Genomic DNA, 268,260 nt, shown 5'->3' on the forward strand with positions numbered 1-268,260 from the left:
AAGCCGGCTGCTTTCAGTGCTGTGAGCAGCAGCTCACCGAGCCGCCAAGATTGCAGCTAATGAAAGAGAAGATATGCAGGAGATGGGACTCAAACCTTCCGACTGCTGAATATTCTTTTTGACGTGAAAGTATGTTTAGAAAAAAGAATAATAGCTGGTGAAATGAAACACCACTGTGGCTCTCACCAAATCAAAGAATTGCTTTAAAATGAAATGTTCTCTTTTGTATCGCGTTTATCTCCTGCTGTCAACGTGAAATAAAGAGAGTGTCACCTTTGTGATTTGGATATTTGGAGATATGTCGATGCATCTTGTCAATTTAGTTATTCACATTAGCCACGCTCATCAGATATATATTGGCATTTCTTGCGTGTGACAGCGCTTCAGTACAGGTTAATTATGGCTTTGGTCGATGCAAGTTTATTCATTTACGAGATAACATCTTTTTGTATTGTGAAGACAAGGTGGCCCAGTACTGCTTCAAAAAGAAACTGGTGTTCATTAATTTCCGTGAATTTATGGATTCCTTCCGATTAGTCGCGGTGCATTCGTCAAAATGGGGAAAGGATTAGTGGTTTTCTTCAAATGAATGCGTTCCATGATACGCACAGCCGCCTGGCGCGCTGTGAGACAAAAAGTCCCGGGTCATCTCCTGGAAGTGTCTTTGAGGAGCATGAAGTTGAAAGTTCTCTTCAAGCAGCTGACAACATTTGCAAGACAGGAAGTCCAGTCATCTCCACCGTGGGGATTATGCAAACGGCAATTATTGCATGCGTGCTTCCTTGAGTGAGTGCACCTCCGTGTCTGTCCACGGCTAATCTCTCATCCGGCTGTGGCAAACAAACCGCATGCTATTTTGTTTTGGCTGCATGCTCGAGGCCCGTTCGTGGTTGTGTTGATTCACACACTTTCCCACCTTTCACGGCCTATTTTATAGACGGCCCATGACTCCTCGCTCCATAGTCTTGATCGCCCCCCTCGAGACACAGTGGGGAGGTACAAAGGTTGCTCACTTTATTGTTTTAGACGTTGTGTTTGGCTAACAGAACTGCCAGAACACCTTGGTGAGTACTGCCCAGCTAGTCGCGGACCGCTCGGTGGCTTTCATTTTTGTTTCCCCATCCCACGACATCGAGCCGATCGCCTGCACACAATGCAACTGTTTTTGGAATTTGAACAGTGTTTTTTTTCTACGTCATTATATATACTCATTCTAGTTGTACATTCTTACGTGTGTCTGTGTGTGTGTGTGTGTGTGTGTGTGTGTGTGTGTGTGTGTGTGTGTGTGTGTGTGTGTGTGTGTGTGTGTTTCCAACATGTATGACACAACCAGTGCTAGGCCACTGTGTGGTGTCGTGACCCTAAACGTGCTCCCCGGATGCCTTTTGAGCGCCTCTATAAAGCCGATAATGATGTATCCAGACATTTTGCTGAGTTCACTATGTTTATTGTTGTTTATTGTTTTCATAATGCATGTGGACCAAGTTGCATAACTTTTAAGTGGCAGATTGTTTAATTTAATTCTCCGAATCTGTCTCTTACTTCTGCACATCTAATCTCTCTCTCTCCCCCCCCCCCCCCCCCCTTATCTCGGTGCGCATCGTCAGCAGCAGTTTGAAGTCCAATCTGACAGCCGCTGCCTTTGCCCGGTCCTTCCCCCCCCCCCCCCACCGCCCCACGCCTGGTTCCCTCTCCGGTGGTCATCCCGGGTCGTTTCAGAGGTACAGTCCCGGATCAGTGGGCTCAACGCGGGTAATTATTGATCGCACTTTCTTTTTTGGGGGGTGGATAGGATGGGCGGTTGTGATTTCTTTTGGGGGGGGGGGGCTTGACCTCGATTGCCGCTCAGGATGTGAGAGTCCATAGGCTGCTGTGCTTTCTCAAAACGTGGTCTTACACCTTTTTTTTCGCTCTCTCTCTCTCTCTCTGTCTCGCTCTCTCTCTCTCTCTCTCTCTCTCTCTCTCTCTGTCTCTCCCCCCCCCCCCTCTCTCTGTGTCTCTCTCTCTCTTCGCAGTTCGGTCGGGACCGTGGGAGCGCGTCCGATCGCGGTCTTCAACTTGGGGCGAAGAAAGACGGGAAACTCCTCGGGATTCTCCGTACACCGAGCTCTGGTCCGCATCTTCTGGTGAGCACACTTTGGCACAACATTGTTGCTTGATTTATTATTGTTTTGTTTATTCATGTATTTATGCATTTATCATTTCATTCCGACAACAACAAAAAAACATGATGAAAGTGCTCAATCGGTTTGCTCTCGGTGATGGATTTTTTTTAACGAGCATATTGTAAATGATCCGGGGTTTCGCTTTATTTCAGTCTTTATTTAGATTTTTGTAAATTATCCCAGTAAAACACGTGAAGTGAGAGCCCTCGTGAAATTGTTTGCTCGCGCCACGAGCTGCAAAAAGAAAGGAAAAAGAAGAAGAAGAAGAAGAAGAAGAAGAAGAAGAAGAAGAAGACCGTGCGTGCTCCGCTCGTCTCCTTTCAAACGTTTTTTTTTTCCCCCATGGCGGAGAAGTTCGCTCGCTTATTATGCACGGGAATTAAACGTTGGCCATTTGTGACAATTGCCAGTCAGTATTCCTTTCACGGAGGCTGAAGGAATACGAAGGGGGGGGGGGGGGGGAGTGTGAAGGAAGAAACATTTTAAGGGATCCCTCAGGGAAGCGCTGCTTCCCATCTTTTACGAGAGGGTTTTTATTACTCTTTTTTTATTTCCCCACAATGATGCCATTGTGTGATATTGTTCTAAAGCCTCTACTTGATATGCTATTAGGATGTATCATCAGTGCCATCACTCTCCATCACATCGATGGTGACATCCTCCAGTGCTGCTGGCAGAAATCTATGGGGCCATTTGCTGCTTTTTTTTATTGTCCTGTTTATCAATTAGGCTTGTCTATAATGGAGATATCACACTTCCTCCAACATAAAACATTACTCTCCCACACACCATCCGCTAGCATCTCACCTCCCACATAGCCACACTTGCTGTCCGCGGCCGATTATCTGGTTATGTGCCACCATTTGCACTAATAGAGAGGCCTCCACTTAATGTAACGACAGCTCAATTCGTCAGCCCCGTGCCCGGCAGAGGGGGTCGCTGAAAGGCTCACGAGCGGGTGTCATCGAGGGCAGACTGAGAAGCCGCCAAGACGCCATGGACATGACAAAGTGCCCGGGAGAGGAGCGCCCGAGTAGTTTGCTGATGTGTTTTTATTGTCCGCGTGCTGTGTAGGGGCCCATCATTGTGAGGCATGTGCCACGGAAATGTGTGTGTGTGTCCTGGTCTGTGTATGTGTGACATCTCTGCTCAGTCATGTGTGTGCAAGGAAAGTTTTAAGTGAGCAAAAAGAAAAGAGGGACACGGGAGGGAGGAAGAGAGATTATGCTAACTCAAGGTATTGGAGGAAGAGGAACACCGATGCAAGCAGTTTTTCTTTTAGCTTATATATTTATATATTTGGCTGTAAGGGCCCTTTGCTGATACACAGCGGGTTCTTCTGGCTTTGACATGCTTGTCGGCAAAGCACGAGATTCATTTGAAAGAAGGCCACTGCTTATTTTAGCTAAACTACTGCGACTGCGAGGCAAACAAGGGGAAGTTAGGAGGATTGACCCAAACTGGACCGCCGACTTAAACGCTAACGAGGGCGGCTTATAACTCAGGTAATACGAGGGGATATTTGCATGGCCAGCAGTTTACGGGGTCCGCCGTACTGCACCCCGTGCCGGGGGCCTCAAATGCGATGGGGTGAGAAGAACGCAGGAGGACATTATGCGCTTACCGGTGGGCTGAGATGTGGATACGATATGATACTAGTCAGAGTTTATCTTGTGTTTCAGGCTACATTTAAGGTAAAACAATTGTAACACATCAAAGGAAATGTATTTAATTCAGCGAGCGCCCCATGTCCCCTCCCCCCTTCCCCTCCACACCGATTTTTCAGCTAATTGTAGACTTGGCCAGGCAATCACGCAATGAACCAATCGTTTATCCTCGCCCGACCCCATCGTTTTTTTTTTATTCAATCTTATTATCGAGTGACAATCAGAGGAGGTATTTCCAGCCGATGTGCATGAATATGGTGTCGCTGATGGCAGTCAAGATGATGGTGATGATAATGTTGCTCTGGCTCTTCATCGGGCTGCTCTTTTACAGTTCGGCTGCCTCTGAGGTGACGTAGTGCGTAGAGCTAAAAAAGGTGGAAGGTGGGGCAGACACCTTATTTTGCCTTACTTTGGTTACATAACTTAATTACTCAACTAATGTCACAAACTTACTTAATTGAACCCAAATCCGGATATTTTCCAAAACCCAACCAAGTGATTTTGTTTCCTAAGCAGGTTCTGCCCAGCAGCGACTTGGACAGACGCACTTATCCCTCGTGTTGCTGGACATTCGTAGAGACAAAGTCATGACCAAGACCAGAGTGTATCAAAGACAAGACCCAGACTTTGAGAGGTTAAGACTGAGTCAAGAGCAAGGCACAGCGAGACCGAGTCAAGAACGAGACCAGGGTGTATTGAAACCGAGACAGGACCAACACGTTGAGGGTAGTGCCCAAGTCAAGACCGAGGCAGGGCGAGACAGAGTCAAGACTAAAACTATGAGGGCTTGAGACCGAGTCGAGACCAAGACCAGAGTGAAGCGAAAACGAGACAAGACCAAGACTATGAGGGGTTAAGACCGAGTCAGGGCGAGACAGAGTCTAGACGAAGACCAGACCAGTGCGAGAACCTCACTGTCCGACACGATTACGATTGAATGTGGAACATGTAAACCAGAGGACCTCCTCGAATTGATCTGAAAGATCTACATTCCCATAAAAACAAACTGGCAGAAAACAAATGAGGATTCTTCTTTATTCACCTCTTTATTGACATCAAACATATACAGTATATCTGTATGTGTGTGTGTGTGTGTGTGTGTGTGTGTGTGTGTGTAGGTGTGTGTGTGTGTGTGTGTGTGTGTGTGTGTGTGTGTGTGTGTGTGTATGCATCTACTATGAGAAACATTCACAATGTTAACAAATAATAAGGCAAAAATCCAGAGTCCCCTTTTGACAGAGACCAAGTCGAATAAATATGTAGTCCATTACGAGATGAGGCCGAGACCTTCACGGAAATGGTCTTCTCGAGACAAGTCTCGAGTGCATTGGCAAAATGTGGGCAGCCAGATGCATTACGTCACGGTGGGAACGGTGGCACGGCGCTGCAGTCTGGAGCGGGGCGCTCCATCCGACACCAGAATAGGATCAAGAGGACTTGATTTCCCAGAATGCTCCTCACTCTTTAAGAGCTGCATGACTTCTATTGGAGAAGAGGCAAGCACGGAGCTTAGGGTGGGGAGGGTATGGAGGGGAGGGGGCTCTCTCAAGAAGCAGACAAAGTGGAGCGTGTTCCGAGAGAGAGAGAGAGAGAGAGAGAATGGATCCGCTTGTATCTGGTGTTGCTGTTGAGATGGCGGGCTGGCAGCATCATCGCAGCTTTAAGAACATGACAGTCGGTGCAAAATGATAGCGGCATTCAAATCCAATCCCGATCTCTCCTCGTGACAGATTGTGTGTGTGTGTGTGTGTTTGTTTTTCTTTAATTTCTTGTCGATATTTTTTCTTTTGTTTCTTGCTCCCTGAGATTAAACACACAGTAAATCACACTTAACAGCTGTACTTGACGCATTCTTATCTTTTGACAAGGGCCATGACGAAAGAAGCGTCCTCAAAAGTATCCCCCCCCCCCAAAAAAAGTGCGTCGCAATGCAAGCCTCTGGTTGCAGTCGCCCACACTCTCAGGTGAAACCTTACCGTGTGTCACGGAATCTGAGCACACACACACACACACACACACACACACACACATACAGTTTTAGGCAGGGACTGCCCTGGTGTTGTGGCGCCAAACCAAAGATATGCCGAACACATGTGATAACGAGGTTGAAGTTAGTTAGGATTCTTAGCAGCGCCTCAACCTCCTAACACCCCTCTCTAAATCTGATTCATCCCAAAAATTTGATGTTTTTCCAAGAGAGGGAGATGAAAACATTATCACTCTCCCTTTTCCCTTTTTCTCTCACTCCCTTCTTTCCTTGCCAAATACAGTTGAGCTCCCCACCACCGACACAAACACACACACACACACACACACACACACACACACACCCTTTCTATTACTCTCACACACTATCTGTTTCACACCCTGCTTCCTCTCTCCCAGTTCTCTCACATCTCTCTCTTCTCTCCTCCCCTGGCACCTCGATGTGTTTCTCTTTAATTGAGATGCATTTCAATGTGGTGCAAATTAGCTTTTCTTCAGCTCCAGTCTAAACTTGCAACCTGTGCGCGTGCAAGTATATATGTTTGTGTGTGCGTATGTGTCTGTGTGTGCGAACGTTTAATCTATACATATGTGTGTGTGCACATGTGAAAATAATTCCCACAGTCGACCGTGAAGGCGCTACCTTCCTGCTTCGGTTTCTCCAACGCATCTTCTGGCGCCTCCTTCACCCTCCCACAAAGACGTACACTTTTAGAACAGCTTTAATAACATTTGCTGGTTTGTTGGACTCCTTTTAGTTTCTGTCTCTTGGCTCCCCCCCCCCACCCCCTGCCCCTTCTTCGGATTTGCATTCAGTTTCAAGTTTCAAGTTTCAAGTTTTTATTGTCACATCCCCTTTTATACAAGTATAATCGGTTCGTGAAATTCTTATGTGCAAAACACCCGACAGCAGTAGCAGACTAAAAAAAGAATAAGAATGAGAATAAACTATACAATATCCACACACAAAAAAGAAGAAAGTATTAACAATATATATATAAAACAGTGTAATAGAATATACATCATGACAATATATATATATAAAACAATGTAATAAAATATACACTTTTTTGAGACTATATATATATATATATGTATATACATACAATATATATATACAATATATATATATATAAACAATGTAATAAAATATACACCATGGCCATAGATATTCAGATAAGTGCCTCTGAGAGATGACAGTGCATGGCAGCTCATTAGGGAGCGGGCCGGGAATCAGGAGGGTCAGGGTTTTTTTCTTCTTTGAGAGAGAGACTTGTTTCAGTTATGCAATGCTTGTCCTCCCCAGCTGATCCGCTGCTGTTGGTGTTTTGCTTAAGGGGAAACAGGCTGGCTGCTGATGTTCTGTATTCTGTACACTGGGAAGGAGGGCACAGTGTAATGGAGGGGGCTAAAGTATTACAAATAGAGTTTGTATTAGTCACAAGCAACGCATTGGCAAATAAAGGGGTTGGAGTGAGTTTCCTCCTCTTTTGAGAAACTCGAAAAGGATTTAAAAGTTTGATTTCGAGGTTTCCAGCATTTCTGCTATGTGACCACAGTTTAGGATTTCTGACCGTTCTCTAATCTTTGCTCGTTCATGCCTCCGCGCTGGCGAAAGGCCGGGGCCGAATGCATTGAGGTTTCGGGGGTTTCACCGTCTGGTGCATTCTTGCGAAAGAGAACTCATCAGCCTCTTGGGGTCAAAGGTCACCGTGACCCCACATCCGTCCCATTCAACGTGATATCTCAGGAACGCCTCGGGTGAGCTTCTTCGAAGTTGGCGGAACTCTTCACCTTCACTCAAGGTTGGACTGGTTTGAATCTGGTGGTCGGGGATCAACGTTTTCTGGCCATCGCTCAAGAATTCATCGGCTAATTAAGTCAATTTCTCACAAACGTCTAATTGGGTAAAATGATGAAGCGTTGACATTTTGGATGTGAACTGCAGCGTGACAGTCGTACAACCGCGGTAGCTCGAGGAGGTAATTCTAGTTGAATAGCGACTGGATTGATTGAACTCAGAAAAACAATCTATGGTGATTTTTCTGCCGGTGCGTGGCTGCAAGGAGACGTAGCTTCATGCCAAAGAGTCGGGAAACTGCGGAATTAGAGGGATCGGCGTGCAAGTTTGAAAACTTGAAATAATCTCACCCACAGGCTGATCGTGGAATATGCCTACTACCAACTATTCATACACTCTGTCATATTCATTGATTGTGTTGTTACTGTGTATTCAATTGTGTATAATGATTCCTTCTGTACACATTACATCTATTGCACCTGTCCATCCTGGAGAGGGATCCTCCTCTGTTCTCTCCTGAAGGTTTCTTCCTTTTTTTCCCCTGTGAAGGGTTGTTTGGGAGTTTTTCCTGATCCGATGTGAGGTTTTGGGACAGAGATGTCTATATGTACAGATTGTAAAGCACTCTGAGACAAATTTGTGAAAATGGGCTATACAAATAAACTGAATTGAATTGAATTGAATTGATACCGCCAGCTTCGATCCCGAAGACACAAAGATCTGAGTATCTAGAAGCAGGTCTTTGCCGGGTGGTCCCTGGTGGTCTCGCGTGCGTGCGGCGCAAGACAGCAAGAGGACTCGTTAGAGAGAGTGATGCTGACAGTGGGGTGACCTTGGGGCTCCCAGTCTTCTTCCTGTCGATGAAGGGGATGACTTAGTGCCTCCCTCTCCGCCCATGATGGCTCATTTATTATCATTAGGCACACAGTCAAAACGACAGCGCTCGGGCCCCCTTCGAAAGAACAGAGCGCTTCGCCTTCGAATGAGAGTGAGAGACGGCGGCGGAGAAAGGAGACGTCTTACATCTCTTGCGATAGAAGCTGCAAGTTTGTCACAGGTGCGCAGGCCGGTCCCGAATGCGCGTTCCTCCGTATTGCGCCGCGCCGTAAGCGATGGCTTTCGTGCCACAGCCCTAACCTTACGCCACCTCAGCCAGCCAGCGAGCAGCGGCAGTGGTATATGGGGGCATCGAGGCCGCCTCCGTGCTGTCGTTTCTCAGCGTGATGGATGGAGACATCTGCGGGGCCAGTCAATACCCAATCTGAGCCCCACTGTCCTGATTTAAGATACAGCATCACCCAGGTGACACCCTCGGAGAGCACGCCACTTTAATCACTCCGAGCGTCAACCCTCGGCGCTGCCAAGATTGCTGTGTACGTGTGTGTGTGTGTGTGTGTAGGCGGTGCGGTGTGCACGTGTGTGTGTTTGTGTGTGTGTGTTTGTATTAGTATCTCACTCAGTCAAGCACTGCTGTAATCACACAGCAATCGGCAAGTGCCGACGCTTCTGACAGAGTTAACCTTTCTTAAAATTTATTTAAAGGGAGTATCATAAATAACGGTTACGCGGAGGAGGGGGGCACGGGGTTTGCTCGACGTGTAGCTTGAGCAGGAACATAAAACATACGTGAAGAGTTATGTAACGGGGGGCCGGAGCCTTGTGTAAACTCAAAGAGTTCTCATTTTTATATGTTTGAAATTGCTTGGACAAATGGAGGAAATGTCATTTACGCCGTAAAAAAAAAGAAGAAAAAGGATGGAGGATGGAAGCGAGGGAAAACAAATGTTCCTGAACATTAACCGGTTACCTAAACGAACCAATAAAAATGTGACTCTTTTATTGGACATGGCTGCATAAATATAAGATTCTGGCCTCCTTCAATGTGTACAGTCTCACCCGCTGTCTCAGATTACGGAGTGCGTCATGCGGGGCGAGAACGTCGTGGTAATCAAAGGAAGCGAGATTGTGTTTGTGTGAGCGAGCGGCCGGACATCGCTACTTTATCGCAGAGTAATTTGTTTGCGCCGGTTCAAATTGTTCAAATTGCACCTTCGACACGCCATCATTCACGCACACGCACGCGACGCATACTTCCTCGTGCCCGCCGCACACACTTGCCTTCCTCTTTGGCGGTTGATCTAATTCATGAGGTGCCATTAATTTGGCCTAAACGCTCGTTGCGAGGCCTGCCTCCTCTCTCATCCCTCCGTCCCCGCATCCCCTCCCTCTCATCCTCCCTCTCATCAGTCACTCGGCAGAGTAAATCAGAGGGGTGGTATTGCACAGCAGGCAATACGTAGACCGGACACCTTGACTAATATACCGCTGTCCTTCTCCCTCCCTCGCTCTCTCCCTGTCTATCTAAGTCTCTCCCTCTTTCGCCCGTCTGGCTAAATCAAATTTGGCTCCTCTCTCCTTTCCTCTCAACCGTTCCTCTTTTAGTTTTGCCCCCCCCCCCCCCCCCCCCCACACACACACACAAACACATCGTCACCATCCGCACTTCCTTCTCTTCTCCTGCGCCTTCTCTCTCTCTCCATTCTTCTGCCCCCACCCCCATCCCACTGTCTCCACACTTCTGTCTTTTGCCTCTCTTCCTCTAGTCTCCTTCATCACTTTTTTACCTTGCCTTTTTTCCTCCTCGCCTCCTCCCCCGTTCTTCTGTTCTCGTGTTAGGTGTAAATTTAGAACAGAAAGCATGAGGGGATGTTGTGTGTGTGTGTGTGTGTGTGTGTGTGTGTTTGTGCGTGCATGTGTGCACGTGAGAAAAAGAGAAACTACATGAAAGCTTCTCAGTCCCCATACAACGCTCAGATGGGGCTGATTAAAAACCTAAAGCCTTGGTTTTCATACACTTTTAGGATTCACATAGAATCAGAGACACACATACCAAACCCCCCCCCCCCCCCCCCCCCCCCAATAGCTCATTATTATCTTCCTCTTGTTTCTCTCTTTGGCTCCCTACTTCTGTTGTTCTCTCTTTTTTTTTTTCCTCTCGCTTTGTGTCTGGAAAGGTGATAGGCTCTTTTTATAGCACCATCTTGACATGTCATTGCAAGGTAAACACAGGTGTTTGATGTGTCTCAGCCATTCCAGTCAGCCAGCATGCACACCGGCGAGTTGGCAAACTCCGGTTCTGAAAAGGGAAGTCAATGCTGAAGTGTCTTTGACCTGCATCAGGGGGCGACTTCAGGAAAAGAAGTCTGACTGTTAAGAAGTCAATGAGAAATTGTCACTTGATACCTCAGTAAACAATGGCATCGGATATAGACTGTGTATAACAAGTGGTTTGTGGACCGCTGTTTTGATGCCTTGAGCGTGAACATCTTGGCTTTCTGCAACCTGTTACCGGATTCGGAATGCATTTGTGGTCTATTTAACTCTAAATGGACATCAACTAGAGATTGAGACCATAAACTCATGTTTCAAATGTTTATTAAGGAAATAAATCAAGACAGAAGTAGAGTCATAGACTTCTATACAATGCTCACCCTGCAATGTCAAAATGTAAGCTGCGGAAAAAGAACGTATTCTTCCCGACGTACATTGGAAGCGAACAGAAAAGAGTGTCACACACCCGAGACTCCCTCATCGCTGTTCGCCAGTGTTCTCCACACACACACACACACACACACACATACATACACACACATGCATGCTTCGGAGTACCGCTGCAGCGCACTGCCCAGCTCACCTATACATCACTGTCCATCTCTCCACCTCTTGCCTCTTGTCTCTCACTGTTTCTCCTCCATCCGTCAGCCCTCTCTAACTCGCTGTGCGTTTCATGTCTATTTGTGTCTTTCTCTGTTCCCTTCTTATTCCTCATCTTTCATGGGGTCGCTCTCTCGTGCAAACCCACCTACTCCCCCCCCCCCCCCCCTCTCTCCTCCCTCTTTCCCAACCTCTCTCGGACCCTTCTCTTCTCTCCTCTTTCAATTCCCATACCACAAAGGGCTTAGCTTCGTCTCAATAAATGTAACAACATCTAGCCTCCTGTTCTCAGCCATGCCCCCCCCCCCCCTCTCCGCTCTCTCTCTGTCACTTCTCTCTCCCTCGTCGAGCTTCCTACCAGTGCACACTTCCAGTCACAAGATAAAGCAACATGCTCCCTCTGCCTCGTCCCTCTGCGTATGATGTAAACCCACCGGGGTCATCATTAGGCACCTTGAAACAATGCCTCATTCTTTATAAAGATCAGTGTCACTTTTGAGCAAAGCATTGGCTTGATTAGAATAGAATAGGTGTTTAATGGTGATACAGACTTCAACAGGAAGCATTAAAGCCGATATTCAGTTTTGACCAAACCAAAAACATTATTTCTGGAGTTTTTTTATTTAAAAAAAATACAGGAGGAAATCCTTGTTATAGATACTACAAAAGTAGTAATTAGAATCCAGACAATCCGTCAGAACCGAGAATATTCCAGCTCTGGAATATTCTTCATGGCATTTGAATACAGCGCAGTTTAGCGTGACGACGGTAAGTCTGAGAATCCAGTTTTCATTCTTTCCTCAACTAGAATGACTCTTGGATTCTTAACAGTGAATGCTGCGCCGAATAAAGCTGAATGCTTAGCGTCTAACCTTGAGACGGTGTTACAGGGTGCCTCACGCTGCTGCACAGATTGTGATATAATAAACCAACGTTAACCGCAATCCAAAGATCCTTCGGAATTTGACTGTGAATGAAAATTGGCCCAGAGAGTCATTCTGAATAGATGAACTGCTGTGTAATTAAACCGTAGAATACAATAGTCTAGGTTATTTTCAATTGAAATGAAGAAAAGTGGAACAATTCACTGAAATGAACCCGCTGCGGTTTTCTCACCATTATCTTTGAGGAAATCCATTTCTGAATCTTCCGGTTCCAAATTCTCTTATGAGATTTTTTTTATTTGTTTGCTTATGAAACGGTATATAACAGCTTGTTGATCAATTGAGGAAAAAATTGGCAGATTAATTGAAAGTTAATGTGTTTGTTTGTAAAAAACAATGGTAAAAAAACACAACATGAAATGCATTCAGAAAACCTTGTAATGAAATGTGTTTTTGCATACCTGCCAACGTTCATATTAATATAGTAAGGAAGCGTTCAACGTAGGCATCACAAATTTACTAATGTATGGATTTACACACGTGTAGAGCACATCCTTTATTTTCACAACTCAACCCGACGGGTGGGGGGTTGCGACACTTTCTACTTAAATAATAATCCAATCCGATGACGGGGCCCGTGAAACTCACAAATCAACCAAGGAATTGGTTGCATTTCCCGGTGTGAATCCATTATGTGGCTGCATCCCTGTGAGATCTCTGGGACGCGGGCCAAGTGTCTCCGGCGGAGCATCTCCATTCGCTACGTGTCTGTTCAGTCAGCCGCGCGGAAGACGGATAGAACCACCGGTCGACTCGCCCCTCCAGTCGCACCAATGTAATCAGACCTCAGCGGCCATAAACCAACCGGGCTATGGGCGCTCTGCACACACACACACACACACACACACACTCCTCTGCTGTATATATAGTGTCACAGAGTGGTGGTCCTCTAAGAGTTGCTGAGGAAGAGATGGATTAATTGGGCGGGGGGGGGGGGGGCAACATGATCTTCATCATGTTGCTCATCCCGCCACCATAATGTGTGTGTACGTACAACCGGAACGCCGTCTACTATTTGAATTATGGGAAAGCTTGCGTCTTTACCTCCCCCCTTCCCTCACCGTCTCTCCACGTCCATCACTCTTTCGGCACCTCCATCAGTGTCTGTTTTCCCCCCTCGCCAACGTCACCGCGTCTCCAGCCATTTCCTGTCCGATTGTCTCTTCACTATCTTGTACCTTTTTTTCCCCCCCTCAACATACTGGCACTCCTTTTCTTTTTTCTCTTTCTCTCTCTCTTTCTCTCTCTCTATATGCCTCTCTCTCTCTCTTTCTCTCTCTGCCTCTCTCTATCTCCCTCCCTCTCCCTCTGTCTCACCAGCTTTGCGGCGTGAACGTTGGTAGATGACTTGTGCTTTAGGAGATTTACTGCTGGATCCTGCCTCTGTCAGGTGTCGAAAGAGACGAAAAGGGAAGCGATGGAAGGTGCAAGGGGGGGAGAGAGAGAGGGAGAGGCAGATGGAAGATGGAAGCAGTACGCGGCGGGGAGCTGATGGAGGGAGGGAAGGAAATGGAAGCGAAGGACAAGGGTAAAGAAAAGGGGTGAGAACGAGATTGCACGGTGGGGGTGGTGGTGGGGGGTAGAATGAGCCAGAGGAGAAGAAAAACAGGCAGTGAGTGGAAAATGGAAAGAGAGGCTCCACTGTGTTTTAAAAATAAAAAAACACTCTCTGGATGTAGTTTGGTAGTATTGCTCCGCGCTGTGATTTTACCGAGGCTCCTCACTCTCTTCTGATAGCTCTCTTTTATTTATTTTTTCCTCCCGTTTTTTCACACCAAGACACAAACACGCTCACAAACTCGCTCGGTGCTGGACCCAAACAAACTACCGCGTGCTGTCAGCTCCGGGTGAAACCGGCGTTCACGCTGACTAGAAACCAATTTTGCTGATTTGGCACCGCCGCTGTAAACCGGCACTCTCGGCGATGAATGCGCCGCGGGCTTTTGGGGCGAAGGTTTATTGGGGTTGCAGCCGAAGGTTCACCGGGAACGCGTTTAACCCACTTAAAGACCGTGTCCACTCTTTAATGGCTCCCGAGAGTAAACAAACGCACCGGGCTGATCGCCGTGGCGGCTAAACACAGAGACACAGACTGAACCAAGGAAAATTAATTCGTTCCAGAAACACAACATGCCCACAACATATGGAATCCATAACATATGAATATCCTGTCTGGTCATTTGATCATTCAGAGAAACGTAACGCCATCCGGATTTCCCGTGCAGAGTTAAAAATCTGCACCGGCTGTGTTATCAAGAAATTGCTCATAAAGTGCCTCTGCTCCACATCCTGTTCGGCCAAAAATAGCCCTGCATCAAAACAACACAAGGGGGGGCTGCGCACACGGTGTGGACGGCGCAGCCACAGGTACTGGTCAGAGGATGAAACCAGGAAGTCTTATCGGGGTGAGCAGGGTCGTCCTCCAATCAGAGGACCGGCGGTTCGATCCCCGGCTCCGCTAGCCCATGTCGATGTGCCCTTGGGCAAGACACTTAACCCATACATTGCTCCCGTAGCTGTGGCTACTGTGTGCGAATGTTAGTTAGAATCCTGATGGGCAGGTGGAACCCGAGCTCCACCCATCAGCGTATGAATGGGTGAATGGTGTCATGCCGTATTAAAGCGCTTTGAGTGGTCGGAAGACGAGAAAAGTGCTGAACAGGTCCAGGTCCATTTTCCATTATCACGTGGGGCTCCTCGAGAGGACGGATTTTACAACTCTGCGAGGTTCTCGTGTCAGCAGAAACGTGCTCCTCCGTCTCCGATGCTTGTGAGGTCAACAGAAGGGTTAGCACATTGCTACGTAGCACAGGACTCACGCGCAGCCGAACGGGGCGCTTCGACCACGGCACCCGATCAGCAACCTGCAGGAAACACACAGACGACTTCTACTGCTGTGATTTTGGTGTTGAACTGCGTCCGCTTGATCGCACCGGGATGAAAGGGTCGTCGGGCGAATGGCGCTCTGTGAGCGGTGGTCAGGTTCACACCATGTTAGTCTGTCAGCGACGGCGATGCCGGCAGCGGTGTCGGCACAATTTGGACACCTCGTATCATAAAAACACCTCGTATAATAAAAACACCTCGTATCATAAAAACACCTTGTATCATAAAAACATGGCCCGTCTTCAGAACGCTGCTGCTTATGTTGAACACTGTTTTACGAGAGCACGTAGGAGAATTGTAGTTCTTTTTTATTTATTCTTTTAAAAGGAAAATAATTCTGCTTCCAGTCCGTTTAAAGGTAACTTCCACAGTTTTTGGTTGCAGTTTAAATTATCTCAGTTGATTCATATTTAATCTCTAAACTATCATTGTTTTCCTTGCGGTTCAAATACATAAGTCTCACAGTATTTAGTTTGGGGGTTTCAATTCAATACCTGCAACGGCTCAATACCTGCATGGCTGGACCAAATGTTTGCATTAAAATACCAAGTATTTAATGCAATAATGGTGCTGAATTTAAATGGCCTACCTCCATTTGCAACTATTGAATGTGTATTTGAGTCTTGACATCTGACCCATATAACCTAATCGTTTTCATTGCATTTCATTGTACTGCGATAATACAAAAAATACATTATTGAACTCTTTGTTTGTTCTGCCGAGGACCGCCCAACACACGGAACAAACGCCCTCAATCTCACCTTCGCACATGCACGCAGCGACGTTCAGCGCCAAGACATGTCAAACGTGTGAGCATGCATGAATGACTGCATTACGAGGAGAAGGAAAATAAACAGAAAACCAAAGATATGATCAGAGTAAAAGAAAGAGAGAGAGAGAGCAGAAAAAGGGAGATGGTTTGAGGCACCCATCTGCTAGAGAAATAAGAGGAGAGACGGGCTAAGGGAGACGGACAGAGTTGTCCAGAGAGTGACGGGGGTTTGGGAACATTGGACAAACTGCAAACAGCATGTGGATGTACAGACATGGCTGTGAGACGGACAAGTAAAAAAGAAAAGAAAAGAAAGGATGGTGGGAAGGAGGGAAGGGGGGGTACAGAGATAAACGGAGAGGAAACGGAGACACAGGAAGAGGGGAGTGAGAGACTGCCAGCCTGAGAGAGCGAGTGCAGTCCTGTGAGGGAGAGTGTGTGGGTGAGTGTGAGAGTGGTGCTAGCGGACTCGTCTGTCAATCACAGATCTCTGATTGACACCTCGGGGTCCAGCATTCCTCTCTTAGCCCAATGGCTCTTCCTGTCAGGATGTGTGTGTGTGTGTGTGTGTGTGAACATTGCCATCTATGGCACATAGAGCTGGAAACACACGCACGGACACACACACACACAAAGACACCCCAACACACACACACACATGCCCTTATATGACATAAGTGCGGTGTCTCTTTTATGTGTGACACACACATGCAGAAGGGGTTTAGCAGAGGTGAGGTCCCCTGCAGAGTCCACTCATGCTGACTGGACCTTAACCTTTGACAAATGACCTTTTAACCTTTTACACTGTCAGCAATGCCATCTTATTTCACTGAACCTCTCACAGTGTGTGAGAGGTTCACTCACTCACTCCCACTTCAGGCCGAAACACTGTATATTTATATATGTGTGTGTGTGTTTGTGTCTAAAAAATTGCAGTATTAATATAGCACTGTTAAAAATGCACTTATTTTCATATTTATGTTATACAATTTTCAATATCTCCAGTTAATATTCTATAAAGCACGACGGTGTGCAAGGGGATTTGTAGTTAATACAATTCTGAGCAAAAAAGTTGTATATCCTTTGAAATTGAAGTGGTAAATGTATGATAACAAACTTGCATCCCTCACTTAGCATGGTTGGATAAACCTCACCGCCACCTCGGCGGGGACCACCCAACCAAACTCTAACAAAGGGCGAGGAGGTGAGTCGGGCCATGGTGACGACGCAGAGCAGACAGCTAGCAGCTAGCGACCTGGAACTACAACCACCTGTCACTCAAAGTGGCCACGCCCTCAAATATGTTGGACTTGAAACCATGATATCATCTAAAAACGTGTCTTTTCAAAAATAATAATTCACCCTCTGTACGGTGGTCATCGAGGTGGACGTTAGCTGGAGAGACCAGTAAATATATATTTTTTCTGCTGTAAAACTGGACATTTTAACATTGAGTTCTGCGGGTCTTGACTCCCTTTAGAAGTTAACCTCAGGTGGTCATGTGAGGAACTGCAGCTTTTGAAACTATTTCTCAGCAATCAGGCTGCTGCTTTTTTTTATACATTTAACATTTTAAATTATTCTCATAAATTCTGCACTTAAATCTCAGAGGATTTCGATTTTAATCAGCGACATTCTGTGTTATCTTCCTCCTCTGGCTCCTTGTTTTATTATAATGTTTTAAGCTACAAGGGCCCTAATACGCTGTCGTAATAATAACACCACATGCAGCGCAAGAGCATACACGCACGAAACTAGATAACGGCTGGATTTGATCCTATAATTGCTGCATATTTTTTAATATCATTCTGTGTCCTTGCAGATATACTCTAGGGAACATATGTTTTTTTATATTATTTTTTTATTTTTTTGTATGTCTTTCATACAGTGTGAAAGTCAAGTGAAAATCTTCTTTTAAGCATGCATATAATTAACATCTATCGAAAGACATGATCAAACCAAAGGGCAAAGTGGTGCATATTTAACGAGAGATGGAATATTTGCATAAACTTCTTGAAAAAAAGTAAAATAAACACCATCATTTATATTCATGATTTTTAAATTTTTTTAATGTTCATGTTTAATTTAAATGTGAATAAGTGCTGATTCTTCCCAAACCTGATCTTGGATCAACATTGACCTTCCCAAAATTGTCCATGCTGCTATTGAGAGTTTTGAAATGACGAATATATATATATATATATATGTATATAGCAAAACATTTTTCTCATTAGTGCAGCTTCACACCTGCATTGGCAGGAAAGCGAGGACTGAAGGAGATGTGGTCTGTTCTCGCATTACATGTTGATTCTGTGTAGCTTTTATGTCTTGTTTTAAAATATCACGCTAATGAGAGGAAGTGTCCATCTGGCGGGCTTCGTGTGTGTGTGTGTGTGTGTGTGTGTGTGTGCTTGCAGTAGGGGATTTGTGACTAATGGGGTCATTATTGATGCTGAGTCAGGATTGTCGCTGATTGCAATGGTTGGATACACAACGAGTGTGCACATTTCCACACACACACCTCACACGTGCACACATACACACTCTCTCTTTCTTTCCCTCTCACACGTGCACACACAGATTTTCATTTATTTCAGGATCTCATAGGTGCACTTATGCACATAAACCTCCCAGAATAACTAATAAACTTACTCACCCAGATATCCCCCTCTCAAGCTCTATAGACCTCCTTTGCTTTTGCCCACACACACACAACACACACGTTCTCACATTCACACACACACACACACAAACACACACAAAGACACACACACACACACCATAAGCTCTATATCACCAGACAGGTGCCAGGTGTTGTGCTCAGAAACCAGCCACTTCCTTCTTTTTGACAGCGATACAAACAATACACACCGGTACATACAGTACATTGATCAGGTGTTGTTATGACAACCGAAAGGGATGACTAAATGGGATTTCAGTCTGAATTTAAAGAGAAATCATATCAATCTTACCTGTAAATATCATCTGGAATGCCCCCCCCCCCCCCCCCCCGCTTTACCAGACAGGTATGGTCTAACATCGGATATGATATACGCTATCAGTTACATCATGGGAGATGTAGGATTCAGTGTTCTTATGCCTCAGGCATTATGTTTTGGGGTGTTCTATCCGTACTGTACCTTTCTTACGGGCGATATTCCAGGAACATCTCGAGGGAAATCCTCTGAATTTGGCCCGATTGTCCACCTGGACTCGAGGATGACCTGATTCGATGTTGGTCGTTAAAGTTTAGAATCCCTGTTACCAGACGGCCGTCTCATTCTTGTGAACGCGGTATCTCAGGAATGCTTTCAGGGACATTCTTGACTCGTGTTTTAAGCCCTAGACCCCCTTTTTTTTTGTTTTGGGCCACAACAATTTGATGTCTCCAGGAATGGCAATGCATTGATTAATTTCTGAACAAATATTGCCATGACATGTTGGCCAGACATTCAGGTTCCCCAAAGGGAGAATCCTTCTAACTTTGCTGATTATCTGTTCCCCGGCCATAATTTTCAGAAAGTTTTCCGTTATACAGCAAATTGTTTCAACATCTAAAAGGTGTCCACTACTTTTGTGTATCTGTGTAACAGTTTTGTTTACCATGAGCATTACAGCCTCATAGAGCTCAGGCAGCATTAGAGCCAATGGGGGAATGACCTTACACATCGATTCTTTCTGATTGCCAGCACTGCCTCTTGTTGCAAAAATAAGTCAGGCTCTAAATGACCTACTCACTTGATTAATTCCCTCAGTAAACATTGTAAACATGAGTACATGGTCTCAATCTATAGTTTTAAGTCTTCTTCAACACAGCATAATGTTCATTTTAATAAATGATGGTCCATAACAAGTATGCTTCAGGCGGGATTATTGTGATTGACAGGTTGCTGTCGCCTTCCGAACAGTATACCTTCACGTATATCTTCATGTCAATAGACCATAAAACAGGGTATACTTTGTCCGGTCTGGGAGTTCTCCGTGTTTTTGACCTCTTTGTCTTAGAATTTCAGTCACCTAAAAAATTTCTTTGATTGTACTTGGCTCCACCCTCTTTTGTAACTTTTAATACAAAAAACAAGATGGTGATGGCCAAAATTATGAATTTGGTGGACATCACTGTGATATATATTTTGTTGTATACCTATGTAACTATTAATTTGGACAACAGAATTGTCTAAAACAATAACGCGGTATTTTCATTTCCCAATGTAGCTTTAAAAAAAAAAAATGGAACCGTTGCCAACCTTTCCCCCCAAGGTCGGCTCTCACCTTGTCGAAAACCAAGGGTTGGGCACGGTTCAAGTGATTTGCTGGTGATCACAGGCCCACACAGACAGGGGGACGCGGCGCTTTGAACACAGACTAAATGTCAGCATCGCCCCTGCCTCGCTATCATGAATAAACCAGCATTCGCATCAACATCGCTCCCAACAATTAACGGCACAATTGCTGCCGCCTTTGCACACACGCGCGGTTGCGTCTGATGTGTGTGTGGTTGTGTGGGTGTGGGGCGGGGCCTCATTAAGTCCGGTTACCCTCTCCAGAGTATCACAAACAGACATCATCTTGATCTCCGAGCTGATGATTATATCCATTCTTGGTTCAATAAGTCGTTAGCGTTACTGACACATGGAATAATGATCAGGATCAGAGCAGTCTAATCCTGCGTTCACACCAAAAGCGTTGCAAATTTTGTTGCGCGAGTAGATCTCATGCAAAGTCAATGCACAGACGTGAATGGTTGCAAATGACGCACACTTTTGACAGGCAATTTTGAATGACGCGAATAGAGCGAAGCAAAAAATGAGCCAACCAATCAGCGTTGAGATGCTCCGCCCGTCATCACTGACGTCGTGCCGTTGGTGAATCAAACTGGCTGCTGCCGCTCTTCATGGAGCTGGAAGCGGCAGTCATTCAGACGGAGTCGGTGAAACTCACCGAGCTGTGTGAGCCTAAGGGTGATGTTATGAACCCAGACACGATGTCGTTAGATGTTCCGATGTTTGTGGGAGGTCCACAAAAAGTATCAAGCAGAAATAGTGGTTAGTTCTTCCATGGTCGATGAAGGAAATGATAACTGTTTCCACAGAGTAAAGCCACAGAGATAAGCCACGCCCCCTCTAAGACACAAATGACACCCCTTTTGGTGTGAACGCAGCATCAGACAGTTTTATTATTATAATATGTTTGGTTACGGCGGTGGTTACAATATGCCTTTTTATTTATTCAGCTGCGTTCCACCTTTCTGTGTTTCCGGTTGTTTCCGGGCGTGACACTCTTCAGCAAAATTCTTCCTAATAACAATTTAGGAGTGTAGCCTCAAGTAATAATCCAACTGTGAGAGGAATGTCACACAGTGTGTGTGTGTGTGCGTGTGTTTCCAGCTCTATGTGCCATAGATGGCAATGTTCATTGTTCCCTGAAAGCAACTACTTTCTAAATCAGGTCTTTTATGAAGTTCTGTTGCTCTGGGCAGACCATTAACATTTCATGCCACCCTGGCTCACTTTCTTCCCAGCTTCTGTGGACATTAAGAAGAAGTTCCCTCTTTGAATGATCCCCGCTGCAGTTTGTAAGAAGCCCACCACAGTGGTTGTTTATTTACTTCTGAGGTGTAAAAAGTTGCCAAACAGATGTTGACCGTGACCTCAACCTTTTGCACACAAATTCTGGTTTGAATATCCATTTGGACAAAGTTATTTTCATAGTGCCCGTGGATGAACAGATTTTTTATTTTTTTATTTAGAAGCAGGGGTGGGGGGGGGAATCTTCTCACAAGTTTCATCACTTCGCCCAACTTAATAGTCTCTATCTCTCGCCGCGTCTCTTGACGCTCGCTGCTCTCGCTTGTCAGTCCTGAGGCGCGGCTCGCCTTAAGTATCGGGGATTCGGCGCATAAGCTCGCCTCGTTATCCCCCGTTTGCGTCCACGCCCCCCTCCCCAAAACCCTCTCTTCCGTGGCGTATGAGCGCGCTGGCCAACTGTGAGAGTGTGAGTGAGTGATGGGAGAGCATAAGCCCCCCTCTCATGCGCTCCGTTTGAAATAAAGCGACAGATAATCGCAGGGCTCTGGCGAAGCGAGCTCATCTGAGCGCCAATCGATACGGGTGCCATAGCTTCAAAGCAACCCTTCAAAGAGGGGAGAAATAGCCATATGCTCTACGTGCTCCACGTGTGTGTGCGCATGTGTGTGTGTGTGTGTGTGCATGTGTGAGATAGAGGGAGGGTGAGAAATGTGTGCACAGAGAGAGAGATTGGGAGTGAGAAAACAAAAGCAGGGGAGGGAGAGAGTCTCTGTGCAGATGAGAACAATTTTCATTTGCGAACGTTATCATATCAGAGTTTGACACGCGATGCAACGTAGCTGTTTAAATTGGACAAAATCGTTGTTTTCGTTAGCCGGTGATCTCCTGATATTACGGCTCTGTCATCTTTTATTCAGCGAACCAGCAGCAGCTGTGGCCTTTGTTAAGAAAATAGGGCTGGAAGGAGACGCACATGTACGCACGCACACGCACACACACACACACACACACACACACACACACACATACACGTCTAATGCACTTACACTGAAACAGAGCGAAAGAGAGAGAGAGAGTGTGTGTGTGTGTGTGTGTGTATGTGTGTGTGAGAGAGAATAGACTCTACAGTGTACCGAGAGACAGAAGCGCGAGGACTGTATTGCGAATGACGGAGTGAGAAAAGAGAGAAGGAGGTGTGCCGAAGACGTGTTTGTATGTGAGACTAAGGGAGGGGGAGGGGGGAGAGAGAGAGAAACCCCCCCACCTCTGAACAAAAAAGCATGCTGTGTTTAGCGATGCCATCGCACCTTCTTCCAGAGTGAAAATGAGAATGTATTTTTGACTCGTCAGTGTAAAAAAAATTTAAAAAAAAATTGTCTGGAAGTTTGCGTGCAGGCCCTCAGAGGGCGAGCGAATATGCACCTCTGCGTTGCAACATTTCTGAGAGAGTGCGTGCGGTCGTGTGTGTGTCGCCATGTTTAATTATCAGAGAGGAGCAGGTGTAAAGCAGTAATTAATGACACAACTGACTGATTTCAAATTATGTCCACACTGGCGGAACAAGCTAGTTGTACATTATTGTGTCTGTGTGGGTGTGTGGATGTGTGTGTGTGTGTGTGTGTGCACGCGCGTGTGTGTTACATGCTTTACTTGCAAAACAGCAGAGATGGCGAGCCGAGTAAAGTGGACACAATCATCACACGTGTTGCCGTTCGACCACTCAAACACTCATTTAGTTTGCAAATGGTCTCATTACTAATGAATCACAAGCTGCTTTAGCGCAGGCTGAGCACACAGTAATGGCTTGGCCGTCCACCAGAACACACACACAGACTCACACACACACACACACACACACACACACACTCACACACACTGACAGAGATTGAGAGTGAGTGTCGAAAAGCCCCAATTACCTTCACATCCAATGTAAGAGAACAAGCTAGAGAGCTAATTACAAGTCCCACACGTGAAGACACACACACACACACAGGCAAATGATTTGTCAGCAGTAACGGCGTTCCTCTTGTTTTCGCCCGTGATTGTCAGCGTTGACAACGATCCTCGTTTCGGGAAATATGGCCGTGCCACCGTGCTATTACCATAAGTCACGATTGCCACCGTGCGATCGTGATTGAATCATCAATAAGGTAGCTGTAATTGAGTAAATCCAGGGGCGGGGATGAGGTCAAATGATCTCAGACGCCTACCCAAAGCACTGTGTTGTCATTCAGCAATTGAAATAAATATGTTTTATTCATTTATCATGCGAGTCCTATCAATCTTTTCCTTTTTTTTCTGCTTATTTTTTGTTTGTGGTGGTTTGCCAAGACATAAATACCGCAGATTCTCTCTCATCTGGTGAGCGAGTGCGATGGCAGGGATTGGACGGAGTAATTGGACCTCATGAATATGTCAACTGCCTGTTTCGTTCTCTCTCCATTAAACACAACTGGATTAGATTTACTGTGCTGCTTACACGAACAACTTAAAGACTCCATCAGTAGGCTACTTTCCATAGCACACACACACAGACACACACACACTCACACACAGACACACACACACAGACAGACACACAGATTGGCTTAGCTCAGTAGATCAATGGCCTCTTGGTCAATGTCTCCTTCGGGAGGGTAATCTATCTGCTCCTCACTAATGAAACACTCTGATCGCTGTGTCTGTGTGTGTGTGTGTGTGTGTGTGTGTGTGTGTGTGTGTGTATGTGTGTGTGGGGGGGGTTTAAATATCTTTGTGCATTCATGGGTGTCAGATTGCGTCTGGAGCGTATAGATATGGTGTCATATTCTTTGTTCTTAAGTTTAATTAGAGACTTCAGGTCCCATTAAGCAACACATGTTACACATAATATATAACTGTGTTTCAAATGTGTCATTATGATACTTTCATTGTACAATATCCCAATACTAATAAAGTAACATATTCACCTTGTATTCAAATACTCTCTCAAGACTACAAGGGAAAAAAATATTTAAAGAATGGGAGTTGGTGGTGACACAGATGTGTAAGTGTGTCTGATTTGGTTGTCACTTTCTAAAAAACATTTTCAACACTTTTTTATTTCAACACAATCATTTCTGTCAGCCACCTTTTTTTCTCTCTGAATAGTTTTACAAAAGTATCTTTGCTCTTCAGAACAAATTGTCTTTGACGGGTGACAAAAGTCGCTGCTTTATCCCTTTGGTGTCAAAAGATGTTTTGTTAAAAGAGCTGTATTCCACATTCAGAGCATTCATTCAATTATCTGAGCAGAGAATGAAGTCGCTCTCCCTCCGTGGGACTTCAAATCCGAGCTTATTCTTGCTTTGTTGACATGTCTGGGCCAGCGTGTGTTGTAGCGTAGCATGTGTTAGCCCGCCGCACCGGTTAGCTAATGGCCGCCGCTCTGCACTGCTCGCCTACGGCGGTTACAGCTAATAACGGCATCCGACCGACGGCGACATCAGTCAGATGCTAAGACTACAAACTACAGCAAATATGCTAATAGCACCGTTAGCCTGGAGCTAACGACACTTACGTTTGTATAGATCCGTTCGATGTGGGACGACCTTATGACCCAAACAGCTGTTTGTTATCTACTCGTCGGACACGCAGAAAGTATTTCTGAAGTTTGACCTAGAATTATTTTGGCAGTTTTTAGCCGGGTTAAACAAGCTCGATGGATCAGGATTTGTGTTATGAGGGCTTCCCACCCCCCCCTAAGCAACTTGGCGGTTAAAGAGTGGGCTGACCACAAATGCCCCAAGGCCCCTGGGACTTAAAGCATGAAATAATCATCAGGGGCCCCCGGGCCCTGCAGCTCTTACAATGTGAGGCACCTTGGTACGTGTGAGCTGAACACGAAGCCCCCTGGCTCCCTTGGTACAGACATTGAGGGGAACACCTGGTCCCCTTGGTACAGCGAGAGCCTTCCGGTGCTGGACAACCGAGCCGCGCTACAGTCAATGGGACGTGATACAATCTTCACCCACAAGTCAGGTCATCCTGCGGACCAGGACAGTTGGAAAAGGCGCCATATTCCAGTTTGGAGTCATTAATGACATTTATTTTTACATTCTCTCCCTGACTGCCAACATTACTGTGACACACATTCCTGTAGGTACATGTTGCACAACATCAGGAGAACACGTCCTCTTCTTACACAGAAGGCGGCACAGGTTCTGGTCCAGGCTCTGGTCGTTTCATGCCTAGACTTCTGTAACTCGATCCTGGCAGGTCTACCTGCTAAGGCCATTCGACCTCTGCAGCTCATCCAGAATGCAGCAGCTTGACTGGTTTTCAGCCTAAATTCACCCACACTACTCCGGTGGCTGCCTGCATTCGCTTCAAAATATTGGTTCTTGCGTAACGTGCTGCGAGCGGTTCGGGCCCCGTCTACATCCGGGATATGCTCAAGCCTTACATCCCAGCCCGTTCACTCCGCTTGGCAACAGCAAATCGACTTGTGACTCCGTCACTTCGAGCTAATCACTCGATAGAATCCAGACTGTTTGCTGTCCTGGCTTCTCATTGGTGGAATGAGCTCCCCACTGACATTAGGACATCAGAAAGTCTCTCCATCATCCGCCGGAAAATAAAAACACATCTTTTCTGTATATACTTTAAATAAAAACAGATTAGCACTTCACTTGATTGTCACTTACTTATGCTACTTTTGTAGTTTGGCTTTCTTGAAGAAATGTTACTTTTGTTTGTTCACATAGTTGAATGCACTTATTGTAAGTCTCTTTGGATAAAAACGTCAGCTAAATGAAATGTAATCTAATGTAATTTTTGTTTCATTTGAAATTTTAGCCTCCAATGACAATGAAAACAAGATGACGGACATGAGATGATTATTGTGGCCGCATCTCGTTTCACAATGAAGCTCTTGTTTTTGTTTCGTTATGAATCCAGCGCACTCGTGTCCTTCAGGGCAGTGCGTTCTCGCCCCGCCCCAGTGTTTGCCATAAAATACATTTGTCACAATTTCTTAATGAATTGGAAAAATTCTCAACGTTTGGGGCACTTGCGGTCTGACTGGGGGAATTCAGCGCGTCTCTCTCTCCGGTAACAAGCAGGCATCGATACCCGATGCTGTAACTAAGTGACGCCCTGACTGTGGAGGTAATGTGGCCACTGAAGGTTGACAATTCACATTATTCTTTTAAACATTAGAAGATGCCAGCCTGCTAATTGACGCTTGTGTTGAAAGCAAACATTCATCTCTTTGCTCATTGGGGCTCCTTCACTTCAAGAGTCACGTGGTCAAAATGTTGAAGGACCGATGTCTTTCTATCTGACCAAAGCCTGAACCACTGTTTACACTCCAAACAGATGGATTTGCACATAACGAACAATAGTTTGATTAAAAGAATAAATATTTATAGAAGTGTTTATAAGAATAATCATGTATAGAAATGTTTATTCTTTTAATCAAACTAGTGTCTCATTTGTTTCATTTAAGATAAAGGGATCCGTTCCAGTTACATTATTTGTACTAGAGCACATTATTGTTTATAAGAGCATGACCGCCCTCGGACCCTCCACCCACTGCAGCTTCCTGTGGGAAGCACTGCTCACGCTCACTCTCACGGGCAAGTTCAGCTCAGCCAGGGCCACAATGACGGGAAGAGAGAGTGAACATTCTGTTTCAAGGTCAAGACTGTCCGCCATGTTTCCAAAATCATTGTGTGACTGTGTAAGACACTCAGTGTTGCGCTCTGTTGTTCACACGATGAGTGGCAGAGGTGGCCTGTGTATGTGTGTGTGTGTCGGTGTGCGTGCGTGTGTGTGAGTGTGTGAATGAAACAAGAGAGTTCAAACGCCTAGCTCTTTTTCACAACTGCACGCAGCTGGCCATTCACAGCATGAAGTGGTTGTGAATGTCAGATTTTGAAAGTGACTGTAATAGTTGGATGCCTGTTCGGACACCAAAAATATGTGTGTGTGTGTGTATTTGACCGGTCGATGAGCACTTCTGACGAGTACTGGCAGCTTAAAGGTGTTTGCGTCGTCTATTTCCAAGGCCACAATGTCCAATGTGTGGCAGCCAGGGGGGGCGTAGCAGCGTGAAGTACAGTGGGCCATCGGTTGGCAAAGGAAGACAAGCATCCAACAACCCGGTCTCCGTCTCCCAACTTCCTGCACCGCTCTACTGGGGTCTGACAAAGTCTCGAGCTGCAGAAAGCAAGGAGGAGACGAGTAAACATTGGACATGTTCCAGAGATTCAGCAAATCCACAAGGGGGCTATTTCTGGAGGGTTCTTTCTTCTTCTTTTTTCTTCCTTCTTCTTTGTCTGTTTATTTAAACTCTGCAAGTTTTCTCATAAACAGCCCCCCTTCAAAAGCAGATTCAAGAACAGCCTTTTTTAGGATTTGTTTTTAAGCCGTCAAATGGTATTCAGTGCAGCAGAAACCGCTTCACTTTGCTTCCTTGTCAAGATCTAGTCCACATCCCCAGTGAACGCTATCGGAACCCACCTGCGCTGGACATGAAACATTAACATACAGAATAAAAGGCACCGTGTTGCATTTAGTGAGGCCTGTTTGCAAGAATGGAATATAGCATCATTAAGTATGTTTTCTATACACCTCAAATTGTTTTTGTCCTCTCCACCGTAGCCCAGAGAGGACGAACCAATCGCTGGCTCTAGATGGGGATGTTTTTTTAGCCTCTAAAAATGATCTTGCATACTGGTTTTTATTTTGTGATGATATTTTCATTTTATTTTATGACTCTAAAACCAAGCTTATGTCGTTTGCATGCGTTGCGCAAAAGTGCATGTTGCTTGTGCTAGCACTGTAACGTAAAGGTAGATAAGAGGTAACCCTGAAGAGATTCAGTGGGCTTACAGGCTTGTTTCCTGCTTGTGAAATCCACATCTTGTTCTACCTCACACATTTTCCTGCGAAGTGTAATGGTAATCTAATTTCAATCTTCTTCTTTTTTCTCCCTCTCTCTTTTTTATCCCACCCCCGCCCCCTTTTTCTTTACCCTCTTTCTCTTTGCAGTTTGACGTGTTGAAGTGCTTCTTAAGGTAAGAGAGAGAGTCTCATACTCATCTTGTCTTTTCCCTCTCTCTTGTACTTTTCCTCCTCTGATTTTCAAGCCCATTAAACGCAGCACGCCATCAACACTTGATGTGCGTCACGAAACAATCTGCGTCCTCAAAAAAAGAAGAAGAGTTGGCTCAGGACCCCGCTCGCTGGAACACAATAACACTGTGTTAAGATAACAAAGAGACACTCGGGAAACACTCCTACTGCGCTCCCCTTGGTGGAGCCGTGGTCAGAATCGCACACAGCGAAAAATCAGCAGCCACTAGGACACTTTGTTGGAATTATACAGCACGCGTGAACAGATTTACATCTCTTACGGCCATTCGTTATTAAATGGCCTTCAATCTGCGTAGTAATTCTGTACATAATATACAGTAAATCCTCCTCTACGCTTTCTTGCAACTGAATCCGCCTGTCACAAGCTGTTAGTCATAACCGAGTCTGCAAAGGAAAAGAAAAAAGAAATAAACCTGGCCTTATAGTTTTTTAAAAGGCAAGGCCAGTGTTATTGTTTATTTGTGGATTACAGGTTTCAGCCTTAGTATATCTCAAACTTATTACTTTCAGACTTGCGGCGCTGCGTAATACTATCAGCAGACTCGCAATATTTCCAAGAAGAAAATAAAACATGTTATGGGCGTACAACCGGGTCTGACCTTGTGGTTTGGGCATACAGGATGTGTGTGTGTGTGTGTGTGTGTGTGTGTGCGCATGTGTGGGTTTGTGTGTGAATGGTGAAGAAACCATTCATAACTCCCTCTAATGTGTGTGATATTATTTAGTTTACAAAATGGAAATAGAAATGAAAATATTGTCATTTAACAGTTTGCAAAATAGTTTTTATTTTTAACCATGAAGAAATAAAGTTACAAATTTCCAAAAAAAATTTTTATTTCAACGTATGATACATGGAGCCACTAAAGGGACGAATATAGTATAAGGCATTTAAAAATAAATGTTTTCTTTTCACCTGCAAACAAATGTTAATATTAATTTATGATTCGTTACGGTCGGATGGCTGAGTTTATTTGTCTGTTATGAAATGTCTTTCATGCTGTTAGCTTGAAAAATAATCTTTAAAGAGTTAACAAAAAAAGTTATGTTTGGTACATAGGGGAAAAGAAACTTTTCAATGGTTCAACCAGACTGACAATTCAAAGGGCAAAAAGAGACAAAGATCTTTGGATCAACAGTTATAGAATATAAGAAATCCTCAGCCACGGGGAAAAGAAAAGAGTGCAGATTCAAATATATCCAATGTCAAGTATTTCATATTAACGTAACAAAGCTGGAATGTTATTAGGGTGTGTTGCTTAAGCACAGTTATTCTTAAAACTTAGAAACACATTAGAAATGAAGGTTAGTGTGTGGTTTGTTCTATCGGAGACCTCTTCAATCGAACCACAGTGGACTGCTTCAAAAAGACAAACTGCTTCACAAAATATGGAGAGCACAAAAGCCTTTTTTATTTTTTATTTGATTTACATGAAAAGTACAACACTTTATAATTCTTTATCCATTTAACTTAAACTGACAATAGTTTTTACATGAGAGTTGTCTGAGTCTAAGTCGTTGATGTGTCTGATTTGGCTGCTTCCCCGGACTAAGTGGGCGTAAACATATTGTGCTTGATTGACATTTCCCCTCACACTAGTTGCAGCTACAAGGACTGGGCAATTTATGCATTTATTATTCTTTTTGGCACATGTGGTGTAATGACCTCACAATGTGCCCAGGCAAGAAGCCCAGGCAAGAAGCCTGAAGCCGATGCGGAAGTGTCCTAAAAACTAGTGATCAGCAGGGGGCGACTCCTACGGTTGCTAAAAGATGTCAGATTGTATAGAAGTCTAAGAGAAAATTACTCTTCTTCTCTCTGGATTTATTCCATCAGTAAACATTGTAAACATGAGTTTATGGTCTCAATCTCTAGTTTTAAGTCTCCTTCAATACAACATGATTTTCATTTCGCAATTTATGATCCATTTCATCCAGAATAACGGAAAACACCTCACTTAAAAGGCAGGGTTCAGTGTTTCCTCTACCATTAGGCCCGCCCGCCTGAAATGAAATACCCCCCCGCCCCCCTGTAATGTTCTGTATAGAGCCAGATAACAACAGAAGTCATTTAAGGTTCTCGTTCCGAAAGAACAGGTCTTTGTTCTTTTATTAAACTAAATGGCCGAGATTCTTGCCGACTGGCCAGGTGTCTCGGTGAGTTTGGCGTTCCTGCTGTTGCCCTTCAAAATAAAAGCTCAACATTGAGCATTATTGAGAGTGGCCGTATCAAGCCTGCAACATCGTTTTAAAAAAAGGTGTAGTGGAAAGCTCATTGCAGCATTTAATAATAATAAAACGTGATGACTCACACATATCTGCACTCGTGTTGTTTTGCAAAGGTTGCACAATGTTGTTTTGAAAAGATATGAAATGTAAAACTCAGTAAAAAACTCTTTATTGCCAAATATTTGAACTTGTTTTGTTTAGTTTTTCACAGGTTGCACTTTATTGTAATTATCTTGAAAAGGTATTCAGTGTAAAACAGGTTAATTGCAGCCACAATAAGCTCAATGTTGCAAAGATAGAACTGTATCTGTATTCTAATAAAGTGATTGAAAACTTGTATTAGTTTTTTGTCTGATGGAGCAATCTGGTTTAATTGAAAGTGACAGCTATATATTTATAACATTATAAGTAGCCAACTAGCTAATCTTTGGGCTGCACCTATTTTGACGAGCTCAATAAGCTTCTTTTCTACATGTTTACCACATTTTTTGTTTTGCGTTATGTGATCGCTATATTGACTATGAATTAGATTGTACTTACATAAAATGAGTTTATGAATTCTTATACTGCATTTAATTGTCGAGCGTCTTTAAATATTAACTTTGGTTTGTTGCCCTCCCCATAAACTGTAAACCTAGGGGAAACACTGGGGTTGTTAATCTACGACAGAAAAAAGTTACATCCTGATAGCAATCGAGGAATCAAATGCGGTGGCAAAAAAGAGCATGTGGTATCTGGCTGTCACAGGACAGTAATAAGCCCGTCCAATCATTTCATTCATCCCAAAAGTAACAATGAGTGACGTGACAAACTGTCAGTGTTGCCGACTCGGCAGCTTTTTTGTCAGATTTAGCGACTTTTGGTGCTATTGCTGTGAGCGTCTTTCATTGGAAATCAGTTGGCAACACTCGGCCACATTTTCCAGTTGAACAATTGTAAAAAAGTAGCGTACTTTTGCTAGTTTGTCAAGATTGCCGACCTTAGCTCCTGAGCTGTATGGATCACATTTAGACATTTCTGACTTTGGTGACTCCAGTAACCAAAGCCACTAAGAACAAACCACACAAATGAACCACGAGGACGTCATCCTTCTTCTACCAGAAGAATTTGAAAGAAGCTATAATCACATTAAACCCCACAAATATTTACAATAACTAAAATACAATTGGCCAACAATTTAGAGAAAAAACAGACCCTTTTTTTATTTACCATGCATTTTAATATGAAATGCTGTCACATGGCATCATTATTGATAAAACGATGTGATACTGTAACGAAACATAAAAAGCCCCACAATCTTAGCAACAAGGTTTTTGCCAAACACGTGACATGTTGGTGTGCCCCTTAATGTTTGTTTGCTCTGGTGCCTCGGGTTGTGCGTCAGATATCTGGGTGACTGTGTGTGTGTGTGTGTGTGTGTGTGTGTGTGTGTGTGTGTGTGAGAGGGTATGCGTCTTAGTCTGTGTCTCCCTCCTTGTGTGTTCCCGGTTCCTAGTGTTTTGAGAGGGCTCTGTTGGGACAGAATCTATGTCGAGCCTCATTAGTGGCTAAGGTTTGGCTAGCCCGCTGCTACTGGAGACTCACTTGGGTTGTGTGGGGAGGGGGGGGGCACATAATCATATCTTACTCTCTACTGTTGGCCCACATTGGCGCTTGGGGTTTTGGGGGCTAGGTTTTTTTTTCTTTTTTCTGTGCATGGGTATCTTTGTGTTACTGTACAGTCACGAGGTGCTCGTTGTCCAACCCGGGCACCAACCAAACAGATACAGATATTTGTATTATTTATAGCAGTGGGTCGGGGCCCACAGGAGGGTTGCGGACACATTTTTTTTTGGGTCACCATATAAATTCCATAGTCTTTTATTTAACATTTATATCTGCAGTACACCATCAAGCCACACGAGGGAGCCTGAATGTCCGTATTGTTTCCTTCTTATAACAAACATTCTACTATGAAATGCTAGCTTACATTTAATTTTATTTATTTATTTTCTGATGAGAGGAAATGAACCAGAGCCTGTTACAGATCGGGTTTGTAATCTTGAGAAACTAGTGGGGGAATGCTAGATTTTAATCTAACCCAAAAAAACCTGCCCAGTTTTGCCAACTATTCTTTTCTTTTTTCCAATGAAAGTAGCTGCAGGGTTATTGAGTGAGAACGTCTCCAAGTCTCCAAGTCACTGCCAGCCGGTCCCTTTAGCTCTTCTGAAGCCACAAATGACCACAATGAACGCTAACTACTCACAGCGGTAAGCTAGCAGGAAGGTGGACAGGCCCGTCCAATCATTTCATCCCAGCCTAATGAAGTGATTGGATATTGTTTATTACATCCCTGAAACAGTCGCACATACTGAACTTTGATGAATTGATTAGAATGTCAACAAGAATAGCAAGAAATGCCTTTAACTCCGCTGAAATATATATATATATTGTTTATCTGACGAGACAAAACTTATAGAATGAAATTACTTTTTTATATAATTTAGTTGGTCTAATTTATAAAGTATGTATATTTTATTTATGAACACATGTATAAAAAAGTTTATTAAGTATATCAGAGGTTTTTCTGATTTAAGATAATACAAAGATGATGTGGAAAGATTTTGAATTTAACCGCCGTTCCATGAAAACCTGTTCAAGATAAATCAACACAGTATACGAAGGCCCACCTTGACCAATATGTACATGGCTGGCTAGATACGAAGATAAATATAGAAATAAATATATCTATGTGGAATAAAGATAAATATAGAAGCCGTCTAGCGCACAGTGTCGCTGTATTTCTACAATTTAAGTTGTGTAATGTGTTGTGCTCGTGATGCAAGTCGTTTAAAAGGCTTCGCTTTAATGGCTTTTGCTCAGCGTGAGAAAGGTTAATTATCACATCCTGTACAGACAGGCAGGACACCTCCTCCTGTCAAGCACACACACGCAGACACACACGCAGACCATCAAACTGTATGTGTGTGTGTGTATCTGTCATATGAAGATGTAATCCAGCATCACTCAACTGAGGCCTTCAATTATTTAATTTTTTCCTTTACTCACTTTTTTCTGCCTCTCATCTCGACCTCCTCCTCCTCCTCCCCGTATTCGCGATACAACGGGAATCACAGCTGCCAGAAACATTCATTCATAAAGTCGTTCATCAGGAAGGAAAACAGATCACATTTCTCCGCTTTGTTACAATGTGTGAATTGGGAAGGTCCAACTGAGAAAAATGGGGGGGGGAGGAGGAGGAGGGGGGGGGTCCAGGAGTGGACAGAGGTGTTCAGTGGGTGTGAAGTGAGTGAACCGTGGCAAAATGATTGCTGTTGTATTTTGGAAGACGGCAAAGAAATAGTTTTGAGTGCAAATAAAACAAGAAAAAAAAACTCAAAAGGACCTGTGGAGAAGTCGTGGGTTTTCTTTTCTTCTAAAAATGAACAACTCCACTTCACATCGCAAACCCTATTTTTTACAATAAATCCACACTCTTTCATGTCATGCACTCTTCTTATCTCTCTCCTCAAACACTCCTGCTCCTCTTCAGAAGTGTCCCCCCCCCCCTCTTATCCTCCTGTGTTTTTGCGCCCATCCACCTCTCCATCCTCATTTCATTGCCAATCTAGACAGCTCCCCAAAAGCAGGTGCTGAGGCGAGGGAGAGGCAGGGGGAAGGTGTGTGTGTGTGTGTGTGTGTGTGTGTGTGTGTGTGTGTGTGTGTGTGTCGGGGGGGGGGGTGAGAAGGAGGGAGGAAAGGAGCCAAAGGGATAAGGAGGACCGAGCGAGAACAGAGAGAGATTAATAGCTCAAGCAGAGAGGCATATGATGAAAGTTTAGAAGAGTACGTATGGAGAGGAAAGGAAATTAAATGAAAGAAGAGAGGAGAGGAGAGGGATGAGGTCAGGTTGAGGTAGAATTGGAGCAGAGAGGAAGGAGAGAGAGAGAGAGGGTAAGGAGTCAATCTGAGTAAATCAGGTAGGCGCCATGCAGAGCGGAGCGGTACGGAAGAGGCTATTTTCATGCAGGGTGGAAATCAGGTGCTCGAGGTGGGGAGATAAGGAAGAGGCCAAGAGAAGAGGAAGGGGGGGAGTGTGGAGCAAAGGAAGTAAATAGAAAAGAAGTGTTGAGGGAAGGAGGGCAAGTAAAGAGGCTGGGGGGAGGAGATGGATGGATGGATGGATGGATGGAGGGAGCATGTGTAGGGGAGAGGACAGGAACAGTGTTGTTGTGCTTTTATGGGAGGACACCGACTGCAGGGAAGTGAGGTGGGTAATAAGGCCATAGCTCATTCCTGTGGAGCAGCCTCTATCCTATTAGTGACTACCTCTCACTGGATGACTTATGTGCACCTCGTTTTTCACCAGCAGCATGACGACGCATGCTCGGGACGAAACAAACACACACACGCACGCACACACAAACCTACACACACAATTGCACGTGCACACACACACCTACACTCACACACACACATGCCCTCACACACGCATTCATACAGCCGCAGGAGCGATGACAGGATAAATCTGCTTCTGCTTCCTGATGTGAAGAGAAAATGGCGTCGATGCAGAATAACCAACCGCGTACACACAAAGTGTCCGATTGTTGACGGTCGGCGTACATTATGAGACGCTGATGTTACTCATGAGTCAACTGCTAACGTCGTTAGACCATATTTTTTCATTGTTCAGGCCAGTCAAAGGTGTCTCGAAAGAAGCTGATTGTGGGATTAGTTCTATTTCCTCCACTCGGCTCTCAACATGCCATTGAAAATCATCTCACGTGATGCCAATCAAATATGGGTATTCAGATTGTTATCGAGTGAGATAAACACACATGCGTGGCAGAGAGCGGAAGAGAGACCCAACGGTCGGAGGAAACGGGAGTCAAAAAAGTTATTTCACATGGCGTTCTCCAGAAAGAGAAAAGACAGGTAGACTAGAGCCTTTAACCAAGAAGGGACTCTTATCGGTTCAGTGAGACACATTGGGTTTGAACTGCCCGTTGGAAGCATCGGGCAGTACAACCCAATGTGTCTCATGTGTTCAGAGACCGTAGCGGTTATTAGAGAGGCGATGTGAAGCGCCACTACGACACAAAGCACACATCTTTTGCGCAAACTTACCCACTCACATCCAAAATGAAGCCCTAAAAAAATTAAGCTAAGAGCCCAATATGATTAGAATCCTAACACTGCCCAACAATGAAGTTAACGGAGAGGAGAATATAGATGAATTCAGTGGCTTTCATTAAGTCGCTCGACCATTTGCCGTGTTCACGCAATAAGCGTCGAGATGCTCCGCGAGGGGCGGGGCTTATCTCTGTGTCTCGTCTCCGTAAAGACCGTTATCATTTCCTTCATCCACCACGGAATAACTAACCACTAGTTCTGCTTTATACTTATTGTGGACATGCCACACACTAACGCCCTCTTGTTTGGGTTCATGACATCACCCGTATGCTCACACAGCTCGGTCACTTTCACCGATGAAGTTACTATTACGTCTGAAAGACTTCCGCTTCCAGCGCTCCGAAAGCAGAACATCTCAACACGGGTTATTGTGTTCATAACATTATTGTTATAACACATTGCGTCACCCCAAACGCCCCAAACGTGCCGCCCGGAAAAATATCGCATCTATCGCAGCCACAAGAAATCGCATCGCTTTTGGTGTGAATGCACCTTAACTGGTAACTAATTTCCCTTTCAGACATGCAATTCAGTGAGAATTAGCAATCATATTGAAGATATTTCAGGGACATTGGCACCGATCTTACGCTGCGTATACTTACATCCCCGCTTTACCCGTCTTCTTCTTCTGTTGATTTATATGGATGGTTGGCATCCATAAATGTTGCATCACCACCATCTGCTGGACTGTCCCTTGCCCCATCTCTTTCGGCTTTGCCGTGGCTTGCGTGAAACATTGACTGGATATTAAAAGGGGAAGTAGTCGTTATGTCACCTATTGGCTTGTGGACCACACTTTTATAGCCTGAAGTTTGGCGTTTTGTCCATCGCCATCTTGTTTTTTTCCATCCAGTGAACCTACATTACCATATTTACTGTGGAGGAGTGGCAATTATACCCTAAATGGAACCATAAGTTACTAATTGAATATCAAGTTGTATTGAAGAAGACTTAAAACTAGAGATTGAGACCATAAACTCATGTTTACAATGTTTACTGAGGGAATACATCAAGAGAGAAGTAGAGTCCTTTTCTCATAGACTTCTATACAATCTGACATATTTTAGCAACCAAAGGAGTCGCCCCCTGCTGGTCAGTAGTGTTTAAGAAAATTCCGCATTGGCAGAACTGGAGGTTCTTGCCTGGGCACATTGTAAGGTCATTACACTACATGTGCCAAAAAGAATAATAAATGTGGAACTTGCCCAGTCAGTGTGACTGCAAAGAATGTAACAGAGTGTGAGGGGAAATGTCAAACAAGCACAATATGTTTACGCCCACTTAGTCCGAGGAAGCAGCCAAATCAGACACATCAACGACTTAGACTCAGACAACTCTCAGATAAAACTATTGGCAGTTAAATAAGTTAAATGGATAGAGAAATATAAAGGTTTATACTTTTTATGTTAATCTAATGTTAAAATTTAATATCTCCATATTTTGGGAAGCAGTTTGTCTTTGGTTCCTCTGCAGTCTATCGTGGTTAGATTGAAGAGGTATCCAAGAGAAAAAACATTTTGTTGTCGTTTTCTCATAGACAAGCATTTAATGGAGTTATTGTTCCAACCAAAGGAGTCGCCCCTTGATGGCCATTGGAGAGGAAGCAGGTTTAAGGCACTTCCACATTGCCTTTACTTTTCAGAACCGGCTGTATTGCATGTGGCCTAGAGTAAAAGAGGCTTACTTAGAAAACAAGCATTTGAACCAGCTACCATGATTTCATGTACAGTCTTTGCTCACTCCAAGATCAGATTGATGTTCAGAAGCACATCTGGAAAGACTCCAAGCGTGGAAACTGATCATCATCTTTTCAGCTAACAACCTTGTACAATTACAGTGGGTGTCTGGGTGCTGTATAATAAGTCGCTCCAGGGAATATTGTAATAATGCAAGATACTTAACAAAACCCCCTTGCTATATTAATGAGTTTGCGATTTTGGCAAGGCTCCACACTTTTAAGTTATAAACCCTCACACACCCTTTTTTTCTTTCTCTCATGCGGTGCCATTCAATTTAGTTTAGTTTATACAGCCCAATATCACAAATTATTTGTGATATTTTGAATATATCTCAGAGGGCTTTACAATCTGTACAAATCCCTGTCCCAGGACCTCACATCGGATCAGGAAAAAATAGAAAAAACACTTTTACGCGGAAAAAGGGAAGAAATCTCCAGGAGAGCATAAGAGGTGGATCCCTCTCCAGGATGGACAGAAGCAAGAGATGTCATGTGTACAGAATGAACAGCGTTACAGAGTTACAACACATTCTATGAATATGACAGAATATATGAATAGTTCGTAGTCGGCATGAACCATAATCCAGACCTCCACAATCCATGAAACAGAAGGAGGTGGAATTGAATCTGCACAATTAAATCTGAAAACATCCAAAAAGAAATGGTGAAAATAACATATACTAATTGTCCTAAAGTTTCACAGAAAAGCCACCAGAAAATCATATTAGTCAAAAACTCAAGAAAGGATAACATTTTAAAAAAAAGACCTAACTATCTTGATTCCGCACACGTAAATAGACACACACACATACACAAACACACACACACACACAGTTAAAACATCTTTTCAATACCATTGTGTCCTTTAAAGTGAAAGTTCATCCGTGTTATTGGAATTTACCATCTCCGTGGTGACATTTACTTCCGAGAAAGAAGGCTGACCCCCGTCAGACTCCTCAACCGCTGGATTCCAAGATAACCCAAGGACTAATGGTTCGGAGAAAGGGGAAATATAAGAATGTATTCCAATCATTTTTGCCATTTTAATTACATTCATGAATATTGGTTCCTTGTGAATCATTTGGGGCAGCTGTATGTATCAGCGAGAGAGGGAAAAGAGAAAATGGGTCACATTGGGAGAGGGACTGAGAGCGCTTCATTACGAAGCCGGTTGCAGTCGTTCTGTGGCCTCTCTAATTCTGCTCCGGCATTCCCTTCCTGCGCGTGCGAGAATTCCAATATCAGCCGAACATTCGCGACCTAGTCAAAAGCAAGAAATAAGCAGGTGTCAGGTCACGGCGGTTCCACGCCCCGCCACCCCCGTGACAGTCGGCCGCCCTTCCTCCATCTATTTCGCCTAAATTAACGACCCGTCTCGCTCGCCCCCGAGAGAAATGTGACAGGTGTTTCTTAGGTGAGAAATAGCTGCACGCCTTGTCTTTACCGGTGAAATAAGTAAGACAATTCGATGTGCGAGGGTTATTAGGTGTACTGTGTAATTTTGCCTTTCAAAGGCTGGAACAGGGCAAAGCTTTTGCCAGTTCCTCCACTTTATAAGCTCAACTCTTCCTCCTTATATAATGTGCTGTTTCTCATTTGCGATAATTTTATAATTCTCCCGCCCTCGCCCACCCTGCATGATGCCCATTAATTTTTTCTTGCTCCCCCTCTATGTGTTGGAGACACTTTCTTTCACTTCTGTCGAAGGTTGGGAAAAGATGACCAGGACGGCAAAGTAAAATTCTAAACAAAGTGGATTTAATTAAGTGTGGTAGAACAAAAGTCTCAAAGACACAAAACATTTAACGTGCAGCACGGGCCTGGATGAAGTCAGCTCAAAGCATCGTTCGATAACAGACTGCCGTTCTCCAGGAGAACATGGCTCTTTATATCTTTAAGAGCAGCGTGATTAGATAATATAGATGGAGACGTCACTCGGTTTAATCTGTGTCCGTCTCATCGTTGGAGCTCAGGGTGGTCCCACCCTCTGGGCTCACGACAGCAGCACTGGTTGGTTAAAACAGATGGAGGTGTTCCTGGTTTAGACTTTGAACACCTTCTGATGGAGCTCAGGGTGGTCCCACCCTCTTGGCTCACGATCTTCTCGTCATCATCATAATCAGTGTGTGTGTGTGTGTTGTTCTCCATCTAAAGCAGGAGCTGTGCAGTTTCTTTAATATAATAGAAACTAAAAGGCATTGAAACTATCTGTTGCTTTCATAAACAAATTCTTTGACGGTGACAGGTACGGCTCTTATTTAAATCTCAATTCTACGAATGAGCAGTCAGGGTGAGGTCAGAGCCAAGGGTTGCATAGAGTTCCTGATTATCTTCCCTGTGTGGATGTGTCATCTTCTGGCCGAGGTCCAGAAGTGTTTGTACCTACAGTATCTGTGCTTCTTATCCAGCAGTGACAGTATGTTCCAAAACATGTGGGTGAGCATGAGTATGAGCTGTTCTCTCTGGTCAGAGCCCTAATGTCATAGAAGGACACACAGTTTGGTGCTTCGGGGCCTTAATGCAAAGCGAGGGACATGGGGGACTATGTATGCATTTTATATTCTTAACACTTCTTTTATCCTCTCAGTCATTCGTTCTCTCGGCCCCCCGAAGCACAACACCGTCTAATACAGTATATCTTTAAAAGTAGGACAGCGCTGAGTAATTTCTTGCATCTTCCAAATGATAATTTAGGATTGTCACAGTATCTCCATGACCCCCACCCTATCGCTCGCCACCCACCACCTCCACCCCAGCACACGGTGGCATCTGCTGCTCAAAGAAAGCAGTCATTGAGATTTTCTCGCCATTGTGGTGTTAAATGGAAATCGCAAAAATATATGATTATTTCACAAAGACGTGGCACCGCTTCACAGCAGGGTTGCTTGTGCCCTTTATGTAAGCCGCATGTATTAAATTGCCATGACATGGAATTTACCGTGTTGTAGATTGCTGCAGCTTTTCCTCCTTCCAGTAAGCGTGAAGACAATAGCTTCCTTAAATTTAAACCCTTTTTTCTCTATGCTGTTCTGGCGTAATTTTTAAGTTGCTTGGACTCTGGAGAGGCAAAACGGACCGGATCATTAGATCGGATCAGTCGTTAATATGATTGTGCCGAAAGGTCTTGAAACTTCTGGAGCATTACTCCAATTTTACACATGAAAGTCAGTTTCTCTTATTTGTTTTACCTGGATCCTATTTTCATATATTTTTGTGTCGAAGCGATTAAAAGAACAACAATCTTTGAAATTGGTCCGGTATTGAACGAGAACGCTACAGCAACACAGCTGCTCATGTTGTTATTCTGAATTTGAAAAAAACAATCCTACAGGGAAAAGAAATGCCACTTGATCCCGTCTGTTTATGTAATTGTGTTCAACCAAGTCTCGCTCCGAGAAGTCTTGTTCTGAAAAATTGCGTTGCATCTTTATCTTCGGAATCGGCTAAATATTCAGCCACGACAGAATCTCTTAGATAAGTAGCCTTAACCCTTGTGTTGCCTTAGGGTCATTTTGACCCCGAATCAATATTACACCCTCCCCCCGCCTATGGGTCATTTTGACCCAATTCAATGTTTCACCCTCCTGTTACCTTTATATTTACTAACATATTTTACCCTTTGGGTTCAATTTGACGCCAGCAATTAAAACCTCCAGAACATTATTAGAATTAATATTGTTTTCCAAGTTTAAGTGTGAGGCACTTTATGTTTGTTTGTTGACTACCGAAAGAACACCGACATTAAACATTGAATGGGGTCAAATTAATCCTAAAGCGGGGGGAGGGTGTAATATTGATTCGGGTCAAAATGACCCTAAGGCAACACAAGGGTTCAATTCAATTCAGTTTATTTGTATAGCCCAATTTCACAAATTACAAATTTGTCTCGGAGTGCTTTACAATCTGTACACACAGACATCCCTGCCCCAAAACCTCACATCGGACCAGGAAAAACTCCCAAATAACCCTTCAGGGGGAAAAAAAGGGAAGAAACCTGGAGGAGAGCAACAGAGGAGGATCCCTCTCCTAGGATGGACAGATGCAATAGATGTAATGTGTACAGAAGGACAGATTTAGAGTTAAAATACATTCAATGAATATGACAGAGTGTATGAATAGTTCATAGTAGGCATATTCCACGATGGAGACCTCCACGATCCATCAGGCAGATGGCGGTGGGGAGGAGGAGTGGCGGAGTCTCAACAGGACAGTGGCGTAGTCATGAGCAGGAATTCCACGACCCAGACGATCCATCAGGCAGATAGGATCTATGCCGTCTCATAGGGTCCGATGACCCCATGAGACGTAAAGTCAAAAGGACTTCGGGAGAAAGCAGAGTTAGTAACGTGTGATTGAGAGATGAAAATTCATCCTTAAGGAGAGAAAAAGAGGAGATAGGTACTCAGTGCATCCTAAAACGTCCCCGGCAGCTATAAGCCTATAGCAGCATATCAAGGGGCTGGACCAGGGCAAACCTGATTCAGCCCTAACTATAAGCTCTGTCAAGAGGAAGGTCTTAAGTCTACTCTTAAACGAGGTGACTGTGTCTGCCTCCCGGACTGAAATTGGAAGCTGGTTCCATAAAAGAGGAGCTTGATAACTAAAGGCTCTGGCTCCCATTCTACTTTTAAGACTCTAGGAACTACAAGTAGTCCCGCATTTAGTGAGCGTAGCTCTCTAGTGGGGCAATATGGTACGACAAGCTCCTTAAGATATGATGGAGCATCACCAATCAAGGCTTTGTAGGTTAAGAGAAGAATTTTAAAAGTGATTCTTGATTTTACTGGGAGCCAGTGCAGAGCAGCTAGTGCAGGAGTGATGTGATCTCTTTTCTTAGTTTTAGTGAGAACACGAGCTGCAGCATTCTGGATCAACTGGAGGGACCTAAGAGATTTATTAGAGCAGCCTGATAATAAGGAGTTGCAGTAATCCAGTCTCGAAGTAACGAACGCGTGAACCAAAAATCAGGCACAAGATGTGCCTGATTTTTGAAATATTACGTAGATGAAAGAATGCAGTCCTTGAGATTTGCTTTACGTGGGAGTTAAAGGACAAGTCCCGATCAAAGATAACGCCAAGATTCTTTACAGTGGTGTTGGATGCCAGGGCAATGCCGTCTACAGAATCCACATCACCAGATAATTGATTTCTGAGGTGCTCAGGGCCGATTAAAATTACTTCGGTTTTGTCTGAGTTTAACATCAAGAAGTTGCAGGTCATCCATGTTTTTATGTCTTTAAGACATGCTTGAATTTTACAGAGTTGGTTGCTCTCCTCTGGTTTTATCGATAAATATAGTTGAGTGTCATCTGCATAACAATGAAAGTTTATGGAGTGTTTCCTGATAATATTGCCCAAAGGAAGCATGTATAAGGTAAATAAAATTGGTCCAAGCACAGAACCTTGTGGAACTCCGTGATTAACGTTGGTGGTTATCGGCGTCATCGTTTACAAATACAAACTGAGATCGATCTGATAAATAGGATTTAAACCAAATTAGTGCCGTGCCTGAAATGCCAATCGACTGCTCCAGTCTCTGTAACAGGATGTCATGGTCAATGGTGTCGAATGCAGCACTAAGGTCTAACAAGACCAGGACAGAGAGGAGTCCTTTATCTGCTGCCATTAAGAGGTCATTTGTAATTTTCACCAGTGCCGTCTCGGTGCTGTGGTGTTTTCTAAATCCTGATTGAAATTTCTCAAATAAACTATTATGATGTAGAAAGTCGCACAACTGATTTGCGACCACTTTCTCAAGGATCTTGGAGAGGAAGGGAGGTTAGAGATCGGTCTGTAGTTAGCCAATACCTCTGGATCCAGAGTGGGCTTCTTCAGGAGAGGTTTAATAACAGCCACCTTGAAGGAGTGTGGTACGTGGCCTGTTAGCAGAGACACATTGATAATATCTAATAGAGCCGCCAATTAAAGGCAAAACGTCTTTAAGCAGCCTCGTCGGGATGGGGTCCAAGAGACAGGGAGACGTGTTCGAAGTAGAAACCGTTGAAAATAATTGGTCACGGTTGATAGGAGAAAATCCTCAAATATACACCAGGGCATACAGCGGTTTCCAAGGCCATTCCACTTGAGGACAGATTGGCACTGGTTATGGGCAAGAGATTATTAATCTTGTCCCTAATAGTTAAAATCTTTTCATTAAAGAAGTTCATAAAGTCATTACCACTAAGGTTTATAGGAATGCTCGGCTCCACAGAGCTGTGACTCTCTGTCAGCCTGGCTACAGTGCTGAAGAGAAACCTGGGGTTGTTTTTATTTTTCTATTATTGATGAGTAATAGGCTGCTCTGGCATTACGGAGGGCCTTCTTATATGTTTTAAGACTATCTCGCCAAACTAAGCGGGATTCTTGAGATTAGTTGAACGCCATATGCGTTCAAGCTTCGTGACGTTGCTTCAGTTTGCGGGTCTGAGGGTTATACCAGGAGCAAACCTCCTCTTCCTCACTGTCTTCTTCTTCAGAGGGGCTATCGAGTCCAGTGTCATTCTCAGAGAGCCTATGGCACTGTCAACAAGATGATCAATCTGGGACGGACTAAAGTTAGACCAGGAGTCCTCTGTTATATTGAGGCGTGGTATCGAATCAAATACAGAAGGAATCGCTTCTTTAAATTTAGCTACAGCACTATCAGTTAGACATCTAGTGTAGAAACTTTTGACTAACGGAGTACACTCCGGTAGTATAAATTCAAAAGTTATGAGGTTGTGGTCTGACAGAAGAGGATTCTGTGGGAAGACGTTCAAATGCTCAATGTCAACGCCATAAGTAAGAACAAGATCAAGCGTGTGGCCAAAGCTGTGAGTGGGTTTCTGTACTCTCTGACAGAAGCCAATCGAGTCCAACAAGGAGATGAATGCAGCACTAAGGCAATCATTATCAACATCCACATGGATATTAAAATCTCCAACAATAATAACTTTATCGGTTTTAAGAACCAAACTTGATATAAATTCTGAGAATTCAGATATAAACTCTGAATATGGACCTGGTGGCCGGTACAGAATCACAAATCGAATTGGCTGTAGTGTTTTCCAGGTTGGATGTGAAAGACTAAGAACAAGGCTTTCAAATGAGGTGTAGTGTAATTTTGGTTGAGGATTAATTAATAGGCTCGATTCAACATATTTTACCCTTTGGGTTCAATTTGACGCCAGCAATTAAAACCTCCAGAACATTATTAGAATTAATATTGTTTTCCAAGTTTAAGTGTGAGGCACTTTATGTTTGTTTGTTGACTACCAAAAGAACACCGACATTAAACATTGAATGGGGTCAAATTAATCCTAAAGCGGGGGGAGGGTGTAATATTGATTCGGGTCAAAATGACCCTAAGGCAACACAAGGGTTCAATTCAATTCAGTTTAGATAAGTAGCCTTAACCCTTGTGTTGCCTTAGGGTCATTTTGACCCCGAATCAATATTACACCCTCCCCCCGCCTATGGGTCATTTTGACCCAATTCAATGTTTCACCCTCCTGTTACCTTTATATTTACTAACATATTTTACCCTTTGGGTTCAATTTGACGCCAGCAATTAAAACCTCCAGAACATTATTAGAATTAATATTGTTTTCCAAGTTTAAGTGTGAGGCACTTTATGTTTGTTTGTTGACTACCGAAAGAACACCGACATTAAACATTGAATGGGGTCAAATTAATCCTAAGGCGGGGGGAGGGTGTAATATTGATTCGGGTCAAAATGACCCTAAGGCAACACAAGGGTTAAGGGTTATAAAAGAATGTTGAGCAAGGATCCTATTTGTATATTCCATTATCCATACCAGTTAATCCTCACTAGGGTCACAGGGTGCTGGAGCTGATCCCAGCTGACATTGGGCGAAGGCAGGGTTCACCCTGGACAGGTCGCCAGTCCATCCAGGGCACATATAGAGACATACAACCATTCACACTCACATTCACACCTATGGGCAATTTAGAGATCAATTAACCTGACAGCATGTCTTTGGACTGTGGGAGGAAGCTGGAGAACCCGGAGGGAACCCACGCTGCCACGGGGAGAACATGCAAACTCCACACAGAAGGACCGCCCCGACTGGGAATTGAACCCACGGCCCTCTTGCTGTGAGGCGACAGTGCTAGCCACTACACCACCATGCAGCCCTGCCCTCCCTATTTGTATATGTTTTTGTATTAATGAGGACAACAATGTGTTGGTAGTAATGCGTATTTTATACCTTTTTTGCATTGAATCCCTGGAAGGTTTGCTGAAATTGATTGGATGGCCCCACCAAAAAAAAATCAACCATCCGCCACTGCCCAGAGGGCTTTTTACAAAAAAAAGTGCTTCTAGTGCACCTAGGTGCTCACGTAGACGGTGTTCCGAAACACGGGCGCCGAAATGAAGAAGCAAGAGGTTCCGCGATGCAGACGAGCTGCGGGGTCTGGGCGTTAGACGCAACTACACGGAAAGAACACAAAGTTACCCTTTGTGTGCCAGCTAACATGAAACATGGTTGCGTAATGTCTTCTGTCGGGGTCGAAACTTCCTGAGAAAATAACCCAACTGAAGTCAATTGGGGGACGAAGTGTTTAAGTTTTGACAACCGGCTGCCAAAAAAATGTGCATATTTCACTGAGTTATTGGAAGCTTGACCCAAAGCAGGGGGCTAAAAGTCAAAAGTCTGTTGAGCTGCTGCTGGGAACAAGTCAAAGGTGGTTTGTTTTTTGTTGGGATAGGACAGCGACAGTAAAGTTGCTTTTTGAAACCACAGCAATCAGCAGGACGATTAAAATGCTCCACGTAGCTGGGGAAACGACGGTTTGGTGATAATTCTCTGTGGGTTTGTTACTTCAAGCTGCGCCTTGAGCACTTAACACTAAATTATACTTTCTATTTAAAAATCTGTCTTGTGAAATATACTCTATATCATTGAATTCTTATTTTAAAAGCCTTATGTTCTCACAGGGTATTGTCCTCACTTACCGTACCCCTAGATTTGACCTAAAAATCAACATGAAGTCCTGGATTTGTTTCTAATACTGAAGATTTCCCTTTTTCTCGTCCCGATGAACCGTCTTCTCAAGAAACTAGAGGGCTATGATTTAATGTTTGATTGTTTAAGTCAGGACGTGAATGCACACAGGAGCATAATCTGACTGGGCTCTGACTAACTTTTCTTCTCCGACACGAGTGGTAAACAAGTTGTGAGTCGTTTGCGTTAAAACGGCATCACGCGGATCGAAAGGGGTCGCAGCGGCCGACTCGACCTGCGGTAACCTCCTCGGCATCCCGGGGGCGAACTTTTCATCAGCGGTGCTCGAAACATGTTTACAAAGTTTGATTTTGAAATGTATTTTTCTCTTGAAAATAAATCCGGCTCCATCTTGAAACACCTCCCCCTCCCTCCCTCCCACCGCTGTCTTTAAAGAGACACGGCTCAGCTCGAAGAGGATTTTGTCTGGAGAAAAAGTGTGTATCGGTAATCATTTCAGTGTTATGCGACCCCAGACTTAAAGTAGGGCTGAAAGTGAAAGAGAAGGCCGTCTGATGCCCACCCTGCTGCCCTGCTTACCCACTTCGCCTTGATGTTAAGTTCCAGCTCACAGAAACCTAAGACGAGTGTTTCTCGTATGCTGAGTGAAGCCCAACCCAAAGTGGGCCGAGGTCCACCGAGCTGCCCCGGTTGGGGTTAGACATCAAAAAATAAATTATCTGGGCCATTGGCGCGGCAGATCGGCGCAGAAAATAGTCTCGGCTCACCAAGTGAAAAGGGTAAGTGGAAGCACTTTAGTGACCTAAATAATGCGGCCCCTTCTCTCCCCCCTGCATCCTTCCCCACAACCACCACCACCATTGTCCAGCCGGAGCAGCCGCAGTCGAATCCCCCTCAAAATCACGACCGACATGTCGACTTGTTTCGCTGAACAGCAATGAAAAGGATTCAAAGGCCTTCTGAAGGACTCCCTGGAGGGGGATTCTCGCAGAGATGCAAAGCAACTAAAAACGCTGCAACTAAAAACACCACGGGGGCCACTTTTAGCTCACCGAAGTCGGGGGAAGACTAACAGTAATGGTGGGTCTGCAAAACAACAGGATGGACATAACGTTTCTGCCTGCGCCCACCCAACGTGGGCTCTCTCTCTCTCTCTCTCTCTCTCGAAATGATCTAGTTTCCAAACTCTCTGCCGAGTGCTGCCGAGGCTTTTGAATTACTCGTGCTGGGCCAGCGCAGGTGGAGCACATTCTCACTAACAAGGTGGTTTCCATCCAGGGAGCATTGAAAAAAACACCAGGAAAACAAACATAATGGAGAGGGAAAACCTGTGCGGGCCCGGAATAGAGGGTAACTGATGCTTGATAAACCCCCACCGGCCCCCACCCAGCTGATTTCACCAGCCGTTGTCAGATCGTTAAAGAGGAAACATGGTGCGAGAGGAGAGGAACGCGGGGCAGGGGGAAGGAAGGAGTGTGTGTCATCGACTGCAAATAAAGTGTGAACCAGTTTTCACATGTGGCGCATACATTTGACACACACACACACACACGTGCAAGTCTGGGCAGCGCGCTCACACATCTTTTGCCTTAAATCACAGACCCTTTTATTCTCATAATGTTACGTGGGATGATGTCAGACGTGAGTTTCACCGCGACCCCGGGGTAAAAAAGAAAAAAAACCTGCAGGAGTAACAGTAATGACATATGTCCTAGTTTTATTCTCTCCACTGGTAATTAAGCCCACACATACTCACACTCACACATCATCTTTACATCATCAAGATCTTGCAGTTAATGTATTCTGCCGTCATCATCATGTCTCTGCGCTCCTTATTCCAGTTAAGTCGGTCAGCAGCACAAACGCGCAGAAATGGTGTAACAGCACCGGCTAGTGGTAACTCTACGTCACGACGCCGAGCTCCACAATCACTGCTGTGATCTCTAGTCCTGGTATTTATTTCTATTTTGCTGTAAATTGTCATGGCTGTGAAGTGTGTCGCTGTATCACAGGGGTTCTCTATTTGGGGCAGGGGATGCGGGTTCATCCTCTTAAGTTTTACTCTGATTAAGCATCAAGCATAAAGCTTTCTGAACTCTTGATGCCATTGGAACTATTTCATATTCTCAAACTTTTCAACTGGAACATTTCAGACTGGTTTTAATGGGAATAAATGGAAACATTTCCAAAAACAAAAACAAACATTAAATGTAATTACATGTTAATACCAGAACCCAACTCAACATAATTTCTAGTCTACTTTTCACGTGACTGAAATTAAAACTTAAAAACCTTTCAGAAAGTGAATAATCAAGGCTGACATTGTCCTAATGAATCCAGATCTTTAGACTTATTTAGCTTTAAACTTGTCTTTCAGTGAGTGCTGCAACAAAATAATAATAAATGTTTCGCTGTGTGTCAGTCATTTTCTTGATGCAGACTAATATAATTGTGTTAATACCTCAAAGGATACCTATCTGTACTTTTCAATAATACAGCACCATTTTAAGTATATATTTTTAGTTTTAGTTTTTATTTTGAAATGTTGACACAAAATGCAGTGAGCAGGAATTAATAAATATTTCAGCAAAAAAATGAAATGTAAAAAAGCAAAAGAAGATATAAATCATAATAATAATAATAACTTTATTTATATAGCACCTTTTCAAAACAGAAGTGCTCTACAGAGAATCAAGGCAAAACAATGGGAATGGTAGAATACAAATACAGAATATAGAACAACAGAGAAATTAAATTAGGTGAACCAAAGAACTGCATAAAATGACAACATCACTTAAAAGCAGTTCTATTAAAAAAATGGGTTTTAAGATGTGATTTAAAAGAAATCACTGATTATATAACTATATAAATAATAAGATATAATTAATATCAACAATGTCACCCAATGTCGAGACATAATAATATTTTATAATTGAGCAAATTATTTCACTCCCTATTTGAGTGAGCGGTAGACAAATGAAAACACGTTGGATATCAACACACTTGCTGCTGCAGAGGGTTCAGGGCCTCGAAGTTCAATGGAGGACGGATTTCCTAAAAAAACAAACAGTAAAGAGAAGTGAAGTGACTTCTGTTGAGCCAGAATATTAGCAGGAATACTCCTCTCGACAAGGTTTGGGTGTGTGCGTGTGTGTGTGCGTGTGCGTGTGTGTGTGTTTGTGTGTGTGTGCGTACTTAAAGCCCGCAGTCAGTTGAGCTGCTGTCCGTTTGACTCGACGTGCCTTTTAGGAACAATTACTGCGCACACAACGATGCAAACATGTGGATCTGAGTAGTGGAAACCCATAGTTTAGTTTGAAGAGCGTACCGAGTTCTGAAAGGCCACGGCTCCGTTCCTGATCCCTTCTCCTCCCTTCCTCTTCTCCTTCCCTCCTTCTCCTCTGCAGGAGAATTCTGGAGAGATTTCTTGCTCTTTCATTCCTCAAGGATGAGGCGGCAAAGCGGCCCCGCGTCCTGAAACAGGTAAGAGCTGAAGGTCACGATGACCTTCAAACACAAAAAACTGAACAAAAACCACACATGCGCACGCGTGCACTTTGCTCCTCACTCGCTGTCTAATGCGGATTTATGTTAGCTCTGGGGCCAGATCGGTGCATGATTTATTTACACACACACAGAAAGAAAGAAAGAACAAGAGAGAGAGAGAGAGAAGGGGGGGTTGGATCTTGCTTCTGAAAAAAAGAGAGCGAGAGGAGCATCCTGAGGGACAGACGGAGCGAGTGAAGACGCTGTCGACAGGATAAAAGTTTAACCAAACATCACCCCCGCCTACCCCCCCCCCCCCCATCACCCCCATCCCCCTCCACAAGAGCAGCTTGCCTCCGCCACTGTGGACGGACCTGGAGGAGAAGACATGCACAGAGACAGGCGGGCAGACAGGACAAGACAGAGTGGCGATTCCCCCAGCTGTTTTTTATTTTCTTTAATGCAGCCTCTGATACATTATTGAACACGCGGCTCTCCAACGCATCGCTGAACTTTCCTCTCATGTTAGCTCGCATGGCGTCACCAGTCTAAATATAAATCATCCGCTCAGCCCTCTTCGTTTTCGCTAAAAGATGCAGTGGCTTATGCAGGGGCTTGCACGTAGGCTGTGTGTGTGTGTGTGTGTGTGTTTGCGTGTGCGTGCGTGTTGCTCCATGTGGCACTTTTCCTTTTCTGAGGACGGCTGTCGAGTTTGTCTGTGACTCATGTTGGCTTACAGAGGCCTCTGCAAAAAACAACTTCAAAAAGTGTTGCTTCTTGTGCAGCCATAACTTTATTTGCGCATTACCGACCGCAACACTTCCCCCTATGTGTCCGCCCACATACACACACACACACACACAGAAACACACACTCACACTCACACACACACTTTCGTTCCCCCTCCAGCCCCGCTTTAAAAAGTTGTGATTCGGATGTTCTGAAGTCACTGTCCTGAGACTGCGTGCCCGTGGAGTACCCGGTCTGGCCCACAGGTGGCGGCAGAGCAACATACCCAGAAGGCATGTTTCTGTGGCAGCCTTGATTTACCTTTTTTATTTTTTCATCAGTCACATCTCTGTGCAGGCCTCCTTTCATCCATCTCTCTGTCTCATCCAAGACGGGCCGTCTTTTCCCCGGGCCAAGAAAAACAGTGGAGGATTTAAAAAAAAAAAAATCAATATGGTTTATTTCTGTTCATGGTTCAAGAGTGCAGATGGATCCAAACTCAAATGAAAAATCTTGTCTTGTCCTCTTTCAGCTCCCGCCTTTTTTTCTTCTTTTTTTTACTTCCTGTTCCATGATGAACCATGAGCAAAGGTAAGACATGTTTTCTCTGACCTTGTGTGTGTGTGTGTGTGTGTGTGTGTGTGTGTTTCAAGATTCAAGATTCAAGATTCAAGATGTTTTATTTGTCACATACACACACAGGGTGTGCAGTGAAATGAAAGTGGCAATGCTCAGCAGGAATGTGCAAGGGCAACAAGTACACACTATTTACAAATAAAAAACAACACAATATTTACAGTAAGTGTGTGTGTGTGTGTGTGTGTGTGTGTGTGTGTGTGTGTGTGTGTGTGTGTGTGTGTGTGTGTGTGTGTGTGACAGATGTAGTAACTAACACAATTACCCCTCCGGCTGCCAGTAGCGACCCATATGTGGTTGCCATAGTGACCGTGGGTTGTGTGTCGGGTAGGCCGGAGTGGACGATGAGGGTGACGAGGACGAGGGGGCGGAATGGGAAATGAAGTGCCTGGTTGCCTGCGGTCTGCGGCCTGTGGCCTGTGCTTTGTGCGTGGGCTCGTGTGTTTCCACAGAGAGCGCAGCATCGAAGAGACTCGTCTGCGTCATTTGGGGAATTTGATCATACCAAAACTCAAACACAGTCAATCACCAAACGAAATGCCGTTTGTGTCACTGTCTTAAAGTTAACACAAGTGTTGTTAAAAATTGTTTCATTTGAGTTGTTATTGGCATATCCCTGAACTTTTGTCTTATTGGTTGTGTTTGTGTCCGGCGGCAACCTCTGGGTCTGAAAAGTGTAGCCAATGTGGAATTGCCTTAGAAAATGACCCCCTCTTGATTTATTCTCTCAGTAAACATGAGTTTATGGTCTCAATCTCTAGTTTCAAGTCTTCTTCTATACAGCATGATGTTCATTGAGTAAGTTATGGTCCATTTAGAGTCAAACAGACCATAAAACAGGGCTTACTGTGATTGACAGGTCATCCTTGTTTCCTTCCTTCTTACAGCTTTAACCCTTTCACAGCGTGTTATCACTTCACATAAAATGGTCTTATTCGGTATTCAGTTGTACTTAGCCCCCCCCCCTCCTCCTCTCTCCCTCTCTCTCTCTCACTACTGGTTGCAAAAAAGTGCGGCCTCAGAATGGGCAGGCCATACTTCTGTGATATATTTTCTGTCTTTCCTGAGAATTCAACAGAAGAAGAAAATAACGAGCAGAAGAATCAAATAAAGAATGCACATGTTAAATGTTAATGCGTGTAGGAGAAAACCAGGAGACGGGATTATTAAATAAATATGTCACAGGGTGTATTACATTTTTAATATTTTAATCACTGTGGTGAAAAACATCCCGTCAGAATTCTGAATGACATGATGTGGACTGGGTGAGGAGGGAGGGGGGAGGGGGGGTTGATGGGCCCACCTTAAGTGAACCAATTTCAGTTTACGTAACCATTTAAAGCAAACCCTGCAGGCTCTGCTGCCAGCACACAGAACCATCCTCCTGTATGCCCCCTCCCCACCCCCAGTGTGCCGCATGCTGTGTATAATAGCCATGGTGTGCGCGGTATATTGTGCCGCACCACACAGGGCTCTCTTCACACAGGGATTACACCTAGATGATTCTTCAAAAGCGAATTGAGTCCCGGGCCGCCGAGTATTAATCCAGCGCCTGTGGAAGCGGACCCCAGTGCTGTGGAGCCGGGGCCAAATATGGAGGAGAACAGAGATGTGCCAGATTAGTTTCAGACCCGGGTAAGAGGGCTGAGCTCGGAGCCACCCGGCAGAGCGTCTATTGACAGCTCCTCCCAAAATCTCCCAACTTTCCCCCTCTTCTTTCCTTTGTAGCATCTCTCTCTCTCTCTCTCTTTCTGTGTGTGTGTGAGGTGATGGCAAGTCATCGAGAGAAAACGTGAGTTTCTTATCGCTTCATTAGCCCGTGGACGTCTGGGTCGTCCGTGGCCTTGTTCCCCCGCCGTCTCAGATGCTGTAATCACCCTCGCGTGAGTCACGTCTGATAATTAGGACTGTGAGAGGAGGACCCAGAGTATGCTTGCGCGCACGTGCACACTCTTTTGCGCTCAAACCCGTTTGACGCGCATACATCCACACACATACACATAAGTCATTAGCGGGGAGCTTAACATGAGGTGCAGTGCTCATGGGATTATCATTGCTGAGGGTCCCACTCATCAACCTCCTCCTCCTCTCTCTATTCATCTTTGAACACCATTCTTAAACACTTAGGAGAAACCTTTCTGCACCATCTTTTTTTCCTTTCTGTCGTTCTTTCTATTTTATGTGTCGGTTGCTCCATTAGCGCGTTAGAACAGACTCGATGGGGCGTGGCGTGGCGACGGGAGGGGGTTCAAGCCAGGTGACTGTGTAATTGCGATGTCCCACGGTCTGTCTACTGCCTGCTTTCCAGTAAAGGCATACAAGATGCCCCCAAAAATGTACTTTAAAAAGTTGGCTCTGTGCTAGCGGTTCCCAACCTAGTGACCCCCGAAAATGAGGGAAGATTTTCCATGTGCCAGATTTTTATTACAAATGTCATCCAGTTATGTTGCCAATCCACAAGACTTTGAAAAAGTCCAAAAGAATTAACCCAATTTTGTGTAGCAGAAATGTTTTTTTTGTTTTTGGTCTGCTTCCCTATTCTTCCACTTATTCATCTCGCGACCTCTTGTGTTTTACACACGGCCCCTTAAAGGGTCCCAAGCTCCATGTTGGGAACCCTAGCCCTGTGTAAAGAAAAACAGCCCAATAAAAAACAATAACGAGAACAGAGTTCTGCGATCGTGCGAACATTTTTGACAATTGATATAGACCAGATATATTTAGGTATCATGGGATATGCACACATGTTTAATGGACATTTTAGCCTGTTAATTCTAGACATAGAGCCAGGTAGCCATCATTAAAGGGACAGTTCATCCCCAAATAATAAGAACACAATTCCCTTTTCTCCTTAGTGCTTCTTTTCAATCTAGACTGTTGCTGTGGTGTTTTTACAAGTGTATTTTATAGGCGGACAACGGGACGGCCGATATCTCCAAAACTAGGCAGCTCCCATCAGATCAAGCTTGATGGATAGGTGGACAAATATGTATTTTTGATTTTGGTGTGAATATTCCCTTTAACATGCAAACCACGCTCCATTGTAATAAGGATGTGACAAAAAGGGAAGCGAAATTAAGGGATCTTTGATTTGCTTTTATCCTTTTCGTTGCACTAACACAATCGCCTCTCTCCACTTCAACCACTCTGCCCTCCCTCCTGTCACTGCTGCACCCATTTCATCAACTCATTTAAATGTAATACTGCACATAACCATTCAATTTTCGCTGTGTTTATTCTGTCGACTAAAACGATAATGGAGATATTCACAGCGGAGTGCCGAGTGATTCTGTCCGGGCCATCGTGTTGAGTGGTTCGCCGGAGAGAAGTGGATGACTAGAGGGCTATCTATGGTATTAGTGCAGAAGGCGTGGAAAAGAGAGGCTCTCTGAAAACCAAACGCTTAAATATCATGCCTTACAGACATGAAGAGGAAACTCACACAAACACACACACACACACACACAGGTTGTGGATTAGGATGGGGATTATGGAAGCATAGCTGTAAAACAGGCAGAGACAGATCAGTGTTATACTTCATAAACACACACACACGCTGGATGTGTACAGCAAGATGGATTTATTCTGAGGTAGATGGTATGAGAACTGAGGTTCATGAGTCATACTTTGAGCACCATTCGAGCTTTAAGAAGACAACCCAATAGCGCAGCATTTAAGCTTCAGCAATCAATTATTGAACTGGAATGGTTGCAACTGAAAGCTCCCAGGATTTACATTTCTGGATCAGACATTTGTTTTCCTTCTGTTTAACTTTCATGAATATACATTTTCTACCAAATGACCCACAGAGAGAACTGCCATAAGGTGTACAATTGTGAGCGTGACATTTTATTTGCTGTATATCCACACTTAAAATATACCATAGTTTACAAAAAACATAACTGTGACATTTTGCCAAACAAATAGATCTCAAAATCTTCACCTCCAAAACACAGGTGATGTAGAATAACAAAATGCCATAAGCAGGTTTTAAGTAGGAAGCCATGTGAGTTTACTATCTCCTTCTGTCAAGGACACACCAATATCAATAGAAATAGTCTGCATATTCCAATTCTGCAACATAAACAGTTATTAGACTCAAGTGTCTACAGCCACGTGAGCAGCTCTGCTAGACGCAGCAGTGCTTTGAGATCAATGCTAACGTCTGCCTGCTAACACGGCCTCAATGACGACGCTAACTGTCGCCTTACTGCTGATATGTTGTGCAGGTGTAATGTTTACCATCTTAGCTTAGTGTGTTAGCATGCTAATTAGCTAATTATCAAGGAACACATAAAGTACAGCTGAGCTAGTTTTGGAAGTATGAGTCGCAGCCTGTGTGGACAAAGTGTTTGGCCTTTTGCCGAAAGAGGTCAAAAGTGGGTGGAGCTAAAAACAGCCAAACACTGAATAAGACAAGAAACAGAAACAACAAAAGCTAAAATAATTTCAATACAGATAAGAGAGATTATATCACAGTAAGAAACAAAACAAAAACATATATAACTAAGATCACATGCTATTGTGGTCTATTTTACTCTCAAACTTTCTCCAAACGTCTCCTCATGCTCCGCTGCCACAAGGACAGATACAGGAGAACATTCCTGCCGGCGGCTATGAGGCTCTACAACAGATCACCTCTTGCCAGATCATAGTGCAATAACTACAATAATAACTTCATATCCACACTATGTTGATCTGCACTTCACACATTTCATTTATTTACACTACACACATACACACACTTTGCATTTTGCACACTGTCTATATTTAATATTTTTATATTTAATTTAATTTGTCATTAGTATTGTGTATTGTGTATGCATATATGTTATATATATACATATATATTTTATTTTATATTTTACTTTGTATACTTCTATATCTTTCATCCCTGTTTTCTGCATTTGACCCATCCTTAGTTATGAAGGAGCAGTGGGGGTTCAGTGTCTTGCTCAAGGACACTTCGACATGCAACTGTGGGGAGAGCGGGGATCGAACCTGGTACCTTGTGGTTTGCGAGAGGACCACTCTCCCCTACAGCCGGCTCTATTGCATTGTCTTTATTTTTCAGAATTAGGAGATTCCGCCTGGTATTTAGTCATAAACCTATTAACTGGATAAAGTAAAATGATGAATTGAAGATGCAACAAGAGGAATACTCGGGTTTTCCAAATCCATTTTTAGAGTTGTTGAGAGATTTCACTCAAACGCACCGACATGAAAAGTGACAGGATCAGACAGCTGGATTCATCCTCTGGGGACCACGCTTGTCCACACAAAAGTTCAAATAGATGTTGACTTAATCTCAATAACAAATTTCAGTCTGAATGAACACTGATGTGACGATAGACTGACATTGCAGTCCCGAGAGCCGCGGAGCGAGCATTGGCCGAACCACAGGTCCACAGCATCAAGAACATCATCACCAAAATACGGCAAAGGTTACAGCGACAGCTGTGCCTCGCATTTCTGCAGATCACACCCTAACAGCTCGAAAGTCAGTTAATGCACTGTAGGTTTTTAACTGAACAAGGAATAATCATTTTAAATATTTCAAAGCTACTTGTCAGTCTCGTGTCTCGCATACTCTGGAAAATCGGCAGTAACTGTGAACACTTTTCATTGAGTCTGTTTCCTTTAGTAGTTTAATTGAAATCTGTTCACGAGGAGGTCCGCGGGTTATCCCTAGTAGCCGTGACAACGTTTCCACACAAAAATCCATCACTTTTGAATTTCCCAAATGTAATTTCCGAATTCTTTGAGCGTCATGCACAAAATCCTCCCTTTGTCTGCATTGTATCATGGTGGCTACAGAAAACTCAGAGATAGATTATTAAAAACCTGGATAAATCATCAGTGATCCTTTTGACACCAAAGCTGTGCAATTACGCTGCACAAAAAGAAACGCTTTAAGCGGACCATAAAAGTATGATCGTACCCTTGACATGCCAAGTTGATCAAGTGTGCCGTTTAGAGTTTACAGGGATGTGAAAAGCAGCTCTAGTGAGATGCAATGCCAGTGCATGTGAATGTAAAGAGGCGAAGGCTGTGATCTCCTCACACACATCGTTGGAACAGCCAACTGGCAGAGTGCAGTGTGGAGCCATAAAAACATATTTGACTTCACGTTTTAGGGTTATGGTTCGACAGGAATCCATCTTGTGTAAATATGACATCGGGGATGTCATATGAAATCAGATGAAATCATGCTGGTTTCCCAGAAGCTCCTCCAGCTCAGAATCCAGTGGGCTTCCAAGCAATTCTGAGGCCCAGGCTGAGCCTGCTTGAGGGGAAGGAGGCCTGGGAGAACCAGGACCGAGCGGGGGCAGACTATCGGACACCGCTTCACTAAAATCAGATGTTTTGTTCACAGGGATCACCAAAATCAACCAAAAAGTTTCTCCTAGTAACTTTAAGAAAATCATCTGGGCCTCGTGCTTCTGCAGATCACATCCTAACCGCCAGAATGTCAGTTAATAATAACTCATGACTTCCTTACATGATTGCGACCTTAATGGAGCAAATTACACACTGGATTCGAATAAGCAAACACTCTGCAGATGGAATAAAGAGCTTCTTACCAAGCTGATTGCTTTCATTTCACATACAAAAGCAACCATTCCAACAAAAGAAGAGCCTTCAACCAGTTGTCTACACAGCGCTGACTGCCGTTTAGAAATGTGCAGGCCGGAAAATCGCAGTGACGATACCCACTTTCCAAACTGTGCTGGGCGAAAACCAAATAGATCTGTAGCTTTGACTGAAATATAGTTAAACACCCACCACTAATTGTCATAGGACCTTTCTGCCATCACCGTGGTCAGATTAGCACACCATAACGGCTGGAGAGCGTTTCTAACGAACCGTAACCCCCCCGCAATCTGTGGCCCGTCCACGTCTCGGCCACCGGACCGCCTGTCATCAGCACACAGCTCACTGGAGGTCTGCGGGCCCCATCATCGCTACATCTATCAAATACAATCAATCACTTTCACTTTGCTTCATTTTAAATTCACTCTGCATATTTATTTATTTATTTTTTGCCCCGGCCTCCTCAAAAAGCTCTGACCGTTCTCCTCCTCTTCCTCCTTCTCTACACTTCTCCTCTTTTCTTTTCAGCATGCTGAAATATATCACCAGCAATTTGCCAATCTCTCCCACTATGACACACACACACACACACACAGACACACACACGAGCGGAGGCATCCAGACCGCCAGAGCTGCTGTGGAGTATAATGACAGATAATTGGTTATTGCGGGTTTCGCCCTTCGGCAGCAGGAACCAATCACAGTGACAGCCACTTCTCTGTGACCCGTGTGTGTATCTGCGTCTGTGTGCTTGTGTGTGTTTGCGTGTGCGAGCACGAGTATCTGAATGTGTGTGACAAGCAGATTGTGTTTCATCATGTCGTCTGCCCTTTTTGTGTGTGTGTGTGTGTGTGCGTGTGTATCGCTCCGCATGTAGAGAGGGAATTGCAAGTCGCGCGTGGAGAATGTAACTGACAGCTCTCTTTGTAGTGATATCCCTGTCATTGTTGCAATCTATGTAAACATAAATAATCTACTGCACCGCGTGCATCTGTGCATGTTTGAGTGTGTGTGTGGGCAAGTAGAATATGAATATCCAACATTTTGACTGAATCCTTATGTCTCTACACACACACAGGCTGACCTTACCGCTGCACACAAGAAGAGCCTCAAGTCAGGTCTCCTTGTTTCCACAAATGACCACTCAGAGCTCCTGGGTCTCCGGCTCCACAGCCCTGACACGATGCTGCTCTCCACTAATGTGAGAGCTGCTGAGCTTGCCGTTCGTCACTCATTTCAACGGAGTCAGCAGCTCCCCCCCCCCCCCCCCCCGCCCGCCGTCCCACTCCCTCCAGGTTAATGGTCTGTCCGCTTGCCATTTGTGCGGAACCTGTTGACTCCCGGCTGCTGCTCGCTTCTTTAACATTCTTTTTCTTTTCTTTTGGAAAGAAATTATAATGCGTTCTTTCACGGTTGGATGAATTGTAGCTGCGTCAGCAACAGCCTTTTCTTCTTCAAATAACAGCCTCTCTCTCTCTCTTTCTCCCTTTCTCCCCCCCCCTATCTCTCTCTCTGTCTCTCTATCTCTCTCTCTGCCTTTCAATTCCTCTCCTTTTATCATCCACTCATTTATCCCTTACCGTGCGCGGTCTTTGTCTTTCTCCGCCGCTTCCTCTTCGCTCACTGTTCTTTTTTCTTCCTTTCTCGGCCTCCTTGTTTTCACCGAGTCTCATTTTCGCTCTTTCAATAGTGCTCATCCAACCCCGAGCCTGCGGAACAAATGAGATCCTGTGTGTGTGTGTGTGTGTGTGTGTGTGTGTGTGTGCGCGCAACTGAGACTCTGTCAATATGATCTTGCTGATAAGCGCCACCATATATTAAAAAAGAAAAGAAAGAAAAAGAACTGAGCACGTGTGGAGGAGGAGGAGTCGTGCCCTTCATCACACCAGCTCAATATTCCCAAATGCAATTTCCCTGGATGTGAAAAGAGCCGGCTGGCTGTTCATCGCTCTCCATAGTCCCCTCTGTGTTCAATGGAATCTTTTTCTCATGTTCTTTATCATTTTTCCCCCTCCTGTCACTCCCTTTATTGTGCGACACACACACACACACACACTCTGTGTGTGCCGCACAGCGGACCTGTCTCCAGTGCATGATTAAAGTGCATATCGCAGCACGGGTGTTTCTTTGTAATGCTGCTTATCATTCGGCGCCGACATCCCCCCGGCTGAACTCATCAGTATTGTGATGGTGAAAAATCAATTCGAGCAATCTTTTTTTTTTTTATATACAGTTATATGTATAGATAAAAACACATTTTTACACCGTATTGATTGAAAAATAAATAATATGAACGGCTCTAAAGAGCTCCACAATTACTTGTATTTCGTACCTAGGCTAAGCCAGAGGAGGAATCGCTGTTGTCAGGGCCAGATCACCATGAGTCAGACCAGACTCAATCACTGCCTTTTGACACCCTGAATGCAGAAGGAATCAGACGGTGAGGCGTGCAGCGGATCTGGGCTTGGAAAAATTATGAAAAAAGGCTCCGTGTTTATCCTCGTGTAATCCAGATGTTTGACTCCAGAGATGGCTCTCGTATTAGAATAATAAACCCAACCGGCAGCCTCTTTCCTACTGCTCGTGCTCTTCTCGTTAGCCGCGTTGGTGTCTCCGTAATTGCCGTAATTGTCCAGCTGCGTAGGAGAAGCAGGCGCCCTCTCTTAACACCGGCCTTAAGCCACACGGAGGATTTGCAGCCCGCCGCCAAGCGCTCGCATGTCCGGCGCAGCAAGCAAATGACTGGAGAAGCCAAGTCGCTGCCTAAAGGGAAGGAGAGGGATAATGATGTGGTGAGAGTGTGTGTGTGTGTGTGTCTGTGTGTGTCTGTCTGTATGTATCTGTATGTGTGCAGAAAAAAGCACTGTTTTCCACATCCACTAAGAGAAAAGAATGTATGTCTGTGTATATCAAAATGCCATCAATCTTGGAAGCTGGAGGAGTGTTTTTCTGTGTACTATGTAGTGTAGCGTAGTGTATGTGTGAGGGGTGGGGTCAAGCATCAGTGGGAAGGGTGGTTCAAGTGTAAGCACGGTGTCATTAATCATGAAGCATCAATGATTAAGGTGTGTGTGTGTGTGTGTGTGTGTGTGTGTGTGTGTGTGTGTGTGTGTGCGTGGGCAGGAGGCACTGTGACTCTGTATGGTGCTGAGATTAGAGGCAATTATTGAAATGTCATGGCCTTAATGGGCCGCCGCTCGGCATCCACTCTCATAAGTCATGAACTGAACTTTCAATATTTGGAGTCATGTAAATTGTTCCGTCTATGGAATGCCACAACACACAGTCATCGTGTTTTCCCAAAGTTCCCATCTTGAAGTATTCATTTTACTTTCATAGACATTAAGAAAAAAAATGTTGGTTTGGATTTTGCATTTCTTTCTTCAAAAAAGGCTTAAAACGATACATCAATTATAAAAATGGTTGCCGATCAATTTGCTGCGTCGCGTCGAATCACGTTTCCACGGTTATACATCTTGCAGGCTGTAAAGGAAAGGAAAAAAAAGAAAGAAAGAACTTTCCTAAGGGATTACAGCATGAGCCGGCTCCTCAGAGAGACCGCTGTCAACGTTCGACCTCAAGTATGTTACATGAACCGCCGTCGCATGACGCATGTTGTTTTGTTGCGGCCAATTCTTTTGTGTCCCCCTGTAAACCCGAACCGTCACTGACGCACGGCCGTCCCTCTACGAACGCTCTTGTTTCAGCTCGCGCTCGTTAGCCGAGTTCTTGAGCGCTGTTCTTTTTCATTTTATTTTTGGTGTTATCCGTATGTTAAAACGACAATGGGAAAAAACTAAACAAATGAGTTCCGTTCCAGAGAGGCGAAAGAAGAGAGTGGTTGTGATGCTTGAATACTACTTAAGTCAAGTATTGCTCTCAAATAAAAGACTTGGACACTTTAAATGAGATTTGCTCTATCGGAGATGCTCTCTTCTCATTCATGAAGTCTTTTTCATGGGAAACAGCATATCATTAGCAATCATTCTGCACTGATTGGCAGTGTACTGTGATTAGGTTGAAATAAAGTCAGTTTTATTCATTTCTGTCTTAACTCATGGCAGATATATTTGGCTTGTCAAACAGTTGTTATTATTGGCCAATGAAATGCGACAAAAATTCCGAAGATTCCGAAGATCCAGGGGCTTTTATTGTGAAAGGTGCTGGTCCTCACTGGCTTCGTCAAGGTTAAAAGACACTATGAAAATATTACGCCCGGGTTTCAGAATTCGGAGGCGGGGCCACGATCAGCTGCTCAGTGGTGCGTGAAGCAGAAAGCTGGTTGATAAAGATATATAGATATAACTAAAGGCGCAACTCACCTGTTCTGCACAACAGGATTAGTCCACGTCTTTGGGAAAGCAAAACAAAAAATCAACATTATTTTATTTTCTTTGCCGCCGTATAATATTCACGTTCCGCACAAAAGTACTTGCGTCAAAAACAAAAGTATTGAGGCGATGGCTGCTTTTCATTTATATAATAGTGGAGCGTTGAGCTCGCCCTCCTAAATGGAATGGAGCCACCATTACTGTAATTGGATGTACTTGTGTTTGTTTTCCTGATTAGTGGAAGGAAAAATGTCTGCATCGGGGGACGTCCCCTGTCATTTGGATGGCGGTCCGTCTGAGGCTTACAGTACATACAATTAATCCAGAGTGTCCCATCGGTGCAATGTTCCAGACAAGGTTTTTGCCTGTTCGGCACAAGCTCATTGTAGGGAATGTCCAAATATCCCTCCGGTGCCGTCGTCAGGACAAAGTCGCAGGTCGTCTGGCCTCTAATCACTTTTTTTAATGAACATTAAAATGAGGAAACTGCTCCTGTGGGAGCATCTTTGAGTATCTCTCCTTGCGGCAACCCAGGCAAGATCTTCTGAACTCCAAAATCACTCAACGGTGAGGAGACGATGTTGCCCGATAAATTGGATATTGGTTAAAAAAAACAAAGAGCATTCAAAACCTACATATTGCTCCTGGTTTTTTTTGTGATCAAATCTTTTATTGGTTTTGGATATATGCACATGCAAAGGAAAATATGTACACATTGTACGTACACAATGGTACTCAGACAAAAACATAAAAATAACAAGTTAAAAAAAGAAGAAGAAAAAAAGATTTTTTTAAAAATAATAATAAATAAATAAAAATGAAAATATATATAAACACTGGTATACATGCAAAAATCTGCATACATATTGACATATATATGCACATACGTGCATACTCTAGTACATACACACATGCATACATAATGTAAATGTACCCCTCTCCCACTGTTGGCGACACCCACCCCCCTAATACATCTCCAGCTATTATAAAAGCGAATGTATTATATTATGTTACAATTATATTACAATTATATATATTGTTGAATGTTGCTTAAAGCCGTGGACCAGGATAAAATGGTTCTTTCTTTAGCACCATGAATTATGGCTATTGATAGTTCAATATTCACTATATCAAGGTAGCTAGCTCACCTCTGGGGTTTCGTAAGAGTGTGCGGTGGACTCCATCGCATTGCTAGCATTTTTTTTTGCAGCTATCAGGCCGGTTAATAAGGTGCGTCTTTGTGCTTGTGATAAATCCAGTGTGGAGAAATCATTTAGAAGCAGCACAGCAGGAGCACATGGAATTACATAATCCAGGATATTTGTCAAAATGAGAGAAACCATTTTCCAAAACAGGGTTACTTCTTTACACAGCCAAAACATGTGCATGAAAGAGCCCACATGTCCTCCTGTACAAAGGGTACATATTGGTGATGGGACTATTTTCATTAAGAAACTTTTCCTAGGTGTATAATAGGTTCAATGTAAAAAGTTTCGGTGAATCTGTTGATGGTTGGGGTTTTTAGAAGTCTCAGTTATTCCTTTCCAAATATAATCCCAGTCCAGTGGGGTGTTCTCTGTCATGTGTTCAAGGTCTTTGGCCCAAACCTGTTCAATAGGAAGAGGTTTGTAAGATGATACACAGAAAAATGAGTATAGTTTGGATACTAATCCCCTAGTTTGGCCTATTGAGTTCATTATAGAATGCAGGTGATGGTACCCCATATGCTGCTCTTAGTTGTCAGTAAAGGTAAAAGGATGAGCCAGGTATGTCATAGGTAGTACGTATATCATCAAAAGCCCTCAAACCATTCTCATTAAAAATATCTGCTAGTTTGTGTATCTTTCTGCTCGCCCATGTTGATGAAGAGAATGGGACCCCACTAGTCAGTAATAAACAGTTATTACAAATTGGAGGTTCGAGGTGCCATTTAAGATTTGTTTTGGTCTCTTTTTCCGCCATACTGTTAATAGTGCGAAAGATATAATTGGGCCAAGTGAGAGTTTCATTTGTTTTGGCGGCATATTAGAATAAACAAAGTCGTAACCTATGTGGTGAGGCAAGATTTTCCTCAATTGGTTTCCAAGAGACCGATGCCTCTAGTTTCAACCAAATTGAGATTGGTCTCAAAACAAAAGACCAAAAATAATATTTAAAGTTCGGTACTGAGAGGCCACCTTTATTTGTATGCCTTTGGAGTGTGGACATCTTAACACGCGGCTGTTTTCCTCCCCATATGAATTTGGAGATTAAGGAGTGAAGCTTATTCCAGTAATTAGGTGGTGGAGATAAGGGTAACATAGATGCAAAAAAATTAACTCTAGGTAATATATCCATCTTCACAATTGAAATCCGAGTTTGTCGCGATTTTGAACTCTGAGTCCATCTGTTAAGGTCCAATTCAATACATTTATAAATGTCCATGTAATTTTTGCTCCTGGTTGATATGTGAGCAGGACTATTTTTCTATGCAAAGCATGTTCTCTAAATGTGCCAAATTTCATTAAGCCGACATACTCACAGCAAAGAGGAGCCGGTTTGGGTCCTGGTGCAGGCTTGGAGCGCACGGTGTGTACGTCTTGTTTAGGCTGGTGAGGGAAGGAGTTCATGCATGACGTACAAAAAAAATTCAACAGCAACATGGAAAACTGATAAATGAGTAGGTTGACAGCGCAGCGCCAGAATGCCTGCATGGGTGTGTGTGTATGTGTGTGTGTGTATGTGTGTGTGTGTGTGTGTGTGGACAGCCAGGCGTTTTCACATCCAGGGAGCACCGATGCATAGGCAGGCACTGAATATTGAACCCATACATCCATACGCATCTGTCAGTGGGTACGTTCAATATTTTTTCGCAGTTTTTATCACTGTGTGTGTGTGTGTGTGTGTGTGTGTGCAAGGTGATACTGTGTCATGAGGCCCATCAAATACAGCCCCAAGATTCTATTTTAGCCAGTGAAGTTAACTCGATAAGCAAATCCCTTATCTCTTACGTGCTGACTCATTATCTTTTTGGTATCTGTTTGTGTACACGTGGGCAAGAACACATATGTCTCCGGTGTGTGTGTGTGTGTGTGTGTGTGTGTGTGTGTGTGTGTGTGTGTGTGTGTGTGTGTGTGTGTGTGTGTGTGTGTGTGTGTGTGAGGCTTGCATCTGTGCGTCTGAGGTTGTATTTTTTCTTGGATCCACTGAGCTGAGGAGTTTCTCATTTACATTGGGCTGATGGGAAATCTGCTACACCACTTGATTGTGTTTGGTGTTCTGGGTGAGCACACCCAGATAAGTGTGTGTGTGTGTGTGTGCGTGGTGCGAGACTGTGTACATTATATTGTTAAAGCTTGTGCTCTCCCCCTTTTGCTGACTTCCTGTCTTCTTTGTCAGCGCGCAGACGGTCCTGAGACTCTTAAAAGTTGTTTTTCTTTCCTTCCACGCCACATTCATCACATCAGCAGCAGCTCGGTGACATAACGCTGTCCTTGCACCTCACGTGCCATCACGCACAACTTAATTTAACGAGTAGTCATTTGGTAAAACGTTAACTTTATCGGAAAGTTTTTTCACACTTTTCTCAAAACAAATCAAATTAAGAAAATAAATAAAGAGAGAACCGTAGAACCACAGTGAGGTTTTGCGGGCACAAACCGGCTTCACAGAGAGATGAATCACTCTCATGCTTCCAGTATGCAGTTTTCATCACACAGCTTCAGCTGCAGCTGACGAGAGGAACGTTCGGAATCAAACCGCCTCAAAGTTCTCACCTCTGTCCTGCAAAAAAATAATATTAGTCAAACGCGGCTTTTTCCCTCTTTTCTTTTTGCTACTGATTACAATTTGGAGATTGTTGGCCTCGATGACGCCAATGTCCAGGGCCAATACCTGAGTTAATTAGAGAGCCGCCGCCCACTGGAAATACCGGATGACCTGGGCCTGTGATCAACCCATTTCCTAATCTCCAAAACCAAACACCCCCGTTCCCCCCAAAAGGTCTGTTTAAAAATAAATCCAAAAAATATTTACTTCGATTTTAGTAATTTTAACAAAATTACTATTTTAGGTGATTTGTAAAAAGAAGATTAATTTAAATTATTCATAGAATATTATTTAAACAAAACTTTCTTTTTGTTTCTTTTATTTTGTCGATTTTCTAAAATACATATATACTATATATATATATATATATATATATACACTACCGTTCAAAAGTTTGGGATCACCCAGACAATTTCGTGTTTTCCATGAAAACTCACACTTTTATTTATCAAATGAGTTGCAAAATGTATAGAAAATATAGTCAAGACATTGACAAGGTTAGAAATAATGATTTGTATTTGAAGTATTAATTTTTTTCTTCAAACTTTGCTTTCTTCGAAGAATGCTCCTTTTGCAGCAATTACAGCATTGCAGACCTTTGGCATTCTAACTGTTAATTTGTTGAGGTAATCTGTTGAAATTTCACCCCACGCTTCCTGAAGCACCTGCCACAAGTTAGATTGGCTTGATGGGCACTTCTTGCGGACCATACGGTCAAGCTGCTCCCACAACAGCTCAATGGGGTTGAGATCTGGTGACTGTGCTGGCCACTCCATTACAGACAGCATACCAGCTGCCTGCTTCTTCCCTAAATAGTTCTTGCACAATGTGGAGGTGTGCTTTGGGTCATTGTCCTGTTGGAGGAGGAAATTGGCTCCAATCAAGCACTTCCCACAGGGTATGGCATGGCGTTTCAAAATGGAGTGATAGCCTTCCTTATTTAAAATCCCTTTTACCTGGTACAAATCTCCCACTTTACCAGCACCAAAGCAGCCCCAGACCATCACATTACCTCCACCATGCTTGACAGATGGTGTCAGGCACTCTTCCAGCATCTTTTCACCTGTTCTGCGTCTCACAAATGTTCTTCTGTGTGATCCAAACACCTCAAACTTGGATTCATCTGTCCATAACACCTTTTTCCAATCTTCCTCTGTCCAATGCCTGTGTTCTTTTGCCCATACCAATCTTTTCTTTTTATTGGCCAGTCTCAGATATGGCTTTTTCTTTGCCACTCTGCCTAGAAGGCCAGCATCCCGGAGTCGCCTCTTCACTGTCGACGTTGACACTGGCGTTTTGCTGTTACCATTTAAAGAAGCTGCCAGTTGAGGACCTGTGAGGCGTCTATTTCTCAAACTAGAGACTCTAATGTACTTGTCTTCTTGCTGAGTTGTGCACCGGGGCCTCCCACTTCTCTTTCTGCTCTGGTTAGAGCCCGTTTGTGCTGTTCTCTGAAGGGAGTAGTACACACCGCTGTAGGAAATTTTCAGTTTCTTTGTCATTTCTCGCATGGAATAGCCTTCATTTCTAAGAACAAGAATAGACTGGCGAATTTCACATGAAAGTTCTTTTTTTCTGGCCATTTTGAGAGTCTTATCGAACCCACAAATGTGATGCTCCAGATAATCAACTAGCTCAAAGGAAGGCCAGTTTTATAGCTTCTCTCATCAGCAAAACAGATCCCAAACTTTTGAACGGTAGTGTATATATATATATGTGTGTGTGTGTGTATATATATATATTTTACTTTTCTTTGCAATTAGAACCTGTGACCTCTTGCAGAGGACATGTTAATTTGCATGTACTTTCGAGGGCAATGCTTGCTCTTGGTCAAATTGCTTTGAAAATATATAAATATAGACAACACAAAATACATTGGTGTAGTTAAATCGTTCATGTTGAGCTTTTAAAGTCTATTTCAATTCATTTATATGTGCATTTTTAAACCAAGCTTTGCATTTCAGTGGAGGACATGTATTGTCCCTTATCTCAAGAATCAGTGATATATATATATATATATAGACGAAAATAACATGCTTTAAAATTGACATCCCATTCCTCATCAATCCATCCGCATCGTCCACACCGGGAACATGTCATCTTTTTACCGGGCGAGGGAGTGATGCCAGAACAAAAAACCAAACGCACTACATTGTGCAACCCACAACGTCGCAAGGATTATTACGCGTGGCGTCTGCGTTTTTAGATTTGCCCCAACTTCACTTCAGCAAACCGCGCGCTGGGGGGGGGGGGTTACCGAGTCGTTGAGCCTCCTCGCGGTGTGGGGAATTATTAGAGAGAGAGAGAGAGAGAGAGAGTGTGTGTGTGTCGCACGGCGCTGGATTATCTGGGCAGAGCGGCTGCAGCCTCGGTGGATGTAACTCGGGCGGACGACGGACGGAGAGCTCGATTCTATTCAGACTGCGAGTTTGGTTTTTGCCATTTTTTGGTATTGTGCCTCCGGACGAACGGACGAACGGGATGCTGGGTATGGTGAGCTCGCTCTCTCGTTGTTGGGCTTTTGGGTTGTTGTGGGTTTTTTTCTCTCTTTCGTGCACTGAGAAACTTATCATGAATACGCAGAAGCGCCGATGCGCATCTGCACTTATCCCTTCGTGTGTGCTTGTGTGTGTGTGTGTGTGTGTGTGTGTGTGTGCACACGGCTTATCTTCCCTCCCCAGCACGAACAGTTGTTTTATGGGTGTTTCAGGTGGTCACCAGCCAATATCGCACCCAGATGTGTTTTTCCGTCTCATTCAGGACTTGTGAGCGCGGGCGCGGCAGTCGGTAGTGAGTTCACATCGATCCGGTGCATTCAGCCCCAAACCCATGCTGCTTGTTATGATGTCTTGTACACGGGGGCGCTGGGCGCCTTCCAAACGCGGAGCCCTTATTTCCTGTGGTGTCACGCTGATGACCATAAGCGGGTGTACAATAAATACGCGCTGGTTCTGGTCATCCGGTCCTCCTGCTGAGCTGGGCGGCTTGAAAATGAGGCTCTCCCCCCCCCTCTCTCTCTTAATGCTGATGAGAGATTAAGGAGGCTGTAAACCGCTTGGTTTTGTACCCCCCCCCCCCCCCCTTCAGTTCATACTGAGAGGTATTTTGTCACCACTGCCACGCTTCCGAACGCTTGGTGCTCATGAGGTGAAGATGGGATTCCGTTAGCGGCTGTCAGTCGGTTCAACCTGCTTTTTGTACCCAGTGAGAATTTATGCAAATCTGCGTGAACATTTTAGACTCCAATAGGCCCACACTGGATTATGGAGGTGGATTTTAACTCTACCAGCCTGCACCCAATCCAGTTGGACACACTGAGACATGTCATCGAGAATAAAACACATCTCTGATTGATTTTCTTGAACCCCCCCCAGATTAATCCGGTTTCACCTGCCAGACTTGAGGATCGGACACAGGTTGCAACATATTTTTTCTTTGTTAATCTCGGTTCGATGACCGTAAAATGTCCTGTGTGCGTGCGTGTGTGGGTGTGCTGTGGGCTTGTGTGTTTGACAGTAGTCAGCAGTCTTGCTCAAACACCATCTATGGCAGCATTACAGACCTCATTGGCTTACAAATCAATCATGCTAGTACTTTTACAGCAATTATGGTGTGTGTGTGTGTGTGTATATATACATAATTACATACATATATGAGAAAGTGAGTGGTATTTTCATGTGTTTGCCTCATGTTCCCTATAGTTTATGGCTACAGCTTTAAGTGCCTTAAAAGTGTTTGGAGCCGCTCGTCATTCTTCTTCGAGCGGCGGCTACTTTGTCACCAAATAGTTAATCCGCATTGGCGTAAGGTTTATCAAATAATTTTTTTTAAAGCCAGACAAATGACATCAGTTGTTTGACCGATAAATCGACCCGACGACGGACGTGCATACGCCACCTTTTTGTTGTCGCCTAGGCTCTGTACGCACAGCCACGTTTGGTGAAAACATGTGTGCATCCGATGAACTCCTGATTAGAAGAGACAGTATATTGCTGTTAAAAAGCCCAGATTTAAGATTACATGTTCTATGTATATTTTTCAAACATGTGGGTTCTGGGGAACAGGCCGATTAACCGTCTCATAATGATCTCGCATAACCCAAATGTGTGATGATGATGATTAATCAATTCTTCAGCTGCTCTCCACTCATGTTGTCCAGGCACTTCGGGCGAGTGGGCCGTGACCAGTAACAGCCCACTGCTCTCAGGTCAGAGGCTCCTTGTCACATGCCAGTCAGTGGATGAACAAGTGCTTTTCCCCCCGACTGATCTTCCACTGTATCAATGTGCAGTGTGTGTTGGTGTGTGTGTGTGTGTGTGGGTAGGTGGTGTGTGTGCGCACGTGAGTACATGTGTCCCACTGCAGCTGTTCTTCCTCTCGGAGAGATTAGGTTTCACAAGATGTGATGGATGTCGGGTGTCTGCAGAGCCAGCTGTGTGTGTGTGTGTGTGTGTGTATGTGTTTTTGCACATGTCCAGCTGCGTATACGTCGCGAATGTCCACATCGCTGTTCCGAGGGGCTCGGGGTTAGGAGAGGGGATATTGATGTTTTTTAGTTCGTATTTATAGAGAGTGCGCCTACTGGTTCCCACGCAAGATAAGAGAAGGGAAAGACAGGGGGGGGGGGGGGGGTAATGTCTTCTTCTTCTTCTTTTTCTTCTTCTTCCTCTTCTTCCTCTTCTTCCTCTTCTTCCTTTCTATTCACTGCCACCACTGCAAGGCTGCTTCACACAAAGACTCAAACTGGTTTTCATCCAGGCTATTCTCTTTGAGAGGTCGGCCTCGCGGTGGGAGGCGTGAGTGGGGTGAGCCGTGCTGTGATCCGATGTGTTTTGCGAAAAGGGGGGGTGGGCTGATTTTACCGGGCTCGTCACGCAATCGCACACCCACATACAGCCTGTGAATAAGTAATTAATGGCAAAAAACAAAAGAAAAAAGAGTCCTCACCTGTGGAGAGGAGCATATGGCGGGGTATTAAAAATTTAACTTAAGACTCCCCTCACTTCGTCTGTTCTCTACTCGCCCTCCCCGCTTGTCTCCCGTCGCTCCCTTTTATCTCTCGTCTTCCTGTTTTGCTCTGTCGTTCTTTCTCTCAGCGCAAAAGTGCTTCGTCGTGTCGTTTTCTTTTTTCCTCATCCAGAGTTCTTCTTTTGTTAATCTAAAGGGTTGCAGTGAGTGTGTGTTATGGTTCTTTTCAGAGATGATATGAGGTTTGTGTGTAATGACGAACAGACATAAATGGAGGACACTATGAGAGTGAGACATACATAGAAATAAAGAGTGTGTGGTTGAATCCCTTCAAGGCCCCCAGCCCCATGTTCCAATCGGAGGGGGGACACTCCGAAGGAGCCGGTCACATTTTCCAACCACGCTTACACAAACTCCGCTGACACACACTTACACACACACTTACACACACATCCGAGGCCGAACGTCTTCAGCCCTACGCCGTCAAAAGCTGAAGGTTTTCTCTCCTTCCCCCTCCCTCCACCCTCCTCCTCTTCCCACTCGCTTCCCTCGTTGCACTTAACGTCCTCATCTTCCCTTCGCTTGTCCTCCTCCTTCAATTAATGTCTCCTCCTTTTCTCTCTCCCCGTCTCCTGCATCTTGCATCTCTCTCCCGGCACGCATGATGTTTTGACATCGCAAAAATGTATATTATTATTACAAAATAAATAACAACGGAGCCAGACCACAAAGCCTTATTTATGTTGTCCCTACTCAAACAGCTTTGTCTCCTGCTCTCTCTTGCTCTCCTTCTACATGTCTCTAGCCGCCCCCCCACCCCTTCCCACTAGCACACAGTTTAATCTGCAGGTGTGGGTGTGTGTGTGTGAGGGGGGGGGGGGGGGGGCTTAGTGGCAGGACTTCAAAATCATTTCATTCTCTCTGCCAGAGGATTTGCTGCAATTTGCAGCCGTCCTGCCGTGGCCCTCTCCGTCCTCCATCCTCCATCCTCTCCATCTTCTACGGCTGTTTCTTTGTTTGATAATTTATTCATTTGAATCTCCTTTTAAGTTTTTTGCTCCATGCTCTCTCTCTCTCTCTCTCCCTCTCTCATATCTGTGTGACACGTGTTTGCATTATGTCCTATTATCCACTCCTTTGGTCACTGTCACTGTGAAACCGCTGTCGCTGTGTTTTGCTTTTCATCCCACAGATCTATACAGAAAGACCTCTCAGACCGCGTTTGCTCCTATTCTTTATTATTTTGATGCAACAGAATATGTAAATTCATCGACTGAACTGTCATCCACTGTCATTTTTCTTTTTCTTTTTTTCTTCTTTTGCTCTTTGAAATATCTGTGGCGCGAAGCGGTCACTGCTGTGGTATCTTCCCAGAGATTACATGTCACTCATACATCACAGGCAGCTGTTGGCTTTCCTCTCAAGGGGAGAGACGCCGTATTTTACAGCTTGTAATCCTAAAATAAATTGTTGTCTTCATGTAAGTAATCAACTGGGGAAATGAGTTCGACTATTTACCCGGTTCACCTGTCGTGGTATATATCTTTTTATGATACATATCTTTAAAGGCACTTCAGTAGCACTTACAAACATCTATATTCTAAATGTTTTTACAGTTCAGATATCATTCATAACCTAATTTATACAACATTGTATTCCTAAAAACATAGCGAAAGTGTATCCTCTATGACTGATTTATAGAGTGATACAAAGAGACATCTAATATTCCCCCTGTGAAAACCTTTGACTCTAATATGCCAACAAACTGAAACAAACATTATGAGCCGAGCTTCATCCGACATTGACATTTCTTTCTCTAAATACATGCACACCATCACATATTTGTTATAATAAGGCCTTATTTGCTTATTGAAACAAGCATTTTCATCAAACCCGCTATACAAAAAATGTCTTAATGGGAGTAAGTATCACGGTGATGTCTTTTAGTGCAACCTCTGACCCTATTCACCGCGGGGCGTCTGTTTGAAGAACTTTCGATGCTCATGTATCGCGACATGTTTCCCCACCTCCAGGTATCCATTAATACAGTACGAGTCGCTATTGTGTGTTTTATCAATCAGCGCCGGAGGAGCAACGCAGGCATTTAGACGAGCGTTTCACCGATTAACCGTCCAGGCTGAAAGCGAGGGGTTTTACAGTCCGCTGTGTCTTTGCTCCGCGTCCTCCGTGGGAGTCTTTCCCGCCTCCTTGGCCCACGCCTCAAAACCTCTCCAGACTCTAAACCTCATGCGCTCATTAATTAGTCGATCTCCGATCCCAATGTTTTTCCGCCGCCTGTCCGGGATTAGCCCTCCCCACTGTTTGCCCGTAGATTTGTAATTAATGACTTTTGATTGTCTGCTCTGCTTGTTCTTGCCAATGGAAATCGGGATAAGGCTGCTGAGCCCAGCTTTCTCTTTCGTCCCTTCATTCATCCTTCATCCCGCTTGTTATTTGTTTCCCCCTGTCCCTTCTCCCTGGGGGGGGGGGGTGCTGAGAGTCCAAACCTAAATCCCATTTGTTGTTGTGCTGTTCAGGAATCGTGTTCTGCCTTCCCATTTCCCTCAGACTCTCTAAGGCACCTGGGATTAAATGACGCGTGTGCGTGTGCGTGTGTGTGTGTGTATGTGGCGTTTTTATTAACACCCTTTACTATTAGTCTTGATTGCGCGAGGGCTTTCTGTGTGTAATGATCACGGCAAAGACTGACCTCCGATAGGGTTTAAAGGTTTACGGTGTGTGTGCGACCGTCCTTGTACACACGCAAGTGCACATGGACGTGTGTGTGTGTGTGTGCATGCGTGTGCACAAGGATGAATAATCTCTTCACAAGCCCCAAAACATTTGAAATGACTAGACAGGCTCTGTCCTCAGAAGGCAGTCGGGCCATCGGGCTGAAGGCCTGACCTTAAACGCCCCGCTGGGAATCAGTGGGTTTCATTCATCTGGCCATGAGGATGTAGTACGACAGGAAATAGTCCTAAAACCTGTGAATGATGAAATAATAGGTTTGCACTTTGGTTCCCTTCACGCAAAAGCATTACATTTTGCCTGTCTTTGTTAACACATCCTTAAAGTGACAGCTCAACTCAAAATTACATAATTCTTCCTCTTACCTGTCTTGCTATTGATCAATCCAGAGTTGACATGTTTTGGAAATATCTGCAGTCGTGATGTCTTCTCTTCAGAATCAGAATCAGAATCAGAATCAGAAACAGTTTTATTGCCAGGAATGTTTACACAAACGAGGAATTTTTTTTGGTGGAAGGTGCAACATTTGGACATGACAAACAAACAATCAACACGACAGAAAGACAACAAGTAATGTGAAAGTGTTTGGGTGTGTGCTTCAAGTGGTGTGTTTTAGTTAAAAGTGTATGTTACGCGTGGCGTGTGTTTAAGTTAAAGTGCATGCAAATAAAGTGGCATGTGTGTGGAGGAGGCCTCAAGTTAAAGTGCATGTTAAAGTGACATGTGTGGAGGAGGGAAGAAGAAGGAGGAGGGAGGAGGACTGGGAGGAAGAGGGAGGAGGAGGAAGAGGAAGGAGCGGGAAGAAGGAGGAGAGAGGAAGGTGGAAGAAGAGGTGGTAGTCCTGGGGTGACAGTCAGTCAGTCCGGGTTCCATTGATGAGCCCGACTGCCGACGGAAAAACTTTGGTGTGGCGGGTGGTCTTTGTCATGATAGACGCAGCCTCCTCCCGAGGAGGGACTCGAACAGGAGTGTCCAGGGTGGGAGGGTCAGCGACAATCTTTCTGGCCCGCTTCAGTGACCTGGAAGTGAACAGGACCTGGAGGAAGGCAGATTGCAGCCGATAACCCTCTCGGCCGGCGGATGATGCTCTGCAGCCTGCACTTGTCTTTGGCTGTGGCTGCAGGGTGCCAGACGGTGATGGAGGAGCAGATGATGGACTCAACGATGGCCGTGTAGAATTGTACCATCATCTTCCCTGGCAGGTTGAATTTCCTCAGCTGCCTCAGGAAGAACATCCTCTGCTGGGCCTTCTTGGTGATGGAGCCGATGTTCAGCTCCCACTTGAGGTCCTGGGTGATGATGGAGCCCAGGAAGCGGACGGACTCCACAGCGTCGACGGGGGAGTCACACAGGATGAGAGGGGCGGGTGGGGCTGCATTCCTCCTGAAATCCACAACCATCTCCACTGTCTTTAGAGCGTTGAGCTCCAGGTTGTTCTGGCTGCACCAGGTCACCAGGTGGTCAGTCTCCCACCTGTAGGCGGTCTCGTCCCCACCAGAGATGAGCCCAATGAGGGTGGTGTCATCCGCGAACTTTAGGAGCTTGACGGACTGGTGAGCTGTTGGTGTACAGGGAGAACAACAGAGGGGAAAGAACACAGCCTTGGGGGGAACCTGTGCTGGTGGTCCGGGAGCCTGAGACGTGTTTCCCCAGCCTCACGTGCTGCTTCCTGTCGGTCAGGAAGTCTGTGATCCACCTGCAGGTGGAGTCGGGCACGTGCAGCTGGGAGAGCTTGTCCTGCAGCAGGGACGGGATGATTGTATTGAAAGCAGAGCTGAAGTCCACAAACAGGATCCTGGCGTAGGTTCCTGGGGAGTCCAGATGCTGGAGGATGTAGTGAAGGGCCATGTTGACTGTGTCGTCTGCAGACCTGTTGGCTCTGTAGGCGAACTGCAGGGGTCCAGGAGTGGGTCGGTGATGGTCTTGAGGTGTGACAGGACCAAGCGTTCAAGGACTTCATGACCACAGAGGTCAGGCGACGGGCCTGTAGTCATTGAGTCCTGTGATCTTGGGTTTTTGGGGACGGGATGATGGTGGAGGCCTTGAAGCAGGCTGGAACGTGGCATGTCTCCAGGGAGGTGTTGAAGATGTCGGTGGACACCGGAGACAGCTGGTCAGCACAGTGCTTCAGGGTGGAGGGGGAGACGGAGTCCGGGCCCGCTGCTTTGCGGGGGTTCTGCTTTTTGAACAGCCTGTTGACGTCTCTCTCCAGGATGACGAGGGTCGTCGCTGAGTTGATGGAGGGTGCTCCAGAGGTGTGAGCCCCTGATGGGCTGGGGGAGGGTGGGCTGAGGGTCTGTGGCTTGTTGATGGGGCTGTGGGGGATTGTCTCAGGACTGCTCCATTGTCTTTCAAAGCGGCAGTAGAACTCATTGAGCTCGTCTGCCAGAAGCACATTGTTCATGGAGTTCAGTATGATGGGACGATAGAGTCCCTCCTCCTTCCTGTGTTACCACAATGGGATGTTATATTGGAAAAACCGTGACTCTTTTATTGCTGCAAAATGATCTTTTTCACCGGTGTATCTGGGGTGCATCTTATATTTATTTTAGCACAACAAACATACTATTCCTGGTTGTCTTAAGGTTGAAGCTCTTATTTTGAAGAGTCTAAACCCAGAAACTTTAACTTCTGGGTTTAGACTCTTCAAAATAAGAGCTTCAACAGGGAAACAGCCACGATCTCTCAAGAGAAACTTACCTCTCTCATAATTAAAACATCTCATTCATACAATCAAACATCCCATAATTATGATAATAATGAGACGTCATACAATCAACATTACAGTTACAAATATAATACAGTGACCATACTTTTCTATGCTTTTATAATACATTCTTCAGAATATTCCTCATAATATCCCTTATGTAGATTATCTTTCTACATGAATTAATGAATAAGACTTCCTTGTTTACATCTGCAAGTGTACATAAAATCCACTACAACCTAACACACTCATTAATGGCGCAATTCAAAAGGCCATCCAAACAATTATTAATCTCTCGCTGACGTACATACTCTTTCCCCGAAAATAAGTCCCATGGTTCTCCACAGGAAGTGGGCGGTACTTTGCCCTCACTACTTGGCACTAGGCTTCTTTCAACCATCCAGAGTGTGTGTGTGTGTGTGTGTGTGTGTGTGTGTGTGTGTGTGTGTGTGTGTGTGTGTGTGTGTGTGTGTGTGTGTGTGTGTGTGTGTGTGTGTGTGTGTGTGTGTGTGTGTGTGTGTGTGTGTGTGTGTGTGTGTGTGTGTGTGAAGTGCACGTACGTGTTATTGCTGCTCAACACAGAGCAGGTCTGCCTAAGTTTTAGTTTTATGAAGACGTCCAGTCGATAACCCTAGCCGTCTCTGTCTGGGAGGGGGGGAACACTAACATCTTAAGGCGTGGCAGTGCATCAGATGCAAACATACCAACACACAGTCGTTGCAGAATCCCGCCGCGCCCCATCCCTCACCTTGGAGACGCGTGACCACGAAATCATTTCCCTTTCCCTCTAATGCATCCCAAAAAACCCTTACTCTGCAATCTCCCCCTACCCCCCCGACTACTCCATTCCTGCACGGCCTTTAGACACAGGAAGTGCCTTAGCGGGTCTCTCAATGTTGCAATATTAAATTAGACGCGCCATTTAATACATCCCGCTGGTGTAGAGATTGGCATCGTTTTCCACCGTGCATCCTCTGAGCCAAAGCTGAGAGGCACCTAACCAACTCCCCCCTGCCCCCCGCCGCCACCCCTCGCCCCCAGCGCCTTTCATAAGAAGCTTCTGTAATAGGTTTATTGAAAATAACAAGGTTGTCTTCTCAGGTTACGGGCGGGACTCGGCTGCTGTCTCGGTTCGAACGTCGATAACCCGTGGAGTATTTCTTTTTCAATGGAGCCCGCTCTTTTTTTCTTTCTGCATGAGGCTGTACAGCTCAATGCCTGTTCTGCTCTTCTGAGTCTTCCTTGTGATTCACTTCTGCGAATCACAAACCCATTCCACCGAAGAAGAGAAGCGAGATAGCGACTGCCAGGATTTAAAAGAAAAATAATAGTACGGAGTTGACGCTCCGGCTCTTTTTGCAGCTCGTATTAACTCCCCCCCCCCCACCCCCCGAAACGCTGAACGTTTTAATTCATGTGCCGTCTCGCTTTTTATGTGAGACATTTTAGGAGACACGGAGAGAGCTCATTAAGCAGCTTCTGGTCATCAAATAAGTTAATCATAGACATTTAATTGGCCCTCAGTTGTTCTCGCAATGATTTTTTATTTGTTATTTTATGAGCAACACATTAATACTTCAGACTTCCCTCCACACAGAAAAAGGCCGTCATAATAGGCCAATGTCGACACCGTAACGCACACGGGTGTGCCGAGTTCAAGGCACTAAAACCTGGGATTATAAGTAACGTAATCTGACTTTTCTTGGCTGATATGCTGATTCACCGATTAGAAACCAGTCCGCCATGCCAGCAGCGTTTGTGTGTTTGTGTGTGTTTGTGTGAGAAAGAGACATAATGACAGATAAAGTGTAGGTGTGTTTGTGGGGTGGGGGCGGGGGGGATTTATTTGCAGGCGACCTTAACGTATGCCGCCCGCATGAAAGGGAACAATCATCGGTATGAAAATTGCAAAGCTACAACGCTCTGATTGGAATTCAACAAACCTCACTGTTGGCATCGGCTCACAAAAGGCAACGCACACTCTCTCACACACACACACACTCACACACACATACACACTCTCACACACACACAGTCACAAGCAAGGCAGTTTATGTTAAGCTTGCTTACCCCAAATGGACTGCCCAACTCATGCGCGCACACAACCACACGAGCAGCATACATTAAACCTGCTTTACAAATTGGCCGCCGAGCGGACACACAAACACACTCACACACACAAAGCGGCCTATGCTCTCCTTACAGACTACTTAGCTGCTCTCCCTGCTGCGCTGGGCGGCCGCCAGTGAAAAGAATAAAAAATGGTGGCGCTCATTGTGGAAGGCTGCTGGCTGCCATTGATTTGGCCCAGCAGGTCTGAGGATGCTCACTGTTGCCCCGCCAGCTAGGCCCAGGGAAGGGTGACCGTGTGTGTGTGTGTGTGTGCGTGTGTGTGTGTGTGTGTGTGTGTGTGTGTGTGTGTGTGTGTGTGTGTGTGTGTGTACAACAGATATATAGAGACTGTAAAGTGTATTTTCCGGCGTGTACAGCGGTGGAGAGTCTGAGAACAGCTCTTTAGTAAATATACATTCCGAAACGGTTTAAAAGCTCTTTTGGGGAAACTACAGCGAGGTCCGGAGCTATCAATTAGCCGTAATGCTGTTGGATGTGATTTGTTGTGCATACCCAGAGAGAGTGAGAGAGAGAGAGAAAGAGATTGCCTCCTGTCCTCTCTTCTCCTCCGTCCACCGACCCCCCACCCATTCAGCCGCCCCTCTACCCTCCATTTTCTTTTTCCCACACTTCCAAACCTCATATGAGCTTCGGAAAAACAAACAAAAGGAAATCTGGCATCGGACTATAAATAATGCAGAGGCGCAGATTGAGGTCAAATGCTTTGGATTCCTCAACACACGTACTGCCTGGAAGGGGAGCTTGAGCGTGCACACACACACAGTTATTATTTGTGTGTGTGTGGGGGGGGGGGGGTCGTGTTCCCCCTTTTAAATTATATTGATTTCCTACTGAGCGCAATAATTAACACTCGTTACACGCTGTCGCATATACAGCATAGCCAGGCACGCACTGATTTCTCTACTGTACACACACACACACACGCACGCACGCTTGCGGACTGTTTCCTAGCCTCGATGACAAAGTGTGACAAGTGAGTCTGTACGGAACACATTTTGGTCCCCTTCCCTCCTCCCCCCTCACCTCCACCCATCCCTCTCCTCACAACTCTGACAGGGGCGACTCAGTCATCCTCTCTCTCCCTCCACGGCTCCTATCCATCAGCACTCCGCCATAACCCGCCGCTGCCCCGTGATGGATTACGTTCCGCCTGCTGATGTATGGCCTATCAGACTTTGAGGAAGTGACAGATTAGATCATTAGGTCCCTTTACGATTATGAGTCTTGTTTTTATACATATATATAGTTGTGTTTATCCGAGGCAAGGTATTTCAAACAAGAGACATTTTTCCTTGTTGTGTACTTTAGAAGAGGGAGGGACTCCTGAAACCTTGTTTCTTTTAAAGGATGTACTGTATCTGCTGTTCTGTGTGGCTGCCATAGAGCAGATTTTTCCTTTTGACTTTTAACAACTGACACAGATATGCGATATTATTAACTATTGATTTTTTTATATGGATGTAAACAAAAATTCTGAGGTGAAAGTCCTTGACTCAGCTACAGACAGTAACATATGCTCCAAACGATGAATGTGGGCCCGGGAATGTAAACCATAATGTCACATGCGGTCACATTGTTCGGCTGGATTATTATTTTTCTATTCTCTCAGCATTTTAAGCATCATTGACGTTTAATTAATTCGCCCATTTGGTTGGTATGTTTCATAACTCTATTTGATGGCGCAAAGAAGGCAAGACGTGCCAAAAGTGATTCATAAATCGAAAAATCTAAAGACTACCTATCAGTGTGTCCTCCTCCTTCAAAAGAGTTGTGTGTTTGTGTGTGTTGTCCTTCAGTCCTTCGTTGCTTATGATCTTTTTTTTCACACGCCATCATACCTACTGACCGTGAGTGATATTGTTTTAACGAATCCCACAGGGGAACCACTAAGTCGCCCTAGCTTTCGCTAATCCGGCGAAGAGAAAATCGATGCAATGGCCGTGGTGGACTTCGAAGGAATCGTCCCATGATGCCATGAATTCCACTCATCATGTGATGGTCTGATTCTCTGATATGACGGCCGCGCCGTGAGAGGCTTTTGAGTTGCAGTGCGTTCCGAAGACGCACACACACGCGGCCCGCAGCGCTCTGAGCCATCTGGAAGCGGCTGCCTGCGTGTTATGAAGTATTCCCTCATCTCCAACCATGAAATAAATGAAAAACAAGTGCCGACACTCAAAGCTTAACCACTTTCTGCCCGTTTATGGATGCAGCGTCACTACCTGAGCCCCTCCTTCTCGCTGAAACATCCTTTCGTGGTGATAGTTTGCACAGCGGAGAGTGTTTCTCCCTGACCCCCTGACCCCTGAATCCCATTTCTATGGCCCCGCGTCAAGATCGACGACGTCATTAGTGACACGTGGAGACTAGGACACGCTTAGAAAGACAGCGACCTCTCCGCATCCATCTTTCTGCGTGTGTGTGTGTGTGTGTGTGTGTGGTGTGCCCATGTATCAAACATGAGGGGACTATGCAACATTTATATCGGTCTTCATGAACTTGGAAGTAGTTTTTCCTGTTATGGCCAGCTCTAAGAACACGGGTCTGCTTGTATGTTGCCGAGCACTACATGTCACGTGTGTATGTGTGTGAGTGTGAGTGTGAGAGAGAGAAATCTCCCCATGGTACCCCCTCCCCTCGTCAGTATTCCCCTCCATGGCCCCCAGTCCCCTCTACTGTAAGTCTAGCTCGGCTTTGCTGTCGCTTGCTATTAAAACGTATACAGCACCATACGGGGCATTCTGTCCTACGAGGCCGACAGATCAAACTGACACACACACACACACACACACACATAGAGGGAAACACATGCACATATGGTGCACACTGTATGCATGAAAGGCATCACACTGATTTGTGTCTCTGGTTCTTGCTCAAGTTCACTTTGCCTCCTCTTGCAAGATGCCTTCACGTTGCTTGATAGCTGCAGTTGCTCTAATGCAGATGGGGCCGCGTCCCAATTAGCTGCAGCATTGTGAGTCCAACTGAAATCCCATTTAGACCGAGAAAAGAAAGGATAATTTAACACACAGGACAGGACAGCCAGCAGCAGCAGCAATTTAATTTCTGTAGGATGCTTCTTGCATCAGTAATAATAAAGAAATATTATACTTTCCGAAGTAATACATCAGTGTAAATCCATTCCACAGACTTGTGATACTTAAAGTGATATCGAGCACAACTCTTTTCCAGTTAAAGTAGCGAGCGGCGCTAACTCCAAAAGTCCTTTCAGGTCAAATGAAATGATTGGACGGGGTTACTATGATCCTGTGACCGCCATATCTATCCGATTGTTTTGATCCATGAATTGTCGTTGTTTAAAAAAAAAATTTACAAATATATATAGATATATTTTTAAACATTACAATAACTTGCTTTCAAAAAACAAAACATTGCATGTAATGGAGCATATCCACTCTTCCTTCACTTGGAGGAACAGTTTGATGTTTTATTTCTGGCCATTCGTTCAATTTCAGGCTCCAGCTAGCAGGAGATTGGCTTAGTTTAGCACAAAATAACAATAACTAGAAGCTGTCCCCAGGTACCAAAATCCAACAGCAGCTAATTTAATTTATATACAGTATTGTATTGTATTATTATAACATGAATACTAATTTTTTCAATGCATACAAAACCCCTGTGAACTAATGTTTTACAGGGGGTCATGCTCCAGGGAGTTGCTGCTCCCACGACGTGTGTTCAAGCTAAACAAACAAGATATAAATATTGTGAGAATATTGGAAAGCTTCAGGGACGCTGGTCGGCCGATTTGGTTTTGATTAAAAGTTAGCTGCTTCTCCCAGTTTCAACGTCTCATTGCTAAACTAAGATAACTGGGCTGTGAGATTTGCCAATCTTTTCATCCAGCTCTCCACCAGAAAACGAGGGAGCAACTTTCCCATTGCTTTCAGTGAAGTGCCCCGAGGTGCTGCTCTCTCTCTCTCTCTCTCTCTTTGAGAAATATACTTCCTCTCCCTTCTATTTCTCTCCCTCTGATTAGTCTCTCAGGCCAAATCTGCAGCGCTGATGGATCCGCGTGAGGACACGAGTCGTGCTTTTTGAAGTTCAATAAGCGCCGAGATTCCAATCGGTTACGCGCCACAGCAGTTTCACTCACGGACCCTCAAATGGCAACGCGGCTGTTATGCAACGCGCCAGATCCAGATGGAGCTCCGATAGTCGCTACGAGAACTTTTTTTAGAATTATTTTTAGAGAGTGGCTGTTTGGTAGATCATGTCAGTCTCTCCTTCTTTCTCTCTTCTTTAGACACACACACACACACACAGATACACTGCAGGTCCAAACTTCCTTCCTTGATGACATCATTAGGTTGCGTTGCCCCCAGCAACAACAACAGTAGCAGGAGTAGCAGCAGCAGCAGTAAACCCACGAAGGGGGGAGGGGCTGGCTCCGGTGCTCGGATGTCTGATTTGATTCACCCTGACAACCGAGGACCATTTGGGCCCGGTAACCACGGCAACTCCCATCACAACTTTTCTCGGCGGTCGGTCGGTCGACGAGGGCCAGTCGGAGCCGGCGCTCCTCGCATCCATTTTTAATGCCCAGTGTACTTAGTCATTTTCCTCCCGGGCCTCGTCTCCCTGCGGTCCCGTCTCCGAGAGAGGAGAGGCAGGCGGGCCTGGTGGAAAAAGCCCCCATCACATGAAGCTTCGCGTAAGTTCAGACAGGAAGACCATACCCCTCACACCAGCCTTTCATCCCTCAGTCCGATAATCATTTCCCACACATGCGCACTCATTACTTGCTCGCCGTCATTGCTCTGCGCCGTCAATCATGACTCCAGCTGCGCAGATCAGCTGGTCCACTCTATCCAATAAGCGGGGCAATGAGGACATGGCGAGCCAATCGTCTCGCTGCTGTCTCATTCAAATATGACCGTCTCTCTACTTTTAGTTCATTCAGGTTGCTGTCATGCACCCCTCCACCATCCCATCTCCAGCCAGTCTTCAAGGATCCATCAGCTTCAACTCATCATTCCATCAGCTCATCAGCCACCATCAGGTCTGGACTCCACGGGGGGGGGGGGGGGGGATCTATCTCGTTGCTGATCAGGGCAGTCAGCCCTCAACTACAAATCTCCCCGTAGAGTCCAAGCGCCAAAGACTCCGAGACTTCACCATTGCGCATCACATGTCAACAATAAACATCCTTTCTTTATTCATGGGTCTTACCTGATTGAAATATTTATTGTCCCCAATCTTAATTACTGAGCCAGAGGGAATGTAGGTTTTGGTCTCTTTTTCTCTCTCTCTCTCTCTCTCTCTCTTTCTCTCTCTTCTGTGTCTCTTTTTAACATGAAGGGATGAGACCTTCTCTTCCCCCCCCCCCCTCACACCACACATACATTCTCCCCCTGGTCTTCAGACCACCGTGCAACTTCAGATTCCACATGAAGAAGTAAAGGAAAAGGTTTCCGTAACCTGTGCACTTGTACTTGAGAACCACACGCAGCGCATGTTCACGTGTTCCCGATGTACTGAGGTCCATCCCGCGGCTCGGGGCTAATGATCAAGCATCTATTTGTTCCGCTCGCACACTGTAGACATGAAGTTTCCAGCATCCCTCCCCCCCTCTCGCTCTCTCTCTCACGCTGCAAATTGCCAGCATCATATGCAAGATGTAATCTAGTTACATGCAAATGTTTCCCCTCCGAATTATAATAGTTATACGGTCGATTATAGAGTCGGCGATGATTCTGCGAGAGAATTCTCCCAGTCCGTCCGTCCCCCCCCCCTTCCACCCGTCAAAATAAAATCCATGTATAGTGTTCACGTCTTTCCAATTTCCCTGCATGTTATTTTGAGTCGCTCTCATGTGCTCCCACCGAAATCAATCGGAAGGGAAAAGGCCGCGTAACCCCATCCTGCTCTCTCGGGCCGTTTGTAACATGACATTGGAGAAGATTGATCAAGAAATGTATTTCTGGAACAAATTGTCCCACCGCCTCCCCTTTGACCTTCAAGGTGCCGTTGTTGTTATTCTTTGTGCTTTTAGTCGACCCGTCAAATTCACTTCCGCCGCCCTGTTTTTTACGCGTTTGCTTCCGATGCGTCTTCATTTTTTGCACTCATCGGTGGATTTTGATCTTCTAAGGGTTTTCTTCTTCTTCTTTTTTTTCTAAGCGCATGCCTTGAATGGATGAGAAGAAGAGACAATGGCCTTCGCTTTAATTCATCCACTCCTAAAGGAATCAGCTCCTTTCAATTCGCACGGCGCTCCTCTTTATCCGCCGCGTGTCAGCGCTCCGGTTACCGCTCGCCGGTTGGACTTTTTTGTTCCCCTTTCACAATGGCAAGGCCGTTTCTTCACTTGTGGCGCACTGTGGAATTCTACACATGCGCCGAAGCCGGCTTCGTGAACCGCTACTGTTCCTCCTCGCTCAACTCCTCCTCCTCTGAGTCATCGCGGTGGCGACCCTCCGCATATCGGAGACCCCCGCCCCCAGTCTCATTGGTATACACCAGCGGAGGATGCGGGTTATCGCACGATGTGCATAAAAGGTCCAGTTATTGAAGCTCCAGCCCACTTCTGGTCTGGAGGAAATCCATATTTTATTCCACGTGAGAGTCGCTCAAGGCCTGTCCATTATTACTGCTGTGTTCCACCTGCATGTGGAGGTCACTCAGCCAGCTAGATCCGTCGATAGAGGTGTGTGCGAAGCGTAAAAGAAGCTCATAAACTGCACAGTTGGAAGCCGTCTGGCGGACATAAAGAAGAACCACCTGGACCACTTAGGGCGCTGAGGTGCACCGAAGACACAAACGCATACATTGACGTGGACTCCCTGTGAAAGAGGAGATTCCCTCTAAATGCACCGGGAACGCAATTAACGTGTTTTTTTCAATCAGCAAGTCACCTGCCGGTTGTTTCCACGATGAATCAAACTTTAATTTGCTGTACAAAACATGAGAAAGAAAGAGCCACGGGCGGATCAAATGTTTGTTTGTTTGGTCAATTGGTCACGCATAAAAAGCTGGATAATTGTCGTTTTTGTCTGGAAAAATAAACTCAAATGATCAAACTACATTTTACTGCTGATGCTTTTCAGTCAAACTTGATTAAGTGTGACGGCTGTTGGAGCTTTTCTTTATTCTTTATTCTTTATTGTGTTATCGTCCTCTGGGATCCTTAAGATAATAAGATAATACATCAGAGAAAGCATTTCTTCACTTCTTCTCTTCCTCCGTCATCTCCCCATTCCTTCTCTCTGTGTGCCCTTCGGCCTCCATCTTCTCCCACTCCTTAACCTCCTCGCCCCTCAGCCGGTGATCGTTTCTCATCTCCCTCTCTTCCCACAGTCCTGCTGCTATCTTTACGACCCTCTCACTAATGCACCGCTCAATTAGCCTTCGATGAGGGTTTCCACTAAAGGCTGGGTAAATAGGTAATTACATGTTATCACCCCCCCCCCCTCACTTCCACCTCTTGCTAATCCACTCAACTTCGCTCCTCTCCGTCTACTTCCCTCTGTCTCTCTCTCTCTCTCTCTCTCTCTCTCTCAATATCATGGATGGCTGCCAGAGATGGTCCGATAGAAGCCCAGCGTGGGCCTGTTAGTCACAGCTGGCTTAACCCTTCGATTGGCCACATTCAGCACTCTGCTTCATGCACCGTTTTCACTTTTTTGTTTACACTTCCAGTCGGCACTTCAGCTCTGTTATCTGGGACACTTTATCATCGAAATGGGAAAACTGGAACCACCCACTGGCGAAATGGAGACGTCAAGACAGGTCCAGGTGTTTTCAACCTGTCAAACAGTGATGGAGAGGAGTAGTGGTCGGGGAGTTTGTACTTTTTTTGCAGGGTATTTATCAGCTTTACTCCTGCTGAAATAAATTGTCACAATCGCGTTGTCCTCGCCCGGCACATCAACAGTGACAGCGTTTAACGTGATATATAAACGCCAATGCGACATCATCCGTTCAGGGACATCTCACACGCTCCGCCATTGTCAAGGTCCACCCGTTATTCAGCAATGTCTCGACAATGTGCATTTTCATCTTTCATGTGTTGGGGATCAGGCCGCTTTTCATGCGGCTCACCGCCCAGTAAAAAAATAAAAGGACATTTCTTGGGAGGACCAACGGAAAAGGTTTTATTCAGACATCAGGGAAATGGAGGGGAAACAGGGCAAAATGAATCATGTATTCTGGATGGAAATTTAAGCTGGACTCGCAATAAAAAAACGGCTAAACCGGGGCTAAGGTTTAGAGAATTTATGGAATTCTAATTGGGATATAAGGAAATGTAATAACCCCCAAATGGATGTAACAGGCCGGTAAAATGTCGACCTACTTCAATCACCGCTCAGCCTGTGACCATATTACCATTACACCGGCAATTGTGTGTGTGTGTGTGGGGGGGGATTTCTGGCGGCAGGTACAAAAGAGAAAAACATTTTTGGTTGAGAAAGTAAGAGGAATTGGTTGGTGAGAGGAGAGAGAAAGATGGAATAAATGAAGGTGGAAGGGGGGGGGGGGGGGGGTTTGGGCATCCAGAGGAAGTGATAAGTTGAGTACAGACAGACAGGCTAAATCCTCCTCTCAATCAATCACATTTTCCCCTTCCTCTCCTCTCAGTTTGTCTTATTGATTTCTCGTTTCTGCCAGTGTCCTGAAAGCCCGACTCAAATGACTACTCCGAGTTCGTGGGGCTCCGTCTCCCAGTGAAAACTACTCTTTGGTCATTTGTTCTCGCGGCTATAAAAGGGAAGTTGAGGGATCATCGGGCTCTTCAGCAAATGATATAGCGGCCAATCCTCCTTCCATGTTCTTTCATATACACTTCTATTTTGGGAGGAAATAGTGCTGGCTGAATTACCCCGAGAAGGGAAAATATTTTGGCATTAAGAGATATTTCAAGTCATTTCAGGCCCATCTAAGGCGAGTCCTGATGTGGATAGACAAACAAAATGTACTTTGAGGAAACAGGAGGAAAAGGAGTGAAACTGGCAAAATGCCATAAACCACTATGAAGCCAACCTCCACCGTGTCGAGGAGGGATTGCAATTAACTGTAAACTCATATCTCATATTGATGGACTACTTTGTTGCCTTTGTACAATCCCTGTAATCAAATAAGTCATGTAGGACATGGATTATAAAGACATAACAGTTGAATACCTGGTTGTGATTTGGCTACGAAACGGTTACTTGAATGACGATGTTTAAGATGTTTAGGATGTTTAAGATGTTTAGGATGTTTAGGACCTCCTGTTTCTAAAGCGTCTAAAATTAATTGGACTTCTTCATATAGTTAGTAGCTCAGCATAGTGAAGACAAGCCTATATGATCATGAGGTCACAATGCACACAAGTGTACTAAATGAAACACAATTGATGCAAAATGGCTACATGCTGGTGGAGCCTGAGGGTGGACCTTGAGCTAATTATTTGTATTTTTAGTGAAGGAAAAATAATTATTCTATGAATTAAGCTAAAATATGAACTCTACAATTGCTGATACTTATGAAAGGAACTATGTATCATCTGGTCAGATACAGACAAAAGACCTACATAGCCGTGTATAATCAATGCTATGATGGTATCATGACGTTGTTATCTTGCTGTAGGCTAATACTAATATTAATGCAATTTATTAAGTGTTGAAAAAGCTGGACAGGAACAAGCTGGTAAAAAGGGAACCATACAGATGTTTTATTCATTACTATTCTAGATAAATATACCAGTATCGTATCGCAATAGTTGTTTCTCTTCATGACTTTGAGCCGACCAGCGCCCCTAGCGGAGAAGGAGGGTCCGCGACCACTCGAATTTATCTTGTTTTGTTTCTTTCCCGTTCAGCCCTGTGGTTCAACATATACAAATCCTGTCTCCATTGACATTTCTATCAGTCTGCCACTGTTTCAACATGGCAAATAGAATAAGTTAATTAGTGTGTCTAATTGCATTTTTGTGGCTCAGCTTTTGGGAATATCGAATCAAATTAGACTCAGTGTTCTCTCTCTCTCTCCGAGGCACACGGTTCGCCTCTGGCTGTACGCTTTTTAGGATCTTTCTTTTGTCTCTATCTTTCTCAACGTCCCTTGCAGCTGTACGCTGCCTTTGCTTTGTAGTCTGCCCTCCTCTCCCTCTCTCATCGTCCACCCACACTTCATTTTCTTTCCATTTTTGGATCTTTTTCCCTCTTTTATTCAAAATGGTTTCCCCAAAGCCCCTCAACTTTGCGAAAATGTCCCGTATTCGTACATTCATTCTTTTCTGTCCCTCTCTGGTCCTCTCCTTCCTCTGTTTTCTCCTCTCTCTCCCTCCTCATACGTCCTCCCGTCTGTCCCACCAGGAGAAAGAAGAAAAAAAACACCAGCCAGTATGTCACTCTTTGAGTCACTCTTTGTTCTGTCACAAGCCATCCCAAAGATAAGTGTGACTGATCGCTGCAGGCCCGGCCAGACAGACGGCGTTTAATGGAGTGATAGGGACTAATGTAAGTGAATGGCTTCGAGACAACTGTGATCAACAGCAGCGGCATAGACTCAGGCACCTGTGGGGGGGGGGGGCTCTCTGTAATACCAGCAACAACAACCACCCAGATTACAATCTGGTGACTACCTGGCTGCGTGCGTAAGTGTGTGTGTGTGTGTGTGTCTGTCTCAGGTTCTTCCCTTTTGTCTGTTTTTTCCATCCCGGCATCTCTTTTCCTTCTCTGCTTACATCTCTGCTTCGGTCCTCCTCTCTCAACGCACCTCCCCCCCCCCCACACACACACACACACCCCACACCCCTGTTATCTCAGCTCTTTAATTAACGTGACACGCTGTGAAGTGAGATACTAAATAATGCAGGCTTTTCCAGTGACATTGAATCAGCCATAGTGATTAGTGGCCACAATCGACACGAGCGCACACTTACACACACACACACACCAAGACAGATGCCCTTTTTTGAACGTGAGGACTCATTTTTTCAGAAAAAAATATGGCTTGGTTCGACAAACACGCACATGAATGCTCGGCTGAGAGCAGGGAGTCACATATAGTATGAACTGTAGGTTCGAGTAACATGTGTGTACAGTATGGAGGGGTTGTGCGAGTGTAAGTATATGGTTTTCTAAACTGAGTGGAAAATATTTCAACCAGAAAATTTACCAGAAATGCCACTAAACTAAAATATTCCTGAATAAATATATATATGTATATATGTATATATATACATATATATATATATTACAGAGTGGTGTGTCGGCACGCAAGGTGCTGGCAGTGCCGTGCCTTCATGCCGCTGCATTGGCGAGTGAGTTCCTGTGTCTACTGTAGCGGGACATCCCAGTGTAGAGGACTTAATGTGTGCAGGCGGGGATCTAGGTTATCCCAAAGCAATTGTTTCAGACCAAACCAAGTGGAAAATCCTGTGTGGGTTTTAGTTGTTTACTGCCTCGGCTGCTGGGATGCTGTGAGCTCTGGGTTCCAGCGTTCTTCTTCTCTCTCTCTCTCCCGCCCCTCATCTTTTTTTTAATCAGATGGCTTGTTCAAGAGTGGAGGGAATTAAGACCGCTGCTGCTGCCACCGCTGATGACTCCGTCTGTTTTCTTATTTTTTTGTGGAAAAGCCAGCAGACACAAGTACAATAAAACGGCACAGGGCTGCACTCATGGACACGCACGCATACACACACACACACACACACACACTCGCACGCTCCCCTATACTGTAGAAGCCTTTCAACACTGACAGTACACAGAGGCATTGGCACGCGCTAGTCTGCACGTGTGCACGTACAGGGCATGCCCCGCTCACTCGTGCAAAGCTTTCGCGTTTCGCAATGGAAGCGTCGCCTCTCTCTCTCGCCCTCTTTTCGCCTACACTGGCTCCCGGCGTCTCTCCTTAGTCGCCGTCGTTTTTTCTGGATGACAGCAGTGATCTGCCACGTCTCATTGCGCCATTTGATTCGAGCCGTAAGATTTCTTTCACAGACTGACGTCTGTCTCTTCCAGCGCCAGACACTCACACCCCGGCCCTGCAGATGGAGAAGAGACAGACAGACAGACAGATAAAAAGAGGGAATCAGGGAGAGAGAGTCTAAGAACAGGAAGTGAGGTAAGTGTAAAAGAATAGAGACATTGCGTGTGGATTCAACAGCGCGTGCAGCGTAGGCAGCAGATCGGTCTCCTCCCATTTACTTAATCTCCCCACGCCCCTCCACGTTAAAGCCGTACATTCCTTTGAATCAATATGAAAATCAAGGCGGTTCGACGCGCATTCGGTATAAATACGGTATTGGAGTCGGCTTTGTAGATGGTGTAACGGGCGAAAACTGAAGCAGGACCACCAAAAAATGAGGCCGTAGCTGACTCGGGAGATCAAAACAAGAAGCCGACTGATGTTTTTAAGTGTTTGCCATAAGTTGAATTTCATCAGATACTTTGTGAACTCTCTCACACACACACACACACACAGACAGATAGAGTGTATGGTCCTAATGAAGCGAGAAGAGGAGAGGCAGCTGCATAACTAGAGTGAAAGGGCCTAGAGGGAACTTGCACACTTCAAGTCTGTGTGTGTGTGTGTGTGCGTGTGTGCGTGTGTGCGTATCCAACCCTCTATTAATTTGGACTTTAAGAATAAGCCTTCTAAGTAAATTGTATTCTCTTTTTTAACCTGCCTTCTCTCTCCCTCTCTCCAGGTTGTGAGGGCCTGCTTCTATCGCCCTGTCTTACAGTGAGGCAGTGAGCTCACGGTGGATACAGCATGCATGTGTCGACATATCCCACGATGCACTCTGCCAGTCCAGGCCTACTCCTCCTCAGCTTCCTCTTCCTCGCTGATGCCGACTGTGAGTACCCCTCTACCCCCCCCCCCCCCCTTCCACATCCCTCAGTCCCCGCATACTTGTGTTCTCGCGCAGCTATGCCCAGATAGAGAAGTGCAGGAGGAGAAAAGGTTGAATTGATATTGGCAGCCCGCATCTTTTGCAAAACAGCACGCGTGCACGAGCACACGAGCACGCAGGCGGCAGTTGGGATGACCTGGTTTTCTCCCAATAGCACGTCCCTGCTGTATGTGTGGGTGAGTGTGTGTTGGGTAGCTGGTTTGATATGTGGCCAGCTGTTTTTGTCCATCCCAGTATTACTTGGCATGGACAGACAGACCACATATGGCAAATCAGATAATTTTTCCACTGCTTGTGCGATTGTGTTAACAACTGTGTGTGTGTGTGTGTGTCTGTGTGTGTGTGTGTTTATGTGTGTGCATGTGTGGATGTGTGCATATGTGTGTGTGTGTGTGTGTGTGTGTGTGTGTGTGATCCCTGATTATGGCCGGTCCCATGCACATTAGTATTCTGGTTATGAGCCGTATACTGGTTTCAATTACGGCTCCAACGACTGATTGTCTTTATTATCGATGAATCTGCTGACTATTTCCCAGCGCCTCCAGGGTCTGTCCTCAGATTGCTTGTTTTGTTCAACCAAACAGTCCACAGCCCGAAGATATTCTGTTCACTTCGCTCGGAAAAATGGAACTTGAAATACTAAAAATTTGTAATCATGCCAGAATATATAAACTTAGAAAGGTGCACTCTGGTCTGCAACAACCGTGCGGTATTGTATGGTGAAATAAACACAACCTACAATGAGGAAGGAATTCTAAAAAAAAAACTTAATTCAAACTCAAAAACAAGCCGTGACGTATTCAGGCAATTGGCTCAAAAATCGTCGTAGAGTTCACTTCATAAAATCTTACCGAACGCAACATTAAACTCACCGAGCTGTTCGGCTGAGTTGCTGAGAGGCACAGCAGCAAGTGGACTGGTAGTTCCGTTAGCTGCTAGTGGTTAGCTGAGATTAGCGATGTCAGTGTGAAACAGGAAACAGCAGATGTCTTTTTGAGAGAGAAAGAACCCTGGCAGCTCCTTGGGCATGCAGTAATAACCAGGCACCCAAATATAATGCAGGTCATTTGAAGCACAATGCAAGACTAGATTAGGACAGACACAGAGAGGCACACACACTCTCTCTCGGGCGGAAGCACACACACAACTGATCACGTGATCCTCCTGCCGGAGATATTAAACATTTTAGCCCAAGTTTAAATTATATTGGTAATATCACATAAAACATAAAGTGGCCTTGTTATTCGTCTAAAAAAAAAAATTACAGAAAAACTCATTTATGTGAAAGTTTATTCCTTTAATCATGCTAAAAGAATGAAACATATTGAAATACTCACACATCCCATGAACTACCTCCCTGTGGATGGAGTGGGTTGTGACCACCAGTGTCCACTTTTCTGATCGTCTGGCACTTCTTTCTCTCTGGACACATCTTCCATCCCACTGAGAGATAATCAGTTTACCTTCTATCAAACCAGTACATGGCCTTTTTCCGCCATTTACATTATTCTCATTACGAGGATATAATTGTGTGTGTGTGTGTGTGTGTGTGTGTGTGTGTGTGTGTGTGTGTGTGTGTGTGTGTGTGTGTGTGTGTGTGTGTGTGTGTGTGTGTGTGTGTGTGTGTGTGTGTGTGTGTGTGTGTGTGTGTGTGTGTGTGTGTGTGTGTGTGTGTGTGTGTGTGTGTGTGTACGTACGTACCTGTGGGAGAGGCAGGCATTACTTCTGTGCCAATTTGTCCGGTTGACGAATGCGGCTTCGAATCCCGCAGCAGCTGTGATGAAACCGCCAGATTTCTGCGTGAGAATAAGGATGAAAGATATGAAGACAGTGTGGGAGGACTAAGAGATGGGATGGACTGAATAATGAAAGAGAACGAGGGGGAGGTCGTTATAGCTCAATATGAAGACTTGTACAAAATCAAGCAGTCATCCGTCAGTGACCAATGCAGTCTAATGGCATTTGGATTGACATATTTGTTGTTTTAAAAAAAAAAGCTTTTCTTGTTAGTCTAAATATGGTCAAAAGAAACCAGATAAAACACTCAGCATGTTTGCACTTTTTGGGGTTCTTTTGTGGAGGAAAATGCAGCCTATAGCTCGTAGCTTGTGGTCTTACAATGCTGAACGTATATCATTGTCACCCTGTAACACACACACACACACAAACACACACACACACACACACACACGCGCGCATGCACAGGAGGCCAAAGGCAGCCATCCCAGTCCTGCTACGTTTTAAAAGCACACACTCACACAGAGACCGGTAAAAGCACACACATATCCACAAACCACTCTTGTTTTCCTGTCAGCCTCATGCCCTCTTGTCCCCTGCATAAGTTCCAGGGTCGGCCAGTAAAGGTCCACTCATCCATCAAAACGATGATGCTCCCAGACTTCCTCTACGGCGGCTTGGGGAACGGCACACACACACACAGGGAGGGTGGAAAAAGGCTTGGCATTTTGCATGTCTGTTTTTCCCCGTGCCCTCGTCTCATTCGCTGTGACTTTCCCCGTTGCGCTTTTTCCTCGCTTGCACCGCTCGCCTCTTCTCCGCACATCCATGTAATCTGGAGAGAAAAGAGGGACAGAGGGCTCGAGGGATGGTGGGTTGAAGGGGAAAAGGCTGTTCTTTTTTCTCTTCATTTTATTGTACAATGACATGCAAATGCCTCTTCAAGCAGAGGCTGCCAAGACACTTGACATCTTTGTTGCCCATCGCATGTTTTGAAGCGTTAAAGCGCACTCTGAGAAGTCGCTTGCTTCCAGCTGCGCTTATCTTCCCTCACACTTAGGCCCAATCAAACGGAATACATTTTAAGCACAATAGAGGCTGCATTTTTCGTTGTGTCCTTCTCCTCTCCGCCCGGACTGAGGTGTTTTGTGTTCAACTTCGCACCCGCCACACGCGTTACACCCACTTACACGCTAGTGGGCCGAGGGTATAAGGATGCAATCGGCTGGAGCAGTGTCACATGAGTATCGATGGAGCGCACCGAGCTCTGCGTGTGTCAATGCATATTGTTCTTTATTTACTCTTTCTCCCAGCCTCTCCCTCTCGCCCACCATTCGTGTTTCCCGGTGTGTTTGTGTGTGCCCGCATATGACATCTATCTGGTGGATTAAGAGTAATGCCTTGATCCTGTCGCTAAACTGGGCCACCGCTCCCTTGCGCGAGAAAGTGCAGTACGTCAACCGGGGCGACGGGAACCGATGCAACACCGTGAGGTTCCCTCCAGTGACCCAGTGACCCCCCCAAAACAACAATATGTCACCCATTCCTCTCGCGGCTTTTATGTGTTGTAAAAGCTGTGCATTTCTAATTTGATGGAGATGGAGGTGAAAAAACAACAACAACAGCACAGCGACATTATTAAGTTAGAACTTCAGCCTCGCGGTCGTATTGAGTTAGCTTATGAGTAGGGATGCACCGATCTGATCGGCGCCGATCCATATCGGCCGATATTCCCATTATCGGTTTTGATCGGCGTTCTCAAAACGGCCGATCAGATGACGTAACATCTGCGAGAACTATCAGATGTTTCAATCGCCGCGCATCGCGGAGCGATCGCCCGGCGACAGAGGTCAGAGGTCCACGAGGGATCCTCACGCGCAGCGGCGTCCCGTCCCGAGTTGAATCTCTGGGTCAACCCAGCCGACTCTCACATGTCTGAGCCCCTATAGACTGATGCTCACGGTAAACGATTCGATCGGGGCGCGAGGGTTTTGATAAAGTTAGCGGAAGGATTTAAGTGACAACATCCGGTTTTGCAAAGTTAGCGGAAAGAACCACGTGAAACATCCGTTTTTCAAAATAAGATGTCGACAAATCATACACGAACATATAAAAGTAAACAATGAACTGATATTGTATCTTTATAGATCGTTTCTGAGATTTAGCTTAAATTATGCTAACATTAAAACATTTTTACTGTACCAAGGAAGAGTTTATAAAAATAAGTCAGACTTTTGTATGTTAAGAGAAGTCCTGTAAATAGATTTCCCCAAGAGTTCCAGGAAATGAATAATGCAGATGTGTTCCATACATATCTGAAATCCCCTACAATAGCATTCAAACAATTTTTATGTATCAATTAGGACATTTTTCAAAGTAAAAGTCCTAAATGTTTAAAGAAATCTGTAATTTCTTTAATGTTTGAGTTGCTTTATATATGTATTTCCTCATAATCCTAGGCAATAATGCTACACAATAAATAGAATGCTTCAATCGACACCGTGATCGGTGATCGGTATTATCGGATCGGCAGATACTGATTTCAGTGATCGGTGATCGGCACCAAAAACCTGATCGGTGCATCTCTACTTATGAGTCCTTGAGTTATGGCCAAAAACTTGTTTTGTGAGGTCACAATGACGTTCGACCACCACATTCTTATCAGTTCATCCTTTTGTGCAAGGTATAATAAAATGATGCTGTATGAGCTGGGATGATCACATGTCATGCTGTGCACACTGTAAAATGTAATAAGTTAACTTTACTTGAAAAAGGTGAGGAAACCGATTGCCTCAAAATGTCTAAGTAAAGTAGCTCAATAATTTTAAGTTCTTAAAACTAAAAATATCTACCGACACTACGCGCGCGATCGACTGGCAGGTCGCGATCGGCGTGTTGAGACCCTGATCTACAGGAAGTAAAGTCGTCACAAGGTTTCCGGAGGTGAACCTGCGGAAGGATCATTACCGATGAACAGACCGTCTGCATGAGAGCGGACAGAGTTCAGATTGAAGTGGTGTATTGGAAGCTCATTTTGCAAGTGACTTTTTTTTCGTCCCGACCAACAACAGACGGATTGGAAGCTCATTCTGCGCATGCGTTAAATGCGTTAAAAAAAACAACTAGTTAAACCTGAAATTGAATTAACTGAGTTAACGCGTTATTTTTCACAGCACTAGTAAAAAGTGAACCATACAGATATTTTATTTATTACTATTATAGATAAATATACCAGTATCGTATTTATGGTAGACTGTTTTTATGGTATTGTATCATGATATTTATGGCAGGTACTATAGAAGATCGTGACAACCAGGTAGAGGCAGAACAGACTCGAGGAACAGACTCATGGCTAGGGATGGGTATCGTTAGGATTTTATCGATACCGATACCGATACCGGTATTGCTTATCGGTATCGGTATTTTTCGATACTCTTATCGATACTTTTCAATAATTTGGTGCTCAAAATTATAGACATGAATACAAGATGTGAATATTAAAGTTATTTTATTGATATTGTCTTGCAGAAGTAACTGTATAACTTACATTAGCTTCTCAGAAGCAGACAAAAATAAATATAATAACTTAAAGGGGCCTGGCTCTCCCTATCATGCTTTTTGGAGTTTTCCCTCAAACAGAGGATGAACATTTTTTGTAACATTAATGCATGGAAACATGTCCCAGAATGAAAACTAAATACTGCACTCAACAGTTTTTGTTTAAAAAGATAAGCATGTTCACTTTCTCCGGGAGAAGCCGAGATCTCTCCTTACTGAGAGTGTTGCCAGCTGTGGAGAACACTCTTTCAGAAGGCGTTGAGGAGGCTTGAACACAGAGGTAGGTGGTGGAGAGCTGAGAGAGGACAGGAAAAGTTTCCTTCTTTCTCCACCACCAGTGGACAGGGTCTTCTGATGTAGGGATGGGAAGGAGGCCTCTGTAGACGGACAGCTCATTCCTGATGTTCTCGAGGATTGTTGGCGCTGTTGTTTCCTGTTGAATAAGGCTCCTCCGCAGCTCTTTATCCTCTTCAGCGAAGAGTTCCTCCAGTGCAGAGACCCTGGGTTTCTTGACAACATGAGGCTGAAATATAATATTGACCATGTAAATGTATTCAGGCTTATTGCTTTTGTTAGAACATATAGCATTGGTATTACAGAATCATGTCTTACTTACATTTTCCACCTCCTCCTCTTCATCCTCTTCATCCTCGTCCACTTCCTGAGCCTCCACTGGCACTGCATCCTCCTCTCCTAACATCTGAGAGGGATATCAACATATTAATGTTGCTATGCACATTATTGCAATACAAATAAAAATACACTGTAGTAAACATTGCAAACTTTTTCTTAAATATGTAATTTTGATAAATACTTACTTCCCTCAATGCTGCTGCCTTCAGTCGTTCCCAAACTTCATCAGAAGAACTCAGCTTTCCCTTGAATCTTGGATCCATAAGAGTGGCCTCCTCCAGAAAGGCCATTATGTCATGATCCTGTACACAAGAAAATAATAACACTTCACATAACACTTCACAGTGAGGGAGGGAGGGTATATATCGTTACTCATTATTAGGGAAAGATATGCAGCTGTACCTGGTAACGTTTGGAGAGGTCACCCCAGACCTTTTCTTTTACCGTGTACAAATGTGGAATCCTCCTCTTTGACAGTTAAGTGGGTCTTCAGTTTTTGCAGAATGGGAATTATCTGGCCACATGTAGAAGACTTGTCGCTTGACACACACAGGGTACTTGTATACAGCATGCGCATCAGACTGACAAAGTCCTCAGCCCTCCTGAAGTCTTCATCTGTGATCTCTTCAAGTCTGATATTAAATTACAAAATTATAATGTATACTGTATTGACCATTTAGTTATACAATAATTTGTTTATATCATGACATGGATTTTCTTCATCCTGACAAGAATGAACTATTTTTTTAAGACTTATTATAATAGCATTATTATGTTTGCTTAGACCATTAATTAATTCATACCTGTCTCTCTTCATGAGCTTTTTTGGCACGCGGGTCCAAGAATGCTGCCTGTATTGCAGGATATTGCTCCACAAATCTCTCCACCATGAGATAAAGAGAATTCCAGCGGGTTTTGACATCAAGGACCACAGAATGGTCAGGCAGGCCTGAAATATATAAATGATGACCAATTAAAATGTATTTATTCCTCCTGTCCTGTCTGAATTACACTGAAACAATGAGGCAAAGTTTCTTACCCAGGAGACGCTGCTTCTCTTTGAAAATGGTCTTAATCATTGAGGATCTTTTGATCCAAACGATCACATCCCGGATCCTTGCTGACCACTTGGAGATAGCTTGCACATTGTAAACCTTTTGTGCCCCTAGGTTTAGAGAATGCAAGCATCCAAGCTTTTGTTTGTAGCTGTCGTACAGCCACATCCATATTTGGAGCGTTGTCGACAGTTACGGACGACCTTCTGTCTCACCCCAAATTCAGCCAGGACTTCATCTATTTGTTCAGCAACAACAGGCCCACTCTGAGACTCATATACTGCCTGTGTCTTAAGGACTTTCTGCTTCAACTGGCCTTGGTTAATGTAGTGGAGCGTGACCGTTATGTAGTGGTCCTGTGTAATACTGGTCCACCCATCACTTGTAATGGCAACTTTTTCCACACTGGCAAGCTCTGCCCTCAGGTTCTCTTTTCGATGTTATACCAAGCAGGTATGAGTGTGTTGGACAGAGTGTCTCTGGAAGGGGGGTGGTAATTAGGGTTAAGGGCTGTGGTCATCTCCCTACAGTTGGAAAAATAGCAACAAGCATACATATTTAATTATATACATGTATATTGTAATTTATTACATCAGTTAAACTGAATAACTTACTACACTCTGTAAATAATATGTTACATCTTTGCACTTCTGTTTATATGCTACCTGCCATACTCTATGCTGTAGATTTTTCAGAACATCCAATTTAAGAAGTAACATAGAGTGCAAGAATGCTCACAACGTCGTAGTCTGCTTATATTCAACACAGAAGAAAACGTTGGGCAAGTCAAAACTAGGGCTAACTTACCTAACAATTAGATAGCGATTTATGCTAAACCAGCTACCGGCTACCAAACGTACCTAAACCAACTGGACTCCACTGTACTGAAGGGCTGCATATCCTTCACAATATACTTTGCGATAGCCCTATGACATGTTGCTTTCTGATCCTGTGTCATTGTCCTCGTTTAGCTATAGAGAATGGAGAGGCCACCGCTGTCTGACTTCTCCTAACATTCTCCTGTGTGGATGCTGTCGCTGTTGCTGCTGCTTGACTGACGTTGTCTATGGGATTATTTGGGGACATACATTAGAAGTTGCTTGATGGCTCCGAGTTAATAATTGTAGAGTTATAAACAAAAACAAATGTTACCTTCACGTGTCGAAGTCGAGGCAGCCGTCCCAACTCGCACCAGGTTGCACTGAGGAGGAAGACGTTGTTGTTGTGCTAATGCTAGCACTATTAGCACTAGCATTACTAGCAGCCACAGTGTTTACTAGGCTGTCAAATATGCTGCACCGTTTGAGATTCAACGAGTGTCTCGTTTGCAAATGCTTCATCAAGTTGCTTGTGTTACCCCCTTTACAAGCAACGACTTGAGTACAAAGATTGCACTTTGCACTATCGCCACTCAATTTTTGAAAGTGCACCCAGACCTTTGATCGCTTCGCTCTGTCCGCCATGACTGCGGGAGTCTCACAGTCACAACACAAATCACAACAATGATAAGAGCGCGCCGCTGGCCAATCAGAGGGGTCTCAAACCGGGATGAGGGTCACGTAATATACCGATAGCAGCACCGTATGTCCAGCGGCTTAACGGTAAACCGATACCGTCAAATCAGGTACCGGTATTGACTTAGTACCGGTTCTCGGTACCCATCCCTACTCATGGCTCAGCAGAGCACACAAGACTTGAAGACTTGTTCATGCCAACAACAACAAAAAGAAGTTGGTTCATGAATGACCATATTATTAGTGCTGTGAAAAATAACGCGTTATGATTAAATTACAGGATTAATTAGTTTAATTTTTTTACCGCATTTAACGCATGCGCAAAATGAGCTTCCAATACACCTCTTCAATCTGAACTCTGTCCGCTCTCATGCAGACGGTCGTGCTGTTCATCGGTAATGATCCTTCCGCAGGTTCACCTACAGAAACCTTGTTACGACTTTTACTTCCTGTAGATCAGGGTCTCAACACGTCGATCGCGACCTGCCAGTCGATCGCGGCGTAGTGTTGGTAGATCGCATGACATTAAAAAGATTGGCCCGCCCCCTGACATGTTCTCTAGAGCACGTCTTTGTTCTTTTATTAAACTAAACGTCTGTTGTTGATCGTATCTCCACAGCAGCATGTCATCTCTGTCTCTTCGCGTTGCGTTAACACTTATCGATCTCCGTCATCGGGACCGAGCAAAAAGAAGTCACTTGTCAATCTGTCCACCTGTCCGTGTCCGGGCCGGTGAGGTTTCCCGTGTTGAGTCACATGAAGCCGCAGGCTCCACTCCTGGTGGTGCCTTCCGTCAATTCCTTTAAGTTTCAGCTTTGCAGCGGTGTCCCCGCCGTCCCTTTCATCACGGCCCAGTTCATGAAGAAAACCCACACAGTCAGTTTGCCTCAGCAGCTGCTAGAGGAAGACTAGAGGCCTTTAGATTGTATCATGGTGGAGTTAATGGTTGACAAAAGAGAAAAATGTTCTGTTTAACCCTCCTGTTACCTTTACATTTACTAACATATTTTACCCTCGGGGTCAATTTGACCCCAGCAATTAAAACCTCCAGAAAATTATTAGAATTAATATTGTTTCCCAAGTTTAAGTGTGAGGTACTTTATGTTTGTTTGTTGACTACCAAAATAGCCCTTTAAATAAATAAAAAAGTTGATATTTCTTATATGTTTGACACAGTGAAAAACAGCCTGGGGTCAAATTGACCCCAAAGAACACCGACATTAAACATTGAATGGGGTCAAATTGACCCGAAAGGTAACAGGAGGGTTAAACATTCTGTTTAGGATGAAGATGTATTAATGTTCCATATGGAAGAAAACTGCTAAATAACTGCTGAGTTGCAGCACCATTGTATAGAAGAATGTATAAATGTATTTATCCGTCTTTTGTCATAAATCTCTATGTTCTCACAAAATATACCGAGAATATCGGTAATATGTGATTAATCATGATTAATCCACAGAAACCTGTGATTAACCCGATTAAAAATTTTAATCGTTTCACAGCCCTACATATTATACACAATATTACTCTTATTATAGTATTATAGGGCTCGATCACTGACTTGCTGTCAGAATGGAGGACCTATAGATTATCATACAACGTTCAACATCGATGTTCGTGGAAGTCACCACCAGCACCCCCCCCCCCCCCCCGCGTGCCTATCCTCCTCACCTTTTTCACCCCTGACCCGTTTTCATGCCTGCTTCGTATCACTCCGCATGTCTATAAAGTAGTACCATTACATTATAGTTACATTCAACCTGACATTGCATTCACTCTTAACTCAGTGACAGTAGCGTTGTGTGACTCCTGTAGTGCTGCGTTAATGCACACCAGTGAGACAGCCACGACGATGTCCGCCATTAACATTGTGACTCGTTTGTTTTGACGGTCTAGCTAGCTTACATTAAACGCTTCGTAAAGTTAATATTCAACTACGAATATACATATGAACAATATGGCGAAGATACAACGATGTTTACTCAGGACATGAACGGCAAAACGTTATTGAGACGCTGAAACTTACCTGAAAGTAACTCGCACACCTGCACTGCCTTCTCGCTGCCGCCAATCCCTCTCGAGCAAAGAAGAACGTCTTCAGTGGTCGACTGCGCATGCGTATTCGAGCCGAGTGCTGCCGAGTGCGTCCGAGTTTCTTCCGAGTCCGCCTCACTCATTTTTTTAAAGTAAAGCTTACTTGAGATAATAAGTTTAATAACTTTACTCACCAAAAAGTGTTCTTTACTAAGTTTCTTAAAGTAAGGTCAACAAAGTAAGCAGAAATGAGTAAAGCTCACTAATTTTTTTAACTAAACTTTACTATTACATTTTACAGTGCATGTCTCAAGTCTTTAAGCAAGAATCCGAGTCAAGTCTCAAGTCTTTGAATTAGAGTCCAAGTTTCAATTCTTTGAGCGAGAGTTCAATTCAAGTCTCAAGTTTTAAGTCTTTGAGATAGTGTCTCAAGTCTTTTTGGGAATTCAAAGCATGCTGTATTATCATTACTCCTTCATCTATTAGTATACAGCATGAGTATTTGTGTTTTCACGAGACTGGAATTTCTAACTTTAATAGAATACCTTGAAAACTATCAAGAGGCATATTTATTGGAAAAGTTGAAAAAGAGCAAAATGAAGAGGCTAAATCTATGAAGAACGAGTGCTCTGGTGAACAATGTGGTGCTAAACACAGTGCTTGTATAAACATGACTGGTGATGACACTGCAAAAAAATCCTCAACGGATGGCAAACGAGACGATGTCCTGTAAAGCTCAGCGTCTGAGCCGGCTGTCGGGAGAGAGGAGAGAGGACAGAGTGAGAACGGACAGCTGGTGTATCGATAGCACGGAAAGAGATGCACTGAAAGAACAGTGAAGGAATGTTCTCGAGTCTTAAGTCACTGTGTGTGTGTGTGTGTGTGTGTGTGTGTGTGTGTGTGTGTGTGTGTGTATGTGGCAGGCTCCCCGTCTCGGGCATAAAGAAATAAATGACGGCTTTTCTCAGCGACTGAAAATGTCACATTTTCACACATGACATATCAGGCCCGAGTACAACACTGGAAAGACCGGACTCGCTCACATGGTGACTGATTGACCTGTCAACATGCGACCATATTGCCAGCACTCGCGGGGCCTTGAGGTCGGCTGGGATTTGAAAGGTTGGGTCAGTCCCCCCATAATGACAGCACCGCTACTTTGGCTTCGGAGCACTTTGATCGTCAGGTGCTTAGACGGGAGCCTTGTTCGGTTTCCTGTATTTCATGCGACTTTCCCTCAGGTCAAAGGTTAAGTATTAAGTAAGAACAAGAGTCAACTTGTCCGTGTTTCTTTGGTGAATTCCAATGATTTTACTCTTTAATGTCGCTTTACACATTAGATCAGTTACATTTGCATCCTCCCCCTCCCCCAATAAATCTGTGTTATTACATTTTTGCTCCAGTTCTTATGTATTTATGGCCAGTTGAAATGAAATGCACTCTGTTTACAATCCCCTTAACCTACGCACAAAGCCTAGCTTTGTATTTGATGCAATGATGTACTTTCAAAGGATTACCCCATGTACTGCCGTACAGGATGCAGTACATTATGGTAACGGCCCTTGAGGTGAATATGCAGCGTGGGTATGAAAATAAATCTGCTTACCACTTGACTTTTGCTCCGTTGGAGGAAATTGGTCCCTCTTTGGTGAGAACACAAAGAAGGCGGTCATCTCATGTGCATCAAAGATTTGAGAGGTCAGGCCCATCAATAAGGATTTCTGTTCAGAGCTATGTGTGTGTGTGTCCTGTGATTATGCTCAAGCTTGTCTGTTTTGCATGTATATGTATGCAAGCATGTGTAGTGCTTAGATTAGACAAGGGATCAGATCGCAATAAGTATCCAGTTTCGTGCGAGCGCCGCAGCTTCTTGTCGCTGATGGATGAGGCACAAGATGAGGAGGCAAGGTCACAAACACGTTTCTGGGGGGGACGGTGATTAGAGAAGGTGGGGGAACAGAATCAAGCAGTCATTTTCTGAGATGGATTGTGCTTCTTCTCTGTGATTGATTGGTATTGCCTAGCTTACTGAATGTGCTAAAAAAAGAAAAAAGAAAAAAAGGCCAGATGTTGGTTGACATTATTGCCCAACCAGAGCACAAAATGTCAACATCTGCTCTCGGCAGTTTAGACCGCGATGAAAGCTCTGGCGGATTTCCTCGTGTGGACTTTGAGATGATGATCAAATGACCAAAAGTCCTCAAGAGTCAAGACTCAAGAGATTCCTTTCTTTTCGACCGTTTAGTTGTTTATTGTTATATCATTTTTCTTACATGCATACAGATTCCTTGAAATGGTGCCAAAACATAAAACTGCACAGACAGATCATTAGAGATCTCCTGAGGAAAACTCAACATTTTTGGTAAACACGCTAATGCTCTTTAATGCAGAGAATTCATTTGAATGAGCAGATCGATACCATTCTCATTTCTGTCTATTCAATATCAAGCTGGAAAACAGTGTCAGGTTAGCTTAGCTTCGTATTAAGACTGGATGGGGTGGGGGACAGTTTGTCTGAATCTGTCCAAAGTTTATTAATCAACACGTGTTTTTTTTAAATTGACATTAAAAAAGTGTGAAAACGTCTTTTGAGGATCAAACAAATGAAACAACGTTTGAGCTGCCGAGGACACTCAAAGACAATATTTGTACATTGATGGAGCGATGCTTTTTATTTGACAGATAGATTTGATTTGATTTGATTTGAAAGTTCCCAAAACGCTGGGGTCAGGAAATGTCATGAAATGTAATGCCAAAAAGTAAAATTGAATTCAGGAACTTTTCTCTGCTGTTGAACTAATAAACGGGTCATTTCTTACCCTTAAGACATCGAGATGGTTAATGTGGTTTGACAGTTGTTTATTAAGAAATAAGAGAGAGAGAGATCGGCTGTGACACTGCAGAAAAGTTGACAGTTATGTTGTGTCAGGAATACAGGAAATGAGCATACTGTAATCGCTCTGTCCTTTCATTTTCATATATTTTCAATTAGCATGCCGCTTATCAACAAAACTAATTTAATTCCATAGTCCAAATTATTCACAGTGTATTTTCTGGAATTATTAATGGCATTTAAAAAAGTCAAAATATTGGTCTGGCGATGATGTGCCCGCTCATAAAGAATACAACAAAAAATGTAAAAAATAAAAAGACAACCCCTTTCCGTCGACTCCAGCGCTAATATCTCTCCGTGGAAGAGGACAGAAATGGGTCGCGTCACAAACAATTGCAGTCATACATAATTAAAAGGCACGGTAATGGTTTTACCTCATCTGCCAGTGCTGCTTTTGAGAGTAGCCTGCAGTAGAGGGCAGAAAACAATCTGTACTTTCAAATCAATCTCACACTCATTCGTAGCACAGTGACCCTTTGGACTCCCTCAACGGGTTCTCCATTATCACCCGTGAACGCCAATCCGTGATTGAGGCCGATACGAGGGAAGGAGAGTCCACGCCGGTGAGAGAAAGAGCGAAATGGCTCTCCTCGCGGCAGTGTTAGCAGCTAGCATAGCTGTGCGCCCATCCGTGGGTAACGAGATCCGACCAGCGTTAGCTTAGAGTTAGCTTAGCAGGTGCACCCGTCTGTAAAGAGGCCTGGATAGCATCAGCCGAGCTCTGACTTAGTGGATCGACGCAGTGTGAGTAACGCGCTGTGACTGGCGCTGAGAAAACATTCTGTCCGTGTGGATGGGAAGCCGGCCCTGACCCAGTAACGCTGTGTACCCAGTGGGTAGCCCATGTGTTTCTCATGATCTGTGTATCAAAGAGTACCCCATTTGGTTAATTCCTCCCCTTGTGTTTCTAACAAATTAACCCTGATTAACTCGGCACTAGCCAGACTAGGGCAGCCACGCTGGTTAAGTGGCATGCTAATTGAACATGCATTCCAATCGGCAGTAAAAGTGCATTTCATTCTTTTGCTGCTTCGTCATTGTGAAAGTGTCCATGAGAGGAAAAACTGTGTACTCCAGATTTGGTTCTGACAAAGACGGACTCTCAGACTCGATGAAACTTCAATAACATCTCGTCTTCGACGGGAGGTTTTATCAAACATTACGGTGCCTTCGTGCACAATTTCATTGGCGGCCCATTCTTACCGAAATGTTTTCCAATTGACACTTATCTGTGCTGTCGAGGGAATATGGCTGTCTCTCCGTGTTCCTTGGCCCCAGCGATCCAGTTTAATTTCCTGGACGAATGCGAGCGGCTGCTAATTTGCTCTTAATGTGTAGTTTTTGATGTTAATAGTTTAAGTTATGGCCCTGGCCAGCTGCCCACCCGCTCTCTGGGCTGACTATCGCGGCCCCGGCTCAGGCCTCGATATTGGTCTCGTTCCTCAACTTGTCTGACCCAGTTCTCATTCGGGGAGTCATACGGCGAGCGCCCACCATCACATGCAACACCTTCTACTGGCAAGGGCCGTAAATTGCTCATTACGTGCCGAAGTATCGACATGAGCACATACGCAGGAAAATGTGAGACTGAGGCGCAAATGCTTTTTTGTCAGACGTGAACCAAACTCACAACGAGCAAAACACGAAAGAGATGAAAGATTCAATAATTCCAGATACTACATTCTTATGTGAGTTACTCAAGCATCTCAGAACTGGGGTTTTTTTCTCCAATTTGCAACATTGTCTGCTGTGGTATCAGACGGAGTGGGTCTGTTTGGTGCTGCTGAGTCCATTGCGGTTGGTTAATTTGCTTTGTTAGGTAAGGCTGCTTTATGCTTTTGTGCTTTTTTTTGCATCGGATCAGCTAAGTGATTGATTGATGGCACACAAGATGAGGCCTGGGGGCACATGTATTGCAAAGTTTTGGAGGGTTTTTGGAAAACATCTGTGGGAGTTTAGATCACTTAGTGATTTTCAGAAAGAATTAAACAAATGTCCTATGTGATTATTATTTGTGGACGTTTGCAGTCGGAGAACATAATATTTCAGATCCAAAAACATAAAAAGTTTTTTTTTAAATCTAGAATGCCATCAAAAGCACGTTTCATATTCTTGATGCGTCAGGAAAAAAAGAATGTATAAAAGTCCCTTATGGGAACTTTTCAAACTATAGGCTACTTCTACAAGCCGAGATTTGACAAATATATACTTTCCATTCTTGAATTCATAACATTTCCTTGTCTTAATCCCATGTATTCGTATATCATACTCCCGAAGGTTTGTGCCAGCATCTGTTCTAACCAACTCCATCCCTCTCGCAGTGTCCCCCTAGGTTAAGACAGCATCTGTCAGCTACACTGTGTCCCTGTAGCCTCCTACACAGTGCCATCGGCTTCATTCAGTCTCGCTAGGGATGAGAATTGATACGATTTTAACGATTCCGATGCCTTATCGATTCCTGCTTATCGATTCGATTCCTTATCGATTCTTTTATCGATTCTTATTGGGCAAGGGGTGAAAAAAAGAGCACAAACGGGTTTATTTACATTAATTTTCTTTTATATAATTTTCTATAATGCTGCACACACCATATACAGTATGTATACATACACATTGAAAAAAATGTAAATAACCAAAAACATTTATACATATTCCTCTTGAACTTAAAATAAAACTTACATAACTTAAATAAAATGTATTCTGTTTAATTTAATCATGTTCCTAGAAATTACAGTGTTCCTTCCTTTTTTTTAAAGGGTATGTGAACTGAGCTGCCAAAAATGAAACTAGCAGTGGCAAATACCAAGTGTGCAACCATCAATTGTATGGATCATCAACAATTCTTGTGCAGAAAAATAAGCATGTCTCTCAGGACTTATTGTGTCTCCAGCCGTGGAGAACTCTCTCAGATGGGGTGGAGGATGCCTGAACACAAAGATATGAGGAGGTGTACAAGACGTGCTCGCTGTAGCCTGTGACCCAGACAGACGACCAGCCTCTGAACCGGTCTGACTCTGAACGTCATCAGCTAAATTGGATGGCAATGGAGATTATTTATATAGTGAAAGCTGGTTTACACAATGAAACAAATGGCACTAACAAAATCGCTGACTTTGCTGAGCTGACATAAAGCCACATTAAGAGGGGAGGCAAACACGACCTCTGCCTCAATGTAGGGGGCTGAAAATGGAAGATTCTGTAGCTAAACTAGCGTAGCTATATGCTAAATTTAAGAATGGATAAAAAATCGATATGCTCAGTTTAATAATGGGTTAACACGATAACGCGAACGTTTTCTGATAACACACGCCCTCCGATAATTAACACCGTTACGATCAAACATTTCTCAAAACTGGACTTTCAATCCAAACGTGAAGTGATCATGGGACCAATGCCGGAGCTCAAATGTCTGCTTCAAACGAAGGGACAGAAGATAACTTGATCGACTCCACACAATAAAGGCAAATGGCTTCACAGTGAGTGGTTGTGATCACTTTTGAGGAGTTTACCTTGGACAGAAAGAGATGAAGCGCCGACGTTAGCTGAGCTGCTGCATCGAACACATGACATTCCTGTCATTTAATTCCATGCTGTGTTCAAATGCTTATTCATATTTGTTGTATTTCCTCCCTTCGACGAAATAGACTTTTTACACACGTTACAAGTGGCGTAGTTGTCATTTTGTCGTGTGAAATAGAGCCAAACTTTAGAACGCTTCTGCCTAGTTGCCATGTTTGCTGCAGTCTGAAGAAACTAAAAAAGTTTGCGCATGCGCAACGCCACAGAGGACCGTTAGCAGAACCGTTAAAGAATTTGGCTGACGATCCCAAACAATCGGTTCACTGGGAACCGGTTCTAAAACAGAACCGGTTCTCGATTCCCATCCCTAAGTCTCGTTGATGGTCTTTTTCGGCTACTCCAGTCAACCTCAGTAGCCTCATTACAGTTTCATTTGAAGATTCATTAGAGGGGAGTTTAGCCACAAATGGTGGCATTTGTCACAGTTAACTAAACACAAATAAATTCTAGTCTACTTTTTACCTGCGTTTCAGAAATCCACATGATCTCTGCGATCACATTTTCATTCTCGGCCACCAAACTAGGGCTGCAACAACGAATCGATAGAAATCGATTATTAAAATAGTTGGCAACGAATTTCATTAGCAATTCGTTGTGTCGCGCGATTATTACGGCACTCAATAATTCGTGGAGTATAAAAAAAGTTGAGTTGAGCGCACAGCGGCGCAGGAGAAAAAATAGCGGAGCGGAGGAAGAGGACAGAACGCTGCGTTGTGAGAGCCAATCAGCGCTGAGCTGCTCCTCTGTTGATGAATCTAACTGGCTGCTGCTGCTCTAGTGGCGCTGAAAGCAGAAGTCATTCATGTCATCGGAGTGACATTCACGGAGCTAAGTGCGCCTACGGGTGATGTTATGAACCCCGACACCGGGCGAGTAAAGCGTTGTCAGTTCTGTTTGTGACGGGTTCATACACATGCTGACCAGTGGATCTCCAGGACCTTTCCATGACTTTAAACCAAATGTCCCTGATTAAACATTTTGTGAAAACTCTGTGTGTACATGAACAAGTGAGAAAATGTAGTATTTAAACTAACAATGAGAGTTCCAGAGCATACTGTTTATATTATGTGTGAATTAACATTTGAATATAACAAATTTGCATTACTTTCCAAAACATTTGGGGATTAAATTTTTTTCAATTACTTTTCTAGGACTGGAAGTAACCATTTAAAAATTCCATGACTTCCAGGTTTTCCATGACCATACGAACCCTGTTTTGAATAAATGGTTAAAAACTACATTTATTTTTAATTTTTTAATCCGATTAATCGATTAATCGAAAAAATAATCAACAGATTAATCGATTATCAAAATAATCGTTCGTTGCAGCCCTACACCAAACGTATTCTTTCTATTTCTAATTGTTGTTTTTTTCTTTCAAGAAGACATAAATATGATCTCTCTTCCTGGAATCAAAGTTCATCACACGTCTTCAGTTCAGCTGTGACTCGAAAGTGGTCCTGGGGGGGGTGGGTTTGAGCTGACTTTATAATCCCCGCCATCTGTGTATAGATCAGATCTGACTGTATGGCGACCTTTATGTAGTGCACCCTCCACACACACACACACACACACACACACACACCGAAAGGAGAAAGATTGGCACAGTCTAAGTCAATCTAAATCTCTCTCTGCCGACCCACTCGGTAGTTTCCCTCTCACTTCCATCTTGGGTCATATTGAGGGAAAAGAGGAAGACTGCGAGGAGCACCTAAGCATGTGACTGCTGCCCCCTCAAAGAACAAGCTTCTGTGTGAATTCTCCAAGTCCATCCTGTTTATTTATTTTAATCTTAAATCCATGAAATAATAATAAACCTACCGGCATCCCTCCTATCTACAAACATCGGAGTGCTCTTTTGAGCCGGGGCGCTCCCGTTCCTCGGCCCAAATGTCATTGCTTAATCCCACCAAACAACCCTGATCATCTTGGTGCAGGGATGGGAAAGGGAGGCTGAGTGGGGAGGGATGAACATGGGGAGAAATTGGTAGAGGGAAGGGAAGGGAAAGAAGAGACGAGCGCCCCGTAAAGAGGGGAGGAGGAAAAGCAGGGGAGGCATTGCGAGAGCAAGTTAGGGAGAAGTGTGGAGCATACGGTTGCATCCCCCCATCCTCATTAAGTCAGTCAATGTGACAGGAAGACTTATGTAACACCCCAGAGATGGAGGGAGGAGATGGAGAAAGAGTAACAAGGAGTAACAAGGAGGAGGATGAAAGAGGGAGCATGGAGAGCAGCTGTGAAGGAGAGTGGGGTGGATTGGGAAAGGGGGGGGGGTGATTCAGTGGCAAAGAATTAGGTGTGAGTAAGAAGATAAAGGGGCAAAATATGAGAAAGAGGGAACGTAAAACAATTAAATGGGGGATACATGAAGAGAGGAATCCGGTTAGAGAGATGAAGAGATGAGGGGGAAAGCAATTGAAAGATCTGCCGTGCCTTTTTGCATGGCTCCGCTGGCTTTACACTTTTCATTTGCTTTGTGAGGGAGAGATTAGCAAGAGGATTAAGAGAGCGATTCTACCGCTCCTCATTCTTTCTATCTCTCTCTCTCTCTTTTAGATGGGCACACTCTCTCTCAGCGGCTAACTCGCATAAAACGTACGTGCACGATGACAGGATTTTAGCAATGATGCAATATGTCAGACAAGTAGTGGAAAGGTTCTCCCGGTGTGACACCTTCTAGCGCGTTGCGTTCGAGCCACTCTCCAAAATATTCAGGTCACAATCCTGCAGAAAGGAGACGGAGTCCTTTGATCGTACATCAGAGTTGTGTCAGTCGACTCATCTTGAAAGAAACGAACCGTGTGTGCGAGTAAGCTGCCATATGCAAGGATGAAAAGTAAGCATGGACAAATAAATGCACACACACATACTCGCTCACACCCCACACACACACACACACACACACACACACACTGTTCTTCTTAGTTGTTGAGGTAAATTTGGCCGTGAGCCAGTGAGGTGTGGAGGTGATCGGGCAGCTCGGGGCTCTCCGACCGTGTTTGTCAGTACATCTGTCTGTCTCTCTCTCTCTCTCTCTCTCTCTCCATCTCCCAACCTCCTGCTCATCTTCCTCTCTCTCTTTTTCTCCCTTTCCCCATTCCCCTCTCCATCTGTCTCTCTCTCTCGTTCCCTTTATCTCCCCCGCTCTTTCAACGCACAACGCTATTTTCCCTCTCTTTCTCTAAAAAGCTTTGCTTTTTCGGCCTCTCTCTCCCTCTCTCCCGCTCTCTCTCTCCCTCCTTTTAAAACAGCAAAAAGCAATTGCTCTCCCTTTGTCAGGGTGGTTGGCGGTAAGCCCTTAAGTAGGGATTTTCTGGTTTGGCTGGAATGCCATTAGGCGAGCTGGCGCTGACGTGCCGTGACTGACGTGCCGAATCTTTTTGATGTTGTGATGTCACAATCCAGCGTGAGGCTGTGGTTATGATATTGTTGGCGTCCCCGGAATGAGGGACTTTAGTGGTCATGTCAGGAGTAAGTCTTCATAAATCCTTCATGGCACAGAAATATTAAGCTTCTTTGGTGGTACAGTGGACAGTGGGGAAAACATGGTGGACCGTGTACAGAGAGAGAGTCACCCGCATGCAATGAAAGACAGATATAAAGGTGCATGTGTACTGCAAAAATTCACACTGTCTTCTGATTTTTTTTCTTTTGGAATTTTCCGAAAACTGCATCATTGTCCCGCCTCTTTGTGTACGAGTGGTCGTCACATCAAGAGCATTGACACAAACGCCGACATTCGGAGTTTGAGCTTCACCTAACTTTTACACGTGTGCTTTTCCATACAGCACCCCCCAGGTTCACGCGGACCCCCGAAGACCAGACAGCAGTCCAGGGGGGAGTGGCCTCCTTCGTGTGCCAGGCCTCGGGGGATCCGCAGCCCAAGATTGTCTGGAACAAGAAAGGCAAAAAAGTCAGCAACCAGAGATTTGAGGTATGCTGCTGATACACTGATGAAGGTGTAACTTTAGGTTTTTTTGGTTTGATGATAGTACAGACTTGGTTATGGCATGGCATTCCACAACAGAGCCACGACGAGGGACCCCCCGCTGTATTCAAAACTCCAAACACCAAAAGCAGTGTTCTGGGAAAAAGTAGAATGACTGTTGTCAGCAGTGTCCATTTGTGTTGTTTTACTTTTCTTCAAATACCGTTCTCAGAGCGGACAAGTGTAACCAAGCCCCCAGTGAAGAGACTATGACGCAAACTGTACGTAGCGTCCCAACAGTGGTATTACAGCAGGTGACTTATTTGGAGGTGGATCAACTCACCAGTTCGAACTCTTGAATAGCCCTTTTAAAATCCTCAGAGCTTGAAAGTTGTAAAATACAAAAACGTTTTTATACCTGGAAGTCAAACGAAACTGGCTCCGCCTCCAGCGGTGTATCCAGTCGACTTGGTACATCCATGGGTGGGACATGCATTATGTTGGCTGTAGAGCTTAAAGTGAGAGTTGGCTTGTGGATTAAGATTAGCACACCGAACGAAAACTATTTAGAAGCTGACCCGATAATCAATTGTTTCAAGGAATAGTTTAGGGAACACATTTATTGGCCTTCTTGCTCAAAGTTGAGTAAATCAGTACCAGTTCCTCTTGCGTGTGTCCATTGAAATGAAGGCGGAGTCAGTTGGCTTCTCCACGCTTGCTGACTCGTATATGCAAAATGGAACAGAGCCAACATTATTTATGTTATTTGTCACACTTGTGCTTTTCCTTCACCGACAAATTCGATTGGCCGCTGTGAGAAGGCTGTATTGCTGCCACTATTTTCTATTACGCTTTATAAATTGACATTTAAATCAATTATGGGTCTTGTGTTTTGAATTAAGTCAAAGGTAAACTGTTTAGAGATCTGATAGGTTTACCTGCTTCTCTTCATTTGTACTGTAAAGGTTATATGACAGTGTGAAATGCTATCTGCTCCAACTCTTTCAATATGTCAGAGGATGCCTCGGGCTACACTATCTGAGATTCTTATATGATCAGCCTTATTAGTTCCCCAAGGGCAGTAATCTTTGATTTGTTTCACCACCTCACAAGTCCCTCTTAGATGGAGATGTTGAAACCCCCACCCCCAATCAGTTTCAACCTGGCTCAGGGTGCTTTTCCACTTTAATAAGTCCAGTTTTCCTCACAGGTTCAAGTTCATCTTGGCCCGTTCCTGTTTGTGATGAAACCACTCGGGGAGATATTTTATATTTATTCCACCCTATATAAGCTCAGGCTACTCGCCATATATTTCTTTTTGCAATCCTAACGTTCAAGAATTCTTGAGGGATTTCTTTTTATTGGATTTCAGTCAGTGAAAAACCGTATCAGAATTTCGAATCCAGGTCCGGTACATGCATACTTATGCAAGAGCAATTACTGATCCAGCGTTTCAGGAAGAAAAAAACTTTTGAATTGTTACAAATCCTAATTATAACAAAACACATGAGGGGCAATCAAGGACAATTCTATGATCTACCATCCCATCTCTGTTTGCTACAATTTGTCAAAAGTTACTTTTAATCATCATCAGTGGACTGCTTTTCTGGTGCCACTTGAAATCTATTTAAATGTGCAGAGTGATTTATTGCTCCTAGACGGTGGGTGCAGGTATGCCTCGTGGCAATGGATTAAACCTGATTCAGTGCTCTCATACGTCCCAGGCTTCTTACCTCAGCTTCCCTCAGCAAATTAAAAACCAGGAAAGGACCTTTGTTTATCATTGAGCTGCAGACAATGTTGGAGATATTATTAAAAACAAACAGCAACACCAGTCGGCTGAACATTTAAACAAACCTGCCACTACTGCACTACCGTATCTGTAGCACGGTGCAATATATATATATATATATATTTATATATATATATATTTTCAACGCTTGCTAAATTGGCAATTACTGGTGTTTTGGCCACTTTGGAGGCAGCAGAAACGAGCTGTTCACACAAGATTGACACATCATCATATAGCAATGTTAGCATTCCACCTGATGAATGTATGTTTAATGTCACTCTCTTTTAGCTCTTTTTTTGGTCTCCTCCAGTTCCCCGGGGCAATATTTGTCTCTGTAGCTTGGTTTCTTGCCCGGGATGAGGAAGAGGGTGCACAGTGGTGTTTTTACAGCTACACTTTACACTGATCTATCGTTAATATATGATATTGATTAACGTCCGCTTTAATGTCTTTAATGTCTTTCTCCTACGAAACAGGTGATAGAGTTTGACGACGGGTCTGGCTCGGTCCTGAGGATCCAGCCACTGAGGAACCCCAGAGACGAGTCCATTTACGAATGTCACGCCTCCAACTCTGCAGGAGAGCTGATTGCCTCCACCCGACTGAGCGTGCTACGGGGTCAGTCGGCTGTCTAACACAGTTTTCTTTTATTTCGTTTTTTGTAATTGCTGCTCAGAAAATGACTAAATATGATATCTGAACACGCATCACTGCCACGGTCTGTGTTCTCCGTGTGACCCCCTACTGTGATGGGACCTGACAAAGCAGCCACACCTAATGTCATCTCTGTAGTTCAGTGTTTGGATTCAGGGATCATTGATTATTCATAATGCAACTCAGGGATGCACAACGAAGTGCAGTTGTAGCCCATTTGCAAGACAAAACAAAAACAACAGTGCATCTTTTTCTATTTGCATTATGGGGAATGTAGACACCAGCAATACAACACTTTCACTTGGGGAAATAATATGGCCATCATCATATCATAAAAGTAAAGCATAGGCCAGTCCATTAACCTTGACTATGTTTGAGCACCAAGCATCATTGATGTAAACACAGCTCCCCTCATCCCACCGGAGTCCTGCATCCGTCAAGTGCTGCTTGATCCGGGACGCTAGGATGGAGCCAAATCTGGGAAAACGTGGGCTGAACAGTGACCGCCCTCCAGCCGCTGAGTTCCCCTGAAGTCTTTATTTCATTCATCTCATTGTCCCGTGACCAGCAGTGGGCCGGGTAGTGGAGTAGCCTGGGGTCCTATATCTGGGTTAGCTTCGCTTCCATCTCGCCGCCTCCTCCCTCTCTTTCCGGCCGCAGTTTGGTGGCGTTTTGCTCCGGCAGGTCCGCGCCGGCCGGCGGACTGTGGGCAGCACTCAATCCCCACGCTTTGTTTCCCTGATGTTGATGGGTTGATTCTGTCATGTGCCGTTAGTGCTCTAAAAACTACAAATTAAGACCAAAAATTCATAGTAGCTACCGGCGTTTACATGCACGTACAAGCGAGATGCTCACATAATTATCGCTAGCTTTTATTTCACATCAACCGACCTGTGGCTCCTCATAAATCCTGATGGAAGTGTTTGTATATAAATGTATATAAATACAAGTAGAGGCTTGTTGGCTGTTTCCTCGTGTCTATACAACATGTGCAAGTGTAAGCCTGGGTCCACTGCAGTAGATTTCTCTTTCTTTTGTTCATGTTAGCAAGAGTCCATTAATGCAGATGGTGATGTTAGTGTTAGTGGAGTCCATTAGGAGAACATTATGTACCGGTAGTTCTGAAGCTCAAGAGTGTCTTAGCGAGTGAAGCCGCTCAAGTGTGGATAATCACATCGTCTGCCTTTACAGGACATGCTCGTGGGGGGGAAAGGACACATAGCCTATTGTTCTACCATCTTGTCTCTCTCTCTCTCCCTCTGAGGAGTAATAACAGTCTGCAGCTCTTCCTCTCCACTCTCCTTGTCGCTCCTCTGTCTCGTCTGTGTGTGTGTGTGTGTGTTTTTGACTCCCAAGTTTTCTTCCCTCTCCCTCTTCCCTGTTCCCTCTCTTTACACTTTGTTCCTTTCCTGCCTACATCTCTCCTTCCCTCTCCATATGCTCTTAGGTCCACTACGCAGCCGCCTCTAAATTATTCACCATCGGACCACTCTTTGCATCTTCTGTGCCGCTCTGCTCCTTCCGTCCAGAATTATTTTTCCTCTCTCACATGGTTGTTTCCATGCTTGTGTGCGCACATCTCTGCTTATATGTCCCTGCATCTATTTTTTTATATATATATATTCTCTCTCCCTCCCTGCCTCCCTTGATTGAAGCTATCCACTCGTGTCTAATCTGTATCTTTATCGAGACCGTAAAACAATTTATGCATGCCCACATAGGCGAACCACACAGACGCGGGTGCGTACCCTCAATCTAAGACAGTCAGTCTTTATGTAGTGATTAGCTTCTTTCTACTCCTCTGAGGAGTCATTGTGTTCTGGAGGACTAAGAGGCCACCTGGGAGCAGTTAATAGCCCCTGATATACTGTCAATCAAAATGTCAGTTGGAAAGTACACACACACACACGCCCACACACAGAACCAGGCAACACACACAGAGTCTTGTCAGTCATGTCTCCCTGGCTCTGTGAAGACACTGCTCCAGTGACGGACTGACTTGCTGGCTGGCTGGCTGTCAGACAGGAGGGATCCAGTGGTAAGGTCAGCCGGCTTAATTACTGCGGACTAGAAGCCGGCTAATTGAAATTTTGGCTTCCAGTAAACGGGCGTGATTGACAATAGCTGAAATAATAATGAACTCCAGAGCAATTATGTGTAGTCCGATACTGTATAATTCATGGTTCGGGCAAAGTGGTCAGTACTTCATTCCAAAATGTTGTAACTTATTTCCACTCTTAAAGGGATATCGTGTGGAGCATTTAGGGGGATCTATTGGCAGAAATGGAAAATGATATTAATACGTTAGTTTAGAGCGTTTCCTCACTTGAAAAAGAAAAGTAGCTGCCTTAGAATGAGCATTTTATATTTTCATCCGGAGCTGGCCGCCATGTTTCCACAGTATCCTGGAATGGACGAACCAAACACATGTCACGATTTCACATCGGCCATTAAAATTGGCTTTTGAGGACCGTTGAAATTTGTTGTGTCTTTCTTCAATCCAAGTACTTGCTCACATCTTGAAAAGGTGTCAATTGAAATAAAATGGAAACACGAGTGATCAGATGGTCGGACATCCCTTTATTTGAAGAGGAAAATCTGGAAAGTGTTGGTGATAATAAGTGAACATGGAAGTGTGTCTGTACACTGTGACGCTTACAACGGACAGCGTGGCTCTGTTTCCATTAATGCCACTGTGTTCCCCGACATAAACAAGTCGCTAGGTTGATTGTATGATGTTGTTATTATCGGGAGGTATAACAGCCAAAAACTAGGAAAATAAAACCGTTGCACAAACTGGATTTTGGGAAACCCCTGATATGACAATATCATATATTATCCTTTGATCAAAACATATACATCTTACCTAACGATAGAGTGGTCTATATGGTTGTAAAAGTCGAACCCAACCCCACATTTTCTCACAATGTAGTCATGACAGAAGACCCCACGAAACAGCGTCATGAGATGACAGCCTCAGAAACCAGACTTGAACAAGTAAGGTTTAGTAAAGGTTTAGTTATTTTGCACCAATCACAGACAAAGGGTGATAAAGTGCAGTACAGTAGTTAATTAAAACAAATTGACAATAACAGTGGCCAAAACATTTCAACAGTTAAAAGAGCAAAGTAAAATACACAGTAAAAGATGGTGCAGTAAAAAACACACAATAAAACAAATAAGAAAAATGAATAAACAAAACAGATAAAAAGTAGGCCATGTAATTAACCAAACGCCAGAGTAAACTAAATTGTTGCACGTACACTTCCAAGTGTTAATATCACTGCATCCGTCACAGCTTACTCCGCCGCAGTGAGTCACGACAGAAGCAGCTGCAGATGTTACCCCCGAGTTTCTGACGTAGCAGCCGGCTCCCGCCGTCGTTTCCCACGCTTTCGTTTGTACGACCACGCCTGACCTCCGCGCTCTTCACAGATTATTGCAGATGACGAACGCGGCGAGCGATGTGTGCGGATTAAATGTTTGCGTCTCGCATTAAAGAGGACAGGGTGTTCGCGCCGCAGTTTTCACAGGATTAGGGAGAGCTGTGAAATCATCTGGACCTCTCACTCCGTTGGAGAACACAGCTTTCAACAGTGGGAGCGCGTCCAAATGAAACAGTGGGATGTGTGGAGGGCTCCGTGGACAAGGGGAGTGTGGGGTTACGCATCTGCTCTGACCTTAGGGGGTACTTAACTGTGCTGCAGCTCTCACACACACACACACACACATGCACACACACACGCACACTGGAGCAGCTTTGTCACAAACACACTTGCTTCCACCTGTCCCCTGATGGATGAGAGGTGTGTGGTTGTGTGTGCGTGTGTATGTGTGTTTGTGTGTGTGTGTGTGTGTGTGTGTGTGTGTGTGTGCGTGTGTGCAACGTGAGAGACCATCTGTTAAACGCTACTTCACACTTTGTCAGCTTTTCTAAACGGAAAAGATATTTTTCCCAGGGCAGGATGTGTGTGAGCATTTCTGGGGGGTTTTCGGGGATTTATTACATCACCCGAGCCTCTCCCTCTCTGTGTGCACGGGGTGTGGCGGTTGCGAGAGAAGGGGAAAAGACAGACGCATGATCTCAGGGAGTAGCATCCCGTCCTCAGCGCTCGCGTCCCACGACCAGGTAGATGAATTAGAATGCTTTATTGTTGCCTACGAGTTGCTGTCTTTGAAGTAAGCGCTTGCATAATGAAAGCGGAGAGAATCGTGATTGCTCTGCCGTATAGGTCCCCTGTGCTCTCTTTCCCTCTCTCTCCCTATCTCCCTCTCTCTCTTTCTCCCTCTCTCCCTTGTTCTTGTTCTATTTTGCTTCCTGTCACTCTTTCTTCGTGTGCATTTTTTATTTTTGCAATTTTGCCCTTTCTCCGCCCTTTCACCCAGAACAGAACACCATGAGACACACACACACACACACACACACACACACTGACACACACAAACCCTTTCTGATCTTGTCCTCCTGGTTTATTATGTCCGTGTTTCCATTTGTCGGCGCGTTGCGATTGATTGAAACCAGAGCTGTTAAAAGACCACACACACACTCACACGCACGCACACACACACACACACACACACACACACACACACACACATGCGCGCATGCTCTCCCAAAGCCTGTTGTCTAACGACCTGTCGACTATGGTTGGATGGGCTGGCACCAGAATTAACATCTCCTTGGCGAGGAGCCGCTCTAGGATTTCCCATTAACGAGGCTCTGTGTGGTTGAGAAGGATGGAGTCACGGGGGATTCTGGGTATGAAAAAGAAGAAAAAAATCACAATTGACTGCCTTCTACATCAAATACAACCACTTGCAGTGATTCCGAGCTGATCGCTCCACATTAACCATGACTGTCTTCTTCCACTTTATTATGGATGACTCATGACTCTGACAGTCTCTGCTCGCAAGTGAGGCCTTGAACAAAGTACAGAGTTGTTGTTTTTTTTTTTAAAGCTCATTCACTCCGAACCCCTTTCATTCACAGAGCGAAGACAGTGCGCTCTCAATTCAGACGTCTTTGATCCACCTGCCTCCTCGTAGAATTGTCCCCCCCACCCACTTCCCCCGAATCTCCCACGTCAGCTGAATGGAGTTAGCCCACTGCCTTTAATTTCCCTTCATCACAGCGGAGCGACTCCTCGTACTTGATCGAATTGCCTCGGATGTCAGCGGCATCCACGATCACATTTGATTTACCCCCCTGAGTAAAAAAAAAGAAAAGGTGTGCAGGAGTCCCAGCGGAGTCTTTATTTGACTCGCCTGTTTGATTCATGCCACGGGGCTGAGCTTCCCCGAGAAGGTTGTGTGCATTAGACTGAGCGGGACAAAACTCTGCTGTTCCCAGCGGAGCCGCGCGTTTGATTTCTCAATCGATTCTTATTTGAGGAACGATTGCCTCAAGCTTTCGGTGAGGCAGTTTGTCAAGTGGAGTGAAATGCCACTTATTCTGTTTGACCCCGGCCCGGCCTCCGGGCGCACAGCCGATTCCAAACCGATTGTGACTACAAATTGAAGTATAAACCAGAGTCTTACGCACGACTCCCTTTAAAGATCTCGTCACGCATGGACTAGAGACTCAACCTGCTCGGTGTCAGTTCAGGGCCGACGCGTGCACCAAAGCGGCCCATTTTGACCGTCGAGCATCTGCTTCAGGTGCACGACTTGAATAAACATGAACGCTGTGGGACACGTGTTGATTCGCTTTCTCGCTCGGGATAGCACCCTCGTATCTATCTGTTCAATATGTTTTGATTCCCTTAGCTTAGCTTAGCATAACACCATATTTATTTAGTTTAGTTTAGTTTAGTTTATTTCGATCAGCAATAATATACAAAAATCAAAATTTCAACAAAAGAAGAAAGTGGCTGACCGAAAGGGTCAAGGCTGAAGCTATCAAGCTTATAAGTGCCCTAACCTATGTTTTCATGAAAATACTTATTTTAGAGAACCATATACATATACCTATATATATATATACATATACACATGCATACAAATTCACACACCCATATAAACATATATACACACACATAAATACACATACCTACATATACATAAAACAATCAACAAAACAAAAACAAAAATATCTTGTCCCCATTACCCATTACTTAAGATACGTCATCAATGCTGATACGTCTGTACTTGTCCAGAGTCATGTCTTTAAAAAAAAAATTCATATCTGATTGAATTATCTTGACAAACTGCAGCTTCCAACGTGGTAACATCAAGCGTCCCCTGTGCATAGTTGACTGAAAACCCACTGACGGAGCGAGAGCGTTGAGGGTTCCAGCATCAACGCACACTGTGACATCACACGCCTTTATATATTGTGTCATTTGAAGCCGTTTGATAACATGTTCCCTCTGTTTGACTGGTGCACTTGATCTCTCTGTAGAGGACCAGCTGCCCTCGGGGTTCCCCACCATAGACATGGGCCCCCAGCTGAAAGTGGTGGAGCGCTCCCGGACCGCCACCATGCTCTGCGCTGCCAGCGGCAACCCTGACCCAGAAATTACCTGGTTCAAGGATTTCCTGCCGGTCGACACGTCCAATAACAACGGGCGAATCAAGCAGCTCCGCTCAGGTAACAAACACTTTCGACCCCTGCATTTTCTTTTGCCTCAATCCTACGCTTTTTATTTCTTTGTTAGGGATTTTTAAATATTTTTTCCCCCTCCCACTTTGCTTTTATCCCTGTTTCAATATCCAATCCTTCTTTCTCCCCAGACCCCTAACCCCCCAACCCCTTTTTTCTTTCTTTTTTACCACAAATGGTGTGTTATTCTTGCCCTCGTTCACCCCTTTTCTTATTGCTGTTCCGCGCTCTTCCTGCCGTGGGTTTCTGGCTGTGTTTCCTCTGCCGCTGTGGTGTGACTTGACTGTGTGTGTGTTTGGTTGCCAACTTTTTCTTAACTTCTTCATTTCCTCAAACGGTGAACTTTCCGATGTTTCCCAAACTCTCTGAGGTCTTCCCGTGCAAATCGCCATCACCAAAAGAAAAAAAAGGGTTTAATTTCTCACTTGAAAAAATAAAAAGATGTTCAAAGACATTATCTCCAGTCGTAAAAGTTGTTTCTCTAAAAGTTGTTTCTCTACTGGGAGAATTGGCCAGTTGAACCCATGGTGATGGTGCCGTGCACAGAGGGAATGTCCTCTGGCTCACTGCTGTGACTAAAAACAAACTAATAACCTTCTATTGTTCCTCATTTCATGGATAGTGCGTCTCACGTGGGTGTGAAATTCACTCGAGGACGTCGCATCCATGATGTCAGAGGAAATAGATTGATGTAGATGTGTTAAATGTCAACGAAAAAATACACAGAGAACAAATTATTTCTCAATCAACTTCTCGACAGCCACAGTAGTGTGTGAAACCCCGACTCGTCTTCGCAGAATCCTCTTCCTTGCTCAGTCCTCTTCCTGCTCTTAGGGGACCAACTCTGGACCCCAAAATCCCTCTCCTGTGATTGGACACCCAACTCTCTGGCTTCCTTATGGATAACAACCTCTTTGCTTCTGTCCCCAATTTTCTTTTCTTTTTTTATTCTCTGGCTTTTAACCCTCAACGCCCTGCTCAGACTCCCTTTTTTTACATTTATTTCACGATGAAAAAAATATATCTATATATTTAATTTTAGGATTTACACAATTGTTGGTGCTTTAAATGTTAAATGTTTGGTATGTTAGCTTTGCGTATTCTACATGTAGATTACGGGGGGAAACCCGGATTATTTCAAGCACAAAGTTCTGTTTAGATAATCAATAGCCATGCTTTTTTATTTTATTTTGGGAGTTGCTTTTTAAAGGTATTTCTACTCCTCTGTGTAACCAATGGTCCGATTGTAATGCCATGTCTATGCTGTTTCTTTTCTCTTTGTATCTTTTTAACCACAGAGTCCTTTGGTAAGTGCTTCTGTTCCGAGGCCCACACCCTCACTGTCCACTCTTCTGTATACTGTTGACTAAATGCTGCTACTGTTCCTCCTCCTGCTGCTGCTGCTGCTCACCTTTTACAATGTTGAGGTGTTATTAAAATGCATGGCATGCATTTTACTAACAGTCACACACCAAGATAATACGAAGCACAGATTCTCACACACACAGAGAGAAGTCTGCAGGCACCCATACATCATTTGGATTCAAATTAAAAAGACACATATCTTCAAATATACGTCTATATATTTCATATATCCATACATATATAGATCTGCATACATATGCACCTTAGAAGTAGCTGGTCTCACCCTCACCTGTGCACCTGCAGCCTCTCCACACCCAAAACAATTATAACAAGAATAACTCTCTCCTCACACTCACCTATTTACTTTTCCACTTATTCGAATACTCTCCCCCCCCCCACCCCCCCACACTCCCTCCCCCTCCTCCCCCACCCCTCACTCTCTCACTCGCTCACTCACTCTGCCATCCACTCACCCACTTACTCTCCTCACTGCCCCCCGCTGCATAGAGTCACCAGTCGATAAGCCAGACGTCTGTTAGGCGTGAGGCCTTTGGTGGAGCCCCCCCCCCCCCCCCCACCCCTCCTCCTCATCCCTAGGCGGCTCGATGCCGGGTCGCCCGACTCCCAGATGTTGGCCGCGCAGTGTAGCTAAACGTTATTATCACCGTGAAAGAGACAGACAAGTGGAGCTCGCTCAGACGTGGCTACATCTCCTCTCATGTGAGGACCTGCTGCTTTTGTCTTTGACCTTTTGTTCCATTGTGACCCGCGAGCGAACGCCCCCCCCCCCCACCCCAAGTACAAAACAAGCTATTGGAAGACGTCTTTTTGATGTTGGTGAAGTGGACGGATCCCGGTGATTTGCTGTGGAGAGCTAGGGAGGCGTGATGGATACCACACAATCAAAATGTGCGAAATCACGACTGGACTCTCAGCGTCATGCAAATGACGAGCAGGCTCAGATCCAACCGTCGAATGAGGCAGTTCTGATTTAAAATATATATCGATGTTCTGTCATTGCTTATTTGTCACCACAAATCTTCCCAAAAAGCCCATTTTAGTTCCCTGTCCAGCTGTAAAAATGAGAACGCTTGGCAATCTCGGACCGGTTTGGGGTTTCGTCCGCGTCTTTTTTCTGCTCGTTGGCCGCATGGCGGATCTCCACCGTTAGTGGCCGCATTGCATCCTGGTCCGCCCGAAAACCGCGCCTGCCTCTCTTCTTCTTCTTGTTTGTTTTTTTACACTGAATATCCGTCGGTTTAAGATATAGAGTCGACAAACACATCTTTGCTCTTTTGATTCTGAGACATCCCCGTGACATCTACCGCTGATGGGTGGTTGTATTTAACTGTGTTGATGGTTGTAAATGTCCCCGCTGTCAGACTTGGTTTGGAGCTGGAAGATAATACAAATCGATGGACGACGTTTCGGGACAGTGACATGTTTTTAGTTTTTTTAAGTAAGTAAGTAAGTAAGGGTGGACTTTTCCACTTCGACATTTAAATCTATTTACACACCGCAACACTGGTTCTCAGGTTAAGTCTCAGGGAAGTGAAGTGCACCTCTTAGAGACCCATAGATGAGTGCAGTGTAGACCCCCCCTCCTCACACACACACACACACACACACACACACACTCCTACAGCCACATCTGCCCCTGCTGCAATGAAGTCCAATCAATAACCCATCTCCTTATAGCTCTGTCACTCTAGTTTCTCTCCCTCTCTCTCTCTTTCTCTCCTCTTATTCTGTCTTTATTTATTCTGTCTCTCTTTTATGCTTCTCTCTCTCTCTCTCTCCCTTCTTCCTCTCACTCACTCTTAAGGATCTATATTTTGAGTCTCCCTCTCTAATTTGAGTCTACTCCACTCCAAGTTACCTCCCCATCCCAGTCCCCTCCCTCCCTTGCCCCCCCCCCCCCCCGACTCCCTCCCTTTGTTGGTACTAACACTTTCTTCTTCTTCTCCTTCTTTAATCTCGTGCATTCATTGCCCACTCAGGTGGCACGCCCATACGAGGTAAGACTGCCGGGAGGACCAACATGACACAGTGGGCTGATTCCTTTCCAACCCCCTGGTTTCCCCTGGTTTCCTACTTGTCTCGCGGATCTGAAAACAAAGCAGCTGCGGGTGGATTAACCCGTTCAAGTTTAGTCCAAAAGACTTCCTCCTATATTGGCGATGCTCATCCAGCTGCTTCAGATCAGATCTGCAGTAGGTGCAAGAACAGGGGGCCATTGGAATTGAGCAAGCAATTCATTATGCTATGACCTTTTTTCATCACCTCCCCTCTTCCCACCCCTCATCCTCTCTTTCATCCATTCATTTGTCCATCTCAGCCTCAACGTTCGCTCAACAACACGAGACACCCATCGCTTCCTTCCTCACCATGTTGTGTGCTCTCTCTCTCTTTTTTATCCAGTTTAACATCATTTAGCCTTTTTGACATCTTCTTTGTGTCCAGTCTAAAGCATGACTTTGGTCAGAATATTGAATTATTTCTTGGTCGCAAAGCGAACGATCACTGTTACCTAAAAGAAATATATATATTTGCATATATATATACATATATATATATTCTTTTTCTTTCTTTTTTTCCCCCGGGAGGGTCTTAACCTAAGCTCGGCCTGGGCCTCTCCTTTCTACCTTGCCTATATTCGCCCAATCAAACGTCCCAGTTCTGTTTTCCCTCCCAGCTGTTAATTCGCTCAACCTGAAAGATCCAGATGGCGAAGCCTCAGACACACGTGCAGACATTAGTCTGCTCACGCAGACGTAAACACACAAACACACACACACACATTTCTTCATGATTTTGTACCCATAACTTTCTCTTTTCTCTCTCATTACGGATAAAAAGCCCCAAACAACCACTTTTTTGATAAAGTTTTAACTGGGCGCTTTTTTGCCTTACCACACCATCTTAAACCAAATTAAAATAAACCTATGGTTGACTTTTTTGACAGTTTTTCTATTTTCAGGGAGAGAGAAAGCGTCGGCCCCTTCCAAAGGCTTTGCGTATGTCGTTCCAATATTTTTTTTGTCCTTTTAAAAAAAAAATCTGTGGCCTTTTATTGAGGTTGTTTAATGTCTGTATACCTCCTTATTGGGTGTGTTTTTTAAATGACATCACACTCCTGATCCCACTGGTGGATCCGTAAGGGTTGGGGGGGGATATCATGTCGCCATGGCGATATCTTTGTCACAGTAGATCCTTGACAACTGAAACGTGATTTGCTCCCTAATATAACTGCATCTTAATTTTCAGCAACGGATTTTAAAACTTACAAAGTCCAAACGCATTGGTGACTGGACGTTTTGGGTTGCCTGGTTGATTTGTTTCTGCCTCGCATGAAGACAACATTCTCCGGGGGGGGTTTTCTAGGCTTTTTTCTTTCTTTTTTTCTACATTTTGTTTCCTTCCCAGGAAGCTGGCCCCTTTTTTGGGCAGATTCTTGCCGACAGTGGTAGAAACGTGGTAATGTCTCCCAATAGATTTGGTCTTCCAGTTTTTTTTGGCCTTTGTTCAGCTTGTTTTCACTGAAAAGATCTCCCTCTGATTCATTTACACTTTGTGCAGTTCTTACCATTTCTATGTCGATGTATTTATCGATACCCACTTATCTGATATCCTCCACCTTTGTGTAATTGATCTTTCTTCCTCACTATCCTTTTGTGCGACTCTCTCTCTCTCTCCTCCTCTACCTCTCCCTCCTTCCATCCATCCAGGTGCCCTCCAGATAGAGATGAGCGAGGAGTCAGACCAGGGGAAGTATGAGTGTGTCGCCACCAACAGCGATGGGACACGCTACTCCACTCCAGCTAACCTCTATGTCAGAGGTAAGACAGGGATTCAAAATGAACCTGTTAGTCCGATAAGAGCACTTGGATTTTAGGTTCGCATTGATGTGCAGATTGATTTTATTTCTATTATTTATTTATTCCTTGAAGATATTTATTGACATAACGTCCTCTGCTGGGAATGTGCGTTCGTCATGTTAATGTGATTATGGTGTCGTTAAAACCTTTCCGTGTTTGCTAATGCCGAGCTGCGGAGCCGTAAGAAGGGAGCTCCTTCACATCAGGGCGGGAGGAAGATTTTTCACTTCGCCGATTAATCTTTGTGCCGTCCTTTCTTAGCTTTTAGACCTTTGGAGCCAAAAGAAACAAAAAACAACAAATCATCGTCTGGTTAAAACTTGATGTTTCTCCCCCGAAATCTGACAGACATCTCACCTCCTCGGGCACCGTCTCCTTCAACACACACACATGCACACGCACATGCACACGCATTCCCACCCATTTTTCGACTCGCAGGGAGACATTTTGATTCCCGTTGGCCTTTTGCTCTGTTTTCTGCCCAGCCCCTGGAAAAATAAATCAAGAAAATAAAGGCTTTAAGCAGTGTAGCATGCTCGCAACATTTCTCCCAGGGATTTAGGAAACAAACACACACACACACACACATAAATACACACACACACGCACGTGCACGAGCAGCGCAGAGGCAGTGATGTGCACCTAACGGCGCTCGCAGGGCCGGTGAAATCTTGCAGTGCTGCTCAGTGAGGGTTTGACAGGCGGCCGCCCTAAACAGCAGAGGCTCCGCTGGCCGTCTTTGGACTCGCTGTGTTTTTAGTGGGTTTATTTTCCTCTCTTTGCTCTGCTCACATTTCTGTCTTCCTTTTTCTCTTTCTCTCCTCCTCCTCCTTCTCCTCCTCCTCCTCCTCCTCCTCCTTCCGCTGTCCTCCCTCCCCTCTGCAGAGCTGCGAGAAGGTTGGTACAGTAAGGACTGTGTGGCTCTCGTTGAGTCTCCCGAGTATTTCCTTGTCTTCCGTTAAACTGCCGTTTGTGTTTGTGTGTGTCGGCTGTTTTTTATTATATATCTTGTATTTGCCCCTCTGTACCCTGTGTTCCTCTTTTTTGTCTGTTAACCCCCCCTCGTGAGTGCATGTGTGTTTGCAGTGAATTTTTTTTGTGAGTATCTTTTGTCTCTCAGTTCATAAAATATTGAATGGAGCACACCTCAAAATGCTGAATAAAACATTTGGATATCACATGCGCCATAGCGCTGATGTTTCAGACGCTCTGAATGCTTTTGAATGCCATAAAACTTCATGTTTATAGCACATGAAGGAAAACCAAATGAGCAAAATAACTCATCCCTCGGTGTATGGGTATGATTGTTAAACACTGTTCGGCAGCTTGCCTCAGCAACACGGTGATGCATTTCGAAACGTCCCTCTCTTCCTGCCCCCCCCCCTCCCCCCAATTTCTCATCATTGTCCGGTCCAGTGCGCCGCGTCCCCCCTCGCTTCTCCATCCCCCCAGCCGACAGCGAGATCATGCCGGGGGGCAACGTCAACATCACCTGCGTCGCCGTGGGTTCCCCGATGCCGTACGTGAAGTGGATGCTGGGGGCGGAGGACCTGACGCCCGAGGACGACATGCCCATCGGCCGCAATGTCCTGGAGCTGACCGACGTGCGCCAGTCCAACAATTACACCTGCGTCGCCATGTCGACGCTCGGCGTGATCGAGGCGGTGGCGCAGATTACCGTGAAAGGTGGGATGTTTGTTATCATTGTGATGAGGCTTATGGGGAGGACAGGGCGGGATGTGAGCCAAAGAGGATGTGATGGTTTGGCCTTGCCTCCAGTGAGACTTTGGTTTTATTTATTTATTCATCTTTTATAAGAGCAGTGCTTTTTTCTTTTTTTAAGAGGATAAAACCCCAGCATGGCCTTCGTCTTCTCTCGCTCTGAATGAGTGCTTGGTGTGTAGCACACGGAGGAAGACATCACAAAATATATTTTAAGTCTATAGGTGTTATGAATACATAACAAGGTGGCGTTATGCAGTGTTTTGAATACATTGACTTGGTTGAGATTTCCGGGAGATCTTCAGAATCAAGAGGAAAGAAAAGATTTGAGGGGGTTTACAATTTCTTTTCACGTTGGGCAAATACTTTTTTATCTGTCAAAACTATTTATGATCACTGAGTCTGTATTCAAAAGTCTAATATACAGGATGTTTCATTTGGTTTAACAAATGGTTGAACTGACTGTTTTTTGTTCAGTCCGATTCCTTTTCCAATTCTTGTTATTGTTTCTGGAGATTTATGTTCATTGTTTAGTTGGGGATATTGAGCTGGTCTTGTTTTTTAAAAGTTTTACCCAGCAGAAGTTGAATTTGAGCGTGATGGTGCAAATCTGAGTCTCTCAGAGGATTTCTTTATGATTTCTCTCTGTCTCTCAGCTCTGCCGAAGGCCCCCGGTAACCCCGTGGTGACGGAGAGAACTGCAACCAGCATCACACTCACCTGGGACTCTGGCAACCCTGAGCCTGTCTCCTACTATATCATCCAGGTGTGTAACGGGCGACACATTGTGCCTCATTTGTATACGATCATTAACAGCCTGAATCGGAAAGCAGAGCTTTTAAAATAAAAGAAGTTCATTGTCTCCCCTGATAGTAATAAAGATATCCCAAATAAAAACAAGAACACTGACATTTTTTTAAATTATTATTATTGTGTGAAAATATAGACAAAGACATCAGAAATATATAATATGTGAGTTGAAATACACATTTCAGTCGCGTTCCCAGATTATCGCAACTGTCCTGTTGCCCAAAGACATTCCCTTCCCGAATAATTTGATTCCATTGTAAGTATGACCAAGAATGTCTAAACTTACAGTCGTTTCCTGAATTATTTCTGAGATGTAATGATGTAGTTGTTTTGATAAACCACTTAAAGATGTTCAGAGTTCTCATGCAATTAACGCTGATGTCATGTGGCTACATTACATGTATTTTACTATGCTAAACATCTCAGTCATGCTACTTTCAGTCCTGTTACCAGATCAATCTTCCATTTCTATAAACATGTGGAAAATATATAAAATGGCCTGAAATTGACCATTTTGAATAAGTACATGAGTGTTTTTAGTGATCGTGCTGAAAACATGTCTCTCATGTCTCTTCCCCTCCTTTCCTCCAGCACCGAGCCAAAGGGTCAGAGGAGCCCTACAAGGAGATCGATGGCATCGCCACAACGCGCTACAGCGTGGGCGGCCTCAGCCCATACTCCTACTACGACTTCCGGGTGGCGGCGGTCAATACCATTGGCCAGGGCCCCTCCAGCGAGATGGTGGAGACCCGCACGGCCGAGCAGGCCCCGTCCTCGCCTCCTCGCCAGGTCAGGACAAAGCAACTTCACAAAATGCTTCTTTCTGATTCGCTCGGTTATTCTGACTGACATAACAGTGGGATATGAACAAACACCCAGAATCCTAACCCGAGTTGCTCCAGGACATTTTATCCCCCAAGCAGCTCCGCTTAAGTTCCTCCTGTTTCTGCCCTGCAGGTCAGAGGTCGCATGCTGAGCACCACGACAGCAATCATCCACTGGGATGAACCAGAGGAATCTAACGGACAGGTGGTGGGCTACAGAGTCTACTACACCTCAGACAACACGCTGCCGGTCAACCAGGTGGGTACCTGTTTGTTATTACACAGATGGCCGATGGCCTGTGTCATTGGGTCTAATGCTCAGGTGTCCGTACGTGTGCCGTGCAGTGGGAGAAGCAGATGGTGCGCAGCGCCAACTTCATCACCATCCAGGGCTTGACCCCCAACAAGACTTATTACATCCGAGTGCTGGCCTTCACCTCTGTGGGAGACGGGCCCCTGTCCCAGGACCTGCAGATCATAGCCAAAACCGGAGGTGAGCGAGGGATGTCCGCCTCTGCTTGTAGGGAACAGACAGAGTCAAACAAAGAAATTCTCTTAACGGGGTTTTACTCATCCTGTTTTTCCACCCCAACCTGCGTAGTTCCATCCCAACCTTCGGAATTCAAGGGCGAGGCCAAGTCCGAGACCAGTATCCTGTTGTCCTGGGTTGCCCCGCCCCAGGGTGGCCCCGACAACCAGATCACGGGATATGAGCTGGTCTACCGACGAGCCGACGACACAGAGGAGGTAAAACAAGAGGGGGATTGGTGGCAGAGAGGAATGTTTTGCAGGAATAGATGGAACGGTTGGCAAACAGAAGATTAAGTGATCTTACTATTAATAGTTCTGTAAGGGATGCTGTGTTTGAACACCCTGGGGAAAAGGTTAACACAACCCTTTTCTTCTTCTTCTTTTCTTCTCACCGCCTGCGTATTCCATTGTTCTCCGTTTCTCTTCATTTCCCTTCAGAAGAAAGTGAGCTTTGAGCCCACCACCTCCTACCTATTGAAGAACCTGAAGCCTTTCTCCACCTACACCTTCCAGCTGGCTGCCAAGAGCAAGCATGGGATCGGGGCGTACACCAACGAGGTGTCCATCGACACGCCGCAGACGCGTAGGTCCCACCACGAATACTACTGTGTGTGTGTGTGTGAGAGAGAGAGAGAAAGAGAGAGAGAGAGAGAGTGGTTTCAATTTTGACGATGCAAAAATAAGAACTGGCTCAAAAAACGATCCACAAACACACGAAACACCAGATCTGACCATCATAGATTTGTCTGCTATAAACAAGACGTTTGGCAGTTACTCTTTTTTTGCATTGTCACAACAAAAAGGGCACTTGTGAATCCAGACCTCGACCGACCTCAGATTTGATATTTCAACAAATGCGTCATGAATTGAATAAGATCCCAGAGCGTATTCCCAAATGCGGTATTTCAGCAAAGTCCAATCGATGATTGACAGCGAAGTAGAGACATTCGATCCGTTGGCTACCAATCTGAGGTCTGTCAGAGAATCCGTGAAAACGAAGGTAAGCAGCCTGAGAAGCTAAATAGAGATGAGAACTCCAACATGGATCACAGAGGCTTGGGTAGGCTGTGAGGACAAGTAAGTTATGGGCAAGTATGTTTGTGTGTCAACGCTCTAGTCAACGTTATGTCGCATCTCTTTTTATTGTTTTAAGTCATCCACTCGTTTCCATCGCTCAAACATTCCGAACGAACAGAAGCGGACACCCATCGCTCAGTGTCTTCCTTCAGTCACCGTGTTTTCTAGCCGGAGGGTCATTCTTTTTTTTGTATCTTCTTTTTTCGTAAAAAGCTTTCTGTTCTCCAGTGTTTTGTTTTCATTTGATGTTTCTTTGTCTTTTTTGTCCTCTGTCTCTCGTCTGCTCAATTTCATCCCGCCATTCCTTCACGACAAACCTCACCTCCTCACTTCTCCACCCACCGATAACAACCTCACACACACGACTGAATAACATGTACCCAAACAACACACACACACACACACACACACACCCCCCCCCTCCTTTGTGGTACCCCGATACTGGCCGATCAGTCCCTTCGGCGCCTCCGCAGGACATCACATGTGCCAGTACCAGCTCTACCAGCATCGTAGTAAGTTGGGCTCCGCCCCCCCTGGAGTTTCAGAACGGCGTCATCACCGGATACTCCATCCAGTACTCCAAGACTGAGGGCCACAAAATGTCTAAAAGTGTTGACGGAATTCTCCCGGAGAGTTCTCCGTACCTCCTGGAAGACCTGGAGAAATGGACTGAGTATGGCATAACGGTCCGGGCGCAGACGGAAGCCGGGGACGGGCCGGAGAGCTTACAGCTGCTCATCCGCACCGAGGAAGATGGTATGTTCCCGATCAAGCCCCCCCCATGCTCCCCACAGTCTCCCCGCCCTGCCTGACTTTGGACGGTCGGCCCCTCTAACAATGGCGCCCTCACTAACAGAGCACTAGACTAACAGCGAGCTTCTTCCTCTGGCCAGCTGAGGCCTTTTGGCAAGTGGATGATGCATTCAGGAACCCGTCTGACCATTCTGTTTTTAAAAACTTCTCCGTTGTTTCCTAACCGCCAGAAACCTCCAATGGACACCTTTCCTGCTACTCCCTCACCATTGCTCTCTCTTGTCAACAGCAACCCTTCTTCTTTTCCTCCAGCAGCGACTTTTTATCCTCTTTTTCTTGCCCTGATGTTTTTTTCCGCACTTTTCCCTTTTCTTATAAAATACCCCAGTTTTTTGGAATAATGGGTGGTTGGGATTTCCCACTTTTTCTTTCCCCACTAACAACACCAAAACCGATCCCTGTGGCTGTAGCCGTACCTTGGCCTTTTCACACCGTGGCTTTTCTTCTAGCGCCCTTCCAACTCCTCTCCAAGTCTTCAAATATCTCTAATCTAACTTTGCTCAAATGCATTCTACTGTTTCTTGAGTCATTTGTAATATTTCAGCAATATTTGTTGATACTCATGCCCGTTATGTCTCAATTTTTTTAGTTTGGAGGCATTCCCGTTTTCTTTCCGAATCTATATAGGAGAAGTGTAGGTTTTGGCAGCACAAGAGAGGTTTTTTCTTGATAACAGCATTTTCTCTTTGACTGCCTGCCACTGTTTATCTGCCCAACAACTCCTTTTCTATCTGCCATTCTTATCTTTCTCTACATTTGTTTCTTATCTTCCATGTTTTTCCTCAAGCACTCTTTTTTTTTTATTACTATTTTTACCTTTTTTTCCTCCAGACATCAGAGCAGTTTTTAGACTTTTTGGAGGGTTGTAGTTTTTTGTAAGCATTTTACACCTTTTGGGTATTTTCTCCTTTTTTCTGCCCATGAATCCAGTATATTTTTGATTTGAACAAGTGGAAGGCCTCTAGAGGAGGTTTGAGTGCCCATCATCTGTGACCCTTGATCTCTATCCTAAAATGCATTTTTAGTTCCAAGTGGGCCTCCGCGGGGGGTGGAGGCAGAGACCGTGAACGCCTCGTCCGTTAGGGTGAAATGGCGAGCACCGGCGCCCGAACGGCAGCACGGTCAAGTCCGAGGCTACCAAGTCCACTATGTGAGGATGAACTACGGAGAACCTCAGGGTCAGCCGTTCATCAAGGACATCCTCATAGAGGACTCGCAGGTAAAACCCACACAAACACTTTTTTTTTGACAATTCCCATATTTTTATCACACATTATTATTCATTGCAAATTTGCAATTTGACATATTAAGTTAACAGTTTTATTAAAGCCATGAATAAATGATGAGCTCCCCAGACTCATTTGTTTACCTGAATATATGTTATAAATGAGAAAGCCAGCATGTAGGTTCAACTCTATACATCTTTTATTTTCTGGACCACACAAATCAGAAACCTTCCTTCGGATCGCTTCAAAGGGAAATCTGCTTATTTGCCTTCTTGCCTTCTTGCCTTCTTCTTGTTAGATAAGAAGATGGATAGCCAGGAGGCAGTGGGCTTAGCTTAATTTAATGACTTGAAAGAAGCAGCACCTCTAAAGCTCACTAATTAACACGTTATATCTCCTTTGTTCGGTGAAACCATTTGTACCGTCTGTTTGCTTCGTATTTAGCCCACAGACATGTGAGTGCTAACCATTTTCCCATCTAATTATTGGCAAGAAAGCAAAGAAAAGTGTATTTCGGTCTTGATTCTTTTAATTTTCAGCATTAATGGATCTCTGTCCAGGATAAATAATGGACCTAAATCTATTTATAATTGCCAATTACTGCTGCTGATTTCCAGCTAACACTTCTATGGCAGTAAAAGATGTTGCATTCTACTTGATAATCTTAACAATGGTGTTATTCTCTTTTTTTTCTCTTCTCTTCTTCTTTATTGCTGCTATTCAGTGGGAATATGGTGACTCAGCAGAATATGTGAGTAAACCCTTCTAATAATAGGCTTAAGCCTATTATATAAAAGTGAAAACAACAAAGCACAGAGAGATGATGAGTCATATTTAGGAGATTGCAGTTTTAAAACCTCCGATGACCCGGCCGAGGGCTTTAATCCCAGAAGAAAGTCCCTTTTTTCATTTCTGCATTGTTTGTTCTCAAGAATTGTATTAATAAACGGAAAAAACACAGACACATGGATAACTGATGATGTGAGTCCCTCGCGGGTATTGCCAAAATACCATTATTTATGCTTTCCGCAGGCCAAGAAATGAAGAAAATGTTGTGTTTAGCGTTTAGAAGGAGGCCGGTCTAAATGAGTTTTGAGTGTCTGCTTGGTTAAAGGACATTTTGTGCTGCTCACGAACCAGATTTTGAGCTCTGTTGGAATAATTTGAGACAGTTGTTTTGTTGAGATGGTTTCCAGTCTACGCTTTCCAAAAGCAGCATCTAAGAAGGGAAAATAAGTTCCCAGGCCAGAGAAAAGCCTCGTTGGCATAGAAAAGAGCTGAATATCTGTCAGGCACAGGCTCATAATTGTATCAGGTTAATAAGCCAGACAGTTGTTGTGGTTGTTGTTGTTGTTGTTGTTGTTGTTTTAAAATAGAAGCCCTGCTCCATGTCCTGAGGGCGCACAAAAGAGTTTCCGTTTAAATGCTGACAATGCTTTTTGTTTTCCTGCAGAAGGTGCTTCTCGGAGACCTGAAGGCAGACACTGCGTACTCTGTATCAGTGGGAGCTTACACTGCCAAGGGCGACGGCGCTCGCAGCAAAGCTGTTACCGTCTGCAGCGCCCTACCACGTAAGTGTGTCAGCGAAAACACACACACACATAGCACTGATCTCTCAGCCCAAAGCATCGCTAATGATCATTGGAAGCCATTAAATGGTTGAATTGCTTCCCGTCTCACTCTATCACACCTTGATATGCCCAGGAAGAAGCCGGTCGCTCTGTGTCGCATTAATCATATTTGAAAGGCTTTCGCTCGAGGTTACGAATAATGCACTTTGCAATTATTCCCTAATGGTCTTTTCATCAGGCCTTCTCTCTTCCTCTTCTTCCCCTCCCTGTAGTGCCCGAGAAACCCATACTGACTGTGAGCGCCACCGTTTCGGGCACGGCTCAGCTCCAGTGGTACCCGCCACCCAACCCGCCCACCTTGCTCCTGGGGTACCGCCTCACCTTCGGACGCGTCGACGTCCTCCCCTTCACGGTGGTGGAGTTCCCCACCAAGGAGAACCGCTACACCGCCCAGGACGTCCACAAGGGAGCCAATTACGTCTTCAGGCTCTCCTCGCGCAACAAGATGGGCTACGGCGAGGAGGCCGTCAAGGAGCTGACAACTCCGGAGGACGCCCCGAGCGGGTACCCTGAAAGCATCAACTCGGAGGAGGTGTCCGCCGCCTCCCTGCGGCTGGCGTGGAAAGCAGTGCCGCTGATTGAGCAAAACGGGAAAATCACAAAGTACTCGGTTCTGTACAGGGATATCAACAGTCGGGGGAACGCCTCGGAAGTCCTGGTGCTCGCCCCGGGGGCGAGTGTTTGGTTGGAAGGCCTGAGTGCCGACACTGTGTACGAAGTCAGGTTGTGCGCGTTCACAGCTGTTGGCCCCGGGCCGTTCAGCCCGAGTGTCCAGTTTAGGACGCAGCGGCTAGACCAAGGTAGGGTTCACTTTTCTAACAACCTCCATCTTCATTGCTCCGGATGCAACGCACGCTTCCTCACTGCATACACAAGTCCCACTTAAACACACACACACACACACAGACACACACGTCTGGTGCCAACATCCTAAGTATCCTTTTTCGTTGTCTTGTCACTGTAGTCTTAGACCCAACGTCCTTTTCCCAAAGCAAGGTAAGAGTCTTGGGTCAGTCACGCTGACTGTGTGTTGATCAGGGCAGGTAGCTAGCTTGAGACTGGAACTAGAGAGTGATACACAGGTAAGGCCGTTACTTCTAGTTTCACTCGAGCGATTAAAGCGAGACTGGAACCGTGTTTTATTTGTTTTGTTTTCCTTTTTTGTACCTTTTTAGTTTTTGCCACCAACTTCCGAGTAAAAGCTGCCATGAAGAAATCCGTTCTGCTGTCCTGGGAGATACGAGACAAGAACCCTGCCCAGCCATTCACCGTGAGTGCATGAGCATTTTGTCATCTTTAAATATGGGTAAATACAAATACAAAAACAGTTATCAAATAGTCCAGGTCTCAAAAAGTATATAAAAAGAAAAGGTGCAAATACAGTATGTGGGCTGGGGGGAGGAATATGGGGGAGAATGAAATTTTATAATATGCTCTTCAATATCCCACTCATAATGTATTCTGTTATTTTCAAGCATCTGTTTCCTAGTTTCCATGATGAAAGTCAACACTTCCTGTTTGCAGGAACAGACTGTGATGCAGGTGTTTGAGCAAACAGGCAAAAACACGGAGACTTTGTATCCGAAATATAGACCAACAAAACACCTGGCTCCTTTTAGCTGTATAAAAGCATTTGGAACTATTTGGGAACTCGCTTGCACTGAGTGTCGTATTCACTCCTCCGTCCCCGTGTGACTCCGTTGTACAGATCCTGTACGGAAAGAGCCAGTCCGTGGAGGTGGACGGGAAGCAGACCCAGAAGCTGATCGCTGGCTTGGAGCCGGACACGCAGTACTCCTTTCTGCTCACCAACCGGGCCAACAGCGCCGGGGGGCTGCAGCACCGCGTCACCGCCACCACCGCCCTGGACATCCTGAAGACCAAGCCCACGGTGGTGGGGAAGACCAACGCGGACGGCATGGTGACCGTGCAGCTGCCCACTGTGCAGACCACAGCCAAAGTCAGGTAGTGATGATGAATGAATCAGGCGTCGCTGCATGACAAGATGGCAGAGATCCTCAATAGTAACCTTTGCAGAATTTGCTCCACTTCCTCCTCCTCCTCCTCCTCCTCCTCCTGCTCCAGCTGCCGCGTTTCATTTATTGCTCCATCAGGAGGGATTTGTCTTGAGTTGGCAGCAAAGCAGGTCTGAGAACTCCCACAACGAGGCCGAATGAAAGCACAAAGCCGATAATCTTATCTGCCTATTTCATAACCAAGAACAAATATACGCAGCCCCTCCGCCTGAAAGCACAACCTGAATCGGTCCACTGCCGCTCACATGTTCCCACAGCCAGAGTGTTTTGGGGGTCCTTAGGGTCCTGAACAGGATTTTGCTCTGCAAGAGTCTTTCCCCTTTTTCAGGCCCCACATCCAAGATACAGTAGTAGCACAAGCTGCAACAAGCCGGGTATTGAATATAATAAAACACATTAAAAACACAATAAACTCACTTTTAAAAGCACGATTTTCACATTGATCAACTTATCTCTCTAAAAATAGAATTTGCGAGATTGGAATGCTCGTTATCTTTCCCACCCCGCCTACTCGCCATTTCTCACGGTCTTTTAAAAAAATGTAAGAAATCCCCCTTCCTCCAGTGGAGTTATTGTTTTTGTCTCACGGGGCTTCAGACGGGGCCCTCTGTTCCAAAAGCAACCCCGCTGTTTGGATTCAGCGTGCGGTGTCACTGCTGCTGCTATACAGCTTGTTGATGACACAATACTCTGGAGTTCTTTACAGCAGAAAGAGAAATGGAAAATAAAAGAGAATATCCTCCCTCACTCAACACCACAGGTGCATGCGTGTGCTGTGTATGTACAGCTAAGAGAAGATAAGATGAGGTCACATTAACCAGCATTGATCCCCGGTGAAGATTAAAATAAATTATATATATATATATTTATATATATATATACATTTGTTAATGCCTTCTTATTATGTATTTCCTTATACACAATAATAAGGCATTACAAAATAAATGTATATATTTTTATATACATTCATTTTTTTATGCTTTCTTATTATGTATAAGGAAATACATAATAAGAAAAGTATGTATTTCCTTATACATAATAAGAAGGCATTAAAAAATGAATTTATATAAATATAAATGTATTTTGTAATGCCTTCTTATTATGTATTTCCTTCAGCCTGAAATCTATGCATGCTGTGTTTCAGGGGTTACTATGTGGTGGTGGTGCCACTGAAGAAGCAGAGAGGAGGGAAGTTCCAGAACCCCTGGGAGGAGCCCGACCAGATGAACCTGGACGAGGTGAGAAATTATGGCCATGATGAAGAGCTCGATGAAGAGCTCGCTGTCAGGAATTATTCATGTTGAGGGAGCAATTATAGGATGACAAACAGGGTGATTGGGATTTTGATATTGTTTGCCTCTGTGTGTTTGAGGTTGTTGGCCAAACATGGATACTGTTACTCTTCAACTCTTTTATGGAGCTATCTTCATTTTCAGATTGTTGTGTGTTGATGTGTGTTAACGAATCGTCTGTGTGTACTTTGGTTTGCAAACTCAAATCGCCCCTTGAGGGACAATTCAAGTGATTGGAATTTAATTTTCAAGTCACGTAACCACAGAATAGCGGCGAGCCTACTGGCAGGGCTCCGTTGTCCGACTCTTTTGCGTCTCATTATGCGAAGGGAGATGCCTGCTCAACACAAACAAAGCTCTCCCATAACATTTCCCATCTCATTCCACTTTCTGCCTCTTTTTTTTTTCTCCAAAGACCCCATCACCTCATTACGCTTATTCTGAAAGCCCATCCATGTGTGCGAGATTAGTTTCAATAGAGTTTTTAATGGCACCCGCGGCTCTCAATGTATAAATGCACGAGCAATTTAGTTGATGATGAACACATTCATGCTGAGGTGATAATAGTCGATACAGCCCCATTGTCCCTTCACTGGTGTGTGTGTGTGTGTTTAAAAAAATGGCCACAACTGTTAATTCCTGTCCACCCCTTTGCAGCTGCTGAAAGAGATCAACAGGACCAGTGTCAGCCGCGCCCTCCGCATCCGCAGACAGGCCGGCCAATCGGATCCGAGGGCCTACGTCAGCGCTCACTTCAAGACCCTCCCCCTGGAGTTCACGCTGGGTGACGGGCGAAACTACGGCGACTTCCGCAACCGCCCGCTGCAAAACGGACAGGAGTATGTTTTCTTTGTGCTTGCGCTGTTGGACCTCTCTGAGAACGTGAGTCACAAACACGAACCACCAACACATTTACCATCTCAGTGCAGTTTGGTCTACATGCAATAAAAAAAACGAATCTAATTTTTAAAAATGTGTCCCGCTCCAGACCATGTATGCCACAAGCCCTTATTCTGATCCTGTGACCTCATCGGATGTGGACCCTCAGCCAATCGTCGACGAGGAAGAGGGTCTGCTGTGGGTGGTCGGGCCCGTGCTGGCTGTCATCTTCATCGTCTGCATCGTCATCGCCATTCTCCTGTTCAAAAGGTGAGGATGATGGAGCCAGGGGTCAAAAAAAGAGAGAGAAGGATTAAATGTTTTGATGAAGAGGAAGAAAATAAAAATTATTAGAAAGGCAGTTTGCGTCTTCAAAGAAGAGCAACAGATACTCCCCAGGGATTAACAACGTTTTTATGTCCAATTTGGTCTTGTTGCTCTTCTGTTTATCATCTATATTATTTATTAGGTTATTAAAACGCTCTGGTTAATGTTTCCATGGAGACAGTTAGGTTAGTTAGCCATCTGGTGGACAATTGCTCTTCAGCATTATTCATGATGATCATCCGTTCTGCTGGCCAGAGCTTTGTGAAATGCATTTATTCAATTCAGTTTATTTTATATAGCCCAATATCACAAAATACAAATTTGCCTCAGAGGGCTTTACCATCTGTACACATACGGCATCCCTGTCCCAGGACCTCACATCGGATCAGGAAAAACTCTCAAGAAAAAACCCTTTCACAGGGGAAAAGGGAAGAAACCACCAGGAGAGCAACAGAGGAGGATCCCTCTCCCCGGATGGACAGGTGCAATAGATGCCAGATGTACAGAAGGAATCATTACAGAGTTACAACACATTAAATTCCCAATGCAATACATTGCTGTGACTGCAGAATGACTAACCTTGAAACCGTGATGGTAATAATCTAAAGTTCAAGAGCCCTCCAGGGGTGTGAACTGTGATGATCCACAGCCATCAATGTGCCACTTTGCAGCATATTTCCAATGTGTGATGATGTTGTGGATGTAAGGGTGTGTGTGTGTGTGTGTGTGTATACACTACCGTTCAAAAGTTTGGGATCACTTAGAAATGACTTTATTTTTCAAAGAAAAGTACTGTTTTTTCAATAAAGATAATATTAAATTAATCAGAAATACACTCTCTACATTGTTAATGTGGTAAATGACTATTCTAGGTGGAAACGTCTGGTTTCTAATGAAATATCTCCATAGGTGTATCGAGGCCCATTTCCATCAACTATCACTCCAGTGTTCTAATGGTACATTGTGTTTGCTAATCGCCTTAGAAGACTAATGTCTGATTAGAAAACCCGTGCAATTATGTTAGCACAGCTGAAAACAGTTATGCTGGTGATATAAGCTATACAACTGGCCTTCCTTTAAGCTTGAAGTTTGTAGAACAAAATTAATATTTCAAATATTAATCATTATTTCTAACCTTGTCAATGTCTTGACTATATTTTATATTCATTTGATAAATAAAAGTGTGATTTTTCATGGAAGACACGAAATTGTGTGGGTGATCCCAAACTTTTGAACGGTAGTGTATATGGGACATAATGTGTACGCAGAATCATTTGGCTTTTCAACCAGCTAGCACTGTAATACGGACGCGATTGGTTTCAATGAGAGGGGGAGAGCGATGAGTTCAGCGCTGTGTTAGTCCCTGGTGTTTGTTTGTTGTTCGACTGGACACTAATGTTATTCATCCTTGTCTGTCCTTTAATCTGCTCCTCTCCTTTGTCTGGATCCAGCAAACCTGACAGGTAAAACAACACTACATATTTACCATTTTCCTGCGGGGTATTTCCCTTGAAAAATAATGCGCTGGATAATAGATCCTAGTCGAGTCGGGATTAACTTGATGTGTGTGTTTCTTTCTTTTTTTCTTTTTCTTCTGGATGATTGTATAGTAAGCCTTACTGGGTAAAGACATGAGAGCATGCAGGAGTAGGGAACAATGACAATGGCACTGCATGAGTTTACAGCCCTGATATGAACACGCCGATAATGTCAAAGAAAAGATAGCATCACTTAGATTTCCTTGGGGGAAAAAGCCGACTCCAACCTCCCATCCCAGACAATGTGCCGGCCATTTACCGTATATATAACAAAAACACAAAACAAAAAGCTGCGACAATAAACCAGCAGCAGCCAAAGCTCTGGCAGAATATTAAACCGAAGAATTACAGCTATCCCTGTAAATAGCCGAGGAGCAATTTTGTTTAGCTTTTCTCTGAAATGTTATAACATCCACATCACTCTCGTCAATTTATTTGAACATAAATCCCCTCTCCCCATTCCCAAAAAAATTTAGGTTCTGCGTAAGATTACAAATCCCACATTTTCCCAGATTCAGCAGTTTTTTCGTGTTTTTCATGCAGTTAAAAGCTTTTCAGTTCATCAGGACTTGAGATGTAAACGCTGAGCGTTGATCTGTGATTCCAGGAAAAGGGCCGAGGCCGAGGGCAGGAAGGGCAGTTTCCCCTGCAGCAAAGCCATGTCGTCCCACCACCCCACGGATCCCGTGGAGCTTCGCCGGATCAACTTCCAGACTCCCGGTAAACCGGAGGCGCCGCTGTGCACGTGCGGTGTTGATGCACGTATTCCCCCAAGAATTTTTATGAGATTAACCGTGGTGTCGTTTCCCCTTTTCAGCCTACCGCGTATCAGTGTACCGTGGTTACCGCCGGTTGTCAAGTTAGTTGGTTCTAGTCCTCACATCAGTTCTTCTCTCCTTTCTTTCTTTCCCCTTTTCCCCATTGTCATCGCTAACTAACCTTTCCATCCCATCTAGGATGAAGCTGCTTGAATTGACAACATTTCATCAAAATGCCTCTGGAATACTTTTTTTTAAAAATATATATACTTAGGGGACATGTTATTGTGTTTCAGTAACTTTCAGAGCACGCATATTGTTCTTTCTGTCTTTCCAAGAGATTAAATGGTCACTTAACAAAATTAAAAAACACAAACAACCCATTTGCTTCCAGCGGACAAAGCACTAAACAACACCGCCTCTCACTCTTAACGTTTTTCTCCTCCAAAAGTGAAAGTAGTAAATGTATCCAAATGGCCACTTTGTTCTATTTCTGTGCTCGGCAGGCATGGTGAGCCACCCGCCCGTCGCCATCTCCGAGCTAACGGATCACACCGAGCGCCTGAAGGCCAACGACAATCTCAAGTTCTCTCAAGAGTACGAGGTAGGAATGACGATTATCTGTCCCTGAAAAGTCTTCACACCCGGGAAATTCATCTGGTTTCGCTGGAATCGCACACATATTTATCGTTGACTCTATTGACTATATGTTTTAAGCTCAGCTTCAATTTCAATGGCGAGCGCCATGCGTTGAGCCTCACGCTGTCCCCGAGTCACATTTAGATTATTTTTCTTAGAACGATACGAGATACAGCACACTCTCCTCTCTCTCTCTCTACTGTCGTGTCGATATCTACACAAATACAAAAGGGAGGAATTGAAATTGCAAGCTCAGAGTTTGCTTACAGCCAGATGGTTATCGAGCCCCGTATTTTCTACGATTTCGCGGAGAGCGAGGAGCAACGGCGATAGAAATAAAGAGTCAGCGTCGGAGAGACCAAGTGCTCTCTTACAAAAAAGAAGAGACTTTTTGATTAGTTTCCTTACAGTTAAGTTGGAACAAAAAAGTACTTGGAGATAACAAAGTGCCTGAACTCGGTGTGCCGAACTGCAACACTGAATAGCAGAAAGAGAGAAAAAAGCACATCAGTAGAAGTAATTCTCAATATGCTTTCCAATGAGACCCACAGAGAGCCATTAAAGGGAACAATATATACAGGACTGTCAGAAAAAAAGAAAGATATGTGTAAAAAGTTTCTTTATTTTCTGTAATGCAAAAAAAAAAAAAAATGCATTCACATTTTGGATTTTAATTAAATTTTTATTTTTTAATATTGCTGATTATGGCTTACACTAAGAAAACTCTAAAATCCTATCTCATAACATTTTAATATTTCCTCAGACCAAGTTAAAAAAGATTTATAACAGCTGAGTGTTTGTCAAGGCTCAGGAAACCCTTGCAGGTGTTTCGAGTTAATTAGACAATTCAAGTGATTTGTTTAATACCCTACTAGTATACTTTTTCATGATATTCTAATATTTAGAGATAGGATATTTGAGTTTTCTTAAGCTGTAAGCCATAATCAGCAATAAATCAGAATAAAAGGCTTGCAATATTTCAGTTGATTTGTAATGAATCCAGAATGCATGACATTTTTGTTTTTTGAATTGCATTACAGAAAATAAAGAACTTCATCACAATATTCTAATTTTCTGAGACAGTCCTGTATATATATATATGTTTTCCTCGAGGAAAAAAAGAGAGAGAGAGAGATCGCATGTGACAGAGATACACATATAGAGGAAGACAAGGGTCCTTGCTCTGTTTTTCTACTTTTTGCATAATTTATGCAAAAAGTAGAAAAACAGAGCAAGGACGTTTTAGGGGGAGAGAGGAGGGGAGAAACAGAAGCGTTGGAAGAGCAGACAAGACCGGGTGGAAAGAGACAGTGAGGGAGAAGCTGTGTAAATATGGTGTCAGTTGGAACCACTCGGTTGAGCGCCGCATTCTCTCTGCATGACTGTGCTTTGTTCTGTGTCGAAACCCTTAACGGCGAGGGAACGAGAGAGACGGGTGGAGGACGGGTGGAGGAAGAGGGAGTGAGAGGGAGCGAGAGAAAGAAAGAGAGAGGCCAGAAATGTTTGCGGCGTAATAATCAGATACACATGATGTTGGACAGCGTGTGCAGTCTCCAACACACACTCACACGCACACACACGCATGCACGCAGTCCAACCAGTACCACTCTGCCCCCCCAAACCACACCGTAGTTATGTGTCGTAAAATATTCACAATTGCTAAATTGCCCTGGCTCTCTCCTCTTCGTCCCTCTCCATCGACAGCCCCATAATGACCTCATGTCTGCCTCTCCCAGCTAAAGGCGATGGTTACACTGTAATTACCCTCCAGGAACGTAATGTGTCGGTCTTACACAACCATCCTTTCTCTTCCATAGGAATTTACTGTGCTTTTATCCCCTGGTCTCTGCTAGCTAGTTTAATTTTCTTCTCTTTTTTTCATTTTTTGGAGTGCGCCAAAAGCGGAAAGTCCCTCCATCGCTGTTGTTTCCTCGAAACAGGATATCGTGTTTGCCGACATTCCCGTCCAAGTTCAATAATACCTTGTTAATTTTCAATTTGTCTTTGGTTTTTTATGACGTGGTTTTGCTCCAGCAACACTGGGCAACGGTTGTGAGCTCAAATTCGTGGACTTGTCCAGTTCTGGCTCTCCTATATACCATTTTCTGCATTTTGAGGCCGATTTTAAGGAATAACATCACCCTTGCCAGCATTTCATTTGAAGTGGTACTGCTGACTGTTTAGCATCTGCATGTTATTAGATCATACTTCCAGGAGTTTGAAAGTGTTACTTTCTGTTGATGCTTTCTCTTGTCTTCCTTGACCTTCATCTGTTGCATGTTGCAGTCCATCGACCCCGGTCAGCAGTTCACCTGGGAGAACTCCAACTTGGAGGTCAACAAACCAAAGAACCGCTATGCTAACGTCATTGCCTATGATCACTCCAGGATCATCCTCTCCAGTATTGAGGGTAAGACACGCTGCCGGTGTGTGTGTGTGTGTGTGTGTGTGTCTGTGTGTGTCTGTGTGTGTGTGTGTGTGTGTCTGTGTGTGTGTGTGTGTATGTGTGTTTCCATCTTTGTGAGGACTTACTTGAGCGTGGGGACATTGTTAGGAAGTGACAGTCACTTCCTTTAAAGGGCTGTTTGAGGTTTGTGACTTGTAGGGATGAGAATTGATAAGATTTTAACGATTCCGATGCCTTATCGATTCCTGCTTATCGATTCGATTCCTTATCGATTCTTTTATCGATTCTTATTGGGCAAGGGGTGAAAAAAAGAGCACAAACGGGTTTATTTACATTAATTTTCTTTTATATAATCTTCTATAATGCTGCACACACCATATACAGTATGTATACATACACATTTAAAAAAAAAAAAAACAAAAACATTTATACATATTCCTCTTGAACTTAAAATAAAACTTACATAACTTAAACAAAATGTATTGTTTAATTTAAACATGTTCCTAGAAATTACTATCCAAACGTGAAGTGATCAATAATGGGAGACCAATGCCGGAGCTAAAATGTATGCTTCAAACGAAGGGACAGAAGATAACTTGATCGACTCCACACAATAAAGGCAAATTGCTTCACACAGTGAGTCGTTGTGATCACTTCTGAGGAGTTTACCTTGGACCAGTGGTCTCCAAACTACGGCCCGCCTCCACATTTGGACCGGCCCCCTGAACAATACCAGAGACGCGTTCCGATTTATTATTTTTTTCACCTGGCCCGCTGCCGTTGAGATTGCAGTGAGACGCGGAGAAAATGTAAAGTGGTGCTCTCCGCAATAAAACATCTTTGATGGACGTGTCGCGTCTCGGCCAATCAGTGTTCAGATGTCGACAATGTTTGGGAAGTTAGGTTAGCTTGAATGTTAGTCCGCTACATCTGCTGCTGTCACGCTGCACGGTGTAGCGATACTAACAAAGTACCCGTACGTTAAAAACGATGTGATTTTGCATATTTTTAGTATCGATACTTCATTAAAAGAGCGATCAGAGCGCACGCGATGCTCCGCTCCGTTAAATGCTGTCTGCACGCGCAGCGCTCACAGCGCTCAGCCGTAATGCGCGCACACAGATGAGCACACTCTCACCTCACACTAGCACTTTTTGTCGTGTGAAATAGAGCCAAACTTTAGAACACCTCTGCCTAGTTGCCATGTTTGCTGCAGTCTGAAGAAGAAACTAAAAAAGTTTGTGCATGCGCAACGCCACAGAGGACCGTTAGCAGAACCGTTAAAGAATTTGGCTGACGATCCCAAACAATCGGTTCACTGGGAACCGGTTCTAAAACAGAACCGGTTCTCGATTCTCATCCCTAGTGACTTGGTTACAGGGTCAATGTGAGGCTGAGGGTTTAAATTGGGCATTTAGTTGTGCTGGTTAAAGGTGCAATGTGTCAAACCTAGCCAACTGCCCCCACACCGATCTGCAATAAAATGACTGGTCTTTCTTCAAGGACTCGGAAACACTACCCCTTTTGTCCACAGTGGACACACACAAAATCAACCTCTTTGTTACTTTAGGACAGTGGTTCTCAAACTTTTTTCAGAGGAAGAAAAAAATGTTGTGCCCAACTGCACAATCAAAACTGAATTTTTATTGAAATAACAACTTTTTGTGACTCCCCCATCTGTGCTTTTTCAAAAAATAGAATAAAAAAATTTGCAATCAAATTTAATTAAACCAGATTGCTCCATCAGATAAAAAATATATAAAGTGCAATCACTTTGTTAGAACAATGCAAATAAAATAGTGCAAAAAAGAACTAATATTGGGCAAATAGATTATTGTGGCTGCAATTAACCTGTTTGGCATTGGATATCTTTAAGATAATAACAATAAGTGCAACCTGTAAATATTTGGCCATAAAGAGTTTTACACTAAATATATTTTCAAAACAATAACGTGCAACTGGTGCAAAACAAAATGAGCGCAGATATGTGTGAGCCATCAAGTTGTATCAGTATTAGGACAAATTCACTCAGATTCTCAAAGGAATCAACATTCCCTTGATCAAGAGCCTGCAAATATTCATTATATTGTAATTAATAAATTTGACTCCAAAAAGTATATTAAAGATAAAATAAATGATAAACTAAGTCCACCTTCTCTTTCCAGAATAATGTGTATACAATTTTTATTGTATTGACGGTCCAGTATGACACGTCATGCATACGACGGATGTTTAATGAGCTCAAAGACTCGACAACATGTTTCTTCGTGAGAGCCACCGAGCTTCATGTGAACGGCTGAAGGCTCCTCCATCTCCTCACAGAGTGAACACAGTGGTGCTTTCAGGGACCTTGTTGTTATGAAACTGACCACGCTGATAGCATCGGTCAAACCCTCGTGTGGTTCACGGCACATCTAGCGCTTCTCTGTGTCGGACATTGTGTCCGTTTGGAGACTCTCTTGGTCAGCGCCTGCACCATCTGTGCAGAAACACACACAACTCTCCATCTCAGCCCGGGTTCTGTCAGGTAACTGACCAGCTGATGCCACTTTTACAAAGAGATTTTCCTGCGTGCGGTATTCACCAAGTTTCCTCTGAAAGAACTCCCGTGGCTTATTTACGTGAGTGCGGTGTAATGTCTCCACGTGTCTTTTTAATGTGTTGGGTTCATGATGTCCGCTGAGTGTTCAGACATAAATCACAGACTGGTCTCTCCTCATCTGCATCGCCTGCGGTTGATTTTATTTTCCCTCCTGCCAAATGTCTCTCCCGCACTAAATATGTATTTATTTATTAATAGCCTATTTACTGATGTGGTTTCCCGATGTGCCCACTCTGCTGGATTTGGGTCTTTTTTAAACGGTCTAAAATTACAGGAATAAAATAGTCTGAGTTCTGTTCTCTGTGTGCGCTATGAAGCGCACACACCCACCTCTGCTGGGAAAGACCTGAGGCAGAGAAACTGGCAGCTCCAATGCGGAGACGGGGAGGCAGTGGGAGGCCAAGCCCAAACAGATGAGCCTTATCCGGAGCATGTGTGAGCAGCCCTTCCACCCCCGCCTGTCCCGGAGCCCTGGCTAGCTGTCTTTCTCTCATCTTAGAAAACACATATACTCTTGAGCATGTCCATTTATATTTTATTTTTTATTCTTGTGTGTTTAGTTTATTGGTGCTGCTACTGTGACGACAAATTTCCCCTTGGGGATTAATAAAGTATATATCTATCTATCTATCTAAACACACAAGAGCGGAAAAACACACACACACACACACTTTCTACAATAGATTTAAAACACATGTACCAGCGCAGATGTGCACGTTTGCTCCCAGTCTCCTGAACACATCGCATGAACACACACTCTCTGCCAAGCCAGGGTAGCCAGCAAGTAACTGGAAGTGGGGGGGGGGGGGGGGTGTCGGGGGTGTGTGTGTGTGTGGTTGTGTGTGCGTGTGTGCGTGTGTTTTATCAGCACACCGCTTCTGCTGTAGTCCCTTGCAATAAAGTTGCAGCACGTCAAAGCGTTCAGCCAAGCTGTTTTTTAAAAGACTGAGGTTGATAAACATATGTTCCAAGCTCCTCTTGCCGTCTGTCCCCATCCCATTTGAAATAAGTTGTGCAAGCACCCCGTACTCCTGTCATTTAAATGTGTATGTGTGAGTGTGAGTGTGCACAACATTTTCTACAAGGCTTGGGGTTTTACAAAAACGAGGCTTGAGTTGTGGTCACATGAAAAAGCGGAGCGAAGAGAGAATCAGCTGCAGGAGTTTCTTCCTGTCAGGGATTCTTCTGTTTGCTCGTTGACTTCCATCTTTTCAAACGTAAACAGCCATCAGACGACTCTAAAGGAGTTTTTGTGTCCCAATTCGGCAGATTCGGGTCACGGCTGAATACATGCGCGCACACGCCCCCGTGTACGTCTGTTTGCGCGTGTGTGTGTGTGTGTGTGTGTGTGTGTGCGTGCGTGTGTGTGTGTGCGTGTGCGTGTTTGAGCTGTGACTCAGTGATTTTTGGGATTATGGTATTAGGCCCCAGATGAGCAGGACTGATCCTAAATCAAATACACACAGATGGTCTCTCATGTCGCACCAACACACAAACACACACTCTCACACTCTCACACACACAATCCCCTCCAGTACAAGCAGTATCAGCCGAGTTTTACACAGAGACGGGCCCAACAGTCATATTGCCATTCAAAGCGACACGTCCAGAGGAGACTCAGATTAGGCCCATGATCGTTTTAGCATGTATTATAAAACAAGACGGCGGAACAATCCAGCACCAAAGGACGCCTGGCCCGGTGGAATCATTAATCCACCCCTGGCGTGACCTCAGATGATCTGCACCGTCTATTACTGCGAGGGGGACCTTGAAGAGTTGCAAAGATAGTTTCACTGTGAATTAGAATGAGAATCAGGTCCATCAGCAGAGGACAGACACCATGTCCACGAGGTCTGTGACCCCCCCCACCCATCGCAACTCACTCTCCTCCTTACAAGCTCCTTCTGTTTATCCTCCTTTATTCACCTCGTCATGCAGGTGTCCCGGGTAGTGACTACATCAACGCCAACTATATCGATGGCTACCGCCGCCAGAACGCCTACGTCGCCACTCAGGGATCCCTCCCGGAGACTTTCGGGGAGTTCTGGAGGATGGTCTGGGAGCAACACACGGCCAACATTATCATGATGACAAAGCTGGAAGAGAAGTCACGGGTAAGAAGGAAAAGAGAGGATGGAGTAGATCAGGCAGAAGAGGAAAGGAGTGGGAGAGGGTAGGTAACTTCAGGAAAGGGGGCAAATGTTAGGTTGTCATGATGCCGATATGAGAGGGGGGCTGGATTTGGTGGAATATGATTGGATTTAGCTGTATGCAAGGGGATGTTAGGAAGAGGAGGAAGTGAGTGGGAAGGGTACGATTATGGGGTTTAAAAGAATGGAATTTGATATGGAAGAGGGGTGCCAGGTTGAGTGGGATTAAGCAGAGCAGAGCTGTCAAGGACACGGCCGTTTGTGAAGGTTCAATTACGATAAAGTAACGGGGAAAAAGTTGCAGGGAGGTCAGAGTCGAATACGAGTAGAGTAGAATTGGACGGGGTCGGTTCGATGAAACTCATAGTTGAATAGAAGGATGTGGAAGGACAGTAGAGTCCAAGATGGACGTCACAAGGAGAGAAAGGAGCAGGGCGCGTCGCGCAGGGCGGAAATCAACCACTGAATCGACCAGAAGACCACCAACATCATCGTGACCCTCGGTAAAAGGGGCCAAGGTTACGTGGGAAGTTGAAAGAGTAGGACGGCACAAGGCAGCGCCGAGCCGATCCACACGGAGCAGCATACAGTCGAATAGTGAGCGAGTCCCCGGGGGTGTGGGGGGGTAAAAATCCAGCTAAATAGGGGGTAGCTAATGAATTAGGAAACCATTCAGCCTCGAGGCGTTCTGCTGTTGTTAGCAGAATACCCGCTTGAGTGAAGAAGAAAAAAAAGAATTCAATGTAATAAGAATGTCATGTCGGAATGAAAAATAACAAGAATGGCTCCAGGTATGAATCATAATTAAGTTCTAACCAATTATGTCCAGAGCCCTGTTCAGAGAAAATGATCCTTTCCTCTCCTCTGTGCTTCTTCTCCCACTAACCTGTGTCCTGTGTTGAAACTCTGTTTGCTTTCCCGACTCTTGTCCAACTGTCTCTGTTGTGTCTGTTTGACCCTCAGATGCCCTCTTATTTCTTCTCGAAGGCAAGACCTCTCTTTTCTCTCCTTTGCTAATCCCTTAAAAAAAATGCAATCTCACCTCACATGGTTTTCTCCTTGCCCTTTTATTTTTGTATTCCCCCCCCCTCCATTATTCACTGCCCTTTCCCCCCCCCCCCCCTACTCATCACGAGGCACTCGTAGTTCTTGTTTTTTTATTCTAACCACTGCCGGGCGGACACAGTGCACACGAGCGTCTACCGTCTGCATGATCACGCCCGCGACTGATTGTTCTACCTCCCTGTCAAGCGGCTGCGCAGGGCACGGCGGGGCGGCCATGGAAGAAACACGGGGACTAAAACCCGAGACTGCACAGCACCTCGCTGTGAACTGCAGGCTGCCAGCGCCTCGTTAACGTGATGAGTCGCCGGCCACAAATGACTGCTAAGCTCTGAACGATCTAAATTCAATAAGTGATTACAGCATTATGCTACAGTGAAGACATTTTACTCGGCTGTTAATTATCAGCCCACTAGCTTCGTATCTGCTGTTTGAGAGAGTGGTGGGCTGCTTGTTGGAGGAGATGATTTAATCTCATTTAACACCTCTGAACATTACGCCGTTATGTGTTTACGCATTAACGACACAGATGATCACAGATGGTCCCGCTGTGGGAATCTTGCCAGTACCCTTTCTTCCTTCCTTTTAAGCACCAATCAAACCGCGAGCAGGGCGCAGCTCTGCCCTCAGCCAAAATGTGACCGGGTGATGTAGCCTTCACACCGGGCATTTACTGCGATCCAGTTTTTGGCAGGGGTCTTGCCTCCATGTGGACGGACGTTCCCATCCCCGCAGTGTCTCAAGGTCTGGTGGGAAAACAACAGTTGGAAAACTGTAATTACAGCCTGAACGTACCGGGCCAAAACGCATAATCCCCAGTCTGGAGCAGCGGAATGCAGAGCGAGCTGAGCTGAGCTCCCTGCTGTCGTTGATGTGAGGACTGGAGGGATCAGCACATAGCGTTTGGTTTGGCCTGATTCTGCCAAGTGCACCCCCCAAACCCCCCACACCCCCCACACCTCTCTCCCCCTCCTCTAGTATATTATTTTGTTCCCTCTTTCTCATTTGGGGTCTCTGAAGCTGAGGTGAAGAAACTACAAACATGACCGCTCTATACAGGGGGGGGGGGGGGGGTAGATTCTCGGTCTTTCGGTGAGCAGGGGGTTGCTGGGACTCGGTGTGCAGGGGTGTAGTTTTGGCGGGATCTGTGAGGTTGGAATGTTGGGCAATATACAGCATAAAATCTGCGAGAGCTGCACTCCGGGTATCAGCTCTGCGGTGGATCTTCGTGAGAGCTCACCAACCTAAATGGCAATTTCATGCCACACAGGTTTTCTCGTATTTAATGCGCAACTTATGAAGGATCACACCCCAGAAAGCAGAACTCTCTCTCTGTCAATCTTCCCCCTACACACACGCTAAATCCCCTTTGCCGCTATATATGCACATTTTTTTCCGAACATTACTGTCTGAATTTTTTCTAAACCTCTCACCGAACTGCTTTTTCTCTTCTTTTTTCCCCCTTTTTTTGCATCTGTACACGTGCACACTCACCCAAGTCGGCTCTCTCTTTCTCTCTTCTTTCACAAAAAAGAAAATCCAAATAAAAAGTGTGTACAGACATTATGCAAACTGCTCGGCGTCCTTCACAGCTTCCTTCCCCTCTCGGTAGGTGAAGTGTGATCAGTACTGGCCAACGCGGGGCACAGAGACCTACGGACTCATCCAGGTCACTCTGCTGGACACGGTGGAGCTGGCCACCTACTCCGTCAGGACCTTTGCTCTTTACAAGGTAACAGGACATGCCTGCAGCGAAGTGGAATGGGGCCGCCTGTGTATTGATCTGTTGAAACATTTATGCGCACCAGTTTGTGCTCGAGTCCGTGGCATCATACTTTCATACATTAGTTTCAAGTTTCAAGTTTTTATTGTCACATCCCCTTTTATACAAGTATAATCGGTTCGTGAAATTCTTATGTGCAAAACACCCGACAGCAGTAGCAGACTAAAAAAAGAATAAGAATGAGAATAAACTATACAATATCCACACAAAAAAAAGAAGAAAGTATTAACAATATATATATAAAACAATGTAATAGAATATACATCATGGCAATATATATATATAAAACAATGTAATAAAATATACACTTTTTGAGACTATATATATATATGTATATACATACAATATATATATACAATATATATATATATAAACAATGTAATAAAATATACACCATGGCCATAGATATTCACAGAATATGTTCTGGTGTGTAGTGTTAATGAGGGTCTCAGTCCTTGTTCAGCAGCCTGATGGCCTGACTGAAGAAGCTGTCCCATTATTGGTCTTTCCGGTGATATTTAAAGGGGTTCATCATTAACAGTGGTGGCATATTTCTTCTTAGACTGTTTTATTCTATTGTCGTTTTACAAATCCCCACAAAAGCCACAAAATAAATGAACCCTGAAAACAAGTATTGAGCGCGTTGCCAGAGCCTGATACACCGCGTGCCTCCTCCCCCACAGACCTCCACTGTTGCCCCCAAAACTATTTGTATTGCCATGAACATATTGTAGTTTATTTTTAGTCATGCATCTTTGCTATTAATACTCACTTGGCCACCAAAATGTGTTTTAATCCATGAGAATAATCCCCCCCAAAACATAATTTAGTCCTGATTGAGCAATATTTCCTCGCAGTTTTAGCAAATTACTGAACCGTTTCTTTAAAAAAAATGTGAGCTGTTTTTAAAGACTTCAGTGGGAATAAATGCAGGCCAGCGGTTGCTGAGTGTAGGGAAATAGGAAGGTACTGAAAAACAGACGAGCACGTCGTGGGGTTTTGGACGCAACAATGTTTGCTGACAATCAAACAAATAAGTAACGCCAGCTTCATCTTTCACACTCTGTGTCCGTCGGCGCGTCCAGAGCGGCTCCAATGAGAAGCGCGAAGTTCGTCACTTCCAGTTCACGGCCTGGCCCGACCACGGGGTGCCTGAACACCCCACTCCCTTCCTGGCCTTCCTACGCAGGGTCAAGGCCTGCAACCCTCCAGACGCCGGTCCCATGGTCATCCATTGCAGGTGTGTTGCTGTCCGTCATTGATTAACCTATGTTTTCTTTTATTGGTCCAGTGTCAAAAATTCTTGTAATACTGAAAGGACTCATAAATTCACCAAAAAGAAAATACTTTTTGTCCTTGGTGCGCGTGCGCTTGTGTGTGTTTATTTGAGATTGTGTGTGTGTGTATGAAACACTAGTGTGTTATTTTGGGCTACATCATTTTCAAAAGCCCAGGAGTCTGCGAAAATCAACAAGAGTCCAAGAACACTTGTATAAAATCATTCAGAGGCCCCGGACTGATTGACCTGCCATTATGCAAACCCAAAATTGTCCTCACTGGCTTCGATGGCCACATCCCTCCCTTACCGACAGCCCTCCTCTCGAAGGTTTAACAACAGAGGCCTTCCCGATGCTGGCGCTGTCTCCAAGAAGCAGCTTGCAGGCTTCACTCTTCATTGTTCCTGTACGTCGTGGGTTCAGAAGTTTATATTGACTGCGAGCTCCTGTTTGAGTAGCAGGGGGGCCCGCATCTTGGGTTGGATGGGAAGATTCCTAAGAACGTGTCATTGCAGTCTCGTCACACTGCGTTGAGCTCCAGAGCTGGAACGAAGCGTGCCACCAGGGAGTGAAGGAAGGGCAGAGGGAGGGAATTTAGAGCTCGAGCTCCCGAGGTGGGGAAGAGCGGCGAGTGAAGAGAAAGGGTGATTGAGGAATGATTGAGAGCACAGAGTTAGCGAGGGACTGGGGAAATAGATGGGGGGGATATGTGAGCAGAATGAGAGAGGAGGTGAGGGTCAAATCCAGGACGCGGGGGATGGAAATGATGAATTAATGAAAAGGGAAGGTGGAGCGAATATGGAATCTAGAAAAAAGGTGCAAATGCAAGAGTGGAAAAAGTGGTAGAGCTTGTGTGAGAGGGTTGCAAGGGTGCTTGGGTAGAAGCAGGGAGATAAGAATGGGAGGAGAGGGGGTTGGGGGTGGGGTGAAAAGGTTGACAGGAGAAGAGCTCTTCCTAATCTTCCGTAGCAGTCAGATGGAGTATCTCACAGGATTATCAGTGAAATGTAATGATCCCAGCAAGACTCCATCATAATGTGCCTTAACATATCAACCAGCCTCTGTATCAAACAACACGATCACACACACATTCACACACTGATATTAATTTAACAATAAAGAGTTTTTATTTTGTATCCGCTTGCTGAAACCTGCTTGGTCAGGCTGTTCCACCGTTGCGGTCCTAGCGCAGCAGAAACGTGGCCGTGTTTGGGTGGGCAGCTAAATGTATTACATTTCTGGATTGCATGTCGATAGGAGAGGATATCTTCCTAATGCCAGTCAGACGGTGATGCTGACTCATCGCTGATGTCAATTTTCTAATGTCCTTTGTTGGAAATATTGCTGGCTGGTACCTTTGTGATACTTGTGTGAGGGCTTTGCGCAATATGCAACAGGCCGAGATTAGCGGCCGGTTTGAAGACATCGCGCGCACTCAGGGAAATTATTTGCTCGACATTTTGTACCCAGAAGGTTGCATGACAATATCGCATCACCATCTGTTCCCTGATTTATTTATTTTCTTCCTCTTTCTTTCTTCCCTCGCTCCGTCTGGTTCCGGCTCAGTGCTGGAGTCGGTCGCACGGGGTGCTTCATCGTGATCGACGCCATGACGGAGCGACTCAAGCATGAAAAGGCCCTGGACATCTACGGCCACGTCACGCTGATGCGCTCCCAGAGGAACTACATGGTCCAGACAGAGGACCAGTACATCTTCATCCACGATGCACTGCTGGAGGCCGTGACCTGCGGGAACACAGAGGTGCCCGCGAGGAACCTGTACTCCTACATCCAGAGGCTGACGCAGATGGAGCCGGGGGAGAACGTCACGGGCATGGAGCTGGAGTTCAAGGTGGGGACCGATCGCCGGCTTGCTCGAGGGTTGTTAAAGGTTAGAGCCGACTGATTCACGGTGGCTCATGAAAATGATCAATGATGATGACTCTTCAACCCGTCTCTGAAAGGGACCAACAAAAGGCCAGACGTCAGGGTCAGCTCCACAGTAGCATCCCTGAATTTGGCCCTGTAGATATTCAGCGCCTCCTTACGACCACAATTGCCATCATTCAGCCTTTCACACCCATTAATATGCAAGTTTCCACCTTCCCATCAGGACTAACATTCATACCCACTCACACACCGCCACCGGCTTTGACTTGTACGAGCGGAGCGGGGAATCAAACCGTCAATCCTCTGATTGAAGGACGACCCACTCTACCGGCTCGATAGCTCCAGATAAAAACAGCACTCCTAAACAACACTCATATGTACACTAGTCATTGGTGACCAACAAACACCTCTCCTGAAAAAGGATCAGTCCAAATTGGGGGGGGGGACAATTTACATTGAAAGATTGAAATTAGATTGGCCAAGAGTGACAAGCAGCATTGCACTCTGGACTATCTGTGGCTTAAAGGGACAGGCGGGCGTTGAGGAAATGGATTGGCTGTTCAGGAGCCAGCCGCTGGTCACTGAGCATCTTTCCCGGGGCTGTTTTTGGTCGGTTCCCCCCCTGGATTTAAAGGGGATTATGGGATTGCAACTTTTGAATCCAAGGTAAACGAGTTGTACGGATTGTTTTTGTGTGCGTGAGACGTCTCCACGCAGAAAAACTAAATAATGTAGGCCAGAAAGTTGCAGTTTAAAACAAAATCTCAGGTCACTTGGGCACTTTAGAACATTTAAGGTAGCTGATCAGAATTAGAAGGCAGAGCACAGAACGAAGGCATCAATCCACGAGCGAGAAGAGTGAGCACATAAAGGAGTGTCGTCGAGTTGTGTTGCTTTCATTTTATCCGTGTTGTTTTTGTGGTTTGTCCACCTCTTGTGATGCAAAGTTCTCAGAAGGCCCATCTGGCTCGGCTGGGCAGAAAGACAATTTATCCACACAGGTATATAAATGAAAGCAGGTGGCTCACATCTTTTTTCCTGGAATGGTTTATTTCTACTCAGACGCTCAGAGGGCAAAGTAAACACAAAGACAGTCTGAGCAATCTCCTCCACGCATGCTCTGGACAGCGACGGCCCTAATGTCCTCCCTCAGAATGACAACGAACCGAGGGCTCCTTCAAGCTGTTTGAAACATATGCCGGAGGCGGAGTCCCGATCGCCGCGTTCCGTCTCACTCGATCACTTGCGGGACAGACAGCGGCGCTTTCCACCTTTCGCCGACAAAACACCAGAAGGACGGAATTTCTCACGGAGAAGAATCCAATTTTCAGTAAAAAAGAAAGTTGGAGCATGTGTGTGAGAAAAAGAAAGAAACGCAGCTGCCCTGGCAGCCTTTGGTAACACAGCACCCTATTAAGACGTTTTTGTTTCCGTGCACCGAGAGTTGACTGAGAGAGCTTGCAGGCCAGGGGTTGCCAGCAGGGCAGGATTGCATCCAAGCTCAACAGATGGTTGAGATAATGGGCACGTATCAAAAGGAGCGGAACGTTCTTTCCTCGGTGCGTTCCAGACTTCATTGATAAGGCAGAGGCGAATCCAGATTCAACTCGCATGAAGAACTGCTATCGTTGGCACTGGGAGACCTCGGTTTCAGGGAACCAAAATGAACTTGTGGTGGGGGTTTTTTCCACCGTCTGTAAGAGAATACGGTACTGCTGATCCTCCCAGGACGCCCCGGTAGCCGCCGAGAGGCCCGGTTCACGAGACCCCATTGTCTCCGTCTGCGGTTTACCCTCCTCCACCCTGTCTCTGTTGTTCCGTCTTTCTTCTTTCTTTCTTTTCATGCCGTGTCATCCAATGGTCGACGTGTCAGACAGAGTGTACGGTGTGCGCTCACGTCTGCACGTATATCCTCACCAATGTGTGTGTTCCAGGAGGTTTGATTGAGATTTTTTTCTTCTCCCTTTTGCTGGTGAAGGATCAACTGAGGTTCACATGTGTGCGTTGAGACAGTGTGGGGCCTTGTGGTTTCCTGTCCACCCCCACCCGTGATTTTCTTCTTCCTCCACTCGTTCATTTTATAATATTCTCTCTCCCAATCCCTGCCGCTGCCCTCTTTCCTCTATATCGCCCCTCTTTTTGGTGTCTGCCTAAATATCCTCAGGCCCGCCGAGTCAAACTGATATTTTACTCTCAGTATTCCAGCTTGTGCTAAATACAGTTGAATGAGGTCCCTGAATGTGTCTGAACGATCTTCCTTCCTTTTAATCAATCCCCCCTCCTTGTTTCCCATTACTTCCATCATCCTTCCTTTTAATCAATCCCCCCTCCTTGTTTCCCATTACTTCCATCATCCTTCCTTTTAATCAATCCCCCCTCCTTGTTTCCCATTACTCCCATCATCATTCCCTCTAATCAATCCCCCTCTTGTTTCCCCACTCTCCATCCCCCCTGTTTCCCATTACCCCATCATCATTCTTCAATCAACTCAATCCCCTTGTTTCCTATCCATCATCCTTCCTTTTAATCAATCCCCCCTCCTTGATCAATCCCCCTTGTTTCCCATCATCCTTCCTTTTAATCAATCCCCCCTCCTTGTTTCCCATTACTCCCATCATCATTCCCTCTAATCAATCCCCCCTCCTTGTTTCCCATTACTCCCATCATCATTCCCTCTAATCAATCCCCCCTCCTTGTTTCCCATTACTCCCATCATCCTTCCTTTGATTCCTTTGTGTTTTGTCTGCTCTTACTAACACTACTACATTGTGGAGCCACATCTAAGGATCTTTAAAAGCTTTTAAAACATATATTTGTATATGTAGGACCAAAAGAGATATGTGACATAGCCTTGTCTTGTAATCTCCCATGTGGGATTGGCCAAACGTTTGATTTAATCCGTCAATAAATGAATATATATTGTCAGTGTAATATTCTAAAATACAGATTTCTTTCTCCAGCGTCTGGCCAGTGCCAAGGCCCACACGTCACGGTTCGTGAGTGCCAACCTGCCATGCAACAAGTTCAAGAACCGGCTGGTGAACATCATGCCCTACGAGACCACGCGGGTCTGCCTGCAGCCAATCAGAGGGGTGGAGGGATCGGACTACATCAACGCCAGCTTCATCGATGGATACAGGTCAGACAAATGTGATCTGATCCTTTTGTCTATGTTCCCGTTTTCCTTTTCCTTCTCAAAGGTATTGACAGGGAGACTATTCCACTCATATCTCATCTCCTTGTGTTTGCAGGCAGCAGAAGGCCTACATAGCAACCCAGGGCCCGCTGGCCGAGACCACAGAGGACTACTGGAGGATGCTGTGGGAACACAACTCCACCATAGTTGTCATGCTAACCAAACTGAGAGAAATGGGCCGGGTACGGGCACAAGTACATGCACACAAACACACACAAACACAAACACACTGTAATCATATTGCGATTTTGTTATTGATTACGTGATTCCTTTTACCCACACATGAAATGGAATATACAATATTATACATTGTGCTTTAACTGGGCCTCATAATTTAACTAATTCATACTAATTATCACTGAAGGACTGCCTGACCTGCAGCATGATCAGCAGCTCTTGTGGATTTGTCGCCTATTTTTCAGTTTCCACTCCCTGCATACTGAGAAACTGTCATAAACAGTGTGCTTTTGCGCCAAGAAAATACTGATTTAATATGTAGCTATTTTGGGGAGCATAACTGTGTTAAAAGAAAAACACACACACACAGTGGTGGAGTGAGAAAGAGATAATGGTGTGAGTTATGTCTCATGAACAGAATACGGCACAAGACAATCCGGTCGGGATGCCATTCTCCTGACAAAGTAGCCAGAAATTGTTCTCTGAGGCGTGATGCAAAGGCAAGTTTATTTGTATAGCATAATTCATACACCTGGGGAATTCAAAGTGCCTTACAGGTGAGCAGATACATGAATCATCAGAAGAGAAGTGTTTCAGATCAACTCAAAGAACGCAGATAGAAAACAGAGTGCGTTCTTGTCGGTCTGCAAAAAGCATCAGAGGGTCCAGACTCTGGACTCTGGAGGTGGTTCCAGCAGCTGAAAGCGGGCTCGCCATGTGGGCTCCCGCCACGAGGTGTTGCTCACACATTTATTTCCAGACATCTGAGAGGTCCAGCCTTTATGTACAGTCGGAACATATCTTGCGATATGTTTTGATCTTTCTCCGTTTAATTCAATTTCAATTCAATTCAATTCAGTTTATTTGTATAGCCCAATTTCACAAATTACACATTTGTCTCTGTACACATAGACATCCCTGCCCCAAAACCTCGCATCGGATCAGGAAAAACTCCCAAATAACCCTTCAGGGGGAAAAAAAGGGAAGAAACCTTCAGGTGCAATAGATGTAATGTGTACAGAAGGACAGTTTAATGATTTATCAACAAGCAGCAGTGGTTCAACACGCTGTGGCTTCTCACAGCTCAAAGCATGAATTTGTTTGGGGTTTTTATGACACTTTGACATCAGGCCTTCCAAGTTTGGCTGTTTTCTTTTCTGATGGTGGAAATCTGATTTTGTTATTTCTTTCACGTCATTTTTTTTTTTTTTAACGGGCAAAATGCAATCAGTTTAAGACACCACGGTTTATGTAAGTTTCCTTTGTTTTAAGTCACTATTTCAGTTTGTCCGTACTCAGCAGGAGAATAATTAGTTAAAGACATCCAGCTGTTAATTTGGGCTGAGGACTCCTCTCAGACATGTTGTTGGCATGAATGACGACACGCGCGCATGTGAAGCTCTGACCAGAAGCCTCTCCCTGCCCTCCTGCAGGAGAAGTGTCACCAGTACTGGCCCGCGGAGCGCTCGGCCCGGTACCAGTACTTTGTGGTGGATCCCATGGCGGAGTACAACATGCCCCAGTACATTCTACGAGAGTTCAAAGTCACGGATGCCAGGGTGAGTCATCATTTCTTCTTCTTCTTCTTCTTCTTCTTCTTTTTCTTCTTCTTCTTCTTACTCTTTTTCTTCTTTTTACTCTTTTTTTTCTTCTTACTCTTTTTTTTCTTTCTTCTTCTTCTTTTTCTTCTTCTTCTTACTCTTTTTCTTCTTCTCACTCTTTTTCTTCTTCTTACTCTTCTTCTTCTTTTTCTTATTATTATTATGATTTTTCTTCTTCTTTTTCTTCTTGCTATTTTTCTTCTTACTCTTTTCCTTCTTCTTCTTCTTTTTCTTCTCTTTCTTCTTACTTTTCTTCTTCTTGCTCTTTTTCTTCTTCTTTTCTTTTACTTCTTCTTCTTCTTTTTCTTCTTCTTCTTCTTACTCTTCCTCTTCTTATTACTCTTCTTCTTACTCTTATTCTTTGTATTCTTATTCTTCCAGGACGGCCAATCGCGGACAGTTCGTCAGTTCCAGTTCACTGATTGGCCAGAGCAAGGAGTGCCAAAGTCAGGGGAGGGATTCATCGATTTCATTGGCCAGGTGCACAAAACTAAAGAGCAGTTTGGCCAGGACGGGCCAATAAGTGTGCACTGCAGGTAAGACCTGCTCCTCACACCACGTCGTACCATGTGACTGTTGTGTTCACTGTGACAGGTGAGTGACAAAATCAGGAGAAAAAACAAATGGAGATGAGGTTCTAGAAGTTCTTTTATGTCCCTGACAAACAACAGAAGATTTCAGTGCCAGTCATCTTATGGCATAAAGTCTATAAAAAATCAGCAGCTCCGGAAACACAGTTATGAATTGTTGCATATAGCCATCTTTTTTTATGCTGCCGATTTAATTGATTAATTCTGAGTGGAGGTTTGACGAGGCTTGATGTACGGTCAGGGTTTGGTGACCGGGCAGTGATCCTAAACCATCAGCCTAAAGGTCACTGGTCACAGTCATGGGAAGTTTACTTCTCTTCTACAGCTCTATAAAAGAAAAGAATATATAGAAATATATAAATTGATATGTCTTTATATATATACATTTTTATTTGGTGATCTTGGCCATGTGTAAGCAAACTAATCTAAATGAGGTCACTCCAAACTTGACCACCAGTGAACACACGAGTATGCTAGTATGTTTTTTTTTACGACATACTATACTTTTAAACTAACCTTTTAACAGCATTATTACTGTTTAAGTTACACTTTCTGTGACATACTTTATGACAACATTTTATATTCTAAGGACATACTATACTCCTACTTTCATATGGTAGAATAAATACATACTGTACTATGATTTGTAAGTGACATACTACACTATGACTTTTTTTATGACATAGAATATTCAGACTTGTTATAAAATACTTTACTATTACTTTTGTAATTCCTTTTAATGGCATAGTATACGATAACTTTTAATGACATTTGTTGCACCATGGATTTCTTTTTTTTTCAACAAATATTCTGATTGTCTTTTCCACATTACACAAACCCAAGACAGACAAGGCATATCAAAAAGGACATAAAGGCAGTTGGAGATATTTCAAAAAGAGATGTTGGGCATTACTGACTGTTTCTCAGCGGAAACAAGATTATACATTACAGTAGAGGGGGACAGATAGATACAGTTTACTTTATTTAAAAGGGACCATGTCCAGTTAACACAGCTCCAGCACATTTGCATCTGTCGTCCCCTGACAGACCATAACAAACATAAAGCAATAACAACCAGGACAGGATAGAAGACACAATACAACATTATATGTGGTGAGAAGAACACACAATACACACCAAAGCCACAGCACATTAAAAGCAAGTAATAAAAAACATTCAAACTAAGTAAGACAAACCATAATAATTGTATAATTAATCATGAAAAGGATGATTGACCGTGTGCGGTCGGGTATGGAGGCGATTCTGGTGGATCTGATTGAACTCGCTGAGCGACTGTACACAAGGTCACGAGAGAGGAGGGGCCAAATCATTTACAATTTTATAGACCATGCACAAATTTGAAAATATTCAAAAATTCTCAAAGCTCAGCAGATTGTGTTTCTCCAGTATTATTATACCCCACAAATAGAATGCTCCCACACTCCCTGATGTGCAACGGTGTAATATTTCCCTTTAACTACATATGTAAGTTCTGACAGTTTTATTACAAGCTTTAATACGCCGTTTTATGACATACTTTACGCTATTATTTTAGAAATTGTTTTACTATACCTGCCTCCATTGTGATATGTATATTACATACTATACAATGTCTCTCAAATGGCATATTATACTATTTTTAAAAATAGTTGAATGCATCCAGCTCTTAATATGCGTCCACCTCTTCGCCAACAGTGCCGGAGTGGGCCGGACCGGTGTGTTCATCACCCTCAGCATCGTTCTGGAGAGGATGCGGTACGAGGGCGTGGTGGACATCTTCCAGACTGTCAAGATGCTGCGCACCCAGAGACCGGCCACCGTCCAGACAGAGGTGAGCTTCCCAGCTGTTATCCTTCCAACTCGAGCTTTATTTCCCGAAACACTTGTCTTCCACATTTATTTATTTTTTGTTCCTCTTTCACTCACTCGATATTCTTCTGCCTCCCTTCCAGGACCAGTACCAGTTCTGCTACCGAGCCAGTCTGGAGTACCTGGGAAGCTTTGACCACTATGCAACATAAACCCGACTGGCCGTCTCTAACGCCACATCCCACCTTAGTGCACTTTTCTTAGGTCACACGCGGCCTACATTAATGCACTAGGCTGCAATGTGTCTTCGGAGGATTTGTGCAAACCACATTCAGAGTGAAGGGGACCCATCGGCTTATCGCGTGCTCAGAAACAGCACCTCTAACTGAGCCATAGCAACCTGCTTGACGAGGGTGTTTCCTTTCACCCTCAGCCCAAACACACCCATTGGTCAGTCTGAAGAAGCAACTTCAACCACTGTTCCAATCAGAATACTTGATCAAATATTGATTTTCTTTTTTGTATTATTGGTTTCAGTGCTTTTGTGAGCACCCAGATTGCGTAACATTGTTTGGGTGTGGAACTCTCACCTTGTCCACCACCAGTGTAGCATCACCAACCTAGATACAGGACCCGGCTACAGTATTTAGCCGTCACAAGAAATTTAGATTTTTTTTCTATCTTGAGGACCGTCCAGAAGGAGTCGACAAATCCATTTTACGAAAGTCTCGTGGACTGACAGAACTGGGACTTTTGAGCACCAGAGAATTGCCAACGGGAGACTGAAAACACAGAGCGCACAGTATTGAAAAGACAAAGAATATATATCCCCCAAAAAAAGACACCAAGCTATGTTTTTTCTGTTTTGTTTTGGAAACAGACTCTTGTGTAGTTTCTTGTGAATGAAAAACAAGATATTTCTACCATACAGTAATAAAAACCACCAGTTCAACCTTATGCTTCATGTTTTAAGATAAAGGAAGCTTGAGAGAGGTTTAAAATGCATACCACAAAATAAAACATTAATTTAGTTTTTTTAGAAAAATAAATAGATATGTGACGATCTTGTTTTTTTCTTTTTTTAAACTGGCTATTCTTTATGGCATGTTCTGTTTTTAGTTTTTACAGATTAATGACTTTGTCCCCACTGACAATACAAAGGCAAAGCAGTATTTTGTACCCTTCTGTGTTAAATTGTACAATCAAATCTAGTGTGAGAAATGTTCACAATTATATAAAAAACACACCACCATTGAGTGTCACTCCTGTATTCTCTAACCCACTCAGCTTTTAAAAACACACACTTGTTCACCACGCACACAGGACTCTCAGCCTCATTTCTATCTGGCCCGCGGTGTCAAAGAAGACAACCCGTTTTTTAAATCCACGGGGCCCGGCGAAGGTTCGGGTTTGGGGTTTACAGCATTTACAATGCTGCTTCTCTGAAGTCCTTCTTCTGTATGCAGGTTGAGCAAAAGTCCAGATAGAACTATAGAGATCCTGCACAGAAAATAATGTACGACAAAACGTCTATTCATGTGTCCAGATGAGCTTCACGAAGCAGGGAGCGAGCCGGGGATTGGATGAGGGTGTCGGGGGGGGATGGGGGAGGGGGGGTGTGGTTAGGGCAGGAACAAATGTCTCACTGGAATGCTCACCCATGACTTTTTCTCTGTCGGATTCAGTGTGCAATAAGTAGATGTATTATATATTTTTGTGTGTAGTCACTAACTGCAGTTATATGCCATTATGAAGACGATGATATTGATGACACATAATTTTTTTTCCCAGACACAAAGATGTTATATAGGATTCTCGCCACTGTTCCACGTGTCCAAACAAGAGGGGCGACCTCTGACCTCTTAGGAGGTAGATCTTTTTATCATGTCACAACTCCAGTAGATGATGTCATACTTCTCTGTGTCATGGCAACCGACGAATGATCAAACTCATACTTCAAACAGCATCTAATAAGTATTTTGATTTTAGATTTCTAGTGCCTTATATTACACGCCTATTTTGATAACGTTACTTTAAAGGGTTTTTTGTGTCTTTTTTGTGTGTGTGTGTTTGTGCGTATGTGAACCGAATGTATGTGTATATGATTATGTTATGTTACAGTGTGTATAAGTATCTTGTGTGTTGTGTTATTTGGCTGTGAAACTTTGTATGGACGGCTCTGCGGTGGCTGGATCGTTGTACTCATCACTTTCCCAGCAACAACACTGTCATATCTCTTTTAATCAAAAAGATATCTTACTCAACTACAGTGGAGGAAAAACAAAAATGGTTTCAAAATAGGTGGTCTGATCATTTTTGGAGGAGAAAATAAAAGTGTGTTCATTGCTGGGACATGTGACCAGGCTCTGTGTATGTACTCACACTTGCCATGACATGTGGGCCACGCCGATGACTCTGACAAGACACACGACTGTGAGCTGGCTCGATAAAGTCATACTGATATACTCAGCTATGTAAAATAAAATGTAGATGAAGCTGAACGACATCGGCTTATCTTTGTCAGTTTGGAGAAAAAGATAAGTAACAAACCAAATGGATAACCGGAAGCCCTCCTCCTAAAGAATCCGTCCCACTGCTCATCCGCGTTACTCATTCTGATGTCAACAGTTACATTTTATTTTTTATTTTTTATTTAACGACAAAGGCTGAGAGAAGTTCAGGTGCTACGTCTCTAACAACATAGAAACCATAATTTTTTGTATCGCCGTTAATGCTTGACCGCATAAGGGATCGTTGGCGGATTTCCACCATCTTACAGTAAACCTGTTGTCGTTTTTTGTATGCATGGTACCACTTTTGAGATGTCCCTTTGGTCGCTCCTGTTATGGGAAGACTTGCACTTTCTCTCTTTGTACTATGCACTAATACTCTTGTCCTATTATCTCCGATAGCCCCTTCCCCCTCCCTGAGGAGTTGTACTTGAACTCAGTAAAGATGGACCCTGTAACGCTCACACGGTTGTTTATATGTAAATAACACAAACACAGAGAGTAATCGAAATGCATAAATAGATGAATGAACAGATAAACAATTACGATAAAGAGTGAATAAGAATCTATCGGATATACAGAGTGATATAATAAAATCGATGCACCTGAAATCACAGTTTATGGCACAGCAGTATTTGCAATACATCACATTGTGGATTTGTTGTACCACAAAAGAGAAGTTTCACAAAGAAATTGTTCTATTTTACCCCCTAATGTATCATGTAGATGGATAAAATGAGTTTATAAATTGTATAAAAATTTAAATATGGTGTTACTTGGATCAATTACCTTTAATTGGTCTGTAAATGTAAACATTTCTTTTTTATTATTATTTGGTTTGTTTTCTGCTCCGGGTCAACAAGTGCTTTTTATTTTCTTACATTGGTTCTCGGACGTGTGAAAACCGAATAACAGGTCTGTATGGATTTCTGTTCTCTGTCGACACAAGTTTCATTTGTTACAAATAAACTCAAGTGAAATAATTCCTACCTCTGTCATTTTGTATAATACTTTAGGATTTAACAGCAGCTTGAAATGTAGATTATAGGATTTTGGCTGCCATTTATTGGTGGTTAGATACTGTGCTCTGTTTTAAAGTTAAATGTGATTTTTACATCTGCAATGCTAAAAATGTCTCAAATAAATAAATGTTTTGGCCCGTAATATTTCATGTTGTAAATGGATGACATTAGAGCAACGATTGTTGTTTGAAATGACCACGTTTGTGTTTTAAACACTATACCTAAAGTATATAAATTCACACAGGCAGTATTAAAAGGGCTGAATTAGGGGCCGTAAACCATGCAAGAGGGGAGCAGATGGTCCCCTTCAAATGTGTTGAATGTAAAACGCACATAGTATCTCAACAAAGTCTTAATATGTGGAACAGAGTAATTAAAGTTACGGTAAACTCTTCCAACAAAGTACATACAAGAAAAAAGTTATTGTATGTAATAAAAAGTCAGAGTATAGTATGTCTTTAAAAAAGTACTAATAATTATATATATATATATATAATCTTCTTTTCTTTGAATAATTAAAAGCCTGTTGAGAAAGTATAGTATGTCATTAAAAAAAAATTTAAAATAAAGTTAGATTGTAGTATATAACTGAAAGCCATTCAAAAAGTTGGAAACGTGTGTGTATGTCATTACAAAGTCTTAGAATAGTGTCATGAATATTTCAATGAAAAGTCTAAAAGTAATATAAAAAACATAATTAAGGATGTCATAACATATTATTTCGAAAATAGTAATGTCCAAAAAAGTCTTACAAATTCATCTGATGTAAAAAATATTCATAGTATTAATACGTTTAGAAATATATCGGTATTTTTAATGTTCTGTTTCTCGTTTCCTTGATTCATGTTTTTAGGTCGAGTGTTTCTTGCTTTTATTTTGAAAATAACTTTTCTGGTCCCGTTATCGGTTTTCCCGCCTTCGCGACGGTCTTCCGGTGTCAGCTGGCTCTTGTCAGCGCTGACGTCACCTGTGCTACTGCTCACCTGTTCCCACTTTCCCGTTACTCACTCAGTCTTTAAAGCAGCCCAGTGAAAGAATGGATGAAAATGCAAAGAGAAACAGCGTCAATGTAGCTTTACAAATGTGCATTTGAGATATTTTAGGAGCAACTTCATACACTGAACGTCAGGCGAACATTGGACGTTTTTACTGCACTTTATTTGACAGCTGTAGTTAGAAGGGTTTTTCAGATTGCAAGTGTCCATACCCTTCCTCGCCATCCATCTCCAAATTTGGTAATAAAAATGTTTATAAAAGATTTACATTTTTTTTTTTTAACAATGTTCCTTCTCAAAATGAATGAACTATCTGGTCCTGTGATACAAACATATGCTTAACTTATAAAGTATACAATGCTGTATGTTGGTTAAGAGACACTTGAACGAACCTTCAGTCTTCTCCAATTTATTATTGCATCATACCAGCCGAGTGTACAACTGAAGTGTCACATTTGTGCACATATACTGTTCGACACACTTTGCCGAAGGTCTAAAAAGATGCGCTGCATTCAATTAATTTATACACTTCTGAATAGCGCTATGGCTTTGGGAATAAATAAACAATATCGTATTAAGAATACATCCAGTTATTTGTTGATTAGATTCTGTACTTTTAATCTCAAATTAAAATGATAGGAACTGTAGTAACCAAATAAATGTATCGGAGTAAAAAGTACCATATTATCTTTTTAAGGAAAGGCCAAGCTCAAAATGATTTATTATTATTAATTTTTTTAAACTTCTTTACATTTTCATGAAGAATGTCTCTGAACTGGTGGTCAGTGTGACACAGAGCCACCTGAGGCTGTGCCGCAGGTCTCCGTGAGACTACAAAGCTTTTTGAAATCTCGCCATGGCCACTTACGATGCCTCCTGGCTCTCACCTCCTGCCCTGCTTCCTTCCAGCCAGTCCCTCTGGATTCACCAGCAACACTCTGCGCCACGTCCGTCAGCCTTATATCTCTACTGAAGACAATAACCAACCATGTATAGACAGTCCAATGTAAACTTCTCCTTGTATCCTCCTCCGGCCCTGAACCACACCCCTCTCTCCTCTCCTCCTTGACTAGCCACAGATTGGACATCCTGACAGGATGGGTCCCATATACTCCACACACTATTATTCACCTGCGCCGACCTCACAAGGACACCATCCTGAGATATGCTGAGGACACTGCAGTAAGTAGTCTGACGGGGAAGCATCTCTGATGGCATGGTGGGACAACTACCTCTCTCTCTACACAGATACGTCCAGAAAGATGAGGACGTGGGGTATGGAGGACTCAAAATGACTTAAGTATAAATAAATAAATGCATGAATAAATATAGGAATGAATAAATAAATGCTTAAATAAATGTATAAATAAATAAAAATAAAATAAAAAATAAATGTAAAAATAAAATAAATAAATAAATTAATACATATAAATAGTTATAAATGGACATCACATCATTCAATAAATATATCTACATTTCTTCATTTCTTTTTTATTTTTTTTCTATTACGCGTACGTGTCCTTTTTTTATTTTTATGTATGTACGTGTGTGTATTACGTATATTCAAGGGCGGTGGGAACCCTCCTCTCCTCTCTCTATCTGGGTCAATGGAGATGGGGTGTGATGTGTTGTGTGTTGTGTGCTCTACTATTTTTGAAGCTGAAGTGAAGTTGACTACCTCTTAGCAGAAGTTAGTTAAAGTTACAGCTTTTTTGACTTCAGCTGTTTATTTCATTTATCATTGTTAGTACAGACTGTGAGTTTGAGTCTTCTTTCTTTCAGACTCGAGAGGACAGGACGGAGGACGGTCTTTCTGAACGTCACCACATCAACTGTCAACTGTTCTTGTTCATACTCCATTTCACTACCAATTATTCTATATAGAATAGAGAATGCGGAGAGAATGTTGTGGTGTGTTCTGTTGCTTGGCGTAGTTGTTAAATAATAAACGATATACGTATCCAAATATACGTCGTCCCTACTTGAGCTTACAATATGAAACTTTGAAGTGTTATTAATCTTAACCCTCGTAACGTTATCTAATGATAATGATAAAAATGATAAATAATCAACCTCCTTAGATCCTCTATATCTCCTCTGCCAGCGAGACGCCCATGCAGAGGAGCATTTCAAAAGTCCTGCTGAGATCAAGTCCTGCTGAGATCACATTAGCTCTGAGCGCCGAGCGCCCGGAGGGTCCCGGAGGCAGAACCTCAAAGAGCAGAACATATCCTTATTAGGCTGAATCTCTTAACCGATCACAGAAACCGACCACAGATTTGATGCTTAACGGCTGAAAACATACTTAAATTACAATCCGTGACTCAACAGTAGTATTTTAGTAGTACACAGACAAGATAATTATAAACACTGTTCGTCGTCTACAGGTCCAGTGTTGATGATCTGTTGCTTCTACTCTTGCCCTCTCTGACTTTGATGTTTAACAATGAGGTTGAGTTTAAATTCGCCCAGCTCATTTACGTAATGTATGTTGACATATAAATAAATAAATATGTAGAAACACATGTGATGAATATACATAAATAAAGAAATAAAAAATGTATTTATTTCTGTATTTATACATTTATTCTTGTATTTTTTTATTTATACATTTATTTAAATTTTTTTATTTATTTATTTATTTATTTGGGAGGGTCAGCAGCATCAGTGATGTGGAAGCTGAACAGCGGCTGCACTTCCTAAGGAAACTAAGAAAACGTCGCCGTGTCACATGATTCTCTGCAGGACATCTACCACCTCAAAGACAATAGTCAGCGGCGTCACCAGAGACTCCGCCTCCGACCAAAACAGTTACCAACTGAATTACTGGAAATAACTTGACAATTTTATTTAGAAAAAAACATCTTTTTTTTATTGTTTTCATTACAGCAGTAAGCAATAGTTTACCTAGAGCAAGCCAAAAATAAATACAAATTTTAAATAATTTTAACAACGCGTTTCATTCAATGGAGCAACAGTAGCATTTCACATTAATAGTGCGTAGAATCCAACAGAGTCATGGCTTCCTGTCTGAATATTTCACCTTCGCAAGGGCTTAAACAAGATCAATATTTGGCTTCTTTTAAATTCAGCAATGATTAATTTTTCAATATTAAACAAATGTTTTTGTCCATATAGTTGAATAAAAAAATAAAAAAAGATGCAGCAAGGAAGCCATTGTAGTGTCATTGGACTCCAGCAGGAGCAGTTAGGACACACGGTTTAACATGCGGGGAGAAACAGTAAAGACATGAGGAAAATACTACACGCAAAGTGCATAAATATTCAGACCACAGCTATTTAGAAAAAAATCCCCCTCTTTTGAATTGTCCATGTACAAAGAAAAAAAACGTTCTATTTTTGTCGTTTATTTTTTTTTTAAATAAGAAAAAAAAGGGTCTGGGGGCGGCGGAGCAATGTGACGAATGGAAGTCACGTTCATTTCCCCTGACGGATGTGAGAGCACGAGGCAACGCCGCCCCTCCACTAACCCGTTCTATGAGTCCAGCTGTCGCGATCACTGTTGTATAATGTACACGCCGCAACGCTAGTGAACCGCCCTCTAACCTCGAGTCCCCCGTTCCCCTTCAGACTCGTTCTTCTGACCCAGTCTCAGGGAAGTTGTGCCACGGTTGAGACGGAAGTGGCGCCAAAGCGCTTCCAGCACACAAGCGTGTGCGCGCGGACACGGCCTCCCCGCTACATCCACCGGTGAGTCAGTGAATGTGTCCGTGACTTCATTTCCCTTTGTGGCTGCGTTGCGCCCATGTGCTTTTGCCCGTCGTACGGAGGCCCGGCAGGGCCACGTAGTCCTTCTGGAAGCGAGAGTTGGGCATTCTCTGCCGTTTGCTCTCGCCCTGCGTGGTGAAGAAGGCATCCTGGAAACGCATGCTCGAGGCGGTGGACTAGAAAAAAAGAAGGGGCCATGAGGAAAACACCAATGAGTCAACAACAACAAAAACAACAAAGCGTTCCAGGTGGCAAAAGAGTTTTAAAAAAAACATCATGCCAGTCAAAGTATCGAATTTTGTGGTTTACTGTTTACTGCCCAGTAAGTCTAATACTTACAAGTCTACGTTTCACCTTTTTAGGCAGGTCTTCATCTAAAGCATAGACATCTTCTCTTTTTGCCAGCACCTGAGAGCCATCCTCAAACTCCACCTGAGGGGACGAGAAAATAGTCAGCTCTTATTTACAGGGTAGTAAATGAATGCAGTGCTTCGCAGTTTACGTCTCTCGCACTAAATGTAAAGGGCACTAATGGTCAAGGGCACTAATGGTACTCTCCTTGGTACTCCGTTTTCCCTCTGCGCTCAAAATCTAAATGTTTTCTGCTCGCAAAACGCAACTTTTTGATCGACATATAGTTCCTGAAGTAAAAATGCAAAACTATTTTTTCGCTGAGGAACAACTTGACAATGGAAAGTTCTTGTTCAGCTTGTTTCTAGAATCTGACCCATCTGCGTCACAGATGCATTTGTGCATAACTAACGGGTGACTCCCAGCTCAACTAAATAAAGCTTTAAGTGGAAGCCGTGGGACCTGGCTCGGTGAATATTTCATTTAGTTTGAATTATGCAGATTGTCACCTCCTTCTCATCCTCCTCTTCACGCTCGCTCCATCTCTCCCCATCTGCATTCATTCTGCGACTGAATAGCCTTCTCTATCTCTATCTCTGCTCACTCCCTCCTCCTCTTTAGTTGTCAACGGCTTCAGCACCTCCCTCAATCACAGGCGTCCGCCGTCTTTCCTTCGCTCTCCCTCCACCTCCCCACACATAGACCCGGGGACTACAACGGCGTCGGAGGAGTCACGACATCGCTGATGTTGCCGGAGTTCGTCAAGTTCACTTACCGTCTCGCTTCGACCCTCGACTGAGCATGCACTAGAATTCAACGTTCACCCCCGAAAGATTATCCCATCTGCAAAAAAAACGCCATACAGCGCAGTGCATTGGCTTGTACCTGATACATGTAGGATACGTTGGATCCCAGGTACTTGGCCCCGTAGAACAGCCCATCGGGCCACTTCACCTGAACATCTTCCCCAACTTCTGGAGGACCCAAGTTCATACAATCTCTGCTCTAAAAAAAATAAAGACAAGAGAAGAACGGTCAGTCTGAGCAGCCGTGCCTGTGTCAGAAACCCAGACGCGGCCTGTGGTCCAAGAAAAGTCGAGCATGGTTTGGCGTTCAGGACTTGGACCTGCAACACCATCAAACGGTCACCGCCACAACAGCCTCCAGATAGGATGCTGTTCAACGCTGCATCGATGGGCTTGAGGGCGTGTAATTTGCTGCACACCTGAAGAGCACTCGTCCAATTAGGGGCCAAGGTTCGGGATTGAATGCAAAATTAGTGGACGGTCCTCATTAACACAAGTAACACACATAAGCGTGTGGTTGCGTCTGCCACTTCTCTTTAACAGTGTCGAGCTCGCCGAGTGGGACTCGGTCATTACCATAATCACTTGAGCAAATCAATGAATTTCCACTCAACCAGAGGCCATGCGAGTGATTATTTGCTGCTACCATGACAACAATGATATCTCGATTTAATGCGAATGGCCTTTTCAGAGATCATTGCTGTGTTGTCGTGAAGTCAGAAAGGTTTACAGTGAGAGGAGGACTCACAATGACTCTCGATCAGGTTTTTTTACTTTACAGTTAAGATCGTAAAGCACATTTGTGACATCGGGCTCTCGGGACTTCAGATGACAAATATCCTCTTGGCTAAATCTGGCACTTCGACAGAAATGTTTTTATTAATGTGCACTGTCCCTTATCAAATAAACCAAAGTAAAAAAATGTTTAGAAAAGAAAAGGTAATCCCCTGTGCAACGACCATTCCAGAACCAATAATCCCCCTCGAATGGAAGGAGGCTCCTTTCAAAAGAAAGTGTTATATAATATCGGATATGGCCTCATACAACTGAGAGGTGACCTCTGAAAGCATGTCTCCAATTAAACATACTCTCACCACTATATCTTCGGGGTAGGTATCGTTGGAGAAGGAGCCGTCGTCGAACATGACCTCGTAGAACGTCTGGGAGGTGACCTCGGCGACCCGGGAGCTGTAGTAGCGCAGGTTCTTGTGTTTGGAGATTACCGTCTGGCCCAGCGAGATCGGCACTTGGCACGCTCGCTGCTTCTAGTGTAGACAGAGAGCAGCAATGAGACCGCCGTGCGAGCACAGTTGGTCGATATGCACATTGACAGCCCTACACTAGACCATCACCTTTTACTTTACTTGCATACATTTTTTTTTTTTTAAACATTCACACCAAAACATTTGCCGTCTACGCCGGACCCAATTACCCCGATTACATCTTTTTACGACTTGAAAAAGTTCTGATCTCAAAAGAGCAAACACATTGCCGTGTGTCCTTTTTTTCTATCCGAGCACAACCTGGTTGACACCAGGTCTGGAGGAAACACCCGTCCTATAACTTACAGCTGACGAACTCCGTGATTGATGTCTATGGCAGGTGATTGACACGACATACGGCCAATCATCCGGCTCCATGATCACACCGGCAGCATGGCCACAGGTCACATGAAAGGAGGTGGGACACCGGCCACACGAGCACTGGATACAAGCACCTGCCTTCCGCTTCCCCGAGCAGCGCTTACGACAATAGATGCACTTCTGTAAACACAGACCAGAGCAAACGGTCAGCACGGGACACATGGCCGACGAGGGCCAGCTCGGCCCAAAGTCTTTCAGGACCAGGCTGGCTCCGGGCTCTGGTTTAAGCCAGCACTCGGCCCCAAAGTCCATTCTTTCCTACTGAAGACACAAACATGTTCCTTTCACAGCTGGGCACTGTAGTTTACACCGAAAGTTAGACAAACAGGGTGAATAGTGTTTCGGGAGTACTTCCAGCTGTGAATAAAAAAAATACATTAAGTTCCCCAGTGAATATTTGACATAATGAGGGGCACGGTATGTGGGATTCAAATCAACAACTCAAACACAGTGCCCGCGGTCAACGAAATGAAGCGTGTCACTCAGTTTAACAGTATGGCTCATTTATGCGTGACCAGTTCCTGCTCATCAAGGAAGGACTATATAATCATTCAATAACTTGCTTTTTGGCTTTTTATTGGATTTGTCAACAATAAGAAGAACCTCAGCATTCCCCCTTTTAGCACTACCGACATAGTCAGTGTTGTTAGTTAAGAAAGTGCAACGTTGAGCATCAGCTGACAGAGTACTGGGTTCGACACCAGCGTTTAATTAAGAAGCTGGACGCCTCACTGTGTGGAAGACACCGGGATCATTCTTTCATTTAGATATCGATTACTTCGTCAGACAAATGACACAAATAAACACAGAGCTATAAATGTCGTGAATTGTTGCGTTATTAAATTAATGGTATCCAATCCAGGAGTAGCCAAAGGCACAGATATCCAATCCAGGAACCTGAGTCGTTATCAGCTTTGCCGTTTCCGTACATTAAGCACAGGATGAGAATGAACAAAACTAAAAACCGAAAGTGACCTTTAGGTCCTCGGTCCCGTCTTTTTTTTTCCCTTCCAATCTTTCCTCTTACCTTCCACTTGTGAGCTACATTAGACCATCAATCTTTGAGAGTCTCTTTTGCATTTGAAGAAAAACCTGACCTTATTCAAAAGTGTAGCCTTTGAAGCAGGTAAGAATAGAGAGTAATTGAAAAATCGGGATTTCCACTTGAGAGACTTTGAATGTGGGCACAAATAAGTACAGCGGCGAATTAAAGACAAAAGGAAAAGGCCACTAAGTGAATCCCTGCTTGGTTGGGCCGTGAACCTCGAGCCTCATTTAAAACCAGTATGTGCTCCAAAACAAACACATCGGTAAATCTCCCCGATGCCAAAAACCCAAACATGGACACGAGCGAATACAATGGGGGTTGGGGTATGTTATTTCACCGCTACAATGCAAGAAAAATCCTCAAACAGGAACAATCGGATGACATCATTTGAGGTTTCCACAAACCAATGCTGCAATGCCTATATTTTGGTAATTCTCCCCGCCACCCCTCCCCCATTTGAGGTCTCTAAGCTGTACTCAACTACACAGCGAAGGGAGTAACACACAGGCACGTCCCACACACAAACACTGCTGCCACGCATCCATGCACACCAACATCATCTCTCGGTGCTCTGCACCAAACCTCCCATCAAGTCCATTTGCTCCTCTCCTCCTCCTCCCATAACTCCTCCGCTCTCCCGCTAAAAAAAGGGAAAGCATGACGACATCCTCCCATTATAACCCTACTCCTTCCCCATCACCCCTTTCACATCCCTCCCATCTCACTCCATTTCCTCCACTCTCCTCCGAATAAAAAAATCCATCTCGGCTCTTTTCATTTCTTCTAATTTTTTCCCCCGCTTCCCGACCCCGTCTTCCGGCTCGGTTTTGCATCTATTTGAAGAGATTGTATTCAATAATCCAATTCCTGCGAGACCAATACATGCTGGCCGATAATATGCCTGCCTATATATGTTTGGTTTTTTTATCTTGTTTTTTTTAATCTCACACACGAGTTATCGACTAACTCCTCAGAGGATGTGCCTCACCGGTAGTTAACTCAAGTGGGGAATTTACCTGGTTTGTAAATATGAAGTCTAACGTATATTTAAAAAAGTTTAATGACATGTAAACTGTCATATCAGTAATCACTATCCAAACACATCCATGGATGAACATGAGGGGTTTAAAACAGCATGTGTAAGAGTATAGAAGTACTGCAATATTAAATAGGAGCCCCCATGATGCACGGTTACATGGAACGGGAACATTTCGCACAGCATTTGATAGGCGGATAAGCAGGCGCCAATACAAAGCTGTGTTTTTAAAATATCCGTCATTATCAGCTACGGTTCTAAAATAAGTGTCCCTTGTTAATTTCCTTGAAGATTTTTTACTTTTTAAATCGCCATCCCACGCCATTATTCCAGTTAGACCTCCGCAGCCCGACTGGCTTCGCCTTTGCGATCTTCAGCTCAGCCTCCTCAATTCAGGTGTCGAACACGAAGTAATGCTAGATTATGTCAACATAGTTTGCAGTGTGTGTGTGTGTGTGTGTGTGTGTCTAACCCACTTTTTCTCCCACGCCTGTGTCTTCTCCTGGGTGTATTTGGGCAACTGTGTTGAGCCATGCGTTAAGAACATTCTCACAGTAAATTATGAATGCGTATGTGTGTGTGTGCGATTGTAAATTATAAATGCATTGGGCTGCTGCTGCAGGGCAGCGGGTCCAATGTGGACACGTGGCTCACAGAGAACTTCCAAATGACGCACATAGGAGAGAGGTATACCTGCCGTCATCTCACTCAATAAAATAAAAAAATTGCTGTCATTGTGACAAAAATGGGGTTTGTTTTTTAATTTTATACTACAGAATATTTAAACCGGTCGTTGGTTCCCCCCCCCAAAATATTTTATCTTCACTTCAAAACCAAAGAGGTTATTTTTTGGAGGACCATCCGTTTCATCATCAACTGAGGCATGTGTCATGAACAAAATATATAAGCGCTGGTGTCAACATGTTAATTTGTGAAAAATGATGTGGTCAGATCAGATGAATCTTCCAAAATATATATATAATTTTTTTTAAAGGGAAAAACTGTATATACTTTTTTATGAAAGCATGCGTTTTCAGCATTGCCCGCTGCGAGCTATGAATGGCACTGTGACAAGCGTAGCAGCATCCAACAGCTAAAGGAAGAAAGCACAGTTCCCAATTTAGATCATAACAAGATCTGAAAGATTAGCTCATCATCAGAGTAATGTCACAGGCTTTTTATCACCCCGTCGCCCTTTTCAGTCCAGACTAGTTTTCATTTTTGTTGAGATTTTGGCCTCTGGATACAGATCCTGACACTTTGTGGTCTGTGCTTTCATATCCATTGAGGTTAATTACAATGTGGTGTGAGCCGATATGAGCCATATCCCTGTAAATACCCTGTGCTGTGGGTAATGTCATTGTATAGATGAAGCCAGTGTCCTATTTAGTGCAGTAGTTTTCCTTGAACGAGGCAGGGACTCGTGTAAGAGCCACATTACAAATGTAACGCTGTAGTATAGCTTCATCTAGAAAGCTCCACTATGTAATATTTGTAACAATAACATTTAAATGTTTGTATTATACCGTTATTTAACAGTTGAAAACAAATGTTTAGATCAAAGTAATAGAAAGGAGGGGAACGTCGTACAACGCAGATCCTCGGTCGGACAGAAACATTTCAAACATGTGGTTCAAGGTTGGCGGCATAACCCCGAGGTCGCCAGGGCACCCCGAGGCCGCACCTTTGCCGTGAGGGTGGACTAAATACTAGAAGATAGGGCATTCTCAGTAAAAAAAATGGATCAGTTGATTTAATAAACAGATCTGTGGAACTGAGAATCACACAAAAGCACCACTTTAATTATTGTGTTAACCAGAGATGGGGCAAAAGTCTCTTGAAAAAATAAAATTGGAATGAAAAGAAACATAATGATTTCTTGCCAACAGAAATCGTAGTCGACTTAATGATTATGGAGGGGGCAGCCCCATAGAAAGACCGGTCAGTTTAACGTAAAACCGTTGAATAGCTTCACAAGTCTGCCGTGATTATCAAACACAACACATACTGCACATTAATGATGTCCGTGTGAATCCCAGCTCTTTTACTTCTAGCTTTGGACAGTAATCTGTTACCTTTAGGTAGTCCCATATATACACGCCTTATTATCTAAATGCAATATGTATTCCTGAAACCATAATTACATCTATTGCATCTGTCCATCCTGGAGAGGGATCCTCCTCTGTTGCTCTCCTGAAGGTTTCTTCCCTTTTTTTCCCCCTGAAGGGTTATTTGGGAGTTTTTCCTGATCCGATGTGAGGTTTTGGGGCAGGGATGTCTATGTGTATAGATTGTAAATCACTCCGAGACAAATTTGTAATTTGTGAAATTGGGCTATACAAATAAACTGAATTGAATAACGCAAGCGAGAATGGTGCATTGCTGTCCATCGCGCATTGGGCTGTACCTCTCTCCCATATTTTTGCTTGCTGCTGAGCTCTCGTGGCGCCTGCAGCAGAGAGCTAACTATAGTGGCTACATGTCAGGTCTGCTGAAACACACTCCAGCTCTCTCATTAAGCAAGCGCACACGCACACGGACAAACACCCGCACACAGACAGCCCAACGTACACAAACCCCCTCTGCCACCCACCACTGGTTAATTATATAGCTTTGATTGCGGGCATGTTCGTCTCACATTGGTAATTAGAACTGTGAACACTTCATTAATTAGACTGAGCCAGTCCTCAGGTACCCGGGGAATTCCAACGCTGCTTCAGAGTGTGTGTGTGTGTGTGTGTGTGTGTGTGTGTGTCCTCACCAGTTTATATCGCTGCATGGGGATCCTACTGGTGTCAATAGGGCCCCTCTTGGCTTCATCACTGAACCGTGCCTCTGGCAGTACGACTGCACACATCACGTGGGCCCATCTATATGCACGCACACACACAAACACACACACTATGATGAGTAAGACCCACAGACAATTCCTTTGTCTGAGCTCAGGAGATCAAAAGGAGTATGCCGAGCTAATCAGGAAAACAAAAGCCAGTCTCACTTGGCGCTTTGGGTTTTCTTCAGAGCTCCACCTCGGAGGTTACAGAGACAGCATTCCTGAGGAAAGACAGAGATAAGTGAGAATGAGAGAAACATCTTCTTTTTTTTATCCCACTCACCAATATGCTGAGAAACGCTTACATTTAAACTGCATTGTGTGTGTGTGTGTTACTAGGTCAAATCAAATTCATGGGAAGTCAGTTGTTTGATGTTAAAGAGGCAGTTTCATTGTTCGCAAAAAATAGAAACGTTAAATATGAATGCAGCTCTTTAACTTATATATCGGTTCCAGTGTGTTCTACTCCAAGCAAGGTGATGCACACAAAGGATAATGGCAACATCTTCTCCTGGAGAGGAACAGTGCGGCATAATAAAACAGCCATATTCATCTATCAAGCCTCTTTGTTATGATGACCGTGTCCTAGTTGACTCCAAATACACACTTACATTTTATTTTTAAACCGACCAAGATCAAAATGTGGAAATGTTGCCCTTTTAATCAGAGCTATTTTCCTACGGCCTTGCACGACACATAACGTGCTCATAATTACACGCCACGTAAAACACCAGTCAAGAAAAGTTTCGGGGAAAAGTGACATCACACAAGGAGAAACATTGCCTTACTGCTGTAAAGCTTCCTTCTGTGCAGCGATCACACGACCACTGTTCGCTGACATCATCTGCGGCAACGCCGTAGCAGCCTGGAGGAAGAAGTGATGGATTGAAACAAAAAAAATCTTCACACTCACTCAAAACACTGCTAAACCGCTCGACTGTAACCCGGTGACGGGGCCTCAACAAACCGTTCACAGAAAGCAGCCGACGCGGGAAGCGACTGGTAAGTCTATAATCACAGTTACAAGGAACAGAAGGAACTGCCACGTCCACATTGTGTCTAACAGGAAGATGCTATCGTCTCGTGCAGAAGTCCACAGTATTGCAGACTGAGTGGAAATGGAGACAGCTCTATGGTTAGGAGTGTGAAAGAAAAATAAAGGCTGTGGTTGAGCAAGAAACGCAGACTACACAGGAGGAAAGAGGTGCATCCATCGCCCCTTTGTTTATAAAAGCATCTTATTTTGTGCGTTCGTCTGCGTATTAAAGAGCGCCTTGCAGACAGCCACATGGGCACTGGCGTGACAACACGCTTTCATTCCAGACTCTAGTGCCGGTGGCCCTTTGGAACCCAGATGACATGGCTGAGAGACAACGGGAAAACATTCAAGAGTCGCATGAAGCAGCCACTTTGAGCACATATTGTTGTTTTGCTTGGTTTCGGTCCATGTCCTTGTTTGGGCAGAACAGCAGACACGGTTTTATAGATATAGAACATAAATGCTGGTGGCCTCCAACGGAAACATATTTTGAATTTAAAAGGAAGACAAATGAGTCTTTTCAAAGCAGACAGCTGGTTAAAATCCAGTCCTACAGGTTTTAGACACATAAGCTGCAGGGAATTTTTGTATGTAAGAAACGCTTACAGTCTGTATGCGTGTGTGTCTCCGGTCTTTTCCCCTGCCATCCATCACATCTAAGCTCACCTCTCTTTTTCCCTTCCCGAATAACAATACGAGGGGAAAGCAAAATCAACTTCTACTTATTGTAGGTTCCCAAACTAAACTTGTGGCTTTTTCATCAGTGTCAAATGACATGCAGTTCAGCTCTCACTCCCACCCTGTGCCCCCACACATACTTGCACGAAAGCAAGCACATGCAGTGCAATCACGCACACACACACAAAACATGAGGCCGTATCAACACGAGGGGCAGAAAAGTATGAAGGATTGAAACTGACCGAGAGAAGAAATGTCAGAATAAAGCTATGGATTTGGGACAGTGTGTGTGTGTGTGTGTGTGTGTGTGTGTGTGTGTGTGTGTCTCCAGCTGAACTCTTAAGATATTCGTTAAACGTGTAAGGATTGGGAAAAAGACCCAGAGCTGTTAAATTGTGTGTATGGAGGATTGAGATAATGTTCATCTGTGTGTCCAGTGCAGAAAGGTTCCGGGGCTGTTTTTTTTTAAGAGCGTGCGTGTGAGCTGCACTGGTTTGGGGCTTTTGGACAGGAAGTATGTGCGGTGAACACCGAGGATTCACAGTCATTCGTTTGCCGAAGGAAATAAAATACTCCAAACCGCACAGAGAATGGGGAAAAAGGGAAACGGAGAGGGGGTGGAACATCGAGACGGGCGTCAGGGCTCAAACCCACTGACCCTCCAACAATGACATGACAAATAAAAGTTTTTAAATCATTCACTCGCACAGAGAAACACATTTACACACATAAACTTCTCTTCCCTCGTGCATACGTACTTGCATGGACTTGCAGGCAACAGCCCTGGCAGTAGAGCAGAGGGGAGGTGCCATCTTCCTGCAGCAGAGGGTTGGAGGGAGTTGGGGGGCAGTTCTGCTCCCGGAAAGAGAAACAGATCTCTGGGACCAGAGGAATAGTTCTCTTGAGACCTCTGCAGGGACGTGTTTGGCCCTCCATTGGCGATGAGGATTTGGAGCTGTCCCTCGCTTCAATCCGTGCATCGTCCTCAACTTTGTCTTCGGCCTGAAAAAAAAGAGGAATGTCCTAATATAGCAGCAAGATGTGGAAAATAATAGGACTTGGATGGCATTCTAGCCAATGGCAAACTACAGAGCTGTTTGGGTAATAAGACATTGAAGAGCTGCAAGAAAACCATGAGACGTTCATCACCAGAGGGCGTAGGAAGTATTTTCAATACTAGAACTCCAGGCTGGGCCTAAATAAACAGAAGGACCTGCATGTTTGCCGAAAAACCGAAAGTAATTGTGTCTGAGTATTTCTACATTACATGTCATTTAGTAATGTAATGTAATCCTACAGTGGGGGGAGGAGGGGGGCAGGGTGAAAGACATATGCGCCCCAGATGGGATTAGAGTCACTGATCAGCGCAGGTAAAACTGAAATCTGATAAATCCTGCAGGGCTTAAGGAGCGAACGCAGAGTACGACTAGGTGTGATCTGCTCGTATCGATTCCTCCGTCTTCAGCTCGATAGCCGGGGGATACAATCATATCCTCGAGTGTGTTTATGGAACACACACACACACACACAAACACACACACACACACGAATGAAACTGCAACGCATTTTTGGAGTAAAGCATCCAACAAATTACACTGGTTATATATACTTGTAGAAACAAATAGATGTGTTTTTGTCGACCTCCGTGTTACCTGATAATAGGGCATGAAGAGTGTGCACACAGCGCAGTGTGGTGGCGTGGTGGCTGCATTGGCATTGAACTCCCTCTCTGCCGTGAAGCAGCTCTTCCTGTTCTGCCACAGGTAGATGAGGGGTTTCGCCCACGCCTCCATTTCCTCCTCTTGTTCTTCCTCCCCCTTCGCCAGGCTTGCTTCAAGGGGCTCTAAGGGGAGACACAACAAAGCCTTACAACCACTTATCTATTCAACTGGTGTTTTTTTAGTTTTTTTTACTATGGCCCAGATGTTGATTCATGGAATACAGAGAGCGAATCTCTTGTCTGGGAGTTGCTTAATTAAGCCCGCTCTGACTATGAAACAATCGTGTGGCCTGAATATCAAAAGCATCGTTCTCACTATTGACTTCTGCAGTTTTAATAGACTTGCTGCAAAGCCAGATCTAATCCATGCACAGTGGCGACAATTTCCACCAGTGACCTGGAAAACAATTTCAATGAAGTGAAGCCTGTATGTTCATATTAATAAAATTGAAAACAAAAAAATTGATGAAGAGCTCTCATCATAAAATAGGCTACTCACAGCCACGGCCACTTCTCTGGGATAACCAATAAAAATGGCTGCTGAATTATTCATCTGTTTTCACAAGCATGGAGATGATGAATATGACTGTGTAAGTAGTTGTTAATTGAGGGCCCTGCCCCCCCGCCCCCTGTTATAACCATAGAAAAAGATAGAGTATCTATGACCAGGTCATTTTACTGTGGTCGGCCTGAGAGTTAAATCTGTTTGGTTTATGTGCGCATTGACGTCAGACGAACCATTTGGGGGGGGACATAAAATGTGAAAAATGAGGAGAAGGGACCGCAGAGATGAACGGTTCAGTGGTTATAAAAAGCTACGCTGTAACACAAATATTACCTGGCAGCAGTTGCCATTTAAAAAGGGTGTTATAACAGCATAAAGACAACAAGACTTCTCCTGGGCTCATCGTCTTGCGAGTGACTTTTTTTTCACAAAGAAAATGTTATGGCTTTTAAAGTATGCTAACAATTGGGGTTTGGCAACTGTACCCTGGTTTACTGCAACCAGCAGAAGTCAAAGGATCACGGTCTCTGGCCTGCTGTAATCCACGATGCACCAACCACAACAGAAAATGTCAGAGGTTCTTATTAAAAAGTAGCACGGCTTCCAGCACGTGCACGTGTCACTGTCTGAATGGTGGGAGTCCTTTTAAGGCTAAACCTTAGCGTTACCGTTTAATGAACAGTGTGAACTGTGTGTGGGGTGGGTGAGTGAGTGAGTGAGTGCCCACCATCGTCACTGGCAGCCTGTTGTTTGACAGCAGTGGGTACAGCCCTCGCTGTTGGCTTCCTGATTGGGTGGCGCCAGCTCTTAGTGGTCCTCTTCACTGACAGGGCGGCGTACTAGCGTGAATAGGCATAATTGAAAAGCATTAAAAGTTTTAAATAATCTGTATTTGTATGAAAAGGACGGACTGTGCATGCCTGGGTGTAAAGTAACACTCACGGCACAAACCTCCCCGGGTTCCAGGCCTGATTCATCACACTCGCAGTTACTCGCATCATTTTCCTCCTCCTCCACTTCTTCCTCCTCAGATGAGTCGCTACCGCTCTCTCCCTTGGCAGTTTTTCGCTGCTCCGCCTCATCGCCATCAGATCCCCCTTCTTCCATGTCAGACACTCCATCCTGTTCTCCTCTTTCCATCCCGAGTGGTGAACCAGCAGTAACTGAGTGCATCCTCTCCTCTGCTTCCCTTTGCCTCCCGATCTCCCTGCACAAGGAAAGGGCTTCAGACCCCTCCCCCTCCCCCTCCCCCCGATGGAGCTCAAAATCTCCACAAAGGCCCAGGGGCTCAACGGCTCCAACTGAAACTAGCGAGGTGGGCTCGAGCTGGGCCCAGGTGAGAGGCCCGCCTGCCCCGCCCCGGTCCTCTGACTCACGGAGGTCTTGTTCGGCATCCTCCAGGTCCGTGACTTCTTTGCACTGAGGTTCAGTCCACATGGTGTACGGCAGGGGGTCGTGAGTGAAGTCAGAGGGGATTTCTGGGTGCAGACTTTGGATGAGCACTGCAGGGCCCTGGGAATTAAAGTTTTTCCAGATGCTGCTGGCGAACGAATTGGGCTCCATGTCTGGGTTCTCGGACATACGATGCGGTGGGGAGTATGTGGCGTGGTGCTGGAGTTGCAATGCTAGGTGACCGTCACTCTGACTGCATAATGGAGGGGAAGGGGCTCTATTGTTTGAGGTGCCAGCTAAAAGGGGGCCACGACTGCTCAGACCGAATGCAGTGTCCTGTTGAGCAGAATTATCTTCACTTGCCATCCCTGCTACGCCGTATTGCTGGCCCGTTTGAGGTGCAGTGCTCCGAACTAGCTGGCGAGAGGAAGCGTCAGTCTGTCCAGGAGTAACATCTCCCAGCTTTGTCATTTCTTGCAGAGCACTGGTGGTTAAATGAGCCACGTTTCCTCGTAATCCAGACACTGCTGCCCCGTCACAATTATTCGTAGAATCTAAATTCCATTCGTCGGCCGGTTCTGCAGCAAGAGGTTCCTTTGACATCATTAAGTCGGTTTCTGCCTCTTCCTGCTTGGCTCGATGCGATGACGGCGAGTTGGTCGGCGTCTCCCGCTGAAGCACCGGTGCAACCTGGTGACTGCACGTGCTCGCTTTCGGGGCGACGGTCAGCCCGTCATTAGCCGGGGTGAGCGAGGGCATCTCCTGGATAAGCACAGGGGGCATAGGGCAGAGTCCAACCGTATCTGCTGACACTGGAGTGAGTTGTGGCATATCCACTGCATTCCTCTGGAGCAGCGTTGGGAAACTATTTTCCATTACTAAACTACAATTGTGTGCTACAGAGGAGAAGGAGCCACAGGATGTGGAACTATCCCCCTCTACGGGCTCAGTTTTTAGATCATAAAGTGCTTCTGTCGTGGAGTGTGAATTGATATGTTTCATGTGAACAGCTGCGCCCATTTCCTCTGCGTCAGCAGGGCTGTCGGTGTAATCCTCCGTACCCGTGTCCATGCTAATGTCAGTGTTTGACGTTTGGCTTAAAGTGTCTTCTCTGCATGAGGAACTAGCCGTCTGAACTTCAGAGCCAGAGGGACGCAAGCTCGTCTCAGTAGAAGTGCTCAGTGTGCGGGAAGATGGGCAGAGTCTGTTGGCCTCCAGGGGAGAGAGCCTGATGGAGCAGTCCTGAGCTGATGAGAGGTCTCGTGGTTCATGAGAGCAACACCGTGGCTCAATAATTCCCGGATGCGTCTTGTTAGCCTCAGGCCATTGTCCGAGTCCTTCAGGAGTCCTGCTTGTGACCCCTGACCCTGAGAGGCGTAGCGGCGCACTGCGTGTGCCCTTCTCTGCCTTTAGGTCCTTCTTCACTGCTGAAGCAGGGGAGGGGACGGAGCTGCAGCGAGTGTTTTGGGATGACTCCTTATTCAAAAAACCCAAACTATTACTCTCTACACGATTCACCTTGACCACACACATCTGTCGGCAAGGACCTGTTGAAGAGAATTAGAGGGTGTATGTACCAAGTAAACAAGGGAATACAAAAATATATATAGATCTCAAATCAGAGAAATTTCCAAAACGTAAATGTGCAGACTGACGGTCAATCACGTACGCACATACACCGACTACCGTCTCTCACCAGAAAGAACAGAGTTCTGGTTGTGCTTCAACTCTGCTTCCTTTTTCTTCTCCTTCTGCTCCTCCTCCTCCTTCTCTTCTGCCTCTTCTGCCTCTTCCCTGCAGCTCTTCCCTGCCACAATCCTCCGCAACTTGGGCCCAGGCGGACTACACAGGCCTTTCCTCTTGCTGCTGGTCAACGCTGAGCTGCCATTCAGGCCAATTGGCTCCTCGGTGGTTCTGAGGCGCTTGGAGCGCATTCGGGAGTGTGTGCAGCTGTAAGGGGTGGCGGGGGTCACATAAGATTGGAAATCAAAACTCAGACTAACAATAACAAATAATTGAAAGCCAATGCGAAATGTTTGAGACAATGTCATCTCCAGCTGTCAAACATTTTGGGCCACAATTATTAGCCGCCATCGCAATCGGATGAATATCCAAATATTCTTGAAATTATTTTAAATGTTGTTGTCCTTAGACAAAATCAAATCTTTATTCACATTGATGGTGGACTGTGTAGGATATTAAAAACATAGATGTTATCATAAACACCACTCCTACACCAGATGTAAAGCCCGAGTAGCACCATGATCTGCAGCAGACTGATCTCGTCTAGAGAATGTCACAGAAAACAAAGTGAGACGACGGTACCCTTTGTTCGTAGGTTTGTTCTTGCGCCGCCTCTGCAACCAGCTCTGCAGCTCCGGCGTTGTACTGGGAGTAGCAAGAATGTGGTCGGGGGGTGCAGAATCTTTGCCCCCCATCCAGTTAGTGTAGCGGTCAGGTTGAAAACGTTTCACAAAGGGCTCCATGGATATCTTCACCATGTCCTTGCTACATGTGCACTAGGAGAGGAAGACATATATTGTCAGGAGACGGTCACTTTTAAGGATTCATTATAATCACTTAAAAAACAGTAAATTGAACCACATTCAAATCCGAGACACTTCTTTGTGAGACTCTCCAGAGACAAGAAGTGTTGTGTCGTTCTCAAGGAAGGTTCTCAGCTGAATGTTACCTGTGTGGCTACTTTTCCATAGTCGATCCAGCGCACAGTGGCAAAGTTGGTGGACTCTGCACAGTTGAAGCCATGATTGAAGCCAGCGTGGTAGCCATAAGGGAAGGTGATCATGAACTCTCCAGCTTCCTGAGTGATCTGGTATCAACGTATGATCAGAAGGGAGAAAGACACAGGGGGACATATTGGTTGGTCTGTTAATTTTACTGGCAAGAAAATCTGTTTCCAGAAAGTTGGAAATGAAGACGGTATAAATGGCGAGAAGGGGAGGAAAGAGTCATTTTTCAAGTGAGGGCTGAGAGCCTACCTTATCAAAGGGGATGCCATACTTTTTGAGTATGGAAGGGGAGAGCAGGGTCATCTTGTGACGAAGAAAAGCCTCACACCCCTTGAAGCTGTTGGGAAAGAAACCTGACAAAAATATGCACACACACACACACACACACACCATCAAGGCCACAATTTAAGATTATTATAACAGAAAAACTAAATTATAAAATGAATTGATTCATTCGTTTATAAAACCACCAACAAATATACGGCGAAAGTTAACATAGCATAAAATATTGTCTCCAAATATCTCATTCAGTCTGACAAGACGACGGGATTGGAATTATATTTTCAAGACACTGCATGAAACACAAAGCAAACCCAGCAAGAGTTCATCTGACATTAAATTTACAATGTGGAACCTGGAAATGTTTTGTATTTTTTACCTGATTACCGCCTCAAACAAGGAATAGTGGACAATTCATTATATTCAGGCCTTGTTGCTTCCTCATTGTTTGACCTTTGTTTACTGTACAATAATATTTGTGTTTAAGTTCTCAGCGTTTAGGGATTCTCATTTATCCAGTTAAGTGATCAGCCTCATTACACTTAAACAAGTACTTATTTGTGCATGTAATCATATCCATTAAAGTTCATTTAGTCTCTGAATATCTTACAGTATGGATTCTCCTAATGTGCCGTGCCAATACATTAAGCATGTTCCCCATTTACGTCTCTACTCGTTTGCAGTCAGAGCTCATCAGCATGACATTATGTTTCATTTATACCGTTTCATGCAAATATATATATATATATATATATTATTTAATTACCCCTCCCACGTCTCCACTTATACAAAGATAATGCAAATTATTCCTTTACCTGTAGCCAGACGCTCTAGTCTCTTCCCGTGCTCAGGGGGAATGGCGTACCTGTGAGAGATAAGGAACACACTGAATTATTAGTGTTTGACCGTGAACAGGAACATTGTGAACAAAGCATTGTGGCGTGGGCATAATGAACACACTGTAGCGTCCACTGACATCGGCCGGCCGAGAGTTTTGAGAGAAGCCGTTGCAATTTCAAGACTGCCATCAAGTGGTGGAGTGATGAAGACATGCAACAGGGCTGATGAGCCTTTTAATATATCACAAATGATGACAGAAATGTCATAGAAGGATATTCAAATATACTGTGGAAAACATGCCATTAACTGTTCTGGGCAATTGCTGAACCTTTGATTTTGTCTTTTGTTTCTACAATAGTTTATCTTTTCAAAATCGGGACCCTCGTTCCACCTCTGACAGAATAACAATCACCGACTGCGGCGAGTGAAGCGTTCATCTTATATGTCCTTATTCTGCGTATTCCCGGCCAGAAAAACACAGGGAAGGAGACCGAGCTCCCTCAAGGTTTGGCTCGGCATTCCAGTTGACTAGCGCCACCCGCCCTCGGGTCTGTGGCATTTCTAACATCATATCAACCTGTCAGCTTAACAGAGCAGTGGTAGACAGGTTGAGAGGGAGAGGCAACCTCAGGTGGAGGTGACATGGGGAGTTGGAGAGTAAGGGGGCGGGGGATTGAGAGGAGGTGAGAGAGGTGCATCTTTAAGTCGCTCCCTTCCAGGGACGAAGTGTCAAATAGCAGCGAGATGAAAGAGCGTGTGTGTGTGTGTGTGTGTGTGTGTGTGCGCTGGATGATAAGGGCATGCAAGTGTGTGGGTGCTTGGATAATCAGGCTGCTCTGTGTGTGTATGTGACACTGATCCCTGTGGGTTGCAGGGCTCAGTGCTCTAATGAGCTGAACTCCCTCCAGGGCAAGCGTGAGGGAGGAATGGAGCAAGCAGAGCTGACAAAGAAATAAAAAGCAAACTCCATTTTGATCTACCTGCATTCCTCACCTTTTCTGTCACATTATTATTTTAACATGAACTTCCTTAAAGCATGGCTCCAATTGTAAAAAATATATATATATAACATTTAATACAAATGCAAACCCATCTAGCCATGAGACAGCCCAGTATTTTTCGATGAAATTCGAAGTATTTTGGCAACTCTAAAGTTTGTCAAATCTTGTATCTGCACCACAAGATCTGCCATCTGGCCGTATTATTTCAACCTCAACTTCACTGTTCTTGAAATATCTTGTTAAAAGAGGAACTTGACACAACTCCACTGTTTTAGGTTTAATCATTACACTATCCAATGATGATCCCAGTAATTCTGTCCTCGAGGTCCCCTAAACAAATCCAGAAAATACATGTTGTTCCCTGGGATACCTCGTCCCTGAACTATGAGGCAAATTCATCTCCCAATCGTATTTTATCGGGAAAATCAAGCGATTGATATCGTTAAACTGACAGAAGTAGTTGTGGAAAAGCAACCACTTCCTCTTAGTTTACGGCACTAATCAGCATTGAAGTGTTTGAGGTAGATTTATAGAAACAATGCATGGCATGTGACTGACTGGTTGGGATATTACAGGTTTTCTTGTTCCGTAGCACAGACAAGAATGACAGCTTCCAGGAAATCAAACCATATGCTTACGCCCTTGGAGAATAACAAAAGGTCTACACACACACACACACTGGATGTCCCTACTCCTGCTTATATTGTACCTCCTCCATTCTCATTATTATTTGGACTCCCCAAAGTAGAGTCCCTTATTGCAGGTAACCACCTCATCAGTGTGCAAACAAGCAGAAAGGGAACCAAAGCCCTCGGGCCACATGCAACAGACAGTGGTTCTCAAACTGTGAGCAGAGGCATTACAGGTGGGGCGAGAGGGGAAATGCAGAACATCTTTCTTCCTCCGAATCGGGGCGCGACAGAAAAAGTTTGAGATCCACTGGGTTAAAAGAATGATCCACTTTAAATCCTAAAACAGATCTTAATGGAGAGTGCCGACGACGGATTTTGCAGCCCTGACGCAAATATGGACTGCATTATGAAAAGGACACAAATCTACATCTGCGAGTCTATTTCACACACGCACTATACTCAGACTTGTTTTTCCTTAATGTGTCGCACCAAACAGGAGCAGTGACACAACAGAAATAAAATGGTCAGTTGTATGTAAATATGCACCCTTAGAGAGATGCCATTGCAATTTAAAGCAGCGTGAGAGCCAACACTTTAAAAGGATGAAGAGAAAGTTCCACAGAGATATAGGTCCTGTAATAAGTCCAGTCACCTGAGGTTAACGTGCATTGGTTTCAGGGTTTAGAATTGATTTTACAATATGATTGACTCCTACGCGGTAGATCCTCGAACATGTGGTTTGCCATTGTGTTAAGGTCTAGAATCTCACGCGAGGGCGACAGAGCCTTCGCAGTCTGGGATCCTATTTTGGGGCATTTTCTATGTTTTTCTGGATGCTTTATGACATACCAGTTTGTGGGTTTCGTTGGGGCTTTCAGTTAATTTCATTCCCTTTGCGTTTTAAATGCGTCCCGTATTATAAATCACTCCGTAAGGGTGTTTAAAAAAACAAGACATAAATAAAGTTACGTGACATTACATTTTGTTGCACAGTTATTGCTTCTCTGTGCATTTCCCCCCCTGTAAATACATCCCTGCCCCCCCCCACTAACCAGGACTTGGGCTCTCCAAAGTGGAGGTAGTTGATGCTGTACAGGTCCATGTCCTCAGTGTGCCAGGCGAAGGTGGTCTTCCACATGCCAAAGTATAGATAGGGAGTGTTCACCCCCTGGATGGAGACCCCGCAGTCCTCTTCGATAACATCCAAGATAGAGTTCAGGTGGCCAATGTTCCACTCCTCCACATCCTAGGAGATTAGAAACAACCATGAGGATTTATATTCTGGTTGACAGTGGCATTTATTTTCAAATCAATCAATAAATAATAATAATTTAACTCTGCGTGCGCCAGGTTGGCCGGCTGTAAAGTCCACCAAATTGATTGAACACTATTCCTATTATTATAATCCAGTTTCAAACACGCAACCTGTGTTCATTGAGAGATTAAATAGCTGGTGACAGAAATGCACAGACACGTTTGGAAATGGTAGAATAGAAACGGAGAGGAAGCAACAAAGAAAGGAAGAAACATTATCTACCTCATCATAGAGGCTGCCACTGACATCAGCGCCATATATGGGTGAGACGAAAGTGAGGTTCTTCCAATATTTCCTTTCAAGATCTTCATAATTCAGGTAGCGTGGTGTACAGTACCTGTAGGGGACAATCACATTGTACTCATTTTGCCATTATTTTCCCCAGGAATATATTCTCATTGAGATTCAGAATCCCTCAGAGTCCTGGCTAAGACAACGGCATTAAAACATAAACATAAAAGAGAAATAGAAATAAAACAGTAAGATGTTTCAAAGTGGGACATAAAAGAAACAAGCAACACACTTGCAAAACATTAAATTACATGACAATGTATTAGCGGTGTTCAGTAACAGGGCATCTGTATTCAGTGTTCAAATCATCCGTAATCCTATTTTTATAATCTTCTATAATTAAAAGATTAATCTAGTTGAAGGTGACCTGACTTTAACAGATATCACATAATACGTATCAGCAACAACACCCCCCCCAAGTGTGCTCCTGCACGTTAAAAATCACTTTCTCAAGGCTCCATCATCAATCAAATGCACAATTAAGAAAACTGTAGCTCTGGAAATTAAACTCATCAACTATGGTCCTTCTCCTGGCTCGGCCTGCTGATGCCCCTCCTCTCTTCCTCCTTCTGGTTGCATGGATCATGGTTATCTGGATCGTGGGTCATTCCTACTCCTCATTATTCATCATTTCTGTCATATTCATTGAATGTGTTGTAACTTGGTAACGCTGTTCCTTCTGTTCACATGAGATCTGTTTCTTATGTCCATCTGGGGAGAGGGATCCTCCTGTGTTGCTCTCCTGAAGGTTTCTTCCCTTTTTTCCCCTATGAATATTTCTTTATGTTTTTGGGGGAGTTTGTGAGGTCCTGGGACAGAGCTGTCGTTGGTGTACAGAACTCTGATGCAAATTTGTAATTTGTGATTATGGGCTATACAAAAGGAACTGAATTTTACCATTTTATAGCTTTTCTATTGCTTTTCTTTCAATCATTTAAGATTATCAAAAAATGTAATATAAATATTCATAAAAGGTTAGTTTTAATTTCCTTTTACGTCAAATATGCAAGCAACACCTGCAAGACAATCCCCTGGATATAATATATATATATACACAATATATTGTAAAAACCTGTTGACTTTCTCTTTGTGGACCACATTAAGTGTTTCTCCAGCCAGCCAGACAGTTTGCCGGGTAACTAATATTCTTTATCAACAAGGTTATTCTGTATTCTAAAAATAAATGTTTAACATTTTACATTTTCAAATATCCAAGTTGCATACCCTGGTACATTTAAAAAAATAATAATAATAATTTTAAAGATTCTTTTTTGGGCAGAACCAGAATGTAAATACCGTGTGAACGTAAACAATTAACTACATAAAACTCACATGTCACTGTTTGCTAATCGCCTGAACTCCTGCACATTGATAGGCTTCTTCTGGATGTTGTATTGAGTGAAGAGCCCTGATTGGCCAGCCATCATCTGCTGGATGGGAGCGTCAATCATGAGATTGTCTATGTCGTCATAGGTACGACGGGGCTTCCATCCTTTAGGAGGAATCACCTGAGGAGACAAACAGAAGAGGAAAGAACTGCTGTTGAAAATAAAAGTTACTTACTTGTACAAATAGGTCCCTCTGATCAGCAGTAGTTGACCCACCATGTCCAAAGGGCCACTAATATGTATTAAATATGTAACACTGTATCTGAAACTCCTCCTTAGCTTCTTTTATATATCTTTCTTCTGACTGACTAAAACTGCCTTTAGTACAAAATTAGAGATCAACCTTCAACAACAGAAGTCAAACTGTATGCACAGACACGACAACCTTGTGGACATAACAAAGTCCATCACTCACAGATGTAGACCAACAGTTTTTGGGAGGTTGAACCTTTGTCCAAATTACCTTAGCCAGGCCTGCGCGGTGAGCACCTTGAGACTCCATGTAAACCAGGTACTGGTTGAAGTCTTTGAACTCCTCCATGGTGGGCCTGAAGGTCATAATCTTGCAGGTGGGGTTTGCAGGGGTGTACACCTCTGCCCCCGCCATCCTGCCTTCTCACCAGATAAGACCTGTAAAAAGAAGGGGGTCGGGGTGGGGAATAAACAATAGAAATTAGTTTCAATTTTATAATTGGCTTTTTAATTGTAAGGGTGATGTATATTAGCTAGGGTAAAAAAAATATATTCATTACTTTGAAATAATCCATTATGAAAAGGTAACATGGTCAAATCCGGGCAAACTATATATTCTGCTAAAGCTTTTTAAAATATATTTAAGCAATATCTACAATCTATTGTCCTGAATAGATTTTGTAGATGCTATTTTAGATACTTTAAGTCCAGTTGGAAATTCATCTGAAAAGTAATTAATTTTTTATTGTTTAAATTGTTAATATGTTTTAAAATTGAAGAGGAAAACTTCATCTAGCATGTTCATATTACCATAATGTCCTCATACTACCTATTTTTCTTATTTTTAATTTGATGAGTATATCTGGACATATATAGTGTAAAGTAATGACCAAACCAGTTGAAAACATTAGTTCTGCAGTTATTTCACAAGGAACTAGTGGCTCCGATTGCTTGAATCATATCAATACGACTTCAAACCAGTAATTGCATTACTTTACAGGTGTTTAGCTTTTTCCTCATTAAAAACATAAAATAAATATATGACTACAAAATGTGCATCGCTAAATGGAATTGACAGGTTGTAATCTGCAGGTGTGTAACTGGACCAGCAAGCAGTTGGTGTGTAATGGCGGAAGGGAACCACCAGATGGAGGTAGAGATTCAATAAATGTCCATTTGGTTCTTTGATCCTTCCTCATGCCAACAACCCTTTTCGGATTGTGTCCCATCCACCCACCCCACTCCGAACTCTGACTTAGCTGTGCATGCAGACAAAGGATCACATTGCCCCCCGTCCACCCCGATACACGCTCATCCTTAAATCTCTCCATTGTGCTGCTTCACCGCAAACCCCATTTTAATGGCGTGCGACCCGGTTATGTAACAGGCAATTGCAAGTTTTAGAAAACACAGCTAACGTAACAGTGTTTACACACAACCTGTTAGCGTGAAGTCTTTGTTTCAATATCACAACAGTCCTTTCGATACATGTGGCATCCTCAGTCCGGCATTATTCGGCCCGCTATCAATTCAAACAAACCATGTTGAAGCCCCGGGACGAATGCATAGCGGCAGACCCTTTAATACTGCACTGTATGTCTGTAGCTTCACTGAGCTTTGTTGTCTACAAAGCCAGCTAACTAGCCAACTAGCCTAGCCTGTGTTATGATGCTAAGTACAGGGGCTGAATGGCTCAAAAGCTACATTGTAATTAACATACGTGATAACGTGAGGCTCATTTGGGTTTCGTTTAATTTGAATTTAATCGTTAATTCAGGGAGCCTGGCTTAAAGCACTCAGGGGGGAGGGGGTTAAAGCCATGCTAGCTCTTAAGCTAACCTAGCCGCAACATTGGCGAGCTAGCTAGCTCCTCAAACGCACAAGTGGACGGGGTTTAAATGCCCCTCGCGAGGTGGCTGCACACAGGCCCGCGCTGCGCCTGCTGTTGCTTCGCTCTGTGACTTTGTGTGACACAAACGAGTGAGTATGATATGCATAACGCGTGCGCGCCGTTCGTCGACACCGTACGTGTTTAGCATTAGGTGGAGGAACAATGACCGTGCACACGGGGCCATTTGCCCGTGGGCACCATCGACTGCCAACTAAAGAAGTTGGCATTCGCTAACGGTTAGCTGTCGATAGCTCAGTTAATTCTGCACATAAGTCACGAAATGCACACCGCCTCCTGGTAAACGGGCTCAGAGCTAGCTACCGAACGCGTTACGCCGGTATATCAACGCGTCTTTTCCATTAAAGTGTCTAGTTTTACCTTGATGTAGAAAGACGGAGTCGTGTTGTTATTTATCTCCTTCCTTGTTCGTCCAGCTGATTCACATGACGGCTACTGCTGCGGCTACTGCGGCTACTGCTGCTACGGCTACTGCTGGTTCTTGTGAGACGAGGGGAGCGTTCCAGACCGGCTCAACGGCGTTTGCGTGCAAAAAGGCACGAACAGGGCGGAAGGCAGACCGTGGTGTGGTCGACGTATCCATGCGCTGTGAGATCTGGGAATCAGCAGGAGAGTCGATGAACTGGAACACAACCAATGGTTGTGGAAAGTGCACCTACATCTACATTTTTATTGCAAACGTTGTATGTTTTATGTGTTTGTCTTGACGTTTGTATCAGTTGTATTCTTACTTATATATAATTGTAAATATATACATATATTTTATATCCATTATTTCTGCCATAAATATGCCAACAAAAGCTGTAATTATTTATATGTTTGTAATGGCACCATTACAACCTATGGTACCTTATTGTACCACTTTTTTTTTAACATAATAGTTTATTAATATATATCGCTTCATAATTAACTTTTGGGTTGCCAGTTTGTGAAAAAAAGTGTCTGGTTTGTGCTTATACTACTTTGGCATGCCACTTTCTTTGTCTTCTCAGCTTTCCATAAATTGCAGAATGTGATGTTTTCTTATTATGCTTTTGATTTGTTTTTATATTTAATTTACATTGTTGGAGGGAGCTTAATATACAATATTTTCATTAACAACAGCTGCTTCTGTAATTGTTGAGCGTTTGATAATAAATAACTTAAAACTTGGAACTCTAGTTAATCCGACCACATGGTCTGTTCAATTCGTTTCAAAGATGTAATATTTTAACAAGGACCAAATATTAGTGTTGTTACGAGATGTGCCGACGCTTCGACGCGTGTGTCGAGTAATGGAGGGGGCGTTTCCTCGAAGCGCGTATGGAGGCTTGCTTCATTTAGGGGAGGAGCCAAAAATGATGACGTCCGAAGCCTCGCTGCCCGGCTGTACCACGTGACTGCTTCGGGAAGTGGTTCAGATATTTCCGGGAGGTTTGACAGCAATATAAACCCCTCAGGCTCCATTCAAAATGTGGGTTGTTGGTTGAGAGTTTGGAGAGTTTAGAGAGAGATAGTTTGGAGAGTTAGGAGAGTGAGGAGAGAAGGATAGGTGATAAGATGGAACTGTTGAGAAACTTATTTCTGAATAAAAATGAATACAATGTCCCCTGTCCTGTACATCACTGTCCAAGTTACACAAGCATATTAAGTCCCCTCTTCCTAGTTACACACACACACGTTCACTGTCCTCTGCCTGCTTAAGCCCATGCCATTTTCCTAAAGTGACAGAATAACATTATTACACAACCTGCCATATCATATGACAGGCTACTACCATTTTGGGAACATTTACACACACAGAATACATTCAAAAAATATGTTATTATGCACATATGTGATCATTTATGTACAGAAATGATTTGGTCATACATTTTTGTAATTCATATTCATTCCCAACAACCATAACAGACACAAAAATTCAATGCATCACATTATGTGGTTCAGATACAGCTGCCTGTGATTATACACTTGGCCAGTAGGTGGTTTCGTGAGCACATGAAGCTTCGAGAAATGAACCCTTTCTCGAACCAATTGGCTGAAGTGGTTCGATGCCTCATGAGGCTTCATCTCACCATCACTACCAAATATCTTATCAGCAAATATGATAATGTCCTCCGGAAGGTATGACTTATCACATCTGGAAAAGCACAGGTCTTAAAAATGACTTCATGGCATCAAAGTATTGCAGTTATTCATGAAAGTGTGTCAGGGAGTCAGCATGAACAATACCAGAGACCCTGAAACTGAAGCAGCTAAATTCAGCAATAACTTATAATTTAAAAAAAGAATGCATTGTTTTGTCCTGTACTGGGACATTTTAAAAAGTGTCTGTTGAAGTCAAACAATACACAAGCACCATTTACTCTGAACAAGCGTGGTTGGAAAATGTATTAACAATACAATTGCATTTGATGTTAATGTGTATTAGGATGACCTGAAATCTGAAAACGATACAACACAGCAGCATCGTGTTATGTGACATAATATGTAGCTTGGTGTATTCTTGTAATATAAATAAAGCCCATTTAATAGTTTGGCACCGCCGTAGATGAAGGTTATGTGTACAAATTAAACTAAATTGTGATATGAGTCAGCGGCTGCCAGTGAGGGAGTGGCGCAAGGGGGTGTCGTTACAGCCAGCGGCCTGTGCGGGTCGCTAATGCGAGTCTGCAAACATGGCTGCCCAGGATGAACTCAGTAAGTTTCTTTCTGCGGTATCAATGACTAATATCTCTTTGAATGCTGTATTCGTGGCTGGAAAAAAACCAAACGAACAATAGCCCTTCGTTATTCTCACGGCTGCGATGTGTTTTTTTTAATCTAACGATACAGCTTATTCCAGTTAAGAGCTGGCGCAGGGACGGCGGCTAGCGACTCGGCTGTACAGCTAGCTAGCATGCTAATGTCTGGAGGCCGTTTGTCCAGTCATGGTCGAAATGAAACTATCACCTCCATGCTATTAATACGTGTTCGTTAGACACGCGTTTACGTTGTAGTCTCAAGACTTGAACGTTTGGAGCGTTTAGGGCGGAATGAGGAAGGTGTCAGCAGTCGTGCAAAGACGGTGGCGTGGCGTCAAAATTATATGAAATGCGTTGGTGGTCTGTCAGTGAATGTAGCTAGCCGGGTTAGTGAACCACGCTAACGGAGCGGGTGGGATACGGTGTGATGGTTGCACCGGCTCATCAGCTGGCAGGACGAGCTTCTCACTCAATCTGGCGACTGTCTGTCTATTTATTCTGTGTATTTCACTGCCCCCTTTTTGAAGCTGAATGTGTCACAATGTTTTTTTATTAACATATGGTTGCTTAAATCCCCCAATGGGGATGTGCTTCAATATTTGAATTGGGAAACTGGAACTATAGCAGAGTTATTCCTTCTAAAATCTCGCGTTAGGTCATCACTAATCAAATAAGACGCAAGAGTTGATCAATGTGAGTTTATGTTTTACAGATCAACTGGAACGTGTGTTCCTTCGCCTGGGTCACGCAGACACCGATGAGCAGCTCCAGCACATTATCTCCAAGTTCCTACCCCCTGTGCTCCTCAAACTCTCCAGCGTCCAGGAGGGCGTGCGGAAGAAAGTAAGATGGGTGTTGCCTGTGCCTATAAAGGAGATGACAAGGACTCGTGAGCTGTACCTCAGAGGAATGTGAATAGTTTGCTGTCAAAGGCCAGCATAACCCATCCATTGCATAAATGCCCCCCCCCCCCCCCCCCTTAAAAAAACTTAAGTCAAAGCCGCCATATCACTTCCATTGTTTGCAAACATGCTTGTAATGACCTTCGATCCTCGAGTTTTGCCAATGACTGTCCGCATGTGTTAATCAAACTGCCACTGAGCTTTCTGTGCCGCCTCTGCCAGGTGATGGAGTTGTTGGTCCATTTGAACAAGAGGATCAAAAGCAGACCGAAGATTCAGCTTCCAGTGGAAACTTTGCTGGTGCAGTACCAAGATCCCGCAGCCGCCTCCTTTGTGACGGTGAGGATCAAAGTTTTGCAACGCGGTTCTTCTAAAGCTAATGTTTCATGAAGCAATGAAAGAGTTGGGCATTTCCAATGTGTTGGTGCATGCCATCACTATTGAAAGTACAGCACGTAAAAGCAGTTGCATGTTATTGATTACCGGTAAGCTCACTAATAACTAGTTGCAGAAACTAATAACAAATCTACCAGTTTGTTTAATATCATATGTTAAAAATGGAAGACTTGGTTTTCACTAATGTGGGTTTCATCATTATGTCGGTCTTGATCATTTTAGTTTTAAGCAGAGCTGTTTAATTTAAGACGGGGAATGCCGATTGTTTAATCCACACATTTTGCAGAACTTCACCATCATCTACATCAAAATGGGCTACCCTCGTCTGGAGGTGGGAAAACAGTGCGAGCTGGCCCCCACCCTTCTCACTGCCATGGAGGGCAAGCCTCAGCCACAGCAAGACAGGTGAGGGGATGCTCGTGGTTGCACAACGTGGGATGCAGAAGCATATTTACTATCACAATACTGGATTAAACGTTTTAACTAGGGCTGTCAGCGTTAACGCGTTAATCTATGCGATTAATTTGGCCGCGATTAACGCACTAAAATATTTTAACGCAACTTTGTTTACTTCCGTTGTGCGTTGAAGTTGTTGCACTCCTCTGAGCGTCAAACCGCGGCAGTCCGCCTCCTTCCTCCCGTCTGCTCCTCGATATTCACAGAGAAACAGAGGGCGACGTGTCGGTGACGCGGGGCCGAAGGTGCAGGTGACTTCTTTTTTTTTGCTCCGCCCCGATGCGGCGCGAACACGCCGGCATGGAGCTCTGCGGTAGCGAGCGAAGAGCGAGGCAGTGAACGACACGTCGAGACAGAATGACATGCTGCTGGAGAGACGACCAACAACAGACGTTTAGTTTAATAAAAGAACAAAGACGTCTTGAAGAAAATAACCTTACATTACTTCTCCTGTAATCTGGTGCGATAGAGAAAATTACAGGGGGACGGGGCCTCACCCTGATAGAATGGTGGGGGAAACACGGATGTGTCTAGGGATGGGCATCGAGAACCGGTTCTGTTTTAGAACCGGTTCCCAGTGAACCGATTGTTTGGGATCGTCAGCCAAATTCTTTAACGGTTCTGCTAACGGTCCTCTGTGGCGTTGCGCATGCGCGAACTTTTTTCGTTTCTTCAGACTGCAGCAAACATGGCAACTAGGCAGAAGCGTTCTAAAGTTTGGCTCTATTTCACACGACAAAATGACAACTACGCCACTTGTAACGTGTGTAAAAAGTCTATTTCGTCGAAGGGAGGAAATACAACAAATATGAATAAGCATTTGAACACAGCGTGGAATTCAATGACAGGAATGTCATGTGTTCGATGCAGCAGCTCAGCTAACGTCGGCGCTTCATCTCTTTCTTTCCAAGGTAAACTCCTCAGAAGTGATCACAACCACTCACTGTGTGAAGCCATTTGCCTTTATTGTGTGGAGTCGATCAAGTTATCTTCTGTCCCTTCGTTTGAAGCACACATTTGAGCTCCGACATTGGTCCCATGATCACTTCATGTTTGGATTGAAAGTCCAGTTTTGAGAAATATTTGATCGTAACGGTGTTAATTATCGGAGGGCGTGTGTTATCAGCAAACGTTCGCGTTATCGTGTTAACCCATTATTAAACTGAGCATATCGATTTTTAATCCATTATTAAACGTAGTGTAGCGACCCTGTGAAGTGGCTGTCAATAACAGTGTGGCACCGTGCATGCTGGTCGAGGGGGCGTGCCTGTGATTGGCGGAGTAGAAGGGAGGCGGGGTTAACCTGTTGAAAAAGGGGAGTTAAGGGTGGTTGACGGGATCCGTTGTTGTTGTCGTTCGAGCTGCTGAGCTGAGAGGAGCACGCTGTCTGTTGGTGGATGCCCAATAAAGGAGGAGTAATAACGTCGTCCCGTCTCCGTGTCATCAGTGCCATAACGTCCGAGACGTTACAGTAGCATATAGCTACGCTAGCTTAGCTATAGAATCTTCCATTTTCTGCCCCCTACATTGAGGCAGAGGTCGTGTTTGCCTCCCCTCTTAATGTGGCTTTATGTCAGCTCAGCAAATTCAGCGATTTTGTTAGTGCTGGAGACACAATAAGTCCTGAGAGATCGCGTATCCTCCCGGAGAAAGCAGACATGCTTATTTTTCTGCACAAGAATTGTTGATGATCCATACAATTGATGGTTGCACACTTGGTATTTGCCACTGCTAGTTTCATTTTTGGCAGCTCAGTTCATATACCCTTTTTAAAAAAGAAAGGAGCACTGTAATTTCTAGGAACATGTTTAAATTAAACAGAATACATTTTATTAATTAATGTAAATAAACCCGTTTGTGCTCTTTTTTTCACCCCTTGCCCAATAAGAATCGATAAAAGAATCGATATCGAATCGATAAGCAGGAATCGATAAGGCATCGGAATCGTTAAAATCTTATCAATTCTCATCCCTAGATGTGTCATATGCAAAAGCCTTTAAAAGGTGAATTTACATTGTTTTGTAAAATCGAGAAAATGAGCCCAGACTCCAGAGGGTTAACATTACATATTTGTCAGTTTACCAAGGCCACTGGTTCTGCTGTTCAATGTTAAAGATGACAGGACCAATGGGGTCTCAAATACACCTTTGTTTACTAATCTGGATGTTGCACTGAAGAAACAATTTATCATCCATGATATTAAATACCTCGCTGGCACTTTTTGAAAACACAGCTCTGTGAAGTTTTGTCTTTAAAAAAGAATACAATTAAACAAGTGTCTAAAATACACGCTGTCTGTAGGGATTACTCGTTCATTTAGAAGATTTAGTCTTTAGAACAAAAAAAACTTTTAATCGCGATTAATGAATTTCAAAATGTGCGATTAATTAGTTTTAAAAAATTTCATCGATTGACAGCCCTAGTTTTAACACATACTTTACATGGTTCCTTGTCGGAGTGTGACTTTCCTTCACTCGCTTTCTTCTCTTAGCCTGATGCACCTGCTGATTCCCACTCTTTACCATATGAAGTATCCTGCAGACACCTCAAAGATCGTGTCTCCATTCAACTTATCGGAGAGGCCAAAGACTGTGCAGCTGCTGCTGGAGTTCATGTTGGATGTTTTACTGATGCCTTACGGGTGAGTTTGTGCCGTGTGCTTTGGGCATTGTGTTGGTTCTGGGTATGGCTCTTTAAGAGGTGGAACGAATTATTGTTTGCACACAAACATTGAGCGTCTCTCCCCGGCTCCTCCAGGTTCGTGCTGAATGAATCCCCGACTCGCCCTGCTCCAACCTCCCAGGGAAGTCCTGCAGAGGGGACGGTGGCCGCGGGTGGGCAGGGTCTCCCTCAGCCTCCACCAGGGATGAGTGTCTTTGCTGCCAAGAGGGTAATTGGAGAGGCCCAATGGAACGCTGAGCAGCTAGAGCAGGTACAATCACTCAGCCAGAGGACTAAGTGGCGGCTATATTTTTGGTCATTTGGGCAAAATGAAGCCACACTCAATTTAACATAAGATGTCTCTAAAATTGAACACAGGTTCTAAAAACAGCTCAATCCAAAAAGCTAACAGATTATAGCTAATGAATACTTGTTAAATAAATGCCTGAGCCCCTCCTTGTATTTCAAGGGCCGCATAACGATTATAATTCCTTCCTCCGGTATTTGATTCGAACAGTGTAAACTGGGGATAGTTAAGTTCATGGAGGCGAAGCAAATCCCGGAGGTGGAGACCGTAGTGCACCTGGTGGTGGCATCGAGCGACACCCGACACGGTGTGGCCTCTGCAGCTGATCTGGAGCTGAAGAGCAAACAGAGGTTGGTGAAGGAGCTTGAATCATCTCCGGTTCATCTAGTCCCCCATGCACGTCGTCTTACCTTTTTAACTCGGTGTATGATTAATTATTAATCTTTTGGGTGTACTTATTGTGCTTTAAAATCACAATTTTTTTGCTGATGATAAAAACAATGTTACGGCTAAACCTAAGAGATTGACAGGCTGGTATTTAAATCCTTCTGAAAGAGATGCTGAAACTACAAACTGTTCATTTTATTGTTTGTGTCCTTCCTTCCAGCCTCGTCGATTGGAACAATCCTCTAATTATCAACAAGATGTACAAGGTGTATCTAGGGGACGTTCCTCTTAAATCCAAGGTTTGTAACTCAACAGTTACCTGTGCGTTTAAAAAAAATCTTTTTTCTTTCTTTTTTTAAACGTATGTTTCTAAAACTGTTTTTGTATGTGCACTAGGGAGGCAATGTGAAGCAAGAGTTGAAACACGAGTCAGTGAGCACCAGAGTCAAGATGAAGATACTGCCACATCTTCTGCGCTCCCGCCTCGCCGCAGAGTGCTTTCCAGCTAACATCCAGGTAGGCTCTCGGTCTGTTCTTGCCGGAACATTTGTGTATTCACGATTTTTCAAAAGAACTCAGGCGCCGGGCTAAATCCTTTTTCCAAATATTCCTGTGTGGTGCCATCATTGCTTTCCTTTCTTCTCCAGGTTGTGTATGATGGTCTGTTTGGAGCAAACACCAACAACAAACTTCTGTTTCTCACCTTGCAGTTTGTCCATCACATCTGCATGGTGTAAGAAAAGTTAACTTTTTTCTCTCTAGATATAGCCATGTTTAATTTGTATAACTATAAATTGAATTTGATTTTGCATTTGGAAAATGTACATTTTGACTTTATGTTTTTCCAGTTGTCCTGACACTAATAAACCTTTGGGACTAATGCTGCTTAACGGTCTCACCAAGCTCATCAATGAATACAAAGAGGTACAACTGCATATGACAACACACATTTATACTGCATTGTCTCTGTTTGCTTATATATATATATATACCTACGAAACATTTATCTTTGCAGGATCCCAAGCTACTATGCCTTGCCTACTCTGCTGTTGGAAAGCTGTCAAGGTATAAATTGAATAACTCCTTGTTGTTCTTCTTTAACGTTTCCACCTTCATTTTGGATTTAAGTATTACAAATATATTCTCCACGTTATGTCCTCTCCTCTAGCCGCATGCCGCAGCTGTTCACAAAGGATATTGCACTTGTGCAGCAGTTTTTTGAGTCCATGTGCAAGGTAAGTGGCAGATCTCTGAAACATCTTGATGTTAAATGCCGTAAAAACACGGCAACACACAACGCTACATTATAAAAAGACGTTTCTTTCCTCGCTCTCAATCCTAAGAGAATACAAAAGGAGTGTCCGATGTTGATGTTTCCAAAAATCTGTCATCTTCTTTAGGCGGAGTCTGATGTCCGTCTTGCCATTCAGGAAGCTTTGTCCATGATGGTTGGTGCTTATGCCAACCTGCAGGGGGCCCTGCTGAACCTAATGGAGGCCCTGGTGGCTGCATATATTGGAAAGGTAAATCCAGGCGGGAAAACAAGATATTCGATCAATAAAGACAAAAAAAAGAGTCTAGGAAAAGTTTAGTAGGTCGACATTGAGACCTAACCAAGAACTCTTGATTGCAGCCAGAGGTGCAGGTTCGCCAGGTGGCCATGAAGTTTGCCAGTATAGTGTTTGCTCCTGATCACGTGCCCTCAAGATACCTGCTGCTACTGGCAGCCGGAGACCCGTAAGTCCCCAAAACTTCTACGTAATGTCAAAATTAATCTCAACGTAAATAAGCATATTAATAAGTCTTAAAAGCACTTGTCATATACAGATAAGATGGGAGATGGTTAATGCTGAAACAAAATCATCATTTACTTTCCTGAGTGTTGCAGAAGGTAAAATGAGCTGTCGTTTTGTGTGCGTGTGCTTTTTTTTCAGGAGGGAGGAGGTGTCCGCGGAGGCCCAGAAGGTGCTGAGAGTTTTTCCGAACAAGAACTCTGAGAAGGAGGCGCCAAAGCGAATGCCCTCCTTTCCGGACATGGTGGCCTATGTCCAGGAGAAGGTGAGGCTCTGTGCTTTTGTTTTTCAGTCTCTAGAAATCTTTATAAACATCCTGGTTACACCCTGTTTTGCAAAAATGGAAGAATGATTTAATCTCTTCTTTTTCTTTTCTTTTTTTGGTTGATTTGGTCATCATCAGGCGGCTCAGAGGATCAAGACTCCAGCTAAACACGTTGTTGGAACCTACACTATTCCTTTCAACCCGTCTGAGTTTGGGGAGGTACATATTAATTGGCGACCAGGCTGTGATATTGTATGAGTTGGCACTTCTTAATGTCTGCTGCAGACACTTAACCCGCCTCCCCATCTCCCCAGATCGTGCTCTACCTGAGGATGTGCTTAGCCCACAGCGCCGGGGTGACGCCCATGTCGGCACGTCCGACCGACATGCAGGACGATGCGCCGGCCGTCGGTCGGTACATTCGCACGCTGCTGACCTCTGAGCCTCAGTCAAAGGGCTCGGAGGCGAACCCTGTGCACGTCTACATGGACCTGCTGCAGCAGCTGCTGTCTGCTATCGGGGGTGAGTTAAACTGCTCTTCCCTCGGGCCGCAGGATCAAATCATGTGTCCATTGTTATAACGGGCTTCTTGGAACATTTAAGAGTGTTTGTAATGATTCCCAGTAGCTTGTATATATCAATGCAGTGTTTTGTGTATTAATGACCTTTTTGTAAGTAATGTTTTTAGTTATTTTCTTTACATTTCTTTTTTTTTAAAGCCACAATGATCGTGATTGGAAATACTTGTGTTATTTATTGCACTTCCCTGTTATTCACCTCAACAGGAATACCAGTCATGTACTGTCTCCTGGAGGTGGTGTCTGTCAGCCCAGAGATACTGGCTCCCAAATTTATTGATAAAATTGACTGGATTAAAGTGAGTATTCCATTGATGTATGTGTTTAATTAGATGTCGGATTTCGGAGGGAGGCAAGTCCACATTGCGGTTTATCGCGCTCGTAATTCATTCATAAGACAAACACTGGCGCCATTAAACAACTCCTCCAGTCACTTGGCTGTCCTGTGATATTGTAAAATAAAGAGCATGACTGGCACATCTCCGCGTCAGCTGCAAAAACAGACGTTGTTCTCTCCAGAGTCTGATGAACACAAACAAGGAGGACTTGAGGGAGCTCGCAGCCCAGCTGTATGCTGTGGTGGTCTCCTCCATGACTGGCAACGAGCTGCAAGCGGCTGTGCAGAACCTGCTCAAAATCACCAAGGACAAACACGTACGCAAACTTTTGTCTCATCGGAGCACTTCTATAAATAGATATACATCTATTTATGTGCATTTTGAATTTGCGTAAGTGTCGATTGTTTTTGTTGAACCACAGAGTCCTGAGACTCAGCACGGTGCTATCATTGCTCTCGGCTACATGGTGGGGAGGTACATGAGCAAGAAAAAATCTGCCGCCTCTGAGGACTCTACGCACGGCATGGAGCAGCAAATGAGTATCACCTCCCAAGGAGATGATGAACTTGTTGCCATGGCCACCAAGTCAATTGGTATGCAATTTATTTTTGCGACAATTTCCTGCATTTCCGACTGCATTTATTCATTGACCTAAAATGCCATTTCTTGGTCATTAAACCATTTGTGTGAACACGTACTAATTAAACACATAGCGTTTGTCTGTTTTGGTTCATCAATGAGGAATGGGTTAAATCACTTGTGTGTGTCTCTCATCCATCCAGGTTCCTTCCTGGACAGCAGCAGTTCGCTGCTGGCTGTGGCAGCGTGCACAGCTCTGGGAGAAATTGGCCGAAACGGCCCCCTCCTGATCCCTGCCGATGGGGAGGGCTTCACCAAACTGTCGGCCACAGAAAACCTGCTTGCTCGCATCCCCTCTGGCAAGGAGAGCATAAAGGTAACCAGGGCGGCACGGCAGGAAGTGTGCATGTGTGATTTTTATTTTTTAAATGGCGCGGCGGTTCTTCAGCCAAAAGATTTGTGACGTGTATCGTCTTTGGCTCTCACCTGTCCATCTACGCGGTCCAGATGAAGGAGCGATCGATCCAGACCTTGGGTTACCTACCTGTGGGAGACGGAGACTTCCCTCACCAGAAGAAGCTGTTGCAGGGTCTCATGGACTCTGTGGAGGTATGAACACACTCTGACTGACTGATGTATCAAACCTCCAAGCTTTGGCAGAAGTGGGGATGTTTGCACTCGTAATCTTTTTTACATTCACTGAAATGGACCGTCCCTTCGAAGCTCTTTCGGTGGCTCATTAGTTGAAAAGATTGCTCCAATTATCTCCCACTCCTTTGTTTCTGTCTAAAGGCCAAACAGGTGGACCTGCAGTTTACAGTCGGAGAGGCGATAAGCTGTGTCGCCATAGGCACCAGCTCCGGAGCTGCCAGAGACCCGTGGACCTGCACCGAGGACCAGTACAGACCGCCACAGAGTAAGTACCTTCAGTAGAGGAGTTGAATTTAAATATATCTATTGCACGCAGTGTCTCTTCAGTGAGAGGGACCACCCCTCACTTATTCCTCTCTTTAAGGGGGTTTTCACTATCCAGAGCGAGGGTCCAAGGTGTCGTGTGCTGGACAGATTGTCGAGGACCTTGAGCCAAATGTGCACTATGTGATAATAGGCTATATTAATACATTAAAAACATTTGTTTAGTTTGGGATTTCTCAAGCTATGTTCGAACAAAAATGTCTCTTGTGTAATGACCTAGGGTCGTCACAGTTCTGGATTGCCACTCGTCATCAGACATGTGACGACTTAGTCCAACAACTCAAATGCCCCCTTCAAACAAAACTAGCTAAACATGTCCTCTCTTCTCTCTCGCTCCCCTCTTTAGATGTGAAAAATAACGACGTGGTTCCCTGGGTCCTCAAGACCATCCTGGCCAGGTATATACCCAGCCAGAACCCCCATGTCCGACAGGCGGCCTGCATATGGCTGCTGTCTCTGGTCAAAAAACTCGGCCAACACAAGGAAATCACGGTGGGTGTTTTTTGTAACGCAATGTACTTCTGAATCTAAAGAGGTTCAAAGGACGAATAACCAAGAGAACGGGAATCACTCGGACACTCTGTTTATTTGCAAGCTTTGCGTAGCGACTTGATTGCGTGATTTAAAAAATGATCGGTGAGGTATTGATATATACATGTACTTATACTTTCTCCTGGTTTTTGGGAGTGAGATTTGGAGTTAAGACCTTCGCACAGCAAGCCAGTTAGCTACATTTTTTTAAATGTCCAAAGTTTAGGCTAATCACTCATCACACATTATTAAACTCTGTTGTTAATTGTTTTCCACATTTGTCAGATGCTCATGAGTCATCAATGCTTGAGGGCTACATTTAGTTTTGTGGCAAAGAAGGAGAAGACTCCTGGTGACAGGGTGTGCAGACATAAAAACATATTTAATACAAACATTTTGTCTTTACTCTTCCAGTCCCATCTGAAGGAGATTCAGGTGGCGTTCATCTCTGTTCTCTCGGACCCCGACGGTAAGAAGAAACTTCCTCCCAACCCGACTGTCGGCTTGGTCCGTTACTATTTGACACCAGCTCATGCTAATTGACTTTAGCACCACAATCATCCCCCCTTCCTCTCCTTCCAGAGATGAGTCAGGATGTGGCGTCTAAAGGCCTGGGCCTCGTCTATGAGATGGGAGGAGAGGTTGACCAGCAAGAGCTGGTGTCCACCCTGGTGGAAACGCTCATGACTGGCAAAAGGCGAGTGGGCGGTTTGAGTAGTCACAGAGGACGGAAATGAAACGATAGAGCTGCACGAGGAGACGTGAGGTCATACAGATGTTGTTACATTCTTCTTTATCTTTGCAGAGTGAAACATGCTGTTTCAGAAGACACTGAGGTGTTCCAAGGAGAAGGGTTGGGGAAAACTCCGGATGGGTAAATCTGATGTCGCCACTGTTGGACATTTCTGACTTTGCCGGATGTAATGGAAATGCTTTTGTGTTTCACAAATTGACCGTTGTCTCCCTCTCTCTTTGGATGTCCCCCCCCGCCACCCCACAGTCACGGCCTGACTACGTACAAGGAGCTCTGCTCGCTGGCCAGCGACCTGAACCAGCCGGATCTGGTCTACAAGTTCATGAACCTGGCCAATCATCATGCCATGTGGAACTCCCGCAAGGTACCGCGTTCTCATGCCTTCATTCGGTTTCCACATCCACTGCACGTGCACCCCGCCCCCCCACCATTCCCACCACCTGACCTCTCGTCCTTTCAGGGGGCAGCGTTTGGTTTCCACATGATCGCGTCCAAGGCCGGGGAGCAGCTGGCCCCGTTCCTGCCCCAGATTGTGCCCCGACTGTACCGCTACCAGTTTGACCCCAACCTGAGCATTCGCCAGGCTATGACCAGCATCTGGGACGCCTTGGTCACTGATAAGACCACGGTAGGAGCGGAGTCTTGTGCAACATGCATACATCAAATGGATGTAGAAAAGACTTGTCGGTGTAACGGTCGGGTGTTGGTCTGTTCTGATGCATTTTAGGTAGATAAGTATCTGAAGGAGATCTTGGAGGATGTCATTTCCAACTTGACCAATAACACCTGGAGAGTTCGCGAGTCCAGGTGCAGTAGCTAAACACACACGCGCGCACACACACACACACACCTCAAACTCCCAAAATATGAAGATTAGTGAGCTGATTATGACTCATGTTTCTACTTTCATCGATTTATTTACTGTAATGTACAAAAAAAGAAATAGTTTTTTGATGGATTGATCATCCTTCCAGCTGTCTCGCCCTGAATGACCTGATTCGTGGCCGCCAAACTGACGACCTCATCGATCACCTGGCAGAAATGTGGGAGACACTGTTCAGAGTCCTTGACGACATCAAGGTGAGAAGGAAACGATCCCGCTCAATGGATGGACACACTAGATGATGATGATGAATCATATGAGGCTGTCATATAGAGTAGACATCACACACACACACAGAGTGGAATAGTGGTCCTCTTAAACCCCTTTCTGACCATGTCGTCTTGTGTTTCAGGAGTCTGTGAGGAAAGCAGCAGACCTGACGCTGAAGACACTGAGCAAGGTAAAATCGTTTGTCACAGTACTGGCCGCTGTGATTCTCTGTGCGTACGTGTTCACGTACAAGTGTCTCGCTCCCTGTCCAGGTTTGCACCTGCATGTGCGAATCCACAGGTTCGGCGGCCCAGAGAACTGTGGCGGTGCTGTTGCCCACGCTGCTGGAAAAGGGCATCGTCAGCAATGTCTCGGAGGTCCGCTCCCTCAGGTACGGTCTCTCTCGGTTTTCCTGTGTGACCTTGATCTAGTGCTCACTATGATGCAGCGCATGCTGCATGTCTGTCATGAAAACGCTCAATGAAAATGTTGTAGAAGTGCGGTAGACGGCAAAGTGGTTTTTTTTTTTAAACATGTTTTTAGTTTTATTTATAAAACTTTTTAACTTTGTGTTGAACCACAAGCGAATTATTATTATTATTTTTATTCCATAAAACTTTTTATTTATAACAGTGTGGCTCTTTTTTGTTTGGGTCACCACGTTGTGACGTGTCGTCGTCGCATGGTCTGCCTCGTTCTCCCTGAACTAATCCGTTAAATGCCCCTCCCAGTATCCAGACCCTGGTCAAGGTCAGTAAGACGGCGGGTGCCCGACTAAAGCCTCACGCCTCTCGGTTGATCCCGGCCCTGCTCGAGGCCCTTAGCACCCTGGAGCCTCAGGTCCTCAACTACCTCAGTCTCAGAGCCATAGAGCAGGAGAAGGTAAGCTCAGCTAATTTTATTTATTTTATTTTATTTGTTGTCTTTCTACGAATTGTGTTCTTTCTTCTTCTCCAGAGTGCCATGGATGCCGCCAGGCTGAGTGCCGCCAAGTCCTCTCCGATGATGGAGACCGTTAACATGGTAGGGAACCAAAACGTCATGAGTTACTGAAAGGTGGTGCAAAAGCCACCGCGATCTGTTGTGTGACGTCTCGTGTGTGTTTCCGCGTGCTCAGTGTCTGCAGCACCTCGACGTTTCCGTGCTGGGCGATCTGATTCCCAGGCTCTGTGAACTGCTCAAGAGCGGAGTCGGCTTGGGCACCAAGGTAGACCTCCACACCTCTTTTCTGTCCAAGCTGTTTCTTAAATGTTGGCCCTTGTCTCACAAAATATGTATGCAAAGACTCTGTATCGAGTCGGCCCGTTTATACCGTCTCCGTTCTGTTCTTCCCGCACAGGGAGGCTGTGCCAGTGTAATTGTCTCGCTCACAGTGCAGTGCCCCCAGGACCTCACCCCCTACTCGGGTAACAGAAGCTCATCTCTTTCTGGCATGTGTTTTTAATGTTTGACGCACTTAAACGCATGTCATTGATTTTTATTATTGTTGTTGTTGTTCTCAGGTAAACTGATGAGTGCCTTGCTGAATGGCATTCTAGACAGAAGCACTGTCGTGCAGAAAGCCTTTGCCTTTGCTTTGGGACACCTGGTCAGGGTGAGCACCGCTTCTGTTGAACACTGTTTGTGATGATTGCAGCATGGGTTGGTCTTAGTGACTGAGGCCATGTCCGCGCCGCTATGTTTACATTTAAAAACTCATATCTTTTTTTTTTTTTTACGTTTTCACTGACCTTCCGCACTATAGAGCGTATTCACTCACGTGACCACAACAAACTCTGGCGGCCATGTTGGGGTCCCACCACGGCATTGTTTTGCTTGTTTGTATGCCGCTCTTCCCTTAGAAATGACCATTATATCCTGAAGGAGACACGTTTTCAGTTCAAAGCGGTGTGCCTTGTGATTGTGGTTCTGTGCCTCATTGTTGGATGTGGGACTAATGATTCAGAATATGGGTTTATCAGCTCAACAAGACAGGCTATTACTTCAACTTGTCATGCATCTACTTCGGCTTCACTCGGCGTATGAGCGTTAGGACTGTTCTCATGTGTTTCTGTTGATACATCGGCTTGTGGGCACGTTTCCATTGACACACTCTCGTCAATAATCTCTTTTTGCTTTTTTCGCCGAGCGAAAATCAATGTTTCACTTGCGCAAAAGGAACTGTGGATGGAAACTTGGGAGGAAGCCATCAACATGGCAACTCTGTCGGGCGATGTCTGCCTTTACTCTGTGATTCATTTCAAGGTAAAATAAAACACTGGCTCCATGGGAACAGCACTCAGCACGGCCACCAAACAGTCACTGCTGGTCCTGAAGGAGCTGGAAGCGGCTTCATCAGACACTCGTCCTGGAGGCGGAGCTGTGCGACTACGGATCAGATATGAACCCAGACACGGGGCGCTTGATGTTCCCACATGTGTGGTATTTCCACAACAAGTATAAGCAGAAATAGTTGTTAATGTCCCATGGTCGATAGCGGAAATGAAAACTGTTTTACAGGAATGTGGCCGGGCTATGTGCTGGTAACTAGGGGTAACTAGCGAATTAACCACAAAGTGTTGAGCGAGTAAAATCAGGTAAAAAAGCGTTGCAAATATTCAATTCCAACCGCTGAAATCTTTCTTTGGTAATGCAGAAGGACATGAGGTGGCTGGGCTCTCGCATAATCAAACAGCGGACACGATAGCCAGGTCAACTTCTTCTGACATTTAATAAGTGGGACCCCAAGATGGCGCGATTGAGATTCTGACGTCACGTGAATACGCGCTATACCGGAGTTTTAGAGCACCGAAAAAACTGAAGTTTCAGAAACGATGACGTAGACGCCCGCATCCTCTACTTGATCGGTCCTTCCCTAATTTGTCACGCCCCGATCACGTCTAAGCGAAGACATCTCTGGTCCCTCTTTCTCGACATTGCTGCTTCTGCAGTTGGTTTACTTGCATGAAATACTGCGGTGTGTTGAAAGTCTGCCTCCTGTTCCAGCACACGGTGAACATGTCATGTGATACGTGTTTTCAAAGGTCACCATGTAGACCATAATCATTTAAAGAACACTACTGAACGCCCATGTGGACGGAGATGGTTTTAAAACGAAAACATATTAGTGTGGATGTAGCCTGAGTAACCCCCTTCCCCATCAGACGGCGAAAGACAGCAGCGTAGAGAAGCTTCTCCTGAAGCTCAACGGCTGGTACTTGGAGAAGGAAGGTGAGACAAACCCATTTGTCCTCACAATGTCATGATGTCTGTGCCTAAAGCCAACCGTGCCGCTGGGACTCTGCGATCTTCTTTTTCATTCCCGTATCCTCCTCTCTCACTCCCAGAGCTGGTGTACAAGTCGTCAAGCGTGTTGACCGTGCACGCCATCAGCCACTACAGCCCTGACGTGCTGAAGGGCCACGCAGTGGTCGCTCTGCCGCTGGCCTTCCTGGGAATGCACCAGGCGCCCGGGCCCGACGAGGAGAAAGGCGAGGGCCACGACGCGGCGCTGTGGGCCGAGGTGTGGCAGGACAACGTCCCAGGTGAGAAACGGTTATTTATACGTAAACACACATCTCCAACAGTTGTAACGGTTGTGTTTATTAGCTTTTTGGAATAATGAAATGTTGATCACTATCTGACTGCATTGTGTTACTCCAGGGAGCTTTGGGGGCATCAGGCTCTACATGACGGAGCTGATCGCCATCACGCAGAAGGCACTGCAGTCCCAGTCCTGGAAGATGAAGGCTCAGGGTGCAGCTGCCATGGCAACTGTTGCCAAGGAACAGACGGGCTCGTTGGTGGCGCCGCACCTCGGTATGGTGCTAACGGCTTTAATGCAGGGGCTGTCCGGACGCACGTGGGCTGGCAAGGTAGCGGCGCTAACACAACGGAGAACAAAACCCAGAAAGAGATTGTTGTATCTCTGTTTATTAATCTTCATGTTTCAGGAGGAGCTACTGAAAGCCATTGGATCAGTCGTCTCCAAATGCAGGCGAGTCTTACAGAACTTTTTTTTTTACCTGCTATTAGCAGTTTCATTTGAAGGAGAACAACACATTTTATTATTTATTTATAAATATATTTTAGATTCGTAATTGCTTTTTTTATTCTTCCGATTTAGCACGGAGCTGAAGAAGCCCTGCGCGGGCCAGCCCACCATCGCCGAGGTGCTGGAGGTCGTGTTGAAGGAATGCCGTAAGGAGAGTCTGGTGTACAAGCTGGACGCTCTGCGCTGTGCCGGGGACGTGCTCCACAGCAGCCAGGAGGACCGTTTCAGCGACATGGTCGAGATCCTGTTCCCCCTCATCAAAAAGGTTTGAATCGCCTTTACTCCGTCCGGTATTGCTCGTTTTTGTTATTAAAGCGCGTTGGATCTCATCCCGCCGTGTCTCTTATCTCGTTTCCCCCCCCGACAGCACTGCCCAGAGAGCGGCGGCGCCTCAAAGAGGTCGCTGGAGGACGACGACCGAGACGTGAAGGAGCTGCAGACGGAGGCCCTGCTCTGCGCTTTCGAGACTCTTGGGAAGGCCTGGCCCCGAAACCCGCAGACTCAGGGTAAGTTCAGGGAATTCTGTGAATCCCAGAGACTCGACAAGCAGCAGAGTCTGAGGCTTTGGGATCATCTTCTCGTAGTTTGCTTTCTGAACGAACACACTGCCGGACTTTGGACTTGCTCACGTAGCGGACCACACCTGCTTCTGTCCGACCTTGAGCCAAACCCTCAATCCGGGGCGGTCCTCGTGCAACTGTGACTTCTGCCCGTCCTCGATAGAGACGGGAGAAAGAATGCCATCCTGCCTGACCTCTTGCGCTCTAAGCTTGTTTGATTTTGCTTAGTTTGTGTCTTACTTCAGGACGCTTAAGTCTCTGGAAGCAATATAATATCCTCAAAACAGGTGGTTCTTTAAAAGTATTTGTTATAATGTAGATATCTAATGTTGTGAACTGTGTCTGCCTGTAGCTCATTTCCAGGTGGCCGTCTGCAGCCTAATGTGCGAGAAGCTGAAGCTGAGCACCTGGAGGGTCCAGCTCGCTGTGCTGCAGTCCATGAAGGCGTACTTCAAGGGGTAAGGGGGGGTGTTTCGTTGGCTCTCTGAAATAAAACTGGATTCATCCAGCGGGTCATGTGGCGCTCACAGTGAACATTTCCAATCTGCAGGTTGCTGCTGCTCGAGAAGGGCGGCGAGGACTTGGCCGCGTTGTCGCCGATCATCGCGGAGGCCTGCGCCGCTCTCACTCACCCCTTAGGTACGCGGCCTCGCGACACATCCGCCTAGTCGGCGTGCTCGTGTGAATACGCCGGCACACTGTTGATGTGTTTGTGCTGTTTTTCTCATCCAGAAAACAAAAGTTTCTCCTCCGTGAGGACAGAGGCCTTGTCGGTGGTGGAGCTGATCGTAAAGAGAACCGGAGGTCAGTATTCCCGGTGGCGTGTCCCCGTGACACACTTTCCCTCCTCTTTCCTCATTGGACGGTTGTCGGCGCTTGTTACGTCTCCTTTCGCATGTTATGAATCTATCCACAGGTGTTTGTAATGACACTGACTCTTGTCCTTTTAGTTGAATTTGAGAGGTTGTTTTGGGGTTACCGTCTCATAATGCACTCGCGTGCTGCCTCCAACATGCTCATATAAACGACCCGTGTTGTGTGTGTGTTCACAGAGAGCGAGCAGTGGGACTGCGTGTCCGCGCAGAGCCGCGAGCAGCTGCAGCGCTCGCTGGCAACGCTGCAGGCCGACAGCAGACCTGACCTGAAGGACAAGGCCCAGGAGCTGCGCAGGCACATCCAGAGCCAACCCTGAGCGTGCACACACACACACACACACACACACACACACACACACAGAGCTCACCATGCCAGCCAAATACTCTCCGTTATAAACGAAAGGATACAACCAAATAGAGCATCAACTCTTTTTTTGTTTTTTATTTCATTATCAGTCAAACAAAAAGCATCGCAAATTCTGTCCAGTGTCTTTTGATGCAGTTATCTTCTTATAAAACCGATCTGCACTAAACCTCACAGGTCATTGCATTGCTTCTCCATATAACCCTGTGAGCTGCTCCGCTCACGCTGACACACACACACTGATTTCACGTCCGTGGCGTGTCGATTTTTATTTGGTTTGTTTAAATGGACTAACATAATGAAAATAAATGCTATATAAACTGATGTGTTGGGTTTGTGGACACTGTATATCTAAAGCCCCAAATCGGGGACTTTTACTACTGTTGAGGGTTTGTCACTTATTAAATATCAGAACAGCCGGTTGTCGGGTTCGGCCACAGAGGAAGAGCGGCGTCCCCGAGGTCTCGCTGTCCAGCTCCTGTGAGCAAGACAACAGGCCCGTCTCGTGAGGGCCAAGAAAAGAAAAAACTGTTCTGTTGAAAGTGATGCTATAGTTGTTTGAATTTGTCTCCGATTAAAAAAAATAAAAATACCATTACAATTTTCACACTTGACTCTTTGTCCTGATACAACAACAAAAAATTGTAATAACTTGAATGCATTTAATTCAAGTCCGAATCACTCTGAGACCAGGTAAGAAGTAAAAAAAAACACCTGGAAAGGTTGCATGTGCAAACAAATCATTTGATTTTGGTTGTTTCTTTTCAAGTAAAAAAAAAAAAAAGTACATCCATCTAACGGCCAATCAAATGTGTCGTTACATGAAACCAGATAATCCTCCATAAAGTGAAGGAAGAGGGACAAAGATGTTGTTGCTCACTCAGTTATTTCCAAGGGTTATGCATTCATGCATATTATCTAAGCGTCTTTGAGAAGTATGTTTAACAATCCTGCACATTTGATGGTGTAAGTCAGTGGTCGCCAACCCGTCGATCTCGGAGACGTTCCCTGTCGATCTCCAAAATAAAATGAAAATTCTCGAACATTTTCTGAAGTGTCTTCTGAAACGTTTTCCTCCTGACTGGAAGATCGACGTCAGAAAAGATCTCCGCCTGATTCATGAACGCCTGAAAATGGGTTCTCTGACAGCCGTGTTCTCAGCTGTGCTTCCTGAAAGAGGGAACGTACCACTACAGGTGAGGCGCAGGGGAAATGCAGAAAGACCTTTATTCATAACTTTACATATTACACAAGTTCAAAGTACAAGGACATACAACTACGTCATCAATAAATAAATGTAATGCCTGTACCTTAGTGTAAATGTTTACGTTACGGCATTAACAAATTACGCATGCACATGCGCAACTGCCGAGATTCTTGGCGACTTGCCAGGTCTTACCTCGGTGAGTTCGGCTTTTCTGCTGTTGTCCTTCAAAATAAAAGCTCAACATTGAGCTTTTGTTCTTGTCTGATGGAGCAATCTGGTTTACTTGAAAGTGATTGCAATTGTATTTATTCTATTATTTGAAAAAGCTCAGATGCAGGAGTCACAAATGGTGATTCTCATATTTATTATAATTATTTAAATCTGAGGATGTCTGAAGAGCTGATGTGAAGTATTCACCAACGGGCTGACTTCAGAACCAGTCCCAGATGAGAAAACTTTCATGAATACCACATTTGCCCCGAAAAACTCGTCAGTGAAGTAAAAGAATCACCAAATCAAAGACCAGGAGCTGGATTACTGACAGCAGCTGACAGCCGGCCTCAGACTGTCTGTGCTTATGAACTAACTACAAGCTCACAGACAGAGTTCAGTCACAGCCGTCACACTGACTGAAGTCACATGACTTGATGGCATTATGATGAGAGCTGAACTTACATGAGTTGCACTGACTGATCATGTTGTCAGTGTTGTGTTGTAATGTAAACAAATACAATTTATATTGGTAGTTCATCCAGCTGCTCATTGCAAATGTTTTTTTTCTTGTTCATATTGTGTGCGATGAACAAATATCTTACTTTTTATATTGCACTTAATTTCTGTGTTCCTGGTCTCATCAATTTGAAAGCTGGACCAGTGTTTTGATTTCATTCAATTAGAATTAGGCCAAATAAAAAGCCTCGTCATAAATCCAGTCTAGACCGCCATTTCCTCTCAACGCCTCAATAGGTAGATCTTGCCCGTCATGAAGGCGGAGGTCAGGGATCTTGGGCTCAAAAAGGTTGGTGACCACTGGTGTAAGTAATCCTGTTGTATCGGCTGTATGTTTGCTAATCTGAAATGTGCTCAGCCACTGTGTCGGATCAGAAGGCTGAAGACTTTGTAACGTGAATAAAAATAAATGGTGGGACGACTCGTGTCCCATCGCTGCAGGTTTTGGCTTTTAGTTTCATCCAAAGTCCAGCAGTGTTGGTTCAAAGCAGTTTGAAGACAACGTGGCAAATATTTTTGTCACCTATTATTTATTAAAATAGACACATTAGCTGCATATAAAACGGACTGTGGCAGAAGAGCATGAAAAGAGAGACGGTATAACCAAGGACAGTTTAGAAAAGACATTTACAGGTAAAAAGGTTGAAAATACAGACGAGAAGAAGATCCACACAAACAATTCTTGAGATTAGGAAGAAGCAACGACTACCGAGGGAGGAAATGGTAAACAACCGATAGCCAGAAGTTACAAACGGATACGGTTGCTAAGCAGCACATTTAGAACGCGGTCGTCGGGCCCAGCGGTTAGCCGACGAGCTGTTTGTTCCTCCTGTCCTTCTGCCACGCCTTGTCCACGCCTTTCTGGGGGAGGTTGGCGTCGTTTTGGCTGAGTGCCGTCCGCGACACGACGGACATGCCGTTGACGAACTTGGTCTTGAACAGGACGTTGGCGTTGGTGAACATGCCGTCCTTCAGGGACACCACCACGAACTGCAGGGGAGAGAATTCAGCAAGTTCACTCACGTGTGTGTGTGTGTGTGTGGGGGGCGCTCGCCTGTTTGAGGCTTAGTAAAAGTGTGTGTGTGTGCGTGTCATACCTGTGAGTGTCTGAAATGCGTGCGCAGCATCTGTCCTATGTTCTGTGTGTGTGAGAGATCCAGGGCGGCGTCCACCTCGTCCAAGATGTAGATGGGGGCCGGTTTGAAGAGCAGCATGGCGAGGATGAGGGACAAGGCCACCAGTGACCTGAACAGAGACACAAAGAGGCTCAATACAGTTAAAATAACAACAAACACTGGCCTGCTTCATTCATCGTCCATAAAAGGGCTTTTTTTCCTGACCTTTGCCCACCACTGAGCTCAGTGAGGTTTTCCTTCCAGGTGTTGCCCAAGGCGACCTTGAACTCAAGACCTTCCAAGGCGCCACAGCCCTGGGCGGGGGCCAGTTTAGCAGTGGCCCCCGGCAGCAGAGTGGAAAAAATAGAGCCAAAGTCCTTGTTTACCTGCGGGAGGGAAAGGTACACGTTAGAAAGGTAAGAAAGATTTAACAAGTCTGTAGATCTCTGTAGGTAGCCCAACGAGAGATGAAAGTGAGCCACTATTGCAAATGTATGGGGGGCCAGAGGGGGCCAGACCTTCTGCCACGCCACGCTGAGAGCCTCGTTCTTCTTCTGGTCCAGCTCCTTGATGGTCTGCAAGATTTTGGCCTTGTCGTTCTCCACGATCCTCTTCTTCTTCATCAGGTCGTTGTACTGCAGGAGGGAAGGCAGTTAGTTGTTTGTGATAAATATTGAGTCATCCAAAGCCGTGATTGTAGTTTATTTTTATTTTTTTGCATTTGCTGACGTAACAATCCCCGTCGCTCCGCGCTCACCCTCTCCTCCACCTCGTTCAGCATGTTCATGGCCCTCTTGTTGACGTTCCTCTCCAGCTTGGTGGTGGTGGTCTCCAGCTTCTTCAGCCGCTGGCCGGCCTCGCGGGGGTTGTTGGTCTTAAAGTCGTACGAGGTGTTGGGCTGGCCGAAGAACTGCCGCTCCGACCGGATCCAGTCGTGTTCCTCCAGCATCCGTGACACCTGGAGGACGAGGAGCGGTGTGATGAAGAGGAGAGAGAGAGAGAGAACGACAGACATGATGAAACTTTCAGGAATTATACTACTGCAGTAGGAGTGTGTGTGTGTGTGTGTGTGTGTGTGTGTGTGTGTGTGTGTGTGTACCTTGTCAGCAGCATCCTGGCTGTCTTTGCGGTGCTTACTGATATTGTGTTCTAGCTCCTTGATCTTCAACAGGACTTCGTTGTTCTGCTCTCTGATCTTATTGGCCTCCATGCTCTTACCCTGGAACATTCAATTTGATTAAAAAAAATAGATAATCATTGTAGTCATATCCTAAAATTCCACGCTGTAAAATAAGCCACCACTAGACAATTAAGAAAGTCAAACGGTCGCCAAGTAGAGAGTAAAAGAACTACATAACATGTTTGATGGCGTGACTCTCGGGTTCTAAGTTAGTCACATGAAACCAACAAAGGCTTAGAAAGGCTTAGAATGAGCCCTCACGTCGACGCGGGGAGCGGACAACGGACAAACCAAACACTGGCCTTTATGCCCGACACGTCCTGTTGCTCCTACAGTCACTATGGTAACGTAGCGGCGTTAGAGCGGAGGGGCTTTCGGTCCACGGCTAGATGCCGCCAAATCCTACAGGAAAAGGTTTTTAATCACCTTGAGCTCTTTGTCCTGAGCCATGATGACTTCCTTCTGGTTGGCCAGCTCCTCCTGGGCTTTGCGCACCGCCTCCTGCACAGAGACAGAGAGAGAGAGATGTGGTGACGGAAAAATAACAACAAGAGTAAACACGTATATCTAGAAATGTGAGCTCTTGGGGGACACTTTTCTTCTTCTTTTCAAAGCACATGAGCACAACAGTTTTATATTGCAAAAAAGCATTTTTTAAAGGGAGTAAATACCTTGTTCTGTGATACGATGCAAGCCATACTGTCTATCTGTTCCTTGATGGCGGCCACGGCTTCGTCGACAGCCTGGATCTGCTGCTCGGAACCGGCCTGCTCCCGCCGCAGCTCCTCCAGCTCCAGGGCCACGGCGTCGAACTCCTGCAAGAAAGCAAACCCATGAGATGAATTCACCCAGCGGCATCTGGGCAGATCCCGGCTGCCGCGCGGAGGGAGGAGAACGGACGACTGCGTACCTGCTGCCTCTGCTTCAGCTTCTTGTTAAAGGCATCGGCGTTGGCCTTGGCCGCGTTGAGCTTCTGCTGGGCGGCCTTCAGCTCCTTCTCCCTCTCGGCCTCCGCGTTCTTCATCTTGTCCTCCAGCACCGTGTACTTCTCCTCCGCCCGCTTCTGCACCTCCTTGGTGACGCGCAGGGTCTCCTCACTCTCCTCTGGTTTAGCGAGCACGAGCGAACACACACACACACACACACACAGTTGAGTTAGCAAAACAACAGATTCAAGCAGGACCAATGGTTTTTTTTGGGGGGGTGTGGTTCAGTTATTGTAAATTGTGCTCATTCCAGCATTCTGACCTATGGCCTTGCGCAGCCTCTCCAGCTCCTCTTGCTGCTGGTGGTAGGAGCTCTGCTGCACCTTGGCCTGCAGAATCTGCTCCTCCTCGACCTTCAGCTCATACTGGTGCTTCAGCTGACGGTACCTGGAGGTGAGGAAGAGCAGTGAATGAAGAGGAAGAAGAAAATATAGGTTGTGGGTGGAAAGAATACGAGATGATGAAATACAGAATACACCAGAAGGATGTGAAAGCTAGGCTCAGGGCACCGAGTTGGTGAACCATTTTGAGAATATTAAAAAAATAATAATACAGATGTAGATTTTTTTTAGAACAATCCATAACAGTATGTTGCACAAATATATTTTTACAATATACTAAATGGATATGGATTTTTTACCAAGAAACCTACTGAAGAGGACGTTTAGCAGTGTAAAACATGGCAGGTACCTCTGGTGGACAAACGGTGAAACTGTTTTTCAATGACCACCAGCGAGGTAAGTTATCAGACCGACTTTCATTGGCTCATACATCGGCCTGCTCGAATTATCTGTCTAGTGTGTGTGTGTGTGTGTGTGCGTGCGTGTGTCTGCATACTTCTCCGCGGTTCCCTTAAGGCTGGCCAGTTGTCGCTCGATATCCTGAAGCTGGGCCTCTCTGTCACTCAAGTTGTCGCGAACCTCCTTCAGTTCCTGTAGGCTGGACAGAACGGATGCCGACTGGGAGCGAGCGCCTGGAAGAGAGAGAGAGAGAGAAAGGGCATCGAGTATGGAAGATGATTGTCTTGCACACGTCTAGTTGTTCAAAACTGAGATTTCAAGGATTTGAGCAGGCTTTAGAAAATGAAGACGGTGATGAAGCAATAAGAAGCCAGAAGAAGAAAACAAGCCTCGGTACGCTTCATGATGACACTTTTTCTCACCTCCGCTCAGAGTCCCCTGGGGGTCGAAGATGTCCCCTCCGAGAGTGACGGTCTTGGTCATCACCTGCTTATCGAAAGCCACTTTTTTGGCGTTGTCGAGGGTGTCGCACACCAGCGTGGAGCCGAAGACGTACTCCATGGCCTTACGCAGGTCAGACTCATAGCCCACCAGGGACAGAGCTGCATGGACGTTGTTCTCTCCGACCTGACGGGGGACGGGGGGGATAGGCGGAAATGAGTGAGGGCTTTATTTGCGGATCAGACAGAGCAACGACTCAATTTGCAAAGCGGGCTGCGTTCAGACGGCTCACCAGGCTCTTGGCGGTGTTCACCACTCGGTCGCTGAGCGTCTTGGCAGAGATCTTGTTGAGGGGAATGATGGTGTACCTCCGCTGCAGCTCTCCCTTCTCCAACAGTTTCTTACCAGTCACCTGGCACAGACAAACAAAGAAATACAGAGGCAAACTCCAGTTACACCAAATTAAATCACATGATTCATTCAAATTAAATCATAACATATGAAAAAAAGGTTTTAAAAAATGAAAGAAATATGCACAGCGTGCACTAACACACGTACCTCTGTGTCAACTATAATGTTATAGAGCCGACCTCCTGCAACGACCTCCAGTCCTGTTGCGTAAGAGACGTCGTGGACCGTGATCAGGTTAACGAGCAGCCCCTTCACTTTGCTGCGGTCCCATCCTCCCTCCGGGTCCCTTTAAGACGGCAAAGAATTGATAAATACATTAAATTATAAACTATAAATGTTTCTCAGGGCCAAGCAATACAATTACATACCTAATTACATTCATGTTTCTTATTACCTTCGCATTGAAAATGCGGAAGGTAATGTTTTGATCGCCGTGTATTTATTTATTTATTTGTATGCGTGTTACTCGCATAACTCAAAAAGTATTAAACCGAATCGCATGAAATTTGGTGGTATGATTGGTTATTATCCGGGGATCATTTGATTAGATTTTGGGATTGATCGGGTGAAAGGTCAAGTTCTAGTTTAGCTTGTATTAAGGTTAAGGGGGGGGGGCATATTTGGTTGGATATAAATGTGTTGTGAGTTTTGGAAATTACTACATACATTTTTGTCTCCAACTTTGTGGATGTGCAGGGCATTTAAAGGATGGCTTCATTAATCCTTTGGAAAAGATTATTTTGCCCAGAAATGGGTTACTTGTTTTATTATTTAACCCTGCATCAGAGGGCAAACTAACAGAACTTCGAGCAAACCCTTACTTGTAGTCGAAGCGCAAATTGGGGAAGCGAGAAACAAGGCGCTCGTAGGTCTCTTTAAATTGTGCGACCTCTCTGGACAGATGCCTTCTTTTCTCCAGCAAATTCTCCTCCTTCCCATCTGAAAATGCATACACAGAGCAAAAAAATGTAAATGTACAACATAAACGGAATGGCAGCTGCCATGTGCACCGGAGGCTGGCCGCATGCTCTGCTCTCACACAGAATACCTTCATAGTCGAGTTTAGCGAGGTCCGCCTGCAATTTCTCCCTGCTGCTTCTGACGACCTGCAGGCCGTCTTGGTCCTTCTTGTAGCCGCTGTCCATCTTCTTCACCTCAGCCTGTTTGGTCTTCAGCTCGGCCTGGGCATGCTTCAGGGTCATCTGGGCCTGGACGGACAGGAGGGAGGGGACAAGAGGGATGAACAATCTCTCGGCAAAACAGCAGGAAAGAAAATCAGAGAACATTCCCCGCCGATGGATACGTCACAGTCCTTTCCTCACCTGCTTCGCCTCGGTGTCTGCTTTGCTCATGTCGTTCTTGCAGGTCATCATCTGCCCGGCCAGCGTGGCCTCCTCTCCGTCCTCGTTGGTGGAGAGGCCCGCTGACACGGCCCTGAAATGCTGCTCGGCAGCCTCCAGGGCGGCGCCGTCCTTCTGTCCCTCCTCCTGCAGGGCCTGAAGCTGCTCCGTCAACTTGGAGACTTCCTTTTCTTTTACCACAAGCATTTTCTTATCCTAAGAATGGGGGGGGGGGGGCAAGTATTTGTTTTAGACACGAGAGGTTGATGTCATACGGGCACAAATTAGCTCGGTGTGCTGACCCGTTACCTCCTCCATACTCTTGACAAGCTCATTCCTCTTCTTGGTTTCATCTGTGACGTTCTGTTTCTTTAGGTCGAACGCACTCTGAGCTTTGGCGTCCACGCGTTGCGCGTCCGCCACAGTCTCCTCCAGGGATTTCAACACTCCGTTCACCTCCTGCAGGTGAGCAGATGAGCGTCAAAGGCGAAGCCATAGGACTTAAGATTCATTTTCATGGTTGTCGATGGATACAAATATTAACATCCAAAACATAGAATTTTGATTAGCTTCAGATAATTTTGGGACACTTCCTTCCGGGGACAAATATTCAAATTTTGATCAAGATCAACTTCCGAGGAATGAGGGGAAACAAAGTCGTCCAGCGCACCTGGTCCTTTTTCCTCTGCAGCTCCTGGATCTGGGCCGACAGCTCCCGGACTTTACTCTCGTTCTCGGCCATGCTCGCCTGCATCTTGGCGATGTTATCCTGCATCCCCTTCAGATTGTCCGCCGACTTCAGTTTGGTTTCCTCGGCGCACACAAACAGCCAGGCCACGTACAGCCGGGACAGGTGCTGGATCTCACGCATCAGCTTCTGGTACTCCAAGTACGACGACCGTTCCTGCAGAAGGTGAAATGATGCGTCGATGGGACGCCGTCTCATTCTTGCCATCACATGTTCCGTACGTCTCGACTCTGCGCTGAACCTACCTCTTGGAGTTTCTGCATGGTCGGAGTGATTTCCTCATCCAAAATCTGGGAAGAACAAACCAGGAGAAGAGTTTCAACAGTAGTTGCAGTTGCATTCGTGGCAGCGAGTCAAAACGAGTTTGGGTGAGGAAACACACCATCTGAATCTCCTTCAGCTTGGCCTCCTTCTTCTCGATGGTTTTCTGAGCGCTGATCTTTTTACACTCGTACATCCTGGTTCCCGCTGCCTCCTCGATCATGGCAAGGATCTGAAAACAGAAATTGAGGTATTTTAAGGTTTGGAAAAAAATAGGTATGTATGAAATAGTATCGATGGTGTACAGGGCGTGTATGTTTTACATCTGGTGGCTTCATGTTCAGAACTTTGGTGATCCTCCCCTAAAGTGTTGGAGAACATCACATCATGTAAAATACCAGAGAGGGGGTTACAAGCACTATCACGCACTACTTTCTGCAGACAGGAGACCCACCTGCATGATGAGAAAATGTGGGTTGTTGACGTTGAGACCGACAGAGCAGAACAGGTCCTGCACTCTGGTGTTGTTGGCGTTCACTCCATTGATGAGGTACTTGTTCCTGCCCCCAATCACCACCTGAGACACAGTTACATAAATCAGCTTTGTGCGCAATGACCAGTCATGCACCAGCGACAGAGCTGTGGGTCCATTCATCGGCCGACCTGTCTGGTGACTGTGATCTCGTCGTGGGTTTCGAAACCCAGAGGACTCTGGCTTTTGTTGGAGTTGTCAAAGGTGATGGACACCGTGGCCTTGGTGATGCCGCCCTGCCCGTTCTTGTAAACTAAGTCCTGGAGATTGGAGGCTCGCACCTTTCAGGGGGGGATGAAACAGGGAGAAAGCGTTACGGGTTTTCAAGAGGGACCAGTTTAGCAGTGTTAAAATGCTTCTGGCTAATAGCTAGCTTAGCTTACTGGCTCTGTGTTGGTAGTTGACAACTCTACGACGTGATTCATTTAAGGTCAACAACGAGCTAGCTAGGTGACGTTTATCCTCGGAGCTTCAACGGCCATATGACCGAAAACACACTCACATGGCTGAGGTTGGAAATGCCCAAAAGGAAACATATGGAGTCCAGGATGTTGGACTTGCCGCTGCCATTCAGTCCCGTGATGGCGTTGAACAGCGGGTCGAAGCCGTTGATCTCCGTCCTCTGGGCGTAGGATTTGAATCCCTCAAGGATAATAGACTTGATGTACATCTTCAGGCTTCCCGCAGATTCCGGAGGCACAGATTTGCGGTGTTTGAAGACCAAATCGGCTACTTAAAAAAAGTCGACGCACTCGCTTGTCGCCCAGTGTTTACAACTGACAACAGGGAAAGTCGCTCCTCTCTCTTCTCGCTTGAATTTTGGCGGCAGCCACGGAGTCGCTAGTCCGTCCCCTCTGCGCCGGGGACGGGATGAAAATATTAAACAAATATATATTCACAGGTTTTGTGTGCATTTTGAATGAATTGTTGAATATTAGAATATGATTTCTCAAAATGTAAAGATACTATGCAACGAACGCCGCTTTAAATCTATTTATGTTTGTTTTCGTCAGGCAACATTTAGGAATACTAAGTGCTCCCTGCCACCTGAAGCGGTGTTTTAGGGCCACCTGTCGGTAGAGAGCTGAACTGCAGATGGGAGAAGAAATTGCTCGCCTTGTGTCAAACGTCGACAACAATTAGATGTATTAAGTTTAAAGGAAAACTGTTTAACGTCAGCGACGATGGGGCTATTTCGGCCATAGCTAACACAAATGTATAGCGTATTTTGTAGTTATTATTGATGATTCTACAATGTTGAAAATAAAGGAGAAACGGGAATTATGAAGCATATGACGCAAGTCCTAGCATTAATGTTAATCACTGAAAGGCCCATCGTCGTAAATCCAAGTCCCATGTTCTCCTTCAACTTTGAACTAAAGTTATATACATAGGGTAGTAAGTTTTAACATGTGTTAATTACTTGGGTTTTTGACTCCTATAACTGATCAAGTATTAGTATTATTTTATGTTACGGTATTTTCTGTTTCAATGTAAAGATCCGTGTGCCAGCACTTTAAAAATAAAGCAAGTAAGGATAATAAAAATAAATCTGGTGGGGTATGTTGAATTTATTTGTTCTCCATTTGAAATGCACACGTTTACACAATAGCACACAGACCGGGATGATTTCAAGGACCGATACGGAAAAGATCACGAAAAGCAGATTACAGCAAATACCAAGCTACTTGAAACTTGCGTAAGATAAATTCAGCCCCAAAAAGAAGACGACATGGTGAATAAGCCCTAGTATTACCAGAAGCCACATACACTCACTTCACAGCTCCTGTAACACAATATATTCTCCCTAAAAACCATGTGTCTCTTTAATAACACACGTGCGCATCTTTTGCGCTGACGCACCAACACGCACGACACGCCAACACGCACGCAGGGATGGATTAACAAACGGGCCTACCGGGCCCAGGCCCAGGGGCCCATGAGCTCAGGGGGGGGGGAGCCTGAGCCTCCGCGCGTGCGTTATTGTGTAATTTATTATTGATATGAATGATATGATATGATGCGCGTGGCGCCCGTAGGTAGCCGCTAGGAGCTGGTCATGTCAGCATCAAACAGTCATAGTCCTACACCCACATGGATAGGATATGATGGATTGGCCCATGGGCCACCAGGCCAGGGGCCCTAAGCCTCAGGGTTTTTGAAGAGTCTGTGTTTAACTCTGTATTGATGATACGATCCGTAGTTCCATACGGACTGTATGTTATGGATGGGGTTTTTGCGGGGGGGTTTTTTTTTCCAGGCCCAGGGGCCCGTGGTTTCTTAATCCGTCCATGCACGCACGACACGTCGCGTTCCCTCCATTATACGTCCATGGGCACGGGACACATGGAGAGACACACCAGGTTGAACGCGTAGAAGCATATCTGCGTGAGGACGACGCAGTCTCCCCGGTTGGAGTAAAAGGCGGTGGGCTTGATGTAGGCCCAGTCAAAGTTCCGCAGGTTCAGGGACTTCTGGCAGTGCTGGTCGCTGAGGACGACCAGGGCGCGCACGAACGAGTATTTGGCCGAGCAACTGACTGCAGTCACCGTGCGCACCTTGTCGAAGTGCAGCAGGAAGCAGGGGTCGTCCTGAGCCACGGAGACACAGAGTGAGATGGCATTACTTATTTAAAATGAAAATCAGAGCCGACGCAGTGATGTTCTGTTCTGTGAAAGAACACAATGGTCCCTCGGTTCAAATTGATTCAAATCTGACAAATAAACCTTCGAGGTGATGTGGATACAGAGTACAGTCAATGAAATGCAAGTGGACTGTTTGGAGGTTAACGCATATCAATAAAAAACAGAAATAATCTTGTTGATAAAAACATGAATTCCTTTTTTTTTGACGGGGGCTTTCTGAAATCATCTGGAGGAAAACTGCACACAAAGTTACATGGACATGATTTTAGATGTTCAATCTCAGATGTTGTCCATTTTTATAAGACATAATTAAAGGTGGTTGTGCTCAACACAATTAGGGATAATGCTAAAGAATAATGTTTGTTTTAACTCTATTTCTTCCTTACCTGTTTTACTTTTTTTCTAAATTGTATTTAGGATCCCAAAAGAGATACATTCCTTTTGTTGGGGTCATGTAGCATGACATTATAGTTTGAGATCACTAAAAAAAGAAAAATGTAGTTTTCATAACCAACCATAAAGAGTAAACATATATATGTACAATTATATTTGTGCCATTCATCCTTTTCAATGAAAATGATATGAAACAATGGAATAATAAGCAATGGGATTTGCAATATCTAAAAGTGGTTAGTTACCACATCAGGGTCCCGTCCGTCAACAAGAGTCAGGTCTTGCAGGGGCCAGACCTCCGTCATTCTGTAGCACTCCTGGATGCTGGAGCGTTTGGTGTGGGACTTCTTGGATCCAGACTTGAGGGGCGTCTGAGTTATCTGACATCGCACTATACATAACTGCACCACTTTGTTTTTTGAAACTGCAGAAAAGAGAAAATATAAATGTATATATATTTATAAAAAGAAGCACGCATCGGTTCGGCAGGAAAAGTAAAAACGTCTTTCCAGGCACCATATAGCATTTAATTTTGTACACCATCCCAATGATCATATTTAACCCCTATAAACCGTTTCATAATGACCTGATCAAACATAAACAAAGTATTTTTTTGAAAGCTGTTTACCTGAGACACAGATAAAATGTCTCCCATGCGTCGGCTCCTCGATCTCAATGAACTCCACCAGTCTCTGTTTTTCAGGTCGGAATAAAACTCTCTGTATCTCCTCCCGTAGAAGAGACGACATCACTGGAGAGTGGGACGGAGAAGAATTTAGATCAGATGATGGAGGGGGTGGGCGGTGGGGGAAAGCTTTTTTTTCTTTAAGAAGAAAAAAAACAGAAGCAGTCAGGCAATAAAAAAGTCACAAGAGATGAGACAAATCCAGAAGGAGAAGATAAGATAAGAAATCACCGACAGTGAAACCTGGCAGTGGTGTTGGCGAGGAAGGTGGTTTCCTCTGGTCAGACCGCGTGAGAAGTATGTGGTCGTGGATATGAAATGAGCTCTTACTCCGCCACACGCACACTCCACTCTGAGGTTGTCAACTTTTTTTTTCATTTTTATGATCTATGTTAATCTTTTACTACAGTACATGCCTATAATGACAACTTACCCATGAGGCATAGAAAAAAAAAAAAGGAAAAGGGAGCAATTAAAGGCCAATCTCTTCATCGTGTTGCCCTTTTATTGCTTCAATTAAGATCCATTACATGACGCTGACCCCCCTCCCCCCATAACCCCCCACCCCGTTGACTCAGGTTTCCTGCAATTATGGATTCCACTCTTAGACATTTGTATTTACTTTAGCGAAGTGTCTCACCCCAAAGCACAAATACAAGGACTCTGCCCTTTGTGTTTGTAAGTGGTTTCCTCACAAGCCACTGATTATTATTTTTTTTCTTTCCGTGGTCTCTCTGTCTCCACTCACATATGCAATAGATATTGATGTAATGTGTGTGTGTGGTGTGTGTGTGTGTGTGTGTGTGTGTGTGTGTGTGTGGCAGGCTGCCCAACGTGCGTGTGATTAAACGGTTGTTGTGTGGGAAAAGGATGTCCCACAGCACTCTGCATGGTTTCCATTACCTTGGAGTAATTCAATCTCTCAGCAAAGGTACAATGGGGCGAAGCACTTAAATAAGGGGGGATTTTTACAAGCACATAAAGGTGGCTATACACACTTCTTTAGCGAGCATGGCTCCGCAAGACAATTTACCTGATGTACTGATAAACAGGACATACTTTTTAAATATTTATATATATATATATATATATATATATATATATATATATGTATATAGTATACCCATATATACCGATATATATATACCCTTTTATTTCATGTCAAAACAGCTTGGGGAGGACAAAATCCCAGCCCTGGGGGGAACCAGAACAGAGTTCTGATTTGATTTGTCAGCAGGAAAAAGTGTGGCTCCATTGGATTTGTCATGTTTCTTTTACGAATAGCTAAGTGCTCTATTGTTGTTGTTTTTATTGTTGTTGTTGTTGCTGCTGGTTTCTGTGGGTGTTCCCTTGACAGGCTCTCTGCCGGTCTAAGATGGAAAAGATGAGCAGAGAGGGCAGGAAGTGCATGAAAGTGTTGAATCTCGTGAATAACACATGAGGTTTGATTGTACTTACTCTTCATGTTATTCAAACCCAGGATCTCAATTGACATAAGAGGAATAATACATATAGATATGTATATATATATATATATAAATGAATAATATTTGGAATGCACAATGATAAAGGATTTTTCTATTTTAAATTAATGGTAATTTTTCTAAATCTGTATTTGTAAGCAAATATTTATCTCTAAGCATTCCCATAATCCCTGGCTTTGTAGTTTAGGAAACCAACGAGATGTATACAAACATGTGTTCTTGTTACCTGTGGCGGGAGGATTTTGGAAATAGAGAGGGACGTGATTAAAGAGCACGAAGAGAGGAGGTGTGTTTAAGATTCGTAAGTAAAGTCAGAGCAGGTCCGTGTGACGCACTGGAGGGATGGGATGAGGCGATGAAGCATGCTGGGGAAGAGGAAAAGAGGCTGCTTGGTGGAAGAAAAGAAAAAACACACTATAAAGAAGTTAAAGGAAGCAGGAATAGAGGGCAGACATTAAGGATGAACAGAAGAGTAAGACAATATATAACTGGAAAAATGGAACGAAGGGGGGGAAAGATGAGGTTATGGAGATGAATTAAGGAATGACATTCATAGATGTATGCAGGAAGCCAAAGAAAGGTGAGGAAATAATGTAAATAGAAGCGGGGGGGGGGGGGGGGGGGGGGACGTGTTGAGAAGCAGATAGCGACTAATCCGAAAGAAAGAAAACTCGAAGAGAGCTGAAAATGATGACTGAGAAAAGGGCAGCTTGAGTTCAGAGAGGAAAGAGCTATTGGAAAATATAAATAAAAGAGAAAGAAATTGTGACGAAGTTCAGAGTGCATATGAGTGCATGAAGGGAAGAATTGTTAAGCATGGTTATACACTGAGGAAGAGAGAAATAAAATGTGAGAAACGTCTTTTCATTTAACATATATGTAGTGTTTTCGTTGGGTGGTTATACACCAGATGAATGACAGCTTGGTGTATGTTCCTGGGCCTTTATTCTCCGTACGCTTTCACACATGTATCCATTATATGCTGTCTGCTTACTTGCCTATCTATGCTCGTCTGGTGGCGCCGTTCTCACCGTGAACATTACATTGCCCTTTTTTTAAAAACACATACCTGTAACGCCCTGTTCCGTTTCTCCTGTGTTCTGTGTCTCCTCTATGTCTCCTCTATGTCTCCTCTGTGTCTCCTCTGTCTTGATTGTTTCATTCCCTTCTCCTGCCTTCAGCCACTCTTGTCTCGTTAGTGTCTCATGCCGTACACCTGTTTCCCCCCCTATCTATATTTTGCCACACAAATAGCTTTACCTAGTGTCCGCATGAATCTTTCAGCTGTTGCGTTGACTTGAGGCCACAGCGGTGTTATCCGGCGGTGATGGAATCCTAGATGGCCTGAAAACTGGGAAAACTGGTCGCTGTTGAATGGGGGACCAGTATCAGTTTTCACAACTCTGGAGATTCCAAACATGGAGAAAACTTTGTCCATGACCAGAATGACTGTGTTTTCTGATGTTGACTGTACACTCTCTACAACTGGGTTGCGTGTATAGTCATAAAAATCGTAGTAGTCGTATAACACTATTCCAGGAGCTTCTGGCAGAATGGTGATTTTTAGTGGCTCTGTATGTGCAACTGGTGTGTTGGCCTGACATGTAAGACAACTGCGTACTGCTGTTTCTCCTTTGCGATCAATGTCTGTAGACCATAAATTAATTCTGAGTAGTGATTTTGTTTTGACGATGCGCTGGTGTCCTTCATGGGATACCTTTAAAACTATCTTGTAGGGCCTTGGGAATTACTATTACCTTATCTCGTGAGGTATGGGCTGAAGCAGTCCATTTCACAGAAGGGGAAGTGGGCTGATGGTTCCACACGTTCAGAGGATAGATCTGCCATCCTTTGCTCTTCTGTTGGTTTCCGGAGCTTATGCTGATGATGGATTTACGAATGTAGAATGCTACTGCTCGGTTGATGCCTGGAATTCAGTCGCCGTGGGACCTGATATCTTTAATAGTGAGACCCCTGCCTTGATATTTCATCTGTTCGTGGTGATGAGCAATAACCATCTTTGTAATGTGATGATCCTTGGGGATGATTGCAGGGTGCTTAATGAAGTTAGGAAGAGAAGACTTGCAAAGCCTTCCTCCCACCCTGAGGACGCCATCCTTGTCGAGAAAAGTATCAAGCGAGTGTAATGGATTGTGGGCCGGTAGAGAAATCCCTTTTCCACAGCTGTTACAATTCCTCTTGATGCACACCCTCCTGCAGTTCCTTGATTACGCAATGTCCTGCATCTTCTCTTTCTGCTACATTGGTAAGACTGTTTGAGCGGTTTTGGCTGATTCGCCTTAGTACTGTAGAGTATTCTGAAACTGGGCACTTCGCAGATGGTGGAAAACAGGCTTCCGGACGCGCGTGGATTAAGTTATCAACATTTAATGGCAGGTATTGTACAACAAACATTCAAAGCGCTCTTCCTCGTGCTCCGGCTGCCGGCTCCCGGCTCCGTCCGGGAGCACAGCCTTCTGCGTCGCAGCTTACCTGAGAAAGAGACCGGTCTCTCTGAGATGCGGAGTTTTCTCTCACCGGTCGAAACATCACTTCCGGTCCCGTCGCTAAAGTATTTTCACAATAAGATTCCCGTTTTGTTCTTGACTGCATTAAAAGTCACCTTCACAATTAAAGTATCTTGTTATTGTAAGTCACTTCACGGAATTCAACCGGCTTCGTCAATCTATAATACTAACATACAGTCACTCTCATGCAATATACATTAATTCCTGCATTTACATTTGCATAGAGTAAACATTACCCCTATGCTTCATAATACATTAATAACAATATCAATATTCTCCTTAATATTGTCTATTACAATATCTTTCTATATGTATTAATTTAAAACATAAGACCTCTGCAGATGTTATCAAAATAAACTATTACAACTTAACAGTACGCGTGCCACAGCTCGAGTAGCCAGCCACCAAGATGAGAGCTTAGTCAGGTGATCAACAAGGCTTACTTGGTCTGTGGTACTTGTGCTTAGTGCTACAGCTTTATTTCCTTGTTACATAAGAACTTGGGTCCAGTGAGCCACATTGACGACAAGCTCGCTTGGAGTCCAGCACCTGGAAGCGTGGTCAGCAGGGTTCTCATTGGTTGGTGCGTAGCTCCATTGCTGAGGGGACGAACCAAGGTGAATCTTCTGAATGCGATTAGCTACAAAGGCGTGGAATCGTCATGCTTAATTTAGTATGTATCCTAAAACCACCGAGTCGGTCAAGGAGAATTTCAGTCTTGGGACAGTTGTGACTTTTGATGGTGATACACAAGATTTGCCTACAACTAAGACACAATGAACATCTACATTTTCGTTCTGAAATCTCAGGTATGAGCACTGACCATAACCCTTTAAGCTAGCATCCAAGAAATTACACAACTCTGTCTTCATGACCTTTCCAAATCCAGCAGATGAGTAAGAGTGGGACATGGTTACATTATCTAGTTGAGCTAGATCTCTTTGCTACTGTTCCCATTTCTGGCGGAGGTCATCTGGGATCGTCCCAACCTGTGCCTCTCCTAGCTACACATCTCCTGAAGAATGATTTTTGCTCACAAACCCAAAAGGATCATACAGGGAGGCCACTGTTGACAGAATGCACGTTTGCAGGCTGATCCTTGACGCTGACATTAAGTTGGAAGTGGTCGGCTTTCACATTTCATTTAATGCCAAGGGCTCTTTCAAGTGGCAGTTCATCAAACGTAAGATCCATATTTTTTACGTTGGTTGCTCATTCAGTGGGTGGTATGCTTTTCAGAAGATCTCTGTCGTTTGACACAAACTTGTGTAGTCGTAGACCACCCATAGCACAGAGTTCACTAGCTTCTCTAGCAAGCTGAATAGCATCTTCAGTGCTTTCGACACTTGCGAGACCATCGTCAACATAGAAATACCTCATGATAAACCTTGAGCCTTGAGGGTAGAGGTCTGCTTTCTCCTGAGCTAGATGCTTCAAACCATAGTTTGCACATCCAGGGGAGGAGGCAGTACCAAACAGATACACCTTCATCCGGAACCCTGTGGGTGGTGAGTTCAATACTCCTTGCTTCCACCAGAGAAAGCGCAGATAGTTGCGATCGACCTTGTCCACATGCATTTGATGGACATTTTTATAAATGTCACACATCCGTGCAACAGGGTTCCATCGAAAGCGGATGAGAATTCCACTCAAGTTGTTCAACGTGTCAGGCCCAGGGAGGAGGTGATAGTTCAAGCTGGTTCCTTTTTGTATCTGGCAGAGCAATCGAACACTACGCAAAGTGTATTGGGCTTTATAGCATGATAAACACCGTGATGAGGAATGTACCATCTCTCACCTTCACTCCCACCATCTGTAATCTGCGTCTCCTCTTTTGATGACATCTTCCATGAACTTGACATAATGCTCCTTATACCTTTCATCCTGTTCCAATTTTCTTTTCAAGTGGTTGAGGCGTATCATGGATGGCTGAAGCTTGATGTCAGGTAAGCTGAAGCTTTTTCCGTATGCTCTCATATAACTTGTGGAGGAAGGTCTTGTGATACGCTTTTGCTGTCTTCACTGCCATCGTTGAAGTCAGATTCGAGAATGTGAATAGCATCCGCAGGGGTTACTTTAGCTCTTTAATGGTGATTCTGTGACACAGGTGACTTGTGCTCAGCGAGTCATGGGTTTGTGAGAAGCGTCCCACAATAGACCATCTAAAATCTGTCCGTACAGCATAAGGTTCCTCATCTCTTCCTTGGATAACTTGTCTTGGTGCCATTACTCTGGAACAATTGTCGCCTATCAGAAGTCCTACTTCAGTCTTTCAGTGGTTGAATTTTGTCAGCTATTTCTCTGAGGTGACTCCATTGTTTAACCTTCTCACAAGTGGGAATGTGAGCAGGGTTTACAGGTATTCAATTCAATTCAGTTTATTTTATACAGCCCAATATCACTAATTTACGAATTTGCCTCAGCACTCAGCACTTTTCCAGTGGTCAACTTTATCTTCACTGGATACTTGTCAGCAACTAGACTGCCACTCAATTCCTGGGCGATGAATGTAGTATCGCTTTGAGTGTCGAGTAGAGCGTAGACAAGCTTCTCAACAGTTGGGTTGTGTATAGATGACACCCACACAGGCATTGATGTGTAGGATGAATCTGTGTTGCTACACTGAGTGACGTTATAGTGGCACCTTGATATGTCACTGTTTCAAATGAAGTTCTTTCCTTGCCGTATAGTTGTTGTCATGACCAAGACCACCCGCCACACCAAAAGCTTTTTCCCGACGGCGGTCGGGCTCATCAATGGACCCCGGGACTGACTGACTGTCACCCCCAGGACTACCACCTCTTCTTCCACCTTCCTCTCTCCTCCTTCTTCCCGCTCCTTCCTCTTCCTCCTCCTCACTCCTCCTCCCTCCTCCTTCTTCTTCCCTCCTCCACACACGTCACTTTAACATGCACTTTAACTAAAACACACCACTTGAAGCACACACCCAAACACTTCACATTATTTGTTGTCTTTCTGTCGTGTTGATTGTTGTTTGTTTGTCATGTCCAAATGTTGCACCTTCCACCAAAAAAAATTCCTCGTTTGTTTGTGAAAACATTCCTGGCAATAAAACTGTTTCTGATTCTGATTCTGATTCTGATGGAGGACTATAGGATGTTTACCTTTGCAATTGTCACAGAAGTGACGGTGACGACAATCTTTTGCACTGTGGCCCTAATTCAGGCATCCTTTACGTAGTTACGTCGCTCTACCAATAACTTCTCCGTGAACTGAGAGGAAATGTCTGCATGAGAGGCTGTTGCAGCACATGATAGAGGGACTTTGGTCACAGGCTCATTCTTTGCGTCTTTATTCCGTTCCTTGTTAATGCAGTCAGTGGCTTCACATTCCGTCTCCTTATCGTACACCTTTAGCTTGTGCTGCCCGCACTTCCTTCTCTGCCTGCAATCGCTCCAACTCACGCCTCTGTGCCTCTGGAGCTTTCCGTTGCTGTTCCTCTAATTCTCGGATCACTTTCCTTTGTCTTTCTTCTGCTAGCATCATGTCATCATTTGCTTCCTTCACTGCAAGCTCAGCAGCTTCATCTGCACGCTTAGCTGCTATGGAGGAAGTCACAGATTGGTGTTCAGATTGGTTTTAATTTATAAAGGAAGCAGCAGATCTGTAGACAGATTTTGCACATTCACGGTGGAGCTGTTCATGAAGGCGTCTTCTTTCCTAGTCCTCAATAAACTCACCGTCTTCGTCTATTGCTCTACTATAGGCAATACTGACAATTTCCGTGGTCACAAATTCACAAGTATCAAATTGTATTCGCACATCAGTGGAAGGTGTGCTGGGATCTTGAATATAAAAATACATGTTCATCATGTCATCCTTACCTTTCTTCAGCTCTTCAATGAGAAGCCAAAACTCAATCTCTGGCATGTACGTTTTCATCTGATCTCTTGCTTTGCGTACATTGAGCTTCGATTTCTCATACATGAAGAGCAGCCTTTTTTCTTTTCTCTTGGCTTTTTCACCTTGTAACAAACACCTTTTCTCTGTGGGGTTCCATGCACGTTCAGAGCATCAGGGTCCTTCAGGTTGGTCGTCATTTTTTCGCAGATTATTTTGGAAGTCGGTCAGACTTTGTTCTCTTGCTTTAATTAAGTCTTTAAGACAGGCGCTCTCAGATACATCTGTCAGTGAGTGAAGCTCATTCTGCAAATCTTGAACTGTGTGTTGGGAATTAACCATCTGCTCTTCAGTCTCTGTAAAGCTACCTGACTGACATCACAAGCTATATTTCTTAAATTATTTAGTTAATAGGAAACCTTTTAGCAGTTATCAAACATTTGCAATAAGCAGCATGCACGTATATCAATAGTAGAAAGTAACACAGTTCCGTTTCTATATACTCACTCAAATTACTGTAAGTATTCAGGTAAATGCCGTGTTAACACAATTCTCAAAGTGACTGGAAAATCCAAAACGTAAAATGTCCCGTAAATGTCTTTTGAATGCCAACAAAAGTCACGTTCCTTTGCTGTAGATGAGCAGGTCAGTATGAGATGTCCACTGGTTCAATCTAAAGGCAGTTCATTATTGTGTAGCGCACCTTATTTCCAGTTGATGTGACCGTACTTAATCATCGCAACGAATCAATGAGACCACTACCAGAATTGCTGAGGTAGTTCATGTGCTGACACGCTGGGACATTTAGCATAGCAGCAGCAGCAGCAGCCATGGCGTGGACCCATGTCGTCAGGTCAGTAAGGGTGAAGCTCTTACTGCAGCAGACCCCAGCTGGACAATAGTGAAGCGTACTGATGTTTCCAGAATTTCCTTTATTCATGTTCAACCATGAGACTTGTTGACGAACATACATTTAAGAGTTTTTCTTTTTCCATTTAATTTCCAGAAATCAGAGCTATGGAACAAATATAAATAAATGAGCTCTTACGAGTGTAAACATTAATTAGATGACATTCATATATACATGTGGACATTAATCACAACATTAATCACAACATTTTCTCTTTCTTATATACATATACTAAAATATAGCTCAAATTTAGCATTAGTATTTTATCACAATATATTTTACAAGTTAATTAAAGAATAAAGCCACTAAACTTGTAGTCAAAGCCCAAATAAAACACAGTACCTTGTTCCCGTTCCAGCCAGGTGCTTAGTAGTTCATATAGTAAGAAAAAAACTCATGAACACCCTTTTCCTTCAGTACACCATCAACTAACATACTTTTTGCGAAGTCCTGTTATGATATTTACATCTATTTCCGGTCTCGCCGGAAGTATTTCAAAATTAAAGGACCCAAAATATACAAAGCCACTTACAAAATAAAGGCTTACGGGAAATAGTAAACATCTATATATAGCATTTTGAAATACCTCAGCTACAGAGGATATACCCAAACGCAATCTCTTGTAGCGCCTCAACCCAAGGTGTGCGGTGAAGGTAGTGATGTACCAGCTGTCTGGATGAAGCTCTAGCTGGTGGTATCCAGCCCTCAAACCCAGTTTGGAAAACATAGTTGCTCCATTTAGCTTGTGTATCAAATCGTCCATGGTCGGAGTGATGTGCCGTTCCCTCTCTATAGCTGTGTTAGCTTGGTGCATCTCAAAACAAAGTCTTACTTTGTCAAGGTCTTTAGGCTTGGGAGGTGCAACAATAGGTGAGACCCATGGTGTAGGGCCAGTGACCTCCTCGATGATGTCATCTGGTTCCAGTTTTTGAAGCTCATCCTCAACCTTCTGACGAATATGGAACGGTACACGTTGATGTGGTTGGCATGTAGGTTTAATGTCAGGATCTATGTGTAGCTTTACCTGAAAGTCTTTCAGTTTTCCGATGCCTTGAAAGAGTTCAGGATTACTTTGCACCAGCTCATCTGCGACTCTGGGACACTGTTGTGTGACTGATACTGCTGTGACCCAGTGCTTTCGATGTTTTATAGCTGAGAAAGTTGAATCCGTCTCCTTTTATTACAAAGAATGTGCACGTTGTCTTTTCCTGTCCTTTCTCCACACTGCATTTAAAAAAACACCACTAACCGGCAATGGCACTTTGGAGTGGAAAGGGTAGATCTTTGTGCTTGTGGGCCTTAGTTGAGGATATTGCGTTTGTTTGTCAAAAAATATTTTGCTTATACAGTTTTCTAAAGCTCCTGAATCAATTAAAACTAGCATGCTACTGACATTTAACCTGATGCGTGTCTGTGGCAGCTCTGATATCTTGTCAGCATCAACTACAAAGACATAGGCGTCATCACTGCTGGAATAGTTGTATTCCATTTCTTCATCTTGTGCCTTCGTTATGTGATGGACTTTTTTAAAAGTGTTGTTTAGCCTTGTATTGTGGTTGTTTTGTGTTAATGTCTTTAGTTTTAGGAAAACATTGTTTTGCTAAATGGTTTAGCTAACCACAGGTTCTGCATGGTTTGCTTCTAGCAGGACATTCCCCCTCATGAGGGTATTTACCTCCACAGTTCCTGCAGCTGTTGCCGAATGTTGTTTTTCTGACCATCGGCTGCTAGTTGGATGCCTCTGCATATAGTCTTTTGGTCCAACATGTTGTCTGTGGCTGTTGTGCCTCTTTCGATGCCAGTTGCTTGCATTTCAGACGGTTCAAGTGTTCTTCCATGATCTAGATTAGATGTTTTCCAGGCACATCCAACTGGGAAGAGACCTCTGGGAAGACCCAGGACACGTTGGAGGGATTATATCTCTCAGCGGGCCCGGGAAGGCCTGGTGAACCCCCAGAATGAGCTGGAAAATGTTGTGGGTTCATGGTTTTATACTCCCTAAATACATTAGCGAGTCAATCAATGAGTACATTGGCTATTTCTTTGTTATTTTTAATGCTTCAATAAATCATAACAAATGAAATGTCATAACAATTTGAATGTTCAAGTCATGTCGGGACATGAGTTATTTACAGCCTCTGAGAGAAACCCTATATCAATGCAATTGACGTGTTTACCTTAAAAACTATTTCTCAAATGGACAATGTGGAATGTCACAGATTTAATTGTGTTAAACTAAATTTGAACTTCTTACCTTTCAAGCTATCCATTATCAATACCGCTTCATCCTCATTAGGGTTGCGGGGGCGCTAGAGTCAATCCCAGCTGACATTGGGCTAAGGCAGGGGACACCCTGGACAGGTCGCCAGTCCATCGCAGGGCACACATAGAGACATACAACCATTCACTCTCACATTCACACCTCCGGGCAATTTAGACATCAGTTAACCTGACTGCATGTCTTTGGACTGTGGGAGGAAGCCGGAGAACCCGGAGGGAACCCACGCTGCCACGGGGAGAATATGCAAACTCCACACAGAAGGACCGCCCAGACTGGGAATTGAACCCACGGCCCTCTTGCTGTGAGGCGACAGTGCTAGCCACTACACCACCGTGCAGCCCCCTGGCACCTTTCAAGCTAAATATTGTTTAATTAATTAAAAGGTGAGTCAGTCAATGGCTCCTGAGTCCACACCTCCTGAACACCACCACTCTCAGATCCTTCGCTCTCTGATAGGGGTCTCTTAGGACCCTCGAAAACTCCTTCCCAGAAACCAGGAAGGAGAGGCTCACTGCCCACAGATCTCCTGTAACACCTGCGATACATCAGGCCTGTACTATCCCTCCCTCTGTCTGGCAGCAGCAGAGGGAAATATTCAAATCACAGACAATGTGTTTTTCATAAGTGGGTGCCTATCATCCATACCATAGCATTGTGTGGTATGTTCTATAATATTAGATGTTAAATGCATATTATTCATGCACAAAGTTCCTATCATTGGGTCTCACATGGATAATATCTGCGTTTATAATATTACTATTTTTTTTCTTTCGCAGATTCACAGAGGAGGTGTATAGTATTGTAACGGACTGAGGGACATGTCATGTTCACCTGTTATAAGTGTTATTGTGTTTACAGGAAGAAGTTGTTTTAGATAAGAAGATTAGTTATGGCAATTACTGAGTTCAGGAGGTCAGTGAAGGCCTCATGACTTCTGTGTAGCTGTGAAACCTGTCAATCATCCTGGCTACCTATGGGGGTGGGTGGGACACATGAGCCTACTTAGGATTGGCAGAGCAAGTGAAGTGGGATGTTTTTGTTTACGTTACTTGCCTGCGGATAGTTGGTCCGTGACCGGGAGCAGACGGAGTATAATGTTTAACGGTGTTCACTGTTGTTTGGCGTAGCTTATGGCCCACAGTAGCCTTTGTCCTGTTCCCGGAATAAATGGCAATAAGCAAGACAACGTCTTGAAGCTTTCCTGACCCACGGTCGCTACAGTATGTTATATTCATTATAATGCATTGGACAAGTCCATTGTGGAGATGAAATGAAAATAAATAATATTCTGGAAATGTTCTAGTGTAGCCTACAGATTATTGCAGTTTCATTTTAAGTTTGCCGACAGGGGGAACGATGTACCCATTCATGTTTCTCCAGTAACACGTTAGATTTCTGACACTGAAGGTGTATTTTGTGACTTTTTAAAAATTGTGTATACACAGCGCTGTGGTTGTGATTTACATAAATGTATGCTGCATTGTCATAGTTACAATCCATGCATGACCCAATATTACAAACATTTACCAGTTACCCATTTAATAACAGGTGATAATAATAAACATATCTCATACTAATTACGTGCCGCCGTCGGGTGACTTCCGGCAGCAAAGGGGCGTGGCCCCGCGACCGTTAGAATGTAAATGTTCTAATTTATGCACGAGATGGAACGTTCTGAGAGCTCCTGGAACATGGTTCTTCCGATAAGAGAAATATCTCACTTGCTTCTCCGCATTTCACCCGTGAACAACTAACATTTATTCTGGAAGAAAAGCACCTCAACCAAGCGAGCTAGCAACGTCAACACTCAGTGAACAATAAGGTAAGAACTCAAACTGCTTATTAGCTAACGCTAGTTGTACGTCTGTGTTTTCACCCAGAGTCCAAGTTAAACACTCATAAAGTAGCTAGCTAGTAACGTTTTAAAGATAATATAATCTAGCTAGCTAGCTTGATTGTATTAGCTTGATTGTATTAGCTAGCTAGATTGTATTAGCTCTTAAACTTTACTGAAACAGATAATTCAATTCAATTCAATTCAGTTTATTTGTATAGCCCAATTTCACAAATTACAAATTTGTCTCGGAGTGCTTTACAATCTGTACACATAGACATCCCTGCCCCAAAACCTCACATCGGACCAGGAAAAACTCCCAAATAACCCTTCAGGGGGAAAAAAAGGGAAGAAACCTGCAGGAGAGCAACAGAGGAGGATCCCTCTCCAGGATGGACAGGTGCAATAGATGTCATGTGTACAGAAGGACAGATTTAGAGTTAAAATACATTCAATGAATATGACAGAGTGTATGAATAGTTCATAGTAGGCATATTCCACGATCCATCAGGCAGATGGCGGTGGGGAGGAGGAGTGGGCGGAGTCTCAACAGTGGGCGGAGTCTCAACAGGACAGTGGCGTAGTCAGGAGCAGGAATTCCACAACCCAGACCTCGATGATCCATCAGGCAGATAGGATCTATGCCGTCTCATAGGGTCCGATGACCCCATGAGACGTGAAGTCAAAAGGACTCGGGGGAGAAAGCAGAGTTAGTAACGTGTGATTGAGAGATGAAAATTCATCCTTAAGGAGAGAAAAAAGAGGGGATAGGTACTCAGTGCATCCTAAAACGTCCCCCGGCAGCTATAAGCCTATAGCAGCATATCAAGGGGCTGGACCAGGGCAAACCTGATTCAGCCCTACCTATAAGCTCTGTCAAAGAGGAAAGTCTTAAGTCTACTCTTAAACGAGGTGACTGTGTCTGCCTCCCGGACTGAAATTGGAAGCTGGTTCCATAAAAGAGGAGCTTGATAACTAAAGGCTCTGGCTCCCATTCTACTTTTTAAGACTCTAGGAACTACAAGTAGTCCCGCATTTAGTGAGCGTAGCTCTCTAGTGGGGCAATATGGTACTACAAGCTCCTTAAGATATGATGGTGCATCACCAATCAAGGCTTTGTACGTTAAGAGAAGAATTTTAAAAGTGATTCTTGATTTTACTGGGAGCCAGTGCAGAGCAGCTAGTGCAGGAGTGATGTGATCTCTTTTCTTAGTTTTAGTGAGAACACGAGCTGCAGCATTCTGGATCAACTGGAGGGACCTAAGAGATTTATTAGAGCAGCCTGATAATAAGGAGTTGCAGTAATCCAGTCTCAAGTAACGAACGTGAACCAATTTTTCTGCATCTTTTGAGACAAGATGTGCCTGATTTTGAAATATTACGTAGATGAAAGAATGCAGTCCTTGAGATTTGCTTTACGTGGGAGTTAAAGGACAAGTCCCGATCAAAGATAACGCCAAGATTCTTTACAGTGGTGTTGGATGCTAGGGCAATGCCGTCTACAGAATCCACATCACCAGATAATTGATCTCTGAGGTGCTCAGGGCCGATTAAAATTACTTGGTTTTGTCTGAGTTTAACATCAAGAAGTTGCAGGTCATCCATGTTTTTATGTCTTTAAGACATGCTTGAATTTTACCGAGTTGGTTGCTCTCCTCTGGTTTTATCGATAAATATAGTTGAGTATCATCTGCATAACAATGAAAGTTTATGGAGTGTTTCCTGATAATATTGCCCAAAGGAAGCATGTATAAGGTAAATAAAATTGGTCCAAGCACAGAACCTTGTGGAACTCCGTGATTAACGTTGGTGGTTATCGAGGCGTCATCGTTTACATATACAAACTGAGATCGATCTGATAAGTAGGATTTAAACCAAATTAGTGCCGTGCCTGAAATACCAATCGACTGCTCCAGTCTCTGTAACAGGATGTCATGGTCAATGGTGTCGAATGCAGCACTAAGGTCTAACAAGACCAGGACAGAGAGGAGTCCTTTATCTGCTGCCATTAAGAGGTCATTTGTAATTTTCACCAGTGCCGTCTCGGTGCTGTGGTGTTTTCTAAATCCTGATTGAAATTTCTCAAATAAACTATTATGATGTAGAAAGTCGCACAACTGATTTGCGACCACTTTCTCAAGGATCTTGGAGAGGAAGGGGAGGTTAGAGATCGGTCTGTAGTTAGCCAACACCTCTGGATCCAGAGTGGGCTTCTTCAGGAGAGGTTTAATAACAGCCACTTTGAAGGAGTGTGGTACGTGGCCTGTTAGCAGAGACACATTGATAATATCTAATAGAGAGCTGCCAATTAAAGGCAGAACGTCTTTAAGCAGCCTCGTCGGGATGGGGTCCAAGAGACAGGTAGACGTGTTCGAAGTAGAAACCGTTGAAGATAATTGGTCACGGTTGATGGGAGAAAAGCCCTCCAAATATACACCAGGGCATACAGCGGTTTCCAAGGCCATTCCACTTGAGGACAGATTGGCACTGGTTAAGGGCAAGAGAATATTAATCTTGTCCCTAATAGTTAAAATCTTTTCATTAAAGAAGTTCATAAAGTCATTACCACTAAGGTCTATAGGAATGATAAGATAATCCTTTATTAGTCCCACAGTGGGGACATTTCAGGATCACAGCAGCAGGTGCACATTAGAGCATTAATAAAAAATAAAAACACAATAACAATACTAAATACTAATACTAAAATACTAAATAAATAGAGGAAACTAAATATATAAACAAGGCACTGACCAAAGTGAATTTCCAGCAGGTTAAAGTGTCCAGGAAAATAAAGTGCTGAGTTTGCCAAGATCTACTGCAGTTTGTTGTGCAGCCTGACAGCAGCGGGAAGGAAGGACTTGTGGTTCCTTTCCCTCCGACACCGGGGAGGAATCAGCCGGTGGCTGAAGGAGCTGTGCAGAGCTGAGAGAGTGTCATGCATGGGGTGGGAGGTGTGGTTCATCAGAGACGAGAGCTTTGCCATCATCCTCCCGTCCCCCACCACCTCCACAGTAACCAGAGGACACTCTGGCCTTCTTTATCAGCTTGTTCAGCCTCTTCCTGTCAGCCGCTGCCATGCTGCTGCTCCAGAAGACCACTCCATAAAAGATGGCTGATGCCACCCCAGCAGTGGTGTATAAAGTACCCAAAAGTCATACTTGAGTAAAAGTAAAGATACTTGACTGGAAAATTACTCAAGTAAAAGTAAAAGTCACCTATGAGAATACTACTTGAGTAAAAGTATTAAAGTATCTGATTTTTTTTGTACTTAAGTATCAAAAGTAATGTTCTGATTTTAAATGTACTTAAGTATTGAAAGTAAAAGTAAATGCTGTTAATAAAAAAAACAAAGGGTCATAATTTTGAGAATTATGAAGTTTATTTGTTTGGGTGCTGTGGCCGCCATGAACAAGGAGTATGAGCTAGGATGAACTTAGCAATATATGAATAGCCTACTATGAAATTACTAAAATATAAAAACATGATTAACACAGAAAAAAGCAGAACCAAAAGTAACAACCAGAATCATCACTTGAAACTGAACAAATTCTTGTTCATCTTCAAAAGAAGTTGATTTTCAAAATGAACAGATTTCAGTGTCGCTCTTCTTGGACTGAAGACGAGTCCTGCGATGCTGAAGAGCCGTTCACAGGCCCTGATGCAGGTAGAGTGTGTCTAGCTTCACAGGCCCTGATGGTGCAGGTAGTGTGTCTAGCTTCACAGACAGCCTGCACACAGTTGGGAAGCATTTCAGCAAGTCAACGTGATCCACATCTCCATCCAGCTGTTTGCTGCTGTCATGCGCTTGAGATGACGAAGAAGAAGTCCTCTTCATCAGATGAACTGGACCTGGTGGCATCACATAGCTGCAGGGAGGGTGCTTCCATGTGCTGCTTGATGTAGTCCATTCCTGAAATAAAGTGAGAGTATTATAGACATGATAGAATTAATAACACTTCCTAACATGTCATGACTCCAACCAACAGTTTTGTACTAAATAGTTTGTTTTAATTTGAGGTTTATACATTTAGTTTCATGCACTGTCCGTGTATCCATAATTGATTTGTGAATATGCACTTGTATCTCTGTAGTTAAACACAACAGTCCCAAATCAATATCGTCGCCATTATTGGACCGTCACTCTTATAATATTAATACAAATAATTAAAGCTGCAAGCAGCGTCGAACGGGTCCTCGCTCACCCGCGCCGGTCGGGGGAGCCGGCGGGACGCCGGCCCGCCAGGCCGAAGACGCGGGCGCGCCGGTCGGACTCGACTCGGGCCGCGACTTGTAACGAGCGCGACAAGTTTGGGGCGGATTCGACAAAGTCCAGTTCCGCCACTAGGTGGCGCTTTAACTACGTGAACATATTCATGCGTCGTGTGTCCCTAGAGAAGTATAGATCACCTCATGTAAATTCAATGTAAAAAAAAAAAAGTGATGAAAAAAAGCTGCCTTGTCTTGGAATCGAACACACATCTCCAAGTGTCCAGACCAACACTTAACATGGTGAGCTATGAGCCAGCTGGATTACAGACAGCCGTAGGAGCTCACATTATTTTGGGCAGAAAAATTTGGTTATTTTACTTCTCAATAGGTGATCAATAGGTGTTCCTCCAAGAAATGTGCTTGTTTCTTCGTGTGAATGTGTTCAGGCCTTGACTGGCATCACACATGATTTTTTGGGGAAGTATTGGATGAGTTTAAGCAATAGTTTTTAACATAAAGAAATCACAGAAAGTACAAAATTATTGGCAGTAAAAAAACGTAAATTTTCTACCGACGAAAAGTCCGTTTTTTTCAGTGTTCATTATTCAAGTCTTGAGATTCTATAAAACTGATTTTTAGCCGATTCTGTTGGCGTTTTGTGGGAGAAATAATCGAAGGGGAAAAAGTGGAAACTGGCCAAATCAAGCGAAAAACGCCCAAAAACGCCCAAAACGGCCAATTTGGTGAATTATTGTAGCGCCCCCTACGGTTCAAATTGCACGAAATTTGCTGTGAATGTTTCAGGCTCCATTCTGCACATATCCTGAGAGTCTGTTATTTTTTTTTCCCAATAGTTTTGAAGTTATGAGCGTTTCAAAACAGGACACGCCCCTAAAATGTTCGTTGGGCCATAGATCCTTACCACAATGATATATTTGAAAAAAGATGATAGATCTTAGATCAGTGGTCACCAACCTTTTTGAGCCCAAGATCCCTGACCTCCGCCTTCATGACCGGCAAGATCTACCTATTGAGGCGTTGAGAGAAAACGACTGTCCAGACTGGACTTACAACTTTTTATTTGGCCTAATTGTCATTTTGGTCCAGCGTTCAAATTGATGTGACCAGGTACACAGAATTTAAGTGTAATTATATAACAAGTAAGATATTTGTTAACCGCACACAATATGAACAAGAAAAAACACATTTGCAATGAGCAGCTGGATGAACTACCAATATAAATGTATTTATTTACATTACAACACGACACTGACAACATGAGTCAGTGCAACTCATGTAAGTTCAGCTCTCATCATAATGCCATTAAGTCATGTGACTCCAGTCAGTGTGATGGCTGTGAGCTTGTAGTTAGTTCATAAGCACAGACAGCCAGTCTGAGGCAGTCTGTGAGCTGTCTGTCAGTAATCCAGCTCCTGGTCTTTGATTTGGTGATTTTCTCAACTTCACTGACGAGTTTTTCGGGGCAAAATTGGTATTCATGAAAGTTTTCTCACCTGGGACTGGTTCTGAACTCAGACCGTTGGTGATTACGTTCAAATCAGCTCTACAGACATCCTCAGATTTAAATAATTTTCATAATAATAAATATGAGAATCACAATTTGTGACTCCTGCATCTGTCCCTTTTCAAATAATAGAATAAATGCAATTGCAATCACTTTCAAGTAAACCAGATTGCTCTATTAGACAAGAAAAAAAAGCTCAATGTTGAGCTTTTGTTTTGAAGGACAACAGCAGAAAAGCCCAACTCACGGAGGTAAGACCTGGCAAGTCGCCAAGAATCTCAGCTGTCGCGCATGTGCAGGCGTAACCTGTTAATGCCGTAACGTCAGTGGCGGGCCGTCAGGGCCAGCAAGGCCTTCTCTGCTGGCCTAAACATCATCAGAATATATATTTTTTTCTAAATATATTTCCCCACAAATATGTATTCAATTATTTCCCAGAGTAAGAGTTATTCTCTTAATTTCATAGCGTTCCTCTTGGTTGCGCTGCTGCCAGCGCCAGGTTGAGATTTGGAGGGCTGGTCTTTATGTTAGATCTTTTATCCAATCATATTCAGCCATCGTGTGTTGCCAGGGGGCTAACATCTGCCCTTAGGCCTTCAGAATCAACATTGAAGGCGCTGGTAGCTTCAAGTGAATGGGAATGACGATGTTGTGTCAACCAATCAGCTTTAGAGTTGGCTCCTCTAGGCCTTCGAGAAGGCCCCGGAACCGGCACAGGAACAGCTAGCAGGCGGAGTGCTGCAGGTCTTTTGATTGGATTACCAATATTGAGAGGCGGGTCCTATGGGCAGGTAGATGCAAAACCTCAGAACTAGGAAACTGAATTTGATAAAGGAATTAATTCGCGGACTACAAAGCTGTTTTTTCAACCCACAATGGCGGAAGGAGGAGAAGATGTCGATTTGGTCGAGCATATACTTGAAATCTGCTTTGGGTGCGACAATGCCCTGTTTAGTGAACAAACGAGTGCAAGTGACTTTTTTTCTTCTTTTTCTCCGGTCCCGATGCGCGCATTCTGCAGCGCGTGAGACGGAGAGCCGAGAGAAATGACATGCTGTTGTGTAGATACGATCAACATCAGACGGCTGTTTAGTTTAATAAATGAACAAAGACGTGCTATAGAGAAAATGACGGGGGCGGGCCAATTTTTTTTTATGTCATGCGATCTACCAATACTACGCCGCGATCGACGTATTGAGCCCTGGTCAAGAGCCATGGCATCATAATGATAGTAATAAGAGGTGGATTAATTCGGGTGGGACTGTGTAGGACCTCACTGAAGGCCCAGGCCCCAGGCCCACGGCCCGCCACTGCGGAACGTAAACATGTACACGAAGGTACAGGCATTTCAACATGTATTTATTGATGACTTAGTTTTATGTCGGTGTACGTTGAGCTTGTGTAATATGTGAAGTTATCAATAAAGGTCTTTCTGCATTTCCCCTGCGCCTCACCTGTTGTGGTACGTTCCCCTCTTTCGGGGTGCACAGCTGACAACACGGCTGTGTAAGCGAACCCGTTTTCAGGCGTTCATGAATCAGGCGGAGATCTTTTCTGACCTCAATCTTCCAGTCAGAAAGAAAACATTTCAGAAGACACCTCAGAAAATGTTCGAAAACAAGGAACAATGTGTTTCTGAATTTATTTTCATTTTATTTTGGAGATCGACAGGGAACGTCTCCGAGATCGACCGGTCGATCGCGATCGACGGGTTGGCGACCACTGTCTTAGATCATACGTGTCAAACTCATGGCCCGCGGGCCAAATGTGGCCCGCCACGTCATTTTATGTGGCCCGCGACCGTATGAAATAAATATGATGCCTTTTCTTAAAAAAGGGAGGAAAAAAATATTGTGCTTTTATTTTGAAGGTCATTTTTTTTGCAGCGGACTGCGGTCTGCTCACTCTCCTTCATGCTGCGTTCACGCCAGAGGAGAGGCGAACCCTTGCGTTGCTTCACTAAATGTACTCGCGTGAGTTCAGTCGCCGGACTATTCGTCACGTTTTCTTCACTCGCGCTAGAAGCGCCGGAGAGGGGGCGTGGCTTATCGTGGCATATAACAGTTCGTTACCACCGTCCACCACGGAAGAAATACACACTCTGTGTTCTGTAGAGAAAGTCCCACACACGTCGGACCATCAAGCCCTCGAGTCTGGGTTAATAATATAAATATGACATATTATATTATCCGTAGCCGCACGCAGCTTCTCCAGGAGCTGCGTCTGGATGACGGCCGCTTCCAGACGATCGATATCCTCCGTAGGTTCTGATTCAACGGTATGACGTCAGTGACGTCACGCGGAGCATTTCAACAGTCTCACGTACTTTTACCGCCCGAGTTTTAAAAATCAGCCCGAATGAGGCGCATTTTTCGCGTCCTGTCATTCACACGCCCGGCGGACATCCAGACGCGCATGCAGAACGAAATTTTCGGATATCAGTCAGTCGTGCGCAATTCCAGGATGCTTTATTTTCATTGGTTGCTGGATTAAATCTCACCCAGATACAACAGATACAGGTTTTTTTCTGATTGGCTATTGTGTAGCCCATTTCTTTGTTTTGATTGGCTGATAAGTGGCTCCTCACAGCAGAACTCCAGGGGAGCGCTTGATTCCACCACGGTGAGGGCAGCGCGGCCAGCTCATGTTTGCGCGCTGCGGCACATTAAAACATTAAATAGCCGAGTTTTTTTCAGCGTGAGAAATATGATGTGTGGCGGGAGTGCGGGACTTAAGACCGAAATGCGTGAGTCTCACGCTCAATGCGTGACACTTGAGAGCCCTGACTTTGTATTATTAAACATCCCCAGTTCCCCTATTATGAATTCCTCCATCAGGTCTATGTCAGTGGTCACTAAGGTTGAAGTGAGTGCTGCTTCATGTTGTTCAGTATTTATAATATAGTCAGAAGAAAAGCTAATGATGAATATGTAAATCTTTTTTAATTACCCTTGTTTAATTTATTTATAGTTTGTGTATAAAAGCTGCTCCTCAAGACTCTGACTTGTAGAGCAGCTTTATGTGTCATAGGTTCAGTGAGTGAGACATGAATTACATCTTTTGAGGCTTTTCAAAACCAGACTTTTTTATTTCATGTTTATGCATGAAAGCACTGTTTATACATGTTTTAAAGTCTGAAGTTATTGAGTCGTAATGTATGTTGTATTACCGTGTGTCCTTAAGATTCACTTGTTGGTTCATAATTGACTGTAAAAGGGAATATTACGAAATAGTTTTGTTGTGCATCCTGTGATATTCTGAACTCTCAGGTTCAAACTGCACCATCTTTTCATTAAATACATTTGAGAAGTTAAAAATGTCCCTCGATTTAGGTCTCAGCTTGTCATTCAGGGGTGATAGTGCGTCCCAAAGCCAGACCAGTGAAGAACCACAGCCCCAGACCAGTGGAGAACTACTGCCCAGACCAGTGGAGAACCACTGCCCAGACCAGTAGAGAACCGCTGCCCCAGACCAGTGGAGAACCACTGCCCAGACCAGTAGAGAACCGCTGCCCCAGATCAGTGGAGAACCACTACCCAGACAAGTGGAGAACCACTACCCAGACAAGTGGAGAACCACCTGTCTCAACTGTGACAAAGCTTTTAACAAAGTTAATGTAATAATGTTTGTTTGATCTATGATAAAGTAATGTGGCATAAAATAAATATAATGAAATTAAATAGATTTATTTTATAATATTAAATACATTTGCATATAGAGTTATACATTTATATAAGTACACCTAAATAAACAATAAACAAATGCAAAGACAGTTATTTAACAATATGTTCTGGAGTAGTTAGAATTATACCGTGTTAGTGACAACCGGCCCTTTGAGGGCAGCCATGAGGCGGATGTGGCCCTCGGTGAAAATGAGTTTGACACCCCTGGTCTTAGATGATGTAGCTTCCATAATCATTATCTCCAATAGGTTTGGTTAGAATTGGACCCCACATGTCGGAGCAAACGCCTCTGATGTGTTTTTCACCAAAAAAAATATGGCCGAAAATTTAAGTAGGCGGAGCTTAGGGTCCTGAGAGGCTTTTTTGTAGAGCAGGTCCAAGTGGACTTGGGAAAAATAAAAGCTAGTCATTTGAACATACTGGGTGAGGGGCGTCGCCGGTCAAACTTCCAGGTGGCGCTAGAGAGCAATTTTTGAAAGCCGAATTTCGACGTCGGTGTCATCCGGCTATTTTCACCAAGCCTGACAAGCTTGCCAAATTTGGTGAGTTTTGGGATATGATACATACCCCCAATATGCCCCCAATGTTCTAAAATAAAAATCCAGAAGAAGAATAATAATACCCCTAACAATTTCAATAGGGTCCTCTCGGACAGACTTCGTCTGTCGCTCGGACCCTAATAATACCCCTAACAATTTCAATAGGGTCCTCTCGGACAGACTTCGTCTGTCGCTCGGACCCTAATAACCGACATCTTAAAGACTAAACAGTTGAAAAAAATAGATTTAGAGATATCCAACACTCTCCTATTGGTGCAGAGGACCGTGAACGCATCTCAACATCTGCACTGAGTCGAGATTTATACCTGAAAACCAGTTGAGCACACGGTGCTGCAGTGGCGCAGTCTGTCCACCGGAGGGCGACAGGGCGCCACCGACAAACTCCAATGACAGCAAAACTCCTTTATTGCACATTTTCATATCCACACAAATCAAATGATAGAGCTCTTTATGAAATACATATTCATGAGCCCAACTATAAAAGCATAAACGTTAAAATAATCAAAGAATACGAGTACATACAAATTAACCTAGAATAAATAGGACTGCATGTGACTGGGTTGAACCAGTGGCTCATGTTAATGATTTTTTATTTTATAATTTAGTTTAAAAAAAGAAGAATATTTAACAGATCCTACTTTAGGTTCAAGCCTTATTTTTATATTTATGTAAGATTATTTTATTATCTGCCTGGAGAAGTGCTTATGAAGCAGCTCCACTCCATTTTGATGGCAGTAGTTTGGTCATCATGGTAGTTTTATGTATATTTAAAGTTAGAAAAAAGTATTTCCCGAAGTTTTGTGCAATTTATTTATTTCCTATTCAAATGAATTCTCAATCTCCAATTTAAGTTAGGTGACGAACATTTTTTAAACCAAGTGAAATCCTTGAATACAGGAAATAGAATTACACGAATTAAAAGCTTGCAATCAAACATAAATGCAATGTAGTATTGAACCCAGATTTTATTTTTTCTACTCGGAGTACGTTGAAACACATTCATGACTTTGGGCTGTTATGAACAGAGACATTGTGATTGATTTTATTATTTACTGCAAAGCAATTCTGGAATAAAAAAATACATAATTCAAGTTTTTAAGATTTTAAAATCCCTCATTAATGCTTCTCCAACACAAAACTATTGCATTGGGCAACTCAAAGTACCTGATGAAGGTTGAACCTTGTGATCATAGTTACATTTTCATTAAGGGTGAGGACAAATGTGTCCAACCTCAAGACATCAGCTTCATCGCGTGTGATTAATCAGGCACAATAATACACACAATGTGTTAACACATAAAGGATTAGAGGTCAAAGAAGGATCTGTAGAATACTGGGGGCTACTGGAGATGTTTAGGACGTGAGCTGTCGTGTTGGTTCGGGGTTCAAAGGTTGATGGAAACTGCTTTGTTGATGGCTGGTTGGTTGCGTTGGTTTGGGGTTCAGAAGTTGTCGGTATGAAGGTCGTTGGTCGGTTGGTTGCGTTGGTTTGGGGTTCAGAAGTTGTCGGCATGAAGGTCGTTGGTTGGTTGGTTGCGTTGTTTTGGGGTTCAGAAGTTGTCGGCATGAAGGTCGTTGGTTGGTTGGTTGCGTTGGTTTGGGGTTCAGAAGTTGCCGGTATGAAGGTCGTTGATTGGTGGGTTGCATTGGTTTGGGGTTCAGAAGTTGTCGGTATGAAGGTCGTTGATTGGTGGGTTGCGTTGGTTTGGGGTTCAGAAGTTGCCGGTATGAAGGTTGTTGATTGGTGGGTTGCGTTGGTTTGGGGTTCAGAAGTTGTCGGTATGAAGGTCGTTGGTCGGTTGGTTGCGTTGGTTTGGGGTTCAGAAGTTGTCGGCATGAAGGTCGTTGGTTGGTTGGTTGCGTTGTTTTGGGGTTCAGAAGTTGTCGGTATGAAGGTTGTTGATTGGTGGGTTGCGTTGGTTTGGGGTTCAGAAGTTGCCGGTATGAAGGTTGTTGATTGGTGGGTTGCGTTGGTTTGGGGTTCAGAAGTTGTCGGTATGAAGGTCGTTGGTCGGTTGGTTGCATTGGTTTGGGGTTCAGAAGTTGTCGGCATGAAGGTCGTTGGTTGGTTGGTTGCGTTGTTTTGGGGTTCAGAAGTTGTCGGTATGAAGGTCGTTGGTTGGTTGGTTGCGTTGGTTTGGGGTTCAGAAGTTGCCGGTATGAAGGTCGTTGATTGGTGGGTTGCATTGGTTTGGGGTTCAGAAGTTGTCGGTATGAAGGTCGTTGATTGGTGGGTTGCGTTGGTTTGGGGTTCAGAAGTTGCCGGTATGAAGGTTGTTGATTGGTGGGTTGCGTTGGTTTGGGGTTCAGAAGTTGCCGGTATGAAGGTCGTTGATTGGTGGGTTGCGTTGGTTTGGGGTTCAGAAGTTGTCGGTATGAAGGTCGTTGATTGGTGGGTTGCGTTGGTTTGGGGTTCAGAAGTTGTTGGTATGAAGGTCGTTGATTGGTGGGTTGCGTTGGTTTGGGGTTCAGAAGTTGTCGGTATGAAGGTCGTTGATTGGTGGGTTGCGTTGGTTTGGGGTTCAGAAGTTGTCGGTATGAAGGTTGTTGATTGGTGGGTTGCGTTGGTTTGGGGTTCAGAAGTTGCCGGTATGAAGGTTGTTGATTGGTGGGTTGCGTTGGTTTGGGGTTCAGAAGTTGTCGGTATGAAGGTTGTTGATTGGTGGGTTGCGTTGGATTGGGGTTCAGAAGTTGCCGGTATGAAGGTTGTTGATTGGTGGGTTGCGTTGGTTTGGGGTTCAGAAGTTGTCGGTATGAAGGTCGTTGATTGGTGGGTTGCGTTGGTTTGGGGTTCAGAAGTTGTTGATATGAAGGTTGTTGATTGGTGGGTTGCGTTGGTTTGGGGTTCAGAAGTTGCCGGTATGAAGGTTGTTGATTGGTGGGTTGCGTTGGTTTGGGGTTCAGAAGTTGTCGGTATGAAGGTTGTTGATTGGTGGGTTGCGTTGGTTTGGGGTTCAGAAGTTGCCGGTATGAAGGTTGTTGATTGGTGGGTTGCGTTGGTTTGGGGTTCAGAAGTTGTCGGTATGAAGGTTGTAGATTGGTGGGTTGCGTTGGTTTGGGGTTCAGAAGTTGCCGGTATGAAGGTTGTTGATTGGTGGGTTGCGTTGGTTTGGGGTTCAGAAGTTGTCGGTATGAAGGTCGTTGGTTGGTTGGTTGCGTTGGTTTGGGGTTCAGAAGTTGTCGGTATGAAGGTCGTTGGTTGGTTGGTTGCGTTGGTTTGGGGTTCAGAAGTTGTCGGTATGAAGGTCGTTGATTGGTGGGTTGCGTTGGTTTGGGGTTCAGAAGTTGTCGGTATGAAGGTCGTTGATTGGTGGGTTGCGTTGGTTTGGGGTTCAGAAGTTGTCGGTATGAAGGTTGTTGATTGGTGGGTTGCGTTGGTTTGGGGTTCAGAAGTTGCCGGTATGAAGGTTGTTGATTGGTGGGTTGCGTTGGTTTGGGGTTCAGAAGTTGTCGGTATGAAGGTCGTTGGTTGGTTGGTTGCGTTGGTTTGGGGTTCAGAAGTTGTCGGTATGAAGGTCGTTGATTGGTGGGTTGCGTTGGTTTGGGGTTCAGAAGTTGTCGGTATGAAGGTCGTTGATTGGTGGGTTGCGTTGGTTTGGGGTTCAGAAGTTGTCGGTATGAAGGTTGTTGATTGGTGGGTTGCGTTGGTTTGGGGTTCAGAAGTTGCGGTATGAAGGTCGTTGATTGGTGGGTTGCGTTGGTTTGGGGTTCAGAAGTTGTCGGTATGAAGGTCGTTGATTGGTGGGTTGCGTTGGTTTGGGGTTCAGAAGTTGTCGGTATGAAGGTTGTTGATTGGTGGGTTGCGTTGGTTTGGGGTTCAGAAGTTGCCGGTATGAAGGTCGTTGATTGGTGGGTTGCGTTGGTTTGGGGTTCAGAAGTTGTCGGTATGAAGGTTGTTGATTGGTGGGTTGCGTTGGTTTGGGGTTCAGAAGTTGCCGGTATGAAGGTCGTTGATTGGTGGGTTGCGTTGGTTTGGGGTTCAGAAGTTGTCGGTATGAAGGTCGTTGGTTGGTTGGTTGCGTTGGTTTGGGGTTCAGAAGTTGTCGGTATGAAGGTCGTTGGTTGGTTGGTTGCGTTGGTTTGGGGTTCAGAAGTTGTCGGTATGAAGGTCGTTGATTGGTGGGTTGCGTTGGTTTGGGGTTCAGAAGTTGTTGGTATGAAGGTTGTTGGTTGGTTGGTTGTGGTGGTACCACCTCCCGCTGTTCCATCACCTTCCAAACCAGGACCACCTCCACCTCCACCACCACCTCCACCACCTCCACCTACACCACCACCACCACCACCTCCTTGGTTATTGTCCCCATCTTCTGAATCGTCTTTCTTTTTCGTAGTAGTTCTGGTTGTGGTTGTCGTAGTGGTCGTAGTAACTTGTGTCGTAGAAGCAGTTGTATATTTGGTGGTGTCTGTAAGGACTGTGGTTGTCAGTACAGCAGTAGTGGACGTGTCTGTTTGTATCGTGGTGCTTGAAGTGGGCGTAGCAGCAGTGGTGGTGGAAGGGGCAGATGTGGTTGAATCTGGCGGCGGGCATTTGCATTTTGGATCTGCATTGACTTCTGGGTAAAACTCAGCAACAGTTGCGGTGAGAGGACACGATGACCCGGGGAACGCCTCAAATCTCGAGTCCACCGAGCTCAGTTTGTGATGGAGATCAGCTAAAGTCTTTGTCTGCAGATATTTAGGTTCACGAACATATGGAACATTGTGGCCCCAGTGTGCACTAGCTAGCCACATGCTCCTCTTGTTACTGTAGCAGCAGAACGCCGACCACAACATGGAGGGTATATTAACCCGATCGCCCTTGAGCATCTTGTTCCTGCTGGGCTGCGCTCCAGTGACGACGTAGCCTTCAAGGACCTCATTGTTGTTGATGCAGTACTTGTTTATGACGCATCGGATGCAGGTCTCCATGTTTTTCCAGCTGCCGCCGTTGAACGTCTTTCCTTGTGGAACGATGTTTGTCATGGTGTACGTTGAGATCGTATCATTGTCATTAAATCCATAAGAAGATGGGAATAGATGCCCCCTGTCATAGCCCTGCCTGTTGTTCGTATAGTCATGGGTGTTGGCCTGGTGCTGGGGTTGTTCGTCCATCATGTTTCTTCCTTTTTCTCCGTCAAGCTGCAAACGTGAGAGGGCTCAGTGAGTGGAACTCATCTTCTAGCGTGAAAAAATCACCGTGAGTTATCTCTTTCCAGATTTTGAGGATTTCAAAGTAAGATTTATTTTTCATTACGAACATTTAAATGAAATTTAAAAAAGGGAAATAAACCATCATCACAGGGTCTGATTTTGTAGAGAAATCATAGCATTTGTAAATGAGGAAAACAATAGTAAGAAGTTATCTTTTATGATCAGTATAATAAAGTAAAAGGTGCAACGATTTCTGAAGACCAATTATTATTAATATACGAATAGTCAGTTGCCCTTTATGAATATAAGTACATCTACATGCAGATACTAGCATATTAAAGCTCGGATAACAACCAACACAGAGGGAGACATTACTCCCTTATCTCTTTACATATAGTTGTTTCCTCTGAATATCATACAGAGATTTACATTTAAGAATTGTATTTTCGGAGTAAAAAAACAAACATACCATTCTCCATATGGGGTTATTGGGTCTCTTTCCTCCTCCCCCTCTGTACTTGCATGCAGAAAACACTGGAATCTTGTTCTTGGTGTCGTAGAGCGTCACAAAGCGGCGCTCGTTCCTAAAAGTCTGACAAATGGTTTTGTACCGGCTCGGCTGCAGGATCCGGCCCTCCTCCAGGACGCCCGGGACCCGCGGCGGAGCGCCCGCCAGAAGAAACTGGTTGCAGTCCGACATCGAGCGTACCACCTCAGTCACAGTGGAAGTGACGGACAGGAAGAGGAAGGTGGCGAGGGGGAGGAGCTTCCATCTTTTTGGTGAAGTCCCCTGTGGGCAGAGGACAGAACAAAAGAATGTCAAATATTACTTTAAGCATCAGAGATTAAAAACAAATCTGATTACCCTCTTTGGGTTTACGCTCATGTGTAAGAAAACTGTTGAAGAACCACGGCTTGTTTGATTAAAAACCCTTAAACCCTGCCGACCGGACCGGCTGGGTCCACCACACCGTCCTGTTACACTGGTTGCGGGCACGAGGACCAGTGGCGGCTCGTCCATAGGGGGCGCTAGTGCGCCGCCCCTCTTAAAATTTGGAGATGAAAAAAAAAGAAGAACAAAAAAAAAATCATGTCAAAAAACATTATATGCCAAATCATTTAAATAGTAAATATACCGTGTTGACGCGCTAAATGTGTGTGGGAGACCGTAAGCCCCTGTCAACAACCACTTAAGTTAATGTGAAAAAATATAATATATCGCCATTATCACGGAGAGAAGCCCTTCCCTTTTCGAGGCGCTGGTCTAACGTGCGCGTACGGCATCGATACCACATTTCAGTCGTTTTGGCAATGACCGCTTCACATTGGCAGATGAAACTGAATCTTGGTGCGCATAAATGTGCGCACGCGATTGGATTATTCGGCAGATCAGAGACCCGTATGTTCCCTCAGCCCATAGAGCAGTGTTGCCAGGTCCGCGGTTTTCCTGCGGAATCGGGCCACTTTTGAAGTGTTGCGCGGGTTGAATTTTTTGTCCTTGGTTCGGGTAGACCTATTTTGCATGCAAATTACATGAATATCTTTCAATAGAAATCCATATTTTAAATGAAATAATTTATTCATACCCAAATCCTACCAAACTGACTCCAGATCAGCACGTACACACATTTTATTTATGATAATATACTGTATCTAATTACACAAGGCCATTTTTGGACCTAGGTGAAATAACTTGAGGGAAAACTGCTTTTAATGCTGGCAAACTAAACATATGTTGTTACTTTGTAGATATTACAATACATTTGGCAATGATAGCAATGCTGTTGGACTTTAAAAGCAGTGTATATGGTTTGGCATGGGCATATTTTGTTGTTGTTTGCCAACTTGAAAGAGAGGCGGGCTAAATTTCTTTACAAGTAGTGGGGCCAATGTACAATGTGATGCATCTCTTTCTGAATCCAATGTTTCGTTTGTTTCGTTGTTGTGGACAGTGTTGAGCACTGTGTTCTTGAAATAAAGCTTTGTTACAATATTCTACTCAAAACCTCTTTTCTTCTCATTGTGGAGTGCTATTTAAACCGCGCCGCCCAACTGCGCCCCCCCAAAAAAAAATTTCACCAGCCGCCACTGACGAGGACCCTAGTGGTGGCGTAGCAGTCAAACCATTGAGGACCTAGTACGAGAGTTTGTGTTTCTTACCATACACCGGACAATGAATCAAGAGCAACGACAGCACAACGGCCTTCTCTATGCGGAGGTCCCAAAGTGTCCGGCGGCAGCCCCTCCAGCACCAAGGGAAGGGACCATGCAGCCGAATCCTGCTGGGTTTATTCCCAAAATGACAGAGAGTGAAAATGTCGAGTCCTATTTGACCGCTGAGAGGGAAGGCTGGCCCGACTAGCTCCTGCTCGATATCTGTTTCAAACAGGGAAGTTCCTCAAGCGTCCACTGACTCCCCCCCCCCCCCCCCCCCCCCACAGAGGTCTCCTGGACATGGCAAAGGAAGCCTAGGAGCAGTGTTGCCAGGTCCGCGGTTTTCCCGCGGAATTGGGCTACTTTTGAAGTGTTGCCGCGGGTTGAATTTCTTGTCCGCTGGTTCGGGTAGACCTATTTTGCATGCAAATTACATGAATATCTTTAAATAAAAATCCATATTTTAAATGAAATAATGTATTTCTACCCAAATCCTACCAAACTGACTCCAGATCAGCACGTACACACATGGACATGGGACACGCCCACATACACACACGCACCTAAAGCTCTCGCCGCTCTCAGTCTCCCGCGACCCGCTCGATCCCAACTCTGGTCTGGTAGTTAGTGTAGCTAGCTACACTGGAGAAACATGCCACCAGGTAAGTGGGCTAAATACGGGAAGAAATATACGAAAGAATGGGAAAGTGAAAACGGAATTAAAGAATGGATAGAACGTGTGGCTGGGGATGATACCAAAGCTTTTTGTCGGTACTGCAAAACCGAGATTCGTGCGCACCACAGTGTTCTCCAAAACCACAGCAAAACGGGGAAACACATTCGAAATGCTGCTCCGTTCTCCAGTTGTCGAGTGCGTACATTGTTTGAACTATAAGTATATGATAAAAATATAGTGAAGCAACATAAGGTGTTTCAGTTGAAATAAGGTATTGCATTAACTACAGTAAATGCATATGAAGTAAAAGCAGTACATTCATGTTGTCCAGGCAGGGAGGAAGAGAGAAAAGGGAAGAGAAAGCCTCAAGACAAAGCAACAGGTTAGTTTGTCCGTCAGTGAATTGGTCTACACCTTCACAGAGCTATATTTTATTTATGATAATATACTGTATCTAATTACACAAGGCCATTTTAGGACCTAGGTGAAATAACTGTTTAGGGAAAACTGCTTTTAATGCTGGCATACTAACCATTTGTTGTTACTTTGTAGATATTACAATACATTTGGAAATGATAGCAATGTTGTTGGACTTTAAAAGCAGTGTATATGGTTTGGCATAGGCATATTTTGAGTTCTGATATTGGGCTTGTTTTTTGGGCTTGTTTTATTGGCCATTGGGCTGGTTTGGGCTGGTTTTGATTGGCCATTGGGCTGGTTTTGTCACACAGACCTGGCAACCCTGCCTAGGAGGAGCAAACAGCCTGGTGGAACATGTGGAGAAGATGCAGGCTCACATGAAAGACCTGTGGCCAATGGCGAGGGAATGCATGGCTCAAGCCCGAGAAGCACAAAGGTGAGTATATAATAGGGGGGCCAGCCTCGGGAGTTCCAACAAATGGACTAAGCAGTGGCGGTTCGTCCATAGGGGGTGCTAGGGCGCCGCCCCTCTTAAAATTTTGAGATGAAAAAAAAAAAGAAGAAAAAAAAAAAATACATCCTGTCAAAAAACATTATATGCCAAATAATTTAAATAGTAAATATACCGTGTTGACGCGCTAAATGTGTGTGGGAGACCGTCAGCCTGTCAACAACCACTTAAGTTAATGTGAACAAATATAATATATCGCCATTATCACGGAGAGAAGCCCCTCCCCTTTTTCGATGCGATCTAACGTGTGTACCGCATCGAGAAAATATTTCAGTCGTTTCGGCAAGGACCGGCTTCTCATTGGCGGATGAAACGTGAATCTTGGGTCGCAAAAATTTGCGCTCATTGGCCAATGACATTGTTTTATTATTTCACGTGACTGGACTATTCGGCAGATCAGAGACCGGTATGTTCCCTCAGCCAGAGAGCTCCACGGAGCTATGGGAGCAGGCTGCTAACGGAGCTGTCAGCTGGTGCTCAGTGAGTAATGCGCTGTTTAGATTCCCCTGTCTGTCGTTCCAAAGTCCTGGGACTGAAACTCTCTGGACTACAACGGGGGGAGGGATCTAAAGAGCTGCAGACAAGTGTAAAGCACGAATCTTGCCGCAGTTAACTAGCTAAGAGCATGGAGCTAACTCGCTAACAGCCTGAAGCTAACCCTGTTTACAGTCAGCAGAAGGAGACCGAACTGGCATCGAAAACACAACGAAGAAGTTCTGAAAAACAGACATGATAATAATAATGGAAACAGGCTGGTTACAGACATGATTGACTTTAACCAGAGAGTTATGGAGAAGTTTGACCACTTTAAAGAGAGGAGGGCTACTTTTCTTTACACGTAGTGGCTCTACTCTGTCACCCAATGTAACATGTGATCTCTTTCTGACTCTATTCTGCTCTGAACCTCTTTCATGTGAGGGTGAAACTCTTTTATTTTGCAAACCTCTGAAACCCAACCCAATGTTCCTTAAAGCTGCTCTGAACCTCTCATGCCCAAAGTTACAGTGTGTTGATAGTTGTTATTGGACAGTGTTGAGCATGGTGTTTTCTTGAAATAAAGCTTTGTTTTTTACAATATTCTACTCAAAACCTCTTTTCTTCTTCACCAGCCGCCACTGGGACTAAGTCCTGGGGCCTCATTTATAAAGGGATTTACGCAAGAAAAAATGGCGTACGCCGTTTCTACTTAAGTGTTGGAGTTGGACAGCGACACACCACCTGGACGGTACTCACTGGAAGAAAGAGCGGTAGACTTCTACGTTACATCTATAAGCGTTTTATTCAGAAATCAGGATACAAGTGGACAACATGCATGGACCCCCCTCCAGAGCTCTGACCGATGGCCTCAGCGCTGGAGAAAGGACGCCGGTTCAAAGTGAGCGGCCATCTTAAATACCCGACGGGAACAGTTCTGATTGGACAGGAGCATAAGGCGGTGTCTTCTCATTGGTTCTTGTTGCCAGCTCCGCCTCTGCCGTCCCTTCATTGGATGTTGTGGCCAGCACATAAATGCATATATTTAGTAAGGGGGTTGTAATAAAATAAAGAGATGATTCAAGGTCCTTCTTTTGAGAAGGACTCCTGTCCGGTCATTCATTAATGAAGGTATGGTGCTGGTTCCTCTCAGATGGCTGACTGGACAAAAGGACCAAATCATTAAAGAGTGGGAAAGAGTGTGTGTGAGTTTGTGTGTGTTCAGAGTGGGGCCATACGTGACTCTAAGGAGAGAAACGGCCTCGTCCTAATCTTTCTGCCCCGGTGAGGTCAGGTGTGTGATTGCCTTCCTAACCTATGAATATAAAGAGCTTCTTTGGATGATGTCCACTTCTAAGCTATACGTGATGCGGGGACGGTTGCATAGAACTTCCTTAGAGAATGTCACCGTTATCTTTATGGCGATCAGCCAGTTAACAGAAGGGCTCATTTGTAGATGCTTCAACATTCCTTCAGACCTTCCACCCAATCTTTATGCCCACAACGAAGAAAGGACAGCCAAGTTAAAATATATATTCTTTAACAAATCCCTCTTTTCACATCCTAGATGTGAACCCTTTCTCTGGGAATATTTATTTCCCTCTTTATGCCAGATCTTGTCATGGCCTGGCCTCCCTAAGTGGCTATGTGTCCTGGTCTCCTCGTCCTGTCTTAGCTCTGCCATTTGACGTGAATGAGTCTCCTGAAATATAATCTTTCGTTGCCTAGATTAAGGTCCCATAAGACCTGTATGATACCTATTTCTCGGGGAGAGTGTCTCTCTCTGTTAGGGATGGAAATAGGGGCGTGGTTTCTGTCATGTGGTACCCCGATCCACCCTCTTAGATCTTCCATCCTAGGGAAGTCAGTATGTCTGTGTGCGTTAAATCTGTAGTGTGCAGGTGTCGAAGGAAAGAGGTGAAATTGAGAGTGGTCAGGCAGGGGGGGGTCTTGCATCCTAGCGGCTGGTGAGTAGCAGGTTGGCATCCTGATAACCAGTTGACGATCCGGTCCCCGCTGCAACTCATCTGCTTCATCCTGGTCTGGGTCCTGGAAGTCCCTCTGGTCCTCTGGTCCTCTGGTCCGCGTCAGCATCTCCTCCGGCTGTCGATGGGGTCTTTTATCCGGTGGTCTCGAACTTGATTTCGTCTGGATCGTCCTGGCCAGGCTTGTTGTTGTTCTTCTTTCACTGGTGTCGCATGGGCCCTGGATTCGACATGACTCTCATGGGCAGCATCGTGGGTGGTAGAGCGTGCTCTTCATTGGCTCCTCAGTCTCTGAGCCGGGTGATGATGGTGTCCGATGCTCCTGTGGGCAGCTCCTCATGGCAGGTCCTCACAGCAGGCAGTCAGCACATGATGGAGGTCGATGCTGGAGCGTCAGGTGTAGCTGTTGAAGAGAATGAGAAAACACAACACAACAGCCACTAGGCCGGATCTATACAGAATGTGACACTTGACTATGAAAAATTGTATTTTAATTTCTATATTTAATAAGTATCTAATACTTTCTAGGCTTGAATTCACAATCTTTAACTGAGTCGGAGGAACAGCTTCTCAACCCTGTGTGGGAGGAATCATCTATTAAATGGCCATCCGTCGTCCAACAGAGTCTCAATTACTTATCCAATCCAATCTAACTTTATTTATCTTTACTGGTTATGATAAATGTAATTGATCCTATCTATGGCCCTTGACTAGGGCATAGAAATATTCAAATCCTACTAGGATCTGATAGCAAGCAGGTATTCGTCCGTCAATCTTCTCTTTCGTCCCTTGAAAGCATCATGGGAAAACAAACAGTCGCACCTGGTGGTGCAGCTAATGGCAAGTCTCACACAGTGAACAGTGAGAGTTGATGTCGTATGCGACAACTTTCTGTGTTGCAGTTTTAACTCTCGCTCCTGCGCCTAGGCAGAAATGTGTGGAAGTGACCTCACATCTGTTAGTCAGAATTACCCTGATGAGGCAACTATTCAGCGGCTGGTTGTGATTCTTCGGCCGGCTGATCTGCAAATGTACAATGTGTTATACGGTGCTCCTCTCTTGGTGAAGCCTCTCACCTGGAGGGCGCTGTGAAGTCCTTGCAATGACTTCAAAACACCCTGTCCACCTGGGCTCAGTCCACTTCCTCTTGTGAACCTCGAGTCTTACCCAGTCACCTGGTTCCACTGATGACTCATCAGCTGGCTCCTAGTGGGCTTCAGCAACCTACTTGGAGAAAAACTTAGATCTGGTCAGTTATTTTTTCCCAGAATATTCTCTGAAATTTGTCAAGTCTAGGACTGTCTCCTAACTCTCTGTAGACCCCGCATGGGTCTTCATGTCAATAACTCATGGGAGAGAAATGTTCTCCCTCCTTTGAGGATAATTTAGCCATCATTGTCTCAATTGCTTCAATTGTTGATTAGCTCTCGCGACTATCACCTGTGATTGGGCAATAGACTGCTCCGTGTGAATGTGCTCTCTAGATATTTTTCTTCATGTAGGTGCTTGTTTCTAAAAGTGTTAAGTGTTTGGTTGCAAAGCTGTGTGCCAGTCAGACCTGATCACTCCTCGAACGCCACATCTCGGTATCAGCCACAACTGTCTCTGCATCTTCTATCCCTCCTTTCTCTGAAACAACCTTTGATTCAGAAAACTCAAGGTGGATGCATGTTGCAGTCAACTTCTTTCTTGTTAAGGGGGATCAGGTGCTGAGGCTTAATATATGTAAGGAAATGTAAATGTAGAGCACAGAAATTCCTAAAAAATGTCAGATCAAAATCCCTCACAAAATCGTAAATCGATTTTTCGAAAGAAATTGAAAGACAATTTTTTCTACACTATGTGTCTAAACGTGGGTGCGGTGCGGTTGGGATAAATTTCAAATTAGCAAATGTACAGTGTACACAATTATACAACGTAGTCTCAAATATGGGAAAAGACTGTTACTTTTATGCAAATCTTTTTTTTTCTTTTTTTTCAATCTTTCGTAAACAAGATGGCAGAAACTGTTACTTTGGTTAAACAGCAATCACAGACAATCAAAACAGTCAAGCATCAAGACATGTTACAGCCTGTAGCTGTCAAAAATGGGAAAAGGACGTTCTTATTACACAAAACATTTAACAAAATACTGTAGAATGGGAGAATATTCGTTACTTTAAACAAAACTGCCAATTTAGCACGTCGCATAAATAGGTGTCAGTTTCTTAACAGCTCATGAGAAATCGATTACTCGTACGTCCAACGGACGACTGTAATAATAACCACTATTTTTCCAAAAAACAGTAAACCCAAAACTATCCTTTGAAACCGACTAAAATAAAAATAAAAAACTCAGTTTTGAAACGGTGATGAGAAATCAACTACTCGTAAGCCTAACGGCAGTTACTGTAATAATAACCACTGTCTTTTCCCCAAAAAAACAGTAAACCCAACACTATTCTCTAAAACTGTCAGTCAAAAAAAACAAAAAGATAAACAAATAAAAACTCAGTACTGAAACAGTGATGAGAAATCAATTACTCGTACGCCTAACGGCATTACTGTAATAATAACCACTATTGTTTATCAAAAATCAATAGTAAACCCAACACTATATCTTCAACACTGGCAATAGTACTCAAAGAAAAATATCTCTTAAATCCAAATTGTCAAAATGTGTTGGTGAAAACAGCAGCAGCATGTAACTGGTGTGTCGGATGTAATTTACAACAACAACCACGTACTGGCGTCTTCTACTATGCTAATGTGTCTCACCCCCACTGACCTCGTGTCTTCTCACAAAGGAACAAGAAAACATTTAGTTTGACCTGGCCCTTGGTTAATCCGACTCGCACTTTTTTACCCCATGTACAGTATTAAAACAAAAAATTAGCACGTTGATCTGATCATAATAAGTCGGCCTAATTATTAAAGAACGGGTTACAAATTTATTTATTGGCCCCATATCAAGGCCCATTTTCCAGGTTTAGGAAATTAAGTAATTAATGTATTCCAGGGAGCCCTCGTCCTCTCCAGTACACCTTCCTATAACAACCATTCTATGATTTAAAAAATATATCTACAGTCTGTTCCATCCTTAAGGGATGCTGGTGACGATTAAATTGGAATCGCACGCAGTTTTAACTCTATCTCTACGGGAGCTATCGGAATCAGTCACACATCAGTTCACCCTTCAGTCCTAAAAGTGTCTGGAAATAAGTTTTGCATGTTGTCAGTGTCCCCATGATCAGTGTTCTCTCTACTATGTGTGTGGCTAAGCATGTGTCTCAGCATGTGTCTCAGCATGTGTCTCTAATATTAACTGGACCTCCGATGTGTGTGCAGTTCTTTACATATTCTCAAATGTGGAGTAATGCAAGTGTTAATTTTGTTTGTGCACCCAGTCCGTAGCCTCAACCTCTGCTTTCACCATTGTTCTTCTCTGTGCCTCCACTCTGGACCAACACTGTGACGTGGAGCTGCGGTGTCAACGACTGCATACAATCTGCAACTCTGGTGTTCATTCACCAGCCGCTGCTACTCCTTGCTTCTCTGCATAGATCTCCATGCCTCCACAGTTGGGTTTTCACGAACCTCAATCTCGTGTTGCAGGCCTTCCCTCAGGAATTCAGATCTCATCTTGTATCAAGGAGGAGTTAAGGGCACAATGTCTTTGGTCCCCTGGTGGCGAGTAGGGATGCAGGACTTTGAACCAAAGTCTCCACTGCTGGCTGTTGTCATGCAGAGGTGTGATGTCATCATCATCTACTCTGTCCCACCGGACCCTTTGCTTCCTGTTCAGTGTCTCTTTAGTCTCCAGTTGAATCATTGGGTGACTAGTGGGCGTGGCACATTTCTGTTCAGTGGGTACAGTTCGCTGTCAGCTGTTGGATCTGGGCACGCCTAATTCTGTGTCTCTGGTCCGGGCCTGGTGCCGTGGATCACTATTGCCTTGTGGCTGTGGCTATGTGTTGGGTGCTTGTTATGGCGGGGTTAGACATTATGGGAGTACTGAAGTGGTCCTGACAGACTGCTAACCCTGTGGTGGATAAGGACAACAATTAGCCCAATGTCCAGCCTGACTATAATTAAAACAGTTATCAATAATCGTCTAAAGCCTCCGTTGCCCCAGTTGTTACTCCTCTTACTCCTGAACGGGCTTCTTTTATGCATATTATCTCTCTGTTGTGGGGCCCCATTTATGGGCTGCTGACCCGCCTGTTGCAGGACATAAGGTTTGAGGGAACTAAGCTTGAAGCGGTGCAAACGTGGCTTGCTGTAGCTGTTGATAGATCAGTGCTTATGGATTTGGAGGAGGGGCTGGATACGGACTATACAGGACTTAAGATCCATGTAGTTGTGCTGCAGTCTGCTGCACCGTGGCTTGTGCCATTTACTTCTGCTTTGGTCAAGTCATCTTTTCTCTGCTCTGTTTATTTTTATCTATTTGGCGTCTGACCTGAGCTTCCAAGTCATAGAAGTTCATGTACTTTAGTCCTATCCCTTTCAGTTCGGTCTGTATGGTCACAGTCACTGATGATTCTATTGATAACCTAAAAACTGTTCAGTCATGCTATATTCAAGGAAATCTTCCCCTAGTT

General features: G+C 44.4%; 6 protein-coding genes and 2 long non-coding RNA genes across 46 annotated transcripts; 2 read left to right on the forward strand and 6 right to left on the reverse strand.

Moving 5' to 3' along the window:
- The first annotated feature begins 2,029 nt into the window (after positions 1-2,029).
- ptprdb (protein tyrosine phosphatase receptor type Db) lies at positions 2,030-167,059 on the forward strand. 34 transcript variants are annotated; one of them, XM_056409327.1, is made up of 43 exons: positions 2,030-2,126; positions 28,478-28,503; positions 50,095-50,170; positions 51,435-51,493; positions 91,488-91,637; positions 112,489-112,634; positions 114,897-115,038; positions 121,475-121,663; positions 125,041-125,058; positions 126,769-126,879; positions 127,804-127,815; positions 128,335-128,604; positions 129,297-129,406; positions 130,042-130,239; positions 130,408-130,533; positions 130,620-130,767; positions 130,876-131,021; positions 131,244-131,388; positions 132,336-132,638; positions 133,721-133,914; positions 134,646-134,672; positions 135,375-135,492; positions 135,765-136,352; positions 136,728-136,822; positions 137,261-137,517; positions 138,733-138,826; positions 139,538-139,762; positions 139,869-140,029; positions 141,538-141,549; positions 142,232-142,344; positions 142,442-142,483; positions 142,889-142,986; positions 145,308-145,431; positions 149,969-150,144; positions 152,855-152,974; positions 154,111-154,265; positions 155,869-156,154; positions 159,153-159,331; positions 159,444-159,570; positions 160,999-161,124; positions 161,548-161,702; positions 163,452-163,587; positions 163,709-167,059. In XM_056409327.1, the coding sequence occupies exons 5-43, from the start codon at positions 91,553-91,555 to the stop codon at positions 163,775-163,777; spliced, it is 5,826 nt and encodes a 1,941-aa protein (XP_056265302.1). In that variant the 5' UTR covers positions 2,030-2,126; positions 28,478-28,503; positions 50,095-50,170; positions 51,435-51,493; positions 91,488-91,552; the 3' UTR covers positions 163,778-167,059. The 34 variants fall into 34 exon arrangements, with proteins under 34 accessions (XP_056265302.1, XP_056265303.1, XP_056265304.1 ...); XM_056409328.1 differs by lacking the exon at positions 51,435-51,493; XM_056409329.1 differs by lacking the exons at positions 2,030-2,126; positions 28,478-28,503 and having other exon boundaries at positions 49,948-50,170.
- On the reverse strand, positions 97,643-98,070 carry LOC130190129 (uncharacterized). Its single transcript, XR_008830911.1, has 3 exons — positions 98,025-98,070; positions 97,808-97,924; positions 97,643-97,689 (listed from the first exon to the last, which is right to left on the reverse strand). It is a non-coding gene; the product is annotated as an uncharacterized LOC130190129 (long non-coding RNA).
- LOC130190130 (uncharacterized) lies at positions 98,079-98,798 on the reverse strand. Its single transcript, XR_008830912.1, has 3 exons — positions 98,662-98,798; positions 98,426-98,571; positions 98,079-98,254 (listed from the first exon to the last, which is right to left on the reverse strand). It is a non-coding gene; the product is annotated as an uncharacterized LOC130190130 (long non-coding RNA).
- Positions 167,060-170,936: 3,877 nt separating the features above from the next.
- Positions 170,937-195,934, reverse strand: kdm4c (lysine (K)-specific demethylase 4C). 5 transcript variants are annotated; one of them, XM_056409368.1, is made up of 22 exons: positions 195,830-195,934; positions 193,832-193,998; positions 193,313-193,488; positions 191,912-192,026; positions 191,427-191,620; positions 188,717-188,766; positions 187,872-187,975; positions 187,565-187,702; positions 187,198-187,391; positions 186,569-186,822; positions 184,423-186,419; positions 184,208-184,319; positions 182,908-183,098; positions 182,014-182,257; positions 180,327-180,403; positions 179,704-179,759; positions 179,467-179,575; positions 174,547-174,741; positions 174,073-174,243; positions 173,058-173,177; positions 172,176-172,253; positions 170,937-171,997 (listed from the first exon to the last, which is right to left on the reverse strand). In XM_056409368.1, the coding sequence occupies exons 2-22, from the start codon at positions 193,973-193,975 to the stop codon at positions 171,830-171,832; spliced, it is 4,887 nt and encodes a 1,628-aa protein (XP_056265343.1). In that variant the 5' UTR covers positions 193,976-193,998; positions 195,830-195,934; the 3' UTR covers positions 170,937-171,829. The 5 variants fall into 5 exon arrangements, with proteins under 5 accessions (XP_056265343.1, XP_056265340.1, XP_056265341.1 ...); XM_056409365.1 differs by having other exon boundaries at positions 172,161-172,253; positions 174,073-174,240; positions 195,830-195,933; XM_056409366.1 differs by having other exon boundaries at positions 172,161-172,253; positions 184,432-186,419; positions 195,830-195,932.
- Positions 195,935-198,112: 2,178 nt separating this feature from the next.
- Positions 198,113-216,646, forward strand: ecpas (Ecm29 proteasome adaptor and scaffold). Of its 2 annotated transcripts, XM_056409363.1 has the most exons (49): positions 198,113-198,148; positions 198,905-199,035; positions 199,317-199,433; positions 199,777-199,895; positions 202,438-202,587; positions 202,704-202,878; positions 203,125-203,264; positions 203,522-203,600; positions 203,698-203,817; positions 203,949-204,034; positions 204,150-204,225; positions 204,317-204,366; positions 204,470-204,536; positions 204,702-204,824; positions 204,935-205,038; positions 205,236-205,359; positions 205,498-205,578; positions 205,674-205,881; positions 206,145-206,236; positions 206,457-206,591; positions 206,697-206,868; positions 207,058-207,230; positions 207,362-207,463; positions 207,647-207,770; positions 208,176-208,321; positions 208,775-208,829; positions 208,943-209,057; positions 209,166-209,234; positions 209,361-209,478; positions 209,575-209,742; positions 209,842-209,921; positions 210,089-210,194; positions 210,350-210,397; positions 210,480-210,598; positions 210,939-211,089; positions 211,165-211,230; positions 211,325-211,414; positions 211,547-211,613; positions 211,710-211,801; positions 213,351-213,417; positions 213,534-213,731; positions 213,850-214,061; positions 214,140-214,183; positions 214,313-214,505; positions 214,608-214,746; positions 215,153-215,258; positions 215,351-215,439; positions 215,533-215,604; positions 215,853-216,646. In XM_056409363.1, the coding sequence occupies exons 1-49, from the start codon at positions 198,127-198,129 to the stop codon at positions 215,990-215,992; spliced, it is 5,520 nt and encodes a 1,839-aa protein (XP_056265338.1). In that variant the 5' UTR covers positions 198,113-198,126; the 3' UTR covers positions 215,993-216,646. The 2 variants fall into 2 exon arrangements, with proteins under 2 accessions (XP_056265338.1, XP_056265337.1); XM_056409362.1 differs by having other exon boundaries at positions 210,939-211,230.
- A 1,840-nt stretch (positions 216,647-218,486) lies between these two features.
- smc2 (structural maintenance of chromosomes 2) lies at positions 218,487-226,517 on the reverse strand. Its single transcript, XM_056409288.1, has 25 exons — positions 226,232-226,517; positions 225,861-226,010; positions 225,652-225,774; positions 225,521-225,559; positions 225,319-225,429; positions 225,182-225,226; positions 224,859-225,092; positions 224,498-224,647; positions 224,171-224,404; positions 223,897-224,056; positions 223,670-223,787; positions 222,996-223,134; positions 222,730-222,849; positions 222,419-222,623; positions 222,094-222,229; positions 221,519-221,643; positions 221,181-221,374; positions 220,942-221,085; positions 220,697-220,771; positions 220,190-220,309; positions 219,848-220,048; positions 219,609-219,725; positions 219,316-219,476; positions 219,073-219,220; positions 218,487-218,965 (listed from the first exon to the last, which is right to left on the reverse strand). Exons 1-25 carry the CDS (start codon positions 226,397-226,399, stop codon positions 218,780-218,782), a joined length of 3,603 nt encoding a protein of 1,200 aa, XP_056265263.1. The 5' UTR covers positions 226,400-226,517; the 3' UTR covers positions 218,487-218,779.
- Positions 226,518-228,050: 1,533 nt separating this feature from the next.
- On the reverse strand, positions 228,051-229,516 carry exoc1l (exocyst complex component 1 like). The gene is made up of 3 exons (XM_056408877.1): positions 229,396-229,516; positions 229,013-229,191; positions 228,051-228,320 (listed from the first exon to the last, which is right to left on the reverse strand). Exons 1-3 carry the CDS (start codon positions 229,514-229,516, stop codon positions 228,051-228,053), a joined length of 570 nt encoding a protein of 189 aa, XP_056264852.1.
- Positions 229,517-256,618: 27,102 nt separating this feature from the next.
- LOC130189886 (endonuclease domain-containing 1 protein-like) lies at positions 256,619-258,343 on the reverse strand. The gene is made up of 4 exons (XM_056408879.1): positions 258,338-258,343; positions 257,927-258,247; positions 257,057-257,445; positions 256,619-256,868 (listed from the first exon to the last, which is right to left on the reverse strand). The coding sequence occupies exons 1-4, from the start codon at positions 258,341-258,343 to the stop codon at positions 256,619-256,621; spliced, it is 966 nt and encodes a 321-aa protein (XP_056264854.1).
- Positions 258,344-268,260: the final 9,917 nt, after the last annotated feature.

The sequence above is a fragment of the Pseudoliparis swirei genome, chromosome 24, assembly GCF_029220125.1.
Source record: "Pseudoliparis swirei isolate HS2019 ecotype Mariana Trench chromosome 24, NWPU_hadal_v1, whole genome shotgun sequence".
Taxonomy (NCBI): domain Eukaryota; kingdom Metazoa; phylum Chordata; class Actinopteri; order Perciformes; family Liparidae; genus Pseudoliparis; species Pseudoliparis swirei.

Excerpts from the sequence above, each read along its gene's own strand:
- exoc1l (XM_056408877.1), bottom strand. The coding sequence starts at position 229,516 with ATGTCGTCTCTTCTACGGGAGGAGATACAGAGAGTTTTATTCCGACCT. Across the intron at positions 229,192-229,395 it reads ACATTTTATCTGTGTCTCAG|TTTCAAAAAACAAAGTGGTG; the intron begins GTAAACAGCTTT and ends TCTTTTCTGCAG. Across the intron at positions 228,321-229,012 it reads ACGGACGGGACCCTGATGTG|GACGACCCCTGCTTCCTGCT; the intron begins GTAACTAACCAC and ends TCCGTGGCTCAG.
- LOC130189886 (XM_056408879.1), bottom strand. Across the intron at positions 257,446-257,926 it reads ATAACCCCATATGGAGAATG|CTTGACGGAGAAAAAGGAAG; the intron begins GTATGTTTGTTT and ends TCACGTTTGCAG. Across the intron at positions 256,869-257,056 it reads TACAGTAACAAGAGGAGCAT|ATCCAAAATGCAAATGCCCG; the intron begins GTGGCTAGCTAG and ends AAGTCAATGCAG.
- ecpas (XM_056409362.1), top strand. The coding sequence starts at position 198,127 with ATGGCTGCCCAGGATGAACTCA. Across the intron at positions 202,879-203,124 it reads ACGCTGAGCAGCTAGAGCAG|TGTAAACTGGGGATAGTTAA; the intron begins GTACAATCACTC and ends TGATTCGAACAG. Across the intron at positions 209,235-209,360 it reads TTGGGGAAAACTCCGGATGG|TCACGGCCTGACTACGTACA; the intron begins GTAAATCTGATG and ends GCCACCCCACAG.
- smc2 (XM_056409288.1), bottom strand. The coding sequence starts at position 226,399 with ATGTACATCAAGTCTATTATCCTTGAGGGATTCAAATCCTACGCCCAG. Across the intron at positions 224,405-224,497 it reads TTGTCAAGAGTATGGAGGAG|GATAAGAAAATGCTTGTGGT; the intron begins GTAACGGGTCAG and ends CCCCATTCTTAG. Across the intron at positions 222,624-222,729 it reads TGAACACCGCCAAGAGCCTG|GTCGGAGAGAACAACGTCCA; the intron begins GTGAGCCGTCTG and ends GTCCCCCGTCAG.
- ptprdb (XM_056409327.1), top strand. The coding sequence starts at position 91,553 with ATGCATGTGTCGACATATCCCACGATGCACTCTGCCAGTCCAGGCCTA. Across the intron at positions 128,605-129,296 it reads GGCGCAGATTACCGTGAAAG|CTCTGCCGAAGGCCCCCGGT; the intron begins GTGGGATGTTTG and ends TCTGTCTCTCAG. Across the intron at positions 136,353-136,727 it reads GACGCAGCGGCTAGACCAAG|TTTTTGCCACCAACTTCCGA; the intron begins GTAGGGTTCACT and ends GTACCTTTTTAG.
- kdm4c (XM_056409364.1), bottom strand. The coding sequence starts at position 193,975 with ATGGCGGGGGCAGAGGTGTACACCCCTGCAAACCCCACCTGCAAGATT. Across the intron at positions 174,742-179,466 it reads CCATGCAGCGATATAAACTG|AAGTGCATCTATTGTCGTAA; the intron begins GTGAGGACACAC and ends CTGTGTTTACAG. Across the intron at positions 172,254-173,057 it reads ACGTATCCTACATGTATCAG|GTGGAGTTTGAGGATGGCTC; the intron begins GTACAAGCCAAT and ends TCGTCCCCTCAG.